The sequence below is a fragment of the Rhamphochromis sp. 'chilingali' genome, assembly GCF_963969265.1.
Source record: "Rhamphochromis sp. 'chilingali' genome assembly, chromosome: 16".
NCBI classification, from domain to species: Eukaryota; Metazoa; Chordata; class Actinopteri; order Cichliformes; family Cichlidae; genus Rhamphochromis; species Rhamphochromis sp. 'chilingali'.
In genome coordinates this window covers 12,781,975-13,060,393 of record NC_137943.1, presented here as the reverse complement: position 1 = coordinate 13,060,393, position 278,419 = coordinate 12,781,975, and the positions used below count along the sequence as shown (strand labels likewise).

The 278,419-nt window shown below is 41.2% G+C and overlaps 15 protein-coding genes across 33 annotated transcripts; 5 read left to right on the top strand and 10 right to left on the bottom strand.

The window, feature by feature from the left end:
• Nucleotides 1-1,120: 1,120 nt before the first annotated feature.
• slc25a36a (solute carrier family 25 member 36a) lies at nucleotides 1,121-21,082 on the bottom strand. Of its 3 annotated transcripts, none has more exons than XM_080907736.1 (7): nucleotides 20,665-21,080; nucleotides 18,182-18,346; nucleotides 16,088-16,165; nucleotides 11,653-11,753; nucleotides 6,839-6,905; nucleotides 6,431-6,720; nucleotides 1,121-3,292 (listed from the first exon to the last, which is right to left on the bottom strand). In XM_080907736.1, the coding sequence occupies exons 1-7, from the start codon at nucleotides 20,703-20,705 to the stop codon at nucleotides 3,099-3,101; spliced, it is 936 nt and encodes a 311-aa protein (XP_080763862.1). In that variant the 5' UTR covers nucleotides 20,706-21,080; the 3' UTR covers nucleotides 1,121-3,098. The 3 variants fall into 3 exon arrangements, with proteins under 3 accessions (XP_080763862.1, XP_080763863.1, XP_080763861.1); XM_080907735.1 differs by lacking the exon at nucleotides 1,121-3,292 and adding an exon at nucleotides 3,313-4,366 and having other exon boundaries at nucleotides 20,665-21,082; XM_080907737.1 differs by lacking the exons at nucleotides 1,121-3,292; nucleotides 16,088-16,165; nucleotides 18,182-18,346; nucleotides 20,665-21,080 and adding exons at nucleotides 3,301-4,366; nucleotides 10,594-10,678 and having other exon boundaries at nucleotides 11,653-11,734.
• A 6,746-nt stretch (nucleotides 21,083-27,828) lies between these two features.
• LOC308412766 (E3 ubiquitin-protein ligase MARCHF2-like) lies at nucleotides 27,829-33,429 on the top strand. The gene is made up of 5 exons (XM_080907328.1): nucleotides 27,829-28,119; nucleotides 29,591-29,900; nucleotides 30,010-30,205; nucleotides 30,847-31,056; nucleotides 31,715-33,429. The coding sequence occupies exons 2-5, from the start codon at nucleotides 29,716-29,718 to the stop codon at nucleotides 31,868-31,870; spliced, it is 747 nt and encodes a 248-aa protein (XP_080763454.1). The 5' UTR covers nucleotides 27,829-28,119; nucleotides 29,591-29,715; the 3' UTR covers nucleotides 31,871-33,429.
• A 1,371-nt stretch (nucleotides 33,430-34,800) lies between these two features.
• Nucleotides 34,801-38,742, bottom strand: LOC308412803 (ras-related protein Rab-11B-like). Its single transcript, XM_080907379.1, has 5 exons — nucleotides 38,524-38,742; nucleotides 36,292-36,487; nucleotides 35,995-36,188; nucleotides 35,840-35,920; nucleotides 34,801-35,507 (listed from the first exon to the last, which is right to left on the bottom strand). Exons 1-5 carry the CDS (start codon nucleotides 38,561-38,563, stop codon nucleotides 35,362-35,364), a joined length of 657 nt encoding a protein of 218 aa, XP_080763505.1. The 5' UTR covers nucleotides 38,564-38,742; the 3' UTR covers nucleotides 34,801-35,361.
• An 818-nt stretch (nucleotides 38,743-39,560) lies between these two features.
• On the top strand, nucleotides 39,561-47,131 carry LOC308412445 (mitochondrial import inner membrane translocase subunit TIM44-like). The gene is made up of 13 exons (XM_080906815.1): nucleotides 39,561-39,632; nucleotides 40,589-40,693; nucleotides 40,980-41,144; nucleotides 41,262-41,342; nucleotides 41,526-41,675; nucleotides 42,106-42,239; nucleotides 42,337-42,422; nucleotides 42,635-42,727; nucleotides 43,025-43,149; nucleotides 43,713-43,763; nucleotides 43,974-44,063; nucleotides 44,187-44,297; nucleotides 44,625-47,131. Exons 1-13 carry the CDS (start codon nucleotides 39,603-39,605, stop codon nucleotides 44,742-44,744), a joined length of 1,341 nt encoding a protein of 446 aa, XP_080762941.1. The 5' UTR covers nucleotides 39,561-39,602; the 3' UTR covers nucleotides 44,745-47,131.
• A 12,615-nt stretch (nucleotides 47,132-59,746) lies between these two features.
• On the top strand, nucleotides 59,747-73,220 carry LOC308383801 (ceramide synthase 2-like). 3 transcript variants are annotated; one of them, XM_080861920.1, is made up of 13 exons: nucleotides 59,747-59,925; nucleotides 60,550-60,723; nucleotides 61,479-61,596; nucleotides 62,918-63,036; nucleotides 63,239-63,296; nucleotides 65,658-65,708; nucleotides 67,034-67,126; nucleotides 67,563-67,691; nucleotides 68,259-68,368; nucleotides 68,485-68,638; nucleotides 68,917-69,025; nucleotides 72,535-72,637; nucleotides 73,092-73,220. In XM_080861920.1, exons 2-13 carry the CDS (start codon nucleotides 60,557-60,559, stop codon nucleotides 73,162-73,164), a joined length of 1,284 nt encoding a protein of 427 aa, XP_080718046.1. In that variant the 5' UTR covers nucleotides 59,747-59,925; nucleotides 60,550-60,556; the 3' UTR covers nucleotides 73,165-73,220. The 3 variants fall into 3 exon arrangements, with proteins under 3 accessions (XP_080718046.1, XP_080718047.1, XP_080718045.1); XM_080861919.1 differs by having other exon boundaries at nucleotides 59,761-59,896; XM_080861921.1 differs by lacking the exons at nucleotides 72,535-72,637; nucleotides 73,092-73,220 and having other exon boundaries at nucleotides 68,917-69,639.
• Nucleotides 73,221-73,784: 564 nt separating this feature from the next.
• Nucleotides 73,785-91,196, bottom strand: LOC308383446 (homer protein homolog 3). Of its 3 annotated transcripts, none has more exons than XM_080861408.1 (10): nucleotides 90,677-91,196; nucleotides 90,440-90,503; nucleotides 87,080-87,236; nucleotides 83,949-84,080; nucleotides 83,746-83,850; nucleotides 82,457-82,590; nucleotides 79,717-79,873; nucleotides 75,635-75,733; nucleotides 75,458-75,538; nucleotides 73,785-75,348 (listed from the first exon to the last, which is right to left on the bottom strand). In XM_080861408.1, exons 2-10 carry the CDS (start codon nucleotides 90,460-90,462, stop codon nucleotides 75,163-75,165), a joined length of 1,074 nt encoding a protein of 357 aa, XP_080717534.1. In that variant the 5' UTR covers nucleotides 90,463-90,503; nucleotides 90,677-91,196; the 3' UTR covers nucleotides 73,785-75,162. The 3 variants fall into 3 exon arrangements, with proteins under 3 accessions (XP_080717534.1, XP_080717535.1, XP_080717533.1); XM_080861409.1 differs by having other exon boundaries at nucleotides 82,457-82,569; nucleotides 90,440-90,488; XM_080861407.1 differs by having other exon boundaries at nucleotides 90,440-90,488; nucleotides 90,677-91,195.
• Nucleotides 91,197-92,256: 1,060 nt separating this feature from the next.
• Nucleotides 92,257-103,803, bottom strand: LOC308383309 (regulator of nonsense transcripts 1-like). Its single transcript, XM_080861181.1, has 24 exons — nucleotides 103,442-103,803; nucleotides 102,705-102,841; nucleotides 102,313-102,402; nucleotides 101,558-101,725; nucleotides 101,287-101,467; nucleotides 100,548-100,709; nucleotides 100,157-100,241; nucleotides 99,868-99,966; nucleotides 98,955-99,063; nucleotides 98,675-98,834; nucleotides 98,443-98,561; nucleotides 98,092-98,256; nucleotides 97,484-97,598; nucleotides 97,114-97,257; nucleotides 96,796-97,009; nucleotides 96,367-96,484; nucleotides 95,943-96,099; nucleotides 95,589-95,731; nucleotides 95,326-95,500; nucleotides 95,038-95,119; nucleotides 94,785-94,946; nucleotides 94,428-94,684; nucleotides 94,159-94,278; nucleotides 92,257-93,807 (listed from the first exon to the last, which is right to left on the bottom strand). The coding sequence occupies exons 1-23, from the start codon at nucleotides 103,610-103,612 to the stop codon at nucleotides 94,162-94,164; spliced, it is 3,330 nt and encodes a 1,109-aa protein (XP_080717307.1). The 5' UTR covers nucleotides 103,613-103,803; the 3' UTR covers nucleotides 92,257-93,807; nucleotides 94,159-94,161.
• Nucleotides 103,804-114,317: 10,514 nt separating this feature from the next.
• Nucleotides 114,318-117,917, bottom strand: LOC308383624 (pyroglutamyl-peptidase 1-like). Of its 3 annotated transcripts, none has more exons than XM_080861666.1 (5): nucleotides 117,787-117,917; nucleotides 117,254-117,306; nucleotides 116,744-116,878; nucleotides 115,474-115,706; nucleotides 114,319-115,013 (listed from the first exon to the last, which is right to left on the bottom strand). In XM_080861666.1, the coding sequence occupies exons 1-5, from the start codon at nucleotides 117,815-117,817 to the stop codon at nucleotides 114,803-114,805; spliced, it is 663 nt and encodes a 220-aa protein (XP_080717792.1). In that variant the 5' UTR covers nucleotides 117,818-117,917; the 3' UTR covers nucleotides 114,319-114,802. The 3 variants fall into 3 exon arrangements, with proteins under 3 accessions (XP_080717794.1, XP_080717792.1, XP_080717793.1); XM_080861667.1 differs by having other exon boundaries at nucleotides 114,320-115,013; nucleotides 116,744-116,860; XM_080861668.1 differs by lacking the exon at nucleotides 116,744-116,878 and having other exon boundaries at nucleotides 114,318-115,013.
• Nucleotides 117,918-119,553: 1,636 nt separating this feature from the next.
• On the top strand, nucleotides 119,554-121,793 carry LOC308383438 (transcription factor JunD-like). Its single transcript, XM_080861392.1, has one exon. The coding sequence runs from the start codon at nucleotides 120,123-120,125 to the stop codon at nucleotides 121,056-121,058; it is 936 nt and encodes a 311-aa protein (XP_080717518.1). The 5' UTR covers nucleotides 119,554-120,122; the 3' UTR covers nucleotides 121,059-121,793.
• A 316-nt stretch (nucleotides 121,794-122,109) lies between these two features.
• rab3aa (RAB3A, member RAS oncogene family, a) lies at nucleotides 122,110-137,202 on the bottom strand. The gene is made up of 5 exons (XM_080907090.1): nucleotides 137,110-137,202; nucleotides 134,160-134,384; nucleotides 132,534-132,652; nucleotides 131,950-132,074; nucleotides 122,110-125,237 (listed from the first exon to the last, which is right to left on the bottom strand). Exons 1-5 carry the CDS (start codon nucleotides 137,110-137,112, stop codon nucleotides 125,047-125,049), a joined length of 663 nt encoding a protein of 220 aa, XP_080763216.1. The 5' UTR covers nucleotides 137,113-137,202; the 3' UTR covers nucleotides 122,110-125,046.
• Nucleotides 137,203-137,945: 743 nt separating this feature from the next.
• Nucleotides 137,946-190,739, bottom strand: pde4ca (phosphodiesterase 4C, cAMP-specific a). 7 transcript variants are annotated; one of them, XM_080906807.1, is made up of 17 exons: nucleotides 183,116-183,179; nucleotides 182,607-182,925; nucleotides 149,784-149,975; nucleotides 148,992-149,036; nucleotides 148,458-148,494; nucleotides 147,744-147,817; nucleotides 147,593-147,645; nucleotides 147,071-147,183; nucleotides 144,273-144,366; nucleotides 143,927-144,099; nucleotides 143,724-143,822; nucleotides 143,378-143,542; nucleotides 143,185-143,284; nucleotides 142,903-143,057; nucleotides 142,671-142,793; nucleotides 142,398-142,580; nucleotides 137,948-142,009 (listed from the first exon to the last, which is right to left on the bottom strand). In XM_080906807.1, the coding sequence occupies exons 2-17, from the start codon at nucleotides 182,867-182,869 to the stop codon at nucleotides 141,509-141,511; spliced, it is 2,370 nt and encodes a 789-aa protein (XP_080762933.1). In that variant the 5' UTR covers nucleotides 182,870-182,925; nucleotides 183,116-183,179; the 3' UTR covers nucleotides 137,948-141,508. The 7 variants fall into 7 exon arrangements, with proteins under 7 accessions (XP_080762932.1, XP_080762931.1, XP_080762934.1 ...); XM_080906805.1 differs by lacking the exons at nucleotides 182,607-182,925; nucleotides 183,116-183,179 and adding an exon at nucleotides 190,376-190,739 and having other exon boundaries at nucleotides 137,947-142,009; XM_080906810.1 differs by lacking the exons at nucleotides 182,607-182,925; nucleotides 183,116-183,179 and adding an exon at nucleotides 177,672-177,788.
• A 2,616-nt stretch (nucleotides 190,740-193,355) lies between these two features.
• On the bottom strand, nucleotides 193,356-198,214 carry ifi30a (IFI30 lysosomal thiol reductase a). The gene is made up of 7 exons (XM_080906814.1): nucleotides 197,981-198,214; nucleotides 196,825-197,013; nucleotides 196,587-196,661; nucleotides 196,355-196,441; nucleotides 196,077-196,229; nucleotides 193,672-193,740; nucleotides 193,356-193,597 (listed from the first exon to the last, which is right to left on the bottom strand). The coding sequence occupies exons 1-7, from the start codon at nucleotides 198,098-198,100 to the stop codon at nucleotides 193,532-193,534; spliced, it is 759 nt and encodes a 252-aa protein (XP_080762940.1). The 5' UTR covers nucleotides 198,101-198,214; the 3' UTR covers nucleotides 193,356-193,531.
• Nucleotides 198,215-205,930: 7,716 nt separating this feature from the next.
• pik3r2 (phosphoinositide-3-kinase, regulatory subunit 2 (beta)) lies at nucleotides 205,931-234,508 on the bottom strand. Its single transcript, XM_080906617.1, has 16 exons — nucleotides 234,264-234,508; nucleotides 225,607-226,493; nucleotides 216,333-216,425; nucleotides 214,805-214,879; nucleotides 214,200-214,349; nucleotides 212,943-213,153; nucleotides 212,734-212,819; nucleotides 212,528-212,634; nucleotides 211,258-211,352; nucleotides 210,910-211,090; nucleotides 210,595-210,714; nucleotides 210,285-210,427; nucleotides 209,998-210,174; nucleotides 209,791-209,862; nucleotides 209,481-209,651; nucleotides 205,931-208,582 (listed from the first exon to the last, which is right to left on the bottom strand). Exons 2-16 carry the CDS (start codon nucleotides 225,923-225,925, stop codon nucleotides 208,375-208,377), a joined length of 2,208 nt encoding a protein of 735 aa, XP_080762743.1. The 5' UTR covers nucleotides 225,926-226,493; nucleotides 234,264-234,508; the 3' UTR covers nucleotides 205,931-208,374.
• Nucleotides 234,509-238,482: 3,974 nt separating this feature from the next.
• On the bottom strand, nucleotides 238,483-267,531 carry mast3a (microtubule associated serine/threonine kinase 3a). 5 transcript variants are annotated; one of them, XM_080907732.1, is made up of 28 exons: nucleotides 267,415-267,531; nucleotides 266,090-266,121; nucleotides 261,599-261,687; nucleotides 260,784-260,856; nucleotides 259,126-259,146; nucleotides 258,864-258,945; nucleotides 254,952-255,109; nucleotides 251,983-252,058; nucleotides 251,653-251,862; nucleotides 250,651-250,752; nucleotides 250,087-250,219; nucleotides 249,800-249,885; nucleotides 248,240-248,325; nucleotides 247,723-247,931; nucleotides 247,441-247,582; nucleotides 247,040-247,172; nucleotides 246,763-246,928; nucleotides 246,487-246,588; nucleotides 245,403-245,525; nucleotides 245,077-245,186; nucleotides 244,716-244,897; nucleotides 243,427-243,548; nucleotides 243,143-243,331; nucleotides 242,644-242,867; nucleotides 241,325-241,447; nucleotides 241,040-241,176; nucleotides 240,507-240,691; nucleotides 238,483-240,408 (listed from the first exon to the last, which is right to left on the bottom strand). In XM_080907732.1, the coding sequence occupies exons 1-28, from the start codon at nucleotides 267,451-267,453 to the stop codon at nucleotides 239,558-239,560; spliced, it is 4,185 nt and encodes a 1,394-aa protein (XP_080763858.1). In that variant the 5' UTR covers nucleotides 267,454-267,531; the 3' UTR covers nucleotides 238,483-239,557. The 5 variants fall into 5 exon arrangements, with proteins under 5 accessions (XP_080763858.1, XP_080763856.1, XP_080763857.1 ...); XM_080907730.1 differs by lacking the exons at nucleotides 266,090-266,121; nucleotides 267,415-267,531 and adding an exon at nucleotides 264,108-264,579; XM_080907731.1 differs by lacking the exons at nucleotides 266,090-266,121; nucleotides 267,415-267,531 and adding an exon at nucleotides 264,108-264,579 and having other exon boundaries at nucleotides 258,864-258,942.
• A 3,265-nt stretch (nucleotides 267,532-270,796) lies between these two features.
• On the top strand, nucleotides 270,797-273,393 carry gdf15 (Growth differentiation factor-15). The gene is made up of 2 exons (XM_080861687.1): nucleotides 270,797-271,758; nucleotides 272,276-273,393. Exons 1-2 carry the CDS (start codon nucleotides 271,422-271,424, stop codon nucleotides 273,049-273,051), a joined length of 1,113 nt encoding a protein of 370 aa, XP_080717813.1. The 5' UTR covers nucleotides 270,797-271,421; the 3' UTR covers nucleotides 273,052-273,393.
• Nucleotides 273,394-278,419: the final 5,026 nt, after the last annotated feature.

Here is a 278,419-nt window from a genome sequence, read left to right as displayed (position 1 = left end):
AACTTTAGCAGGTAGTCTTGATCATGTCTACATACCTAAATGAATTAATTTGCTGCCATGTGATTCGCTAATTAGATATTTTTGTTTACAAAACTGAACACGTTTCCTCCCCCCCCCCCAAAACAAGACATTCAAACAAGAATGGGAATATTTTTAAGCTAATATTTTTGAAGTGGTGCATATAATCACCTGCCTAATATCATGTAGTTTCCCCTTCAAGAGGCCCAAAGAGTTCTGACCTATCACCTGTTGTTCCAGGATAATATAATCCAAAGACAACAGAAACATCCACATGAATGAAAGCGTCCCACGACAGATGCTTTTTGGAGTTAGTACAAGAAATTTAACAAAAAACAAAACAATAGATACAGGTTTAGTTGCAAATGAATGTTTATTTAATTTTGCTTTAAAAAACAAAAACAAACATTTTCATGACTGAACTGGAAAAGAACAAGCTTCAAGCTGGGTTTTCAGTAAACCCAACTTGAGTCTGCATTCTGACCGAGCACACAGGCTAGAGACAATAAATTGCATTCAGCCTTTGAAATTAGAGGTAACAAAATGTAAATGTTTGCACTGTTTGTCCAGTTGTCTGAAGAAAAACAGCTAGTTAGTGTTTTTAGGAAAAACATGGGATGTTAAAATTGGTTAGCATGTTTTGATTTGTTTTGTTTAATTAGGGGGAGGGGCTGCAACTCAGTGGAGACTAAATATCAATAACAAGTTACAACACTTCAGTTTGCCTCTGAAATGATGCTGCAACTCAAATGAGGGAAATGAGTGTTCAAGAACACAATGCATCAATTATTAGATTTTCTTTTCTTTTAACTGGAGAAAAATACTTTGGGGAAAAGCACAGTGCTTTGTTAAACTTGACACAATTCTGTATGCAAGGGAAATTCTGATTAAAGCTTAAACACAATTTGAAAGATAATAAGTGCCAAATTTTACCAAAAGGTCATCTTTTCGTGAACCTCTTCAAGTGGTCAGTTAAACGGGCAACTTCACAGTCTCACCAATAAACCTTTCCCGTAACAAAATTTGTAATCATCCTACGCAGCAATGGTACCATCACAGAAAGATGATTCCAGTTTTTAAGCTCACAATAAATTAACTTCCATTTTTATATTCTTAAAAAAAAAAAAAAAAAAAAAACTGAGGAGAACCAAACAAAATCTGATAGAAGGTACGAAACAATGTAAACAGACCAAATGACAGAAACATCCAAACGTTGCAAACTGGAACACTTTGATGGAGGACAAAACAATACTGTGGCTCATATGCTTACATTTTGTATTGGTTGAGCAGCTTTTGGAAACTACGTGTAAGCGCGACAGCTTACAGCAACACACAAACACAAGAAAAATCAGTCAAGCAACATCAATATTCATGTCAAAGCCATGAAAACAATCATTTGCTAATGCAAACTACAGCATGATCAGAAACGGGTCTAAGGGTGGGGGAAAAAAGGAAAAAAAATTTGATATGCATACACAGTATCTATATTATTTACAAACATGTGGACATCCTTCACAACTACAGACAACTCTTAACTGTACAATAGATCTGCTCTAGGAACAGTTGCGCAAAATACCATTTTGATATACAGTAATACTTTTTTTCCTTTACAATGTACAAGTTTAACCTGTCCACACAATAAAAATGCAAAGCACAAGCCTAAAAGGCCACAAAAGTGCATGTTATCGGGTCGGTTGGAAGCCACTGGAAGCAAGCACTGGAATGAAAGTGGGAATGAAAGCTCCCAGTATCATAAAGGAGATTCTCCGTACTCCAAACCAGTGTCTTGCAGGATTAATAGTTAGTGGAGGGAGATCTGGAGTAGTTATTATTTATTATACATGCAGGCGCAAAGGCCTGCAAATGCACGGACACACAGATCATGTAAATTGTTCAAACACACACACACAAACATAAAGACACACTCACGTACAAACAGGCTATGGGGTGATAAAACTCCATCACTCTGCTCCGACTCCAATATTTCCCCGAACCGTCACATTATATTCAAGTAGCAACGCTAATAGAAGATACTTGGTACCTTTTGTTGCGTTGCATGCTTCACATCAGAAACAGGACACGTTGGTCTCGTGTTTTTATCCAAGATTTTTAAGCCCTAAGCAGTGACCGGAGACAAAAGTTGGCCTTGGAAACAATCGGATTTCAATTTTTACCAAATAGTGCACTAGTAAGACCGCCTAAGACTAAAAACTCACAATTTCAAAGAAAGTGATCCCAATCAACACCCAGATTTATCGTGTTTATACCTTTGCCCATGCTTCATGCCCCTAACAAGTTAAATAATTTCAGCTGGGTGGTAGTTGTGAACAACGACGATACAAACAAGCGACACTGAAACGGTGAAGGCCACCTTCAGCAAAAACATGTCACCACCAGGCACTGCGTCACAGAGGAATAAAACACTGAATGGAGGCCAGCGTTTTGACATAGTCTTCATCAACACTGACTAGTGTCACAGTCACGTGCTCAAGTGACAGTCACTATCACAAGCTCATCATTGTGTTTCATTGTATTTGGCCAGTTTCTGCATGGCTGTGTGTGAGATTCAGGCCCTCTAGGGGACATAGGAGGAGAATGCTTGAAGCCACGCTCTCTGTAGTGCAACAGTGTGTGGCTCAGGGGACGTCTTTACATCATACGAACTTTCCTTCTAACATTCTGCCTCAGCTGCTAGTCAGTTAATCGTACCGGGGTATCACAGCACTAAGGCAAGTGCAGACTAAACATACCAAACAGAGATTTTTGGATTACTCAAAGTGACCTACATTTAGTTTCCATCTGTCTTGTCAAGTTGAATTGCCTCCAAGCACTCTCCTCCCACGGTATCTCTACAAAAGTTTAAAAAAAAAAAGAAGTTTATCTTCTGTCTAAAGAGAAGGATGCCAGCTAAATCCTTTCTGTTAAGTCCACTGAACACTGCATAAACTTTGAGTTGTGTCTTCGGGTTTCCTTTAATCTTCATTTTGACGTTTCATAGCCACTGTTTCCAGCAAAAGGTCATCTTTCTCAGTCACTTAACGGTCTCCATGTTTAAACAGAGCAGAGACATTCACGATAGGCTAACAGCCAAGTAGATAGACCACCACCTCATATGTGCACATCATGATGGCCGTGTTGGGAATCTGTCTGACGAGATGAGTGGTTAGGCCGCGGTACAGCGCCCGGTATCCCTCTTCCTTGGGTACTGTGAGCAGAGTGTGGAAGAAGGAGCGGTACTTGCTGCCTTCCTCTCGTAGTCGTGTGCGGATCACCTCTGCAATTAGAGAAGAAGAAGAAACTTGAGTTACATATTCTACTGGCTACTGGCTCTGTCAGGCTTTGCCTCTGAGTGTTGTGTAATTTCCCATTCATGAGACACACCAAGTTGAATTTCTCCAAAGTTAAGACAGGATACTAATGATTTCCAATCTAATACGTTTCACCTATCCTTTAAAAATACTAATAATGTTCCATTTGTACCAACAAATGGCAAGAAAAAACTAAACCAGTTATCAGACTAACTACAGTCTAAATCTTGTCCAAGTACAGAAAAGCCTTATATTTATTTCTACATTTTGCGATAGAGCTTCATGTTTATTGTGCAACAATTACAAAATATAAATAATCCACAACATTGCACTCAGCTTTGGCATAACATGTTTTTTCTGAATGAGTCCCTGGTGCCGTACAGTGGGGCAAAAAAGTATTTAGTCAGCCACCGATTGTGCAAGTTCCCCCACTTAAAATGATGACAGAGGTCAGTAATTTGCACCAGAGGTACACTTCAACTGTGAGAGACAGAATGTGAAAAAAAAAAAAAAAAAAAAAAAATCCATGAATTCACATGGTAGGATTTGTAAAGAATTTATTCGTAAATTAGGGTGGAAAATAAGTATTTGGTCACCTCAAACAAGGAAAATCTCTGGCTCTCACAGACCTGTAACGTCTTCTGTAAGAAGCTTTTCTGTCCCCCACTCGTTACCTGTATGAATGGCACCTGTTTGAACTCATCATCTGTATAAAAGACACCTGTCCACAGCCTCAAACAGTCAGACTCCAAACTCCGCCATGGCCAAGACCAAAGAGCTTTCGAAGGACACCAGGAAAAGTATTGTAGACCTGCACCAGACTGGGAAGAGTGAATCTACAATAGGCAAGCAGCTTGGTGTGAAAAAATCAACTGTGGGAGCAATCATCAGAAAATGGAAGACATACAAGACCACTGATAATCTCCCTCGATCTGGGGCTCCACGCAAGATCTCATCCCGTGGGGTCAAAATGATCATGAGAACGGTGAGCAAAGATCCCAGAACCACACGGGGGGACCTGGTGAATGACCTGCAGAGAGCTGGGACCAAAGTAACAAAGGTCACCATCAGTAACACACTACAACGGCAGGGAATCAAATCCCGCAGTGCCAGACGTGTTCCGCTGCTGAAGCCAGTGCATGTCCAGGCCCGTCTGAAGTTTGCCAGAGAGCACATGGATGATACAGCAGAGGATTGGGAGAATGTCATGTGGTCAGATGAAACCAAAGTAGAACTTTTTGGTATAAACTCAACTCGTCGTGTTTGGAGGAAGAAGAATACTGAGTTGCATCCCAAGAACACCATACCTACTGTGAAGCATGGGGGTGGAAACATCATGCTATGGGGCTGTTTTTCTGCCAAGGGGACAGGACGACTGATCCGTGTTAAGGACAGAATGAATGGGGCCATGTATCGTGAGATTTTGAGCCAAAACCTCCTTCCATCAGTGAGAACTTTGAAGATGAAACGAGGCTGGGTCTTCCAACATGACAATGATCCAAAACACACCGCCCGGGCAACAAAGGAGTGGCTCCGTAAGAAGCATTTGAAAGTCCTGGAGTGGCCTAGCCAGTCTCCAGACCTCAACCCCATAGAAAATCTGTGGCGGGAGTTGAAAGTCCGTGTTGCTCGGCGACAGCCCCAAAACATCACTGCTCTCGAGAAGATCTGCATGGAGGAATGGGCCAAAATACCAGCTACTGTGTGTGCAAACCTGGTAAAGACCTATAGTAAACGTTTGACCTCTGTTATTGCCAACAAAGGGTATGTTACAAAGTATTGACTTGTATTTTTGTTATTGACCAAATACTTATTTTCCACCCTGATTCACGAATAAATTCTTTACAAATCCTACCATGTGGATTCATGGATTTTTTTTTCACATTCTGTCTCTCACAGTTGAAGTGTACCTCTGGTGCAAATTACTGACCTCTGTCATCATTTTAGGTGGGGGAACTTGCACAATCGGTGGCTGACTAAATACTTTTTTGCCCCACTGTATATAACCATCCAATATTAGTCCAAGACTGAAAATAATTCCCAGTGACCACAGCTTTTGCCCCCTGTTTGAGTAATGGTACAGACTGCATGTTTAATTTACAGCATGTTAAAAACAGGGTTCTTATTTTGGTTCCAACAACTGGAAACTATTTAAAATAAAAGAACTAAAAACATAAATAGATAATTAACTTTATGCATTTGTTATTTACACATCCGCCTCAGTTGTAAGTGCTGAAATTTACTGAACTAAAAGTCTGCCCTCGGGATCCATTTGTAAAGATTACTTCTTTGCTGGGAATAAATATTCTTAAGGCTGAACCACAAACAGTAGCTGTGTCCCAAAACCTAGGTCACATCCTTCGGAGGCTGTGAAATAGGACGGTCTAGCCTTCAGATTTGTGTCACCGCTGTCTCGGTGGAGTTTAATACACTCAGCCGTCTGCTCCTTGCTATCTAAAATATAACAGGGCACTGCTGTAAATTCTTGACCATCTCATACTTCTGTTTAATCAGTTTTCTGTTTGTTTGTTTATTCAGCTGTGTGAAAACTCCAGAGGAACCCACCCGAGGGATTAATAAAGTTTATACGTTTTTATAAGTTTTATTTAACCCCCGGCTAGCTATCGATCTGGTGGGTAACAGAGATCTCCAAAAATGTCAGAGCACTTTTGCAAATATGTGATGTCTTGATAAACCAAGCAGATATTTGAGGTTTACACAGCTACATTCTCGCCTGAAAATATGTTAAAAGTTTATTTTGTGACCCAGAAAGAGTAATAAGAGTAATATTAAAACTAAGTAGCTGCTGCCATATTTGGAAACTGGAACTGGCTGGGCTGCGCGATGAACGAAGGATACAGCCGACCCATCCTTCAAATCTGGGGAAAAGGAGGACGCATTTGTCAGCCGCATTCGGAGGAGTCTACGAATTGGGACAGCCTTCGTTGCGTCGCTGTGACATAATTGGTCTACAATTGCGGCCTCAGGAGGATGCAGCCTATGTTTTGGGACACAGCTAGTATGAGGAAGGGTACAATAGAAGTATTAAATATTAAGACCTTTATCCTTTGACTACAACATATGAAAGTGAGTGAGAAGATTACCATGAGGATAGGCGATGGAGGTGGCACAGGTCTTGGAGGTGGCAGCTGCAAGCATCATCCCCACAAAGTCAGAGGCATCTTTGACAGATTCCTCCTCTTCGTCCATGCTGGCCTGAGCCTTGTACTCAAGCCATTTTCGCTTGATAGTTTCATAGATGACAAAATGGATAACAGTCTCAGAGATGCCAGCGTATGAGGCTGACATACCTCTGTAGAAACCTCGTAAGCCATCCATCTGGTACACTCGTCGTATGCACTCAAAAGCACTCATACGCCGCTCGCCACGATTCCTGCCATCACACAGACACTTTCAATTAAAATTAAATAACTTTTAGAATAATTTACTCTCATTAGTTTAACAACGCATTTTTCCATCATTTTTACACTTATCAGAAAAATCCTCCTCACCTGGAGTCCAGCTGCAGACGGGTTTTAATCAGCCAGATGGGATTGGTGGCTGTGATGGCGGTGAACCCTGGCAAATTTAGAAGAGGTCAGAGGTTCAGACACAGGCAGAGACACTCATTGTAAGAACACATTAAAATAAACTAGATTAAGCTACACGGTACAAATACAGTGAGAAAGCACTTCAGGAAACAGGATCAACTGGCTGAGGTGTTTAAATGAATCTCATTACAAGTCTTACGTAAAATACATCGATATCATTAATTCAGACAACAGTATAACAATTAAATCTGAATTTTTTAAAAATATTTTGAGTTACAGACACAAAAAACATCTAATCTGTTAACTTATTGATCCTCTTCATATGAAATGCTACTCAAGTGCATATAAACAACAGGTAAACAGTTCTCCTTTTGAAGTAAAAGATCTCAGATAACAGTGCATGAAGGCAGCAGCTTTCAGCTATGACTGTCTAGATATTTTTTTTATGTATGGATCTGGATAAAAACTAACTGCAAACAGCAGCAAATGTAGGCAAGCAGCAAACTCATTTTAGGCCTTTACATGTGGCTGATAAATGAATAAGAGTTTGTAATTAGAACTTATCCTCAAACGTTTTTATTAACATAGCATTACACACATCACCTTAATCAGTGTTTACAAACAAATCTACCCATACAGAAATAAACATCACAACACAATAGGTTTGACCCTTAGCTTTGATTAGTCTCTAGATTTTCTACAATGGTTAGCAATGCTCATTTAGTCTTGGTCCCTAAAAACACACGTTCTTTATATTTATTCTAATATGAACCAGTGGTTAACTTGACTGGACACTACAGACAGGTTGTAGGCCATATACTAGCACAGCTAGCACAACTACCGCATAGTGAAGAAAAATGTTGTCTAAAGGAGATTCTTTAATTATTTACTAGTGGAAAGTCACTGCTAGGAAGTCTAAAGTGTAACCGTTACTTTTTAATCGTGGTGAGTAAACCCTGTTTCACTATCTGCCTGCCAACACACTTGGTAGATGTTAGCTTAATTTGTAACTGATCGCAACTATTCTTGATCAGTAGAAATGCTAGATAATGTACAGTAAAGCAAAGCTTGCTGTGTATAGTATAAAGCTAATTAATCTGCACTTTGTATCATTACGAAATGACACAAAGTCTCTTTAAAAGTCTGTGCTAAACGGATGTACCAGTGAGAAGTAAAACATGGCCTTTTGCAGAAAACAGCTAAGACCAGGGCAAGGCTATGAAGAGACCTCAGTCACGTCTAGTGTATCGATGCAGCAGAGACCTATGTTAAGGCAACTGCATGAAGAAGAAAGGATTACACAGGTCTGTTGAAGAGAAGAGGAGAACAAAAGGAGGAAGAAGAAAAAAAAGGAGGAAGTAGAATGAAGTAGCTTCTATGGCGTGTACTCACGAGGGAGGGGCAAAGCTCCTCCAGCTCCTCCCCGCTGCAGCTAGTAGCCTGCAGATATGGGGGGCTCAGATGGCGGGGATGTCCCACCCAATCACGCAGGGGTGAAAGCTTTACAGTAAAGCCCTAAAATAGACACAGGCTTTTCTGTACCACAGTCACACACAAGCAGCAGTCACATCCACCCCAAATCCCACCAACCACCCACATCAACCCACTTTCTGAAGTAGATGGAGAAGAGATGGGGGGTGAAGGACTCATACCACCCCCCATCTTTCACCAAACTATGATCCCAACTCTGTGCCCCAACCCGTATAATTTACCCATCTTTAAACTGCTTTAATTTGTGTTACATTTTTATTACTTTTACTTTATCCCCACTTTTTGCAGTAAAGAAGACGACTAATCAGAGGCCCAAACCAATCCAAGCCTCCAGCTCTATCTCATGAGAGCAAGCTAAAAATCACAAGAACACAAAGACATAAAAAAAATAAACTGGAGAGGTATTCCTTATAACCATTGAGCCAATATCAGTTTTTAACCTAAACTCCTTGTCTGAAAATAAAAGAGGCCGGTGGAAATGCTAACCTTGCCGTTCAGTGTAACAGACTCAAACACTTTATGTGACAGGGATAAAGAGAATGAAGAAACTTTGTATGAATATGTGATAAGAATGAAGTGACTGATGACAATGAAATAATGGATGGAAATCAAAAGGACAATCCTTAACTTACAGATGTGGTGTGCTAGCATAATACACTCGATATTTCAACCACAACGCAGAATGTGTGCATGAATATGGGTGACAGGAGAAAGACCACCAGGACTTTATTTCCAGCTTTTACCTCGATGAGGAAACGGCGCATGCTATACCAGCGGGAGTGCATTAAGTCACCATTTACTTCAATGACACAGAGCAGTTAATCTTTAGTCTAAAACTGTATCAACTCACAATATTTGACTATTTGTTCAAGTGTTAAATTTCTAACAACATAATAATGATTATATTTTATGTAAATTTAAAAACAAAAAGTGTGTTCTTGGGCTCAGCAGGCCACCAGGCACATGGAAACGCTGCCGCATGTTGTATATTATGATCCTTCAATACTCAAATAATCCCTGTGCAATTTTTCCTGAGGGGTTTGACCTACATTCAGGGACAGCAGCATGCTTTAGATTAACTGCTGAAGTCTAAAGCTGTTCTTCCACACATGCACTGCAGCCGTGAAGTTTTGTAGAACAAAAATATCACAGTCGACTCCCACAAATATCAGGTAGACCACACTAAGAATTACAGTAGTGAGAGTGCTTATGAAGCAGATCATATGAGTTCATATGTTAAAATAGCTTAAGTAAAGAAATGGGATTTGAATCCATACAAAAAGTTCCCATTGCAGGAGCAGTGAAGCTATAAAAGACATCGACTTCACAAAGTTAGTTTATAAAACTGAGCACGAATTCACAGCATCAGTATCAATTAACTGTCCCTGAGGTTTTGGCATTGACCACCGCATTAAATCTATTACTGATAAGCACTGATAATCTTAGAGACAATAAAGATGAAAAAGCGAGAGAGGGATACTTTTAGTATCATAGCAAAACATTTGTGTAGTGACACAACAATTTGTCCACATTAAAACATCTGAAATTTTTAAAGCTAGTTTTTAAGCACTTGCGTGGTAACAGTCAGACTGTATTTATATCCTTACCTGCATTTCTTTGAGATTTACAAGAGAAATTTATGCAACTGTTATAAGTATGAAAAAGACTAAACACCAAGGTCCATCTCTTTCTATGTGCGTTGATGTGTTCCCGTTTTATCACTTACATGTGTATGTTTTCACTGCATTTTATCCACAATAATGAATTTATCTTTAAGTGGTGCCAATACTGATGGGGTTAAACTGCTAAGGCAATTAACTGTCTTCAGGAAATTCAACTAATTTAACAAGTAAACACGTGAAATCTGAAAATACCATCAGTCCAGTTCTCCTTGGAAAGAAATGACTGAAGCACTCAGTGTTGATGAATGATGACAAAACACAAAATGAAAAACACACCGAGTGCAGCCTTCTGTGGCAGTGACAAGGTTAGCATTTCGTTTGTGCTGACAACAAAAACTGTCATTACTTTAGCTTTAATGTATTGATGAAACACGTTAAAAGGGGAGGGGGAGGTGTGTGTTAAGATTAAGGAATAATAAACTTCATCATGAATCTAAAACTACACACCAGCAGCAAACACCTGCTGTAAGCAATGCTAATACCATTAAAAATGAATAACCATTATGAATTTAATTAGAAAAATCACCATGGTTTTCATCATACCAGTGTAAAGAAATGGGGTGCTACCTGACGTGTCCGCCCGAGTGCCAGGGGCCCCGGTTGACCTTTGGGGGCCGTGTTCTCTTCTCTATACACACACACAGAGCAAAGGGGAGGGGGGCCCAGACCACACTGTTTAAGTAACAACTGGGATGTTAAACCATTTACAGTGTCCTCTGGAGAGGCCTCAAAATTAAAGAATTTAATAAAACAGAAAACAAAAAAAAGAGAGGAAAAAAGGGCGAGGAGGGGATTCAAAACAAAAAACTTTAACGAAGTACATGAGGGACAGCGGGGCTAAGAGAAGAGGAAAGCACAACCCAAACTTTGAGGACCGTAACATTTTTCTCTTTTGTATAACAGATAAAACCAAATACAGATCAGCAGTTAGGGAATTGCAGCCTGAAATGTTTCATCTGGTATGGGTACATGAAATTCTGGCACTGCTGATATCAGGATTTGTCTCCTCAACTATTCGGGGACTATCAAGGCTACCATGGAGAGATAAGATACTGCATTATCGGCCCAGTTTAGTTACAGAAAGGATTGTTTGCAAAGAAGCTGATATGTAATAAAAGATGTGATAAGAACCTTTCACCTCTTACAGATTCAAGGTCCCCTTAAAGTAGAGGATGAACTCTGAAATATTGTAGAAACTGCAGTATTTAAGACATGAATAACTCATCGCGACATACACAATAATCAAGGTTATTTCGATCCCAAGAGGCTTAAATTGTGCTTTCTGATAAATCAATGATTGTTTATATTAATATTTCTATACAAGAAATAGCTAAGTAATGCCGACTTAAAAACAGACATTATCAGTTAGCTTTAGCATGCGTCAGGTCTGGGGGAAGGGTGGTGTCTGGGATACTTAAATTGTACAAAATAAAAAAAATAATGAAAGTTGTTTGATAGAGAAAAACTAAATAATTCTTTTTTCTTTTCTTTTTATAAATAAAACCCATCAGTAAGAAACACTGCCCAGGCAGACTGACAAACAGTCAGACAGGCAGATAAAAAAGACAGACAGAAAGGGGGAGGGGAAGGAGCAATCATTACCTGCCATCCCAGCCGACACCATATGCACCTGGGTAGAGTCTGGCTCCAGCACTCCATTAAGCTTCTCCTTGGCTGTCGAGTAGGCCGCAAAGTATATCGCCCTGTGTGACGATTAAAACGGAAGAGAGAGAGAACTTTAATTACTAAAAGACTCAGGAAAGGAAAGAAGTTAATGACGTGTCCAGGGAGTAAATATAAAACAAAAGCATACTAGCTGTGACTGTACCTGCAGAGCTATTTAATGTGTAAATGATTAACAAGTTAGCTATATTAAGTACAAACACATCATTTCAGTTGCACAAAATTAAATACTGCCCAAACTGAACATGGGGAACATGCAGTAAATTCAGCTAATTTTAAAACTATACAACACTATAAATAAAATCGGTGTTTTAAATTCTTGTGCTCCATTTAAAATGTCATTATACACATTTGTGAAGCTAGTTCTCGCACATAAAAACCACAGAACAAAAAGGCACACAATGGCCACTGCTGTCGGTAAATGGCATTTCTTATTTTCTTTGCTGACAGGCCAATAACAGCCAACAAGTCAAATACACATCAGTACTGATGTTCGGCTGATAAATACGTGCCTCTCTAGTGTGCACATGCACAAATGTCATGCTTTAGAAACAGATTTTTCCTCCCATGATTCTAGCTGCTCTTCTATAAATGAAATCATAGGATTTAATCAACACTGACTGGAATTAAACTCCGTGACCTCTGCTCTCAGCCCTCGTTCTGGATTTGAGAGCATGCATGCAAAATGTAATCACGCTGCTCTGCAGACGAATGATATGATTGGCTCTGAAAGCATGTATGCAGCTCACGAGCAAAGAGAGATTTTCGTGGTGCAAGCTGTGTAGAAATCGGGTCGAGTGTGTTGTTAATGAACGCCAGCAGCATGCCCGGTGGACTGTTGAGTGTCAGAGGCTTTGCAGCATCAGAGTGTCGTTTCGTAAATATCACAGCAGACAACAGCGCTGGAGTTCACACCTCCGCCTGCTGATAAATAAAGTAATAAGATGTTTCATTCAATTATACTAAAGTCGCTTGTTACAATTCTGCATATACAATTATTTTGTCGGACACTAATGGTGGCATTTTGATCAGTGTATTGTTTGTACTGTGAGCACTAATGAATCTGGCTGCTCTGAATAATGAGAGCAGCTCATAAATCCATTTTAAATTATTTATACTAACATTTCACCACGTTACAGCCAATGTAATTTGTTTTAAACTGCATCCTAATATGCTTCTCTACATTAATGGTTATGAATGAAAACAAAGTGAATAAAATTAGCTAAAAGCTATTCTTTATTCCCACAAAACACAAAGCAGTGGAACCCTAAAAATGGTTTCTTGAGGTAGTTTTTTTAATTTATTTTTATATATGGGTTAACTATTAACCACCATGTTTCCTGTTGTCATATCCTGTCTATAAAGCAGTGGAAAACCACATAATTTGCCAGCGAGTTCATCAGGTTCACCTCTTATGTGATAACATCCTCCTATAGCACTACTTCCTATAGCTGTCATGGCCAGCCATTTCAGTACAACAACACAGGACTGACAGACACAGATGCACTGGATGGACCTAAAGGGCAGACAAAGAGTGAAAGACCCACGAGAAGAGAAAGAGTATCATGAAATCATGACACAGACGATACGTAAAACTAACCAGAAAAGGAAGAAGACGTCGGCGGTGACACAGCAGTAACTACAGAGAACTAGAACGATCAGGGAGGGATTATACATAAACACAACTGCCTTAATTTAGAAACCTCATTTTAACAACAGCAGTGGCTGTCACATGATGAAAGCGTAACAGCTGGCCGGCGTCTGCTGCTGCTGCTGCTTCACGGGAATTTGATTGACTGCATCCAGACGTTAGGGCAGATAAGCTAAGAATTAGGGAACCTTCTCATTTCCGCACAGATTTGAAGCACAGATTTCCATTGTGCTGCTGCTGTGATTGAGAGAAGTTTACATGCACATTCCTGGTCTTCCATTATTTCAGACATTCCTCAGTGTGAAAGCAACTGAATTACAGTCCTGTACTTTGTCTCACTTACTGCTTACATACTTATTAAATTGCAACATTTCAGTCAAACGAACCCTTATAAGGAGAAGCAGCTCGAGCTCAGCATACGTACAGTGTGCATTTATATACACAGGTAATGAGCACCTTGCATCCATGTGCATCAGCACTTGTATTCATAGGACCACAAATACCTCAGTAACATAAATCTGATGCTAGAGTAATTATAATGTCATATTTGATGAATAGCTTTTTTACTTTTTGTCCATTTTGAGTTTTTTGTATTGCTTTTTTCAGTTAGTTTCTAGGTTTTCATGTTTCTGTTTATATCGACTAAAAATATGTAGCTTTAGTTTTTATTTGCTGTTTATTTATTTGCGTTTAGTTTCCTTAAAACCAATAATGTGAAGGGTCAGGAGCAAAATGTCAGCACAACATAAACAACACTTTGTTCAAGCAGCTAATTTAAAGTTGTGTAGGCATTCCAAGTCTCAATAAATAGAGGCGCCAAAGCCTCATGAGACCAGTTGTGTTGACGAATGTGACCACATTTTTAAAGCCTAAAAATAAAAAAGGTACATTCTGTATGTTTTAGTCCATTTTAGTTTGCTCTATGAGCACTCAAACCACTTCAGTTCTCATTCAGTCTAGTTTTATTTCCGTAGTTTTAGTCAACTATAACAAAACAGAAGGTAACATTCATCTAACATCTGTGAGGACAGAATACGTAAATCTGAATGCTACTTTTGAGAGTTTTTTTGAGAGCATATTATGCATGCACAATTAATCCCACTGCTCCTTTGTGTTATTGTATTTAAGCCTGAATGTGTTAAGACTTTGTGGTTTAAGCAAATAGAACAAACTGTAGAACATATGAAACTAAAGATCCAAGGTTGATGAAGCCAACTTTCTACATAATGTGACTGATCACAAATTAACATGGAAACAACACACTGATTATATTAAATTTCAAAGTGGTCAGTAATTCTTTATAAAACAAGTGATGTATTAATTTCTAATGCCCTGCAACATAATTCATTCTTCATTTATACTTCCTTACTTTTCTTACTGTGTGGAACATTGAGGATTGACTTAAATGAGAATAAATTCAACAGTTCTGTTACAGTAAAAGAGCAAAGTCTGGTTACTATGATCACACTTAACCACAGTGTCTAAGGTCCCACATTATGTATTTTAATTATTCTGTTTATTTATTTAATGCTTAAAGCAATAAAATTGCCCAAGTAATTTCTTGCATTAAAACAAATGCTCTACAAATATGTTTGAGGGTTATATTTGAGAACATTGTGGTTTGTTTGTTGTCGTTTTCTTCTTCTACTTGGAAATGAGGGCAGCTTTACTGATAACAACATAGGCCAGGCATATCCAAGTGCCACTTCAGCCTGAGCCTGTTCATTCACTATTTGTTATAAAGGCTGCAGATTTTATATGAGCTGTTTTACACTGTGTAAAATGCAAGCCTGAATAAAATAAATAAATAAATATCAGGTCACTGTATATAATGTTCACACAACTGGGCAACACTACAGCTCACCTGAACAACCGGGGGAAATATGCTGAAGGGCACTGCAGTGGCTCAGGTTGGAGTCCACTCCAGACTATTTCCTGTGTGTCATTGCCCCATTCTCTCTTTGCTTTTGTGTCTCCTCTACACTGTACTGTCAAATAAAGTCTGCAAATACTAAAAAGAAATCTTTAAAGAAAAATGACTGCTGTTGAATGATATTTCAATACATCATTTTGAACAAAGTTGTACTTCAGTTTTTGACTTGGTCATAATGAGTTTGTTATGGCTGATAACACTGTAACGTTTTAATAAATCAACAAAAATCAAAAAACCTTATTTGTCTTTTGGATTCTGAGACTTTTGAATTTATGTGATGCTGATGAAGAACAACATCGGCCTGAAGTATATGTGACGCTACTAATACTACTGGTTGACAGGCAACCCATTCTCAGTAGACAGATTGAGGCACTTACTATCTGTATTTCAGCAGTAAATAAGACAGCACACAGGAGTTAAATTTAACAGCTCAGCTGCTGCCCATAATACAGCCTGAAGACTTTCCCCCAGAAACATTGTCTCATAGAGTTTGATTAAACATGTCAAAATAAATTACACAGGCATGCCTTTAACCCGATAGCAGGGCAGTGCTAGTGCGGATGATACTGCTGCTAGCTAACTGCTTCTTACGCAAAAAAAAAAAAAAAAAAAAAATGAATTACTCATTCATGATGTTATGACACGCAAGATATGGAAGTGAAGGTTATTTCCCTTACTTTGGGCTCTGTTTCTGTGTTATTCCTAAAGAAATCGTAAAGCAGTTTTAACACACAACACTCCCACATTATTGCAGATAATACTGCACATACCTGGAAGGTGCCACACCTACAAGGTTAGGACCCAGTCCTCTGAAGAGTGAACGGGGTCCCTCTCTCTCTAGAATTAACCTGTCAAAAGAGCAAACATATGAGGAAATATTTCACTTTATAGTCAAAACACAACATGTACATTATTTAAACACTGGAGCATATTATACAGTGAATGGTTTAAAGATAACTCGTAATCTAAATTGTTTTCACATTTAATAACAGTTGTAAATTCATAATTACCACAAATCAGATTAAGCAGATTTGTTTCATGAAGTTAATTTAAACATGTTCAAAAAAATAAAATAAAATAAAAAAATCCAGCAATGAGAAAAAAAAAAAAAAGACATAGCTCGGATCCTACTGGAAGAAGTTAATTAGCTAAAAATAATTCTATTTATAGACTTTGCCTTTCTGCCCCACTTATGTGATTTCCTCATTTTATTATTTCATTATTAATCATTATGTTATCTGATTCTTCATTATTTATAGCAAATGGCACATCCTCTAGAAAGAAATGGGTCTAAAACCAGACAACACACGTGATTTGGAGTGAAGGTGTCCTCCGCCCTAAAAGGGATCTTGGCATGCACCACACTGCACGTTGACCCACTTTGACGTGTGTCCTCCCACCCCCCTCGTTAGTTCGTGCTTTCATCCTTCTCCACTCTGTACCATGAAATAGTGTTGCTGTACTTCTGCTGCAAGATGCTGCTTATTTTGAAGACAACACAAGAAGTTGACTTATGTTGCCACAACACCGACACAGAGCCCAAAACAATGTCCACATGAGCTGCAATCTCTTAGTCAACTGTTATTAAACAAAATCCTGACAGGAGCACTGCCTGACAGCAGACTAACATCCCAGACCTACTGTCAGAACAAATCAATTTTTAGGCTCATTGTTAAAGAACGTTATAGCTAACCCCACTAGTGACAAAACAAAACCTAGGGAACTGCAAAAGTGCAAGATCAGCATGTTGCCTGTGTAGCCTGCCAATTATAAATACTCTAAATATAAAAAGCATTTTATATTCCTGTGATACAGAACCAAACATAAGAGGCTTGTCAAATATAAAGGTATTTACAAAATAACTAACGGCACCATTCAGCAGTGGAAAATTCCACACACATCCACACACTTATGCATTATGTAAGAGTGACATGCTCTTGTATAGCAGCTTGCCAGGGTACAATAATAGAGGTCCATATTTATAAAGGCAAGCTGAATATTTACTTGCTAATCCTGCAGTGGTTAATGGTCATTACAAGTAGCCACATCAGCTTTCAGCAGGTTCTAAGCAAATGCTGAGTTCCCCTCTACTCTCACTCTTACTTCATCTTTCTGACAAAATTCCACTCTGCCCAATGACAAGATGACTTACATTTATATTGAAGAAAAAAAAAAACACCTAAAAAACATGAACCATTCTTTGTGGATATCTTACATAAGTTTCAGAGAGAAAGTATCAAAAACAACAAAAGAGCTATAAGGTCAACATGAGGTTTAAATTATTGATTTTGTCTACAGATGTCAAAGAAAATAACCACTGAAACCAAAATGTTTATCTTCTTGTCTCGGTTAAAGTTGCTCTCTAAAATAAACAAACAAACAATCCACCAAAAAACAAAAAAGGCACTAATAACAACAATAACATCTATTAAAATAAGAAAGAAAAAGAAGTGCATTGGCAATCCAAATAAACTCACTCCCCAGGAAAGCCCAAGCATTCCTGAAGAAAATATTTTCAATTTGGAGCAACTTGACATCAGTTTGCAACTCACAGTGCACATATTAAAGGAACTGTGCAACAAGAAAAATCTGTTATCAGTGTTTCTGAGCCATTTCATAGTTTTGTTTGTTATTGCAGTGATGCAACGTTCCAGTAAGGAGTCATTTTATTAGAAGAAAATAACTCATTACATTAAAGTTACAATAATATGAGACGCACACACAGACCTTTTAAATGTAAGCAGCCAGCTAATGGACAAAATAATACTTAAACCAAGAAAAGACAACATTGAAGCCACATCATAACTGTTTATAATGTTAATTTCAGTGGATATCAATTAGGCACAGCTAATCTTTCTCCTTACTTGAGGCAGTGCAGAGGCCCCGGCGGGGAAACACGGGCAACACTGGCTCCGTTGACTGTGCTGAGCTGAACCTCAGAGACGTAGAGTGTAACGGAAGAGGACTGCAGCCTGGTCTTCACCACTTCCAGAGGACAAGTTAAAATGGCGCCCACTGTACCACCGCATCTAGTAAAGAAGCAGCAAGTATTGAGAAAAAAGTGACAAAATAGAACAGAAGCAAGACCAGGAAAAAAGTTTGCTGTGGCACCAAATATGTCCCCCCCAAAAACAAAACAACAAAAACAGCAAAAATCAAGTTATACTGACATAAGCCGAGTCACTTGAAACACTAATCAACAGAAACACAATCTGTTGTTCCCAAATTATCTGTGAGCATGGGCACATACACACACCGTGACCTGGTTTTGTGATATCCAAGATACTGACATATGAAAACAAACAGCTGGTTTCATGATTCATTTCAGAAGAAACTGACCGCAGCTCATTTGCTGAGTTTTGCCACCTGAGAAGCCCAGAATAAGAAGTCATCAAATTAGATCGTTGTTTAGCTCACTTGATAAACATAAACAAAAACCAAGTTGGTCACAAATACAAAAAACGTATATCCACTTTATATCATAACACATCAAGGTGTGCAAATATAACTGCATCACGACTGTTTTTTCCATCATACAAACATTTTTGGCGCCCACCAAACAGGTTTTGGCCTTCCCCCAAAGGAAAATCACCAGGCCTCTCAAAGTATTTAAATAAACACTATGTTTTTTAGTGTGAGGTTTAATTTAGTCAAACTTAGCCTATTTTTAGTCATCAAATGGGTTTGAAATTAATTAATTTACAGAGACCTTTTTGCACTAACCATGGGGATAAAGCGTGTTTATGTGCACACAAAACCAGGAAAAATCTCATGTGATATAAATTAGTGTATTATTTGATAATTCATACGCTATAGTGTCATTTTTGTTGATCCCCTCTGCATTCACCAAAGGCTCAGTGCTTTCCACATATAGACAAAGCTTCAAAACCAAACCACCGCACAGCTGAAAAGTGCTTCCTGGTGATTGCAGTTGCAAGTTATAGAACTCGGCTAAAGGTTACAGAAGCCATGGCAGTGTGGTAGTATATGTTGACATCCTGGCAATGAATTCCTCTTGCTGCCGTCTCTTTTGAGCAGCACCAGCTATATTTACCTTTCAAAAGACCAACCCACATTCATGCTCAGAGGCAGCGGTGACCCTTGGCCTACTTTCTCAGCAACACTGGCTGTTGCATGTGTGCCTCTCTAATGCGAGGCTGTGGGAGGCAGCACTAGGCTGAGGCCTCCAGCTCAAGTTTTTGGGTAAAGCTGATTCAAAGTCTCTTGGGTAGTTCTCAGATTTAAAAGCAATAACAAGAGACATAAAGAAGTGCTGTGGCATGGTGGGATCACCCATTCTGAAAGTCACAGACTAAATGGGAAGATTAAAAAAAATTAACAAGTGAACTAAAACTAAAGACAATGGATTAAAACAAAAATCTATACTGGGCCAATCCACTTAAATGTCACATTTGTGCTTTCATTGTCCTTAATGAACTGGTTGTCAGGCCTCTTTACACAACTATGAATCAGAAGGATTGCTTTACTACCATGTGAGCTTCAACTTTAAGATTTGAACTACAAAATTCAAATGCTCTGTTACATAATGAAAAGCAGCAGAGAAATTAAATTTCACCAGTAAGTTTCTCTTTAAACCATACTTCCACCCAGAGCCAGTAGTTACGCAACACAAACTTCAAAGTGTTTTATTTTTTACATTTAATTAAGCCTTTTTTGATTAGATGGATATCTGCAAGACTGTAATCTAATGCTTTAACTGAACCGACAGAAAAATTGTGTGTGTGTGGGGGGGGGGGGGGGGGGGGGGGGGGGGGTGTCTCAGTATGGATTAGATGTAAATGTTCATTTCATTTGGGAATACAATAAAGAAATAATTTAATTGGATCCACATAGGTGAGCATTATGCAACTACTTCTTAAATTACAAAATAGCAGCAGAAAAATAAGCGTCAATGGCTGTTGTTGCAGATGCATTTGGTCAAGTCATTCAGAGAAAGCTACAACGAGCCCGGAAATGAATTCCACTTGTCATCAAAATAAAAGGCTCTCACTTGTGCAGAAACAGCCGGCATTTAAAGGACGATGAAATAAGAGGCAAGCTGCTCTGTGCTGTCTGGGAATAACGAGCTCGAATGCGCTTTCTGGCACATTCACATGAATGCTTTCCAGCGACACTGGTCATATTTTACAGGTTAACCGGAAGTTCAACTAGAACCGTTTTTGACAGTCGCGTACGCACAACCGCCAAGGTTGGAAGGGCACGCACGCGCTGCCTTAAAAAATAAAAAATAAATGGCGAGTTAGCTAGATAAAGCAGACGGGGGTCATGTTTCAAAATATATATTTCAAATTAGGTAACATTGATAGGGGAAACTGATGTGGCTTACCCTCCAGCGAACAAATGAACCAGTGTGTCCCTTTGGGTCATTCTTTAGCATACCCTGCCAAGCAGCGCAGGGTAGTCAAAAAACGGCTCTTTCCCCCGTCCCCTCCCGGTGCTCTTTGCCTCTGAGAGGATGCGCAAGTCCACAGACAAACGACGTCGACGACTAACCAGCGGTGGGGCGAGTCTCCGGTGATTCAGACTGCAGCGGGCCGACAAACCCCCCTCTCCCTCTCCCTCAGCTAACTCAGGTCCCCCTCTGACGCAGATATTTTCTATCTTCGACAAAAACAGCGGGGAGGTGCGGGCTCACCAGGCTTCTTGCTGGCGGTAAAATATCTCAGGTCTAACAAACGGTTTTATAGCACATCCGCGGTCTCATCTCCTTTCATCGCTGCACCAAGAGGAAGAAGGAGGCAGAGCTCATAGTATGTACTGTACGACCATAGGCTGGAAGCACACGCTGCCATTGGCCACCCTGCACTTAACGTCACATTGTCTCCGCCTTGATCATGCACTGTTCACATGCTCAACACTGAATGAATCTGGACTGCGTGTTGCTGAAGTGCAGCCATCCAAAAGAGATCGTTTCCACAGTTTGTGCTCTAAACATTTCAGACGTATCTGCTTTTGTCTCATTGAACCTCTTCAAAGTCAGACACTAGACCAAAATATGACAGACAAACACAATTATCAGCATAGAAACCCACCAGACAACCTACATGCAAATAATTTTACAATAATGTTTAATACCATATATATCCATATATAGTAATGGAGGGTCCTACACCAATGATACCAAGGTAGCTATACTTTATTATTGTTCAGTGTATTATTCCAACTTTGTTTTATTGATTTCAACAATGACATACAAAGTTAGCAACAGCAAAGTCACTCTTGATTTCAGAACAGTTGTATGTCCATTATACCCTCCAACCCCCCAACCCAAATTCTCCCCCTACCAGGTCCACACTAGACAAGACACTGCAGAGAACCAGTCTCTGCCCACACACACACACACACACAAAAAACAACATCTCAGGACCCATACACATAACAAGCATAACCCCCAAAAAACAACAACAACAACAACCCCCCCCCCCCCCCCCCCCCGCCCCGCAAAAAGACAAACAAACAAACAAAAACAAACAAAGCAAAAACAGAGAAAACAAAAGCAGAGAAGGGACCAAACAAAACAAAAAGAAAAACAAATAGATAAGGTATAAATGAGATTTTAAAAAAAACCAAAACATTATAATGTGGCTTCGCTCAGTTCACTTCAGACTCAGGAAGTAAAGTAATGGTGTCCACCAGCAAGAGAAATGATTTCCAGATTTTGTTAAATTGTTAAAATAGAACCTTTTAGAGAGAATCTAAGTTTTTCCAACTTTAAGTTAAAGAGTACATCTCTCACCCAATGATCATGAGTTGGGGGGTGGGGAAGCTTCCACTTCAACAGAACAAGCCTCCGAGCTAGTAAAGTGGTAAAGGCTTGGGCCTGTTTGAGGGGGCCAGATAAGTTCAAGTTGGGAGGAATGCCAAAAATTGCAGAGAGTGGGTTAGGAATTGTTCAGTGTATTAATTCATAGTGGTATAACTCTGCATGCCAGTTGGGTGACCTAAATCTTTTATTAATTAGACTCCATATTTGACTTGTAACATTTAATATGTAAAGTTTAGGTATATTAATTTTCAGCCATGCATGTACATCTATTCATGCAAATTGGCTAGTTCAATCACAGTCTTAGAGTGCTGGCTACAGAGCATCAAACAATCCAGCTCTGACTTGCAATCATATTTTGGCTTTTTCAAATGAGCTGGAAAGTCTTTTCTCTATCAGGTCTTAACCAAAACTGCATGGTGTTGAAAGCCAGCTGGTGATTTAATAATGGCATTAGCTACATAGCTTTGTAATTGGATGTACAGTATGATAAGTTGGAGTCATGTGCAGCGTTCAAACTGGAAACATTAAAACCAATAATGTCATGTCCTGCATTAGGAAGGTTATATGGAGTAACCTTTCTAATGGCATTTAGAATGATTTAGTGTCTGATGAAAGAGGGTGGTCTGCCTCTTATCTCATTAAAGAACATTAAGGTCCAATAAATGCCTTCAAATTTATATATTTAAAGAATATTTTGATGAAAAAAGCACTTTGTAAACAGAATCTCTTTAAGAATAATGTGTATATTTATTAATAACAAGGTTTTTCTCTCGTGACCTTTGACCTTAATTTGGAAGGGCATTCAACTGTACAAATCATACACAAAGATGTATCTGTAGTATCCCATGTTTTTTGCAATTATCATTCATTACTTACTTTAGGAATGGGTTTTTTTTTTTCGTATTTTAAAATCGTGCACTTCAGTGGTAAATGGTGGTGTGTGTTTTTTTTTATTTACTGCATTATCAACCACTCTATTTTTAAGCACATTAACACAGAAGGTTTACTTGATCTGTCTTAGTTGTAATTTGTGCGAGGATCAAACGTGCTTCGGGATGATGTTTTGTTTATTTGCTGTAGAACTATCTGATTCTTTAAATCGATATTTGCAGTACAAAGTAAAAAGCATCAAAATCACTGATGCACTGATAAACATGGGGTACAGTGAAGTTCCACAGCAGTCATGTTTCTTGAGTATAGAAGAAGTAAGCGATAGTTAGAGAGGAAGCAAAAAAGTTAAAAGCCACAAAATGCCCTCGATTAATGGACACAAACCTTGTAAGACAATGGAATTATGCAAGTTTTTATAGGTGATCCCAAGGCCTGTCAGCACTGCAGGGTAGCAGCATGTCTTCTGGACATGAACTCGTAATAAATACTGTAGGATTGCTAAAATACTGTAGGATCTTAAATGGTCAGCAGAAGTCAACAATTGGTCAACAAACATAAAATGAACCTATTCCCCCAGGTTCACTGGATGCTGAATATAGATTTGCACGGTGAATAAGGCAGCGCAGTCAAGTGACCTTTCATTAGGACAAGAGCATATCAGAAAATGAGAGAAACTAAATTACTACGTTCCATTAGCACTCACGAGGACGCCTGCAGTTTAAGGGATCACGAGAATGAAGTGCAGCAACTAAATTATACTGTTATTGACGGCGAATCGCTGTGAATAAGTCTGTCTCTCCCTGGCTGACTGTCACACCTCACTTCTCTCTCTGATGGCTGAGATTAAGTCACAAATTAAATCTCTGCTGTGTCATATGAAATGCATCAGACTTGTTTCAGAGCATTATTTTACTTGTGACAGCAGAAATGAGTCATAAATCAAGCAACTATTGCAAAAACTCAAGGAGAACCAACACACATTATTTTAATGATAGTAATAGCTTCCCCTTTGAGGCTCTGTCAGGATCTGGTGGACAACTCTGCCAAGTCAAACATGGAAAGCTACCTGCTGTGACGACCCCTTGTGACAAGAGGGCAGCTGAAAGTAGCTTTTTACTAATAACTTATACATACTTTAGAAATACTGATAAGTTATATAACTGTTACTTTCACACAATTTAGCATCATGGCTACCCAATTTATAAAGCTAATTAACTTGACAACCAAACTATGTTAAGTAAATGAGTTGCAAGCCCATGTGTGTGTCGGTCTGGGTTAAAGTCCACTGATGCATGTCTCATGACATCCCATGCATGCACAGAGGTACTGTAGCATCTCATGATCTGTGCTGAACTTTGACCAAATGGATGGGTGGGAAATGATAGAAAGGCTCTGAAGTGTGTGCACGCGTGTGTGTGTGCGTGTGTTACAACCCCCGCTCTCATTAATGCTTAGACATCACTATCACCGCGACAGACCCCTTTCACTATCAGTGTTTGGGTTCAAAGGAAGAGGCAACGATCGAGAGGATTAGACAGGGTGATGTGACAAAAATAGATTCTGTTTAAAGAAAGGTTAAAAATTACATTTGGACGCTGCTATTTTAGGTTACACCATATTGGGAAATTGATAAATCAGAGTATCAGTCTTGAAATTTGCTACAATGCAGAATTACATTAAGAATAATAGTTTCAATACAACAAAACATATCAAGAGTGGACCAACATAAAGAAAGCTACTCTTTCTTTATGTTTTAATTTCCTCATATTTTGACATTGAATGTTTTTTCACTTGTATTCAGTCCTTGTACCTGACCTTTTTTTATAGATAAATAATAATACATTTTATTTTCAGGCTCCTTTTGAGGCACTCAGTGACATCTTAAAAGCAATTAAATATCAAAATCACAACATGCATAAAATAAGAGATGTAAAACATCATCGAATGAAATAGTCAACAATATAAAAATCAAAAAGAGTAGCAGGTCAAGATTTAAAGGATTAGATTGTTAAGCCACTTAACAATGACTGTCAGGGACCAAGCAGTAAAGCATAAAGTACACAGGTGTTTAATTCAAAAAAGGGGCTTTATTGACCCAAACATATGAAAAGCCATTTAACAAAGACAAAACTTAAACAGGCAGAACAATAAAAGAGGTCAACTCAATAGACTAAACTCAAGATAATAACTAACAAAACCTCAAACAAACATAAGATAAACTGGGGGAACTTAAATACTGGTTTAGCTAAACCAAATGGCACACACGGGGGAAAACAAAATGGCTGCCATATAACCAACTAATACGAAACAATTAAACAAACATGAAACACCCCCCAGGCAAGGAAGCATGTGGTTGTATCCAATTAGGCTGTCAGTGATACTTCAGCTCTCCCAGCCCTTTTCCAGACAGGAGAAGCCAAACCCCAGGTAACATGTGTGGCATGCCATCACAATGACCTATGAATTTTTTACACCACTCTGAATTTAAGCATAGGTATTATTAATCTCTTGATCTCTTCCACAGCATGTCTTTGGTCTTGTCTTCCTTTCCTCACGTCCAACCGGTTACAGGAGATGGGCGCCCCTCCTTGAGTCTGGCTCTGCCGGAGGTTTCTTCCTGTTAAAAGGGAGTTTTTCCTTCCCACTGTCGCCAAGTGTTTGCTCATAGGGGATCATCTGATTTTGGGGCTTTTCTCTCTATTATTGTAGAGTGTTTGCCTTACAATATAAACCACCTTGAGGCAACTGTTGTTGTGATTTAATAATAATGGATTGCATTTATATAGCGCTTTTCGGGACCCTCAAAGCACTTTACAATTCCACTGTTCATTCACTCTCACAGTCACACACTGGTGGAGGTAAGCTACAGTTGTAGCAGACTGACAGAGGCGAGGCTGCCATATCGCGCAATTGGTCCCTCTGGCCAGGGAGATGAAGTGTCTTGCCCAAGGACACAACGACCAAAACAGATCGAACCGGCAACCTTCCGGTTACAAGATGAGCTTCCCAAGCCCCTGAACCACGGTCGCCCCAAATTTGGATCTATAAAAATACAATTAAATTGAATGAATCAGTGTTGTGTCTAAACATAATAAACAAAGAACCAGTAGCGGGCCTAAAACACTATCTAAAGTAGAGGGACTGTATTTTAAAGTCATGCACAAATTTTATATACACAATATTAAAAGTACATTGTTGTTCAAAAGTCTTGAGCCAAGCCTCATTTCTTCATGTTTTATGAGGAAAATGGGAAATACGTGCAGCAATCAAAAATGTGCAAGCATACCTGAAAATAGAGTATATGAGGCAAAAACAGAGTTCTGACAATTAAAACAACATTTGGTGTGACCACAGGTTTTCCTGTCATTTTTCATGTCAAGCTTTTGGCAAATACCTTGAAATTTTATTTTTGCACCTTGTTGGTGTACAAATGTATATTTATTTCTATTTCATGTCAGTGGAATTGGGTTACATTTGGCTTTTTCATAGATTCAACTAAAGAAAAAGAAACATCTAGAGATACCGTTTGAAATTGGATCTTTGGTTAGCTTTCTTTTAAGTGTAGACACAACACTGGTCCATCCCTTGAGCTATGTACCTTTGTATGGTTGAAAGATTCATAGGTCAGTAGTAAGTGGCTTCATAAACAAATACATTCCTCTGAAGATGGTCAGCTACAAGGAATAGATTGAGAAAGAGCGATAAAAAAAAAACAGCCAGTCTAAAGAAAACCTTTTAAAGTCATAAAGCCTGAAAAATTATTGCTCAAGACCACTTAAAATGTGCAAGAAAATCTGACTCCTTTAAGCAAACTATAAAGAAATGGGGGGTGGCTCAGCAATTTTGCATCATACTGGTATTTATATGCTCACTTAGGTTTTCCAAAGCACTAACTTGAGAATGAATATAGGGAAGTAGGGAAAACAACTTTTTCTTTATAAAAGTAGAAGGAGCAGCACAAATTTTAGATACTTAACAATAAAAGTAGTCTACCTCAGAATTATTTTTTGCAGGTGTCAAATGGCTATTTTTAGGTGTTGTTTCTGGAGCAAATGTTGAATTTCTTTGGTTGCGCCACATCTTCATCCCGTTTCCACAGGTTGGTTTAGCTTTCAAGATTCAGCTACAAAACTGAACAAGCCATTTTGACTGTTACTCATATATTTTATCATGACACGCAAGCCTAGAGTCCATAAATCAAATTTACCCATGTTTTTCCAAGGCCCCCCTCAAAACCCCTGTGGAACCTTTAAAATTTCCGTGGAACGAAATTTTGGAATAACAGCGCCACCACCGGTGGACCAGGGAACAATCTGAGAGGGTTAACTAAATGCTGCCACCTAACGGTTTTATTCTGACATAGTTTAATACAGATGTTTCCAGGACGAGATTAATAACTGTTCCGTCATTGAAATCAAACAAGTAATGATAGTTTAAAAGGAAAACGAAAGGAAAAGGAAACTGAAACACTTTAATAAAAAGTACATTCAGAACTTGTATTGTTGGAACTGTAGAGCATTTAGCCTGGTTTTCTAATCGATAAAACGGTGTGTGCCATAACAAAATGCTCGGAATATATATCCCTTTCGTTTTAAGTTTCTTTGTGCTGCTGAGTAACTTTGAGTTAATAAACAAAAGACATTATATACACTATCTTTATCATCAAAATTTTCAGCAGTCCCACTTTTACTTACTCACTCTGACAACATATTCCATCTATCCCTATTTTGATACTATGTCCCCGAACATGTATGTAAACATGTAGCACTAAAACATTGCTAATGACGATGAAGGCACCATTGTGTCACGTGACTAATCCACAGCTGAGGGATACCGAAGTAGGCTTGCCCGTTGCTAGTCAGTTAGCCTCGTTAGCTGACTCCAGTGATCCTGGCAGCCGTGTATTTTCCGCACTAAAAAAAAGAGAAAATTACCCCAGTGATTTGCACTACCAGCCATGGAGAGGATGCAACGCACACGATCGTCTTCTGTATCCCCTTCTATCGTCAGCTTCTGTTTAGACGTCAATGTCATAGTTTGTAGCTAGAGCTGTCCAGTTAGCTCAGCTAGCTTGTGTCTGGCCAACGCAGGGCCAAGGCCAGCCGAGAAAAGGCAGGCCGTCGGGTGAGTATATTTACGGTACAGCCTGTTTGTGTTTTTGACCACAGCGATGGGACTTTCTATACAAGTATCATATCCCAGCTTGTTCGCTGGCCTCTGGTTATGTTCTGTACACGTACGTTGCTTTATTAAATAAATTAGCTTTCGTCGGCGCTGCATGTTAGCGTTACTGTATCGGGGATATGGACATGTACGGCATAATTAATGTCAGCTGGGAAATTTTAAGCAACTCAGTCATGTACCAGAAATAGAGTCGGATTTTGATCTAGCCTTTGATGTGTAACGTGTCGATAACAGTACTAAGTCATCACGGTAACATCAGGAAGCTTGCTTTGTGCACCTTTAAATACACGAGTATATTGGCACACTGTCTTTTGTGATTTGTCTTTAGTCTTTTTTTAAGGCAGCTACATAAGATTGCGTTGTTGACTATATCACATTGCACGACTATTGCAGGGACAGGTATGGGTAACACACGGCCACCCTGATCCCACTCCTAGTGTCCTTAAGGTCTATCTAAAATGTATATCTACACCGCAGTGTGCTTCCCTCAGAGTTTGTTGAAGCCAGTTACTAGTTATTAAGAGACATCATTTTTTGGAGTAAAATATTCAAACGTTTTTTCAGGGCTGCAACTCACATCAGAACCTAATATGTCACGTGTGGCACTTTTTGAAAACCATATGACATTTGTTATGTGTAAGTTGAAGCTGGGTTAATATTACAATGTAATTCGTTTGACGAGAAAAAACAAAAAATCCATAAACATCTGAAAATTTAACAATATTAACAAGTTTAAAAACTACCAAAATGTATATAGAGAGAAATAAAAAATTTGAAAAGTCATAAATATGTAAACAATTTTCTGTTTAAATGTGTTCATAGGGTGGTGGTTTGTGGTATGCTGTGTTATTGTACATGAGAAAAAGTGACAGGTTAAAGTATTACAGTATTTCTGATTATTCTGTATTTTAACATTGCATTTTTTATTACACTATTATAACATGTTTTTGTATGTATGAAGTCTTAATACTAAAAAGAAAAACCAAGGAAATACTTTTTAGAATCATTTTTGTTATCAATAATTGATGGGATAATATCACTAGAATTCATAGGCCTGCTTTGAATCAGAATAGCTGTAAAGCTTTGCAGGCCACTTTGAATGAATGATGAATTGAATTAAAAGTAGCCAACCTTGGTCATAAATAAAGTATACAGCAGTCTAATAGCTTTAAATATAGTACAAGCTTTTATGTTATTCCTTTATTTTTTAAAAAGGTTTTTATGTAATTTTGGCTAAAGTCCAGCTGCAGATCAAGAATACCAGTGAGCAGTGTTGGCAGTGAAAGCTGACATTTATGTGCATTTATATGTGCATGTATTCATGCTAACCATCACTATTCCTATTCGGGAAAATTAAGAGCATAAAGTAATAATCCAAGTCAACCATACTTTGTGTCTTCATCTTTTCCAGCATCCACTAGGCGGTAGCTTTGTAGGTGGAGGAGAAGAAGTGGAGTTGGACATCACCTTTTGGATCAGAGCTCCTTTCAAATTCGCCTCCGCCTTCATCTGCGTCGCTGTCACCTTCAGCTGACTATGTCTTCGTCAGGCTGCTGTCACCTACCCGGCTCCCTTTGTGATTATTCTGGCACTGCCGAATCCGATGCCTCCAAGGATTCCGAGGAGACTGACTCCACCGCGCAGGCCCAGTACATTGCCAAGGTTACGGCTAAAGATGGCCGCCCACTCTCCACCGTGGTCAAAGCGGTGAGCTCACAGAGGTAAGGGAGGGAGAAACACGCATGGTAGCCAAATAAATGTAGCGTAATTAAACTGTGTATATGTTATTGTTACTTTTCTGTCTTCAATGCTCTGCTGTCTCTCGCGCAGCGACGTGGGTATGTGTCGGATTTGTCACGAGGGAGCTGGAGGAGAGACGCTGCTCTCGCCCTGTGACTGTACTGGTACTCTGGGTAAAGTGCATAAAAGCTGCTTGGAGAAGTGGCTGTCATCCTCCAACACCAGCTACTGTGAACTTTGTCACACTGAGTTCACTATTGAACGGCGACCACAGCCACTCACTCAGGTTAGAAAAGTTTTACTGTGTGAATTCATTTCTCTACTTTATGGTTTTTTTATAAAAAGCGGTTAGTGTGTGGGTTTATTCTGGGCGCTCCGGTTGCCTCCCACTGTCCACAAACGCTTGTTAGGTTAATTGGTGATTCTGAATTGACTGTATGGCTCAGTGCGAGCATGAATGGCTGTTTGTTTCTTTGTATGAGACCTGTGATTGACTGGGTGTATCCCACCTCTTCCCTAATGTCAGGTGGGATAGGCTCCAACCTCGGTTCAGTAAGAGGCTAACGAGATGGACGGCCATGAGCTTTGTCTAAAGCAAGGAGATTATTTCTTCTTTTGCCTTGTACTGATATTTTCAGCTTTGTAAGCATTTGGAAGATTTCATTTATGCCATTAAGTATCTGTGCCAGCAAGTAACATGTTTAGCAAGTGGGATCATTTGCGTGTACTGAGGATTGTTTTGCTTGACCTTGTGTGAATAGTGTTCGGTTAGAATACTCTTTTTATGGCTTTATTAATTACTTCATGCAGGCAGCTCACTCCTCTTTAAAGCTCATTCTTGTTTTTATAATCTAAGACACATCAGTTAATCATTTAATGTGCTCGATTCAGGCGTATCATCGACCTCCCCATTTTGGTCTTTTGCAGTGGCTGAAGGACCCGGGCCCTCGCAGTGAGAAGCGCACTCTGCTCTGCGACATGGCCTGTTTCCTTCTTATCACACCCCTGGCAGCTATCTCCGGCTGGCTGTGTCTGAGGGGCGCACAGGACCACCTGCAGCTGAAGAGCAGACTCGAAGCTGTTGGCCTTATTGCCCTCACCATCGCCCTCTTCACTATCTACATCCTTTGGACACTGGTAACCAATTGCAGAATGTTTTTTTTTTTTTGGGGGGGGGGGGGGGGGGGGGGGGGGGTAGATCCAAGTGTTTATAAGGTAGTTTAGAAATCAAAGCCCCTTTTTTAATAGTTTCGATATTTAAAGCTTTGATTTTCAGTTATGATACCAAGACAAGCACACGTCCAGGTAATTGTTCTTACCTTGATTATTGTAGACATTACAGTATCGTTTCTGGGTACAGCTTCAGTCAGTTGTGGAGACATGTGAAGGCATGTGGAGTATATTGTGGCCTGGAGCAGTTTATTTGAGTGTTGGAACAGAAACAGAACGCCTGCACATACATGCATAGCTGACTGCGAATACTGACAATAAGTTGGCTTTATTCTACACCTTTCGTTAGCTGGAGTTTTTAACAGGGTCTAGAACTGGGCTTTGGTAAACTAAATGGCTTTTTTTTTTTTGAAGTGTTTTCCTTTTATCGTTATTGAAAATGTAAACTGACTGTGAAAGCTCGGCCTTTCTACTCAGGTTTCAGTTCCCTGTCGTGCAGTAGTTGCTGTGCTGCATCTGTACTACTCTCTCAGATATCTTTGTGCTAATTTTATTGATATCTGTCTTTCTGTCCTTTGTTACCTCTTGTCTCGCCCCCTCCCTTTTTCTTTTCATTCACTCTCAGGTGTCATTTCGGTATCACTGTCAGTTGTACTCGGAGTGGAGGAGGACCAATCAGAAAGTGCGCCTGCTAATGCCCGACATGAAAGGGGCACACACTACCCAACGCTCGGTGCCAACCAAGTCGACCAAGAAAATGACTGACGAGACCATCGTATGAGTGCTGAGCAGGGGCAAGTGGAATATTTAAAATAGAGCCCGCTGAAGCACTCTCTAAAAACAAAATTAATCATATTAATGAACTTTTGCACTTCATATGGACCATTCTGAGGGAAGAACTGCTTTTTTTCCTCCCCCTTCTGTTTTCTTTATTAAAGCACTTGATGTAAACTACTATGGTATTGGCTAGCCACAAAAGTGGTTTTGAACTTTTTGAACTCATTCAGGAGTCGTTGTTGATGAAAACGAACAGTGCCAGGATGCGAATGCCTGGACACATGGAAAATGGACTAATCAGCCGGACTTTAAGTCATTGTCACAAACTTATGAAATACTAAGACACAAGCTAATGTAGCAGAATATAACTGATTCAGCATGCTACTACAGTATAATATGAAACATATTCACTACCTATAATTCCCCCAAGCCCCTTCACCACGTATTTAGCTGTTTTGGAACAATGGGCAAGCAATAGCCTGGCGGAGGATAATAATCAAAAAAAAAACAAAAAACATTTTTTGACAAACTCTGTGAATAATCTTTTCTTTTGTTCTGCTTTTAACAAGTAGGGAGCGACATTTGTTCATACCACTGTCCTTGTCTATAATCTGAACCCTTCTTCATTTTTCCAGGAAAAGCTTTTTTCTTTGTTCTTTTTTTCCATTGCTGTCTGAAGAGTGGAAACCAAATCACCTTCCTGTTGATGCAGGTCTCGTGTATTAATCACACTTGTCACGGGGGCCAGTGAGCATTGTAGTATATGGGATAACACTAACTCCAGCTGGTGGATGGCAGTGCAGTAACGTACAGGACACGAGTGTTGAAGGTGTGGAATCATGTTTACATTTTAATCGGATTATGTTTCTTCTACTGTCATAAAAGTGCATTAGCAAACAGCCCTGCTCCACTTGTAAATGCACCATTCATCAATTGAGCTGCCTAGCAACGACCAGTAGTAATGTCTTACATCACAAGTGATGCAATTTTAAAAAGAGCAGAATATAGCTTTGGGAAACGTGACATTAATGGATTAAAAACACAGGTGTACCAGAGCAGACTGGTGCTTCGTAAAGGTCCACAAAGGCAAGTGTGTTCTGAGATGTCAGTCGATATATGCAGCATTTGTTAGACAAAGTATTTTGTGTTATTGTAGTCTTCCTGCTGCAGTCCCCTGGAAAATTGGGTTATTGTGCAATAAAACATGAGGGACTCCTGGACTCGGATGTGGGTGATCTTTGTGCTCTCTTTTCTTTTTCTTATTCCACAGAGAAGATGACTGAATAAACTGTGAGTTATACCACAATCTAAAAATGAACCGATCTCCTGTTTAATATGTTTGTGTTGGGAAATTGTGCATGTGCATTTTGTACAGTGGATGTAACCAATGATCGAAAGTACATTTACTGAAGTACTGTCTGAAGCATATATACTTCCTTTTTAGGCTATATTGTACTTCGCTATATTTCAGAAAGGAAGTTCACTGAACCTGTTTTTCATGCCATAGTTAGGGTTTGACCTTAAACACATGGTTTTAAATATATTTATTTGCCAAGTAATACAGTCGTGGTTCCCAACCTGTCTTTAGACACCCCCTCACCACCACCAAATAAAGAAGTGTTTAGCTGTTTTTCAGACTGAAAATGAGTTAGTGGTTACCTTAAATAGCGATTTCCTCTTTTAGCTACTCAGATGACACAATTTAAATAACTCTTTCAGACCTGTGTACACCCAGTGTACACTTATTTTTACTTCAATTCAATTTTATTTACGCATATAGTAAAAAGCCTTTCCTATTGTACAGCCAAGACCTTACAATAATACCCGACGTTCTTGGATCACTTTCCCGTTGCCTTTAGAACTGTGTTAATTCAGTGTTAACTCTTCATGGCATAAAGTCAACATGTAGGCTTATTTTGTTAATCATTTGGTACCAAGGCCCCAAGTGTCCCAAGAAAATATCCCCACAACATTACACCTACAACACCAGCCTGAACTGTTGATCTGAGGAATGATGGATCCATACTTCCATGTTGTTTTCCCTGGCATCTGTATGTCACAGCACAAATTGAAAGTCAAGATTTTTCCTGCTGTTTTTTTCTGCTGTTGTCCAATTTTGGTGAGCCCGTCCTAATTTTAATCTAAATTTCCTGTTTTTATCTGACAGCAATGGCACCTGGTGGGCTCATCTGCCACTACTAGGTTGGACATGCTGCGTGTTTAGAAATGCTCTTCTGCATACTTTGTAAGATGTGTTTATTTGAGTTACTGTTGCCTTCTGGCTGTTTTCCTCTGACCTCAACAAGACATTTTCTTCCAGAGAACTGCCACTTATTGGATATCTATCTAGAGATAAATAGTCGCGTGGGAGAATCCCAGTAGATCAGCAGATTCTGAAATACTCAGACTGGCCTGTTTGGCACCAAAAACTACCTTTCTTCACTAATTCTGATGCTTAGGTTGGATTTCAGCAGGTCATCCTGACAATTCTCTAAATCACAGGTAGGCAACTCCAGGCCTCGAGTGCTGGTGTCCTGCAGGTTTTAGATGTGTCCTTGAGCCAACACAGCTGATTCAAATGGCTAAATGACCTCCTCAACATGTCTTGAGGTTCTCCAGAGGCCTGGGACTGTACTAATCATTTGATTCAGGTGTGTTGACACAGGGTGATATCTAAAACCTGCAGGACACTTGAGGCCTGGATTTGCCTACCTCTGCTCTAAAAGCTGCCATAGTTGAACAGGTATACGTAATAAATGGCCAATGAATGTACAAAAAGTAGCTTCAATTTTACCCGAAGCAGAAGTTAAACCCTGCTAACAAAGGCTACTGATGCATCAGCAGTCAGTAATGTGAAGTGAGATAGTGGTCTAGACATTCAGCATGTCACTTTGTGTATATTGCTAAAAAAAAAAATACAGAGGAGGCGGTAAATAATATTGTAAAATTTAATTTCATGGCATTAATATAATGTGTGTGAGCAGACAAGCTATCAAAATCAAAACAGAAAAAGAATATATTTTACACAAATGAAATAAGCGCCAGCAGCGTCACAACCACTTTTGAGATGACTGAAGGAGGAGGAGAGAAGCCCAAAAACAGGACTGCTGATACAGATCAAACAGGATTGGAAACCCAGACCTCCAAGTGTGTTGCATTAACTGTCAAACAGGCAGATGACTAGGCTTATAAGGTGTCAGGAAAGGCTATTCTGCTACGCCGTCGGGGTTAACTGTGGCAGCTGCTTAGGTGGTACCTTCAGTCCTGTTTTTGCACTTGAATGTAGCAGACTGTTCCTGGGTCAGATTACAACTTGAAATCAATTCAAACACTTCTCTCTGAGATTGATCGTTAGTGGCATAAAGGAACTGCTTCCACTGATTTCTAAAAAGTGCAGATTCAGACAACGTTGCATCCCGAGCAGATGGAAGCATGTCAACACTGTCGATTTCAATTAATAACTGACCCAGGTAAGGAGGGGACCGTTGCAATGGGTTACAGGTTCTGACAGCACTGCAGTTTGCTTCCTCTCTGGCCATCTGTGGTCGGCGGCACGCTGATGTCCACCACGTTGTTTCCCGGGGACTCGTCATGGGCAGACCGCTCGGCAATCTGCTTCTGCGATACGATGCGGTAAATTTCTGTTTTTTGAAAAGATGAAATGGAAAACATCAGCTTTCTCTCTCAGTCTAAAAGCTTGCATAATTTACCTTTAGAACCACTAATGTGGGATGTGAGGTGGTAGTTTTACAGCTCCTCACTCGGTACCCGACTAATACAGTTTATTATAAAAAAAAAAAAAACTTTATAAAGAATAAAAAAGTTAAGCTACCAAAACAAACTATCCTCTCTGAATCTACTGCATATCAACCAAAGGTTTCATGCCTCATTGTGTGTGTAATTTGATCTTTTTTTAATATTCTAGTGACGTGTGGAGCTCTGGCATTCAACCTCCATTCACAAGCACACCTACCTGTAAGGATATTTTTGAAGGCTTCTTCAACATTTGTTGAGTCCAAGGCTGAAGTTTCTATGAAAGACAGATTGTTCTTTTCTGGGGAATGGGAAAGAAAACAGATTTAGTAAGAGTGAAACATCACTGTACCAATAACCTTTCTGCAGCAGTACCTGCAAAAGCGCGGGCTTCGTCTGTGGGCACGGCTCTGAGGTGGCGCAGATCACTCTTGTTGCCAACCAGCATGATGACGATGTTGTTGTCGGCGTGGTCTCGCAGCTCCTTCAGCCAGCGTTCCACATTTTCATATGTCAGGTGTTTGGCTATGTCATACACTAGCAGCGCTCCCACCGCTCCTCTGTAGTAGCTGTAACAGTACCCAACATGGATGTTAAGAGTGAATTCCCTTCGTTGATTGCAATGCAGAGGCGACGTGCAGATGCATGTGCACAACGCTACATCGGACTCACGCTGAGGTGATGGCCCTGTAGCGCTCCTGTCCTGCTGTATCCCAGATCTGAGCCTTTATCGTCTTGCCGTCCACCTGGATGCTGCGCGTGGCGAACTCCACCCCAATGGTGCTCTTGCTCTCGAGGTTGAACTCATTTCGTGTGAATCGAGAGAGCAGGTTGCTCTTCCCCACACCCGAGTCTCCAATTAACACAACTGTGAAGAGAAAAAAGAGAAGATGATTGTATTAGTGTGGGATGGGAGAGGCAGCGGATAGGCCCTGTGTTCTCAAATCCAGGAAATGTTACAAAGCAATGGGCAGCACAGCGATGTGGTGGTTAGCACTTTTGCCTCAAAACAAGGTCCTGGGTTCAAATCCAAGTTTAATGTTGTCCTTTGTCTGAGTTCTCTCTGGGTACTCTGGCTTCCTCTCATAGTCCAAAGAGGTTAATTCTGATTCTGTAGGTATGAGTGTGAATAGCTGTCTGTCTCTGTGTGTTAGGCCCTGTGACAGATTGGCAACCTCTCCAGGGTGAACCCTCCCTCTCACACTATGATAGCTGGGATAGGCTCCAGCTCCACCGTGACCCTGAAGTGGATAAGTGGAAGAAGATGGATGGATATAAGGCAATGACTCTAAATCATGGTGTCAGTGGAAGCCTGGGGCTTTCTATTTTTGTAAGGCCAAAAATGCTTTCTGAATAATGAAAGAAATGACAGAATAAAACGCTAAAGTCAAGATGCTAGTGTGTTATAACTCAATAGTGTTTAAAAATGTGTCGGTTTCATTTATCTTCATCACACATTTAAACACGAAAATAGCATTTTTGGGCCTTCATATACCTGATGAAGGTCAGATGGAAACATAAATGTACCAGGGTGCAGTGTGCAGCAGTTCTATGTAACTCTTTTTTTAGAGCCTATGTAATATGATTGGGTTCTCTGCCACATGTAGCAACAAAACAACTGCAAAGCTTGTGTACAGACAAAAAAAAAAATCATCCACACAAAAGAATGCAGGTCTTGTACTTCCTGAGGGGAGGTCCACTGTAAACAATGATGTTGTGATGTGTGAACATTCTATATAAAACCACCAGGAAACGAAACAATACTATCAGCCTTTTTTTACACTGATGAAAATACTAAACATGTGATAAACAAAATAAACTGCTCATTATCACACATTTGAAATGATTGTGACATTTCACCAATCCAGAGGTTAGTCGGGGTAAAACACAGTCAGGGCTGTGATATGAAACAAACCGCTGAGAGCACTGAGGTAACCAGGCTTTACTCGGTTTATTCCCCTGTCCTTCGACAAACGGAAAAAAGAGCCGAACTTTGTCCCTGACGACATCACGCTGCTCCGGGCTGCAGGAAGCTGATAACAGGCTTCATCAAAACCTGAATCGACAGTTTAAGGCCGCCTTGCCCTTCCTGTTTCGGCCGTGTACACAGAAGATGGTTGGAGCATAGAGAGAGAGAGGGAGAGAGAGAGAGAGCCCTCGCCTCCGGCAGATGCCCTATTCATCCCACAGAGGATACTTTGTTACATCTAAATGGCCTTTTGGCTTATACAGGCCTGGGATGTTAATGTGCCACAGGAGCTGATATCACGATCAAAGGAAGGCATTCTGGATCCATCTGAGAAGATAAACACTGACCCGAGTCTGGAGTCTGGTACCGCTTCAGACAATCCACCAGGCCCACTGCCTGACATGACAACAAAAGACATTAAGCTGCTGCATTTACAGTGTCAATAAGACTGTCTGAGGACCATCCTGATCTGGCGATGAAGCGTATTGATCAGTAAGAGGTAGAGGCTAAGGCCTTCAATCAGCCTCATGAACAGGATTGAGAAAAAAAATTAAATATGATCCAATAAAGGTGGAAATTCTCCAACGTGCAATCATGCTATGCTCGGTTATTTATATATTTTTAAAAAGCTGAGCACACGCAGGGTGTTGCGTCCTTTACCTATAAATATAACTGCGGGCGCCGTAATGTCACAATGACAGCATTATATTGTAATAACACGAACCGACTATCATCCGGGCAGTTTCCCAGAAAAAACTCCGTTTCCTTTAAAAAAAAAAATGCACACAGCTGCTCACAGCACAGACACAGTAAGACATAAAGCATTCATAAAGCTCTGCTTAGTCGATGCGAGCCTGTGTAAAGGGGAATGCAGTCATCTTTTTTTTCTTTCTTTTCTTTTTCTTTTCTTTCTTTTCTTTCTTTTTCTTTTTTACCTTTGAACAAGAAATCGTATTCATCGTCTCGGTTCCCCATTCTAGACGAGGCCGCTGCAGCGCTTGTCTCCGGAAGAGGATGTGTGGAAAGTATGGGTATGAATTTTCGCTATATGCCAGAAAAATATGGTAAAGGTTTGTACTCAGACTCTGCGCCAGTGTTGGCTGTCAAGGCGAGCTGACCGCAGAAGGGGAGAGCTCCCAACTCTGCAGAGGGAGGGGAGGAGTCCCTGCAGTTCGCATAGTTTCCTCCGGGGGGCGAGCTTTACTGGTATGCCAGCAGATATCTACCATTCATCTGGTCCCCACATTCAGAGGAGTGTTTAATTCTGAATGAATAACAAGGTCAAGGCACGTTAAATTATCTTTAGACATTATGCTAACATTATGTGGCGCGTGTGAGAGTGTGTGTGCAAAACAGGGGTACTATTCACAGCACACAATAATATAATTAAGGCCAACAATACATTACTGGCTACTGAAACATTTTAGGAGATTCGAAAGCTAAATTTTAGAAAACGTTATGCTGCATAGAGAGAGAAAAAAGTGAGAAAATGGGGACTGTGCATTTACATAAAATTACCTAAAAGCCAATGTAGATAAAAATAGATATTGTAGATAATATGATATCTCATTTGCATAAAAGAGAAATGTGATAAGATGTGTATTTTTTAAATAAAATGTTTATTTTATGTAATTGTTTATTATTGTTATGTTCTGTGTCTTTAGATATTTTTGTAGACATCTGCACATATTCTTCAGTGGTGATTACACGTCGCATACATTGGTGTGCTTTCGCATTAACCCATTTAGACCCTATGAGTCCGTGGCAAATATTTTTAGTTTTAACTACCAGTAAAATGTGTCTTTAAAAACACAAATTATTAGATTTTCCTCTAAAAACATAATTAATAGTTTGGGGGGGGGGGGGGGGGGGTATTTTTTTGAGTGGCTTTCCCTTTAATGTCCTTCTGACACTTGGCCCCGCCCCGCCCACCAACTCTGCTCCAATTGGTCGAGCACAGCGTCAGCTGCCGCAGCAGGAACGCACGTGCTTCTCCGCGCATTTCAAGATCAAGATGGCAGCCTCCGTATGTCGGTGCTACGAGGTTAGTGAGATTCATGTCCTTCGTTGCAGTCGCCGAGCCTCGGGCCCGCTCTCTGGTTAAGGGAATAAACTCGCAAGGCTTCGCCATCAGTCTCTTTATGCCCGTGACGTGAACGCGCTTTAGAGTGGTGTGTTTTACGCAACTTGAACGCGAGATGTCCGTTAGAAAGGGCCTTGTTTCATCAGAGGCACGGCAGAGGCTTACTAATGTTATTTAATTCCTGGGGTCTTAAAATCATAGCATTGTATTGACTCGGGTTTTGACTCTGTGTGTCTGTGCTTGAGTGGCACATTTCATTTAAAATGCGACTTTTAGAAGCCTGCATGCAGTCAGGTACTAGAGCAAATATGATCAGTGACCTCGCTGCTATAAAACCACGAAAGCTGTTACAGTTTTAATTAGAGCAGCGGTGACCACTTGTTTTAGCTTCTGTCTCCTGACAAATAACCGAACCATCCTTTCAATATAAATAACTTGATCACGCTTCATTTTACACAGACAGCGAATATGGTGCGTTCGTCGTTTTTAGAAAGGGTCGAAAATTGTAATACCGTGTGTATGCCATTGTTATAAGCAGAGGATTAAACGCACCAAAACAGATCATTGCTGCCACAGCATGTTTCACCAAATTTCTCATGTTTAAATGTACAACCATCAAAATAAGTTATCAAATAAAGGACAGATATTAGCAATTAGAGGGGAAATCTATTAAGACTGGATCATGAATTTTGAATTTGTCCTGGTCAGGATGAAAATATCCCACTTAGGGCAGAAGACATTTATTTATTGACAGGATGATGATGTGCTGCATTAGTCACAGTCACCAGGTTTTAAGCACACTCATGGAACATGTTAGAGCTTCATCAAATGAAGGGATATATTTTAGAAGTATGGTATTATGTGCCGGTTTACCTCCCAGCTAACTATGACTGACTGATTCTGCCTGTCTGTTGCAGCTGATTGGCAGAAATGCCTTGGCTCTCAGCTCCCGGACTCTGGTCTCCTCAGTGTGGAGGGGAGATCATTACAGGTTGCAGAGGAGCCCAGGTGCAGCTGTGCAGGTACCCAACAACACCTCCCATTCACCCTCAAGATACTCATTTATTAAATCACTGCTAATGTAGAGTTGTGCCCGTTAATTTAAACAGTTCTTTTAACTTAAAGTGCTGGGATTACTTATCTTTATGCCCTTTTTTAGTTTAAGGTTTTATGAAAAGCAATGCATAGGTTCTGTATTTTTTTTTCTTCTCTTTTTTCATTGTTCCAGTCGCAGCATGTGCTTAATCTGTTCACTCTATTGGTGCACGTGTTTGTCCAGCTAAAGTCCTTCTCTGTGTTTGTTATCAGGTGCGATATGCCTCAGGACGGAAAGGTTTTCTGGGAGAGTTTGTTGATAACCTTCGTCAGGAGTTCAGTAAGAATCAGGAGATGAAGGAAAACATAAAGAAGTTCAGAGAAGAGGCCAAAAGGCTCGAGGAGTCCGACGCCCTTCAGCAGGCCCGCAGAAAATATGTAAGAACATTAGCTGGTTTGATTTATATTATATATATATAAAGATAAACATCAAGCTTATTATATTTAATTAGTTTTCTAGAATTTTAATGTTGTTTTTAAAAAATTTCTGATCAGAAATCGATAGAGGCAGAGACAGTGAAGACATCAGAGGTGTTTAAGAAGACCTTGGGCTCTCTATCAGAGACCGTTAAGGAGGTAAGGCCAACCTGATTGACAGCCCCAACATGAAAATATAATAATTTAATTTGGAATCGCACAGTAAGAGTTCACATTAAGTTGTAATGTTGTTAAAAATGCTTTCCAATTAAAAAAAACATTACGTGGAAATCATTAATAAAATGAAACCTGCTGTGTGCTTGCGTGCCATTTGGATCAAAGAGTCTCGAGGAAGTGAGTCGTAGTGACATCGGGAAGAAGATCAAGGAAGGTGTGGAGGAGGCCACCAAGACAGCCAGAGGCTCTGCTGAGTCTTTATCCAAGGGAGGAGAAAAACTGGGCCGGACCAACGCGTTCAAGGCCATCTCACAGGTCAGAAAACGAAACGAGACGTCTATAGATGTCCAAATTAATGCCTCTCATCTTCATCTTTTGTACGTTGTCGTTGGTATCCAGGTGTCTGCCAGACTTTATTGATGTTTTGACTACAGCAGGGGAGAAAATGGAAGATTTTGGAAATTAGCATTTAGTCGTTAACACATCTTTCTTCACAGGAACATAAGGGCAGATTTCAGACACCAGTCAGTTGTTGGTTAATTCAGGTCATATTTGGCAAATAGTTGTTACGTTCTGGGCTATAAAATGTTTACAAAAGCCTTCCTCAGCTGCTTTTTGTTACTGCTTTCTTAAGAAACTGTTTCTTTAGAAGCAGCTTAAACTTTGAATTTACTTTTGGATGTCATTAAAATTTTGGTTTAGACTCTGATTATGTTTATAATTAAAAAGTGCGAACTCTCTGCAGGGTGTAGAGTCCATGAAGAAGGAGATAGATGTTGGTGACGCCGGCCCTTACAGGGCTCCTTCTCAGCTGAGGAAGAGGAGCGATTTCTCATCTAAAAGTGCAGATGACGACACCAGAGTGTTCGAGGCCAACGAGTGAGTAAATGTTAGATCTCAAAACCAGTCCAATGACACAAGCTGTTGTACACCCACCTCTCTGATGCGGCGAATTATCTCCATTTTTAAATCTCAGAGAGGCCATGGGTGTCGTTCTTCACAAGGATTCAAAGTGGTCCCAGCAGTGGAAGGACTTCAAGGACAACAACGTAGTTTTTAACAGTAAGAACGTCTGGTTTTTCCTGCTTTGTGTGATATCTTTATATGTAATTTCTCTTTATGGCAGCAGGGGGCAGTAGAATGTTTACTGTAGATTCAATGATCAGCTAATAATGAAGTGCAGTCATGAGCTGTTTGCACAGGTGCAGAATGTACCTGCCGTAATCAGTGGAGACATGTCTAACCTGTTCAACCTCCATTTTTGTTTCATTCAGGAATCTTCGAGATGAAGATGAAATATGATGAAAGTGACAATGCCCTCATCAGAGCATCCAGAGCTCTAACTGACAGAGTCACTGACTTCCTAGGTAATGCTCCACCACATTCAATCCTGAATTTGGAGTTCCTTTTCTCTGTTAAAGCCTTTTATCTGATTGTTCTCGCCAGACCTCAAATCTTGTTCTTCTTATTTTAAAAAAAAAAAATCCTTTTTTATCCCAAAACCTATTAATCTTCTGATTAGTCAGGAATACTATTAACTACGTGCTCCATGGTACTGACAGATCTTCTAGATATTTGATGATGTTCACCAGCTTCGACGTTACACATTTAATTTGTGGTACTGAGTGTTGTTGCTGCTTCTGATTTTAGCCTTTGTTTCCTAGGTGGTCTCTTCTCTAAGACGGAAATGTCCGAGGTGCTGACAGAGATCCTGAAGGCAGACCCCAGCTTTGACAAAGATTCTTTCCTCAAACAGTGTGAGAAAGACATCATCCCCAACATACTGGAGGTAAACGGGTTCCTCCAGCCTCTGTCTGTGTCTGTCTTCACTCTCGCTGTTTCCGTTAATGCTTTTCTCTGTGGAGGTTAGGAAGAGACTTGATGAAAGTCTTGGTTCATTTAGCCTGAGTTTTCACTCTAGTTTGGATCAGATCCAGTAATGAATTTCCTGTCCTCTGTTTGAGTTCAGCTGTTAGATTACTGAGTTTAAACCAAGTTCAGCAGCTAAATACATCATTCAGATAACTGAGGGGATCCAAGAGCTTATGATACAGTTCTGTAAGTCGTGCATGCTTGTTATGTAAAACAGATAAAATGAAATAAAATGCTGTTTATGATTATATCAGGAGGAGAGCACTGAGTGTAGTTGAAGTCTTGGTTTAGAGTAGCAGAAAATGATCTCAACATGTTCTGATTTTGAATGAATTCACTAAAGTTTACTGTGCTCGGTTAAATATGAGATGTGGGATTTGCTAAAATAATTTGAGCATCCTGTCTAAAAGTCACAAGAATACCTGTGAGATTTGTTTATGTTTTTAAAGCTATAATTCGGTATCTTTGTCCTTTCTGCAGGCGATCATCCGTGGCGAGCTGGAGGTATTAAAGGACTGGTGCTATGAAGCTGTGAGTTATTAAACACCACTTGGTAACAAAAGCAGTTTCTACAGGTGTTGACATAATACAGGGGACACATGTGAAGAAGAAGAGCTTATTACGTTGTGATGTCTACAAAAAGACACAATCCTACTTTTTAGTAATTGCATTTTAGCTGGCATACAGTATGTGGGAAGCATGTTTTAATGCTAGATGTGTGTTACGTGTATTTGTACTCAGACCTACAGTCAGCTTGCCCACCCCATCCAGCAGGCCCGAGCTCTGGGGCTTCTCTTCCAGTCTAAAGTACTCGACATCGATAACTTAGATGTAAGTGCTCTCCCTGATGCTCGGTAACCATCATGCAGCTTGTATTACAAAGCTCTTTCCCTGTTTTCTGCTTTTCCCTTTCTCCTTTCATTTGTCTGTTCATTTTGTAACCCTGTGTTTCAGCTGGCGATGGGTAAGATGATGGATCAGGGCCCTGTGCTGATCATCACCTTCCAGGCTCAGGTTGTCATGGTGATTCGCAGCCCCAAAGGAGATATTGTGGAAGGAGATCCGGTCAGTCAACTCACGATCACTGTGCTAGAATAGGGAATCCAATGGATACCATCAAAGCTTCCTCAAGGAAGTAAACAACACTAAAAGGCTGAAATCAGATCAGTGGTCTATAACAGAGGCCCATTTTTTTTAATGTCTTTCAAATTTATGGGTTTGATGCAGCAATATTAACTTGTCTGATATCATCGGATTTCAACTGTTAGCAATGTTAGAGGCCTCAAATATATCATCATAAGCCAGATCATTTATTAACTCGCTACATTTAAAGTTTGAAGTCTGCAAAACTCTTTGAAATTCACTGTTTCTTCTCTTTTCCTCCCTCAACAGGAGAAGGTGATGAGGATGATGTATGTGTGGGCGTTGTGTCGGGACCAAGAGGAGCTGAACCCCAGTGCTGCCTGGAGGCTCCTGGACATCTCTGCCTCCAGCACAGAGCAGGTCCTCTAAGAGGAGGAGCAGGAGTACAGTGGCTCATCTGGGGGACACAAACTGAGATACAAACACATACCTGGAATAGCTGCACATCCTTTATACATTAAGTTGAACAAAGAGAGAAGAGGGAAACCCTGCTGCTGTGTGAGAGAGTACCATTTCCCCATTTGTACCCAGAGGATTTATGTGCAAGCGTGCATATTTGACCACCCTCTGACATGTAGATCCAATTAGCTTTGGAGATAGTTTATGACACATTCAGTTAAGTTTGTCTGTGCAGTCTTCTGTACTGGTACGCTCAGTGTTTTGGATTGCCTGGAGTATATATATACAGCATAACTAATTAATTTCAGCGTGGATGGACCTGCATCTTCACCAGGAGCCTGCATTGTTTCATCTAAGCTGCATAGCTCATCAATACTGGACGGCTGGTGGGCAGATTGTAAATAATCCTGTTATGACAGTGGAGGAAAATGGACATGCAGTCTGTGATATCTGTTGGTCTTTAGGGGGATGTTTTATACCTAAATTACATTGATCCCGGTTAAATAATGGAGCTGGAAGATGAAATTGTTGACTGTGGTGGGGACCTTTGAATCATCTGTGCACAGGAGACACTTTAATAGAGCAGCTTCAGTTTTACTTTTGTGCCCTCGGTGAATGGATTTGGGCACAATGTTGAGACTAGTGCATTATGGGTACTGTAGTGCATGTTAAAAGCATAAAAATATGCTTCAGTTTTTGCAGCAGATGAACCACAGCTGCCTCCTGTGTAGCATCAACAGCATTGAACAAGCAGCGACCAACTGAGCTGAGTTTGACAGAGAGAGTATTTTTTTCTCAGTCAAAGCAAACCAGCCTTTAAAGAATGTTTTGTTTTGTTTTTTTGTTTTTTTAGGGCCTAATATTAAAATATGAATTTTCAAAGTCACCTTGAAAGAACGGATGAGAGCTGCAAGGGCTTTAATGTTCTTCAGTGTCAGTGTTTGAAGGGCTACTGACGACCAGAAAATTTAAACTAAATTTTCAGATCCTTCAGTGCTCACTTTGTTGGTTTCTGCTTTGCTCCTGCTGGTTTTTACATAAGAGTAATGGTGAAATGAAAAAGTAAAACAAGGATAAAAACATACGACGTCCACCCTGTCATGCCGAGACAAGTCTACAGTTTACTGGGACTTGAAATCAAATTGAGAAATCGAGGAGATAAAGCTCCCAGTGGGACTCGTATCTACTTATTAGTGTAAGCTTATATTCAACGTCGTCATGCTTGTGAGCCGAAATGGGACCACCTTACTTTTTCCAGTCATTGAGGCAGCTTTGATGTTTGAGGAATCGTTGCACATTTTTCAGCTGAGCTGTTTGGTTTACATTTACGTGGCTTTGCGAGACACAAATGATGACGATGATTGACACGTATAGATATCGTTGTTCATGTAAGTAAAGATTACACACATTCTGATCGTACTGTAACGTTACAGCTTCATTCAGTTCATAATGAATGTCTTTAAGCTTCATGTTGTACCGCCTCTGTAAAGACGCTCTGAGTTTGTGGATGTGTGTGTTCTTTAAGCACAGCACTTCCCATTAAAGGTCAAACCGCACGAGGCGGTTTATTGCAATGTCCGAAAGTCATGGATGTGTCTGATGGCCACACCGTGCTCGCCTTCTGCTTCTCATGAGTCTTGGTTGTGTAATCCATCACATGGTTGCGATAGTGTTGAAAGAAACATGTGACATGTTGTGTTGGAGTCATTCCTGGTGATTAAAACAACACACTCGCCATAAAACATGCACTTTTATTTATGAGGACGACGGGTGAGAGGACTCGTATTTAAACGTTATTTTTTATTGAGTATGTGTATTTCTTTCTGAACTGAAGCCATGCTGTTTTGGACTCTGCTGCCACCACCAGTCAAAATGTGATTACAACAAGACACAACTGTTTCTCATGATCCCACATTAAATGCCAAAATGTCCCAGGGGAGAAGTTTCTGTGATTTGGAGAAACTTATTTTTTTGCCTGACAGATAGTGATGTTTGCATCTTGAGTTTGTTCTATGCAAACCTTTAACGGCAGTAATGATCACTCAAGGTTTGAGGCGCCACAGGCAGGACCTCAGTTTCAGTCATGTTGTGTTGCTGTAAAAACTGTCCTTGTACATACTGTTTTTATTGGATCAGAATAAAGAGAAATTCTAATAGTTCAAGTCAGACTAGATTGCTTTACAGCGAATGACAGCAGACCCACGATGTATTCAGATCTCCTTTATTTCTCTCTGTGTGTCAGTCAGCAGAATAAAGAGTGCTGTATTATGATTTGTTTCATCCAGCCTCTCCCCGAGTCAGCACATCTGAATACTGTGTGTTTGTGCTCGAATGAGTAAATTAAAGTCTGCGCATTATGTGTGTCTGCTTTCTCATTTTAAAAACTGACCCGCTTTGATAGATGCCTATTGACACTGGTTGATAAACCTATAGATTTGGTAATACAGGGCTGATAGATTAGCTTCTACCCCGGGGTCAATATATCAGGCGGGCGGGGGCTGATCCCTCAGCTGTCTGTTGTGATGTACGAGTATGGATGTCCTCATATCAACTAACCTCTTTCAGTTCTTTGGAGTCTCCTTGCTTGTCTGACTGCAGCTGAAGCCTACGAGGGAACGAATAACCATACATGAAACGTCAGAATTATTAATGTATGATGCCATTATCAGGTTTATTATGTTCCTACAGTTAGGTTTGTACGTTTTTGGACACTGTACACGAGCACAGTGGGTTTTAAACCTACATGTGACTGAAGTGCAAAATAAAAGAAACATCTTCCATGAACTGTTTAGGATCTGCAGCCATTTTCATACACAGTCCCAAATTTTCAGAGGCTCAAAATTAACTGGACAAACTAACAATCTTAAATATATGGATTTTTCTAATACTTTGACTGGAAAGTATTTAACTTTGACTTTGATTTTCATCCATGATTACCAGAAGTCTGCCTGGATCTGAGGAGCATAGCCTTGTACACGTTGCAGTTCATCCTGCTGCTCCTATCAGCAGTCACATGAAGTGTTTATGTGACTCTGGCGGCCGTACATGCCAACATTCCTTCATTCAGGGAGGTATCGTTTAACAATGCTATGCCTACCTTCTTGAGAGAGTTCATGACTTGGCTAAATGATGTGAAGTTGTTTTTCTTACCCATGGAAATTACATTATCACACACTTTAGTCGTCTCCTGTGAGCTTTCAGGCCTGTTGGTGTTGCAGTTTATTCCATCTTTTTAAGAATGAGCCAGATTGTAGATTTGGCCACTCTTACTCCACTCCTTGCTCTCTCTGAGGTTTATTTTGGCTTCCTTAACTTGCATCACCTTTGGGCCTCATATTGACAGATCTGGGTCATTTTCTAAGTTGAACTCTTGGAAAACGACCCAGATCTTTCACCTGTCAGATTCATCAGTAAGAAGGGGAAAGGACACACCTGGTCATGAAACTGCTCGTCCTTATTGCCCTCATACGTTTGAGCCTCTGAAAACAGACTGTGTGAAGTACTTTTGTTGAGCCCCATGAGTTAAAGCTGAAAGTCTACACTTCAGTCACAGCTCGATTGTTTGACTTAAAATCCACGGTGTTGGTCTACAGAGGCAAAATTGGAAAAACTGTGTCATTCTCCAAATACTTGGATTTAACTGTATGACATGCACTTTCTGTCAATGTGGAGCATGAGTGAAGAGTAAAGCCCTCACTATACTGAGAGTATCTTACTGGGGAAAGTCCCTCCAAGCAACAACACACTTACTGCACCCAAGTGAATGGGATTAAATGCAACAACACAATCACCTCAGAAAGGAAAAGGGTCATGGAGGCAGAGCAGAGCTTTCTTTTAACATCGTCTTGGTGACACACTACCATGGATACATCAAGCTGTAATCTAGTCTACGTTATAACAGCGTTATCATAATGCAGGCAGCCCTTCAGGCATTGCCCTAACAATGGCTAAACAATTTCAGTTTTTTGGTTTAGGTTTATTTTATTGAGGGCGTTTATATGGTTTGATCTCAAATTTTTAAATGAGCGCCAGCATAGAGTCAAAGGCAGTGTTTTTAGTGTTAGCATATGGCTTCTTCTTTGCATGATAGAGCTTTAACCTGGATTTGAGGATGGCACGTTGAAGTGTGTTTACAGAGAGTGATTTCTGGACATGTTCCTGAGCCCATGCTGTGATTTTCATAACAGAGTCATGTCTGTTTTTAATGCAGTGCCGCCTGAGGGCCAAAAGATCTTGTTGCGCCGTTCCAACTTAAAAAAAAACAAAACAGAAACGTTACTGACATCAAATTTAAAATGAGCTAATATTTGTAATAAAAAATTGCAATAAAGATATCTTATATTTATATAATGTAAAAAAAAAAAAAAAGACTATTCGAACATTTGATATGTTTTCTATGTTTTGTTGTGAACAAATACGGGTTTGTGAGATTTGCATTCTGGTTCGTAGATTTGGAGTTGTATAGATAGGAAGGGCAGCAAAGTATAAACACTGAGTTTCATCATCTTGTGGGTTGGAGACTCTTACCATTTATGACCACAGTGGGTGCACTGCTGGAGCACTGCTCATTGTTATGAGATTATGATCCCCTTCAGGGCAGTGTTACAATCCACCGACTATTAATTAAACCTACTGGGAGATCCCATGCAGCCTCAGGCAGGGGAGATGTGGCTGTGTATGGACTACAGTCTGCAGCAGTGTTTGTAGAGTTTTAATTGTGTCAATTAATTACTTCTCACAGTGAGTTCGGAGCTTATAGCCACAGGCACAATCAGGTAGCCCCGCTTGTTTTGCTCCACTTCTTGATCATGTAATTTTTTGCAGGTCAGCAAAACCTGGAGTGCAACCTGACATCAAATTTAAATGTCGTCTTACACAATATAACAAAGGAATGGGTTTAAAAAAACAGCAGACTCTCATGTATTTAAAAAAAACTCTGTCAATGCTAATATTTTAATACAGGAAACATATTTTTATTAAAGAAGGAATACCAGTTATCCATGAGGCAAACCCTACTTATAGTCTTATTGTCCAAAACAGACAATGTGTTCATCTGCAGTTTTTGTACATTTGCACAGATCTCTTAACATCACTTAAAAGAAATCTAATCTAGCTTCATAACCCATGTTTTGTTTAATAAGAGCTTTAATCAGAATATTAGACATAAAGAATAGAATAGAAAAGAACAGGCCAGAAGATGAAGCATTTACTGTGATGTTGAGAAATATATCATTAGGTTTGGTCAACTGTTCTGTACAGTGAGCTACATAAAAACAGAAACGGGGAGACACGCACACTCACACAATGAGGGCATAATAGCACTTAAATTGAACATATACCCCAAGGAATAGCTGTTGCACTTAAAATGACTTGTTTTTTCCTGATTTACAGGAGTTGAGCCTCCTGACATCCCAGTGGAAGAAAACTAAAAGTTTCTCTGAGGTTGCTAAAACACCAAAATCCCCACAAAATCCACAGAAGGTATGTGGTCAGTGGTGGATCTATGTTTGTCTTTACTCCTCTTATTCCCCGCAGGATAATATTCAACAAAATGTCATCGTGTTTGTTGGTGGTTCAGCCAGACGCACTTGTCTCAGGTGCATTTTTAGTTGTTAAAAAAAAGGAAAAAAAGAAATGTAAATCTATGAAAGTGAAATATTTGCTGTCAGCTGTCTAACACAAGTCTTCTCTGTGCAGCTGCTTTTATTTGCATGGCATGGAGCATTAAGGTAATTCGATCATTTAAATTTCAAGGAAAACAACAACAGAACAGGCGTTTGTTCCATAATGGCTGTGTGGCTATCAGGATCCCTGACTGTCCCCACGTCATGCACTCCTCTTATATAATTCAAAAGCCACATGTTGTGATTTACTCATCCAAACGAAAACAGTGTGTGTGTGTGTGTGTGTGTGTGTGTGTGTGTGTGTGTGTGTGTGTGTGTGTGTGTGCGTGTGCATGGCACAAGGGCAGTCGTTGGTGGGCGGAGAGGGAGGGAGGTGGGGCGGATCCGTGAAACTGAGGAGACCTTAAAGCCCTCAGAGGAAGCAGAGTTCAGTCTTGAATCTGTGCGTGCAGCGTGAGCACAGAGCTGTCCAAGGTGCTGAAGGGCTACTGCTGCATCATCATCATCATCATCATCATCACCATCATTATTATTACACAGTCCTCACCTCAAGGTAAGTTCTAATCTCTTCTGATCGTCCTCCAGTTTGTGTTTCATGACAATGGTGACTGTGCTTGCTTCGTTAAACGTTTGTTTGTAGGAGTTATTGTGGTCCTGCATGTCTAACTTTTTAAATGGCAACGTCTGCGAGCTGTCAGAAACAGTAGCAGGTGTGATTTGTGAGTTCTTGTGTAACTTTATGACACCCTTTAAAACATGTTCAATCCTCTCTGTGCTACTTCTATCAATAATGTTTTAAAGGAACTATTAAGAGCGGGGCACCTTAACACCTCACATGTGATACAAAGATACAAACCATAATCCAGGCGATTTTCATCTTGTGATATATTCTACAAAAACATATATAGAAATATATTTATGAAGGTAGTTAATTCTTTCACTTCTCAACAATCCTGGAAAATTAGAGCTTTTTAAACCACTGCAATGTTCATCTTACGTCTTTGATTTTGAAAATCTGTGAAGTGTTTAAAAGTTACAGCGTAGTAAGAAGTTTTAAAAGAAGTTACAATCAAAAAATCCTTCACTGAAATTCAGTTAAAAACTTCTAATTTCACTCTGTTTTAAATTTTTAAATTCATTTAAATAATTTGTGTTTTAATATCCATTAAAAATTGTTACCTTTTAATGGAGAACAAAAAAATAATTGCATAAGAGGCCGAAGATGTTTTAGGGCTTTAATCATCTTGATGACACCAAACACAAGTTTAACAGCAACGTGCTCATTGTTGGGTGGAGATTGCTTCCCCTTTTCACAGTCTGACAGTCCAACTTTAAGGATTTACTTTAGTTTTCAGACAATATCCGTTTCATTTGTAGAAGTCCTTGACATTTTCAAAGCTGCTGTCATAATCCAGAGCCCTAAATTGGAGGTATTACAGGTATTAAAGGCACGAGGAATGCCATATGTCACTCAGTGTGTCGTCAGATTTCACTGGCACAGCTGCTTAGTGCTTTCATCAATCTCTTCTTCTTTTTTTTTTGCTTTATTGCTTAAAAAAAAAAAAAAAAAAGCTTCAGATTTTATTACAAATCTGGAGCCCTGAACTGTCCACACCAGGCTTTCATTTTGCTGTTTTGCGTAAATCAGATGGTCAGGCAATAAAGTGTGATTTATGTGCTGTTTAGGAACCAAAGCAGGTCTCGCTATGAAGATCAGTGATCCATGAAATTGATGTGGCTTATTCTTTTATATTCTTTAAAGCTTTTGTGTTTGCTTTGATTCTCAGGGAAAATGAATTTTCACCTGTGCTCTTGGATCTGTTGCTGTTTGTTTGTCATTATGACCTTGGCTAATCTGCAGAGCTGTGGAATGACCTAAAAACATAAAACGTGACTTCTCTGGTCACATCTTTGAAACCCCAGACCTGCGACAGACCCACATATATGATAATCAGTGCTTTGTCTCACGCCTTGATTTAAATAAAGGTGGGGAAAGGATGCAAAGTGCTGAGTGATTCCTACCTCATGCATTTAGGAAACTGGTAAAGCTGCGCTCCAGAGAGCCATAACTTTGGTTGTGTTGCATAACTACTGGTTAAAGTGTATTTTGTCAGGGCAACTGCTCAAAAGGATTTAAGAGAAAGCAAATCTTTAACTTTTAAATCCAGTTAATCTTCTTTTGTGTTTACAGCCAGCTGCTAAAAATCAATCGAATCCTTAAAAAAATGGAAACGGTGAGAAACTGCTATCCCTGTTTTCATTATCAGCCTTTTTTCAAAGTGATTTCTGTCCTGCCGTGTAAACGTTATGTCCGCTCTATTGACTGCCGAGCCCGTCCTGCCTATTTAGCCTCTTTTCTTCTTCTTCTACACATGGCTATTCCGTGCTGTCCAGACCTGATGCAACCACAGGCCATTTGATAATTGATACTGAGGCAGGCACTTTCTTTCATTGTGTCCAAAGGTCCCCTATTAAACCTTCACTATGCCCTTAAGTCCCATCATTGGGTGAGCAAGAGTGCTATCAGCGTGTCTTTGTGAGGATCTGCGGGGTCTTAAGGAGGAAGAGGAAACCTCCTGGAATAGAATCTGCTGATGGGGGAATTCACCTATCGCAGGAAAATGTCTCTCCATTAAAGAAGCTGTGCAGGGTGTATCCATGCAAGAGTGCAGCAACTCCCTAAGGGTTTTCTCCATATTTCTTTTTCTTTCCCCTCATCAGTGCCTGATTTATTTATCTTCTACTAAGCTATATCTGAATTCAGGAGAGATTGTTTTTCTCACACAATTTTTTTTGTGCTTGCAGGAAAACCCCCAAAATATTCACTTGGTGCCCAGAAACAAACAAATAAAATTTAACCCTGGTCGAATCCTGAATCAGTGGGTTTTCTCTACATCTAGGAAGTGCATACTGGAAATTTACTGAGTTTTTATTGCTTCTTTTTTCCTTTTAGGTATCCTGATGACTGAAACCCCAAATGAAAAAGCTCCTCGTGACTCCGGATGAAGAAATAGACACAAAAATACAAGCTTTGCTCAGTAACCAGGCCGACACAGTCAAAACAATTTGAATGCAAAATAATTCTGTGAAGCAGCACGACACACATCATTTCCAGCCGGCAGGCACTTTGATTGATCCATGGGACATCTTCAGTCACTCAGCTGAGATTTATACTCACTTTGTAATTACAATAAAGGCTTCCAGAGAGCTGCTATTGGATGACAGTTAAAATATTGACCAATAACGGAGGATTACACAGAATAAATAAATCAGGGACCTCTACTTTTGTATTGTTTAGATCTCTTGAGAACAAATGAGTGCTATATAGGGATCATGCCAACACCAGCCAGTTCAGTCTAATTTGCCATGCTGAGCATGCCCCAGCTTGCCACACCATTTACCAGAGGACTGATTAATTTGCACTGCTAATTTGTGCTATGTTATTTCTGTTGCCCTGCGGCTTGTGGAAAACACTGCATTTGAGCTCAGTCAGCTATTAGCTGCCAGATTTCACTACGTGAGCTTCCTCCATGTTTAGAAACCACGAACATTAACAAAGACGGCTATGTGGAGCAGTGCCACTCCTCAGAGCTTCTGACTGCAAAGAAACAGTCATTTAGTTAAGCGATTTCAAACTCCAAAAACATTCCCTCACTTCCAAGATGAGCAACACAAACTACTGGCTCATGGACTATGATGTTTCTTCTCCAGCTCCGCCCGGGTATCCCCGGGGCCCCACCGTGCTGCAGCCCGTGCCGGGTCACCCAGAACAAGGATCAGCCCTGTGTTTTGTTGGCCTCCTCGTGCTGCTGCTGCTCTTCCTCGTGGTTCGTTGTGTCCGCATCATTTTAGATCCTTACAGCAGCATGCCATCGTCATCGTGGACGGACCACAAGGAAGGTCTCGACAGAGCACAGTTTGATTACGCCATTGTGTAACAGCGGAAGCGGCTAGGGATGAGAGAAATATCCAGTGAAAAGCTCGGTTCCTGGTGTAAAAGGAAGCTCTCAGTCCTTATTGCATAACAATATGAAAGCACTGAACAGAAACTGTATGAGGGCAAAATGCAGCACAGCACAGAGAACAAGCAGAAACACCAGAAGCCCAGTTTCCATTTTACTTTACAGACATTAAGTGTGTGTGTGTGTTATGTACAGTGCTTTCAGTGACAGACGCTGCAGGAAGAGAAGGATCCATATCTCCGCATTTCTTCATGACTCGTGCTCATCATGTCATTTTATAATTCTATAATGTTTTGTTTTTTCTTTTACAAATTCCAGAAAGCAGATCTCCGCAGGAGATGTCCTGATCAAATAAGAGAGAAACTAAATGAGTTTAGGATAGACATGGAAATCATTTAGACACAACTGCACTCACTTGCAAGAGCTTTAGAAAAAAGGAGCATATGCTTTCTATGATTATTAGGTAAAAGGCTGGATTAGTTTAATTGAAAAGATCAGGAAAGAAGGTCTGAGTTTGCTTGAAACTGTAAACTTGATTTTTTTCTAAATCAGCTTTGACTCATGCTGGATATTTGGTGGCTTTTGTGCCACCACTCTGATGACCCTCAGGTAAAGTTCTTGACCAGTTAACCAAAGCACCTGTTTTTAAAGATGTAATTTAGATTTCCTTCTGAAATTGAGCTTTAGCTTCTATTTATATCTTTTTCTTTTCAAATTCACTTTGTCCTAAATTCAATGTCTATAAAAGCTACATTTATAATGAATAAACATCACAAAATTTTCTTCGGGGTTTTGCTGTTTCACGTCACCATCCCTTTAAAAGGCTTATGAGGCTCACAGCTCTGATTGAATGTGTGTCATATAAAGTTCTGATTATGAAATGCAAGTGCACCAATGTCCTCCCGCTAATCCTTTTTGGCTTTAGGCCCCATCCAGTGAAACACCAGCCAAATCTGTTCAACAGTACCTGTAAAAATAGATCTATTTCATACTAATACTGCTCCTTTGGCCTCTTGTTTTATATTGTTTCTGTCCGTGTTATACTGTAAAGCCCTTTGAAACGTGGCTCTGAAAGACTTTATAAATAATGGCTAGTATTGATATTTCACTGATTTTTCTGTTTCCATAATGATTAAAGACTGAAATATCAAACTGCTGTTTGTGATCAAACTTACTGGACGTGCACACTCGCTTGTTAAAAAAAGAAGAAGAAAGAATGAAAGTGGAATTCATTTTTTAAAATGAAATAAAAGCTTTCGTCTTGCCCTGCTTTTAGAAACACTAATTCATTTACAGATCTGCAAACTGCACTTAACTACATGCACACAAATCCATGTCAGCTACTAACTCATACACATGAACCTTTCCTGTGCAAAGGCTGTCCTTGTTGCTGTGCTAAAATCGATAGCAGGAAGATTTAGTGCGAGGGACATCAATCGAATAATCAGTTAGGGGCTTGCAAAGAGATACACAGAGTAGGGTGGAACCTAATTGTACCAGATGAACCTCCAAATGAAATGTTTTTGCAGTGGCGTTCTTTCTAAGTTTCTAAACAAACCACTTTTTAGCTGCTTGCACAGTAACGTAGCTCTGACATGTATGACAGGAGATGTAGTTCAGTTTAAAACTCTTACTTTGAAATGATCAAAATGACATCATCACTCCGTAGAAACACTGTATGCTCACATGTCTAATACAGCTCTCCATCCTGCTAACATAATTAACAACCAGTCAAATACACATGCGCATATCTTTATATGTCATGTTCTTCTTATGCAACCGCTAGAAACTGATCATGTAATGTGTATAAAATTTAAAATAAACTGCCTTCCTGTACTGTGGCTATAACAAAGAGTTTTAGGACATTCAATGTGTGATTCGGTTACAGGGAGACGGCTGGACTTGTGATGAAAATTAATAGTATTCCTTCCCATGGATTAAAAAGACTCCATTTCAGTTGAGGTGGAATCATTTTTAAAATTACTTCCTGAAGGCAATGCCATTAATTTCCCAGAGGTTTCCTTTTACTTCCAACTTTCCCCTTCCTGTCAGATTTTCTGCTTCAGTTTCTGACCTCTCCTGGTTACTTGGAGAACAACAATCTATGTTCAAACAGCTTTGCAGCACCAAGGAAGCACACAAACAAACACACACACACATTTTGGATAAAATGGAAAATAAGAAACGTATAACTTTCAGAAACACCACATGGTCATCTACAATCCTTTATTCAGAAGGATAAAATATAGACTCTCTCTGTGGACTTCATTTTGCCCGTGCTCTCTTCAAAGAATATAGAAAATCTGTATAGTACTGTATAGATAAAAAGCAGCACTGATCTAGGGTTTGTCTGCCTCTGGTCCACCACTTTGAGTGAGCATTAGATGAACTGCTGACAACCAGGGTGTCTAGAGGATTAATCCTAATGACTACTGTGATCCCCAGGGAGGCACAGTGGAGTGCTGGTTAGCACTGTTGCATCACAGCGACAAGGTCCTGGGTTTGAAACTATAGGATAGCTGGGGCCTTTTGCTGTGGAGTTTGTATGTCCTCTCTGGGCACTCTGGCTTCCTCCCAGCATGTTAGGTTAACTGGTGACCTGTCAAGGGTCTACCTTGCCTCTTGTTCTATGACATTTCAATTCATCGGCAGCCATCACCTCAGAGCACTTTATATTGTAAGGTGAAGAACCTACAATACAACAATGGGAACTGCTGGAGTCGTCATAAAATTTGGTCCCGTGTCTTTTGGAGAGTGAAAAAGTTGGAAACATTGGAAACATATTAAAATAAGATGCTACTGCATATATGATCTCGTCCAGTGCTTTTAGCTTTTAGTTCAAAGTACCACTGAGCCAAATCCAGAGAACAGAGCTGAGATGTACAGCTGGAATCTCCCTGAACTGAACTGCTCACAGCAATTTATTAGTCAATATAGCTGCCTTAATATAGCTGCCTTAGACCCATTTCTGTAATATACTCACATATCTATATTATTGCTAATATATATTGTAATATATCTATATCACTAAAGCACTTCTGGATGGATGCAAACTGCATTTCGTTGCCCTGTACCTGTGCATGTGCAATGACAATAAAGTTGAATTCTATTCTATTCTATTCTATTAATTACTCAGTGGGGAACTTGTTAGAGATTTAGCACAAAGAGTGCAGTCAGACTTCTCTAACCTGACCAAAACAGTCCAGTGCAGTCCAACAGATGGTTGGAAACACTGTATAACAACCCCGACCTCATTAGTGTCGAACTGAGCTCGACAGATTTTGCTTCACTGAGTTCTGACAATTTACTTCCTTGCCAACACAAAAAAGGCATTCAGTTCCCTTCACCCTCCCGCAGACTGTCTGCAGAAAAACACATGTGCACATGCACACAAACATGCAAATACGTCTGGATCACACACACAAAACATTGCCTCAAATCTGGCTCAGGTGATATGACTGACTCTCATTTTAATATATTTCACGTCTGACCTTTTAACAGCTGTCCTTTTTTCCAGCTCAAGAACATACCAACTAAATGCAGATCAGATCAAACCTTCCTGAATATGCAAACATGAAATACACAGAAAAACACACCTGCGCGTACCAGGATTCCCACTGATTTACATTCATTTCTTTGTTTGACAGTTGACACCTAAAGCTTAACTTTTAAATATTTACATAATGGAAATATTTGAACTCTTAAAAAGGGGGAATTAAGTCTTTGGAGTGCAGCGCCACAAAGAGATATTATTAATATTGCATTAACACGAGTAACACAAGTACACCGGTGTTATACATACACTCATACACTTCAGTGAAGGACAGCCCACACCCAGCCACATGCAAATCATAGTAATTTGTCTGCTGCATAATGTACACAAACTCTCCCCTTACTGCCCGAACACAAGTCATTTAAACACCTTTTACCTGTATGTGACCGAATATTGCACCTATATGCCTGAGGCGTGACACACACAATTCTAGTGTGTCATGCACAAGCTTATTGCCAAACAGCTCCCCAGCTGAGCTGTTTGGCAATAAAGATCTGCACATTTGCATAACAGTGCTGATGTTATCTGCTAATCTTGGGACATGAGGAGTGTTGTCTGCAGTGCTTGAATGTGGAGGAGGACAGTGTGAGGAGGACCACAGTGTGGCTTTGGAAGAAGTGAACCATTTAAAGTTGTCCTGAGTTTTCTTAAGGGTAAAAGTTCAAAAGGTTTGCCTGCCAGCCTGTGCAGAGAGGTGTGCTTACCTTCGAAGCTCGTTGCAATGGGTTTCTGGAGCTGCTTTCCCAGAGAGAGCTGGTGACCCGGGAGAAGTCTGCCATGAGAATAATCTACTAAGGAGTAGAGGGAAATGTAATCAGGCATGTTTCCCATCCATGATATTCAATCAAGGATTTAATCAAACAGTTTTTACAGTAAAACAAAGTGTAATGAAATGGAATAGATCACAGCTTTTGTGCCATGGTTGCCCCAGTTTGTGTTATTCATATAATGGTTATATAGTGGAACATCATGACAGGTTAACAACTATAAGGCCTGATATGTTAAAAACCATGCACACTGAAAATAGGCCTATCCCTGCTTTCCCAGCTAGTAACCACTTATCCTTCTGCTTAAATTGTAGCAAGCAATCAGCAATAGCCTGCCCACCCACTATAACTTAAAAGGTAACCACAGAGCCCACTTAACACTGTGAATCATTCCCCCTGAGCCGGAGACACCCCTGGTGCGTCAATCCCCCCACAGCTATCAATCATTCAGACAGACAGAGCAGACCGGAAGTCTTCACAATAAAGGTTCACTTTTTGAACATTTTTGAACCTACCACGACCTGACTGTATTTGGCTGTGGGTCAAAAGGTCAAAAAGCATGAGGTGTTAATAAAATATGCTTACATTAATTAAAAATGATATTCAAAATAAATTAATAAATTAATAAATTAATAATAATAATAATAATAATAATAATAATAATAATAATAATAATAATAATAATAATAAATTTTATTTGAAAGCGTCTTTCAAAACACTCAAGACACTGTAGACAGCAGAATAATAAAAGCGACATAAAAGCAAACAGTTTACACAATCATAAAAGCATAAGACATAAAACAAATTGAAAATAGTAGAGTGAAGAGGTTACGTGCGATAAGCTATTTTGAACAAGTAAGTTTTCAGTTTGGACTTAAAGAGAGAGAAGTGATATTTCTTTATTTACTCTATATTTATACAAATTTATCGGGGGGGGGACACTAAAACGAAGTAAATAAACTACTAAAAGCTACAACATACTCTTCCGAGGGCTTTTACTTTTGAAGGTTGTCCCACAGCTTCCTTTCCCGCTTCATTTTTTTTAAAACCCCGTCTGACTTAACAACCGTTGCAGATCGATGATGACCGAGCGGCTCGGATCTGCTGTCGTCTTCAGGACACAGGAGCACCACGGCGCATCGTCAGCCACCCAGGGCTCAGCCTGAAATCTCGGTTTAAACTGGATTTTCTTTCAGATTCCTGCCTCATTAATTCGGTTTGTAATTCACACGGAGGTCCTGGTCGGTAGGTTTCTGCTCTGGATCCCGTTTCTTTCGGCGGTCTCATTGCAGCTTACTGCGTTTATCCATGGAAACAACCAACTGAAGTGCAGTCGGCTATTTCTCTGCACTTTGTTTAAAAGAGATCGTTATTCACCTGACCCGTGCTTTATGGTTGTTAGGATGATTAATTCTGATCTTGTAGGACAGGAATTTTCTTATTGTGGGACATTTTTATTTATTTAAGAGTTATTATTATTGTTGATTTTTGATAACATATTGTAGTTGAGGTGACAGATGTAGGATCATAGGATGCTTAGGATGCACCAACATAGTGCTCTTCTTGTTGTAGCTGCTGTCTCTCTCACGTGACACCTCACCTGCTGTTATACCTGGATGAATTCATATTTGTTTGCGCTCAAGCTTAACTGTGTGGAAACCTCTAATGTGTACTGTACATAATATAATTGGTTTGTGCATTTGTGTCTATGTGTGTGTGTTGTATATTGTATATTATTTGCCCTTCAGATTAGATGCCAAACTTAATTTCACAGTTTGAGTTATATAACTTTAAATGACAGTAAATCTAATCTATTCTTATTTTGTTCTGTCCACCATGTTCTCTTATTCTTCTTCACCTGTGCATCAGAAAAAAAATGGAGATGCTGCCTGATTTATGGAAGGAGGACTACTGGCTTCCTCCTGGTGTGACCTGGAGAGACATGGAACAAATGGGGGACTCCAACCGCCCCAGACCCCTGGACCTTCTCATCGCTCTGCCCCTCGCCCTCGGCTTCGTAGCCCTCCGCTACATGTTTGAAAGGTAGCACACAGGCCTTCTTTGTTTTGAAATGGGTGAGTGAGTGTTTGAGATAGTGAAGGGTCTGCAGCAGAGCACACAAACATTTCACTCCACTGAAGCTGAAACAGCACTTACAAGTCTTTTCGAAAATACAGCAATCATATGAAGTCGTTGTCACCACTGGGGAAAAAAGTAGTCGCACTGCATTTGCTTCCTATAGCCATCCACAGTATCAATAGAGAGGACTTTGTAAGAGGATCCGAGCTGTGGGACAGTGAGCAGGTGTTTTTGTGTTTTTGGTGAGTGGAGCTGGCATTGTTAGCATGGGGGGAGAAAGACTCTGGAAACTAGAGAGGAAGATAAACAGAAATGAAATGAGGGAGAAAATTAGAGATGTTCAAACCTAAATGAAGGTAATTTAACATATTAGCTGTGAGCAAACAAGCAGAAGATGCGTCAAGAGACTCAAATTGCTTGTTAATCATACTTAAGATGTCATGTGATTGTCAAATGATCTCATGTTCCTGGAGTGGAAAAAAATCATGCATGGCTATGATTAACTAATAAAAGCAGGCTTGTTTGCAGGTTTGTAACAATGCTTTAACCTAATGTTTTTTAACTGTTGTGTTGCTAAGTGAGTGGTAATACAATGCATTCATATGTAAGTGCAGTCACACGCTGGTCACCCAGCGCTCTATTTACAGCTAAACAGTGACTGCTACCCCGAGTATCCCCCGTCCTCTTTCTAAGATACCTTTTGTTCTCTCTGCCCTCAGGTTTGTTGCCCCACCCATGGCCAGGTGTCTTGGGGTGAAGAATAGATTTCAAGTGACCGCTGCACCATCGCCGAATCTGGAGTCGTTTTACATCCAGAACAGGAGAGAGCCGACACAGGTGAGCCTGAGGAGGCCTCTGCACGCATGCAAACACGTGGCTTAGTCTTTGAATTTGTATTTCTTTAAAGTCAGGTGTTTTTCAAATGATTAAACTGGCGTGTTTTCATTTGAAAGTTAAATTTGTGTGTAAAGGCACTTTGTTTTCCCTTTCCCCCACAGCATTAAACACACAACCCCACAAGGTCATCTTGTGACCTTTCACAGGCTTCTGGCTAAATAGAAATGAGTCCAGCAGACATTTGCTTTTGCTCTAAAGACTGAAGAAATATGGAGGGTCAGCTTAATGACTTATTGGCTGAAAACTGACAAAAAGCCTCATAACTTAGAAACGGTGCACGGTGGCACGGTGGTTAGCACTGTTGCCGCACAGCAAGAAGGTCCTGAGTTCAATTCCACCATCAGGCCGGGGTCTTTCTGTGTGGAGTTTGCATGTTCTCCCCGTGTTTGCGTGGGTTCCCTCCGGGTACTCCGGCTTCCTCCCACCGTCCAAAAACATGCAGTTAGTGGGGATAGGTTAATTGGAAAATCCAAATTGCCACTAGGTGTGAATGTGCGAATGAATGTGAGTGCGAATGGTTGTCTGTCCCTGTGTGTTGGACTGGCGACCTGTCCAGGGTGTACCCTGTCTCTCGCCCTATGACAGCTGGGATGGGCTCCAGCGCCCCCCGCGACTCTGAAAAGGATAAGCGGAAGCGAATGGATGGATGGAACTTAGAAACTATGATTCTTACAAGTGTGGTGTGTTCTTTTAACATATAGACAAAGACTTGAAATAGCAGGTCACATTTGACCTCTGACCCCTGTAGATTGATCTGAAGGTCAACATGTTAATAATGCTATATAGAGCTATTTAAAACTATGCTTCTTTCTGCCATTGTTTCCACTGTAGGCATATAAAGAATGATATGTAAATATCACATTATTTTTTATGACTTTGTTATGTACAATATAGTAACAGGTTATAACTTTTAAAATACTGTTTAGATACATATAGAAAGTTTCTGACTAAGTTTATTTTGTTTTTGGAAAGCAAAATGAACATGTGATCAAGATTATTTAAACAAATTTCACTAAACAATGAAATGAATGCTACATATGTAAACATTAATAAGAAATAATAAAATAAATATACTCAAAAATGATGTCAACTATATTCAAATGGGTTTGAACAGGAGAAATAAATCGAAGCCTGCACGTCGCACTTACTTTTACTGCACTACAAACTTCTTAAAGTACGTTTTAAAAGAACAATACGAACACGTTGCATTCGAGCGTCGCTTGCTCCACCTCAACTCATTCTGTGCTGTTTTTTGTTTCAGAGTGAAATGGAAGGCTTGATGCTGTCGTGCCGCAAAACGCAGAGACAAATAGAGACGTGGTTCAAGCGTCGCAGGAGCCAAGACAAGCCGTCTAAAACCAAGAAGTTTGGTGAAGCTGCGTAAGTATTTCCCCTCCACGCCTCCGTCATTGTCCAGTTACTGATGAGTTCCTTCAATAGAAGATCCTCCACCAGTCTCCACAATGACCGATCCTGGAAAAGCTCGCAAGAACTCTGACACTGTCCAAAGCTTTGGCTGGTTACATTTTTAAAGTGCTTTTTTAAATGGCCAGAGTTTCTCATCTCAGTCGCTGTCTTTCAGTTGGAGGTTCTTCTTCTACCTCACAGCTTTTGTGGCTGGATTGTCCTGCCTGGTTGATGTGAGTGACAACATTTTATAGCAATGACATTTTACTCCTACTATTGATGCTAAAACAATAAGTGAGTGAAAAAAAATCAATTTAACCTTTGTGTTGTCCTGGGGTCATTTTTGTCCCAAAAAGAAATCTTTTGCTATCAAAAATGTGTTTTTTATTCATTAAATGGTCTGAAAATAAGTGAAGTTATTCAGTACTATGCTATGCATGATTGGAATAAGTTGGAATAAGTAATTTGATTTATTTATGGGGGTTTTATTGGATTTTGTAACACCTGTTGTCCTTGGGGGTCAAAAACGGCCCAAAGTAAAAAGTGTTGCAAAGGGCCATATTTTCATACCATACTGCTTTCAAACATCTTGGATCACTGATGTGTGGGGTCATGCAATGCTCATAACAACAACAACAAAACAGGAAGCACAATGAGGAGGCAGGTGCTCTACATTTAATTCAATTTTAATTATACAGCACCAAATCACAACAACAGTCGCATCAAGGTGCTTCATATTGTAAGGTAGACTCTACAATAATACCTACACAGAAATTATCTCACAAGCCTCCATTGCACTGGAGGCTTGTGAGATAATTTTTTTTACCATGTTGTGGAAAGGAATGACCAGTAAAGAAATGCACATATTGTCCTCTAGTGTAATGAGGAGGAATAATCAATGTTCAGGAAGATCCAGGGTTAGAAGATAAAGAAAATATTGCCAATATTTAGATCAAATGCTACCTTTTCTCTGAAAAATCACATCAGCCACCTGCAGAAGTGGAAGAAGGCTATGAAGTGAAGGAAAGTGATGAAGAATCTGAAGTATGTTCAAGTAGGTTCTCAGGCATCCAGAATGTGGTAGTCTGAAGAGCTTGGAAAGAAAGTGACTGGGCTTCTTGAAGTTTCTTGAATTTTCAGAATGTGAAACTAAAATAGAAGATGTGTCAGAGGACTACACATCTTCTATTTCAATTATGATGAAGATCAAGCAAGAACGAGGAGTCAGCTGAGACAGGAATATTTGCAGTAATATGAGGAAACATTGATCTGGTCTTCTATCCTTCCCAGTGACAGACGATGCAGGACTCTCTCGTGCGTCACAGAGAAAGACAATCTACCACGGCACATATGCCAGGTCCCATACTGATTACCTAAAATCCTTAGATTGCTTTTCTACGCGAGCGCTGAAAGCATTATACACCATGTATTCTGCTTGTATTATGCTTTTTAACGTTCACATGCCAATGGATGCATCAGAGACCAAGTTGGGGTTCAGTAACGTGTCCAAGGACACCTTGGTAAGAACTCCAGACTAGAGCACACAGAGATTGAACCAACAACCATCCAATTAGCAGATGACCTGCTCTACAGCCAACTCAATGACAAACAAGGAGGGACAACAAGAGAGGAAGAAAAATGGATCAAGAGCAGCTGTAGGCATATGTGGGTGTGTTGATTCTTACTGCCGTGCATCCAGTAGAGTCGCTACGGCCAGTTTATGACATCCAGAGTCTTTTAGGGCAGTTTTCATGCTACCGTGACTGACACAAGATTAATCACAGAATCGCAAAAAGGATATCATTCCTTGATAAAGAAACAATAAATGATCATTGTTCATGACACAAACATGCTCCCATTGGAGGTGTATGGAACAAGTGGGTGTTTCTCCTGCTGTGATGTAAGATCCAGGTACTGATATGACTGTGTGAGCACCAAGTCCCCTTCAGAGGACTCTGTCCATTCCAACAGAACATCCCAAGTAAACCGGGGAACTACGAGATAAAAACATGTGCAGTATGTGATGTCAGGTAATGAGTTGGAATAAAGTTGTATAAAACCTTGAAACACAGAGATGGATGATATTTTATACTTATTGCTTTCAAACCAGATGCGGTCATTTTTGACCCCAGAAGACAACAGATGTGATTATTTGCTGCCAGTGAAAAACTTGAAGTAGTTTAAAAACAGCTTCCTAAATTAACTTTGACATATACCCGTCTGTGATCATCTGTTAAAGAAACCAACTCTGGTTGTGAAACGATAATCACAATAACTGATGATTTAATTTATTTTTTTTTACCCAAAAACAAAGACACATTTCATTTAAATGAGGTTTTATCAGACATAAATTTGAAATGGAATAAAGAAATCGTGTCAAAATGTTTGAATTAAGTTTTAATTAAAAGTGGGGGAAAAATCCACTTCATATTAATTAAGTATCAATCAAACCAGATGGAGTCATTTTTGACCCCTGAGGACAACAGGTGTGGAAATCGGGAGGACATTATGAGGGATAATCTGAAAGTTATTTCTGTCCTTTCATACGTTTCCACCTCTTCAGGTTTATTCTAAATTTTTCCCTGTCTGTGCAGAAACCGTGGTTCTGGGACCTCAGGGAATGTTGGAGGCAGTATCCATTTCAGGTGAAAACATTACATACACCACATGACTACTTTGGTAAAACAGAGTGTGCTCCATTAAAATAACCGTTGTGAAAGTCTCATTATTTATGTTGAAAGTGTAACCTGTGTACGGATAGGTAATCCAATTACACCTATTTTACAGAGGAGCTGTAAAACAAGCACAATACAGTAAATTCATGTACGGCATTCAAACTACAGAGAGTTAACCAGGTTATTTATATAGTGCCAGGATGTCAGAAATGAAGTTAAAAAGTTAAATATGTGCATGTGTAACTTTGATTATATTCAGTTACTCAAGATGGGGTTAAATAAATCTAAACAAGCCAAGAATTAGAGGCCCTGATAATTAACGGCTTATTATAAAGAATCACACATTTACCCGGTTACTGATTTGGCTTGGTCGTTAACTTTGGCCATGAAACTGCATTAGTTTGATATTTAACGCATCCTGGTTCTATATTTAGAAAAGTAAAATATTTTATATTCATATTTACTGCTACTAATAATAATAATACATAATAAATTATGTGTATAAAAAGTCTATGATAAATACATTTACAAGTTTCTAAAAGTAAGCATAATAATCCCTAAAAATGGAAAGTAAAACACATTGTGCCACACATACGAGAATATATATATATATATATATATATATATATATATATATATATATATATATATATATATATATATATATGTATATATATATATATATATATATATATATGTATATATATATATATATATATATATATATGTATATATATATATATATATGTATATATATATATATATATATATGTATATATATATATATATATATATATATATATATATATATATGTATATATATATATATGTATATATATATATGTATATATATATATGTATATATATATATATATGTATATATATATATGTATATATATATATGTATATATATATATATATATATATGTATATATATATATATATATATATATATGTATGTATATGTATGAAAAAATAAATAAAAATACCGTCATGGCTGAGAATAGTTTCAATCCATCTAATTGTAGTTTATAGGCAAAGAGTGATCCATTATACCGCCTAGTGGGACTAAAAACAAAATGAGTTGCTCAGATTCTTAGGCTTCGGTGGCAAGTGTAAGGATAGCGACACGCTAGAATTATTCATGATAGTTTCCCTTCCTTTCTTAAACAGAAAAGCTTATAAATACATTTCAAATCCTCCACCTGTGTAGGTGCAGTGCTCCCTACTGTTCTGCCAGTATTTAAAGTCCAGGTATTTTATAAAAAAATCACCTTTATATTTGTCCTCCTCAGCCCATGGAGAGAGCCCACTACTGGTACTACATGCTGGAGCTGGGATTTTATGGCTCTCTGCTCCTTCGGATCTCTGTGGATGTCAAGAGGAAGGTGAGGATGTTACACAACAGGCTGCGTTCAGCCCCGGCGACACGTAGCAAAGTGTTTATTTAAACAGAAGCGCTTGTGCATTGAACGGCCCGTTTTGTTACGCAAGCATTGCATTGAAAGCAGCTGATTCACTGCGTGCGCTGCCCTTTTAGATACGCCAGAGTTTATATACAGATTGCTGCTGACTGAGTTGCATGTTTCACACATTCCACCACAGAGTGCGTTGCCAGATTTCTTCCTGTCTCACGCAGCAGATGCCCTTTACAGAAGTTAGCTGTTGGGATGATGTTGGTCTAACTGTGGTCATATTTCATGTTTCTCTCACTTCACTTCTGCTTTAATGAGAAACCTGACCAGCACATGGTTAATGAGTGACTGTCTTCTGTTGACATCTGATGGTTCTTTTGTTTTGCTCACTGCATGTTTGCCTTTGCAGGATTTTAAGGAACAGGTCGTCCACCACTTGGCTACCATCTTCCTGCTCAGTTTCTCTTATTGTGCCAACTACATTCGCATCGGCACCTTGGTCATGCTGCTCCACGACTCCTCTGACATCCTGCTAGAGGTAACCTGCAGATCCTTTTATTTATGCTCTAAAGGTAAAATAAAGGTCATTTACGGTCTTTTTTTTTTTTTTACATGTGCAGGAAAAAACATCTTGGGAATCTTTAAAAATATAATATTCACTTTGGCCAGACATCCTACATTAATGTAGAAAATTGAAAGAAATGAGAAAAACTGACTGTACAAACTACAATCAGAAGTTCAAACTGCACTTTAGGCTATTCTTAGAAAATATTTATCTAAGACCTCTGCAGTAGCCTGCAGGAAGCAGAAGGATCCTGTGATTGTGCCATGATAGCTAGCGGTGCTGACTGACCTTTGTTAACCTGTGCAAAAGACACAATTGTGAATAACATCAGGCTTCTAAACCTGAGCTGCTTGATGCTTTTTATTTTTGCACTGAAAATGAGAAAACAGCAGGCGTTCTTAGTGTTCTGCTTGACTTAAAGACTGAGCTGTTTTTCCCCATTCTGAAAACATTTAGTTTGTTATTTTATTATCCATATCTACATAGCACTATTGTTGGGATTTGCTATGTGACTTTATTGCACGGTTATTATTTCTGCAGCCTGCAAAGATGTTCAACTACGGCGCTGGCTGGAGGAGATCGTGTGACACCCTGTTTGTTATGTTCGCTGTGATCTTCCTCGTGACTCGGCTGGTGATTTTTCCCAGCAAGTAAGAGATAATTCTCCTTTTTTTGTCGTTAAATTGCTCGATAACTGTAAAAGAAGTGTGGATGAATTTGAACTCTCTCATCAGCAACTTGACTCTAGCTATTCGATTACTTACAGAATCATTCACACCACCCTGGTACTGTCCATGGAGGTGTTTGAGCCTTTTGCTGGCTACTACTTTTTTAACATCCTGCTGATGGTGCTGCAAGGTCTGCACATCTTCTGGGCCAAGTTGATCTTGCACATGGTCTATAAGTTCCTGAAAGGCAAGGTGAGAAAGAGCAGTGAAGCTATAGTGCGTCACGAGATGTCTCTGACATGTTTTCAATTGTTTTGCAGTTCTAATTCTTACGTGATACCACTTGATGCAAACAAGCAAAGAGTCCAATTAAAAGGACGACAGGGAGCATCCAGAAAACTGAACCAGTCAGCTTTATGTCCTCATTCACAGCCCTGTGGTCACAAGAAAATAAATCAGTGTCACCCACTCATTTGTTTTTGGACCTTCTTCGTAGTTTGTAGTGTGAAACCTTCTGTTTTCTTCCTCAGCTGGAAAAAGATGAACGCAGTGATGAAGAAAGTGAGGTTGAAGAGGAAGAGGAGGAAAAAGGGGGAGAGGAGAACAAGGACCCAGGAGTTGACTGTTACTGGGAGAAAAGTAAAGACTCTCTTAACTCCAAACTGTCTATGCTCACCAACAGCTGTGTCCTTAACAACCTGGCCAACCACAGGTCGTCTGTGGTGGACAGAATGCGTAAAGCTCAGTAGGAACGTTCTCCGTCTGTTGTTTTCCTTTACTAATGTGAACTGGGTGTGTTCAGTCAGAGCGGTGTCTGTGAGTCAGATGATGCTACTGTCCTTCACTTTTAACTGTGAGAAACTGAAGCAGAAAACATTCTCTTTAAAGCCGGTGTCATAAAACAGGTGTCATAGCGCCCTGCTACACACAGGAAGCACAATCCTGAGCCTCAGTAACGCTGTACAATGATCCATAGTGATTCACTGTCTTTAAAGAGGGACGGCAGCCTTCATTTGAAATGTTTTGTGCTTGCTAATGTCCACTGTAGCCTTCACTGCACACGGTTTTCTTTTTATTTATTAGGCTCACGAAGCAAACATTTAAAAGTACAACAGAGATTATTAACACGAACATAAACCAATATCGAAACAAAAGAGCAGGTTGATGTATGTTCATGCGTAGATAGAAGTGCTCTTTAATTACTGTAAAATACTGTTACATTTAAATGCTGAAAATAAAATGATCATTTAGTCTTTCTACCTTTATTTCTTTTTTTGGTTAAAGATTTTGAAAACCACCTCAACTGGCTCCTCATATCGAAAGGAGCCAGTTGAGGTGGTTCGGGCATCTGACAAGGATGCCTCCTGGGCTGGGCGAGGTGTTCCAGGCCTGTCCCACCGGGAGAAACCCCCGGGGCAGACCCAGGACACACTGGAGAGATTATATCACTCGGCTGGCCTGGGAACGCCTTGGTGTTCCCCCTGACGAGCTGGAGGAGGTGGCTGGGGAGAGGAAGGTCTGGGCCTCTTTTCTTGGGCTGCTGCCTCCCTGACCCGGCCCCGGATAAGCGGAAGAAAATGGATGGAGGGATGGATTTTGAAAAATATTTCAGTATGTGATTTTGTAGAATTAAAGTGCTGTGCAAAAGTCTTCAGCCACCCAGGAAGATGGGGTGGAGGTGCAGCCATTTAGTCAAAAGTGTTTACGCAGAAGTGGAAAAAATTCATAGAAGGAAAAAGTTTATTGCTCTAAACCTCTTGAAGGGCATTCAAAGTTCTTCTTTGGATGTTCGCTGCCTTTTGTACTGTTCTCTGTGTAAAAAATCCCACACTGCTCGAAAAATGTTGAGGCCCGGACTCTGGGGAGGACAGTCCATGATTCATAGTGTTTCATTGTGTGCCAGATGTATTTTTCTTAGATTCTATAAAAGAAATTGGAACAAATTATGTGTTTAAGTAGCAAAAAATACAATTGAAAACTATTTTGTTGGTAAGCTGTGTAGACACAACACTAGTTCATCCCAATGATTATAACAAAAAATCAAATCTCATACAGTCACTGATTCATCATTAGGTTAGGTGCCTTTTTAATGCTTTCATGATTTATAGAACAGTAATAAGAGTCTTAAATAAACACAAAAACTTTGAAAGATCTTCAGAAATCTTGGAGAACTGTTTGTGTTATTTTTCCAGGATCACTTTACACAAATAAGTAAGGGTGGCTAACGAGTTCTGCACAGTACTGTAGTCTAAGGAGCGTCTGGACTTCTTTAAGTTGCTTGAACACGTTTCACCTCTCATAAGAAGCTTCTTCAGTTCTAAGGGCAAATGGTGGAGAGTCCCAGATTTAAGCCCTGTGGGAGTGTCCCCCCAAGAGAGACATGGACCCCCTAATGATCCTCTACCTAATTACACAAGCTGAGGTGTGAAGACGGGTGTAGGTCACAATCAGCCAAGGTTTGGGGTGAGCTCATTGTGAAACCCACTTTCGTGTGAGGTCAGATGGCCCAGGATGAGAGTGGGCGTTAAGGTGTCTGGGAAGGGAACTGGATTATAGATGGCCGACAGTTGGTGTCGTAAACCACCGCCTCTGTTCGAAGATGGTCGCTCACAGTGGACAGAGATGTCTTCTTTCAGTCCTCTTTCAAACTCTCCAAAATGTGAACTTTGGCATCCTCGAAAGCGTGACCTTTGTCCTTTAGATGGAGAAGCACCGCCGAGTCTTGTCCAGCGGAGGTGGCTCTTCTATGTTGTGCCATGCATTGTGAAGTGGCTGTTTGGTCTCTCCAATGTAGAGGTCTGGGCATTCCTCGCTGCACTGCACAGCATACACCACATTTTTGAGTTTGTGTTTAGGAATTTTGTCTTTGGGATGAACCAGTTTTTGGCTGAGTGTGTTGCTGGGTCTGAAGTACATTGGGATGCCGTGCTTGGAGAAGACTCCTGAGGTTTTTCCGAGCACCTTAGACTATGATGACCTGGATGACCGAGAACCTTCACAGACACAGTACTGTAGATTAAACAGTGTCACTATCACCGCTGTTGTGCATCGCCATCTGCTGGCAGCTTCTACAACCACACTAAGGAGGTCCACAGACTTGAATTGCAAAAATGTTTAATGACCATAATATCACTTTTATGTGAAACCTCTCTCTCTCGTGAAGGAGTTGTTTTTTTAAAATGCACACATAGTTACAAATGTTCCAGCAGAAGAAGAGACGAAAAGGATTATGGTCTGTGATGGAAGTCTTTCCATGAGCCCTTTGTTTTGGAATAAAATGTCGTAGCTCCTGATGGGTGATTAGAAAGATTCACTCTAGAAGTGATTCAGTTTGTTCACAAGAAAAAGCTCAACTTCTCTCTTTTATTGTTTCTCATGTGGGCTTAATGATGACTCATATTTTATTAATCAATAGTGTTTGCCTTAATTCTTATATTATCAATGCTACTAAGAGCAGGACTTCTTCTTTTCTATTTAGTTTAAATCTATTAGTCTTAAATTAAATATGTAGAATAAAGTTGAAGGAATTTCTGAAAAACAATATTTAACTGGATTAAATCATGAAACTTAATTGTCCTCGCTTTTCTCTCTTCTTCTATATTTGTTTTTTTCAATAATTATTATTTCATTCTTATTGTACCTTTGTGTCATTCATCATAGCAAACACTTGCAGTTAATCTGCGACCTGTTAGTGAGTTTCATCCCAACGTTAGTTACTCCCTCTGTGCAGCAGTGTCAGCAGGACAGATTAAAAACAAAGCACTGGATAAAACTTGTTCACAGCGCTCTGCTCACTGAGTTTCTGAGCGGCTGGTGAACAGAAAGCTTATAAACTTTCTTCTCCTTAACTTCTGAAACGATCATTTTTGTCTGGGAACTCAGTGCACAGTATTACTACATTCATTTTGCTTTATAACTGGATTGGTGTAACTAACAAAGCTCTGTGCATGTAGTAGTACATGCCCACAGTAGCTGTAACCATTAAGTTACTGTCTCACGCTCTTTGCTGGGAAACAGCTTGAGGATGGACTCACCCTGTCAGAATATAACATCCAAAAAGGTGGATTTCACCACGATGGAAGAAAACTGCTGTTTGTTAAATGTTTTAAAGTTGCATTGATGGTTATATACCCATGTCTTTCTCTCAGATTCCAACCCTCACCTTGTCCTACGTCTGAGAGGGGGCATCATTGAGCCATCACTGAAGCAGCTGGCTCAGAAGTACAACTGTGACAGGATAATCTGCCGCAAGTATGTATACAAAACCAGCACACACAAATATTAGCGAGACTGAACTCATTCTCAGAGAGGTGAGGGGATAATTCCCCTAAGATAAGATAAGATGTTTTGAGCGGATTGCTAAAAACTGATTCCACTTGATTTCATCTTTTTGCAGGGTGCATGGGAAAGGTCCGAAGAAGTAAAACCTTTAGTTGCTCCTTATGCACATGAGGTTTTTAGGAAAAAATGCATTATTAGCAAGGCTAAATAATTACTGAGTGGCTGATTAAATAATTTTCCTCTTTCAAAGAACAGTTGTCAGAATCAAATTCAGTGGCAGATTTTAGGTTGACTGGGAGTAAGCTCTCCCAGAGCTTTGATGGCTCCAAGTTGAGTGTTAGCAGATACATATCACAGCCCTCAGTAAAGCAGCGATCTACAGATTCCATCTCACTAATCTAAAGATTTCTGTCATCCGTCTTAGGTGCTATGCTCGTCTGCATCCACGTGCCATCAAGTGTGGACACACCCGCAACATCAGACTGAGGATTCTGTAATCTGATTACACAATCCAGCCGTTAAAAATGCTCCATCAGATTGAATAAAACTCTTAATATTGAAGAAAACCTTTTTTACCTCTTATTTTGAAATGTGTTAAACATCAAAATTGAAGAAAACGTGATCGTAACACATTTTTTGCCATATTTAGATCTTTTCCAAAGTTCAGCTTAATCAGGATGTGAATATGAGCTGAATGATTAAAAGAAAAAAATAGATTATAAAGTTGGCCAGTATATTTTTCAAAAGCACATCAGATTTATCTACAGTCTGTAGAGTAAACCAACAACATAGCAACCCTGTGTTTTTAATTTTTATTTTGAAATAATATTACTGGATTGAATTTATAATTTTTTTTTTTTTTTTAAATAAAGCGTTATTGAATGTAGGTAGGTATTACATTTTGAGTTTGGGTTTTGAGTCAGTTAGTCGCACCTGCAAATTATGGTAAATGGACTGGTTCTTATACTTAAGTACTCAGAGCACTTCCAAGACATCTCATTCATTCTTTCATACAAGCATTTTTTTCCAGTGTCCAAGTATTTTCTATGCAATATTCACCAAAGAAAAACAAACAAACCCAAGAAAAAAAAAGACGAAATGCTGCATAAAGCGATTTTAATGTTTGCTTTTATTTTCAAACCACCATGACGTGGCCCAGAGAGCCGACATCACTGTTCACATTCATCCTCCATACAGTAAGGCTTAAAAAATGTCATATGATACAGTCTGTGTGATGAAAAGACTCTGAAGTAGACATTGAGTTTTTCTTTTTTAACGTATTTAATTATTCATACAGTACGGCCACAATCTCAAGGCCTATGGCATACTGTCCACAGCTAAAGGTAATGTGCTCAAAAGTAACAGAAGGCAGAAAACATCTTACATTTCTTCAGATGCATCACACCAATGAGAGAAACGTGTTCATTAAGATGTGAAGCTATTGTAAATAAGTTACTAAGTTAGTGCTTTGTTAGTAGATGATGCACAGCATATCATTCAGACTGGAAAAGCTCAAAAGTCACTTATATTTACCTGTAAGACTAAGTGATGCATTTTAATTTCCTATGGTTACTTCTTAAGTGCAGCTTATTGATTTATATCATTTGGAAAACCATTGTTATGCTAACTTTAATTGCTTAATATTTCCTACTTACTATCATGTACTTAAGTAGCTTACTGAGGAATCAAAAGTTTCCTAATACAAGAAATGAGGATGTGATAAAAGACGCGCCACGGAAAACTCTTTTTCCCCCTCTGCTCTTAGCATTTGATCTTTGGTGTCAATGTTTAGATGCTGTTGCTATTCAAGTTGCATGTCCTAGATTAACCACATTATCGACAACTACGAGCACACGCCTTCACTATCCTTGAATATTCCTTTGAAAAAATAACACTGGTCCTTCACATTACACAATATAGCTGCTAGATTACGTATGGGTAACTACAAGACCTGTGTGAACTGTTAACCCAGTAATAATTATGGCGTATGCAGGCTCTTAAATAAGCTAAACTTCTTTTTTTTTTTTTGTCTTGTGCGTTCACTTTTCAGCTCCTCTGTTTCTAAGCATGGACTCATTTTGTTGTAAAGATGAAAAACAAGGCCTCTTATTGTTCATATTGACACTGCATTGTGATTTTGGGTACAAAGGTTATCCTTAAGACCAGAAGCACCAGTTCTAAATCCTAAACGACTAGCATTGTTAAGCACTTACCTTATAAGTTGGTTTATTGCACTGAGTGTTACCCTCGAAAGCAACATGAAGCGTTACGTTAAGTCGGGACAAGCTCTACCATATATATGCTGCTGCTCAGAGTCAGCGCGATGTTGCCGTCACTGCTGTGACACAGACCTTCCTGCAGCCGAGGTGGGTTTTGTGCTTGAAGAGGACCGGGACCAGCTCCTTCTTATTTTGTTTACTGCTTCCTGCCGGAACCCCTGTCCTCTCTTCCATTTCTCTTACAGGTTGCACTCTGCCGTGTTTCACCCACCCTTCCTATTTGTCAATAAGTTTAACAAGGCTCTGGCGGAGGTCGTTAAGGTCAAAGATCTTGATGTCCAGAATTTCTATGGCTCTCTGGATCTCAGTATCCAAGCGATCCCGGTCCTCCAGAGAGTTACTCAGGTTCTGCTCCGTGTTCTGGATGCGACGTTCCAGGTCCGAGTTTCGCATCTCCATCTCCTGAAGTGAACGGTAAACACAGAAAAGGCAGAGGGAAATATTAGAAGGTTTACCAGAACCCGATAAGCAATGAAAACGTGCCAAGTTACTGTAAAAACGTCACTCCTACCCGTAATCTGTGGATGGCCTCGTCGCGCTGATGCTCCATTTCGTGGTACTCTGCTTTTTTGCTTTGCAAAATGTGAATTTCCTAGAGAATGAATGAAAGGTACTCATCAAAAAGTCAGTTTTTGTATGTTTTTGTTGATGTGTCATGTCATTCCTTGTTATTTAGCAAATATCCAACCTCATCTTTAGCCTTCAGCAAGGCCTCCAGCTCCTCCAGGGACTGGGTCAGCTCATCCTTCAACAGATCACTGGGGCCGTGGGCTTCAAGGTCAGCCACCTTACAAAACACACCAATGGAAATGTTGTGTATGTAAGACAATGTTTTAAAAAGCTTTTATTTGGTCCAGACTATTACTGGTTTGATTCAAATTATTTTTCCCTGGTCTACTTAAAACAATTGAACTATAATGAGAACAAAGACAATGTGAAATGCAGATCAGAGTGACCTCGTGTTTGGTTGAGATGTAGGGAACACCTTGGTCAGCCATTCATGCTCACAAACACACCTCTAACCAGCTTAAAATTAACCTTACATGGATGTTTTTCGACATCTTTGCAGGCACAGAGAGAGCACGAAAACTCCACACAGAAAGGCTCCAGTCGGCCCATCCAGCCTAGTTTAACACTCTATCCTGTGCAGCTTTTCTCCAACACAACGCCTCTTCCTCCATCTGCCTTGGTTTCATAAGAGTGCTGTGGAAGAGGACAAAATGCCACAAAGACGAATTCGCACGCTGGCTGGCACTTCACCATGTGTACAATCCAGAAATAGCTTTGGTGGGCAAACACAAACAGCAGCACTGCTTTCTATGCACTGAAAAGGAAGCCCTGAGCAGTAAGTTACACATTTTTGCACCATGCCATCCAGTCTAAGAGCTGAAATACACATACACACAGTCTAAGGTGGAGGTTATGGCTTGATCACAGCTGATAGAACATTATTTAATACAGCTAAGCAAGAATCTGTGGACACACTACTATCTCTGAGATCAAATAGCAGAATAGCATGCTAATGTGCAGAGTTAGCACTTGATATTATATAAGTGTAATGTTTACCATGTTTATCATGTGCCGATTAGTCTTGGAGGTACTTAATATTCAGCTAAATAAACTGATTTCTGACCTGATGATGTCACTGCGATCAGTTATGACACTCCATCCTAAGGGAATAGCTATGCCAAATTTTATCCAAATCATTGATGACTATTGCTACGTCAAGCTATAAATATTAACCAAAGTGTGGCTCTAATATAGTATCTGCATAGACATTAGAATTCACCAGGAATAAATGTAAACATGGTAACCCATCCCACTGAATTTTACAGTCCGGATTAAGGTAAAACACAACCAAAATAACTGAAGCACAGCTAAAAACATTAAAAGGACTTATTCTAGCATTCGTCAGAACGTTTTGATGATGCACTCAGTTTGGACCATCCATCTATTTTCTTATCGGCTTATCCAATTTAGGGATAAGCAGGGCTGCGGAAGCCAATCCCAGCTGTGCCAGGGCAAGAGATAGGATGCACTCTGGACAGGTCACCAGCCCATCACAGAGATAACACACAGAGACAGCCATTCATGCTTACTTTCACGCCTATGGCCAGTCAAAATCACCAGTTAACCTACAGTAACATGCATGCATTTGCACTGTGAGAGGCAGGAGAACCCTCTACACCGAAAGGCCCCAGTCCCTGCACCACACTATAGTAATTCAGACATAAAAGCCTAAAGATTTTAACAACGACATGAAACGTAAAGGTGAATAACAGGAAAACTCATAGACTTTTAACACCTATAACTCTTATCAAAGCTAAAGAGCTCATCGGCGGACAGAATTAAACTTATCACAGAGAGCACTCAACTCTGTTTGCTTTCAGTCACACCTACAGATGGCTCACAGCGTTCACCTGCAACAATAAGCGGCTACTTCTACTATAATGAAGCCGTAGAAGAGCAACACTTTAACGAATGAAATCCTCATTGCATTGCATTTCATCTGAGCTCCATGAATTAGAAAGAAAAACAGAAGGACACCTCCAAAAACACCCCGAATGCCCCGTTGGATTATTTTAAACGGCGTATGGTTTAGACTCAAAAGAAGAAAAGAGGAAAAAAAAGAAGAAGAGAGAAACAAGTGGATGCCAACTCCCTCTGGTGATTTTTCATTTTTTCCTAACTGGGGCATTGAAAGTAGGATATTGCTGTCCTACAAACCCCCCTCTCCCTCTCTCTCTCACACACACCACCCCGGAGACATGAACCATTTTCAGCCACCTGGTCCCCTTCCTCAAACAGTAGGAACTAGCTCGGTCCAAAGGAGACGGGGTTCTCACTTGTATGATTAAATCAGTCGATGTGGACCAAAATAGTGAAAGCTGTTTCTTACTGAAATACCAGGGGAGCGCTTACGAATGAAACAGTAGTGATCGATACTGTAAGGCTGGGCTATAATGGAAAGGGATCGAGGTGTTAAAGCATCAAATCAGAGAGGTTTGTAAATGTCAGCCTGAGGCGACGTCGTCCCCAGAGGAATCAGCTCCCAGCAAATATGAAAATACCTTTTATTGATGAGCGGGTACAGGGAGGGCAGCGGCATCTGCATCCACCGGAGCCTGAGAAGTAATTCAAGTGTAAAACCCTCGTGAGGCTCTGTGTTTAGACCGAACTCCCTCGTGGCGAAACGTGAAATTTGGCGTGTACTTAGTGAACCGCTTCAACCAGCACAGATAACGCCTTGATTAAAGCTTCTGAGGGAAAAAGCCTGCAGCACAAGTCAGAGATTGATGGAGTGTGTTACCAGCAAAGCTTCTTTTTTCCAAACAACCAGTTTCAAAACAAGGAAATATAGTGTCTGCAAAGGACGACCCAATCAAAAGCAGCAGGGCTTCGCTCAGCAGCGTAGAGGCACACAACCCCGGATCAGTCTTGCAGCAATATCTCTCTGTTGCTTGTGCAATCTTACTTGTGTTCCTGTTCCACAGAAATGATCACTAGGTGTGACCTTAACCATTAGTTTCTATTCCACAGGTTACTGCAGAGTTGTATAAGAGCTTCAGAGGCCAGAGGAGAAAACTTCTCAGCTTTTAGACTCAGAATTTTAACTTTTTGTTAACCGTATGTCTCAACTTTTAGGTCACAGATGGTGCATTATCATGAATAACTAATCCCTCCGTTCTTTAAACTCCTTGTTGTGCTGATAGTTGGTGGATGGAGCCTTCTCAGCCAGAGTGCATTAGACAAGAGGCGATGTGAGGCAGTGGGAAATTCTGAGTGTGTCTTTGGACCAGTGGAGAAAAGTAAAAACCCAGAGTACAGAGATATTTTAATCTGCTTTTTTGCTATTGAAAACAAATTATTATGAAATAAAACAATAAGATCATTCAGCCAATTTCAGCATCTGACTCCAGCACTCTTCAGAAAGCATTAACAGGATTTAAAGGAAAGGTGATGTTTGCATTGCTACACTCACTTTACAATAAAGCTACCATCACCCAAAAATGACTCTTTTTAAAATGCAGTTTCAAACCATCTGCTTTAAAATGATTTCGTTTACAAGGTGACTTTCTGCTTAAGCATCCAAAGCAAAACTCACATGTGGGATGTTATAGTCTCACATAAAAGTTGGAGTGCAGGGATACAAAGAAGCTATGAAGACAAAAGCTACTATACACAATAAAAAAGTGGGAGGTTAAAAAGTCCTGGGAATGAGGAAGAAGAATTTAGTCTGCAGCGTGTAGGTGTACTCAAAATTAAAACATGTACTCTGTTGAGCTTTTTGTAAGTTTATTTAGGTCATTATGTCTTCATTAGATTCTGAAGGTTTTAGACAGGTACATGGGGAGAGATGGGGGCGTGACACGCAGCAGGACTCCCAGACTTAATCCAGATCTCCTGCTGCATGAGCTCAGCAAAACAACACTTTTTTTCCCAGCTTTTTTAAATGTATCTGTGGCCAGCAAATGCCAGACAATTTTGGATATTATTGGCATAAAGCTTAGTAATGGATCTCATTGTTATTGTTCACTGATGGAGTAGTAGTGATGTATACTCTTAGTGGGGGGTTTTTCCAGTTCAGATCCAAGGAGTTTGACTTAATCAGTCATAAAGATAAAGAGACAAAACCAATAGTAATAGTAATTACTGCTTTTAACAAGAAAAAAAAAACATCCTGTATTTTATATGTTTCTATAATTTAATAGGTGAGACTTCAGGGTGAACACACTTCATCAGAGCATCCTCAAACTCCCTGAGGCTCACCTGGTCTCTGAGTCTTTCGGTCTCCTCCTGATATGCTGTCAGCTGTTTCTTCCACTGCTCCACGTTAGCATTCGCTTCATGCAAAGCTGCCACCAACTTAGAGTTGCTGTCCTGTAAAGTGAAGAGCTCAGCTTCCAGGTTCATCTCACAAATAGACCTGAAAAACACGAATACCAATACACATCTACGTCAAATCCAAAACTACGCACCCTGCCTCCCGCCCTATGGCAGCTGGGATAGACTCGAGAGCCGTTTCATCAGTTGCTGTTTCAGTGAGCTGGACCTTAACTTTCAATCAGAGTTTAAAAAAAAAATGTTAAAATTCCTCACAAAGAAGAAAAATTGTTACTTATTTAAACAAAAGCAACAATGCTTTTTAGATTTTAGATTTCATTAAGTGGAGTCATATCTAACTCTGTATCCCGCTATATAAAATTGAGAAAACTGATCAAACAATGCAGTGCAAATTTAGCTGATTCTGATTCAGGTACTTACAAATCTTTACAGGGAAAAAAGCTTATGCAGTGTTAGTAATAAACAAAACTGCCACATGTTGATGACTTCAATATTAAATCGAGTCTTGTGTCAAGCACTGCAACATGAGGATAAAAAACAATAGCTGGTTGTGGAGTAACAAGCAAGCTGTACTGCTGCCAAGAGTCTGGAACATGATGAAACTCTGATAGTCTGGTTAACACAATCACAGAGCCACTACACAAGTGTTAAGGAGGCTGTAGCCTGCAGCCGCACACCTAAAGGGCAGACGGAAACTTACTTCACAGGTCTGGTGACAGAGCAAAGAAACACTTATTAAAGCCCCAACCCCGACCCAGAGAGCAGAGATCAAACTGACCAACTGCATCAAGAGACGTTGGAAAGGAAAAAGACAAACGAAAGATGACAGATGATGATGACAGATAAAGATTTGTGTATTTTTCACATCTTTCCATCACGGTTCTTCAGTCCCCACTGACGTTTGTTCCAGTTTAAAATGAAGTGACCTTGAAACTTCTTTATCTCTGTGGCTTTAAACTGAATTTCCTGCACATTTGATGAATGCATGACTTGTAAGCGAGTAAGACAAGCCAGTTCCCACTCCATGAGTCCACTTTTATGCCACCTGCACAGAAGACATATACGATGATTGAATTTGATATGCTCTCTTCATCTTTGATCCTTTTCCTTTGCTCTGTCCAACATCTCCAAAGCTTGATGTTGTAAACTGGCCACACTTTGCCATGGTAACCGTTCAGGAGCTGCTTTCTTCGTGGTAATTGGACTATAGGGTATAAAAGCATTGTGGGTGGCTCAAAGCACTGAATGGAGGGATGCTTCCAAGCCTCATTCAGTGTTATGTATGAGTCAACACTTCGACAATGGCCTGTTCATTTCCTTAGGAGCTTCACAAACTGAATGACGTCAGCGGCGTTAATTAACACAGAAAAAATGAAAACCATGATAACACTCAGGAACCAAAAGGTAATGGATTGTCTGGTTAAGTGCAGCCAGAAGCACAGTCCACTTGAAATTTGAAAAACCCTCATGATGTTACAAAGACCGTTTGTAAAACACAGTGCGTGGTTACAGCAACTACTAGATTGTTATACTGTATTTTTCTGTCAGGGTGGCCACGTAGAACGGGTCATCGACCAATCAGAATGTCAGTGGCTCAATCTCTGACCCCTATAAGTCCACACGCTCAAGTAGATGCTGCATGTCCTTGAACCATTCAGGTATGTGTTAACGCAATTCTTGAACATCCCAGGATTGGATGTTCAAGAAAATGAAACCCAAGATCACAATGTGCAATACTCACAGAAGTTTCAAAAACACCAAGAGTTACATCTCAGACTCATTAGAGGTTAGCATGGTAAATGCTGACGTTCATGACAGCACACTGGGACAATGTGCTGTGGACAGACGAGACCAAAGCGGAGAAGTTAGGCCATAATACACAGCACCAGAAAACCAAACACAGCATGTCAGCACAAACACCTCATGCCAACTGTTAGGGGTGATGATTTGGGCTTGTTTTGCATCTACAAAGTTGAACTGCTCCGTATATTCAAGTACTCTAGAGTCAAATGTGAGGCTGACAGCTAAAACTTGGCCCAAACTCAGTCACACAACAGGATAATGATCCTAAAGACAGCAGCAAATATACAACAGTATGGACAAAAAAGAAGGTGTTACAAGAGGCCCAGTCAAAGTCCACCTTCAACCCGATTGAAATGCTGATGTGAGCTGTGCATAAATTAATGCCTGTAGGCCTTAATGAGCTGAAGCAGCGGTATAAGGAAAAGTGGGTCTGAATTCCACCACGGTGATGTGAGAGATGACAAATTAAGTTATTCCACTTCCAAAAAATTCAATTCTCACATGACCGTATGTATCTGTAAATACAGTCTGTTCATATTCTAAAAAGCCAGTCTTCCTCTTCATAATGGCTAAATACAAAAGCATAAAACTAGCCATGTTGCGCTGATGCAAACCCAGGTATAGTGGAACTGCAAAGACTTGGCATTACCAACATGGCTGTCGAGTTGTGAGATTTACCTAGAAAACCTTTTTCACTGAAGAAGGTCATGGGGTGTGTTTGAAATCAGGCTGTTTCAGCTCTCAGTAATGAAACTTCAAGGCTTCCTTGGTTTCATTTCTGTGTGTGTGTGTGTGTGTGTGTGTGTGTGTGTGTGTGTGTGTGTGTGTGTGTGTGTGTGTGTGTGTGTGTGTGTGCAGTTACCCCTCAGAGAGCATCTTTTTAATGCGCTCCTTCTCAGAAGACAGGGTGATGTCTGCGCTCTGGCTGCGAAACAGCTTGTCCTCCGGTCCATTCACGCACATCACCGGTGGAGACTGGAGTTCATCCGAGAGGTCCTGAGAAACACATCAGTAAATGGACTCTCATAATAACTAATGCAGAATTATTAAGAAATAAAAAAAAAAACAGACTCTGCATTAAATGGATTTATTCAAAGTGAAGAGAGACCGCCTGCTTTTAGATGTTAAAATCCCATTCAAGTCAAAGTCTGCATATAAAATCAAGCAAAGCTATACAGCTCGTGATAATAATAAATGACTCTCTCTTCGCGGTCTTGTTCTCGATGGACTGACTGCTGTAACACGATAGTTTTAGCGTCTGATAAATGAGAAGCTTAGAGCTGTCTGCCCATCAGAGAAGGTATAAAATGTATAAAACTCAGAGGCAAGAAGAAAAAATAAAGATGCTTCCTGCACACGTGTTTTACATTTCCTCTAAATAATGACTCACCTGTGAGAACTGCAGAGGAAATCCGTGAGGTGGAAAAAACGGAAAAGAAGAACATATCACCACGAAGCACACAACACGAAATGACCTTTTCAACACATCACAGTCAGAAAGCGTGCTTTGCGGACTGATCAGTTATGCAGTGCAGTGCCACTTAGCAAGTACAATGAATTGAAGCAGTTGGCAATTTTCTGGAGCTTTGGCTCTCCCAATGTGTTCGTTAAATCGATCGGGAGTGAGAGACGTCACTTGGAACCTGCTCAGCCGTAGAATTAAAAAGGAAATAGGCATGTTCCTCAAGATCAGGCAGATGTAACTGAAGGCTGATTATTCTTTATTGATGGAAAAGGGCCCTGAGCTGACTACGTTTTCATCATTAGAAGTGTTTCAAGTCAGAGGCTTCTGGGTAGCTGTGGGGAGAAAATGTGAGTGTGGTGTACTGCTGAGCAGCATCGGATAATTTTACCATCGTCCTAGTTTTCCTCATTTTCACTTCCCTCTGAGACAACTGACCCAGCTCACATTTCTTTTGCTTTTCGTTCCCCTCGCTCCCCGTCCCTCCTTTGATTTAGTCACAGCGGCCCTGTCTAATAGCTGAGCTGCAGCAAGTAATACAGGTGCATTCATCTAATCATCTAATTTCAGTCTTGAAATGCCCAAAATGTGCATGAATAACAGAGGTTTCACATTTACAGCTTCTCGGTGACACTCACAAACCTTTGCTCTTCTTTCATGCTCATGCTTTCTAAAAGGACGGCGCTCACCTGAGGAGCAGCGATGGTGAGTGCAGTGTTGGCCAGTTCTTTGTCCTGTGACTTTTCTCGCGCCAGACGAGCTGCATCTTTCACCTCCTTAAACTTCTCTGCAAACTGTACAGGAGAGGGCAAGTCATGACCTAGACAATGCAGCACAAACCCTCTACAAGAAATGGATGGCACATTTTTAAAAATGCTGTACTTTGACCTACCTGATGCAGTTGCTGCTCTGTGGCAAAGCCCAGACCGTAGACCGTGTTGGCGCGGCTGTCAGCCCACTGACCAAACTTCTGAGACGTCTTAGTAAATGTCATGCTGGGCGTAACAGTGCAGTTGATAATTGCCTGCAGATAAAGAGATAACAGAGGTCGTCCCCTTAGGTGCAGGTGAAGAGAGCAGATGGCTCTGGGAGCAGACGCTATCTTCCTTCTTAGACTATGGCAGCAACATGCTCTAACTGAGGCACTGCAAGTTATTATTTTTATTTCTTATGATAACTTATGACACATTTCACCAGTGAATGGTAACATTTTACTCTTACTTTACTAAGAAAGTTATCAAAATGCAGTTTTAACCGTAGATGACCTCTCCACAAATTGAGGCAGAATATGGAGGAACAACTCGATAAATTAATGCATCAACTCATGGACCTGGAGGAATGCTGAGAAGAACCGGATGAGGAAGAGCATGAAGAGACAAAGAAGGAAACTTTGGAGCAGCTGGATGAATTCAATGACTTATGTCAGGAGATGAGATCATTGTGGATGAGCTCAGTGGGTGATGAGCCGCTGGAGGCTTGGCTGATGCCTCCAAAACCTGGGAGTTGATACAACTCTTTCCTTGAAGCAGCCGGGAACGACTGAGAATAAGACAGGCAGAGATGGGCCCGGATGTGATGAAGGGGAAACTGTTACCAGATGTGACACGCAGCAGAAAATTTACATCCTCACAGCCTTGAGAAAACTTGGAGAGAGTCTTACTCCAGAAGATGAGACTTTTCTCACTGAAAACACCACAGCGACACTCAGACTCAGTTTGAAAAAGTGACTGCAAAACAAGGGTTTTAATAAAAAAAAAATTTAAAAAAAGCCTTTAGTTAGCTGTGGTGTGAAAACCAATTCTACAGATGTGCCTCTGGCTGCTCAGAAGATCCACCAACTGGGGGGTAAGTGGTTCCCTGGCTGATTGCTGACGTATCCCTGGGCAGATGTAATGATATTTATATAGCAGTTCTTCTATCTGAGCACAAAAAGTGCTTCGTTCACTCAAACACATCTCTACTCTTAAGCACTGTATGTATTATACTAAAACACCCCAGTAGATAAAACTCCATGTCAGTATCTTGGCCAAAGATACTTCAACTTGAGGACACTGGAGTAACCAGGAATTAAACCACCAACCTTTCAGTTGATAAACAACCCGCTCTACCTCCTGAGCCTCAGTGGGAATGTTAGGTTTAAAAGAACTAAGGCGAATAAGTAGAGTCGAAAAGTGCTATATAAGTACCAGTCCATCTATTATTTAATAACTAGACAACACCTCAATATGCATTTTCCTACTGAATTCCACTATTTTTCCCATCCTAATAAATACCGCATGATATTCACTTTGTAAATTACATTTCCATTTAAAGTAAAATAGTAAATAAAGCATGTCAAAGGGAAAATCCCTCTGCAGACTTACAGTGAGCACTGAAGGAAGTGAATGTAATATCTGAATGTATAAAGCGGGACATGTTTTGGGAGTAATGCCCGGCAGGTGTTAACGTGTTTGTTTGTGGTCAAATTTAGTCACACCAATGGAGTCACAGCAGAGCGAGATCGATATTAGTAACTGAAGCGTACCAAGATCAAAGTGAAGGTCGAGTACGCCAGTGTGCCCCACCAAACCATACACACTCTCTTTACGTCCCCATCACACCTTCTTCTGAATGTTTAATGCACCATGTAACTCCCCATATGAAGACTGTTTACTGGTGTGTAAACAGAATGCTTTAAAGGATGTGTGCAGATGTTGTAACAGGGTTCACATTTTAGCTATGTCAGGGATGTGGCATCCAGCTTGGCATTTAACTCTGTGGTCCAAAGTTAAGTGTTTCATCAGCCACGGCATGAAAGGGGTGGTCTTGGACTTTAGCACCGACACTCACGGTCCCTACTCACTTTGTTTATTCCCATCAGTGAGATTGAGAGTTTTAATGCTTCCACAAGCATCTGGACATGTTGTTATTACATTTGGTTCACATTTCATAGTAAATCTTTGCGCACTAACATTAGAGACTTATGCTGGAGCATTTAAATCGAAAATAGGCCTCAGCAGAGCCTCACCACAGCTATAGATGATATAGTAGCAAGGCCATGAAGTGGAGTATTGAGCCACTGTATTTGTATTACTGAACAGGTTTTGTTAAAATCAGCGGTTGGTTTGGCATGAACATTAATAGGAGGTTACCAGGATGCCATTTTCACGCATGTTCTCCCTTGAGACCTGTTTCGGCAATTGCTCACACTTCTGCCAAAAGGGCAGCAGCTGCACAATCAAAACATATCTACCAGGTTTATCACATCATTCTCTGGGAAGTTGCCAAAGCTGGCTCTGTCCTTCCTAACACATGACCCCAAAAAAGAAAAAAAGAAAAGGAAAACACACCTATTTATAAACCTGTTTTATTTTACGTCATCTCCTGTGTTAGAGCAATGGCACTGAAAATACTAGAACTGCAGGCAGCTTGAGAAGAAGCATCCCCCACCCCTTTCCCCTCCAACCAATGATTACATGAACTCTGCGCTCTGCGTTTGTGTGCCGACGTGCTTGACATAACATGCTGGATTCTAGCAGCAGGAGCAGCAGTGGCAGAGAAGATTACTGTGGAGCCAGACACCAGCCCTGGCAGGATTGGGCTACTGAACGGCCAACTGCTGCCTCGCGCTGCCTTCTGGGAAGCAGAAATGTGGGTCACACTAGAGGTGCTAAGATGAGATCAGATGGGTCCCCTCCCCACCCGCCTAATCTAAATCCACAAGCCCGGACCAAAGATGGTCTGGCTGCTGATGTGTTGAGCTTCGATTTGGTTTAGTTTGTTATATAATTCTTCACCTCACAGGACTTCTGGTGGGAGTGTGGTTGATGAGTAAAAATTCAATCTCAAGCTGCTGTTTGTCTTGCTTTTTTAGACCTGTGGCATTATTTCAAAACCCCTTTTGATTCCAAAGCCACCAACTTTTACTTATTACTTCTAGACAGCAGATCTGTATTTGTTTGTTGTTTCTCCCCCTGTCCATCTTTAATCTTTCTTCTTTGCTGAATCTAAAATTTTGTCTACACCAATTTCCCACGCACTCACCTTTGTCCCGCCCACACTAATGATGCGATACACGTTGCGGGTAGCATCGTAGAAGAAGGACACTGTGACAGCATGCTTGCTGGCCGGTATCCAGTTCCTCTTGGTGGTGGGGTCGATTTGGAAAACATGGGCCCGGGCGCTGAAGATCGGCTGCTCCCTGAAGGAGGAATCACAGAGGGATGATGATTAGATGCTGTGAGAAGGGAATGTCAAAGTAAAAATCCCTCTGCAGACTTAAAGTAATGTGCACTGGCACTGAAGGAACTGAATGTAAAGTCTAAATGTATAAAATGAGCATCGAACCATTAAAATATGGTCCATTAATAAAACCATTTTGCTTAAAAATCCTTTCTTGTTTGCATGAAAAACACAAATCTGTCTTTTTTTTTCATAACAGGACATCTCTGTCTCCCCTGTCATCCAGGGACAGATCATCCTTTGGCTATCTCCCACTATTTTTCCTGCGTCATCCACCAGTCAAACAGGGTTAGCTGGCAAAGCATGTTGACTAGAACTCTCTGAACCCTCTCCCGAGTCGTCACCCTCCACGCTCTGATCTGCGCCTGGCAGGTTTTGCTCCGATGTATCCTGGATACGAGGTAAATATATCAAAGCAACACAGTCAGTGGTGCCGGGAGGTGGTTTAGCCACTGCCCTGTGGTGTGAACAGCAGCACTGCTAACCCCTCCTTTCTCCTCAGCAGGGGTGAAAGTGAGTATCACAAGAAGACGCCTCTGTCATTCACTGGTATAGAAATGCAAATCAGAAGAGCTGCTATGTAGTAAGATAATGAAATAGTTCAAAAAAAGGACGTGCATTCTTTAACGCACTATAGCTATTTCCAGTGGAACTGCATTATTTTGGCTAGTCTTGGTGCAGTGACCTCATTGCAAATACAAAAACCAACAATGGTTTCTCTGGATGCATTTCATGTAGACATGGTTGAGATAACCTGCTATAGCTCACAATGACCATCAGAATGGAGAAAGGTGCTTAAAAAAGGGACTTTGCTGTTGGTGCCAGACAGGCTGATCTGAGTATTTCGGAAACTGTTGATCTACTGGGATTTTCCCACACAATAATTTCTAGGGTTTACAGAGAATGGTCTGAAAATATCCACTAAGCTTGTTGATGCCAAGGTCAGAGGAGAATGGCCAGCCTGCTTCAATTCTGACCCTACCTGGGGGGCAACATTAATTCAAATAATCACTCATTACAACCAAGTTAAGCAGAAGAGCATCTCTGAATGCATAACACATCTAACCTTGAAGCAGCTGGACTACAGCAGCAGAAGCCCAACCCTTTCAACCATGTTCCAGTCTGATAATAAGCCATGCTGCAATTCTGCTTTTCAGTCACATTAACTCTCTGCTGCCTGCGGCTTTTATGCTTCCTGATTAAGACAGGAAACAGCATAAAGGTCAGCCCGCTGTGACCTCTGCAGAAAATGGTAAAAACAGGTCATTATTTAAGCCCAGGGGGAATAAAGCTACTAACCAGTTATCAGAAAGTCAAGGGACTATCAAATAATCTGTCATATTTATGTTATTCTTTATTTTCCATGAAGCCCATGAGTCAGTCAATAAGGTCATTGATGTCAAACAATCATAAAGTGCTAGTTTTACACAGAACATAAAATGGGTAAGAGTGAAGGTGGACCTGCTATTAACTCTAATATCATCCCATCACTGCCACGCTTTCACCTTGCCTGAGGTGACGAGCTCTGCCACATAATATCTGGCATCCGACCGAACAACACGGACCGCTTTGCAAACAGAACAAACCAGGAATCAACCAAACGGACAAACACAGGCTGCAAACGTGTTTGTGTCAACATGTTTAGTTTCCTCTCTCAGAAAACGTTTGAAACACAAAGGTGGTCAAACTAGTGTATGTATATGCTGAAAGAAATGAACAGTGTAGTTTTTATGGCAGCTGCATTTTAACAGAGACAAAATATGAAGCAAAAACCTTATGTCTGGAGCTGCATGCATGATTTTGACAAATGGGGTGAGGATGATTGTTGAGGAAGGTGGTGGATCAGCCCAAAGCTCCACGGGAAGAGATTGTTAACGATCTGAAGGCAGCTGGAACTGCAGTCACCAAGAACACCATTGGTAACACAGGATGCTGCAATACATTGAAATATTGCAGCACCTGCAAGTTCCCCTTCTCAAGAAGGCACGTGCACACCTCTGTCTTCAGTTTGCCAGTCACAATCTCGATTTAGAGAAGGTTTGCGAGAAAACCAATATCGAGCTCTTTGGAAGAGAAATGCTGAGTTCGACTAAAAGAACACCATCCTCTACAGACAAGCACAGAGGTGGAAACAGACGGGGCCATGTACCATGAAACTGTGAATACTGCCAAAGCACCAAAGGAGTGGCTAAAGAAGAGGTCATAAAGTGGTGCAGCCAGGCTCCAGACCTCAATCTTACAGAAAACGGTTGGAGGGAGCTGAAGCATCAAGCTGCATAGCAGCAGTCAAGAATTTCACTCACTGATCTGCAAATCAATTATAACTTTTATGTGATGTTTACTTTTCTTGTCGAATGAAGTGATTCACCAGGGGATCGAATAATTATTTCCCCCTCTGTATAGTCTGTTAACTGAACAGCAGAACAATTCAATTACTTGACCTTCATCCTCAGTAGAGGGGGTGGCCTACTTAATGGAGGTCTCTAAGCATGATAACAAAGCCTGGGAGTGATTAGACAGGAATTAGTGTGTTCATCCTGAGGCGTAGCTCTGACCTCTGTCACTAACTACAATATCTAAAACCTGTTTCACCTGGTTTCTTTTGATCTAAATCTTCTAAGAGAAATGTTAAACACTACACAGTCTGATTAATAAAAAAGGGAGTGAGGCAGCAATAGGAAATATCTACATTAACGTGAGTGAAAGTAGGATTTTGTCATGGTAACACCTGCTCCCCTAGGATGGCCCCAGAATCTATGCTTCTCCTCCCAATCAGCTGAAAATGGTTTTAAATAAACTAAGCTGGGGCCACATGGGACTACATAACAATATGTCTTAATTTAACAGATTCATTAAGTCTGAAATGAAACCAGAGCGCTGCTCCAGATGTGCTCCACAGCCAACATCAGCAGAGCAGTGATAAATGTTCATATGCAGCCTTACTACTACAGTTTTAAACTCACTACAAATGATTGCTTTAAATCAAAGCTTAAGTCCCCCTGATCTGATAACAAGATCTCAAAGTATTTGTGTTAGATTTATGTAAAGTGTCTGCCATCCCAATGTCACATGCAAGTACAAGAAATCTAAATAGATAAATAAATAAATAAATAAATAAATAAATAAATAAATATTAAAGGACAAGCTGGTAGATGGCCATACCTTTCTCTGTGGTGAGGAAACATCTTAGAAGATCACCAAGACTTCTTTTCTGTAAAAGAAAAGACTGAGGATTGGTTAGACAACTGTTAACGTAAATTACTTTAATAAAAAATTATACCAGAAAAAAAACCCCGGAATAATCATAAAAGTTTGTCCCTGTAGTTTAACATTTTTCCCCGCTCTTAATTCTTACTTAAAGTCTAGTTAAATCTGTGTCGTGGATAGAGAGGCGCTTACCCCATTTCGGTGTAAAACCTCGTCGAGTCTGTTATCTAACAATATTTTGCGTCCTGAAACTGCTGCTGCTGTCCCAGTTGGTCTCCTCTTCCTTTCAGTCACAGCTACCAGATGCTTTATTCTTGCTTTATTCTCCAGGGGGGGGAGGTTTCACCGCAAGGCGCTGCACTCCGCCTGCTGCAGCCCGCCAAGTGGCACCGTCCTGCCCCGAGCAGCTCGCAGAGTCAGAAGCCGGGGAGAGCAGAGCTGCTGCGGACGGCAATGGCTGAAGTGACCGCGGGCTGCTCCGAGTCCATCTTCGTCCTGCCACAGAACCTCTTTGTTTCCTCGTCTTTCACTGTTTATCCTGTACGGCCAAACCTCTCTGTTCTCCCCTTCAGTTGTTGGCTCTTCATCCGGCCGGCTGTTCGCATTCAACAGCCGGCTGTATAGTACCACCTGCTGGCTCTGCAGCCTCCAAACACCCGCTCCAGCTGTGTGTGACAGTCAGGTATGGAAACTATGTCAACGCGCCTGCATGTGTGCAGTGCAAACCGGAGCTTTAAGGTCTGCCTTGACCTAAAAAAGAAAAAGAAGAAAAAAAAGTGAAGAGTCGTGCAACAGCCCATTTAGGACCTATTGGTGTAATGAGATTTTGCAATATGAGAATCCTCCTGTTGTTTTGCCCTCTTAAGCAGATTAAAGAGAACTCCACATGCTAGTAATTCATCTCACAGGAGAAATAAAAGACTCAAATCAAGCTGAATGAGCAAAAAGAAGCAAACTTTAATTTTCCAAGATTATTAACACAAGATTTTCTTTTTGTGAGTACACTTTTTAAGCACCAACATCAGTTAGTGGGAAGAAAACAAAAACAAAAAACAGTGCAGCAAACATAAAAACATTGTTCACTTCAGCTTTAAACAGCAATAAGCCAAACAAGGTCACAGCAAAAGTACAGAGGAAGAACTCAAAAGTTAGCCTCAGTTCATAAGACATGCAAAAACCACGTGTAGGCTTGAGATGTTTTGTATGTTGGTGATTTTTATGTAAAAGGTAAAGCAGAGCAGTTTTCAAAGTTGAAGATGTGGAGTCTAAGAATAATTTAGAGCAAATCTACAGATATATAAATGGGGTCAGACTATTAATTTGATGTCCTACACAGCATAAAGACACACCTACTTAACTTGACTATTGTAGCATTAAAGAAAAACTAATAATTCACGCTTCGCAGGTTTCATTCCTGTGGATGCCTTTTCTCTTTGGCAGCCTGAGCACTCTTCACCACACGCTCTGCCCTCTTAGCATCTACAACAGGATGTTAAAATTATTAAGACGCTTTGGCTCAGAGTGGACAATCCTAAGCCATTACATTAAGTTCTTCAGTATAGTGGATTCAACAACATAAAAAGGAAAGCTTTTAGCATCACATGGATAACATGAGGCGGTGAAAGATACTGATGTAAGCTTCACTAGTGCGAAACGAGAACTTACAACACCGAGTACTGAAACAGAGATACAAAGTTCATCATAGACCAAACTAACTGCTCTGTCCTCAACATGATTGTACTACTGCTTTAACAGTTTCACACTCTTCTATAGGTTAAAGACTAACAAAAAGCAAAGAAAATCAAGAGGAATGGGGGGTGTGGGTGGGTGCTTATCTACATAAATGTTAAACTTGGGTTACATGTGTTCGTAATTTGAAGGTAACTTCACCTAAGATGTGTAACCTCTAAATGTGTCATCGGTCGACTTCTCAAATGCATCATCAAAACATCTGTGTCCAACGTGGTGAAACCAAGTTGTCCGTTGTACAGTTGAGCCTTACATGTTTTCACCCTCCTTTTCAGTGAGCATTCATGTCAAGTACTCCACCACGTGTACCATTTACACCTCTGTCTCACCGTCTGCATGTTTTATGACGTCTGACTTCAGGGCAAGGCTCTTTGGGAAGTTCTGCCCTCTTGATTCGGCTTATCAGGCGCTTTCAGCTATATGTGCTTGGCGACTGCTATCTGCTAGCTTTAGCAGCTTTGGGGGAGGGGTCAGCAGAAAAGAATGACCGCTTTATTCAGTTACAAGCTGGTTACAGTGCCTTCACTCGTCCTTTTGCACTATTAAAAAGACACAAAGAAGAACAACAAAACAAAACAAAAACAAAAAACAAAATTATCTCACGATCCGCAGGTCTTTGGAGCTCAGATTTGGAGACAAAAATGTTTTTCTTTTTTACGTTTACACATTTAAGAGCTTCTTCCACCACTTTGTTCTTTGCAGACCACCTAGGGAAAGACCCGCCTTGAAAGATGGCCAACTACACTAGCTTGCGTCACTGAAAACCCTCAATGAAAACAGCCTTTATTTAGAAAACTTTCCAACTCAAAGCTGAGAAAGCAAAGCAAATGACCCATAACTGGTTAGTCCTCAAATTTCTTTTAAACCTCTGAGGCACAGCACCACAAGCATTTCTGAGTTCTGTTGAGATGCCAAACGTTTCTCCCGGTTGCTTAAAAATGTGATCAAATGCAGAACCTCGATTCAAGCTTTGAGTTTAAAAAAGTTGCCATGTCAACTGCTTCAAGAGCTGCGTCTCCATTTATTTTTCTCTCTCACTCCAAGTCACAGTGGACGTCCTGTTGTTAGCTTGGAGGACTTGTGTGAGACACCTCTTCTCCTTCTTTCTCAGCTTTTGGAGCAAGAATCCCAACCACACCGCCTGGAGATCCGAGGGTTCGGGGGCACGCGAGGGACAAGATGACGCAGTCGGCCCCTTTCCCCTCTCCAGAATGCCTCAGATCTTTTCGCCCTCCTCGACCTGTTGAAGGTCTCACCTCTCCCAACTGCGCCGCTCCGAGGACAACAGCTTTCTCCTTTGCTATGTCTTCGCGTGTGAGCAGCAGTGCCTTCTCTCCTCTACCAGTCTCCCACTCTTTCCGTCTTGCTCTCGTCCTGTCCAGCTCTACTCCCATTTTTACTCTCACTCTTGTGATTGGTTGGTTTCTCACGGTCTCTCTCCTGTTACTTTCACACAGTGGTGCTTCGGTTGTAGCAGTGGAAAACGGGTATCCATGTTTGTTCTTTTTTGTTATTACCCAGATTAAAATACCAATGAACTAAGCTTCACACAGGCCTAGCTCCTTTCCTGCAACCTGCAAGACAAACACACTTGTTTCAGAGAACATTCATTTAGCTTTTCAGTGCACTGCAACATACACATTGTATCAGACTCTGAAATTAATCCAAGTCTCTTAAATGTTAAATAAAAAGTTGGAGAAACCCGTTAGTAAGTTCAGCTTAACATAAAGATAAAAACGGCTTGCCTGATGTGCAAGGGCAACAAAACCCACACAACAGCACATCGAGCTCTGGCACGTGTGTTCAAAGTTAAAGTTAGTTCTAACCTATGTGTTAAAAGCTCATGATAGCATAATTTAATCAAAAAAGTTGAACTACTCCTTTCATTTTAGTGAGTCATCTTAGCCCACAGTGGAATATCTTACAGTCTAGTACTGGGACAGTCCAGTCACACCACCATGGTAGGCCCGCTCCCCCTGGTACGTGGAATCCTGGGACAAAGCCACATCAATCTGAGACTTGAACTCATCTCCAAGGTAACTGTCCTATAACAGGACAAACAAAAAGAGATCAGTCAACAGTTATTCCTTCATTTCCTTCCATGCAGTAGAGAAATCTTGGACATGTTTTTAAGAGAAAATCTGGGCAAATGCTGGACTAGGTCAGAAACAGTTTTTCAGATAAACAAACCAACCTGGGAGAGTTCAGGCTGGGAGAGCCCAGGCTGGCTCATCTGTGACGGCTGGCTCATGTTAATGTAGCCCTGCGTCAGAGGGCCCTGGGAGAACGGCTGGGAGCCCTGGTCCTGGCTAGTCTGGCTTGTAGTCATTTGACCTCCATGCTGTCCGCGGTCTGTTCCACCGCTGTGGTTTCCACGGTTTCTTTGACGGCCACCTCGAGTTCCCCCACCTCCTCCGCTGCCCGATTTGCCCTTTAGACCGCCGCCGCGACCTGTTCGTAGATCAAGTCGGGTAACAAAATTCCATTAAACAATTCCTAGCTGCCTTAAGGGGAAACTGGAGGTAGCATGACAAATTTATGACTTTCTCACCTGCTGTAGGTCCATTCACCTGTCCCAAGTATCCTGGTGGAGGAATCGGAGGCATCACAAGGTTGAAGGGGATCGGGATGTTCATGGAGGACATGGGATTGGCACCTGTGCCAATCATACCGATCTGGTCATGCGTCTGGAAATACATGTTGGACGAACGCCCTGCAGTAGTACGCATGTTAAATGCACTTAGTTAATTATACTTTTTCAGTTGGGGGAAAAAGGTGTGTATGGGGTAAGAAAGACATCTCACCGTTGCTGCTACGATCATAAACAGATCCAGGAATGAGGGCCTCCCTCGCATCATACATAGCTGTGCTCATGAATCGGCCACCCTAAAAAAGAAAACAGTAAGAAAGCTCATCTTTGCGTCTTTGCAGTGATGTATTATACTGGTTTATTTTTAGTCCTCAGTACAAAAGCAACAAATATTCATAATGTAAAAAACAACAAACAAACAAAAAAACTTTACTTTAGCATCAAAAGCACTGTGTGTGTAACTAGCACACACACACACACACACACACACACATAAACTCACAGGGTTGATGGTGTTCACCAGCTTGCGGGGCTTGCTGAATTGCATGAGGCTCTCCCTCAGGTTGTTGAGTGGGCCTTCAACCAGGACCTTCTGCTCCTTGTAGTAATTGAGCAGGTGGTTCCACAGAGGCTGCTTGGACAGGGCTTTGGGGTTTCCCACAATGATCACGCCATATCTGTGACAGAGCAAAAGACAGTAACAAATTAGGGCACGTTGTCCTCACAGTGATGGTTTCAAAAAGCTGGTGAGGTTTCTTGCATTACCTGGCCCTGGTGAGTGCCACGTTAAGACGTCTGGGATCATTGAGGAAGCCGATGCCCTGGTGCTCGTTGGCCCTCACGCAGGAGAGGATGATGAAGTCTTTCTCTCTCCCTTGGAAAGCATCAACACTGGCTATTTCCACCTCCTGCACAAAGTATGAAGACATTCTTGGGTGAGGCGTTTTATATTTTATTCCAACACTAAACACAAGTGCCTGAAATTCTTTGGTCCTGTGTCCTGCGTAGGTGCTACAACAAGTGTTTGGCCTCTCCTTTAAGGATGCTGGTATTTCATTAGTTTAGACTGAATCAATTTAACATTCATTTGAATTTTGAATGAAACATTTCTCAGTCTACCTGGTAGAGTTTGGTGTGGAGGGAGCCACTGAACTGCATGTACTGGACCAGATAGGACCTCTGACCCTCATAGGGAGTGATGATACCAATCTGATCAGGTTTTGCTCCAGCCTTCAGCAACCTCGTTGTTATTTTCTCCACATTGGCTGCCTCAGTCCTGCATGAACAAGTAGAGTGAGTAGAATGATTTTTCTTTTGAATATAGAAAATCTGAAGTAACACAGGAATCTATTAACCTTGACTATAAACAGATGAGACATCACTTCAAGCATACAGTGTTTCTGAACACCTAAGTCATCTACTTTATATCAGGATTGTTCGAAGTGATTCAGAAAATTTATGTCTGTCAAATATTGGCTATTTTCAGGCATCATTTAGGCACTAAAAGGCAGACACAGGCAACAGAGTCCAAGAAAGTTGGCACCTGTTCAAATAAGATGTTCCAGAGCTAGCAATTTCCTCTTGGCCTTGGGTGACATAGAAGAACATCGGCTTGTCTGGTTGGGGCCACTGGAAGTCGAAGCCTTTTTTCACACGGTCCGCTGCAGAAAGAACAAACAGATTATGGTGTGCAGTCTGGTACACTTAATAATCACATTAATAAGCTGGATATGATTAGCGACAGGCTGTGTTACATCTATGAGTCAGCTGCCAGATGACTACATTTTAGAAGAGCATAAAAAACAAATGCAAATGTTTTACAGCCTAGAGTGGGTTTTAAAGAAATATCCAACACATAAAGTGTCACATAAAGCAGCATATACAGACGGTAAAGATCTTTATTTATTTACTTTTAAGTGTCTGTACTGGTAAGAAATGAGGAAATGTGAGGTTGTATGTCTTTCCATCTCACCAGCAGTGACTCCGTTCTGCAGAGAACCCTCATAAAAGATGTTGGAAGGGAAGGCACTGAGGGCCGGGTGCATGCGGTACTGGACCTGCAGACGGATTGGTCGGATCCCCAAAACTACAAGACGCTCGAACAGAGACTGGGACAGACCTGCTTTAGCTGCCTTCTTACACATCACCACAGGTCCCAGCTGGCAGTGATCACCCACAAGAATCAACTACGAAGAAAATAAACACGTCGTTACAAATTGCAGCAGTTTAAGCTGATCACCAATACTGCAGATTACTGATCAAGTGTTATTTTCACTTATGGAGCTCCTACCTGCTTGGCTCCAAGGACTACAGGCACCATGCACTCTGGCTCGGTGGCCTGGGTGCTCTCATCGATCAGGATAGATCTGAACTGCATCTTGGCCAGACGAGGATCTCCTGCCCCAACGCATGTACAGCAGATCACGTCAGCATTCTGGCAAAGAGAAAAGAGAGAAAGTTGAGTTTCATTATGATGAAGTATCACTTGTTTTTTTTCCTTAATAAACCATCACAACAATAAATTATATTTTAGTAAAAAGTTAATGGAAAGTCTCATCATACAAACTATGACAAAAAAAATATGGATGAATACACATTACTGTGCCTAGCACTGTCATAAACAGGACATATTTAGAGTTCAGCAAGTCCAAATGACACACCATAAGCAACTCTCTCTCAGCAGTGCGCCTCAGAGCTCTGTAGCGCTTCTCATCTGAGGAGGACAGCTCTCCAGTCTCATCCTTCAGCTGTTGGAGTTTCTGAAGCTCTGGCATACTGCAGGCATGAACACATTTATCAGAGTGTGAGATCAGTGATGTGTTTGTGTGCAAAGATTGTGTGCTGCTCTGACACAAACTGTTATAATACAACATCATAATCTTAGTTGTGGTTCCCCTAAACAGTTTTGATTGATTGATTGAATCTTTATTTTGAACATGTTGAAAAAGTATAAAAAAAATAGAATTAAAAGAGACAAATGAACAAAGCAAACAAAAGGAAAACGAGGAACCACAACTCCAAATAACGTCCATGTTCAAAAAGGAGCAGGAAGAAGCATAAGCTTATTTAATCCCACCCCTTTTCCACTATCTAGTATCAATAGACTACAGAAATACCTCCTTGCAGTTTTAGACTGCCTGTGTAAAACTAAAGCATGTATGGTAGTTTTATTGAATCAATACAGACCAACAGCTAGTCCAACTCTTTAAAAAGAAGACAAAACAGGCTAATCACAAATGCACAAAAAAGATAGACAGATATGTGTTACCTGTCCATATTACGGGTCTGGTTGTGCAGAGCCAGGAATGACACTGGTGAGTCTATGGCCTCTCTGCTCTTGGCACAGAGTCTCACCACCTTGAGCCCTGTTTGGTGAATCTTCTCAGTGAGCTGATCAACTGCAATATTACTGGGAGCACAAACCAGCACAGGCCTGGGAAGACAATTTTAAACCGTATTAATGGTCTTTTTTTCTAATTATTTATTTCAGCCAGGACTAAGGTCATAAAGACTTCAAGGAATATTGTAAAAAAAAAATAACATTAAGTTAAATGTAGAGTAAATAAAGAATAAAACAGAAAGGTGGCATTACAAAAAAGACTAGAGTCAAGTTTCGTACCCATTTCCTTGTCTGGCCAGGTGGTACACAATGGTGGCAGAGGTGACCGTCTTTCCTGTGCCAGGTGGGCCCTGGATCAGACTGAGGGGGCGCTGCAGCACTGTTTTCACAGCGTACACCTGCATCACAAAACAAAAAAATCCATGTGATCTCTGACAGGACAAAGTCCAAGAGGCCAGGTAGCAAGCAAAACTCATTTCAGTCATGTAACACGCCTTCTTCTCCAACTCACCTGGGAGTGGTTAAGGTCAGGGAGGCCTTGAGCAGTGAAGCGTTTGGGCAGCTGGCACTTGATGACCACATCCTCTACCTCATGTCCCAGCAGTTTGTGGTAGATGTAACCAGACACTGAAGTCTCATCCACAGCAAATGTCTTCAGAGCACTCTGCATCCTGAAAAGAAAAACATTTTTTTTAACAAAACACTGTTATTGTAACTGATACAGAACTTTAGGTTTCAGGTCTTTATTGCACTAATCACATCAAATACAAGAGTGCACAGATTTGAAATACCTATCAAAGGAAGTGGACTTCCACACAAAGTCCACCTGAAAGATGTGAGGGATCTCCACTGGAGCCCCGGCACTGCTCCTTAACTCGATGGCTATTTCATCACCATAATCTGAGACAGAAGGTCAAGGAAACAGCTAACGCTTCAATATGTACTGGAGTAACAAAAACATTTCATTTCTGGCACTGTATGTCTTACCCAGATTATTCCCCAACTGGACTCACAGATATTCCTAATGATACATTTTAGATAACTTCCTATTTTAAAAGTGCATCCATCCCAAACTCCAAAATTCCAATAATTTATGAGCGGTCTCTCACAAGTACTGAGGGACAATCACAGTCTTCTTCTGCATGTAAAATTGTAAGCAGCAGCTACTCTGTCCTTTAATGAAATGCAAACCCAGCTGCACAACAGTGCATGTAGAATGTTTTGGGTTTGGAAGAAGTGAATAAAAAGGTCTGCATGAAAGTTTTACATAACTTTTGCCTTTCTGCAATTCATTTTTGAATGCAAGTCATGCAAACACTGCTTTGCATTTCTGGTTAAAACACCTAAAGTGATTCAGTCTCTACTTCGTGTTAGTTTCATTAACACTAAATGTTCAAACTGTGGAGGAGAGTCACTAAAAATGCAATGATCCACAGCCTTGGATTGTACTTGTGGTGTAGTGTAAATTAGAAATTATCCTGTATAAACAAGATCTAAATATAGAAATTGTTTCCAAAATACACTGGAGCATGAAGGAAGACAAGTTTGTTTATATGGTTGTAGTTTCACACAGCCGCCACTAGGTGTTCCTAAAGATCCATACATCACCTTACCTGTAGTTTTAAATGTGTATAAACAGATTATATGGTTAAACTGCAGTGTGTAGCTTGGGGATGGTATGCCTATTCAAAGTCATAAGGATACTGTCAGGGACTTTGATGACATGTCCAATGCCTTTCCAAGGAGGGGCCAGGTCTCCTTTGTATCTCAGGCAAATTTCATCTCCCTGCATCAGCCGCATATCTAAACAACGGGTGATGAGACAAAATATTTTTTTAAATGCACATTAAGAAAAAAAGAAAAAATCAAAATGAGTGCAAAGGATTATAAAATCATACAACCGAATAAGTTTAAAGAGTGCACACACAAATCACAAAGCAACATAGTATGAAGTGATGGCTGTAAACTTCACAGTGAAACTACTGCTACATACCTGAGTCTGTCTTGGGAAGGGTGAAATAAGCAATCCTCTTCTTATTCAGGCCCAAGTCCCATCTTACTGTGATGTTGTCTTGTGTCTGTTGAGAAATAAATTAATAACAAAATTATAATTAATATATAAATTTATAAATTATATTATAAAAATAATAAATGTAAACAACAGAAACAGCAATGACGCCCATTTTTCAAAATTATCATACACAATAAAAACTATGAGTACGTTTTGGTTACAAAATCCTCAAGAAGTAAATGCAGAAAATCCCTGGCTATAGATCTAAGCTTTTAAGTCATACAGTAAAAAAAAGAATTCACTTACAAACAAAACAAATAGCTAAAGTACTGTGACAAGAAATCATACAAACTGTAATCAAGTTGTTTGTTACCTGTGACTCTTTGAGTTTCTTATCATAGTCAGCTTCCAGCTTCACAAGAGGACCAAAAATGTTTTGGTACTGGTAGGCATCCTCATAGCGAAGCAGGACATGTTGGGGCTCCTCATCTACTCCAGGCTTTTCCAGGTCCTCCAAGGTTGCTGTGGGATTTTCCTACCAAGGAATAATTTTTTTAAAAAAAAAAAGAAAAAAAAAAAGAAAGAAAGAGAAAAAACAAACCCACCCACCCACATGTCAGATCGTGCATGATAAGATTAAAAATGTGGATAGAAAAGCAAAAAAATATTTAGAGATGGGCAGGTTCCTTTGTGGTGAAAAATAGTAGATTCAAACTAAGAAACATTCCGATAATTTGGTATGTAAGCACAGTGGAATCCATAAATCTTATGATAGATCATTACTATTTTACTGCTTCAGTTTTAGGTTCCTGCATTAGGTCTGCTGGCTCACTACCTTAATGTTAGTCTATTTGAACACATGAATAGAACCAAAGGCAGTATTTAGTACAGTTATATATTTGCAAATATAACAAGTCAAAAACATCTGGAGGAAAAAGATTAATGTTCTAGCACGCACATGAAACAGACAGTGCAGACATTTCCGTTACATTATTTGCATAACAGACAGCTGTATAAATTCATCTGGTTAACTGTAACTATATAGATAAGTCTGATCCGCACTCAAATTCGTGCTGTGGAATATTTACATAGTGAAGGTGGTGTGACAGTACCTTCCACAGCTCCTCCAGCTTGTTGATCTGCTGAGCAGTGATCTGGCGTGCCCGGAGCTGCTCCTGTTCTGAGGGAATTTTGACCAACCAGGAAAGAAAGCAGCGGTCCTGGATTAAAGGCTGCCACTGTGAGCTGTCCCAGTTGATGTCTTTCAGGCTACTCTGGCTAGCACATGGCTGCCTGTGTTAAAATCAAAACAAAAAAGTCAAACATAATTTGTTTAAATGACCCCTATGGGTGAACAGTCAGCTACTCAGGTTTTGCCCTTACCTGCACAGTAACACCACAACTGAGTCAGCCTTGGCAGGAATGAAGCCAAGCAAGAAGACGTTGCGACAGCCACAGTTGTAGCACTCCAAAACCGTTTCCCCCAGGGGGCCATCTTTATGCAGGGTCACCTCCTTGGACTTTGCCCTCACCAGGTGGTTAACAATGTGGCTACAAGTGAGTAGAATAGCAATTAAGGCACTAGCTGGAAAAAAAAGCAAGACTGTGCATTCAGTACACTAATAATTCTTACTTTCCAAGTCTCAGCTCAACATGTTCTAACCATGCAATTGTCGTCTCAAAACCCCACTGTGCAGTGACAGAATTATGAAACCTGATTTGTCTATAATGTCAAAGCAAATACACTGTGTGTGTTTACTAGAAGAGCTGAATGAATAGGGAATGCTTTGTATGACAGAGGTGATCCACAATAGTCTGGTTTTAACTGTAACAGTTCAGGAAATAATACAGTACTAGGTTAAACAGTTCTTTACTTTGGATTTCAAAATTAAACATTAGCCTAAGTGGCCTTTCACAGTCAAACAATCTTCTTTGACTTCTGCCTTAAGTCAACAATGAAACTATAGTCATCCATTTTTAATAGCTGTTTCACAACAAAACAGAAACTCATTATTACAGTCACTGTACTCGTCTAACTAAAGGATAGCGCACCTGTAAAATGATCCCCTCAAGTGTTATTTAGTTAAGACCTAACATAGGATGGAGCAAAAAGAGGCTGGTAAGTGAGTGCATCTTACCTGCCAGAAGTGTTTCCACGGCCGTTGCAAAACCACTTCTTGCTGGTGTTGCAGTAGACCACACAGGCTGGATCGTGAATCCCACAATAACTGAAGGAGAGTCAAAATTGAACAAGAAATGCAAAGCATTTTTATATAAAAGACCACACAGAAAAAAGAGCCAGAAAACAGGGAAATTGCACTACCCCAACTTATACTCTTACAAGACCTCTGGTGTGGCAAACCCACATATTAAAACCAAAAATCAACTGGCAGTAGCCTTTTACAGCTGTGTAAAGCAACAATGCATGCACAATAAATCCAAACTGCAAACAGAGACCATAAAACAACAAAATAAAATGACACAAGCAATGGATGACAGGCAATTCAGAAACATTAGTCTGGTCCTTTACCTGCAAGCATGCACAGGAAGGTCCTTGGTATAGTAAGTGTCCTCCTCATCCTCCTCAAAGTTCAACTCTGCCAGTAATTGGCTGGCCTTCACAACAGGGTCGTCTCCATTCTGTAACACACCATCAGGGCCATTGACCTGAGGAGACAAACGAATTTAAGAGTCATGAAACGAAACTTATTGTCGACATTATGCATTATATGCCACAGGATCACACATCGTCAACTGATACTGGAAAAGATGGGCGCCAAACTGGGCAGTCAACCAGACCGATGAAGTCTTATGTAATGTAATTTTTCCACAGCAGCAGTCATACTGTCCCATCATTAAACGGACTGTTGACAGTATTAGAATAATTGCCTCTACTGACCAGTGATTGTTATTTTTCAGTGACAATGTATTCAGTGCATATAACTACAAGTAAGAGAAATAAATAACTGCCGGTACATATATGTATGGGCATTTTTGCTGGTTTACAACGCAGAAAATTCAGTCTTAGTTCATATAGCAATAAAGTCAAGTGGCTTTACATGCTAGTTATATCGGCATGCTAGCTATGTTAGCCGTGAGCTAAGCTGGCTAGTTGCCGTGCTAGCCATTAGCGGAATAAAAGCATGGTAACGGAGGCAAGGCGTCAGATGCTAACGATGTTGTTAGCCATCGTTAGCTGATTCACGTTTTGTCAACACAGCAGGACCTTCATTCATGCACAGAAACGGCGTGAATAACCACACGAACCTGGCCGTCTAGCTGACTCTGGGTTTGGCCTTGAGTCTGGGTCTGGCTCGGCAGGGTAAAATCGGTGAAGTCGTACTCGGAGCCCTGAGTGTCCGCTCCCAGCAGCTCGGCTTCCTCGGTGTCCAGGAACGTTAGAGTCTGCGAGCTCGGCCCGTACGCCTCGACACTCATGTTTTTCACCCTTTTGTCAGCGGTATTTTGGCTGTTGCTACAATATTCCACAACTGTTGATGCTTCAGATCAAACCGAACAACGGACACAAGCTAATAATAAGAAAATGACAAACAGTGGTGGCAAGAGAGAAAGACAGGGGGAGCCTTGATCGCGGCGGCGTTCCGTTCGTCTTCTCCACCCCCGCTCCTTTCCTCTCATCCCTCAGTACCACTTGTCTCCTATAGGAAGTCACCTGTAGGAAGCGAGAGAAGGCAAAGAGACAAGAAGACAGGTGCCGATAGAATAGGGACAGGTGTCAACTGATTGCTCAAATATCTATATATCTATAGATATAAATGTATAGATATATATACTCTTTGAAAAAGTTTATTATTATGCACTGTCAAACTTTATGACTCCATAAACTGTCTTACACTACATTTAACCGTTAAAATTAAATGTTCAAAATTAAAGATAAATCAAGAATGCAGGAAGCACATTTGCAGCATCACAACTTTTATTATATTTTGAATGTATCTAGCAGGAGGACCTTAAAGGGAAAAAACCCATCAGGACTGGTTTGCATAGCCAGCAGGCCCCATGAAAATGCCTTCAAAACAAAAGGTTTTGATTTTATTTATTTAAAAATGTATTTGTTTGTCCTTATTAGTTAACACAGAGAATAACAAAACAGCGTTGTTCTGTCAGAAACATCTGCATCTGTGATACCTTCATCCATCCATCCATTCTCTTCCGTTTATCCAGTTCAGGGTCACAGGGCTGCTGGAGCCTATTCCAGCTGTCATAGGGTGAGAGGCAATGTACGTCCTGGCAGTCTATTGCAGGGCTAACACAGAGAGACAGAGAACTGTTCACACTCATGGGGGAAAATGCCATACAAAACCATGTACAAAACAATACATTTACACAATAAAATACAGTGGACACTTTACTAATGATTATTACAAAAACATGCAAAGACACGATTCAATCTTTTGTAGGCTTGGTTTGTTTTAAGTAGTACTATGATCATACTAAAGTTTCTTTCCAAAAAAGTTGGGATGCTGTGTAAAATGTAAAAACAGCGAAGCATTTGTGTTTAAGACCCACTGATAATGCAGCAGGATAGTGCATTTTGCCCAGATTTTCACTGCAGAAACTCAGAATGGTACTCAGTAGGTTGTATAACCCTCACGTCTTTGTATGCATGCCTGACAAATCCCATGTTTTTAGAGAGAGGATCTCCTTCCAGATCTGAACCAGGGCATCACTGCATTCTGGTAGCGTTGGATGAACTGAAACATAATGTCCCAGAGATGTTCTATTGGATTTATGTCAGATCAGTCAGTGGTATCAATTCCTTTATCTTCCAGGAACTGCCTGCATACTCTCACTACATGAGGCGGGGTTATTGTTGAGCACCCAGGACCCACCACTAAACTGGTTGTACTGAACGATGATACGGGCAGCAAAATGTTCTCCACAGCTTCTCCATACTTTTCCACGTCTGTCACATGTGCTCAAGGTGAGCCTACTCTCAAATGCTTTAATATCTAAAAAACAAATCACACTTGTTGATAGGGAACAAGTGTGATATGGAAGACGAGCAAGTGGTGGCTGCAGAGAGGGGCCGACAGCTGTCAGAACAGCTGGGTAAGTCATTTGGTCAGAATGAAAACTGGACACTGTGTGTGGTATTGTATCACTCTGGGTGTGCATCTCCCATTTCCAGGAATATTTAAGTTTATTCCGATGGCCAAGTTTTGATTAGACTGTTTGTTTGTGAGGCTGTCGTTATGGGAGCAAACATAATGCTTAATATCTGTGAACTGGACATGTGTGTGCTTAATAGACTGGCAAATTACAGCAGGATTTTCCTATCCTCGGTCAGAAGGCACAGGTGACTTATATGATGAAAGAGAGGGTCCACAGCAATGATAATTAGGGTTCTTTTAATCCAAACATCTCCAGAAGTGAATTCGTGTGAGTATATGTATATGTGTGTGTGTTTTATCATTCACGCACACGCACTACACATGTTCAGTACAACAGCCCAGCTCCACCAGCGCTATCAAGGTGGACCAGCGCAAACACAAACAAGGGATGGGAGGAATGTACCATCTTAGCAGTGGTTAGAGGGGGTCTGTGGAACAGTCTATATACACAAATCACAGGGGTTTTCTACAGCCGCCCCCTAATGTGTATAGCACATTAGTAAACATCAAAAACCCATGTGAATATAACTAAGGACGTTCAGCTGACAGTTCAGGTAACGTGATAAGTTTTGACACAGGCCGTTGGTATTTATGTTCCCCAATAGCGACTTCAGCTACTCGCACCTGTCCATCCGGGCTGGGAAATACCTGTGTTACCCGTCCTACGGACCAGGAAGCCCGTGGGAGCTGATAGTCCACCACCATGACAGTCTGTCCCACTTTCAAAGGTGGAGTAGTCTGGTTCCACTTCTGGCGAGGCTGCAGTCCAGGCAGGTAGCGCTGAATGAACTGAGTCCAGAACCGGTCCGCTATGACTTGGCTGTGACGCCATTTTCGCCTTCCAAGTTCTTCTCTGGTGCCATATACTGCCTGGGGAAGGGAAGCATCGCGCCGCCCCATGAGCAACATATTTGGCGTGATCGGGTCAACATCTGCAATATCCGAGGAAACGTATCCCAGTGGCTTGGAATTAAGTATGCCCTCTACTTCAATAAGAACAGTAAGCAACAAATCCTCTGGCACCGCTTGACCTTTGAGGGCAACTTGAAGTGCAGATTTGACTGAACGGATCTCCCGTTCCCAGGCTCCCCCAAAATGTGGAGCATGCGGAGGGTTGAAGTGGAAAGTGATGCTCTGTTCACTGAGCTTCTCCTGCAGTCGTGGCTCCATCACTTTGAATGCCTCCTGCAGCTCTCTGTCTCCTCCTCTGAAATTGGTGCCCTGATCACTCAGTATTTCAAAGGGTTTTCCTCTTCGAGCAATAAATCTGCGCAGAGCCATGAGAAAGGAGTCAGTGTCCATACCAGTGAGAAGGTCGAGGTGAATGCAGCGGGTCGTAAGGCATTTAAATATAATGCCCCACCGTTTTTCTTGTCTCCTGCCTATCTTTATAGTGAAAGGGCCAAAACAGTCAATTCCTGTGGACCAGAATGGCGGCTGATTTAATCGCAAGCGGGTAGCAGGGAGATCAGACATCTTCGGTGAAACAGGCTTGGCTCTCCACTTCTTACACTCCAAACAGCGATACTGATGCTTCCTTATGGCCTGTCTGCCTCTTAAAATCCAATACCTGCGTCTCAATTCGGCAAAGACACGTTCTGGGCCAGGATGCAGGAGACGTGTATCATAGTCTTTGATGATGAGCTGAGTAGTAGGATGGTCTGGTGACAACACGATAGGATGCAGAGTGTCAACATCCATCTGCTCTGCTCGCCGGAGGCGTCCACCTACTCGTATGAGGCCAAGCTGACTGTCATATTCGGGAGAAAGGTTGCTCAGTCTGCTGTCTTTGTACACCTCTTTCCCAGATTTAAGGGTGTGTACTTCAACAGGGAAGCTTTCTCGTTGCGCCTGTTTGAGAATTTGAACTTCTGTCTCTAGTCGTTGTGCTGCTGACATAGGGAGGCCAGCCGCCCCGTGAGAAGACAGGTGGGTGGCCTGCACCAAATCAGCCCAGGTGTTGTATGCAGGATCAGACTGTGCCAAATCTGTAGTGACACAGGCACAGAAAGCTGATTTCTTTAACTCAGTATTATCTTCAGTGTCTGTACTCACAGTAGGTCGTGCTGGCCACTGCTCAGATGCTTGTCTCAGGAAGGGGGGCCCATCCATCCACTGGCTAGGTTTTGACAGCTCACGTAATGGTTTTCCCCGGGTGATGTCATCTGCTGGGTTCAAAGCCGAGGGGACATACCTCCAGCTGGCGGCCTCAGTCAGCTCCTGTATTTCGGCAATACGAGTACCTACAAACACTTTATAGTGACAGGACTCGGACTGGATCCAGTTCAACACAGTGGTAGAGTCGGTCCATAAAGTAGTCTCACTAATGGGCAGAGTAAGCTCACTGAGGAGGAGTCTAGACAGTTGTGCCCCAGCCAGTACGGCACACAGCTCTAAACGGGGAATTGACAGTTTCTTGCGGGGAGCTACACGTGATCTGGTCATGATAAAGGCAGTGTGGACCTCATGTTCTGCCGATTTAAATCTCAAATATGCCACTGCTCCGTAAGCACTCTCTGACGCATCACAGAATACATGCAGCTGGAAAGTTCCCTCTTGGGTTGCTGGGGCTATGTAGCATCTAGGCAGACAGATTTCTTGTAGATACTGTAGCTCACTCACCCACTCTTGCCACCGCTGGAGTAACTCGCCCTCGATGGGATCATCCCAGTTCCTGTCATTCTGCCACAGACGTTGAACAATAACCTTTGCCCGGGTCGTGAAGGGGATGATGAAGCCCAGTGGGTCGTATTGAGAGGCGAGGATGCTGTAGATATTTCTCATGGTTGACTCCTGAGGAACCACTGGCCGACATCTGTAGGCGATCTGGTCTGTGGAACAGTGCCATGCCAAACCTAAGGTTGGTTCTTGGGGATCTGGTTGGTGTTCAGTCAACCACAGCTCGCAGGTAGGGGACTTTGCTTCAGAGGGGAGATGAGCAATGGCCTCTGGGTAGTTACTTGCCCACTGTCGGATTTCGAAACCACCAGTAGATAGCAACTCTCTGATGTTATCGACAAGTGGTCGTGCCTGCAAAGCAAAGGGCAGAGATTGCAAACAGTTATCGACATAAAATGAGCGCAGCACTGAGTCTAGTACTTGTTCATTGCCATCTTTATGATCCTGCACATGGCGCTGAAGGGCATACGTGGCACAACAGGGGCTGCATGTGGTTCCAAAGGGCAGGACACACCACTCATAAATGTCCGGGCTCCGATCTCTTTCCATATCTCTCCACACGAATCTCAGCAGGGGCCGGTCATGCGGAAGAAGCCGCACCTGATGGAACATACCTCGTATGTCCCCACTCACAGCAACAGGGTGCTCCCTAAATCTCAGCAGGACACCTATTAAGGATGGACCGAGAGTTGGACCTGGTAGCAGCTGATCGTTAAGGCAGTCTTGCCTATATTGGAAGGAACAGTTGAAAACTATCCTAGGCTTATTGTTATGATGCACAATATGATGGGGAATGAACCAGGATTCATCTGTGCGGTTTGCCTCTTCAGGAGTGAGTTTCCTTACATAACCTGCTTGTTCCAGTTTGTGTATTTCTGCATTGTACACAGCCGCTAGATCAGGATCTTTAATCAGGCGCTTCTCTGTGGACCGAAGGAGAGCCATCACTGCGTCATGGTCAGTTCGTAGTTTAGTGGAGTCTCTGCGGCGGAGCAGAGGAGTAGCATAACGAGCTACTCCATCCACCTGTACACGTTCTGTGGTTTTCTGCAGTAACTCCAGTGCCTCTTTGTCTTGTTTAGAGCGAGTTACCTCTTTCTCTGATCGAAAGGGGAGCACATCTAACTGCCACAGCTTCTCAACGTTCTGTCTTAACGCTTGAGAAGGAGATGGTAACAGGGATGTGTGCAGACATGAAGCTTCAGTAGGTAGATGTAGAAAGGTAGCCGGTCCCTGGATGGCCCAACCGAGGTTAGTGTTGACAGCAACAGGGCTGCCTAGTGGACCGACTTTGACAGGTGACAGAGGGGTGATGAGCTGGACATTATCTGAGCCTATAAGAAGCATAGGCTGCACATCCTTAAATGCTTTGATGGGAACGTCGGCCAGATGTGGATATCTCTGACAGAGTATGTCCACTGGGCAGGATTGTTTTGCCAGATTAAGTTCTTTAGCAGTGAAGACACGTCTGATGTGATGTTTGATTTGGGGAGAGCTGGGTGCACTTAGTTCAAAAGAAACCGATGCGCCTTGTAACTGTGACACCTCCTGCCTGATGGTTCGTAGTTTGAGGGACTCCTCTGTGATATTTAATTGCAGGTAATGAACCGCTGCAGATAAAACAATAGTCCGCTCTGATCCATCGTCAAGAATGGCATAGGTGGACAGAGATCGCCCATTGTTGTGGAGGGTAACTGGGACCACTTTAAGCATGACTCTGCCTGAATGAGTGACTTGGTCCAAATACACCATGCTGGAGGCTGTACTCAATGTCAGGATACTCTTGTTTGGGCGAGAGGCAGCTTCATGAAGGATCTGAAGGTGTTGTTCTCCACAGGTGGCACAAGGTTTCTTCAGATTGCAAATGTCAGGCTGGTGACTCCGACCACATCTCCAGCATCTCTTATTGTCATTAATCCATGTAATAATCTGTGTAGTACTCAGCTTAATGAAGTCAGAACAGGAACTCAAGTAATGTTCTGTACTGCTACAGAAGGGGCAGTAGGGCTTAAATTTCTCTCTTTTCTTCCCTTTCATAGGTTCTTTACTGTCAGTAGGGGCTGAAGTGGTATTAGCCGTCGGTGTTGTAGGCTTGTCAGTGCCATAGTAGACTGATGAGGATGTCTTTAATGGTCGTGATGACTTGTCTCTACGATCTGAGCGGGGTTTATCAGATATGTAGCTTTCTGTAGCCCTTCGTGATATCTGTATGGCCTGTGACTTCCTCTCCAACCACTGTGCAAAGTCAGGGAGAGTATAGGTGTTAGCTGAGTCACTCTGCAAGATGCCCTTTGCAAGACAATATTCAGCAAAACTGTCTTGATAGGAGAAGGGGAGTTTACTCAAAAGCCTGTCCACATGGGAACCACACTCTAGTTCGCTCTTAGCAGCTCCTTCCATGGAGTTTAGTAGTCCCACCAAACTACTAGCTGATAGAGCAAAGTCTTCAAACCCCTGTGCATCTCCAGCTTTCACTGTGGGAGCTCTCAAAATGTTGTTAATTTCACCTTGGACTAATTGGCGTGGTTGTCCATAGCGCTGCTGTAGAGCCTGCATTGCTTTACTGAAGGGCATAGTGTCATGCACATACCTCTTTGCAAGCTGAAACGCAGGAGGAAACTTTAGATGATCCAGAAGTACTTGGAATTTGTAATCCTCAGACAGGTGTGGGTGTGGTCCCAAAACTCCATCCAGACCTTTCTTCAGTAGCAGGAAATCACTCTCTTTTCCTGTGGTGAAGCGGATCAGGTTGGGTTTAGGGATGCCATAAGAAGAGGAAATAGCCATCTCCATCAAGTTCGGTCTCTGAGAGGAAAGCAGAGATGAGGAGTGTTGTGGGCTGCTCTGAATTACATCATGCTGTGAACTGACAGGTGCAGCTGGAGCAGGATGCCGATAGGTATACTGTGAGCTAACAGCAGGTGGCAGCACTGGTGTAACGTATGGCTGACTGAGAGGTGGGCCTGAAGTCCAAAGCGGATAGCCTGGAGAGGGCATGCCAGGCGGCAGCGTGACAGGGTACTGCATAGTGCCAGGGATACTAAACTGAGCAGCACTGTGTGGCACAGACCACTGTGGGGTTGATGACTGCCAGTTCAGGTCTCTTTGCTGATACCAGGGAGGATGTGGCTGTTCTGTTGCTGTAAATGCAGACCGGGGTACCACTGGTGTTGGCTGAGCAGCTGATGGCATAGAAGAGTGGACGTATGGAGGGGACTGAGGAATAGGTCGGTTAACAGGGAGAGTAGGAGCTGTTGACTGTAATATTTGAGGGTTATCAACATGATGAGCTGTGGAAGGGGAGGTCTGCTGTACAGTATGAAACTGAGGGCTAGGTATTACTGGAGATATGGGAGGGATGTTTTCTAGTCCGCCCATAGGAGGAGCTTGTGTAGGATTATTATCCACAGTTAGTAAAGGCATACTATGGCTCCGGACCTGGGTTTGTAACTGTACTTGGGGGGTTCTTTGGCCAAAGTTCAAAGACACTTGTATAGCGCTCTGTATCTCCCTCATCTGCTCCTGTACCTGGGTAACACACTGCTCCATCCTCCTTATTCTCTCCATCTCTGGTGAGCCATCGATGCCAGCGATTTGGTGTATTGGAGTAGCTGCGTTAGTGTTCGGTGGAACTGGGTTAGTCGGCTGTGGGAGATAGGTCCAGATGAAGTCATCCAGATATCTTGGAGCCCTATGTGGTCTCCTTTGCAGGGCACCTTGTTGTTCTTCATCATATTGGGATGTCGCCATGTTAGGAAATGCTGTAATTAATCCGGCTCGAAGGACCACTTGAATCGGACATGTGTGTGCTTAATAGACTGGCAAATTACAGCAGGATTTTCCTATCCTCGGTCAGAAGGCACAGGTGACTTATATGATGAAAGAGAGGGTCCACAGCAATGATAATTAGGGTTCTTTTAATCCAAACATCTCCAGAAGTGAATTCGTGTGAGTATATGTATATGTGTGTGTGTTTTATCATTCACGCACACGCACTACACATGTTCAGTACAACAGCCCAGCTCCACCAGCGCTATCAAGGTGGACCAGCGCAAACACAAACAAGGGATGGGAGGAATGTACCATCTTAGCAGTGGTTAGAGGGGGTCTGTGGAACAGTCTATATACACAAATCACAGGGGTTTTCTACAATCTGTTTAATGTCCTCTTCAGCTTTGCTGCACTGCATCGTTTCATTTGTGTGTGAAACTGATGTTTGCAAGAGGTTAAAGCTGCAGCAGCTCTTACAGAGAAATGTTATCGTTTTAATGTGTGTTTGGGCTTGTGGCCTTCATCACGGCCATCATAAAATATTGCATTGTTTTAAACAGGATGAGAGGTTGTAACAGTACTGGTGTAGTACAGTGCTGTGCAAAAGTCTTGAGCCATTCCTCATTGCTTTATGTTCTGCTTTGAATGAACCAGAGTTTCTTGTAATGTTTAAAGTGCTCTAGGGTAACGGTTCTCCAGTTTTTTGAAGGTCTTTGAAAGTTTTCCTTTGGACATTGGCTGCTTTTTCACTCATTTTCAGTTGCATCTTTGTACCTGACCATTTTCACAGGACGTTTTTTTCTGTTTTAAGCTACACTAATCTATTAACCATTCAAACAAAAGAATGATTCTAATCTAAGGATGGACCAGTGTTATGTCTGTACATAACAGGCAACTTGGTAAAGAACCAGTTTTAAATTGTGTCTTTAGACTTTGTCAATAGCAGCCTGTTGCAAAAACACATAATTTGTTCCCATTCCTGTAGTTTAATCTATAAAAATGTCAACAGCATAGTTTGACGGGCATAACATCCTCTTGCATCAAGGAGATTCCCAGAGAGCCATAAGCTAAAAACTTGGCACAGTTTCTGCCTGGGGTGCAGTGTTTCCTTAAAAAAAAAAAACTGGGAAAACTGAGCTTGTGGAGTAAAAAGAAGAGGTGGCCTAAAACAGTAGCTACAGCAAATAAACATTATCTGAAAGTCACGTCCTTAAGAAACAGGAAGAAACAGGATTTTTTTTTATTTCGTTGTACCTGTGACAGTTCTGAAGTGATTCAGTGAGGAACTTACACAGGATCTGGGAGGTGTATCTGACCTTTTAGTTGATCCATCTGCTGTTCACTGAAGCCTCATCAGAAATGGTCTCAGTTGTCAAACGGCCATTCTTTAAAAAAAAAAAAAAAGGAAGCAGGTAAAATAGGTATAATGTTTGCCGTTTTACATCAGGAAGAATGATTCTTGAATAGTTTGAACCATTTCATTTAACCAAATAACAGTTTGTAGTTCCTCCACCAGGTGGGCATTTTTCAAGCAACAATAAAAACTTGTCATTTGCAACATCAGATCTATTTTTTTTACTACATTAAGTTAACCTCCTAAGACCCGAACTCTTCCACGGCATGCATTTTTAATTTCTCTTTGATATTTGGGCATATTGGGGCCCAATGAATGTAAAAACAAAGAATTACCAGATTTTTTTTTACCTTATTTTTGTTTTTATGAAAAATAAGAGCCACATATGAGGATATTTGTTTAAAAGTTTGATAGAACAGTAGCAGTATAATGTCCTCGTAAGTGGATATCAGGCCCTTGTAGAGCAAAATTGAGTATTTTGGTCTAAATAACCCAAAATGTGATGTCCAATCAAAAAAAAAAAAAGTCCCATTTATTGATTTTTTATTATGGACACATTGTAAAAGAACTTTCTGCTGTAGATGGTGAGGGGGAAAGAAAAAGGAAATCCTGTCATTTAATTATTACTTTTGTGTGACATGAACAGTTGTAAGGGATGTCTTCTTCAGTAGGACAAGCTGCAAAATGCCCAGCAGACTGTATTGGAGCCTTCTGCCAGGCTGATTCTGGCCCTCGCGCCTCATGTTTGACACCGATTTTACATCAGTAACAAGTGTTGGGGGGGGGGGGGGGGGGGGGGGGGGAGTGCATTAGAACTATAGGAGCAGGTTGTTTGTAATCATGAGCTTTCTCCACCTTCCCCCAATCCATCAGGTCAGAACAGGTTCAGCAGGTCTGTTTAATCACGCCCAGCATTACCGTAACTCAGCTGAGCATCACAGGAATCCGAGAGTACGTCAGTTATGAAAGAATTCAGTGTGACAGGACGTGTGACAAAGTAGTTAATTGTTTCACCGAGTACACTTCACTGTCTCGAGATAAACTGCAGGCCTAAAACTTTTTGCATTTTCAAGAGGCTGTACAGAGACTGATGAACAGCTGTTCAGGAACGGCCTAAAGGGAAATGGTGAATTTAATGACTGACATCAAGATCTGTCTAAAAGTTTGCAAGTGAGAAGTTCATAAATAATCTGACCAAAGATTTCAGATCAACAAGGACAAGACCAAGTCTGTATGAAGCTTTTTTTAATTATACACAGTGTTCCATTCGTTTTCCTTTGCAATCCTACCATACACACACAGGACAGACAAATTAAGTTAATCACATTACTGATTGCATTTGCAATATATTCCCTGAGATGAACACATTTTTCCAGGTTCACATTTTGAAAGTCATCACATTTCTGTGGGTGAAGTGCAAAGCGACACGGGGGAATGACAATTTCCAGACACCAACCTAATTGGGAGTGTTAGAGGCATAATATTTCTAAGACACCACACCCAGGTGAGGCACAGATGTGACAAACAAATGTGAATATCAAGCCCTCATTTTCTGCAGCTCCAGGTCGACAGTTGGCCCTGGATGTCACAGGTTTGGGAGCCGCACAGCTTCCCTCAGATGAAAACATTACACCTGGCCAGTTGTGCGTACCCTCATATTGTAAGTCAGTCAAAAGTGGTCAAGTTTTGTTAAGGATTATCACTGCTGTGCTTAGTGCCTTTTTGCGCCTCCTCACTGTGACTCCCCTCCAGCAGTTTCAGCATTTCCTGTATGACAGCCTGGAGGGCCCTACCCAGATCCTTGCCGCTGTAGGGTTTTGCTAGAGGAGGCACATGGACAAAAGCAGCACGGCCCTTTCCCAGGTGCAGAGATGTGTAGTAAGTGTAGTCACACAGGTACCTGCAAGGGGCCAAAGTAGGTGGATGTTAGAAAAACTTGCACTCTGTAGCAAAAGTCAGGAGGAGGAACTGATGGGAGATGCACTCAAAGTCTGTGTGCCAACTCTGCAGTAATGGATGTATCCCCGACTGCAGTTTGTAGCACCAGCTTTAAGCATTTAAATAGAATAATGTGCACATATGCCTTCATTTTGTGATGAGATAAAACACACACTTATCGGCCCTTGTTATCAGCTATGGATTCTGTCTGTTGGGCCCCGACTGCAGCATTCAGAACAGACGTGTAAACAAAAGCTGTGCAAACACACCGTATGTTTGCTGACTGTATGGTACCGTTTACTTTGAAAGATATCTTATTGTGTTCCTTTGCTACAAAAGGCAGCCACCCATATACGGTGGCTGAACACACCCCGAGTGTGCAGGTGAGTTATTTATGAAACATTTTCAAAAACATCACTAACCTTCCGGCATCCTCAGAAGTGGACACAGTGATGCCAATGCCAGCGTCATTGACCCTTTTACAGATTGTATCCATGTCTAGGATTGATTTTATGCAATCCGGGCCGTTCTCCACGCAGCACTGGGAGGCCGGGCAGAAGCTGCAGTTGTCTGGACGCGTGTAGCCCTTATTATGACCGCACCGTTCAAGAGTGACTGTGGTGGCTAATCCAGAAACACCGACATGCACCACCAGCTGTTCACAGGAAATCAAACAGGAGACACTGGTTCATTTGGGCATTTACTGTATACTGTGCAAAAGTCTTTTGCTTCCAGCAAGCAAACTTCTCATATTTTAAAGTGCTCTGGAGAACTATTACTCAAGACTTTCTTTGAATATTGACTGCTTTTTCACTTATGAGTCCAACCCTGACCATTTCCTGATTAACTAACTCAGACAACTTGACAAAGCACCACATTTTAAATTTTAACTTTTGGCACTTTGTTTACTAGAGGCCTGTCACAAGAACAATTATTTTGATTTCTATATGCGCTAATGATGACAGCTGACAGGCGTAAAAAGCACTGTTGCACCAACAAGGCGATTCCCACTAGTTCTCCAAATGGTGTGCAAATTTTGAGGACAGTGGAGATGAAAGGGTCAAAGTGGCAGAGCCAAAAACAAGGACCGAAATGATTCGTATACTGTTACTGAAGCCACATCAGAAATAGTTGTCAAGTAACCAGTCTTTGAAATGTTTGGTTCAAATCATTGTCAGGGTGGAGAAGGCCAGGAGAGAGGTTCAACAGTGAGAGTCAACAGCCTGTAAAACAGTAGACACTCTGCTATGATTCGAGTCTAATTAAAATTTCAATACCACCTGGAAAGTGTATGGCCACAGTCATGGACTGGCCTCCGCAGAGCAAGGACCGCAACATTTTTGAAACTGTGTGCGATCATCTTGATAAAGACTGGAACAAAAGGCAGCCAACATTCAAAGAAGGAAAATGCTTTGAATGTCCTTCAAGAAACCTGGAGAACTACTCCTGAAGAAATAACAAGAACACTTGCCTAGAAGAGTTCAGGCTGTGTTGAAGAATAAAGGTTGTCACGTTAAAACTTTACACTGTTTTTGCCTTACATACTGTGCTTCCACATGTTTCTGTTAAATCACTACACTCATTTCCAGTTTTCCTAACAAAATGTAAAGAAATGAGTGGCTCAAGACTTTTGCATAGCACTACATGCATACAAAACTCCATCTGTAAAATAGTGTGCATTTCTTTGAATACCTGTGGCTGATTCTCTTTCCACAGAGACGGCAGTAGGCGCTTAACAGCCTGGTATTCAACGGGCATCTCACACACATACAGATCTACTGCCTCGCCCAGTCCTAACCGCTCCAGCTCCTGTGAACACACCCAGTGCTTATGTACAAGATAATTGCAATTAGCTTTCCAGGCAATAAACAAACATGAGCACAAAGTGACAGACCCTTTAATCCACAGCTTTGTGCAATATGTATAACAAGCCCTTTGTGAATTTACTAAAGCATTTTTCCATATATGTTCATTACAAATTCACTTAATTTCTTACACTTATTCAATTCAGGGTCATGGTCAAGCTGGAGTATAGCAATTATAACCCCTGATCTGGCCTGTTAAGTGTAATTGGCCAGTGTATATGGTGTTCTTTTGTATTCATTTGTTGCATTTTATTGAGGCATCCCTTGCTTCAAAGCAGGACTTTCCCAACTTTGGAGATAAATTAAACCGTTTTCTTAATCATTAATCTCTGATTACCTGTACAGCAACCCAGCTGGAGTTCACGGTATGCTCAGCAAATGGCTCAAACCCTGCAGAAAAATTTTTTTTTTAAAAAGAAAAAAGAATCAACTAATTAACCACATCTGTGGCGAGGCAAGCAACAGAGACAGAGTGCTTATCTTTAATGGAGAGCAGGTACAGGACTGATGTTAAAAAAAGGGACCCTTCATTTAAAGTGTAAAGGTTACTTCAAGTTAAAAATTAATTGCAGTAAAAGCACGTGACACAGTGAAGAGAAACGGGGTGATTTCTTTGCCATTATCAAAGCCAGGAGACAAAAATCCTTTATCCCCGACAGCGACATTACTCTCTGCAGCGCGTTAACTTTGAAAGCAGAGCCATCATCCATTCATGATGTATTCACGACAGCTCAAGTGCAATAGTAACTGTGCAGCTCAGACATAAAGAACTCTGAGATATAACAGCTCTGCAAAAAAACAAAACAAAAAAAAAGACTTGCAGACACACTGTGCCTATCTCCAGTCCTCTGACCAATCAAGAGCTCTCACCTGTGACAACTATTTTCTTCTTACTGGCCATTGTCCTCGGTTAATGTGACTGGAGCTGTGTTAAATGAGCACTAACAAGGATCCCAGGATTGTCTGCGCTTTGTGCTGTCTTCTTCTTATTCACAGCTGAAAGGAAACGGCACACAAGACGTGGATGGATAATACTGCCATCTATTGTTTGGGCATGCATCTCTCGCTCTCCGCAGCAGCTCATACTACACATAAACGGGGGGGGGGGGATTTGTGGATTATTTTTTTCTCCCTTTAATCGGGAAATAAATCAGAGACAGGAGGAAGCTGACAACAGTCATTTTTAATGCGTTTTAATGAAAGACAGTGCAATTCGAGCCACGGGAATACTGAAAATGAAAGCCAAGCATCTGTTTTGTATTTATAGATTTAAAGTTAGAGAAGTTTCAGTTGAAAGGAATAACAAACATGAACACCCTCTCTATTTTTTTTTTTTTTTTTTGGGGGGGGGGGGGGGGGGGGGGGGGGTCTTGCCAGCCCCCAAGTCCTCAGGTGAACATTTAACCCCCAACCAGCTGCTCCGGTGGAGCTGCTCAGACGCACGGTGAGTGGAACAGGGTTTTGCAGAGCCTTTCTCCCCAGAGAGTCAAAGTCAAAGGACACTTCTCCGTGACTTACACAACCTCTGACACGGCCTGTTTACCTGAGTGTAGAGGACAAGCTTTCTTCTCGGTTTGTTGTTAGAAAGTCACGGCTAATCTAATTTTGCCTTGCAGGAACAGCCCTTCTTTTTTCATTCTCGGTACACTGTGCGGTCCACACCCCTGGGTTGCGAAATGACTCACACATTCTGGACACTGCATCCTGTGTAGCTGGCACAATGAAGAAAATGCGCTCTCCATCGGTGTTGGAAACATTATAAAGTGAATGCTTCACAAGATGTATCTCATTCATGTTACTGGCGCTGTGGCTACAGTCTCCATATCAAACACCCACACGCACAGGACACCTCCACAGACCTCCTACACAACCTGCACTGCAGTCGCTACCCCGCCCCTCCCTCTCTCCTTCTCCCGCCTCAACTCATTCACCTTTCTCTCAGTCTTGCCTGCGTCACTCACCGTGTCTCTGTTGCCACGGAAACTAACGATGCTCTGCTCTGGTGCTGATGCAGGCGGGCTGTTGACGTCACCGCTGAGCGGTGGGCGGAATAACAATGTTTTGCTCGACCGCAGGGTCTCAACTCGCTGATATACTGTACTGCAAGGATGCTGTATTTGTCTCTCGTACATCTCTCTGTTTATCCCACTCTGCTCTGTGAGGCTGTGAGGGTCTAAAGTACATTCGCCAGCCATATGAGTCATTTCATGCGGGTAAAAAAAAAGAAAAAATAATATTATAATTGCAAAGTAGCTGCACGCATTTTTGTTGAACAAATACATTCGGCTTTGGAGACCTCAGAAAAATACCCTACATAGAGTTTGTTTTCCAGCAGCCACTGATGGACATGTAAGGGCATTAACATTTCCACAAGTTACTTTCAATCACAGTGCACACTGGTTTCCTCCATTTACTTTCAACGTTTCCTTCCCTTTTCTCGTTTATGCTCAGTTTAACCAGGAACACCATGAGACATAATGCCTCATCTTAAGTCTGGTTTATATGAAAGTTAACCGTGATCTCTGAGCCTTTAATCAGGTCTAATCAGAGTGTGATGAATAAATAACGCTGTAATCTGAATTTGAACTTTAACCAACACAACGAGATAGCAAGCCTGCTCTGCTTCCACTTTTCTATTCATTTTCATCTATTAAAAACCTTCTTTTGACTGAGTTGGAGGAACATTTTCAGCAGAGCCTGCTGCGCTCTTCTCCCTTTCCTTGGCCTTCGCCTCTCACACCTTCCCCGCCCAGTCTCTGCTCACTTCTGGCGACCCTGAGCTTTTTTATGCTATGACATCAAACCACAATGCATTGCACTGTTTGGAGTTTACCTAATGTCTCCATGGCGATAAAGGCCGGCTCTGCCCCTTATTCAAATTGAACCGGAAACCAACGTCATTTTGGGCCAATCTCCGCGCTCTGGAGTGACATAATGGAATTTTTAGGGCTAGAAAGCGAGCAAGGTCTGGCGCTGCGCAAAGCAGTCGTGCCATCGGGAAAAGACCATATCATATAGAGGCACATCAGAGCCCCAACAGGCACAACAGCTTAGTTGAAGTGGTCGACCGAGTGATAAGACGAGAAAGGAGATAAGGAGACCGGAATACACCAAGTAAGAGTCAGCTGATTTCCTCATGTTTGGATGTGACTGTTGAACAAACGTTAATGCCTAACGCTCAACACTCCCTCTCATGAGGGTGTAGAATGGAAACAAGCCTCTACACAGGCACCGTGGTGAATACTTCGAGGGTCTCCGGTATCTATTCCCAGAACACGATGATGAAGAAGGACATTAATCTGAACCTAGACAATCAGAACTCCGAACTCAAATCTAACCCGCTCCGGGACGCAGACGGACTTCTCAACTCCTCAGACTTAGGACTCCTGAAACTAACCTCTCCGGACCTAGAGCGACTTATTATCCAGTCCAACGGTCTAGTCACCACCACCAACCCGACCTCCCAGTTCCTTTACCCAAAGTCAGCCAGTGACGAGCAGGAATTCGCGGAAGGTTTCGTAAAGGCACTGGAGGATCTTCACAAGCAGAACCAGCTGAGCGAGACGGGGTGCGTCTCTGTGGACAGGCTGGAGCTCCTCGGATCATCCAGCGCAGCAGGCTCTGCCAGCCTTCAGGCATCAGACCTCCCTGTGTACACTACGCTGAACGGCTACGCGGCCAGTCCGCTCGGAGCCACCACCATTAACTATTCCACGGACACCATTCCCTTCCCGCCGCCGCCGTCTCATTTGGCTACCGCGCAGCAACAGGCGGCCGCTGCGGCCGCTCTGTCACGACTCCAGTCTGTCGGCGCTTTGAAGGACGAACCTCAGACCGTGCCGGACATGCAGAGCTTCGGGGAGAGTCCTCCTCTGTCCCCCATCGACATGGACAACCAAGAGCGCATCAAGGCGGAGAGAAAGAAGCTGCGCAACAGGATAGCCGCCTCCAAATGTCGCAAGAGAAAGCTGGAGAGGATCTCTCGGCTGGAGGACAAGGTCAAGACCCTGAAAACGCAGAACACCGAGCTGGCATCCACAGCCAGCGTGCTCAGGGAGCAAGTGGCCCAGCTGAAGCAGAAGGTGATGAACCATGTTAGCAGCGGGTGCCAGCTTTTACCAAACCAGGTCCAGGCTTATTAATTCCAATAATGGTGCTCTTTAGTTGATGTTTATTACTGCTACAAATGTGGCCCGAGGATACAGGCCTGCATTATAAAGAACATTTGTGCCCCGTGTAACAGAAAATCCCTTTCACGAGACGCTTAACGCGAAGCCAGTGTGGATGCATCCTCACGGCTATGGTTGGGAAGCATAAACAGAGACGTTTACACGGAAGTGAACAGGCTTCGATAAGAGCTGCAGGTCAACTGGAAAACGAAAGCTGGTGGGGACTACAGCTTGCAGTGTTTTGCAGCAAACAGACTCACTTTGATGTCCTTATTCTGGGAAAGCCATGTAGCAAAGTGCAATTCACTGAACTGGTGTGGCACTTATTTGTGTGTAAGCTGGACAATCTCAACGTGGGCGCAACCAAAACACCGGGGTGTCACCAAGTGCTGTCATCCACTGTGTAATATAATGCCTTACTTGTTTACAAGCACTTAAAAATGACAAATATCTATATTTTATTTACTGAAACATTTCTTATTTTACATATGGTCTTATTTCATTGTTTTGGTTTTTTTTGGAAAAATGAACACTGCATGTCTTGTCGCTTCTGTGTACAGTAACCTTTGTACTTTCCTTTATGATGGCTACTCTTGTACTTCTACTTGCCAAACTTCCATGAATGTATGTGTATGTGCTGAGAAACTCCATGTATCATGTGTAATGAACGAGTCTACAAGACATTATTAAATTCACTACATTACTACAGCTCAAACGTTTTGTTTCTTAATAAGAAGACAGCCTGCTGATAACAGTTTAAAGGACTTACACGACATCTTTTCCACATATCTCTTTTTGCACAGTTGACACTGTGGGTGTTGTATTAAGTGCTGTAGAGAAGCTGAATCAAACCATAGATGGTCAAACAACTCAAAGGGCAGAAATGAACACATCATTGTAGTACTGTGCCCTCTGCTGGGCACAGTACAACTTACTCTAAACCATTTCTGAGCCATCACATGTGCACTTCTTGTAAATCACCCACACTTTGGGAGAGGTTGTTGAATCCACACAGAACTCCAGCTTTGAGAAGTTGTTTATTGATTCCTTATTTTTAGTAAACCTGGCATTACACAGTTACAGCACAATTCACATTCCTAATGCCTGACGGGCAGAAAGTTCCTATTTACACAGGTTATATGTAACAGGGTGAGGAAAGAGGAGGAGGAGCTGGACGGGAGGATGTGTTTTCCTAAGTTATTAGCAAGTTTACAGCTGCAGTAAGATACACTAACCAAAATTAAAAAAAAAAAAAAAAAAAAGGACAAATGTGGTAAGAATCACTTTTTAATCAAGTGTTCAGCATATTCACTTTATTCCCAAAACACTTTTGATGTTTGGAGCTGCTGCACAGAGTAGAAAAACTACCAGACAGGTTTGATAGCACAAGTCCAACAAGCAATGTTTTTGGCTTTAAACACATCAGCAAGACCCTCTTTATAGAAACTGTACATTCAAACGCCCGAGTACAGTGCTCAAAAACTTTCAGCGAGGCTTCACTGTGCTGACGATGGTCAAAAAAACAAAACAAAAACAAAACTGTTCTATGCTCAGCCTAGCCTTAAAAGTTACATAACTGATATCAAAAGACAAACAAACTTCCCACCAAAGTCATGTGGACATGAGCAGAGGTTTTACACTGGAATGTTTAACTTTCCTCTCGAGGAATCATCTTAAGCTTTGTACACTGTGCACTGTAAACACACATCTAAAAGCTGGGACAGTTTAGCGATTGAATACTACTGAACATCTCTTAAAAAGTTGAGTGCAGAACACAACGCGTAATCTAGGAAGAATACTACAAATAAATTAAGTTATAAATAATACAAAATAAATAATTCATGTGATGAAGCTATGTCTTCGCATGCCTCAGCATATGTCTGAATGCACGACTTACAGGTTTGCACTAAATACACAAGCAAACAAATCCCTTAACCTGAGCCTCACAGAAAGAAAGGGAGAAATAAGAGTCACAATTTAACATGCTCAAAAACATCATATTCTGTCAAAAATAAATACGTAAAGACATAAATATCATCTACAAAGACATAAGAGGCTTCCTGGATATGGCAGGACTGTGCTGCACCAGTGCTCACACTGAATCACATGCCTTTCTAGTGAGTGCACGCTGCACATTGTACGCATTGAATGAAAGTAATACAATGTGCAGGGGGCTGTGGGCTTAACATCTGAAACCTTTAGCCCCACCGGGTACCTCCAAGTATCTTAACTGCATGATAGGTGGGATTTCAAATCAGACAACAGCTCATACAGATAACCATCCAGTCAACCAGAATCCATTAAGAACATCAACGACATGCACCTCTTACTACAGCACAGGAATGAATCCAATATCCAAAATCATTCTCACTTTAATATATTATATATGCATTTCACCTTTAGAACATTTATACACTCTTCAGTTAGCGAAATAGATCCTGTATCCTTTTATTTTGTCCTGTGTTAAAAAGCAGCAGTAACAAAAAAGGTTAAAAAGAGGCTCTGTTGCTTTTTTTTTTTTTTAACGCCGCATTAACATACTCTCCGAGTCTGCTAATAAACATTTGTTTAAAATTTCTGAGACAGGCCTCAAAGTAATTATATATCTACACTCATAGAATAAAGAAATGCACTTCTATTACTACCACTTATTTTCAAAGTTAACATATTTCATAACAAAACTAAAACTGACACACTGTATGCCTATGAAAAGTTTGCACTCAGGTGTTTCCAGTGTTGTAATGGTGAAGTGATAAAGACTTGGTAGGAGAACAATAGGCTCCTGATTCTCTGTCATGGTGCTGAGTACAAGCCAGCCGAGAGTTATTACAGAACAGTAAGAAGTTGACACATGTGCACACTAGCTTAAGTCATGGGCTTCTTTTTTAAAGTTGTACAACCACGGTTCCTATGGTGGCATGCGCATCTTCTACATTAGTCAGCTATACCTGACCATATGATCAAATTCAGAAATGCCTATACCTGCATCTTTTAAGGTGGAATGCACAGGTTCTCTTAAGTGATGTACGAATTTCAACCTGATTAAGCGTCCTGTTAATCTTGGATGCAAAATGTTATCAAAGTAAATGAGTCATACCTTTTCTGTTGACTTTTGTTTTGTTATGAACTACACTGGGGATAAATAAAGTCTTTCTGATTCTGATCTGATTTAGTATAAAATCTCCCTAAACAACAGGATCAGTGCATTTTTAGACTCCATGAGCATAGATGTCTTGATTGGTTGAGTGATATGCACAACTTGCTATTTTTCCACTAATTCCCTAAATTAAAGAGAGAAACGAGCTCTCAAACAACCCTGTAAGGACACCAAACTAAAACACAACTATGACAAGATGATTTCACATGCTCAAAACCACACCTGACCAATTCAAAAACAAAAAAACCATCAACCAACACAGCAACAAACATATTTTCAGTGGAAATAAATGTCGAGGAATTGCCAAATGATTGGTATCTATTTAGGTCTGAGGCATTGGTGCTGAATGGGAGTGGAGGCTGGAGGAGAATACTGCTCCTTCACAACCTTTTAGAGTTCAACCCAATCACAGACACATTAAAAATAAGGAATGATGTAGCCTTAGCCTGACTGGCCTTTTGCAGTTCTGTTATAGTGCATGTGCAGCTATTGAAGACTTTTTACGATGGTAACCATGTTAAATGTTCTTTACCCCTCTGACCAAATATGCATAATCTCATAATTTCTGTACTACTGACAACAAAAACTTTAAGAACACCACATCTTTGGGGGGAACTGGCTGATGTGGACAGTAGTTGTGGTGTAGTGAGAGGGGTGGAGAACTGAAGAGCCATCTTGCGTCTGTCTCTATGTATGGCAGTTTCTGTGTGTGGTATGAAAACAAACAAAAAGAAAGCAAAACTCAAAAATAAAACCTAACAAGGTGTGTGGATCTCATGACAGCAGACGTGTGTGTAGCTGTGTTCAACAAGCACAATCCTGATGGGACCTCTGAGGCTGCTCGCTGAGCTGTGGCCCCTGTTTAGCTCCGGTGATGGTGGGGTCGTTGTTATCCAGACTCTCTGCCATCCTCTCACAGATGATGTCCACGAGCCGCTCGAATGTCTGCTTCACGTTAATGTTGTCTTTAGCGCTTGCTTCAAAGAACTCAAAACCTGGCAGAAGGGGTGACAGAGACAGATGCGCCGTGGTTACACTTATTGTTTCAATGTGCAGCTTATCCTCTTAACCCAGTGATCTCATCGTGGCAAGACATATCAAGACTAGTCAGGCAGGCAGCTCAAGTCTGATGACATTTTCCTTTATATCAGAGGACTGAAGAGATTTTAAAACCTGTCTCCCTTTGACTGGTGGTCTGAGATCGAACCAAATAGTCTAAGAGTATAAAAAACATCCTTCTCAAAGCTGCAGCTACTTAGCTTCTTTGTGCATTTCCATGTTTGTAATTTCTTAAGTTCTGATGATCTGATCTCTGTTAAACTTCAGATATCTTGTGTAATGCTCATGTTAGCAGTTCACTTTTGCTTAATTGCCTTTAATTTAGAGTTACAGTACTGTGCACAAGTCTTCAGCCACCCCTCATTTCTTTATGTTTTGCAAGGATAGTGGGAAACGTGCAAAAATACATAGAAAAAAGTATATAAAAAGGCAAAAAAACAGTTCTCCAGGCTTCTTGAAGGACATTCAGAGCTCGTCTTTGGATGTTGGCTGTTTTTGTTCTGTTATCTGTCAAGATGATCCCACAATGCTTCAGTATTTTTGAGGTCTGGGCTCTGGGGAGGTCAATTAATGACCAACAGTGTACTTGTTCTTGTGTATTTTGGCACACCATGGCATTTTATAACATGTTTTCCTTCCTTAAGAATGGCTTCTTGACAGCTGCCCTTCCATTAAGACCATTTCTGATGAGGCTTTAATAAAAGGCAGCTCAATCAACTGGAAGGTCAGATGCATCTCTTAAGTCCTGTGTTAGGTCTGTGTTGATTTTCCTATTTTTTAAATTCAAATTCAAATTTCAAATTCAAATTCAAATTTTATTTGTCACGTACACAGTCATACACAGTACGATATGTAGTGAAATGCTTGGACAACTGCTCGTGACCTAAAGAAAACAAAAAAGGAAAAGGCTATGAATAAGATAGGAAATAAATATGAAAAATTAAAAAGGGTAAATTTAACTAGGAAGGAATAAAATATAAATTAAGGTTAAAAATGAAATAACTGTACAACACAAATTAGAATGAAGGGTAAATTTAACTGGGAAAGAATAAGATAAAATATATAAATTAAAGTTGAAAATAAAATAACTGTACAACAAAATACACAATATAGAACTATATAAGAATGTATGAAGAAATCTAAATAAATATATACACAAAAACAGCAGCTGTACAAGTATTAACTGGAAATGAAGAATATAGTGACCAGTGTTGTGCAATCCACATTATGTCTTGTGCAGTGCAAATATGCTTAAAGTGATTTAAGTGATGAAGTGAAAACAATGTCCAGAATGTCCAGTGTGTGTGTAAGAACCATATGTGTGGGTCAGTACTGTGTGGTGGTGTGATTGAGAGACCGTATCGCCTGCGGGAAGAAGCTCCTCCTCAGTCTCTCTGTGTTGGTCTTCAGGGAGCGGAATCGCTTTCCTGACCTCAACAGAGAGAACAGTCCGTTGTTGGGATGGCTGAGGTCCTTCACGATCTTCCTGGCCTTGGTCCAGCACCGCCTGCTGTAGATTGAGTGCAGGTCAGGGAGCTCGGAGCGGATGGTGCGCTCAGCTGATCGCACAACCCTCTGTAGAGCTCGTCTGTCCTGCATGGTGCTGTTCCCAAACCAGGTTAAGATGTTTCCCGTCAGGATGCTCTCTATGGTGCAGGAGTAAAAGTTCCTGAGCACCTTGGAGGGCAGTTGGAAGTCTCTCAAGGTGCTCAGGAGGTGGTAGAGACGCTGTCGGGCCTTTTTCACCACGGTGTTGATGTGACAGGACCATGACAGGTCCTGCGTGATGTGAACTCCGAGGTATTTGAAGCTGTCCACTCTCTCCACTGGGCACTCGTTGATGACGGGGGTCTGGTAGTAGGGCTGAACGATATATCGCATTTGCGATAATATCGCGACATGATCAAGTGCAATTTTCTAACCGCAAAGGCTGCGATTATACTCTGGACATGTCCAAATTCATGGGCTGCATCCTCCTGAGGCCGCATTTGTAGACCGATTACGTCACAGCGACGCGCCGAAGGCTGTCCAAATTACTACCATATCCCAGAATTCATAGCGCGGCCCAGCCAAACTCCAGTTTCCAGCAATGGCGGCCGCTACTGAGTTTTAAAATTACTCATACTAATCTTCCAGGGTCACAAAATAAACTTTTAACATATTTTCAGGCGAGAAAGTAGTTGTGTAAACATCAAATATCTGCTCGGTTTATCAAGATATCCCATATTTGCAAAAGTGCTTCGACGTTTTCAGAGGCGTCTGCTACCCACCAGCTCGACAGCTAGCCGGGAGCTCGAGGGTTACTGATGCGGCCGAGAACGGCACAACTCCCGGCACATCATTTTCAGATCACCGCGGAGTTTCGCTGCTCGGGTTAAACGTAATATATAAGTCACTTAGACAACCTAAAAATGTTATTGTTGGGCTTTTTTCAGTGTTTTGTTTGTTCGTGAGTAAATCAGTTTGGCTGAGATTAAAGTTATTAGATTAGATAAAATAAAACTTTATTAATCCCCCGGGTGGGTTCCTCCTTGGTTTTCACACAGCTGACTAAACGTCAAACAGAAAACTTATTAAACAGAAGTATGAGACAGTCGAGAATTTACACCAGTGTCTGGTTATATTTTAGATAGCAAGAAGCAGACGGCCGAGTTTATTAAACTCCACCGAGACAGCGGTGACGCTAATCAGAAGGCTAGACCGTCCAATTTCACGCCTTTAAATTTTAAAGGCGTGTTTGTGTGTGTGTTTATACAATTGCTATTATGTTTGCACTTTATGTGTAATGTTACTGACTGCAGAGATCAGTAAGATGTGTGTATTTTTTATTTATTAGTTTTATTTATTTAATATTATTTTTTAATTGAATGACTGTCTAGTAGTTCACAGATGTCGAAAAACTGAGTGTGGTAAAGCCACTGATTTTTTTTTATGTATATTTCTGCAATCTGCACATTGTACTGACTTTCATTTTAATGTTTACACCAGGGTTCCTTGTCAGCACTTTATGCTCAGATGTTTGTAAGCTAAAAATAAACTATTGTGTATGTTCAAATATACTGTTGTGATTGAAGAAGTTAAATAAAAATGTCAGTCATCAATTCATGCATCACCTCATGTCATCATAACAGAGGTCTGTCTTCCAGGAAAGAACAGTTTAAAATTAATGTAATATAGTATTGGCCATACTATATGATGTATTGCTTGTCTTTGTTTAATAATACAGAAGACAAAGACCTTAAAAAATAATCGCATATCGCATCGCAATCGCAATATTGGGGCAAAAAATCGCAATTAGATTATTTTCCATAATCGTTCAGCCCTATCTGGTAGTTCCTCTCCTGCTTAGTGCTGAAGTCCACTACAGCTCCTTTGTCTTACTGACGTTTAGAAGGAGGTTGTTCCTCTGGCACCAGGGGCCCGTTCTTCGTACCTCGCTAAGTAGGTTAGCCGGATTAGATTGTTGACGATTTCGCGTGATCCTGGATCAGTCGGTTCCCCGAAGCTCATCCGGGACTTGCTGTCATAGCAACAGAGCCGTAAGCGTAAACCTGCTCGGGAGCAGGTTTACTTTATGTAAACAGGATTAGATCGCGGCCACGCAGGTATGTCCGCGTCATCATACGAAAGCAACAGCGATATTCCACCACTGTTTCACCATAAATAAATAACATCAATGTAACTAAAGACAATGCAGCACCTGATCCATTTATTGATTTCACACAGGTCATTTCCTAAAAAAGGGAAATGTACTATTAACATTCTATTACATGTATGTGATTATTACAGATTTAATTCATATTTCAGAGTAGCAATTGTAAATTACTTCGTGTAATCAAGATGAGAGACCACGGCTATAAAAGCGAAGGTGGATTTGGGAAGTCTGTCGCAGTCATGTCCTGTCCGTATACGCGAGCCACCCATTGCGGAAGGTGCAAGATTGATAAGGAGAGTCCTCAGAATTCAGCGTATATTGCGGGATAGACAGGATCCTTTAGCTCAGCGCGACAGTGTGCTCATAGAGAGATATCGATTTTCCCGTGAGGGTATTATTCACTTAACCAACTTGTTGACGAGGGGGTGCAGGACCACCACCTGTCTTTTTTTCCTCTGCCCTTTTCTTGGTTGCTGTTATAAACAAACAGATTATTCCAGGGTCTCTTTCCAAGAGACTAAAAGCAATATAAGTGATAAATATTACCATTCTGTAGGATATTCTTATATTTCACTTTTACCTGTTCCCATGTTCTAGTGGGTCCTGTCGTGGCTCTAATGTGAAAGAGGATAAAATATAACATATTATAATATAATGTAATATAATATTGGATAATATAGTGTAATATAATAAATCTACCCTACCGCCTACTGGTGTTGGCCAGAGGGGCCGATGGCGCGATATGGCAGCCTCGCTTCTGTCAGTCTGCCCCAGGGCAGCTGTGGCTACAACTGTAGCTGCCTCCACCAGTGTGTGAATGTGAGAGTGACTGAATAGTGGCATTGTAAAGCGCTTTGGGTGCCTTGAAAAGCGCTATATCAATCCACTCCATTATTATTGTTATTATTAAATTACTTACGAGTTTAATTTGTCAGCAACTTCCTGCCAGCCCTCGCTCCTTGCTTTTGCAGCCTTTGCAGTGTTCCCTTGCGTTCTGATTAAACTCTGAAACTCCTGAAATCCCTCACTCAAGAGTTCTTGCTCTGCTGCCGAAAAATACCGAGCCGAGCGCGCTCCGTCGACATTTTCGCCGACCAATCAGAGGGTTGCCGATCAATGTTTCTACTATCGATGCGTGGCCCCTTTTACGACACCCAGTGATGTCACATTACTGCGTCCAGCTGTACTAATCGTCAACAGCAGGTGTGTTCGGGGAACCGGATTAGCGAGCTCACGGTTAGCGCGATGATTTGATCTTGGATGTGTCATTTGATCTTGGATGTAGTAAGCGACGTACGAAGAACGGGCCCCAGTTCTCCAGATTCCTAATCTCCTTCAGGTAGGCCGTCTCGTTGTTATCAGAGATCAGGCCCACCACGACGGTGTCGTCAACAAACTTGATGATGGTGGTGGAGCTGGTAGTGGCCACACAGTCATATGTGTACAAAGAGTACAGCAGGGGGCTCAGAACACACCCCTGGGGGGCTCCAGTGCTGAGAGTGGTGGAGGCTGAGACATGTCCGCCCATCCTTACTGCCTGTGGTCTGCCAGTTAGGAAGTTGGAGATCCACTGACACATAGATGAGCTGAGTCCCAGATGCTCCAGCTTGGTGGTGAGTGTGGAGGGAATTATGGTGTTAAATGCAGAGCTGTAGTCTATGAAGAGCATTTTAACATAATTCCCCCTTCTAGTGTCCAAGTGAGTGAGTGATGTGTGGAGGAGATGAGAGATGGCATCGTCTGTGGAACGATTTGGACGGTAAGCGAACTGTAGTGGGTCCAGTGTGTCTGGTAGTGAAGAAATGATGAAGTCTCTGACCAGGCGTTCAAAGCACTTCATCACTACTGAGGTGAGGGCTACAGGGCGATAGTCATTGAGAGAAGCAGGGTGGGGTTTCTTCGGGACAGGAACAATGATGGACTCTTTGAAGCATGTGGGGATCACCGACTGAGATAGAGAGATGTTGAATATCTCAGTGAACACAGGAGCTAGCTGGTATGCGCAGTCTCTTAGGATACGACCTGGGATGCCGTCTGGTCCTGCTGCTTTCCTGGTGTTCACTCTTTTGAAGGCTCTCCTTACTTCATGCTCGGAGATGACGAGCACGTTTCCGGTGCTGGCAGTATCTTCCTGTCTGCAGCCGTTACCGCCGCTAACACTAGCATTGTTGGAAACCTTAGCTGCAGCCTCGAAGCGAGCATAGAAAGTGTTCAGCTCGTCTGCCAGAGTCACGGCCGCGTTCGTCATACCGGTTTAACAACATAATCAAGGATATGATTTACCTGCTGCAGACATTTTAGGCCTGCTACATCTTCTTGGGTCCTCCACTTGTCCAGTTTTCTCAAAACATTTTTTGACACACTGAACATCACCATGTTAGTGAAAAAAACTATTTTATGTCTGTCAAATTGGCAGTTTTCATAGATTCAGCTAAAGAAATGGTGACAGATGATGTGTTTCTCCAACAGCCTGCTAGTAACAAAGTGCCTGTCCAAAGAAAAACTCAGAAAGCCTTGAGGACTGTTGTTCAAGAGCACTCTAAACATTATAAGCAAGTCTGGCTCCTTGTATAAACAAGTGAGGAGTGGCTCAAGACTTTTGCACAGCACTGTATTATACTACTACTCTTACAACCTCTCATCCCACTTAAAACATTGTCTGTAATGTTTTATGATGGCTGCGATGAAGGCCACAAGCCCAAACACACATCAAACGATAACATTTCTCTGTAAGAGCTGCTGCAGCTTTAACCTCTTGCAAACATCAGTTTCACACACAAATGAAACGATGCAGTGCAGCAAAGCTGAAGAGGACATTAAACAGATATTAAGCATTAAGTTTGCTCCCATAACGACAGCCTCACAAACAAACAGTCTAATAAAAACTTGGCCATCGGAATAAACTTAAATATTCCTGGAAATGGGAGATACACACCCAGAGTGATACAACACCACACACAGTGTCCAGTTTTCATTCTGACCAAATGACTTACCCAGCTGTTCTGACAGCTGTCGGCCCCTCTCTGCAGCCACCACTCGCTCGTCTTCCATATCACACTTGTTCCCCACCAACAGGACCTGAGCGTTGTCCCACGAGTATGTCTTGATCTGGGTCGACCTGTTTGCAAAAGCAGGATGGTTTAATGTTCTGACTCACAGAATCTCACAAGCATTTTTTGACATTAAAGCAATTTAATCAGAAAATATTTTGACACATCCCTTCAGCACAGAGCTGTGTGGATCTGAGAAGAAAACTATCTAACATACGATCTGCTGCGTTTCTTTCTCGTTCAGCAGTGACATACACTTCTTCCATCTGTGTTGCAAACACAGAGTTAGAAAAACCAACGGTTATTTTTAACATCACTGTGCATTTGTTTGCTGATTTCAGTAATGACCTACTGTAGTCTAATGATGTATTAGACTATCTCCATGTAGTGGAACCACAGCTGTACATCTCAAATTTAGATGGAGGATACGCTGAACTCAAAAGGAAAGCTGAGCGAAATTAAGAGAAAATAAGATTGCAGCTTAATGAGTCACCACTCTCACAGACAGACAATCAGCCGTCCCTCACCAGTCTTGCACAGCGTTGAAGGATTCCTCATTGGTAATGTCATACATGAGGATGAAGCCCATGGCACCCCTGTAGTAGGCTGTGGTGATTGTCCTGTAGCGCTCCTGCCCAGCAGTGTCCTACATTCAGAGACATTTTTGAGAATATGCAGGATTATTGTGAGCAGAGGACAAAGAACACTGACGAGGCACCTGCAATGGATTTGTGGCTGTGCAAGAGTCTCCAAACTCCCATGAGCATTACACATTCTTGTGGTGTTTCATGTAATGAATACTTGGTTCCAGTGTCAGGCTTTATGGCTCGTATTAAGTACCCTTCAAGGGTTTACACAACAAATAAAATGAATCTAGGCACAGAAGAGGCCAGTTCTGGTACTGATTAGCGACACACGATAAGACAGACTCCACTGTCACTAATACGATGGGCAGGAAAAATCTGTATTTTAATAAGCAATAAGGTAAAAGGGAAATTCATGATAACTCTGAATATGATGAAATCTAATTTGTTTGCCAGTTTGAAAAGCTGGAGGAATTCATGTTTAGTGTTAGCTGGCAACGTTCTCAAAATGGATTTATCATTTTGCACGTTTCAAAGTATCAAGCTGCATGTGAGCATGCTAGGATCTGATTGGCTCAGGCAGTGAGTGTGAGCCGCCGCTCAGGTGTCAACGTTCTCTTAATTATAGTGAAACTACACAATGATGAACCAACTATGTGTGAGGCCTTGAGGCGGACTTCAAACAAGTATAACAAGTATGCTTACGGTAAGTGCTGTCTCCATCTGTCCATGAGTATAATTAGTCAGATAAATAGACTTCCTTTAACTTTGAGAAACTGGATTTGCAATCTGCTGTTGTTTTATATAGAATAACAATCATGTAAAAATATGAGTGCAAGTGTGTGCAGCAGTCATATGGACTTAAACCACTAAAAAAAAAAATCATAAACATGCACGCACTGCAGGCTGCATTTGGTTCAATTTAATTAGCTCTCCAGCTGTCCAACTCCACTGCAGCATAAGAAAATCTTGATTTCAGTTTGAACATTTAAAAATTATGTAATGTAGTGGAACTTATATTATAGTGCCTACTGCAAGTCTCATTCACACTATCACGCATACATTCACAACTCAATTAAATTCAATTTTATATACATGTGCAGCTCCAAATCATAACAACAACAGAAAAACCCAACAATCAAACTACATCCTATGAGCAAGCGCTTGGTGATAGCGCAAAAGAAAAGCTCCCTTTTACTAGGAAGACCTTGTGGTTCAGCTTCTTGCTCAAGGATACTTCATTACATGGAATGGAGAAGCTGGGGATCAATCAGTGACTGGCAGACACCTTTCACCAGTTACCCTCTCATTTCCCACATTTATCATTTTAAACCCAAAGATCTGCTTTGGTAACCACTACACCATCTGTACCTACAATCTCACCTCCTGAAGTTTCACAAGGAGCTACAGCGGTATGTCGGATACAGGTTATTACGTCAAAATGGGATTGTAGGAGATAGTAAGAACTTATAAAATTTGCTTTCATTTTCAATCAAACACTGACAGGAGTTAAGTGTGTTCCATAAAGACATACAAGTACTATTTTTGTGCTATTCATTACATTCTCACCCATATCTGAAGCTTTATCCTCTTGTCATTCCTGTAGATGGTCTTGACCTTAAAGTCGATGCCCACAGTGCTGACAAAGGCTGGTGTGAATGAGTCATCTGCATAGCGGAAAAGGAAGGAAGTCTTTCCTACGCTGCTGTTGCCAATGATGAGGATTTTAAACATGTAATCAAAGTTTTGGTCCGTAGACTCCTTCTGCCCGTATGTGGCATTTGCAGACGCCATCTACGCAAGGATAAGCATAAGTAAGTTATAAAGAACAAAAGCTTGAGGAAACAGCGTGCAATGTTACTTTGCATGAAACAGCAGAAACACGTTACAGTATGCACAGTACAACAACTTAAAATACTGCAAACTACATTTGTGCAACCTGAAAAAACGGCAACAAATTTGTTGCAGATGTGTTGTATTTGTTATATTTACTTCCAGCAAATTTGCAGGCCATGTATTCGTGACAGTAACTCCTTAATTAAATAAACAATTCCTCTGCTGGTGGCTGAGAAACTTTATGGTTGGTGCAGTACCCATCAGAACATTTTTCCACCCACTATTCCCTCAGCCAGCAGATCAGAGCTTTACTAACCTGCAAAAAGACAGTTTAATTGTTTTATATACTCCTAGAATTATCTACAAGAGTAGAAAATTGTTTATTAGTACATTTATTTTGCATTATATTTACTGTAAATCTATATCAGAAAACTAATTAGTAACTATATATTTTTTGTAGTGAAATAAATACTGTGTCCACTCTTTAGACCAGGAGTGTCAAACATAATGCCTGGCCCTTTGGATGGCTTTCAAAATTGTGAAGCCGGATATAAATTCAAGACTTTTAACTGTATTTTCACAAGTTTTACAGCTTTTTCTACAAATAAAGAGGTCTCCCAGGGTCATTCATACTACACCAAAGCAATGAAGTTATAGATTTCTGTAGTTTTACAAGTTAACTTCTTATAATTTAAGCTCAAAAAGTCCCACTGGCAGATTTCTTTCATTTACTATAGCAGCATTTCTTTCTCATGCAGAAAAACTGAAGCATACTTCTGAAACGGTGCTTCTTTTTCTTATATTAACATATCTGATTATATTAGCATATCTCTTTCTGTACACTGAGAGAAAGACACATTTCATTGCCCACATAAAAGCGAGCTGTATGTGGCCTCTGATGTAAAATGAGTTTGACATCCATGCTTTAGACTCTCTCCTGCAAGCTGTAGGTACTGTTGCTTGAAAGAGAAAGAGGAGAGTTTCTACCAGCCTTCAGCAAAATTTAGTAGAAATCTGTCAAACTGAAATATGCTGGCACATTAAAGAGCTTTTACTTTATTTTTTTCATTCAGATCACTGCGTAAAAGAAACCCTTAAACTATCTGATTAGATGGTCTGGTGAAAGACTTCTGATGGTATTAAAATGTGAAAATACTGACTGCAAGAAAAACTACAAATTAGTGAGGATTCAGGTGAACTCAGCCGATGGAAACACTGGGCCAATCAACATGGCCAGCAAGCACTTCCATCTAGCTACTGTTCTGTTGAATCCTGTTGAACATGTTGAATTCTATAATTTTCATGCATTTTCCAGTTAGTCTTTAGGTGGTGAAATATTCAGTTTTCTGGCTAAATTTTAACCAGATCAAACAGACAGGAAAAGCATCAGAAGAAAACTACAGACGCACAGAAAAGCCAAATCAGTCTATATTACCCACAAACATCCTTTGAAGCCTCTTTTTTTTCTAAACCAACATTTGTCTGAGTAAGGAAGTCAACAACTCAGAGGCACAGAGCTCTGAAATGCATGTACCACATAGAGATCAACTCTATTGCAGAAAGTACCTGAGCTCTGAAAATAATATGATGCAACAATTACGGCATCATGAACTCAATAAGATGTGCCTCATTTCATCGCATGCTGACATCTCTTGTGCATCAAGTGAGCCTTACAGCAGACAAATATGTTCTGAAAAGGAAATAGTCTAAAAATATAGCCATAAACTTGTGTAAGTTTCCAGCACTACAAGGATGGTCTGATAGAGGGTATTACTGCAATCTTACACGAGATCATAACTAAAAACAGCCTCATGCATACCCCTGATGGGGCTAGATAATGGCATTACGGTCTGTTGCGTGAGATTTTAAGCTACTGCCTTGGATGTATCAGGACAGGAATGAAAACTGATGCAGTTTCGCTCAGATGCTGCGTCACATCCAGCCAAAAACAGATCAGAGACACGAGCGTTTCTACGTCATATCAACATAGGTTGGATAAGAAATGCACGCCTCCACTCCACACAGATAAGAGGCCGGAAGTACTAAGGCTTAGCAGGCTAAGCGTCAGCTAAACTGACTACCCTTTCCCATCCAGGGAGGGCTGGGACCTGCGCGAAGCGCTTGGCTGTACAGCCAATTATGGATGCCCGTATGGTGGGCCAGAATGTGCTTCGTAGGGCATTGTATTTTGGAAACGGCCCAAACAGTAGTGCCCTCTCACATCACGTCGCTAATTTAAATGGCTTGAACCACACCACCAATTAACACCGGATCTTAGCTCCGCTGAGAATAAGCCAGAAATTGACAGGTTGGTTCACTTTAGCTAGAGAAATACATGGTAACACTATAACGCGCTTTCATGCACCTTAGTCACCACGAAAGGTAACAAAGGGGATTAAAATAAATTAACGCATTGCGCATAAAACGGAGGTGTTTCTACAAATAATCTGAATTCGGCTACCTTTAATGCTAACACAACAGCCACCGTTACTAGTATTTATATGTGGCAGCAGGGGCTAGCTAAGCATCCCAGCTATGTCAAATGAAGGTTACTCCTCTTAATTTACGGCTAAACACGCTATCAAAATCTCAGACTATATAACCGATTTATAACCCACATGCTTTCTGCTGCTACTGTCACACTTGACAAGGCCTAGAAATAACAAAAAACGCAGGAATTTACCATGAAATGGGTTTTCTCTTCGGCTTTACTGCAGCGGCTAGCCCTGCTTTGCACCTGCAGTAGCTCTTACGCTTCTTGATTGGCTGCCTCCGGCATAAGCAGTTGCTAAGTGTAAGAATGATTGGCATGAGACTTGACCAATCAGAGAAGAGAAAAGACTTCAACATTGCCAGAGTGACCATACAGCGCTGCGTGCGTTTTCTTTCTTAAATTGGCCAAAAGAGAGGACAGGCTCTAATAAAACAAACTCGGAGAATTTGAGAGTTACATGAGAGTTAACATACATGCATAAACCATCCTGTAGTTTGATAAAGTTAAGTAAAACTCTACTCTAAGTACCACTGGGTATTCTGTGTCTCGAACTGATTAAAGTTTGGTGCAGTACTTAGGTAGGATAAAATACAGAAATAAATATTCATCTTATCACTCCTTGATGTATAGCATTGTGTTTCTTAATTTTTTTTATTACTACATTTTAATTGCAATGTATAATACATATTTTGCACTAATCTCCAAAACTCAGCATTCAGTTCAATACATTCAATTAAAATTGATTAAATTTAGCTTTATTTACATGACACCAAATCACAACAATAGTTATCTCGTGGCGCTTTATATTGTAAGGCAACAAACCTACAATAAAAGAGAGAAAACCACAACAACCAAACGACCCCCATGACCAAGCACTTGGTGACATGAAAAACTTCCTTTTAACAGGAAGAAACCTCGAGCAGGACCAGGCTCCGTGAGGGGAAGGGAGTGAAGGGAGACAGAACAAAAGACAGGTTGTGAAAGAAAACTAGACATGAATAATAATTAATGATAAATGCCAAGTGGTAGGGACTATCCAGGGTCACCTGATCCACTCCCTAACCATAAACTTTATCATAAAGGAAAGTTTGAAGCCTTATCTTAAAAGTCGAGAGGGTGTCTGTGAATCACCTAAATACATTACAAACTGGGAGCTGTTTCCACAGAAGAGGTACCTCTCAAACTACTTTTAAATATATTAAGAAGTAAGCCAGCAGTCCAAAAGTGAAGTGCTCTGTTGGGGTGATATGATACTATAAGGTCTTTAAGATAAGATGTCTTTAAATACAACCATTTATCATCTTAATCTGTTATCCACTTAAGGTGACACGAGGCTGGAGCTTTCACAGAGCGAGATCCACCCTTTGGAAATTAGAACTGAAAATAAAATTAGCATTGAACAATGTTTGTCTGCAGTGTCACGTAGAAACGCATTCTCTTTGGAGCTACTTTTAAAAAAGCAGTAATCAATACTCATTTCCTTTAAGTGATAAATGCATTTATGACTTGCTTTTCTCATAAAAGGAGAAAACGGGACATCACAAAGTGAAGAGCTTTTCCTTTATTGGCAAGGCATACAGTTCTAGTTGGACAGAGGGCTAACGCAGCCACAGTTAAACAGCAGAGTTGGATTGTCAAAGCTGCAGAGTTTCAGTTTATGACACACATTCATAAAAATCTCCACGCACAGAAATACTGGTCTTGGTTGGCTGTTGAGGCTGTTCGACAACGTGACATCTTCACTAAGAGTCAAAGAGCTTTCAGATGAGTGCACGTACTCCGAGATCCTTTAAGAACACGTGATGCGATCAGATCAGTGATGACAGAGGAAGACAGGCGATAGGACGTGATCCAGAAAACCCAGACGGAAATCTGTCACTCAGCAATTTTTACACCAAGACAAAAGTGAAAGTGAGTATTCGCTCATGTATAATTTTATATTAGAAGTGAAAAGGAAAAGTTTCTCACACATGAAGCCACGTGTGAGTATTAAAACCTTAGACTAAAAAAAAAGCTACTTGTCTGTCACATCGTTGCTGACAGGTAATACAGAAGCAATAAATAAACTGTACACAAAGTACTGTGAGGAAAAAGAACACTATGAATTAGTGACACACAGAGAGACACACACTGACTCTTTGCATGTTGTGCTGGTTATAATGTTGTTAAATAGTCCTTTGGTGTTGAAGGCATCTTTGAGAGTTGAGTCGTCGGCTACAGAAAGGATTGCACATGTTTTACTCCAGCATGTCAGTGACCAGAAAAAAATCCCAAGTTAAAAATAAGGCTTCAAAAAAAAAACAAAAAAAAAGGAAGAAAGAAAGCTCAGTCACACATTTAAAACATAAGTTACACTGTTTCATGGTAATAAAAAAGTTTCTCGACAGGATGAGTTTGGTAAGTTCTCTGCATTACTTTCATAGTGTTTGAATCCGGCAGCTAATGTCACACATCTCAACAAAACACTTCTTTTGCACAGTCAATTAGTTCATTATAAAAAGGACCAAAGAAAAGAAAAGACAAGACAAGACAAGGAACTTCAGCCCTTCTGAGCGTCAATGGTCCAGCTCATCCAATTCAATTAAACTACCAGGCCGTCCGTCAACAGAAAAGTGCAGAAGTGTGAGAGAACCGTACAAAGTGCTTTGAGTTTTTTTCCTTCTTTTTAGCAAATACTTCAAAAGAAAGAAAAGAAAAAGAAAAACATGAGAAAGAAAACTCATTCACCCGGACAACAAACACGTCACTGTTTTAAGACAATATCAGTTACTGTTACGGTTCGAACAGGAGTTCAGTGAGAGAGAGAGAGAAAAGAGCAGAGACACTGAGGTCAGATTGGCACACTGGGTGCTACAATCAACCAACTTTATCAGTCACTGATGGAAAGTAGCCAGTGGCAAAATGGAAATTACAGTACGGGTTGTGTCATGCTTGCTTGGCACTTGTTTTGTCATTGACTACCGGCGTGTCCCTGTGGAGAGCAAAGTACTGATCAATGAGAGGGGAAAAAGAGGGGAGATTCAGGCACAGGGAACTGGCTCTTTGTAACCTCCTGGGTTTTTACAGTTACAGCGATGCTAACATCTGTCATTACAACCTCATCAAGACACTGCCCTCATTAGTGCAGTAATCTATGCTAGTGGATGTTACCAAAAACACTATTTCAGTAGGTAGGTGCTGTGAAGTAAGAATAATGGAACTGTAATAGCTTAATGTACTCGTAACTCTACTGTGACACTGAGGTTTTTTTTCTTTTTTCTTTTTATGTTTTTTTTTTTTCATGATGTCTGTGCTAGTTAGTGTTTCTCAGTCAAAAGCCTCCAATGAGTTCATGTTTTGGCTCGAGCCCTTAAAAACAGACAAAAACGAAGGCTACCTATGAACAAAACTGCAAAGTGCTAAAACTTGAAGGCAAACTGATAAAATGGGCGCCAAACATCAAATCAAATAAAAATAATCCAAACAATAAAGCAACAAAAACAGAAAAATAACCGACATTTTTTTGGGTAGTCCTACAGTTAAATAGGTTTTCAATGTAAGAACTTGCAAATCATTTACCACAGTACCAGAACTTTAGTTCCACATGTGGACACTGGGAGGCACCATAAGCACAGCCCACATCGCTCTGGATGTAACTCCTAGAGCGCCTAACGCTACACTGACCCTGGCTCAGTTTTGTTGCTGACTATATCTCATTAAGATTATTAAAAATGGAAATAATACATCTGAAAACAAGAAAAAATAATATGCGGTGCCAGCTCAGGCGTTATAATCATTAAAGCAACTTGCCTGCTGAGTACAATTAAATCGGCTGTGCAACACCAGCTGAAAGGAGTGCTACTGCATGTATACAAACACAGTGATAGAGTCACTTCAAATATCTGCTACATTTAAGGTGTTTTGCAAAAAAAAAATCCTTCATAGCTCTTCTTTTTGTGCTATGAATTTGCTTACACTTCTTTCAAGTTTGCTGTTAGCTGTAGCTTCAATTTACTGTGTGTGAATCTAAATAACAGACAACTGAATTTAAAAAAAAAACTTACCAAAAATTAAAAACCAAAAAACCCCCAAAAGGCAGGCAAACCAGCATTTGCAAGTTTGGCAAGAAGTCTTAAAAGACTTTGTTGTGTTTTCGCAGTCATTCATCACTTCCTCGCTTCTTTCACACAAAAAAATACTCCATTAGAGGAAGACACGTCTGTCTTTAGTCGTAGCGGACTTTAGGTTAGCTGGTAGAAAAGCGTGTATTTTTCTAACTTCTTATCGTCTCTGTGGAACTTCAGCCACAATTTGTCTGAGTGAGAGACACAGATTTCCTGTCCTTACTGGAACAGCGACTGGGGCTATCTGTCTCTCTCCAGTGCAAGTGACTGCTGTGTGAAACTGCAGACTTTCTCAGTCCTCCCCCACAGCCTCCCGCACTCCCGTACTCCCCACCTTGAGTCCTGCTCTTAAACCCCATCTGCAGAAAAACAGAGGTGGTGGCGTTTGCTCGAAGTGGAAGGTGGGGTGTGACAGAGGGCGAGGCACTGAAATCAAGAATAATTAAACGAAAGAAAGTCGAAAGAGTCGAAACTATTGACTGGTGCTATGTGCCAATTCGAAAGCGTGGAACCCCAGAGACGCCTTCATCTGTTTCTTCTCTTTCTTCTGCCATATCTTTCTCCGAGTCTAAAGAAAACGTCCTGCCCGAGTCACTTGTAAGCATTTTGGGAAGCCTTCGAGATACATGAGAGGCCGAATCGGATCTGTAGATTTCATGCCTCCTGCTGCTGTGGCCCTCCTCTTCCTCAGGTGGACTCTCTGTGTCAGACTCCCCCTCTTCTTCTAAGGTCAGCTTAAACTGAAACTTGTCAGCAGAAGCAGACCCGCTACCCCGACCATGTGCCGAAGCTTCCCCTGCAAAGGCATCTTCCTCCTCCTCCTCCTCCTCCTGGCCCTCTGGGTGAGGTGATGGGCTGTGGGGGATCATGCTCTGATACCACTCTCTGTTATCCTCCAGCGTGTCCAGGATGTCCTGCGCATCAGGGTGCACCAGGTCGGCCCATGTTTCCCACAGAGGATGAACAATGTAGTCGATGAAACCCACCTGAAAGAGAAAGCAATGTTTAAGACTGCGAATAACAAACTCAGCAGTGATGCTTTGACTTAATCAAAGAACTCCATCTTTCCGTGAGCGGTTTTGTATCCGAACTAGTTTTCTTCCTGACGTCTACATCCATCAACCACAGGAAGCATGAAGCTAGATACGGCTAATTTTTACAGGCTGTCTCCCTATCATTAACCATCAGGTTCATCATAAAATGTATTTTGAGGACCACTTCAGTGCCTTTTTAGTTCCATTATATAAAAGAGAAGGGATCTCCAAAACCCCCTCACAACAGAACAATCTAAATCTAGGCTGACGAACAGCACCAAGAGGAAAAATACATGAATTTGATTTTGAGGCTAAGCTCGCGGTTTAGGTTATTCCCCACCTGGTTCTTTTCTACTGAAGCATTGTGCTTGTCGCACATGGGGCTGATCTCCATGCCTTTCTCTCTCTCTCTGTCTCCCTGTGTGAAGAACTCCACCATGATGCGGTCTGTCCACTGGCGGTACAGCTCGAGAGGTTTGGTCGGGTTACTCAGGTCTGCACAGTGTACCATGTTCTGAAGAACCTGCAGTGGCAAATTAAACAGGTGTTGTCACATGTCAAATATATAGATTAGATTAGATTGATTCTATCTTTGTATAAAAAGAGTTCTCACCTGTATGCGATCTGAATAGTTGTCTAAAAGCAGGACTCCCAGGCTGGTGACTTTCTTAGTCTCCACCATGGTCTTCAGGTCTGCTAACAGGTTCATGTGTTTGGACATATCTGTGGCGAGCACCTGCAAGAACAACATTAAACACATTAAACCAAACAGAAGTCACTGGGGAAAAAGAAGGCCTAAGCTGAGTGGAGCTACTGCACGTCTACGATCTTAATGGTCCACTCACCATGTCGATGACCATTTTGCGAAGCGACTGACGCTGCTTTTTGTTGAGATTCTGAAAAATATCACAGTTGTCTTCCTGCAGAAGCTTAAAGCCTACAGCCAGGTGGTGATTCTCTAGCACTGACAAGTCATTGTACATCAGGGCCAGCTCTGAGTCTGAAGACAAAAAGGCATAAAAAACTCTGAATGTAAAATAAATCACGATCTCGTCAGCTACATAGTTAAATACACTCAGCACCCACACACATTCAGATAATCCCTGCAGAGCTACGAGCAAACTCACTGGTGTTGATGAGAAACTGATTGGAAACTCCGGGGTGATCCACGTCGTGGATGGCGCTGGCGAACAGCGCAGCGAGGATCTCCAGATCAGTAAACACAGCCTTGGATGACACACAAAGAGAGACAGTTAGTTTTGTGTGTATGCGTGCGTGTATGTGAGGGCATCAACCTGGACTGTGTATTTGAGCGTTTACCTCCAGTGCAGGTGTGGACAGCAGCACGTGTGTTGATTGGACCACGTCTGCAGCATGGATGTTGTTGTGGTAGGCCACATCAGCATGATAGTGGTCCTCCAAAGTCATTGTGAAGGTAATGAAAGTATCCACTGGAATCTTAAAGGACTTCAGCAGCTCACGTTCCTGCAACAGCAGAGGAGAGGATGGCTCATCCAAGGTAAAGATAAATGACTGATTACAAATTGTCTGCTAAGTCATTGCTTCATTGACTTCAGTAAATTCATTATGCACTTGTTTGCTTTGCCGTGTTTGAGGCTATAAAGTACAGGAGCCATACAGTACGCTGTGTGCTGTGATGTGGTACCTGGAAAATGGTGTACATGGTGACTGTCAGTGGGCGATTCCCAGAATACTCAGAGACCTTAAAGATGTCAATACCCCATCGATTTATATCCTCAAGTTCCTGTCAGTGAGAAAGTATAAATACGTATATTAAACAAAATTCAGTATGTGGGAAAAAATAGAGAATTAGCCTCAGGGAAATAACAAATGAACTAGTCCTCACACCTTAGCTAGGAGTCCTTCCTGGCTAGCATTGACCCCAAATCGAGGAATGGTTGAAGGAGCGAGGCTGGGACTGTGGGTGGCCTTCTTCACACCGCTGATCTGGGACATAGGACGCTTTTTCTTGTCTTTCTCCTTGGTCGGGGGAGACATGATGTCCATGTCATGTTGTTTCTCTGCCAGTGAAAGTCATCCAGTTAACAGTGATGAAAACAGAAATGCACCACTAACACTAACTTTCCTGCTGTCATGCATTTCAACTACTCCTGTCTGAGCACTGTCCTGTGATTTACATGCATATCTACATGTATGTGCAGCAGTGTGTAGCGTACAAAGACGGCATATTTACCCAGAAAGGTGCTGGAGATGAATTCAGACACCTGGTTCCCTGAGCGGCTGGTTTCTGACAGCTGGCTGAGCTCTCGGTTCAGCATCCTCTTGAACTGAGGACAAACACATGCAAGCATCAATGAGCTTGATCAAACACTCTGTTTGCTAAACTGTGGACAGACTAGGTCGGATCAACTCAGCCGCCTGCTGGAACAACAGTTATCTCTTAACAACAACGTAGAAAAGAAACACTTTACAAGCAAATCACTCTCTCTCAAAACCTGCAAACGGTTCAGTCAAATACAAGTAGCAGATGCCACAGATCATGCTGACATAAGACGTGTTGAGTCTCAGAGAAAGTCAGAAAACAAGCAACACGTGAACCTCAGGGAGTCTCCTACCCTCCCATCCAGTTCATCCCTCTCCTCCCCTCTCCTCACCTGAATGAACATCAACGAGATGGAGATGAAACAAGTCACTTCTGGCATTTCAGCGTAAAGTCAAGCATGGGAGCAAAAATAAAACGAGTGAGCTCTCAGGTTTAACACGCCTGTTCGACAAAGCTGCCTGTCTCGGAAAAATCCACCAGCGAGTGCTGCAGAAGCTTTGATTATAAGTCTGTGGAAGAACAGGAGAATTGAAGCATATGTATGTGGGAATGCTGCTGGATGCCAGGATGCAAGGCAGAGAAGGCAGACTCTCCCCGACTCTCCCTCATCCACTCAGTTACTGCCTGCCCACTATGTGTGTAAACAGAGGGAGAATGGGGTACTCTAATCTCCACCTCCTTTCAAAAATGCCTAAGAATAGCAGCCAATCAGACACCCGCTGCAGCAGCGTGTAGCGAAACAGAGAGCCGTCATTGGCCACGAGACATACACAGTAGGCAGGGCAGAGTGAGGTTGTGAGACACACCATGTGCACCAAGTTTGAAGGTATGAAGGAAAAGCTTTGAATGGATGGGGAGGAGGGTTCATTCTTGTAGCCAAAAATAAAAATAGTACATCACGCACCACAGAGACTTGGGTGCCCTGACCATTAACACAATCAGAGGAGCAAAAGACAAAATGCTTTGACAAAGAAATGCTTAAAGCGGGCTCCAAAAGTTCACTCACAGCTAAATCGTGCTCAGAAGCAGATAGAAAATATTGAAGGATAATTACAGTGGTCTTAATGTTAAGCTGATTTATTCACTTTTATACAAAATTCAAACTTGGTAGTAATTACCATCAGAGGAGGAAAAAAATGCCTATGCGGCATGTAAAAAGCTCTTTCTTAAATACCCTACTCACATATAAATAACTCAGTGATTAAAAGTGGTTGCACGATTGCTCAAAGACCCTTTCTAGGGTCAGTAAAGATCCAGTTTAACAAAGCGGTTCGATAAGGTCGTCAGGGATGCAGAAACATTGTTCACTTCAGCCTCCCATGCACCTGTCGTTGTTCCCAAGGGCCGGCATGGATAATTCTTTTCTTTAGCTCATTGACTGATCTGCAGCAATTGTGGGGGCTGGGGAGAGGAGTGGGCGTGGGAGGGGGGGTGCCTCCAGCGAAACTCCCCTCCGCTGCCACGTGAGTGACGTGTGGAATGGTGTATGCATGAAGCAGGAAGCAGGAAGCAGGCACGGTACGTGATTGGTTAATAATGTAATTCAGATTTATGTGATGAGAAGAGGTCTGTTTCCTTATGTTTGGACGCTTCTATGAAGTGGGTGTTTGTGAGTGCTGATCGGAGAGGAGAGGGAAGGATGGAGGAAGCATGCACGGTGAGGATTCCATTTCATCCAGTGCAACATCTCTCCCACTCCCACTACTCATTCACATGTTTCTGCATATGATTCAGGGAAAAAGGTGTGTCCCTGTTTCTAGTCCCCATCTGCATGCCGGGAATCATCCTATGCATGTAAGCTTCTTCCATCTGCGGACAGATGGGGGCTTCTATTCATATTTTCATGATGGATTCTTTGTGTTAATGAGCCTTCAGCTTGGTTAAAGCATCGGTGATGGTAATTGTATTTACGAGAGGCCACACACAATCCTTGGGTTTAGTGTCGTATTTGGGGCCTTTTCTAATTTGGGCAGGAAAAAAGCACAGCCAAAGAATACATCAATTCATAAAGCATGAAAATGAACATGCCTCATGTACTGTCTATATTATCCATTCTAAAAAGAAATCGGCTGCATTTCATTTCAAAAAGGGGAAATGACAACAGTAAGCTGGAAGAAAATGACCGCACGGCTGCAGATTGAGCACCTTTCCCAGCGGTGAGGTCTAAAAATAGACATATACAGGAATAACGGCATAATCAGCCTCCAAGGTTTGTTCTCTGGTGCTTTCTATACCAAAAGCCCTCCAAAATATACAAGGACAGTCCAATAAGCTTCCAACTTGCAATTAGAGCAGGACCAGAGGACCCTGTCTTCAAAACTTCATCTCTCTGACCCTCATACGTCTTTTAAGCAACTACAGCAGATGTTTAATAATAATAATAATGGATTGGATTTATATAGCGTTTTTCAAGGCACCCAAAGCGCTTTACAATGCCATTTAAGCTCCCAACCTTGCACTTAATCCATTTTCTACAACTGCAAGATTCACTCGTGTGTGTGTGTGTGTGTGTGTGTGTGTGTGTGTGTGTGTGTGTGTGTGTGTGTGTGTGTGTGTGTGTGTGTGTGTGTGTGTGTGTGTGTGTGTGTTTGTGAAATGTCCAAAAGAGCAACAAACTTTCATTCAGTCTTTCAGTTGCCTAAATTACCAGCTTCTAAAAGTCTAACTTAGCAGGCTGTTGGTAGTGTGTTAGTGTTTTGTTAAAGTACCTTGTTGGAAGCCATCTCACTGACAGAGTGTCGGGTTTTCAGCGTCTCTAGTTGCTCCAGACACCAGTCCAGCTCATCTAGAGTCTCTATGGCCAGCTGCTGGTGAGGCTCCTCTGTATGTATATCACACACATATATATATATATATTAAATTTCATCGGGGAGGAAATGTTAATGGTATTTCCCTCTCAAATATTGAGCTGCATTTTGTTTCATAGTAATTGTATCCATGGGATGAGGATACAAGTGACTTACAATAAGCATTAAAAAAATCATCATTACAGGCACATGGCTGGAATACTTGCCCACCACTGGATTTCATGTGTTGTTGAACAACATTCGCTTACTAATTAAACAGCTGTGATGTGTTTCCAGTAACCCAGATTTCCCGATTCCCAATATCCTTGCCATCTGTGTGTGTTTGTGTGTGTGTGTATGTGTTTTTTGTTTGTTTGTTTGTTTTTTAACAAGTGTGTATTTTGGGCTAATAAGTAAATATCTCATTCCAAAGCCGCTACCAACCTGCGAGGCTGGTCTTGCACATGGATGGTGGGTTGCTGCCTGAAGATCGTGTTCTGTAAACAGAGACCATCCAAAGTGAACATATTAAAGACACAAGTCAGGTGTGGTGGTGAAAGAGCAAAAAGACTTAGGAAGTCTCCAAAACGCCTACTTGCTGGCCGTGCGATCTTGCTGGCCGGTTATGACGGCAAAGTTACTTCTGACTGTCCTCAGGCTGGCGAGGACCTACGAGAGGAACAAAGGAGTGAATGTATGAGTTCATCAAATGACGCATTTGTAATGTGATGAAGTGTAGCTTTAAATGCTCATAAAAGCTTCCACTTTCATTGAACAAGAGCTTCTCAACACAAATCACTGACTATCATTTGATACTGTGGCTCTCCACTCTTGGCAGATGTGCTACCCAAAGGCATCCCCCACTCCCTTTCTGATGTTTTCATAGCATCACTGACACTCCTCTAGGTCACGTCTGCCACTGCATCTGTCACCAAACACTGACTCAGCATGAGGAGAAAGCCCACAGAGTATCAGATGTCCAGACTTGATCCATGCATGAGCCTTATCTGCCACCATGCATATCTTAAACAGCATGATCCAGCAGTATTGGATTCTCAGCTCCTTTCACTGTGTAAAGTGAGCACAGGAGTGACGCACATCCCACGCAAGAGCTAGGCAACACCAGCGGGATGCTGATCCTGTCGCAGGGCCAACATGATCCTGAGGGGATGTTCCGGTAGAGCACTAAAACCCAGTCTCATACCATCTGGAGGCTGTTTTTTTTTTTTCTTAATTTGTCCATCTGCCAAATTTTCAAATAACACAATAAGTAAAACAGGCTGACTGGAAAAGATTTCAGAGGACTCACCTGTGCAAACGGTGTGACTATCATGTCTTCTGTATGTCTGCAGAAAAGACACACAAGAGGAAAAAAGCATGAAAAAACACAAAATACTGAGAAGCTCAACTATAAATCCCTAAACTGTGATACCAAAGAGTGATAAAAAGAAACCTTCCTCGTATCTATTATAGTTTATTTTAATTTATTAAAGACATGCACTGCTTCTAGTGAGGCCGGTGAGGAAACAGTCGGGGTGAGGTGGAAAGGGTGGGCGACACGTTATGAACAGTTAAATATGAGTAAAAAAAACCCAAAAGTGTGTTATTATACTTGACTCCGCTCTGATTAAGCGTCGCATGCAAGAACAAACAAAACAGAACGGGGTGTTTTAGAGAGCCTGACAGGGGTCACAAGAGAGGTTTTTGATATTTAGTCATCGGGAGAAAGGAGGGAAATGATCATGAAGCCATCCAGAGGGAATGCAGAAGAGGCCTTCAGGGGACAGAGCCAGTGTGGGTTTATTTTCGCCCTAATTTATTTTGTTTATCATGTTCTTCTCACCGAGATGACAACCAGTTGACTTCCCAATGCTTCAAGCTTTCTTCCCTTTAAAAACAGATAGGCAAGAGGTTGAAGAAATCTGTGACTGCTTCAATTACAAAACTGAAGGTTTTCTTTCTTTCTTTCTTTTTTTTTTTTAGATAGCGTGAAATCTATAATGTCTTGCTTGGGGATGTAACTGAGACACACAGAAAAACAAACAAAATATTCCTTTCTTTAGAATCCCAGTGGAATAGATTTGACATTCAAGCACTTTGTGATGGGAAAACAGCTGCAAGCAATACATAGCATGTCCTAATAAAGTATTTGAGAAGGCTCAGTCTTCTCAAGGTGGACCTTTCTTAACAGTCCTCCTCACTCTATGAAAAACAAGTAAAAAAGTTAAACTGCGTGACAATTTGGCTTCAGAACTCAAACTGCAAACAGGTAAGGGAGCCAGCACGTAAATCGAGGCACAAAACTGCTTCTCCAGCCCGGAAACCTCTGAGCTCAAACAGATAGAGAAGAACAGAAAAGCAGAAATGCAAATATGATCCATGTGATCCTAGTGGTATTCCTTTAGGATAAAAAGCACAGCATCAGGAATGGCTGTTGATACTTTGAAAACTTTTACCCGTGTTTTTCAGATGTAAAAAGCTCTTTTTTACTTTTAGAGAACTTGATATCAACAGATTACTACATGTAAAGCAACAAGATTCCTAGGCGGGGCATTGGATTTATCCAAAGGGTTTGTTTTAGGCCCCTCTCAATACATAGAGACAGAGGATTAACAGTTTCAACTGGTGGACTTACAGGTCACTGGCAGTGGAGGAGTTTCTGGAGGGACCTTTGGGTGAAAGGTCAAAGTCGGAGTCAGAGCGGTAGAGGAAAGATTCCCTCCGCTGGCTGTGAGGGAAATTGGTCGGTCGGGCCAGACCGGAGTTAGGGCTGGCCTGAGGGTCCAGTGGGCTGCGTCCCACAGACAATCCATTCTCCACATCAAAACTAAGAAGACATAAATGCAAAGAGAATTTATTAAGGTTAGATGGCTTAAGAGGCTATTTAGGAATTTACCAGCTTGTAGATTTGATCAGGAAAGGAAATAGAAGAAATGAATCCATCCAAACTGTCCATGCTTCCTGGAAAGCTTGTTTTTCCATTCTTAGACACACAGTGCCATAAAATATCTCCCACAGAATATCTGCAATGTGTGCATTTATGTGTACAATAGCTGGTGTGTATGAATATATCCCTGAGTCTGTCACACAAATACAGTTCAGCACTTTGTGACTGTTTGCAGCATCAGGCAGGAGCAACCGAAAACCAGCTGTCAACAGCGTTATTGGAAATACACCGAGTGGCTGGTCAAGCGGGTCAGCATGCACTGAGGTGAGAAAACGAGCTCCATTAAGAGCTGCAGGCAGTATAAATGCAACAGCCATAAAATAAAAAGAATAAGGGAGAATAAATGTGGGAATAAGCATTTCCCTTCAGACCAAACTGACAGACAAACTTTTTACAAAATTCCAGTTACAAGTTAACCAGACTGCTGCTCCTCTGGTGCCAATAACATGGACACAGTTACTAAAAGATGGAATATTCATATCTAAAACATCGCTACAGACCTTATAAAGACTTCTATCACACAAGCTTTCAATCTGATATTGTCCTTTCTTGAAGAGGAAATAGTGTAACATAGAAGTAAAAAAAACTCAAAATTCAAATTTAGAAGGGTGACAAAAAAAGGATAAGACATTGTGATATATATGAGCTCAGCTCACAGCTCAGGAAGTAAGCTAAAATCAGCACCACAATTCAAGCCGAGCAACAATGGTGGATAAGAAAACACATCCAAGTCAGACTGAGACCAAAATGAGGAGGTGATGAGATCCAAAGAGGAAGAATAGCTCTCAGCACTGGTGGCTGCATGCAATGCTATAGCTGATTTATAAATAGGATAACTAACCGCTAAAATCCATTAAGTGTGTTATTAGAGTGATCCAAAAAAGAGCAGCTGATTGGCAGGATGGACCCATTTTTCATTATTAATATATTTAACATTAAAAGATAGTATAGCATTTGAAACAGCGAATCAAGCGAAACCTGAGGCTGTCAGGCAACCAGCCTGGACGTACTTGAACTCCACAGCTACACAATCATCATGCAGAGAAACAGTAAAGGCATGAAATGTGTTTAGATAATGTGATGCTCTCGTGATACAAGTATGTGTATGTGTTCGCGTGCGCGCGTGTACATACAGATGAATCCCGACTGTGAGCGAACAGCAGAGATAAAAATAGCAGCACAGTACTGACGTGGGTTACACGAGAGAGGCGAGTCTAAAAATAGCGCAGCGTCAGGTGAAGAGGAGTTCCTCCTGAAAAACACCGTCTGACTACAGAGGAAAACAACAAACGAAGGCACGGCAAGGTCCTTCTTCACAGTCTAGGCATGTTTCTCCTGTGATCTACATTTCTACTTTCCCACAGCGTTGCTCTGAGCCTCGGAGACTTTCGGCCAGCAGCTCCGTTTGGCAACGCATCTCCTTTTGCTAAACAGCGTGAGGATCTCCAGAATAGAAATCCACACTTTAGTAAAACAACCATTAGCAGAACATGAAGGATTTTGCAAGGGCAGATGCTGAGACACACTTGATCCCTTTCAAATAAACAGAACGGGGAAACCAATATTTCAAAATAAAAATCTCATGGCGTAGGTATGGGTTCCAAAGTGTTAGAGAATAATAACACACAAACCCAAAATGTCAGTGATACAATTACCACAAAATCAGATTCTTGTGCAGCTGTGTGGGGTCTAGAGTGTAACAAAATGCACACATTGAAAGACGTTAACAACTGCCATGTCGCATATATACTCACTGTACACTGTGTTGCATACAGCAGTTGATGCTCGGTTTAAATGTTCGACTTCAAAGTGACCATGGCTACACGCCTACCTGCACCAAGTTGTTGCCATTCAACTGGCAGATGTTTCCATTAACAAACAGTTGGAGAGGTGTAGCTAACAAAGTCGGAGGTCAGTGAGTGCACAGTATAGAAGGTGGGGAGTAATAATGTGTTTTTCACATAGTCAACAGTTTTTGACATTTGACACAACCTGAGCAAAACCACAACTATCTGCTGGTTCCATGAATGACTACCTTTTACTCCAATCCATGAGCGATTGACCAACTTTGGCATTTGCAGAGTTGTGCTGCTACAATCCAGCCTTTACAGTTGCATGAAAACACTGCATTCATTCCTCTCTTGCTGCGTTCTGCAGTACTCTCCCCCCCAAGACGTTGGTGTGTTACTGGCTATTACATAACAGCAGAAGCTGATTTCCATGTGACAGATTCAGACACACTGACTGCATCACAGAAGAAAGTGCGAGTGACTAAAATGTCAGACACAGTACAGTGGGACTGTGCCAGCGTGGCTGCTAGAGTGAGCGTGCACGAATGACAGACAGGCTGTGTGTGCAAGGGGTAAAAAAAAATCATAATTTTATGTGTAAATAATACAAACAATGAGTCCCAATGATGTACGCCTACAATGTGTGTATTTTAATCTCAAATTACTGAGGTGAGGAGATGGTCACGCTCTCCTCACCTTTTCATGTTTCCAGTTTAACCCATCTCTCTCATCGTATCTCTGTATTAATGCTGCGCCCGCTGCTCTCCTCGCGTGCTCTGATTATGAATCTGTTTGTATTTCCACACGTCTCTGTCTGTGCAGCTAAATTTAACCTCCGTTCGCATGTGAATCCAGAAAGGCAACACTGCAGCTAAAAATAACCTTCAGGTAGAATTCAGTGCCCTCCTCTCTCTCTTTCGCTCTCTGTTTGTCATCTCCGCCTCACAGAGCAGCAGATTCTTCCCTCCATTCATGAATATTTATGGAGGAGTTTCTATTTGAAGCCGATACCGAGCTAAAATTAGACCGCGGATCAAAATACCGCCTACGCCATTCCCCCACTGCTTTTTTTTTTTTCGCTTCCAGTTTTTTTCTCTTTATCTCTCGCTGAGCTGTTGTGAGCCCAGTGCAGGAAAGGGAATCCTGACTCACTCGTGACACTTCACTGCTCACCTAGTACTCCAGCACCCCAGCAGACAAAACACGTAGTATTTTTGCATTGTGAAATCACAATCTTCTAGTTGTGGTTCATACAGTTTTATAACAAATCCTTTAATTTATGTGGCAAAAAAGAAAAAAAAAGGGGGGGGGGGGAAGTAGCTGTTACCATGGAAACAAGCGATGGAGATCTAAATAGGTGATAAAGTAAAACAATAACTCAAAAACACATGCTATTTTTGAAAAAAATAGTTGTTGTTGAGGCTGTTAAGTTGTGAGTTATGGAGTTTATAATTTTCTAAACAGCTGAATTGTGATATTCTATATTCGGAAAAAATGAAAAAAGCAGTTTACAGTTTTTCCCGTAATGTCGTTTCACAGTAAGAACAGTGCAACCAGAATATTCCAGTATTTTCTGCACACCTCCAATGTGCACAATCTTTAACTATACAGTTAACAAAATGTGCATTAACTCTGTCAGCTGAGGCATTCTGTAGTCCTAAGAGGTCAAAGGTCAAGGTTCAAGCTCAGTGTGCGCATCGTCTGAACAGGAAGCTCCCACAGAAGCTCCGTGGCTGGTTGGTCTTCAAAAATGACTCCTCCATTGTCTTTTTGTTTTTCACAACTGGCACCCACCCACCCGCCTGCCCACCTCTCCTCCTTCTCCAGCACCCTTCCCACTCTCCACTCTTCTCTGCTCCAAGAATAAAAAAAAGGGATTTTTAAAAAATATCCCTGTTAGTGTGGGAAGGTGTTAATTATAGTCCCGATAAAACTGGTGATGAGTGATAGCTAACGTGTATTTTAGGTTCTTCCTGCCGAATTAAAATAATCTATTCATTCTCTCTGAGGACAGAGTCCCTCTGCTGGGCCTTAGTGAAACTGCTACAGCCAGTCAATGTTCATGTCTGAACAGAGAAAACTAAGGCATGTTATTCATTTAATAATTTATTATTCAGATATTTGTATCATTGTAGCTTCAGCACAGACAAAACATGCATTCTGACGATTTTGGGGTGAGTCTTTGAACTTGCACATTGTATCCATTGTAAAATAATGAGGTAGAGACGAAGTTTTCTGCAGATAAATCAAATTAATCACTGAACAAAAACCCGAGCTACTTTTGTTCTTAATTATTGCCACGCTGTAAAAAAAAAAAAAACCCTGACTGAAAAGTTTTTATACGTGCAGAGACGGTGAAAATAAAATCTCATATAAAAGCTAAAAAGCCAGCTGAAATGCGTAATGTGCCACCTGTTGGAGATTGGATATGGTTAAATAGAACCATCCTAATTTGGCATCTGCATTCGCACACCAAGCTTCAAAGGTGGACATGAATGCACATGCACTCGCACACTTAATTACTTCTCTTGTCTAAAGACCAATTAGAGCCAGCATTCCTGGACAAGGCAAAGACTTTTAGTTAAAAAAAAAAAAAAAAAAAAGGTGTAAAGAGAGAGGTGTTACCATGTTTGTTATTTAAGTGGTTGGCTGGTAACAAGTGTGATTGATGGCAACCTGTCAGTGGCCCTGATACTTGACACCCCGCCTGCGTCACTGCCTGTCATGGCAACGTCAATCCCATCTGGGGAGCATTAAAATACAGGAGCAACGGCGAGCGAGAGAGGGAGAAAGCAAGGGCGAGATAGGCCCGTAAACCAGGGCAAGCTGTCATCTGAACCTTCATTCATCACTCCCAGGCCTTTGCTGTGACACAGCCAGAGGTAGAATTAGTTGCACCAAAGCCGAGCTGCGCGACGAACTGGGACGTTTATTCAAACGCTGTTTAAACTGATGCACAGAGCATTCGCTTCATGCAAGAGAAAATTGTGCTTTTGTAAAACTTGGGAGATAATCTGAAATGATTTCTAGTATGCGACAATGTGTCAGTGTGAAACAAAAGCAACAATGCTGTGAAATTATTACAGCACAAGAGGCACGAGAGACATTCTCCGCCCGGCTTGAGTGAGACCACAAAGTTCACACCAGCAACTAAGAGTCCACACGCTGTAGCTCAGCACACAGAACAATGGGAACAAAGGGAGAACAGATGTTGTAAAAGTGGTCACAGTAGAAATCCACAGAGGTGATTTTGATTCACCCAGAGGTGAATCAGCTCTATTTATCCCAGAGCACAAAGTCATCAGTTTGTGCTCTGGGATAAATGTTGGTTTTGTGTGGCCCTTCACACACACAGCCAGGACCACCCTGTTGTTTATCTTGCGCGTCTTCTTCTTCTATTCTGTAACATCACGTTACTGAATCTGGCCGTGAAGAAACCCGATGGAGGTGGTATGTGTTTACATGTCGACAGTGTAGCTAGATTAATTCACAATTGCCTTATCTTTTTCCCAGAGCACCAGCTGCAATCCATCTCTGAAAGTACACTTATATTTTCATTGGTTTCTTGCATCTTCTAAATATTTTCTAAAAGCAATGTCATGATTATTTTATAAATCTGATTATGTTATACACTGTGGGTGGCTTAAATGAAGTATGGTAAAACAACACGTCTCATGGAAAATGTTTCCTTTTTCCATGAGTACATCTTATCTTTTTTTTTTTTTTTTTTTTTTTCTTAAATGACATCAGAAACAGCAGTATGCGACATTACGTGATGGCAGAGCTTCAGTTCATCCTTTGTCATTTTTTTTTTTTTTTTTTTTTTTTTTAATAAATAGGACAGGGGGAATGAATGAGAGAAAGAGGGGGAGAGAAAGAAAGAAAACCAAAGGGGAGAAGAGACGGTGAGAAGGGGGGGGAAGAGAGGGAAAAAAAAAAAAAAAAAGAACTCCTGGGTCACCTGTATGGAGAAAAAAACAAAAAAAAAAAAACAAACAAAAAAAACAAACAGAGGAGACAGCAAACAACAAAGAGCAACATAATAATAGAGAAAACAAAGCACCATCACAATAAACTAGCTAGTCATAGATATCAGTATTTACTAAATAATAAACGATATTGTGCAGCACGCAAGATAGACAGCGCACAGTGTGCTTTGAGGCAGCAGCCAAGAAAGCTTTAGTCCGCGTCTGTGAATACCCATGTGTGCATACCTGTGTGGATCAGCATGCTTGCATTCCAAAGGTTTCTCAATGTAATGATCTGCTAGGGAGTGTGGGGGGGCCACAGCCCCGTCCTCCAGGGTGTGAAGCGGGTATGGAGGAGATCAAAACTCCAGACATCCAGAGGCCCCCAGAACACAAGAGACCATGGAAGACCAACAGAGGGGCAGCCGCGCCACTGTTCCAGTAAGAGCTGAGGAGAGTCCCAGATGAGGGCTCGCCCAGCAGCCGCGGAGCAGAAGTCAGGGGGAGTTGCAGTGACGCGCCCGTGAGCTCCGCCGGCCCCCAGCTGTGCCTGAGTGACCGAGCCCCAGGCCGAGAGGCCGGGGGCACCCCACCTCCAAAGGGGCCCGAGCGAGCCCCAGGCCCCAGGCCCCGACAAGCGGCCGCCAAGGAGTGAGCCGGTGTGTACCCGGACGCCCACCCCCAGACACAAAGAACCACCAACACACCGACACCTGAGGGAGTCCGCCACCGGCAGGGGAAGTGGTGGTGGGTGGAGATAGGCCTCCAAACCTTGGAGGGCCTGAGGTGTCCCCAGAGAGGTGGCGTCTGATACCCAACCTGACATATAGACACAGACATACAGGCACACACAGACACAAACATCCATTCCCACCCTCATGCTCTCATATGCACTCACTCCACACTCAACCAACGTGGAGACAGACATAAAGAGACACTGTACACACAATCACACTCCCCAAGCATACTCTACAAACCGGGTCTAGGTACCCTTGCCCCTGGAGGGGGGAATTGCACCCAGACCCAGGTGGTGTTACCCTTTTCCCTGCGGTGGGGAGAGGCAGACCACCCCGACTCCGCAGCAGCAGGGAGGCCCCACACCCCAGACCGCAGTCGGACGGCCAACTCCTCCTACTAGCCCTCCCGCTCCAGCAGGCCGCAGAGAATGGGGGTGGGAGAAGACTCCAAACCTCCCTCCACCCGCTCATTGTAGTGTTGATGCATATGTGTTCTAAGGTGCAATTAAAACCCAGGAGGGCATGGAGCTACCTGCCAAGGAGCAGCAGGTAAGCGCATAGTCCCTCCTGCTAGCCCTCAATGACTAAGTGTATTTAAAATTGAGAGGTGGGCAACGACGTCAGGGGTGAGGTATACACCCTGATGGTAATTTGGACTCCGTGATTGTGCCCACCCCCAAGATCCTATATGTATGTGTAATGAGAGTGTGAATAATGTGAATGTCTAAGTTGTGGGATAAAATTGAGGCAGAGGCAGCCAGAAGGGGACAGGGGGGGGGGGGGGGGGGGGGGGGGGGGGGGTAGCCTCCTCTGCACCCTGGTGACATACCCCCACTCCAAGGCCCTGCATGTGTGGGTGGTTGTGGAGGAGCGGGAAGAGGGAGGCAGCTGGAGATGGGGAGGGAAGGAAGGGAGGGGCAGGTAACCCCTCCCTGGGGCCAGCTCCCCCGCTGACCCCAGTAGGCACTCCCACCCTCCGCGACCCGCCAGGGAAGGGGGGCCCAGGCCCATCAGACCGGGGCCCAGTGCAGTAGCGCCCCCCGGCTCCACAGAGCCCTGGACAGTCCACCCAACCCCACCACAGAGAAAACTGCACCCACCCCACCATCCACACATCTTCCAGACTACATAAGACGGTAAACGCCCAGGCTGAGATCTTCCTCCACCTCTCCTGTATCTCCCCCTCCTGCAGAGAGTTCCTGAAGAGAAGAAAGCTCCTGCAAGATGTGACCATCCCCCCCACCAGTTGAAGAGCCCCCCAGGCGGCTCGACGCACCGGCGGCACCCTGCTCCAGGGCCGGGCCCCCATGCACCCACCCGCCCACAACCCCGGCAACACACCAACCAGGACCCAAGCCCCCGAGGCCCGGCCCGGGCCCCAGCCCAGAGACGGAGCACCCCCAGAACCTCACGCCCATCCCGGACCCACCCAGGGGCAGCCAGGTTGCCAGGTCAGTAACCCACGTCCGTCAGCACAGACCCTCCCCTAGCCCCGCTGCACGCAGCCGCGAGGAAACAGTCACCTGAGAGCCAACAGAGCCCCCAACCGGACGTGACCGCTACCCCGGGTTGAGCCCCCCAAGGAAGATGCCTCCGGGGAACCCCCCAACGCCCTAAGCCTGTCCCTACCCCCTCACCAATCACAACAGTGAAGGCGGGACCAAGAGTACATCTTATCAATTTACCTTCTCAAGCATGCTCTGGAATATGGCGCAGTTAAAGTAGTGTGTTTGAACATCATGCAAGGTCATTTGCCTTGAATTGAAGATGATAAAAAATTCTAAGCATCCAAGAAAATCCACCGAGTAATGGCTCAAAAAGAAAAGGGGGTCATGGAGAGGACTGGACTTAAATGCTGCGAAATGTGGATTTCAAACAGAAAAAACAAACAAAAAAAACCTCTTTGACTTGTCAGATCACTAAATGAATGTTGCATGAAAGAGTGGTGAAATAAATATCAGACACAGGTCTGACAAATTATGCAAAAAACCTACAGGAAGTAAGTTATTTATATCTCAGTTGGCCCAAAATAAGCTTCTGAGGCTATGGGTACATTTTCTACAGGAGAACACTAAATCTATTGAGATTTTGATATTGACTGAAAAAAGCATGTGGTGTTTCACAGAGGATCAAATGTTCCTCATTTCACATGAATGTGTAATAAAGGCACTCACAACAGATTTAAGGAAAGAAACTTATCGGTTGTCTTGTCTGTCATGTCACTGACAACTGACTTGTGGACCATTAACCCAAAAAGGGAACAGCCTTGTGACAATTAGCCTAGCTAAACTTAGCTTAGCACGAAAACAAACAAAACGAGCATTTAATCTCATTCGAGGCTCTGTGCTGGACTCATGTTTTAGTTGATAGGACATGTTTATTAGTGAGTTTTACAGGAGCTTATAAGTAGATTTTGTGCCCCTTACACAAAGCAAAGTTAGCTTCTGAGCTAACGTTCAACAACAAAGCAAACGTGTATTTCTCAAAAAGCCAAATTAGCATTTAGCTGAATAAGCTAAATATGTAAGAATGTGTTTCTCTGTTCCTGAATAATCCTCCTAAAACACACACACAGAGCAGTTTTGCTATATACACTGTAGATCTTTCTCAAACCATACAGCAAAGCAGCACAGACATAAACCGGACTGCAGCTGTGACTGCTTAAGAAAGTAGTTGTGAATAGCAACACAAACAATAACCTTTTAGCTATTTTCACACTTTACAGCCAACAAAAACAGGCCCAGCAGGTCAGCCTCTGAGTGACAGAGGAGAGCTAATTATAGACATTGTGCATTGGTAATAGAGATGTCTAACCACTGTTCAGAATGAAGTGAACCAGTAAAAACTGGTTTTAAAAGTGTGTAATCCAATGTAGAAGACACACAACAAAGACAGGGACTCAGAATCATTTGCCTTATCTTATCATTGCCTTAAAAAATGAAGACCCAACCTATACTTAGATTATTACCTGCTGAATAAATAACATTTGGCTTAGAAGACATAAAAGCTTTTGTACAGACATACTGTAAGAAGTTACTATTCTCGTTAAGGAAGACTTCACGTTTAATGTGATTAACTATTAACCTAAAACAATGCATGATTTCTAAAGAGGCAATCCTAGATAGTCCTATAGAGGAATATATCTGTTAACACTAAAATTAACAATTACCATCAGCTAATTTCAAGCAACAAAAGGGTTTGGAAGTCAGTATCGGTAAGTAAATAGTTAGGATGTTGTTAGATTATTCTTGTTATGTCTGTAAGGAAAATCTGAACGGTTCTTGCAGGCAAGGAAAAAATTTTGGAAGGTGACTATCTAGTAGTCTATCTAGTATCATAACTCACTTAGCTGCAACCTTATTTTCTGGTCCAGTACTGATTGCTCGGAAATGACTGTGTGCAAAGTCTGGAAGGATGGATTCCCTCCTCACTACGGTCAAGGTGAATAACTACCAGGATTTATACATATATCACACTCATGCAGTATTACATTACATTTGTCAAACAGCATTTATTTAACTTAGAGAAAATGAGTGTCAGAGGTAAAACACTGCAGGTTCCTCAGGACTTTCCCTCTGATGGCTTCAGTCACCCAGCTGTCTTCCCCCAATATTTTTCTTCCTTTGAAAAACAACATAAAGTCTAGATGTGGAGCTCTGATACCGTTTACAATGTGAAATGACTGCCGAGGACAATCTTGCTGTCAGTCATCAGTTAGCTGATACAGTGTAGGCAGTGGTGAGATGTCACAATCAGAGGTGCTGTGGAAGAAGGAAATACTCGTTTTTCCAACAAATGGTTTTAAGTTACACTTACACAAGCGCTGTCAGCTGCAAGAATTCCAACAATTTCAGTGCAGCCAAATTGCCCAGATATTTTTTTTTGCATATTTTGTGCCTAATCTATGAAATTGAACTTGCATAAGGAATCTGTCACTGCAAACACATTCCATTTTCTTCAAATGTTCCTCTTTGCCTTTCCTTGAATGAACCCTGAAAGAGAAACTCGCTGTTAGAGCGACAAGCTGTAGAATGATGTGTGGATATCTTGCTGGCAAAAGATAGATATGTAGCTGACCTCTATTTCACTGCGAACTGTTGTTTAAATTGCAAGTGAACAGTGGGTCATACACATACATAAAGGACTCCTTGCATGGGAAAACCTCTAACTTCAACTCCAGATTTTAAATAATAAATAAATCAGTATTTCCATGCAGTTAAAAGCCACTTCAATGCCAGTCCACCTCATGGTATTAACTTGAGGTGGAAGAGGAGGTGGAGGTGGTCAACAAGTACCTCGGGCTGTGGGTGGACAACAAACTGGACTGGTCATGCAACACAGAGCACCTGTATAAAAAAGCCCAAAGCTGACTGCACTTCCTCAGGAGGCTGAGGTCTTTTAACATCTGCAGGAAGCTCCTGAGGATGTTTTATCAGTCAGTGGTTGCTGGAGTACTTTTCTATGCTGTGGTGTGCTGGGGGAGCAGCACAGCAAAGAAGGACTCATCCAGGCTGGAAAAACTGATCAGGAAGGCTAGCTCTGTGGTGACAGTGGCAGAGAAAAGGACACTAAAATTGCTGGACATTATGGACAATGCTGGGCATCCTCTGCACACGGCCATAAACAACCAGAGGAGTCTGTTCAGTGACAGGTTGCTTCTCCCAAAGACAAGAACTAACAGACTTAAAAACTCCTTTGTCCCACACGCCATCAAACTGTTTAACTCCTCTCTGGAGGGGAGAGGGAGGGGAAACAGGAGGACAAAGGAGGGGGGAACAACTAAGCTGTAGTGCAATACTTTTTGTTAATATCCAACATTGCAATAAACTTCAATACTTGAATGTGCAATTCCCTTGTATTCTTATTCCTATTTATTCCATTTATCCCTTTTGTATACTCTTTATTTATATATGTCTCTGTATTTATATATGTGTATATATGGTATCTGCTCACATTCTGTAACTTCTGTCGGTGCTGTGCTATTTGGAAACCGAATTTCCCAGAGGAACCCACCCGAGGGATTAATAAAGTTTTATCTAATCTCTAATCTAACTTCAACCAAATTTCATTTAATGAGGAAAAGTCTAAAAACCACTGCTGTGGCCATCGCTCCTCTAAATAACAAACTTGACAGCAAAGACCAGTGATAGGAGCACCTCAAAGGAAAAAATACTATTAATCAAGCCAAGCATTGGAAACAAACAGTTTTAAGTGAGGCAACAAAGGGTTAAATTCCAGCTTTACTCATAGACGTAATTGTTTCCACATTAAAATGATTCATTAAAACAACAACAACAAGCAATATTGCTAACAACAAACCTCAGACCAGAGGAGGGTGAAAACAACTGTCAGGGACGACTCACAGCTCATTTGAATGTCGAATGTCACAAATGTAGGATGACATCAAGCGACCTACAAACTGAAAATGGCAGCCGGGGTGAAATGCAGGGGGCAGGTCTGGAGTTGCACAAACAAGAAAGGAGGAAAGAAGATCCAACCTAAGGTTTGCAAAAGACTGTAGGGGACTCGTTTACCCGGAAGGACCTAACCTGGTCGCGTAATTGTTAGGCAGAGAGGCCCGGAGAGGCCTACAAGCCACACAATCAGTACAGGGCTGCATGGATGTGCATCCACGGTCTCTGCAGTGTCAACAGACTTCTGGATAAAAATATAAAAATAAGGTACTTAAAAATATCATCATTAAGTTTGTAAATTCTGAACGTATTTTAATGACCAACAAATCACTCAGTTTGTTAACACAACAAAATAGGTATGCACACGGGTGTTCACTGCTCGTAGACTTAAATTACACCTTTCTTGGCTGCTACTTCAAAGCACATTGTGCGCTGTCTTTCCTGCGTGCTGCACAACAACATTGAATATTTAGTATTTACTGCTGTTTACACTTAGCTAGATTAATGCGATGGCGTTGTGTTTAGTATGTTGCTTTGGGTTGTTTTTTTTGCTTGTTTTCTATTCTTCTTTTCTCAACAGGTGATCCAGGAGATTTTTTTTCTCCCCCCCTTTCTCACTGTCCCTCTCCCCTTCTGTTTTTCTTTTCCTTCCTCTTTCTTTCTCCCTTTCCTATCCCTCACTCATGTCTGTCCCGTCTGTAACATCTGAAAATAAAATATAATAAATAATAAAAACAAAGGTCGATCAAATGGACCAATACAGCAATGCCACGATGATCCATTTGGCAAAGTAAATCCATTGGGTATCCTTGTTGGTCTTCAGACAACAATTCTGATGGCTAAAGAACCAAATGGGACAGGCAAAAAGAAAAAAGAAAAAAAAAACACAACAAAATACACCTCTCAGCTTTTCATGTATTTTGAAGGTGTTTTTTTTGGAGACCTGGAATGTAAATGTTCCTGTCTCTAAAGCACTTTGGGTATAATTATAAGCTGTAAATAAAATAGACAAGACAGTAAAGACAAAAAACTTTACGCTTCTTCTTTTCCAATAAAAATAATTTATTCAACACAAGTCAGTGGGCTACATACTAATGTATTGCCCACATTTTCATGCCTGTATCAAGCAACCTGATTCCTCTTTATGAAGAAAATGACACAATTTCAGAACCCTGTGTGGTTTTCATGCTTTGTAACAAACTGAAGTGCACATACAGGCCATCCATCCATCCATCTTCATCCGCTTTATCCGGGGCCGGCCGCGGGGGCAGCAGCCTAAGCAGAGAAGCCCAGACCTCCCTCTCCCCAGCCACCTCCTCCAGCTTAACCGGAAGAACACCAAGGCGTTCCCAGGCCAACTGAGAGATATAATCTAGCCCTGGCGGACTGATCCCCGGCTGCCAAGACACATACAGGCCACATCTTTAAATATAAGTAACCTTTGCATGATGACTCTTCCTGTGAGGTCATCACCGGCTACTGAAACAAAGTAGTCTTCAACTCACGTGTCCATTTAAAAACACAGGTAAGAGAGCGGTTTCACAGCCATGCTCGTCTGTGCGCCTCGGGCCTGCAACCCATCAGCGGACCTGCTGCCTCCGTCTGAGACAGATGGTCCATGTCACTTCACTCCCCCGTGGGCCACACCATGACTAGGAAGCGTTGATGAATTAAGAAATGCTTTGGAAAGACTTTCAGGAGACATTTATTACGACAAAGTGGCTTTTGGCTGAGAAACCTCCTCTACTTCGCCAGGACCTGTGAGAGTTATGAAGCGTAGCGGGCACAAGATGAGTTAATCACTTCTGCAAATGAGCACGGCGACTGAAAGCTTGGATTCATTTATCAAGCCCGCAGTGACCTGGCAAAGTCAGATAATATTTGACCCCGGCACAAGTGTTGTGCGATTATCTCAAAGACAAGAGTCTGTGTACGTAAATGAAGCAGTAACAAGAAACATCTATCTAGAAACTACTTAACAGGAGTTGGCATCTAAAGCGTTAGAGTGGATCCAACATTCACACTTAGAGACGTTGATAAATTAGGCAGATGAAGATTTCTCTTTCCTCCTCCTCTCCTCCCAGGTTGAACTGACAGGGGAGAGTGTTGGGTTTCTAAAAACGCACGTCTAAAGCTCAGCTTTACTGCCAAAACTGTCAGCATTGTAACGCACTTAATTTATATTAAATTACCCTGAGCATAACTCCCAAACACCTAACAAAGCCCACACTTGTATTTGCCATCAGTGGTTTATTTAGAAATAATCTTTAGGATTTTTCCATCCCTTCCATCACTGTCAAACCTGCATGATATTCTGTGTCACTGTTAATTTTGCGCGCAGCCCTCTGCTGACACGGCTGAGGTAAACTAGATCAACAGCCTGTGGACACACAGCTGCCTGCAAATGGGCTCGAGAGAGGGGGAGAAGAGAAACGGCTTGAATCGATGGAGCTAATCACCCAGCTTTTAATTTTCGACCCGACAACAAGAGCGGGCTCTGTGATTTGTTATGCAGAAAATAACAACGTAAACCTTTTACCCACGAGAGGTACAAAGAAAAAGAGCCATAAACGTCCTGCTGAGGACGATTAACTTTGCAGGTATTTCCACTGGTCAGTTTAAAAGTTTGCTTTTAAAGTTTGCTGTGAGGGATTCACCCTGAGATCACCATGAATGTAAAAATGTACTAACTGTGACCCACTGCAATAGAATTACCACCATCATCTATTTTTCCATAATAAGGGATGAAGTCAAACCACTTTTACCGACTCAGAAATATTGTTACCATGCCATACAATGCAACTACAGTTACCACAGTGTTGCATTTATTTTTACTATAGCTTGACTTGCATGCGAGCTCCAAAACTGTTTGGCTTTAAGTTTGACTAGGGAGTAAAAGTGAAGCTCCCAGCTGGGCCCCAGCATGCTGAAAGGTTGAAGATGAAATTCTGTATTATTAAAATAGTTTGTTGCTGTCTCTGTCTGCCAGTTTTTATATTTGGTCTTAATATTTTTATAAATTCACCCAATTCTTCCATCTTTTTCCACTTCAACTCAGGGTCAGCGTGGGGCTGGAGCCTATCTCAGCTATCACAGAGCAAGAGGCGCGGTACTCTCTGGACATGTCGTCGATCTGTTGCAGGGCTAACAAAGAGGGACAGACAACCACTCACACCTACAGCCACTTTGGAATCACCAGTTAAGCTAACATGGAAGTTCTGGACCGTGGGAGGAAGCCAGCCAGGCGGATTCAAACACAGGAACTTCTTGATGTGAGGTGTTGGTGCTAACCATTACAGCTATTGTGGCCCCCTCTCCAAAATCATGCTGTTCTCAGCAAAATAGAAGCAAATATAATTAAAGTAGACGTGCCTAACAGGCTATTTTAATACCTTAAGGCGAATATTACTTCCACAACATTCAAATTAAAAAAGCTTTACACGCCGATGAGCTGCGACTGTCCCATGAATTGCGTGGGAATTTCTCTATCCACGTTTCAGCAAAGTTTAAAACAGTTGAAAGGAGAAACCAGTAACCACCACCGGACGCAAAAATGTCGTCAGCACTCACCCACCAACTTAAAGAAAATAGCATGGCATGCATAAAAGCACCAACCCTTCTATCTGCTGCGCTCACAGACATGTAAAAACATGCATAACCTCAACACATATCCATCTAAGTCGAAGGCCTACTTTCATGTTTTCTTCTGCAGTTAAGTGAGATAATTGGCCTTTAAATCACGCACTGCGGCCACATGAGACGCTCTAAGTTTGGTGTCTGATGTCAAACGCTGCAGATTTATATCCTTCCTCCCCATGCAGGTTTAATTTGTCAGTTCATCTCATGCCTATGTGGGAATCTACTCATGCATGACTATATTTTATAGACAAAAGGAGCCGAGGCTGACATCAGAGTGTCTGCACTGGCTCCATAGATATCAGCTGTGATCTACTTTATGTGGACTGGCTAAGAAATAACAAAAGGGAGGATAAAAAAAAAAAGGGGAGGTATGAAAAAAGATATAAAGAGCATAAAAATGGTTTATACTACTGATTATAAAATAAATGCATATACTTCATAAGGCTGTCTCTGATAATCTCATGTGTTTCTAATCTGCTTGGACTTCCTGTAACAAATTACTGAAAGAAAACAGGCCATTTATTGGAACTCGGGCTCCAGCAAGAGTCAGTTCTTCCATCAGCATCACCAGCACAACCTCCCAGATAAAATAACTCAATCCAAATAAAGATCTCTACCTCCCGGTTTCTGATTCCCCTCTTTGAGCACATTTACAGATCTACTCCAGCAAAGACTGCTGCTCGTAAAGCTCTGACCTTTTTAGATCCACGGGTGGAAGTAATTCGAGCAGCAACGTAATGAGCAAACGTCCAGTGTCTCCACAGTTTGACATTTTTAGGTAATTTTGCTTGTTTAAGAGTAGAAGTCAGTTGCTTTTCCTGGCACGGGTCCCCAAGAGCAATGAAATCATATGGGGCAACTGACCGTTAAAAGCACCACTGCTCACAAATGTTCTGCGTTACATCTGATAAACAAAGACCCAGCCTGAGAAACAGGACAGAGGACAGTAATGTAAACACGGCTTTATCTCCGAGTCCTCCTTCAGAGCCTCCCTGCTGGCACTGAGGATTATGTGTGAAATTACAAAAGTTCTGCGGGAATTTTTCCTATGAGAAGGACAGCAGCATTCAAGCTGCATGTCAGATAGATAAGCTTTAATGAGAAAAAAGTATTGCGTTACGAAACAGGATTTCTTAAACTGATGTGCGAGACACACAGAAAAAACATCCTGACGTTTTCCTTCACATGAAAACTTTGTTAATGTGTAACAGAAACAGGCCGGCTCACTGCTACAGCAGCAAAAATCATGAATTAAGTAAGCCACCATGTAAAATCAGCATCTCTGAAGGGCAGCAGGTATTCGGTAAAGCAGTGAAATCCAAATGATGAAGAGTGTGTGGATGTGTTTTCTCCGATTTTACCATTTTTGTTGTAAAGGTATTAAACCTGTTACATAATTGCTCCACTTCACTACTCCATCACTGTATAGTCTGCATTAAATCTCTCACACACATTTGAAATTACAGTTGGACTTGTGTACTGCTTTCTGCCTAACACATTATAAAACCTTCTTGGATAAGCCACGGTGGTAATTATGAATTTAAAAAAATATCTGGACAGCAACCAGAATTTTTGTTTTTTTCCCCCCCCAACCAGGATATACTGCAATATTCAAATGATCCAAAAGCTAATACTTTCACAAGCCCTTTCCCCTCTCTTAGTTTGACTCTTGTTGAAAGCTGCAAGATGTCTTCATAATGAAAAAAAAGACACGACAGCGGGCACTGTTCTCATCTGGAACAATGCCTGAAAGTGGCTGAAGAGGAAATGTGATTAAAACAATATATATATTTAAGGAAATGCTGATTTGGACCAAAACAACTGATAAAGAAAAAATGTTTTTGTGAATATTGCAGCTGATAAAAATAGTTTGAAGTCTAAACACTTCCATATTCAGATATACAGTACAAAAAAAGAGGTTTGTTTTTTAATCCCATTAGAGTCACTCCTGTATGTTCCTGTTTGAACTATAAGGATCTAAAAGAAAAAAATAGACAGTGATACCCTACGAGCGATGCAGTGTTTTAGGTACTTGGAAATAAACTTTGGTTTCAATAAAAGCCAGTTTTACCAGTAGACCCATGCTCCACAACTTCATGCACATCTGCATAATGACACGTTTGCTGTGTATGTCTGTGTGTTTAAGAGATGAAAGAAGACATGAAAAAAAAGGAAGACAAAAGCACCGAGAGTAAATAACATAGCTCTTAATTACCGCCTGCGTTTCTGCATGATGTCAATAGGCCTGTTGACAGCACACGGTGATCCCCATATGTTCCCACTCCGCACTGTGATACTCCGTTCCACAGAGTAAAAGAACCCACAGTTCGTTGGCACACTCATCTTTTCTTTAGCCTACTCTCTGTAACTCGTCCTCACCCTCCTCTTCTTAGCGACTCCGCTTGTCTCCCTCTCTTGGTTCTCCTCAGCTTGTGGCCGCTCTCATCTCTGTAAAGTCCGTCCCGCTTCCTCGTCTGTCTCGCTCGATCAGGCTGTCCAGCTCTCCACGGCTTCCCGGGAGGTGGCATTACCTCTGGCAGGAGTGGACACCAGCACTATGACCAGCGGCTCCAGAGGAGTGCCAGGATGAATGGCACGATGGAATCTGCCGCCCCGGGCGAAGCTGTCGCTCCTGTATTCTGGTGAAGATTTGCTTTCTCTGGGATGATACGTATAAATTTTTGAATGTAATCTGTCCTGATCACCTGAATTCCTCCAGGCTGCACTCTCCCAGCTGCACGTCTGTCTGCCTTGCAGGCTGTAGAAAAAGCTTTTCATCACTCTCAGCAGAGCTCCATTAATCGGTCCCCCATGTACATCTTGTCTTTGCTCTGGGTCTAAATGTAACGCTACACTGTTGCCCTCTTCCCCCTCTCCCTTTCTGTCTGTCTGCTCTCTCTCTCACACACTCGTCTTCTGTTTCTCTCCCTGTGCTTCCTCCTACCCCCTTTGGCTGCTACACCTTTAATCACCGAACAAACAGACTTATTTCCTTTCCCTGGACAAACTTGCTCTCCTGCTCCAGTCTGTCACAGTAGTCCTGTCATCTGCGTGTGTGTGTGTGTGTACTTTTTGTTCAGACGTGCCACAGAATGTGCACAGAGCTGTACAAGCTGGTTGTGTAAATGTGTGTGTTGGTGAGCGTGTGCACTGCTGAACAAGTGTGTATGCAGGCATGTGACTCAACAAGTGTCTCTAGGTGTGTGTGTGTGTGTGTGTGTGTGTGTGCATGCGTGCCTGCGCGTGTGTGTGTGTATGCATTAGACTTAAAGGGGAGCAAGTTTCAGAGTGAGGTCAGAGCTGAGAAAAGGGGCGGGAGAAGAGCCAGCACAGTCTCTGCCTTCCCTAAATGTTATAGACATTTTAACCCCTTCCTCTTACACAATCTTAATACCACTGCAGGATCGCACTCTCTCGTTGGGCACAGTGTGTGTGTGTGTGTGTGTGTGTGTGTGTGTGTGTGTGTGTGTGTGTGTGTGTGTGTGTTGGGGAGGCCATGTATGTGTTAGGTAAAGAGATTGATGGCAGGATGAGTGTGATACGGTATTACAATAAGTAGCTCTTGGGACACGGACTGCTGAGAACGAAGAACACGCACACAAGCACACACACACACACACACACAATATGTACTCATGCACAGGCTTAGGCACACGCAAGGTCACCCATGACCTAAACAGATTGTGTATTTGAAGAGCATAAATGTGAAAAGTAAATATGAAACCTTAGCTTAGGTTAACTTTCTGTCTCCAAACGAAATCTTTCATAGAAGAATATTTAACAAGAAATCGGCAAAATGAGACACGAGGCAGCTATTTTACAGACAGAGACAGATTAAATGTGGTTGTTTTTCACTGAGGACAAACAGCTTTGTAAAATTTTTAATAATTTGATAATTCCTTGTTACAATTTAGAGAGCATTTGGTACTGAATATCAGTTTTAATTGTAATAGTATCCACTGACCAGGTGCTAAAGCTGGACTATAGGACATTGCAGCCTAAAGATATGAACTGTGGTGTTTTTTAATAAGTATATATTTTTTTAAACTAACTAAAACTGCAAGCAAAGAAGTAGAAGCAATTCATGGACAACATGTGTATCTGCTCTGCCTAACAGATACAAGATATTTAGGACCAATACAGATATTTGGTGATTTAAATATCTGATATTTCAATATATCCGCTGATATTTTCTGTTTTTTCAGACATAAAAAACAAAAGCAGAGTTGTTTTGTGTACTTTTTCATTTACTCATTTATGTTCTGCCGACTCTGCTTGGATCAGCAGGTTGGTGCCAACACGGAATTTTGCAGAGTGCCCTCTGGTGGACAAACTATAGAATATGAACACTCGTAAGATGTTATCGTCATACCATAAATCATTACATTTGCATTTATGAGCCATAATAAATAAAAAATAGATAAACAAATAGAGAATATTTGCTGATAACGTCGTTCCGCTGATAAATCGATCAGCCTCTAATCTGCTCTGGCACAAACTGCAGTTCTTAGCATATCCATGTTATTTGTAAACCAAGGAGCTCATCATTAACTATATGCTTGTAGTATTAATACTATTAAACTGTACTGTTTGCAGCACTCATGTGAAAAATGAAGTCTTCACAGGAATCTATGCACTCCTCTTAAAAACTTTGTACACCCCATGATTCAGCATCACATTTATCTGCAATAATTTGAGGTAACTGCTTTCTATATGACTTCATCAAATTCCTCCACACCAACAATTTGACCCACTTTTCTTTGCTGTTTCAGTTCAAGGAGGTTTGCACAACTCACTTAAGATCCCACCACAGCATTTTAATCCAGTTGAGGTCCACCTCAACTCTTTTCTCTTTAAATCATTCTGTTGTAGATTTACCACTTGTGCCCTGGATTATTGTCCTGTTGTGGAACCCAATTCAGCTAAGCTTGAGCTCACAGAGAGATGGCATCACATTTGAGTCTAGAATACTTATATCGAGGAATTCATGGTTGCCTCAGTGATTGCAAAGTGCCCAGGTCTGCAAAATGAGCCCAAATCATCACCCCTCCCTTTTCACAATGCTGCACACCATGTATATGCTTGTTGCATACGCACCTGTGTAACATTTCCCCACTGTGTAGCCCCCAGCCTTAGAAGAGGTTAGTTTACACTATTGGTAAGTTGCTCATTCTGTTTATGAAATTTTAAAGTTGAATAACCACGGTCGGTGTTGCACGAGACAGCACTGCATTGTTACGTTCAATGAAAGCACGTAAGCTAAATGACCAAAAGAAGCTATTTTAAGATTAGGATGAATTCATGTTAATGAAATTATGTCAATCTTTTTTTTTTGTCAATATTTAAATTTAAAACAAGCCAACAGGAGCTATTAAAAAGTGTGATAACAGACATTGCTGATAACATCTTCAAGCTACTTGAATCTTTGCAAAACCACCTGCTGCTAGCTAGAAATCAGAAATGTGTTTGTGTGCCTATAACTTTGTTGTTTAAAACGCAAGAATCGTGAGCAAAAAAAACTCATAGCTACAACCAGGACGAGCGAAAAGCCCAGCAGACATAGAATGACCCGAGGAATGACGACTTACTGTCAAGCTACACAAAACACATGCCCATAAATGGCGTTGTGCTTCATTCTGCGCTATGATATGCTTCAATTAAATTGGCAAATCAATCAATAGCATCACTTCATCATCATGGAATTCACAACCGTTAGCACGGAGACAATAGGTGAGAATGGAAAAGAAAATGCAAGGAAATAAAAGTATCACAATATAGACTCAATAGTTTCCTTTAATATGAACCAGGCTCCTTTCAGAGGCCAGAGGGTTTAAAACACATCACAGGACCACTGCTCTGCTACATACATATGAAAATCTTATTACCCTAAATGAAGAAAGGTCGTTTCATTTTTTTTTTTCATACGCCTTGGTTTTATATTACAACTTTATATTTCCATTGGTTGAGACACACACACACAGCACAGACAAATTACAACTGCAGTGTTTGCTCATGCAGTCAAAGTATTTGATATGACCCTTTACTATAATACAAAGGTTCTGTGTCTGCGGTAGTCAAGAAAAACTTCCATTTAAGGAAATCTGAAGAGGTGCACACAAAAAGGACCAATCGTAACCACAATCTGAACAGACATACAATACTGCTTTGCATTACAGCTGCGGCGAGACTGAACTAGGAACGGTCACAGCTTATAAATCCAATCACACCGACTACGGTGAATTCAAATTTAGCCGTGAGCAGGAACGACTGTGGAAGAGTATTAGAATCAGATCCATCATTATTTGATGAAGGAGTCACCAAATCTAAGTCTAGTTTCCTGCTTGTATTCACAAATATCCTTTGTGAATTTATACACTACAAATATTGTACTAGCGTCCAAGCCAGGCTTATGAAAGGGAAGACTCGATCCCCTGTGGGATGAACAGTGTCCTGATGCAAGCGGGATGAGACTGTGCTATGAATTAAACTTTACAGGCTCTGCACTTTCTGACACGTTTTCATGACAGGAAAATTGTTTTCATGTGCAGTTAGAAGAATTGAAAGTGCTTATACAACACGGTGCAAGAGCATTTTTCTTTGTAATCTAGAGTGGACATGAATACACAGACACACACACACACTTGCTGGTTGGCAGCATACCAGAGGATTTCAGAGTGTTTCATGAATCTGCGTCACTGGTGGTGGAAGAGACTTGATGTCTGAAGAAAGACAGACATTAAATGTTTGGTTCTGCTCAGTGTCTTCACTTCCCCACTTAAGAGAGTCGAGCTCCGAAGTGCTTGGATGCCAAGGCCGAATCGATGTTACAAGGTCACTTTTGGAACTCACAAAATGGTAGATTCTGGCTGAACTTTCAGTGGTGGATTTAATAGTCCACTATTTGCAAAGCAAGCCTCGTGACATCATGTGTTGGACGCACGAACGAATAGTTATCATTCTTGAATAACGAGCTGTTTTGAAGTCATCGAGGAGTACTGTGTGTCAAAGTAGCCGACTGTCAGCGAACACACCGTCTCTGATTTGTAAAAGTAGCTAAAACTAACCAGATGTTTAAATGAATGCAAAAAACCCCAAAATATTTATTTTAAAAAAATGCAAAAAAGGACATATTTAAATTGCAGAATATGTAGGACATAGTTCTCCAAAAGATGTACATTTTATTTGCCTTTGTCATCCAGAGATGACAAATCTACACACCTGCATAACATCTAGTCCTAGATAGAAGCTTCAATCAAGTGAAAAATGACCTTCAAATTGAATATGTGGGTATGTGTGGAAGCCACACTGCTTCCAAAAAAAGAGTTAAAAGCAATTAAGTAATGCCCTCTCATTGCTCAATGCTTATCATGATCTCATTCCAACAAAATTAAAACAGATGGTTGCAAACAGTTTGTTCTTCTATATCTTGCGCTGTAGAAGCAAGGAAATGCTCTGTAAGTAAACTGCACTGATCGCATCACACAGATGTTAGACGTCACATGCTGTCCTCCTAAATTTGCCGGTGCAGAACATCTGGGTGTGAACACACCTTCACACCCAGACTTCATGTCAAATCAAGTGGAAATGTTCTAAATTAAGCTTTTATACACTTTTTTTTGTCGTAAATTAAATGTGTTGACTGAGATTGGCACAGCAAAGTTTAGCAGTGTTATTAAAGCAGCTGCACACAAACATACACACACGGCATGTAACAGGATCACCAGGAAGGAATATTCACAAAACTAACTGCTTCCTTTAAAGGAATTACATGCTGCTGAATACGTATCAATTACACATCTTCACAGCTACCTGAACTGCAAAACTGACACCACCCCCTCCTCACAAAAAACACAAAACCCCTCCCAAAAAACAGGCAGTTCAACTTATTTCTTCACAGGCTAAATGTCATCAAAAATATTGAGCATGTAACAAAGAAGCAGCACCAGGTGTCAGGCTTTGGCTGTTGCTTGTGGCCTATATTTAACTTTCGGCGTCTCTGTGATGTCAACGTCATGCTACACCGTGTACTGTAGTAAAGGCTAGTGTGTCACCTCATGATTCATTAGGCTGCCATCTGCTAGCACGACGGCTTGCTTTTGAGGCTCATTTTATTTGAGGATTGGGTGGATGACAAACTTGCGCAAACAAAGACACGCACACATATGAAAAACCCACAAATGCATACACACAAAACTCACATTAATAAGCACATGGGCTTGTGTGCACACTCAGGTGAATACTGCTTTACCAAGGATGTGATTATGGAATAAAAAAAATTAGGAAAATGTATGAAAAAAAGAATCTTATTTCTGCCAAAAAACAAATAAATAAATAAGAAAAAAGGGACTTTGCATACGCCCTAAGAGAGGGATGGCAAACTTAAGCCCTGGGGATTAAAATTGGCCTATTAAAGACTCAAATCTGGCACACTCCATGGCTTTAGGAAATGTAAACGAGGGCTTAAACATGTGGACTTTTACTGTATTTTCACACGTTTTATAGCATTTTCTGCTGATACAGACCTTTTCTTAGTTTTCTAATTACAAGTCAGTCAACCAATGAGTTACCAGAACTCTCTCCTGTAACTTTACATATCTATTTCCTACAGTTACATATCTATTTCCTACAGTTACATATGTATTTCCTACAGTTACATATGTATTTCCTACAGTTACATATCTATTTCCTACAGTTACATATGTATTTCCTACAGTTACATATCTATTTCCTACAGTTACATATGTATTTCCTACAGTTTAAGTCCAAACAGTCGTGCTGACACATTTCTTTCATTTCCTACAGCAGCATTTATATGTGACGTGGAAAGGCTGAAACATATTGTTGGAAATGCACTTCTTTTTCTTAATAATAATAACATCACATTTCAAGGGTTAAATGTGTAGCTAAACTTCTTTGAACAGACAGAAAGGATAGTGTCATCGCTCTGGCCGACTATGTGACCCTCGTATATTCAATAAATACGTCCATGTTTGTAGTGGGTACAATTGTTGCAGTAAGGTTTGTGAAAAAACTAGTTATACATACAGTAAATTAATACCTCACTGAACAATAAATGTACTTTTTTTAGAAACTAAAAATGCAGCCGATCATCCTGTAACTACACTGTTAGAGTTGACCTTTGTTTGGAAAGCAGCCATTTAGTAAAAAGTGAAGTGTGAGGATCAGTTTTGTTTTTTTTGTCTGGCAGTGTTTTAGACTCTTAAAACCTTCAAACTGAATAAGAATAAAAGCGATGGCCCTCGATGTGTAACGACTCATCTAGAGATTCAGAAATAAAAGTAGTCAAATTAGTAAAATTGTGAATTTGAAAGACAAAAAGCTTGTCACACAGAGCAATGCGTAATCTAATGTAGTGAATACAGCATCACTACACAATCACAACATGGAGTCTGTTTAGTGGAACTAAAAAAGCCTATAAACACAGTTATAATGCATCAAATGCACACAGCTCCCAGTCGTTCACTGAACTCTCGCTCGTTCTGCAGCACGTCTCGGTATAACTTAGTCGGTTTCCCCCTCTAGTGGTAGCAAACCATTCGGCCTGGTATTGTCGACACACAGATTGTGTTGGAAAAAAAAGTTTGTGGGGTTTTTTAAGAAATGCCAATATTCATCAGTAATTATCTAAACTTTCTCTTGGAAAACAATCATGTAAGTTGTTTTATATATTTATTTATTTATTGGGTTTTTTTTGTTTGCCGAATGATCCTCTCTGAAGTTTGGATAAAAGAAAGGCCTGTTACGTCCTCTCGCACTCTGAATACAGTAGAGCAGCTGGTGCTGAGTTTCGGCAGCGTTAGTGCTGTCCCAGGCCGCTGCTCGGGAATCGATGAGGCTCTGGAGGCGATTGGGGAAATCAGTCATGCTGAAAATATGGAGTACAGCAGTGACGCACAGAGCAGCTTCACACAGGCCCTATTGACTAATCTGGGCGTGTGTTTGTTGTGGAGGGGGGACGAGCAGCTATATTGGGACCTCTGACATTGACACTGTTAACCTTTGGTTGAGTGACCTTACATGGCACTTTTTGTTTTCCTTTTTATTCTTTCCAACATTTCTAAGCATGTCTACAGAGTATCGTTATATTGTGTTTTCAGCCTGGGAGCCTGCTGTCTCTCTTAGTCTACTACTGCCCTCGTTATCTGTGCTAAAAGCCGCCCTATCTCCACCCAAGCACCCTATCGCTCCTTCACCACCCTCTCTTCTGTGCCTTCCCCCCATTTCTTTAGATTATTTCTTTTTCCACTCGGTCAGCCATTGCTGCTGTATCTCTTACTTTCACCTCACCATGTCTCTCCCCATCACTCCCTGCTTCACATTAATGGCGTCTCCTCAAACTATCTGCTCATGATACCGTCTGAGAGCTCTCGTCTCCGGCTATGTTCGCTTAATGCAGCGACATGATGAGGGTTTTTTTTATGCAACACACGACCAGAGAAGCCATAAAAATGTGTTGTGTGTTGTGGAGAAAGTTATAAGGAGTGAAGTGGAGGGGGGGAAGATGAATAGTGTCCTGGTACTGTCAGTACAAAAGACGATGAGAGTGTCATTATTGTGATGGTCACATTTGGATAACACAGACTCCTTTGTCTGTGTTTGTGTGTGTGTGCGTGCGTGCGTGTGTGTGTGTGGGGGGGGGGGGGGGGGGGGGGCAAGAGGGCAGAGATATTATTTTTCCTAAAGATTTCAAATATCTATCTAAATTAATTTCAGAACTATTACTCCTGTCGCAATGGCTTCTTCTCATTATCGCACAATAAATAAACTTGTCGCCGTCTTTACTTGTGCTTAAAAAGAGAAACTTCCTAAATGCTTTCAGGGTTTCTTTTTTTTTTTCAATCAGAAAGTTCAATGTACAAATCAGGTAATAAGAGAATAGAGGCTTGTTCTGTTCCCTTCTGTGCTTCTGTATTTCTGGCTGTGGTCTTAAATCTCCTGCTTTGATCTCCTCATATGATCCAAACAGGCTCACAGCTGGAGGAGTTCAGATGACACTCGTGAGGCACATGCCTTATGCCCAGAGTTCAGAAAAGTTTGCTGCAATGCATACTGCACTGTAAAAAAAAAAGAAAAGAATCCACAACAGCTCCAAAATGGGTGTTTTTAGTAAGAAGATTAACCCTCCCCACTACATCTGGAGTCATTTAGGTCCCCAGGTTCCCCACGGTGTGCATCAAAGTTCTTATTTTAACAATTTAAAATCTCTGTTTTGTTTTCTTTTGTTTTTTTATGTCTGTAAATTGAAACAAAGTGTCCTCCGTGGTCTTTTTCACAGATTTAGTAGATCAGACATTTTTCCTGATTACGCACATCTCCAATTACGCCGGGTGTTCACGTCATCAGTCTCCCCAGTAAGTTATCACGATTGTACTGTAAGATTTGACAGATTATTTAAAGGACTACATAAAAACACAGATGTTGTCTCCCACATCTGCCACTCGTATGGACATTGCTCTTATAAAACATAAAAGTCCTGCACCACATGATGATGATACCGTGCCTAACGCAGACAGCACAGCTTGGCTTGAGTCCCACGACAAAGAGAGACGTCAGAGAACATAGACATTGATCCAGCATGCCACCCAAGGCCTGCACCCCAACAGCAACAGCCCCTGGCTCTGGCACACACACAACCACTTGCGTTAGTTTTAACGGGCATTAGACTGGATTTAAGTTAATCCAGAGTTTTAAACAGCACACAGGTGCAGATTCAGCATTACATGCACTGAGTCAAATACATTTTACCTTAAAGCATGAACTATGGCAACTACTGGAAAAAATACACAACAAAGAATGAGCAGATGATCAACTCGATATGATGCGATGACAGAGACGAGGTGTCTAATTGTTTCCCATCAGCTTGTGTTTTATATTTATATACAGCCAGAAACAGAAACAAGCCAGCTTCCAATATTTCCTGAATGTCTGCAAACTCGTGTTGCCTACACTGCCCATCACTAAAGATCATCGCAATCACAGTACCCCTGACGCACAACTGGATACATACCCAATGCATGAGTGCCTGCGGGTGGAGAAGTTGCTGTGCATCTTCCTTGAAAAGCGAGAATCCTTATTCATCATTTTATTGGCGGGTTCAAAAAAAAGTTTGCCTGAGTTTAGAGAATCGTCAAAGCACCAGCTTCTGCGTCAATAAAGAAAAATAACTTCTGCCGTTCGAGCAAAGCCCCCATACTGTCTGGAATCAGAAAGAGAGTCTGCACAAATTCCTTTATGTCGACTGCCGTCACAAGTTATGGCATCAGGAGGCAGGTTCCCTTGACGGGACGGAGCAGGAAAAACAGATCCAAGAAGGACGAATGCAAAACAACTGCAACATGCAAAACAGCAAAACTCATCAGCTGCACCTGACAGGAGCAAGAATGGGAGTGAGAGCAACAATAAGCCAGGCCTGTTGAGTCTGCGTTTATCACATAAAACCTAATTGTTAGAAATGATTCACTTCCACCTCAGTGCAAAATCCATGAACCAAAGTGCATAAGAAAGAAAAAACTGACTGGCTGTTCTGGTTTGGGTCCCAGCTGTACGGATATGTCCATTTGTTTGGAAGGAAAATCAGAAAGGTTCAACTCAGAGTGTGTGCACGTGAACAGCCTAAAAAGGCAAAGAGTCTTGGCTGTTAAAGACCTATCGCACAGCGAGTTAGCATATCGCCTCACTGTATGTGAAAGTATGGGGCCGAAACAAATCTAATGAAACTGAGGATGGTGTCAGCTGTCAGTGCTCATCTGGGACTAATTCCTCACTGGTTCTCCTTTCGGCTCACCACAGATGTGCCAAGATAAACGCTTCTCTTGTATTTTTTTCTCTCTCTCTTTCATACTCCTAAATAGGAAACACCAAGCTTGAATTCGTCCAAGTGAGCTTCTAACTGTCAAAGCCGAATTCCTCACCAACAACCTCCAGGTATTCTTTATCTTTAAAAGTCAGGTCCGACAACCTCAACACAGTTTTGCCTCTGTGAAAGTGGACTACCAACAGAATGAGTAGAGTTATTCTGAGCAGGAGGAAGAAAGAAAAAAAGCTGGAAACAGTGTTATAATCCCATCAGATGCTCCCTGGAGTGGGCTGTCCCATGTAGTCCCAGTCAGCGGGCCATAACAGACTTCTGCTCTCTCTTCTCTTCTCTCCTGAGAGTGGTGGGACCAAACCGGGGCTTAAAACAACAAACAACAACACTGTCTCCACTGAGAGAGGGAGAGAGAGGGAGAGAGGGAGGGAGAGAGAGAGAGGTGGGTAGGGTGCTGTGTGGTAAAGAGGGAGAGAGTGAGTGAGAGCAACTTGCACAAAGAGAGAGGGTGTGGACAATGATGGTCACTGCCTGTGAAAGTGGACTAATATTAAAGGTACTTTGTGTTAAAAATTTATTTTTTTTTATGTTTTAAAGTGAAAAAGAAGAATTTTAAGAGTGCATCATTTTTCTTTTGGTGAAAAAAAAAACAACAACTAAAAATTGGGTTTCCTTTTCCAATATTGAGCTTTTATGATTTTAAAATCATAAATATAAGTCCATCTTTTTTTATTTATTTCATTTTATTTATTTATTTTGGGGGGGGGGGGGGGGGGGTACAGTGAAACATGTAATTGTGGAAATATTTCAGAGAAGTTTTCTAGTAAAAGAGGAAATATTTCCTAATGAGAAGGAAAACAGTTTTGGGGTCATTACTCCAATAACTAATTAATTAAGAAGCGACTTGGAAGTGAAGAATTCTCAGAAACAAAGAAACAATCAAAATGCAAAACTTAAACAACTACAGGCTGCTAAACCTTCTGCTGGAACATCGATAAACTTAAGACTGTTTGTAATCCATCCATTACTCTTAATACTTATCAGTCCAAGACTGAAAGGAAAGAAAGAAAAGAAAATTTCTCTGATCCAGTAACAACATTTCTCAACAGCATCAGGCTAGAAAAACATTTTTCATCTCATTTCCCCCCTAAAAATATTTGAGTCCCCACAGAGTCGAACTCCAGCAAAGGAAATGTCTCTTTCCCCGACTCAGATCCATCAGAGAAACACAAATGCATCCTCCGGAGAGGCTCTCTGCCCGCATCTCACAACTTAATGTCCTCTAGTGGAAGAGAAGGGGAAATGCATGTTGAGGATCCTCAGCGTCGCCACACGTTTTTCTTCTGCTATTTTAACATACACCTCTGTCGAGGCTGCGAGCGCAGCTCACTGGGTTGAGCAGATGACCCATATGCAGAAGCTCAAGGTTTAAATAAACAATGTACCCATGTTTTAATGGAAGTAGTGACCCAGGATTATTACTTCAGTGGCTCAAATTGAAAGAAATAAGTCAGGATCATCACCTATAAATGGGGGACAAATGAAAATGTGTATTCTGAGAGGAGTAATCTCTTCCATGATGAAAGTGCTCTCATCTGCAGGGCTTGAGGGATCCCTGAACGGTTTATTGAGCATGAAAACAATCACATCCTTTTCCCTTCACACCGGATCTGTGCAGTTTAGCACCTGTGGGAAAGTTCAAAGCTTTCCAGTATTATCATCAAAACAAAGCACCGAAGGAGGGATCAGTTCCAGAGACTTGAACAGTGCTCTTGCAGATCATGGTGGCACAACACCTTGCTAGGATTTAGTTTGTTGGTTTTTTCCCCTTTAATTTGTCACCTGTCTACACAGCCACTTCTCTAAAAAGAAATACAGTCGACGATCTGCAAACTGAAACCACTTTAGTTGCAAGTGATAACGCTGCTTTATTTATTTTAAAAACTCCTGCTCGAGAAATGAATACATCCAATAAATAAAGCAACAATTTGCGTGTTTTCTGGACAGTTTTTATTTCCATTAATATAACGTGACTGAAACACTGAATGGAAAAAAAAAACCTGTCATCACAGAGCTGGCTTGAAAAAAAAGTTTATTGAATGTTTAAAAGTTTTTCATGGAAAAAAATCCTTTTGACTCGGTGTCTCTGAAGGGGAAAAAGAGACTTCATCAACTTAGACACAAAGTGAAAATAAATTTGCGCGCACGTTCTATATTTGAGCGGCCTGCGACATTAATTTTCCGCCGGACCCCCAGTTTGTTTAATTCTTCCTGCTTGCCAGTCATCCTGCAATAACTCATGTCCATCCATTTATTTGAGCTGTGACACTGCAGGCGGAAACTTCCTCAATGGCCTGGCCTCAGAGCTGTGTAAAACAAAGCCTGACATGTTGAGTATCTGCGCTGCCCTCCAGATATCTGACAATCAAGACTGAGCCTTGAAGTCCACTTGACTTCTTTTCCTCTAATATTTAGATTTTTAACAGACACCCCGAGCTCAATTAAACAGTTTACAATAAACTCTGAAATAGAAACATATCCACCAATGTCAAATACACCACCGTTTAAATGCTGCATGTTTAGATTTCCTACGGGGCACCCAGCTCTCGTAGGAATGCTCCTGCCAATAAAAGTAAGGCAGGAATTTACAGCACCAGCTAGAGTTTCTCTCGAGCTTTTAATCTGATTTCACTGAGGTGGATGTGCCTGACATCAGTGCAACAAGCTGGAGACACCGTGCAACAGCGCCGATTTGCATGGTGCCTACATCTGAGTGTTTATATGCTCAGAGTACACACTGGAGACATTTGCTTTTTAAAGTGCTTTACAATTTTCCACAACAGGCTCTTCTTTTGAGGACACCAACAGGTGTGAGGGAAGAGAAATACACAGTCCCGCCTGAGTCCTGTTTATTCTCCCTATCTCAAGAAGTTATGGTCAAATGCAATCTAATTGGGGGACTAGGTAAATGTTTAAATTGCACTGAAAAGAATAAAATCATGAGCCTGACGTGATTCAATAACGGATCATAAAACTAAAGCTATCAACAGGTACCAGAGCAGCGCTGCCTGATAGAGAGACTGCTGCGTTGTTTCCAAAGAGATTTATGACCGCTGCAACGGAAGAATAAATTTAAGGTGTTTGAAACTCGGCAGGAAATATCCAGTTGTTTGAGGCGTGCTTTCGCAGCGAGTGCAGCGATTAAAAAGTGCGGCTGTTAAACAAGAAGACATTGTTGAAAGATTGAAGCGTGTCCTTAACAAGTGGAACAACAAACTGCTGATCCTGTGACAACAAGGATGTCGCTGAGCTGTGTTTACTGACATGATGGAAAGCAAAAGGTGAACAAAGCTTAGGAAAAACACTCCTGGTAATTCAGCACTAAAGCTGACAGCGGGTTTGGAAAAGCGTCTCTTATTATAAACTCAATGCTCATCAGCAGCTTTGCTGTGAATGAATTCTATAATTAGCAGATTTCATAGAAAGAAGAAAAAGCTAAACACAAGCAGGAACCACGCACCTATGTGCAGTCAGTAAATAAGGGCAGGTCTATTTATGGAAATGAAACTTTAAAAAAAAATGCACATCATGAGAACAAAATTTGTATTAGATCTTTCTTACCAAAAAAAAAAGGCTAGTTTTATCCTGGCAGAGGAGAGCAGGCATGACTGAAAGGCATGAATATAAGAACATCTTGTGGTCAGTCTTACTTTAATAAGATAAGCTTCAGGGCAACCATTTTTGTGGTGTGAAACACTTGGACAAAAATACACTTGAACGCATCAACATCTCCAACCAAGTGGAGTAAAGATTGGCCATAAGGCTGCTGTTCTTTACCAAATACCAAAAGGAACAGCAAAGAGCACCAAACAACCCTTACATAGCCCCCCACCCCCCTCCATATGCATCATCCATGTCTAAATGATGTGCTAAATGTGAACATTCGATAAGAATAGATGGCTTTTGAATGATAAGAATCCTAGTTGGTGGATTTGGAGCAGAACTTGCATAACATTAACACATCTTCAAAATCTGCGAAAAATAACCTTTTTTTTTTACATTATTTTGAGTGAGAATAATGCAAAGTGCAACAGCTGTCATCTATATCATCTTGGCTGCAGTCATAAACTCTACCTGGGGGTGTGGGCCAGGGTGAAGCGGCGCCTCTGGAGGTTGATGCTGCGGTTCATCAGCAGCTTCCTGAAGAGCAGCGGGGAATTTCGAGGAGACCCGCGCGGCGAATCCTTGGGTGAAACCTTTGGAGATCCTCCCGTGGAACCCCCTACGGTCCTGGACATGAGCTGAATCACGGGAAGCCGGGACAGCTTTTGTTCCCGGGGGGTCTCATCGACTTCAGATTGTTCTTCCTCGGAGCTCTCGGAGCACAGGTCGTTCATGATGAATAGATAGATGGTCAGTGGTCAAGCGATCGCTCCCTCTTTGCTCGCTCTCCCTTTGAAAAATGTTGTTGTCAGGTTTGTTTAAAGACTTTTGTGTGACATGACATATGAGACGGGTGAGGATCTGGTCCTGCTCATCATTGCTCCAAAATTCTCTCAGAGATCTCAAGAATAAAAACCTGTTTTTGAAATCTAAAATGGACTAGACAAGACTGCTCAGAAAATCAAAAGCTACCTCTCTACCTTCAGTTGTGCTCTATCAGCTCCGTTGTCTGTTGTCTCTTCCTAAAGACCATGCTGACTGCCGTGCTAGCCGTTCAAACATTAGTGTTGATGATAAACTCTCCCTGCCTTCTTCCCTCCCCCAGGCTTTGTTTACATTACTGTGAGGCCTTCCCTCTTTCCAACTAAATATGGACGTCTGATTTACAGGGAGTGGAAGCATGACAGATTACCTCCTTCTGCTCCTCTATCCCTCTTTCCATCCCTCTACTTCCCCCCTCTTCTCTCCCTTGCAATCCTAAGGAACATATTGTTCATCAACTTCAAACTGTGCTTCATAATTACTTCCTTTCCAAATTCCGCCTGTGTATAAACATTAAGCCGTCGCCTGGCTTGGCCTTCGAGCTCACCTTACTTACTCTCACTCCCAAGTTTGCATACTCAGGCTCCCCCCCCTCCCCCCACCTGCACTCCCTGAGGTGCTATCTGTTGTGAAGTTGCCTATTTCCTCAGAGACAGCTTCTTTGCCTTTCACATGCTCTGAGCGCACCAGGAAGAATCACATGAAGTGCCTCTGACTATAAAAAGCAGAGGTAGATAAAAGCTATAGAGAGCATGGGTGCTGTCACGATGGCACTCTCTATCTGTGACCAGAGGCAACAACATCTTCTCCCTCACCCAATCTCTCTGTTTATTGCCGGAGAGTGAGAAAAGGTCCTCCTGTGATTAAGGACTCATAACTAAACACCGGCGCTGTCTAGAGTAACTAAAATAACCTAGGGAGCTGGAACATCTGACACAGGACTGAACCTATGACCAACAGCTGTTTAGGGAAAGCAGGAAATAAGAATTGTTTGCTTGAGAGCTTTTGTGTGTGTGTGCATGTGTGTGTGTGTGCATACACTCATTAGCACTGCACTGCATTAAATTTGGTGCTGTCATTTCTGCTTATCCATCCTTATATCTAGAAATGAGACAAATAATCTTTTGCAGCTCATCTCAGAATGTGTTTTACTGTCATTTTGTCTCGGTTCACTCTCACTTCGCTCATTAACCCGACCTTCAGGCTCCCCTTTATTAACTCTGTACCTGTATGTTCAGCACACTCCAGCCAAAGTTAGTTAACATTTAACATCCAAAGAAACATGTTTTTTAAGCAGTCACTGGAACCAGGCAAGCAGCAGCAGACTAAAGCACAAACACGATTTGTCTGGCATCTTAAGGTTTCGTTTTTTTCAGAGCGACGATATCAGCGAGCACGGAAACAAAACATTTCTGGCATTTCTGCAAGTGGACGGAGCTACAGCACAGCCAGCCGGAGCCAAGAGGACTGTGAGGAATATGGAAATAATACTATATCACTTGGAGATGTGCAATCATGAGAGCAAAATGAATAGATGAATAAAGTCAAATTATGGGCCTGTTATCGTTGTCATCAACTCTCAGAGCCACAGAGGCTTAAGAGCTACCCAGTGCCCAATCAGATTCAGATTTAAGTATTCCTGAGGCACATCTGGAGTGGAGTTCCTCACACTGAGGCCATTCGTGTGTTTCGAGATGTTCCCCTTTTTACAGAATCAGACATCGAGACAGCACCATCAGCTGGATGCTTCTGTCAGCATAAAGTTTGCTTACAACTTTTCAAGAGTGGCTCAGACTCGCAGCCTCTCATGTGACTGCTTCTATGATAACTGAGACTGAGTAGTGTCTGGAATGGGATGACTGTTAGTTTGGAAAAAGGCTTTCTGCTTGTTTCTCGATACGAGATTCACCCGAAAGTTTATCCCGCAATGAAGCATGCCAAAGACAGTAAGAACAAAAAAACCCCAGAAAAAACAGGGCTCATAGAAAACATTACGCTGACTCACTGTCTCCAAACATCCATCTGGAGATCCCATCTGCTGTGGACAGAGCATGCTTACAACCTTCTCTTTCAGAGTGATGTTGTAATTCCAGGTTTTCAGGCCTCAGCTGCCAGCAGGAAGCGTGCATCAGACACTTTCAGACATCGAGTATGACACACTTGGAGAAAAGGCTCACACCAGATCCACTTTGTTTGTAAACCATCTGCTTTATTCCGGGTAGGAAATGGTTTGTCTTTTGAGAACATTCTTCCTCAGATGTTTCATAAAAAGCCGCATCCCTTCCAAGCTGCTGAGGTCCGTTCTGGAGTCATTTAATGCAAATTTGATGTATATGATGTAGAAAAGGAAAAGGTTATCCTAAGATTTGCAGCATTGTCAGCTATAAAGCATCCTGAGACTTCTCTATAAACACTTTCTCTGGCATCCCATCAAAACTGCACTACCAACTGGTAAACAGGAGAGCACATGGCTCTCTTCATAGAAAGGGAACATAATGAAAGGCTTTCTAGTCCTTCGATATCCCTGCTGTCATGTTTGTAGCCGTGCTACTTTATACCTGCTGTCATATAAACATTTATGAAGTAAATAAAAGTGAAACATCACAGTACTTGCACCTATTTTTTATGTGCTGCGTTATAGCAGTAATCCGTTAGTATAAATCTAGATGTGATGTTTATAGTGCATCTGAAGGTTTTTTTCTGCATTTTAGGGCCCCGTACGTGCATAAAGAGGCTGGCAGGATAGTGTTTTTCCAAACCCAATGCTGAAAAAGGTGGGATGCTGCGTAAAATGTAAATAAAAGGAGAACGAAATGATTTGCAAATATCATAAACAGGTATTAACAGAACACAGAAAGCGCATCAAATGTTTGAATTTGATGGCAGCGACATGTTTAAAAACAGTTGGGACAGGGCGATGTTTACCACTGTGCACCATTCCCATCTTCTTTTAAACATCTGGGAACTGAGGAGACCAGCTGCTGGTCTTTTGTTGTCTCATTCTTGTCTGATATATGATTCTAGCTGCTCATCAGTCCTGGCTCTTCTTTGTTGAAGTTTTCACTTATTTATGCTGTAAATGTTTTCAGTTGGTGAAAGGTCTGGACTAAAGACAGGTTAGTTCAGCAAATACAAAGTCATGCAGATGTAATAGATGTACAGAGAACAGAACAGTTTTTCACTTTGTTTCAGTCCATTTTAAACGAGCGTCGGCTCAGAGAACACAGCAGCGTTCGTGGATCGTGTCCAATTACGGCTTCTTCTCTTCATGATAGAGCTTTAACCTGCATTTGCGGATGGCACAGTGAACTGTGCTCACAGTTCCATGACAGAATCGTTCCTGTTTTTAATGCAGTGCTGCCCGAGGGCCAAAAGATCATAGCCATCTAATATTGATTTTCAGTCTTTTCACCTGCACAAAGAGATTTCTAACAATTTTCTGAATCTTTTGAGGACATTATGTACTGCAGATGATGAGATATTCAAAGTCTTTGCCATTTTACGCTGACGATCATGATTCTGCAGCTGTTCCACAATTTGTAGACACAGTTTTTTGCAGCTTGGTGAACCTCTGCCTCTCTAGGATGCACTTTTTAAACCCAATCATGTCACTGACCTGCTGCCAGTTAACCTCATTAGCTGTAAAATTTTTCTCCACCCGATTGTTGCCCTCGTTCCCATGTTTTTAGATGTGCTGTTGGAATGAAATTCCAAAATGAGCTAATATTTTTGTTAACAGCAGTACAGCTTCTCAATTTACATATTTGCCATATTGTTCAATTGTGAATAAAATATCTGTCAGTGAAAAAGCAGTTAAAGCTACTTAACCAGGAAGTATCAATCTTGACATTAAGATTCTCTTTTGAAAGAGTGTCTTTGGCAGGAGAGTGTGCAGCAACTGTGTGCAACTTCCCCAGGCTCTACCCGCTGGGTGGGGATTGCAGCGCATTGGTAGGGTCTGCAGGAGAGTGAGTCAAGAAGTGGTGAGAAGTTCACAGTGAAGGAGAGCACCTTTGATGGGACGTGTTATGGCCTAAGACTGACTATAAGCTGACCTGACCTCCTACATGAAAAGGTCGTGTTTGATCAGTTGACAGTTACACAAGCACATGAAACACAGTGTGTGTTGTTGCAGCAGAGCATGCTATAAAGTAAAAAAAACAACAACTTATGACCTTTTATAGTTGCATAATATGTGTCAAAAGACTTCAATTTACCAGAAAACAATGAGTATCTTTTCCAGCTTGCAAAGTCTCGTGCTGCAATCAATTGTATCCAAATGTGACTGTAATACTGAGAACTGTTACCGGAGATGACCCACAGAATGCATTTATGTAGTGCTCTTATTGACCACTGAAAGTGTTTCGCATGATAGGCCACTCATCGATCCACATGCAAACATCATAAAGTACTTTTTCTACTCAGTACATACATCGCTATTCCTATCACACAAACACACGCACACATGTACACAGAGAAAGAGAGAGAGATGGATACACTGCATTAAGTGGAGAGTTTTTTGTGGTTCGGCATGAAAAGGACGAATTGACATGCCAACAGAAGAAGCCAGGGATTAATGAATGAATCATTTCACCTCCAGAGCCACATCCGACCCCAATAACCTGCTGTCCTCGTTGCCATTACAATAATACATTTTCCAATTTTGTTGGCTACTTTTCAGCAACACTGAACATGTTTGTGTTCCCTTCTAGATTTCTAGTGAGCTATACTGTCTCACAAAAGTTGCATTTCCTGCGAAAATGCCGAGTAAATGCCATATAGTGAAAATCGTCTTCCGAAAACAGCTGAAGAAGCGGAACAATTTGCTGAAAAGAGGTGAAGAAGCTGAACTGTGTGATGAAGATGGCTTTATTTGAAAGGGTACACTAAAAAGTGTCAAGAAAGCAGAGGGAGCGAGAGCAGGGAAGACATGCGACAACCGCCACGGGTAGGATACGAACCTGCGCCTGCTCTCAAGAAACAGGAAATCAATAGGTTGAATGCCTATGGGATTCACCCAATGAGAACTTGGCAGCAACGTTCCCAGCTCTGTTCTCTTATATCTCCATCTCAACATTGCAGCTGTCTTCAAATATCAGGGACTCACTTAACTTTCAGTAGTCTGTGTACATCAGATCCTGATAATAGAGCCTCTGAAAAGTCCAGAGTAATCCCTCCTCTTTGGATCAATGATTATATTCATCAGGATAGAAGAGAGCACAAAAAAGCTGAAAAGAGATGGGAAAACAAAGATCTCCCTTTTCACTTTATTCACATGAAGAACTTATTAACCACGCTCAACTGAAAAAACGTCCGACTTCACTGGCTCCGTTGAGTGTCAATTTTTTTTTATTATTATTTTATTATTTATTGCTAGTAAGATCTATGGTATCAGGTCACAGTTCACGATTGGATCCTATCACCTTGTCCAAGTGTAGTCATCTACTTATGCCTATCTACTGAAGCCTATGGCAGCTGGGATAGGCTCCAGCCCCCCACGACCCTGAAATGAATTACCTGAAAGAAAAAGGAATGGATGGAATGATCTCCTTGATATAGTTTCTAATATGTGCACTTCTTTCTGCCCAGTTGACACTATTTCTCCCAAATTTCTTCAAGAGACTCTACCTGTCATTTCCCCTGGGTTTCTCTCAATTATCAGTCAGTCACTCTTACTTTTAAACAGCTGGTATCATCCATCTCTTTTAAAGACCCTCCATGTATCCCACTGTTTTTAAACAGATTCCAAAATCAATTTCTAAAATTCTAGAATACACTAAAACCAGCCTGAATCATTGATACAAGGCTGGATGGATCCATGCCTTCAAGCTGTTTACACCAAATTCTGACCATATCCTCAGAATGTCTCGGCACGTCTGCTATCCAATTTTGGAAAGCCCGAGCAAATCTTGTTCTTATATAACAAGAACACCACTGTGCTCTTATGCTGCTGTGGCACATCTACTTCATTAATGGTAGATGGACTGGTTCTTATATAGTGCTTTTCTAATCTACCCGAGCACTCAAAGCACTTTATACATGCCTCATACCCATTCACACCCATTCACGCAAGCTCTTTTTTCTCTGCTCAAGTGCTTTCTATCTAACATTCACACACATTCATTCTCTGATGGATGAATCGTAGAGCAACTTGGGGTTAGTATCTTGCCTAAGGATGCCTAGGCATGGAGACTGGAGCAGTCAGGCATTGAACCACCACCACCTACAGCCAACCAAATAATAAACTTTCAAGGTAGTTTCTCATTTTCAGACTCTTCTCTATAAACCTTAGAGGTGACTGTGTGGCTAAAATCCTAGCAGATCAGCAGTTTGTGAAATCCTCAGACTAGCCCGTCTGGCACCAAACTCTAAGCGACGTTCAAAGTTGGTTAAATCACCTTTCTTCCCCATTCTGAAGCTCATTTTGAATTTTAGCAGGTCGTCTCAATCATTTCTAAATGGCCAAACGCACAGAGTTGCAGCCATGTCACTGGTTGATTGGATATTTCATGAAGTTGTATAGGTGTACTTAATAAAGTGGCCAGTGAGCGTATAAAGAGCAATGCAAAAGAACAAAACACCACATCACTCTCAGTTTATCCAGTGTTTGCAGAGGTGCTACTCAACAATGAATCACATGACAAAGAAGAAGCCAACAGGGGTTCACCTGTGAGGTTCACTGTAACTAATAACAATATCAAACAGATGTCTCCGGATTCCATCAACAGGTGGAAAAAGAGACGTAATGATGGTACACGTACACACACGTTCACAGACGCCAGCACACGCAGACACGTACACACCCACACACGAAGTTTAGAGAGGCCGAAATTGCTACAGATGTATTGCTGAAGCAGCTTGAATGTTGTTGTGAAAACAATAATAAGAGCCTTGTTTGTCTGATCTTTTATGGCGATAATTGTTCAGCAGTGTGACAGAGGCGAGCGCAACGCCTTAAGCGGGACACTTTGTTCAATCATATGCTCGAGAAGCAACTCAGCTTTTTTCAACCTAAATAAACAATTACCCCCCGCCCCGCCTAAAAACAGATGATCATTAAGTACTCCTTAATCTGTGTTGATTTACAAGACCACAGCTTGCTTCACAGGGGCTGGTTTCACACTGAACACATATAATTTTAATCATTAAGCTTGAGAAGGGGCCCAGCTGTTGGGAAACTAGGAAAAAATTAACTCCTTTCCACACAGAGCGCTGGTTTTGGGAACACTTAAACTCCAGAGCTGTTCTTTCTAGAGGAAATCAGAGGATATTTAAAGAATGAATTTAACATGTGTGAGATACCTGAAGTATCATGTGTTCCCAAACATGCTTTTGAAGCAGGATGTGTGATGTTTTGGTATGCACATTTAAATTCATTAGCAAAATGCCACTAAACATGTTCAACATCAGTGACTTACAGGCCTCTGGACATGCAGCTGGTCAGAGTCCCGTAACTTCTCGAGTGTTTGATCCTGTAGGTCGCAGGGCCCAATGGGGCGACGGGCGGAGGGCCATCCTGAGCAGAAGATCTGCAGGAAAGCTTGGGCAGCTGCAGGTTTCCCGAGAAGAGCCTCTTCACAGCCCATCTGATATCACAGTCCTGGAGAGGCTCTACAGAGGAGGTTTGGTCTAAGGAATCCCACTGTCTCTGTAAGGCAGATAAAAGGCAGGCGATTTGTTTTTTTACTGAGATGATATATGCATACATGTCTAACTGTAAGCTAGAAAAAGAAGAGTGTGATGGTATAAAGACGGGATAAATCTGCATTCATAAAGACTAGATTGGAGACAAAAAGGGGGGCCAGCTTTTTAACTTGTTCACTTTTTTGCACTGAACTCAAAGGTTTGGAGTGAACTGCAGACAAGAAAGGAGATTTTTATGAAATGGAAACTGCTTGGTTAACTCGATTTTCTTTCATATGCTTTGCATGTCAGCTTTCTTACTGAAATGAAAGGGATGTGCATGTGCATGTGCTGTGGCGCTAACAAGATTGATTGCTATGCATCACAAAAATCAGCAGCTCTGTGCTTTTCAACAGCAAACCCTGGCTCAAAGCTACTTGGCACTCATTCATCCTATAATTTAGCTTATGTGCAGCTTTCTGGGCTATTACTTTGAAATATGAAAATGATGTTCAGAGAAAATTTGCCTTTTTGTTGTTAATAGTTTATGGCCTGCAATAATTACAAGAACTACACAAACTGGTGACAGAGCAACAATACAGAAGCAGCATTTTAGCAGGGATATCACAGAAACCATACATAAAGGAAAGCTGCATGTTTGCCAGCAGGGAGAAGTTTTTATATTTCCCGAGCTTCTTGAAAAGTCTCTGTGAAGTAAAAAAAAAAAAAAAAAGACCATCTGTTGAGATCTAAAGGTGAGCCATGCACAGGGCTGTTTTTATGACGCTACTAAAAATGTGACAAGCCTCACAAAAGCCAACTCGGGCATTATTTTTGGAAGGTTTATCTGATTTCAGGTCCTGAGACCAAACACACTATCACCTTGGACACAATAGACGGTTCTTACAGGGAGACAGTGTTCGGGATTTCGCTCTCAGGGCTTCTCTGTTTCAGCGTCAGCGTTGAGGGGAAACAGAGAAGAGTCCTTGTTTGCCGCTGTATCCCGTGACCCTATCTCTCCTTCTGCTTGGAAGTTTCACCTTTCCATAAACAAACGTCAACAGACTCTGGAGTTTTATTGTTGACCGTTTCTATCCAAGATCACCACGAGAGGGGCCGATGTGTCAACTTCATGGATTATGAGTTGGATCGATCAAGAGAAAGCTATGCTGCAACACATTATCTTTGCCACCAAATGATTTCCTTCCTTAATGACACAATTTTACACTTTAATGCTGTTGCTTATTTTCACACACAAGCTCCCATTAAAGTTTCCACAACTATTTGGCAACAGGAACAAGAAAGGAAAACAAAACACGTAGCAGTGCAATTACAGAATCCACATTAATCACACATCATAGCTTTCCATTTAGTTTTTGCGAATGTGTAACCAGTTCACTTTCTTTTGAGTTCATAAAAGAAAGCAAATGAAATAAAGAAAGAAATAACCAAGCCAAGCGTAATAAAGGTTGCCGAATTTCTTAAACGTGAAATTATTACTCTTACCTCTGTGAAGTTGAAAATTTTTGAGTTATTTCTCCTCATACTTTCAGCTACTGGGAACCAGACAAATGAGAAGGAAATGCCAACGAGGAGGATACAGGAACTACAGTTAAGATGAGATATGAAGCTGTCTGTGGCACCAACATTTAGCTGGGATGTCACTCAGTACAGACCAAACTGTCTCCCCGCCTCTTCAAAACTTTCAGCTGTCATCACATCGGTGATAAACAGCAAACTTTCTTAGTAGTAGTAGTAGTAAACCGATTTGACCCAAAAGCGATGTTTTGGAAAATGACGACAATTAGTCGCCAAAACAGAAAGTATGTGGAGGCTGCAGATGCTGGTACAGAGATTGAGGTGGTGGAACAGCCTGCGTGGCATGCCATTAGTCATGCGAGTCTGTCTGCAGAATCTGTGGACCTTGCAGATCCAGACCTGCCGGTCAGTGCAGCAAAACTCTGGGTTTGATCAAGCGGTTGCCTAAAATCTTCTCATTTAAGCTTTTTTTCTTACTCCATGAACACGGTTTAAATTTGTAGCTGTAGGTGAGTCTGTGTTAAAGATTCAGGAGATTTTGTGAACTTTAATGAACCTGTGCCTCCTGATGCTAAGCCCACATTAACTCAGGTTTAAAAAAAAACAAACAGAACGTGAAGTATAAGGTCAACTGTGACACATGTTTTCAAGGCCATTAGGCATGAGCTTTAGATTACCTATTATCCTACCATTTACATTAAACACTTACTCTGACGCTGTGGGAGACTACAAAGACAAAGAATCTAGTAAATAAACTCAAAATATCAGTTTTAATACAGCACTGTGACAACACTGTCTGTGTCTGTCTGTGTGTGTGTGTGTCTGTGTGTAAGCTTACTATATTTGTGGGGACCAACGGCCCTTTTGGGGACCAAAATCCTGGTTCTCACAAGTTTGAAGGGAATTTGGAGACTGAGACTGTGGTTTTAGTCACAGTGTAACAATTGGTTATGGTTAGGTTTAGGGCAAGGGTTAGGCATTCATTTTCGATGGTTAGGGGCTAGGTAAAGCATTGTCCCCACAAGATATGAATACCCTACTGTGTGTGTTAATTACCTCTAACCAATGATGATTTGTGTTTTTTGGATGATTTGTGAATTTGTGTACCTCCATCTAAACTGTTTTTTAAAAAGTTAAGCAAAAAACACTTTAAATAAGGCAAATACCAAAGTACTACAAAAGCCATTTATGATTTTTTGGTTTCCATAGATATTAATTCAATGACAACACAGTCTCTTAAGAAGGTAACGTGTGTTTTTATATTTTGGAATTACAAAAGTGAAGTGATCAAATTCTTAGAAACAAAGTTCAAAAACACAAAAAGAAAAAGAAAATCTTTGATGACATTCTTCAGTGTTTCTTGTTTAGAGGCCACACCTGGCTAGTAAACAGGCATGTGCAGAATTTCTCATTCACACTTTCTGGCAGTAAGTTTTGTAGTGCATCTGGCTCCCCCCGCAGGCCGCAGGCTTAGTGCCCTGAAAAAACAAAACAAAAACTTAAGTTCAAGTAAATTACAAGGCAGATATCTAGTAGACATTGATGACTGTACCTTGTACATGCTGCAGACGAGAGAGAGGAGAGAATTCATGGCTTTGTCCTGCAGGTCGTCTGTATGCTCCTACAAATCAATGAAAATTAATATTCCCAACATTTAAAAATAAGTAACTTCTCATACCTCAGTTACACAGTTTGAATGGTTTATTAAGGCAACAGACACTTAGCAGTACACTTTAGGTCTTAAACCTGGTGATACTGGAATGTAAAACAGCAATAAGAGGCCGTCAGAGACAGATCATCTGATTGACCTCGTTAGATTGCTAGGTGCATGACTTGCAGGTGATTGCAGGTCACAGCAATGTCATATAACTGTAAGGAAGACCGGTGTGAATGACTAAGGTGGTAAGTGCAAAGGCTGAGAGAGACCATTTCCAAAAAGGGACAGGCAAATGCAACAGATAGAGCTGAGCAGCCTGATAACCTTATATTGTGGATGATCTGAATTTAGCATTTGACTTGCTTTTCATAGGAATCCCCCAAAAATGTGATTGCCGTCAAGCTTGGGTCATGTGATCTTAGCAAAATTGTAATCAGGTGAGGCACACTTACTATGCACCTATTGTCATATGGATTTTGGAAATCTAAATACGAAAAGAAGACCTTAAGTTGGTCCAGGAAGTACAGTACATAGTAAAACTCCTAACAGCAAAAAGTGTGTTTAACATTCCAATACTAACGCCTCTAATAAAGAAGAGGGGCTTACGTGGGCGTGCCTGCAATTCACATGTGACTTGCTTTATACAAAACTTCCATTTTTATGTTAGGGTACTGCATGATGTCACGTGAAAAAGAGGCAGCTTTACATGTATCAGTCCCAGCTTTCTTTCACTAACAGATTTGGGCTTTGAGGCAGATCAAGTGTCAAACTCATCACTGAAAAAGTAACAGCACTTCTTTTGAAGGACAGAGTCAACATCAGATCTGGATCATTTCAAATCACTTTCTCCATTCCAGTCTGATGTCTTACAGTTTCTCACCTCTTCATTATGTTTTTATAGAGTAAAGGAAAAACGTCCACTTCCATGCTGTATGTCATTCAATTCTGTCTTCTCTCTCCTATAGTTTGTATTGTGTCCTGTCTCCCTTTTCCTTTCTGCTCATGCCCCAGTTGGTTGCGGCTAGGGATGGGTATCGTTTAGGTTTTATCCGATACCGGTGCCAAATCGGTACTTTTGAAACGGTGCCGTTGCTTAAACGGTGCTCAAACCGGTGCTTAAAGAATGGAGAACACAAACTTTGTCCAAAAACCTCTCATGTTCAGCTGTTTTTTTTGTAAAAAGATAACAATGTTAGCCTTTTCTGCAGCTATGTGGCATATATGGCATCACTCTTGGCTGGAAGCAGTGCTTAAACAATGGAAAAAACACAAACTTAAACCCTCTCATGTTTAACTGTTTCCCACTTTTTCTTTGGTCATTTTAGCCTTTTTGGCCAGGGTGAAGGGAGTATCTGCCATCAAACAAGAGGACAGCCGCATGTAGCTATGATGATGTTTGCTAGTTCACCTTACATGCATTAATGTAATAACGTGGTTAGCCTACTCAACGTAAATTACACATGACCAACATGAAGCTACTCACGCAGAGAAGAACGGCTGCTGCTGCCATCATCATCCGTCATCATTTCTGCTACACTGGCAGGGCTAGGGGCCAGGACTCTATTCTTCGGGTTTTTGGGGGATGTTGCTCCGGGTCCGATAACTGGCAACCCACCCGACGTGCACGGTGTGAGGTCTCGCAGCAAGCTATCAAATACGGCGCATTTCTCGGCTTTTAAAAAAAAACGCTATGCGTCGCCAGCTGTTTAATCGGATTCTTGGTGTTACCTCCTTTGACAGTATCACAGTATCAGCTTAAAGCACTTGTTGCAGGCTGCTGAGTTTGCATATTTTGCTGTGAAGTACAGCCAGACTTTTGACCGCTTCGCCTTGGACATTTTTAATCTGTAGCTCTGCTCTAACAGAACGTACGTACCTGGCCCCGCCTACTATCCTCGGAAACATAAAATGATTGGCTAGAAGTGTATCACAGCTCAGGAAAAAAAAGCACCGAAATAAAGCACCGAAATGTGCGCTGCTTTTCGGTCTGGTTACTACCGTTTATGTCAGAACCGGTGCCATCATGGCACCGGACACCGGTACCCATCCCTAGTTGCGGCAGATAGCTAACACAGAGGAGGAGGGTTTTTTTCCTGTTAAAAGGTAGTTTTTCCTTTACACTGTCACCAAGTGCTGCTCATTGTAGGCTGTCTGATTGTTGGGGTTCTCTTACGTCGTAGGGTCTTTACCCTATGAGATAAAGTGCCTTTACGTGACTGTTGTTGCGATTTGGCACTATATAAGTAAAACTGAACACCATGGTATTTGCTGGATAGGCTGTTACTGCAGTAAAGTCTTACCCCATTAATGGTGATCCAGGGCACGTACTGGTGCGGAGGTTTCAGGGCAGCCGTCTCCAAGGCATTTTGATGCATCAGCTGGTTTCCTTGAGGACCATTGACGCAGCTCATGACTTTGTCCCAGCTCAAAGTGGGGTCATAGACTCCAGTACACTACAACCAAACATGGTTGTAAACGGAAATTTATTAGTGACCGAAAAAAAAAAAAGTCATGGACTGAAGTGGTCTAGACCAATCAATTGCCTGCATAAATCAAACAAACACGCACACACACTTACAGCTTTGGCTGAATTGATGACATCAGAGGAGGACTCCATACAGAAAATGATTGGAAAAGCCATCTTGGACATGTTCATCAAACAAGTCTAGAGAAAAAACAAAAAACAAATATTTCATTCTTTTAAAAAAATTAAGCATTTTGAAGCAACACAGCAAGATGCTTTTGACACCAGACATGACACATTATTCAGCAGTTTGAGTTGTTGGTGTGTGTCTGGGGTGCAACGTCACCTCAATCATGTTGCCCAGACACTCCTGTTCTCCATGCTGGCAAGTAAAGACGTACTTTTCATCCTGTTTGACCTCCTGGAATGGAATACAGTTACCAATGATGTACTTGGGTAAATCTTTTTAAATTTTTGACAGATATAGTGATGAGAACTCTTGGGTTGCCTTTAACCGTAAATGTCTTTGCACAGGTAGATTTACAATCGCAGTCTGCAACCAAGCTGCTCAGCCGACTGCTTACCTGGGCATTGCCGAAAGGCACCAGGTTAACAACCATGATGTCATTCAGGAGGACCGCTGTGGGGAAGAGCATCATAACGAGAAACTGTCTGCACCCAGGACACAGACTCTCGTAGTAAAGCCCCACCTCAACGGGATCGTCTGTCTGTTGGGACTTTGTGTAGTTGGAATGAAGGCACGACTTCAAAACCTACAGCAAAGAGCAAAACAGGGAGGTCAGCTTCTTCAAAACGCCACCACGTTCAAGACTCCAGAGGAAGCTCAGCATCAGTGAGAGTTATACTATGACTTTTCATCAATAGCATGTGGTTGTAATTACTTGTGATCAAGCCAATTTCAGCTGAAAATGCTACAGAAAGGTTGAAAATGTGCATTAGCTGGTCCTTTTTTATGACTTAAAAACAGCATACACAGATTACCTATCAAGTTGTTGCAGCGATCGTTTTTAAAAGTTTGAATTATATTTATATTGTTTATTGCATTATAATTGTGATTGTAATATTGTTAATAAATCTATCACCATTTACATGACTATATCTTTTATTCACTGTATGCCAACTATGGTAAGACCAACTAAACTGGCTGCTTAGTGGTACATGTAAAGACCGCACAGCTGGCAAAGAACTGGTATTTGAAAGTTTTACTTCCTATTTCCTTAAAACCTAAAAATAACCGTTTCTTTCGAAGTCCAGTTAACAGACAAAAAAGGTTACAGAGTTTTAGTGAGTACTTGTTAGCTAACACCGAACATTAGCTATAAATAATTACTTAATAACACACGTGACGTCATTAAAAGATGAAGACAAGGGCAACGCTTAAGGATGACTCTGATTTTTGTAAGAGACTGGCTCCGCTAACTTCATGTGCATGATAATGTTTCACCTCTCCACATTCAGACTATAATTTTGAAGTCTTTATCAGAGGAAACCATTATTTGCGGTCAGGTCAGTTTACTCACCTGAAAACTGACCGCATATCACATTACAGCGACGCACTCATTGGTGCTGCTACGCTTTCTCTCAGTGGGTTTTTTTTTCTCATAAATATAGAAACTTTTATTTAGCTATTGCCTTACCTATGAAAGTGGCTAACGTCGTCGACACTAACTAGCCATTCAAAATTAGCTCTTGATAAAAAGTTATGTATAAAGTTCTTACCCCGCACTCAACAGCCGAGTCAACAGATGAACACCAGTTTAATGGCGACTGGGAGCATGAGGAGTACACGGAGGAGCCGACGTACCCAAAAGCCAAAAACAGCAGCAGTAGTGCCTTCATCCTTACCTACAACTGTTTATAACTGTCACTAGCACCACAACACTGACCCACAAACAACTGTGCGAGTCCACTCTTTAATACTCGACCGCGCTTCCTCGTGCAGGTTAGCTGTTTTTTGATTGGCTGTGGTCTTAAGCGTCACTTGTAACTAGGAGACATCTATCCAAAGAGAGCGAAGTCTCTGCTGCTGTTCTGAGGAAATAGAACTGTCATATGATTGGCATGTTAGTATGTAGTAAGTTTACACATCCTGAAGTTCGTGAAGTTCGCAATGATTTAACTACGTGGACATTTCAAGTCTATCAATAAAAAAAATAACGTCGTGTACAGGCACAATAGCTCACGTTTTTAAAAGGAAATACATATATATCTGAGTTATTTATTTTATTCACAAAGCGTTTCAAGGTATAATTTAAGAACATCCCGTAACTTGTGTGACATAAATTGTATCTCTACAATTAAAACCTAATACTGGAAAATGTTTATTTTACAATAAGGATTCAAAAGGGCATTTTAAGACGATGCAACATCTCAATTTTAAATCTTATCATGTTCTGTAAAGGTTAAGAAGTTCCCTCTTAAGATATGTTAGGGGTTTTTTTTTTTCCAACAGATGAATGGGGAAGTTTTCTGTCTATTGTTGTCATTCTTGTTTTGCCTCATTATAAAACAGCGGCGGTCCAAAGGTCTTGCTCAAGAAGAGTTGACATGCAGAAAATCATCACAAACCTTGGGCACTATATAAGGATTACCTGGTGATTCTCACATGATCTGTAACAGCTTTTGTCTGTTTTTGAAAACAGGGAAGTGAGCCATGACTGTGTGATTCACTCAACTTCCTGACTTGCGGCCCTTTATTTTGTATTGGGTGTAGCTGGCAAAACCAAAGCCCCTCACTTCATTGAAAATCAAACCTTTTTTTGGGGAGGGGAATTCCAAATTTTCTTTCCTTTCCCATATTTACTGTGAAATATGATTTGTGGTACGAGGCTCGGCCTGAAGACCCAGGGCCAAATACCCAGGCAGGGGATGCAGAGCACACATTAGAGTAGCAAAAAATTAAATATTCTGTGTGTGAATCAAAAGTCCCCCCACACACACAAGGCATACAGAAACTGAGGCAAAACAGAAGTCTATTTAAGGCTGCGGTCTTACACCAAAATTAAGGGGAAAGCATATGGAGGTCAGAGTTCCTCAATAGACACAGTGAGTAGCTGGCATTAAAAGCTGGCAGGAAATAGAAGAGTGGATGTAAAACTGATGAATTAACATAAATAAAATACAAACATATGAAAAAGGAAGTAGCAGAATCCCTGCAGGTTGTGCCAAAATTACAAAACTCATAGTTTCTTGCTTCTATATGGTGTCATCTTTCAAATTCCCCAAATTTAAATGACCACATTTCTACAGTAGAGTACAAAGGTCATCAATATTTTGCCAGGTAAATGGAAGTTAAGAGAAGCAAATTATTATTTAAAAAAAAAAAAAAGTGCAAACATCCATGGAAATACAGCTTGAAAGTCCACTTTTGGTACAACCACTTTATCCTTCAACATGGTCTGAAATCTCTTAGGCAGCTTTCCGTTTTTTTCTTTAAGCAGTCTTCAGGAATAGTTGTCCAGGTCTCTTGAAGGACATTTAGAGCTCTTTTGTTTCTGCCTTTTGTTCCGTTCTCTGTCAAGATGATCCCACACTGCTTCCTTAAGGTTGAAATTCAACATTTGGATGCCTCTATCAGACCTGTTTCCACTGATTCTCCGTCCAGTTCTTATGTATTTGGCATGCCTCAGTCTTTTCTCTCCATTTCCTTTCCGTAAGAATGGGATGACGAGGCTGATGTGAACAGTTTGTGACAAGCTAGTAATGTCAAATAACACGATACAATTTAAAATTTGTTCTTTGCCAAGTTTTTTGGATTTGACTCTTAAATTAAGACAACCTACCACTTTTAAAAACCAGCAAAGATTCTGTTCTCTTTCTATGTAGGAAGTAGTTCTGACTTTTTTCTAGGTAATGCTAAGTGGAGTGTCATAACATGCAGCTAATATGGGAGCTAAATGGACTGCTTTGGATGATCAGTAGCAAAACATATTTGGGCTAGAAAAGATTACTATCAGTTTAACTATAGGTTTAAAGTTTTTTCAAAGCTACTACTGTCAGACAGCTCTGTTAGTCAAACCATGCAAACAAACATGGAGGATCCTGCCAAGCACCTGCAAGCCCAGCAAATCCATTAGCACATCCATCATCACATGAACAATTAGCCAGAGGAAAATGTGAAACTTCACTTTGTTGCTGTCACTGAATTACAGCTATTGACAGACTAAATAACTGACTTATAACAACAAAACTCATTCTAAAAATCAGGTCCACCATATTTGATCCAACACAGATCAAACACAGCATTGTGACACACATCGATTTTCACCAATTGGAACTCTGCATCCTCCAAAAAAATGATAAACACTTGTGTTTTAATAATAGTTGATAATTAACTTTTTTTGGCATTTCCTTACCTGGATGATTGAGCAAACCTCTCATGTTGCCTCCCGCCTCATCACCTATGTGCCAGTTCATGACATTTGTTTAGATGTCATGAACAGCATATTCTGTATTTCTACAAATATGCAGTGCCATCATGTTTTATGCCAAGCTGAATCAGGACAGACATGTAAAAATGTACCAGGATAACACAGGCAGGGAAAAAAAAGAAGAGGACAACACATGGCATTTTAGATATCTTTTATTGTCTTTTTAAAATCATTGCATTAACCTAAAGAAATAACCGTACAGATCAAAGAGTACCTGTCTGAGGACATACCACTCTGAAGCAAGCCGTACATGAGAGAGAAAGAAAGAAATGCCGCATTTGAGTTAAGACAGATAAACGGAGGGAGGATAACACAAGAGAAGAAGAATAACCATCTTTTCATGCATCTGGGTCGGGCACATTGCAACCAGTAGGCCCCTACTGGCTGAAACAACAGTGCTCCCTCTGCCTTCAATTGCACTTTGGTGTAGAGTAGCTTTATCTGACGGTCCATCTCTTCACTGTTTTTGAGTGAGAGAGACGGAACATCTTTACTAACTATAATTTTTAGCTGTATGTCTGCTGAAGCCGGTGATTCAAGAGGCAACTCGGTGGGCAACGCTGCAATGCAATGTGTGCTCTGATTAGGGTAAAGATGTGTTGATGCCTCTTAAATTTTTGCTGCTGTGTAACACTGCCCAGCCTGTTGCAACATGGACCACCGTCAATGTTGCCTCCAACATGAAGAGTGTGACGCAATATAAACTACTGTACACCAGTGAACGATACTACAACATTCACATCAGGTTAATCAAACAAATGCCAACTTTCCACACGGAGGAGTGACAATGTGAGAAGATTTAAAAAACATAAAGGGAAATAAAAGTGCTGCTCTTAGCATATATAGATAAAAAGAGAATGATAAGATTTTTTTAAGTGAAATAACACACAGGCGGAACAAGCTGCGACTATATTGGCTGAATTTTGGTCTTAAAAACTACTTAACTAACCAAAAGAGCAATCGTTTCAGCTTTTTATTCGACTATCATTTGCTGCGTAGTGCAAAAAAACAACAATAGGATGCCTTTAGATAGTCATTCCTGAATTCTAATCTTCGCTTATGTACTAATCTGTACTCAAGTATTTTTACCAAGTGGCGCTTTTGTTTTTCCTCTTTTTTTGTTTTTTTTACTAATACACAATATGAAATTCTTTGAATCCTTTACCGCAGATACATCAGTCAGATTCATATTCGAATTCACCAAACTGTGCATGACAGAAACAGCAAAAGATGCAACAGGGTCTCAAGTTAAGATTCAGCACATACAAGGCTCAGTGTAAGGTGAAGAAATCAGCAGGTAAAGAAAGACTGACACACAAATAGTTCAACTACATTGCTGAGTAACTATTTTGCAATAGAGGGAGCACTGTTCACAGGAAATTAAAAAAAAAAAAAAAGATGAACAAAGTGAAATGTGGGGGGAAGAGAACAAGCAGTCATAACATTTTCAAGTTTAAAATGACAGAAGAAATAAAGAAATACAAATCAATCTATCACAGCCGCTTTGAGGGACAGACTGATTCTCAAACGCATATTTACTATTTGGTTAATTACATATTGTAAACATTTGTATTTGTGTTTTCTGTATAGAGAAAAAAAATTCAAGCTAGCTTATTTTTTCTTTATAGGCTCTGTAAGGTTATCATTAAAGATATAAACAAACAAAACAAAGAACACTTGGACAAACAAATCTATCAGCTTTTTTAAAAAGCCAAAATAGAAAGAATTATATTCAGGCACCATAAAAGATCACTTTAATGCCATCATTGTTCCAAGTAGAGGAGCAATCGTGAACCATTGAGTCGTGTACCTTCCTCAGCGTCAGGTTTAATTTTCTTCTTCTTCTTTTTCCTCTTTCCTGGCTGTAAGCACATAACCACCCCCCACCCCCAAAAAACCTTCAGCAGCCACTGAGATCTGGCGCAGTAAGACCGAGTGGTAAGATGGATCACCTTTTTACAGCATCAGTGTCCAATCTGTGCCAGATCTCTGCAGCAGCATCGAGTGTATCTTTTGTGGTGCAACTTTTTAACACTGCCTCTACTCACAAAAACAACAAACAAACAAAAAAAATCAAAAACAAACAAAAACTGTCTTCCAAAAGACAAAACAAGAAAACAAACAAACAAACAAACAAACAACTAACAACTAATATTTAATAAAATGCAAAGCAGCCAGGACTGCATTTAACATATAGACTCAGCTCTGTAAATATTAACACATGTACATGAGCTTGCTTCATCCTCCGAACACACCTGATAATCATGCGTAAAAATCATGAATGTCGATCGACTGTAACCACAAAGTTTTAACTGGTGATCCTGATGAAGCTCGCTGCAGCGGGTAAGTAAATATGTCTGCATTTCAACAACTGCTCGATTTCAAAGCAGCCACGGAGCTAAAAGTGTTCACATCAAAGCCTCGTTCTGATTCGTTTCAAGCGCCAACCAAATCAGAATTAAATCATCCAAAAATATAGATATCTAAGTATATATTTGAAAATATTTATTCTCTAGTATCTCTCATTCCTCAAACCTTAATAGACAAATATGTGTTTCTTTGTAGTCAGTGAAAGATGTGCTTTGTGTATGAGGCCGTTTCAAGGTTTATCATTTACAGTGTACCAAAGAATGATGAAAAAATATTTAATTGCTTGAATGATTATGTATCATATAGAAAAATGTTTTTTTTGTTGTTGCTTTTTTTCTTTTCAAGAAGCTCCAAGATGCATATCTAATAGAGAAGCGGGATGAAAGCTTTGAGTTTGAGAGTTTCAACTCCATGTCAAAGCGCAATAAAGTCTTCATCTCCTGCTCTTCTCACGCCCGTCTCACTGTGCGACCACATTTCACTGCAGCTAGCATTGCTTCTAGCCAATAATCGTGTAAATAACATGGCGTACCAAAGTGTTTAAGCACACTGCAAAAATGTACATCATAACAAGTGATGCTGGAAGCTGTTCAGTTCTACATTTCTAGTTTTCTTTCAGACACTAAAAAGTTGAGCAAAACGAAGCAGAACCACCTTTTTCATTAACTTGTGTCACACCAACCAGTTCTGGGTTAAAGTTTGACTCCACTAGAAGGACTTTCCCTAGAAATGCTTTACACAAAATCACCTTGAAAATCCCCGACACTGCTTTCACTGACTCCTTGTGGCATCAAGCCATGCATGTAGTTTCACTTCTATGTCCTCACCCGAATGGAAACAATGTTCCATTGTATTCGTTAGGAAACGCTACAGTTGGCCACCTTTTCCATATCTCGTCCACAATGTAATGTTTTCTTGACCCATGCTTTGGAGGAAAATGGTTTAAGGAAGTTTGAAAATACCTCATTTGTAGTGCTCAGAGAACATTAAATAGGATCACTTTTCTAAAAAAGAAAGCTGTGGGTACTCTGGATAATGTATAGAGTCACTGCAAACTGCAATACACTGAGTTTGTGCTGATGCTAATGCCAGTGGAGGTTTGGAGCACTACAGTAACTGAGTCAGCAGGGTCTCGGTGACTTATGCACTCCATGTGACTCTGTAACTTTGTGTGATCTGACACTTGAACTTTGGAATAAAAACACTTACAGCTAAAATCATGGACGGAAGAAATTTCACAAAGGTTGTTTGTGTTGTAACAGTGATATCCTCTTTTGGCACCATGGCCATATTCAGTGAGCTCTTTAGAACAACCCATTCTTTCACAAATGTTTGCAAAGGCACACTGATTGGTTGGTTGATTTTATACACCTGTGTCAATGAGACTGAAAACACCTGTGGTGTTGTGCAATACGCTTGTTTACACAGTGTAGAACCAAATAAAAAGGTAGAAAGAGTGCAATTATTTGCATGTTTAAATACCACAAGGAATAAGTGAAAACCTGGATGAACTGAAGCTTCTTCTTTTTTAAGGAAGATTTATGTTTTTCATGTTTAGCTGGACACTTCTGCTGTGCGGATGAGAATTGCATAATGAGCTAGCAGCTCTCCTTAAAGTAGCTTTGAAAAGTACTACAGAGTTTACACAGCCCACATAGTAAAACTAATTCTATAACGAAAACATTGCAATCAGTCAAAAGCATCAGATTTACAAGACAGTTGTTGACTGCGAGACAACAAAAGCATATACTGTACACTGTATACTCTGATATCATAATGAAAATGTCAATCATTCCTGATATACTGAATGAATAACTATCAACAAAAAACACTATAAACAACTCAGCATCACCATTGTCTGTTAGTTTTCGGTGGTTGGGCGACACACTAGTCTGTGTGAAACAAAAACAAAAAAAGTGCAGTCACAAAAGTGTTGGTCCAACAAACTGAATAATGGTGGATGATTTAATCAGATCATCTGTTTACTAACTTAATACAAAACACTGAGAACTGCTGCATGCATTAGCTTGAGAGCTTACCAAATGAGCTTTAAACAACTGGTCTGGGCCACGGATGTGTACTGTTCACATTTCTATATCTTTTATGAGTTTTATTCAAACACACACCAGACACACAAACAAACAAAAAAAACAAACACTGAAGTAGGCTAGCCTGGGTGCACCAAGCTACTGTACAGGCCCCACTACAGAAAGAAGGAATATGTAACAACTATAAATGCAATACCAAAGAGGCACAGCTAATATCTGCCACTCTCTTAACTAGAACATGCTCAGATTTGCTCTAACACGCACACAGACACTCACAATCACACACAACAACACTCGTTTGCGAGATACACCTTTGTTTTGATAAATGACAAATGTGTGAACGGTGGGGCACTACATGTGGTTGTGGTTGTGGCATCGTCTTATGCAGCAACGCTCCAATGAAAACAGGGAGACGACCACCTCATCGCAACGACTAAAGGCACTTCTAATCTTTCTCACTTGTACGTTTTGTTTTGTTTTTTTAATAGCCCTCTAATCAGAAGCACCTCTGTCACCTCCACTTTAATTCTTGGGGTCCTTTACTTGCCAAGAACTGTGCAAAGTACAGTACAATAGATTCGTCCTGACTGAAATCAAAATGATTAAAACTTTTCAGGTCAAGGTAGGTTTGATCAGAAGACTGGGTTGGTATGTCTGGGAAAAATGTTGCTACCTGATGTCTGAAACTGAACATTTCAGAAATAGAAAAGCACTGCGTTTGTTTGAAGCTTGGGTCTAGCTCAGATGACTTAACTAATCACCAACAGAGTAGACGAATATCTCATTTAAGAAGAACGTCTAAATTTTTCTCTCTCTCTCTCTCTCTCTCTCTCTCTCTCTCTCTCAACAAAAAGGAACCAAAATAAGACCAAGATTTTAAAACACATTTTTCCCCATTTTCTATTGTTAATGACCCCCGACTCTTCTATATCCCACTACAAAAATAGTTTTTCTTCTTTTTGGCTTTCTCAGATTACTAAATGTAAAAATGTGTAAGATTCATATTAATATTTGTTCATCCGGGAAAAAAACACCAACTACATGAATCAAGTTTAAAAGCAGCGTCATTTGACGCCTCTTTTCAGCTCCACATTTTCATTGAGAACATCAATATAACTGAGTAACCCTGCATCTACGCCGCTGTGCTTTGAACGTGACATTGAACGGAGGCGGTACTACCTACACCTCGAGCCAACACGGAGAAACAAATAGGAGAAATTCATCGCCACATCACCGGGAGGGAACTGAACCCAAGTCTAAAACATATATGCATACAACCGTGTTGTGCATAGTAAGACCACATGCCAGTGAATACTGTATATTCACTACAGAAAGCACAATTTCAACCACTAATCGAAGTTAAAACAAACAAACAAAAAAAGATAAACAACAACCCAAATGAAGGACTCCATGCATAACATACCAGATAATCTCTTAGACCGCCAAGGTCATGCTAAATGGCAAAAAGGACTGTTTCTTTTTTCATTCTTGCTACATGAAAAGACATCCTTCATTTGGCTCACATTAAAATGGATAATTTGCATCCTTAAACAGAATCTAAAAGCATAGCAAATCTTCCGTGAAGGAACCGTATAAAGTCACATACACAGGCTGCATGTGTGTCTGAAATATACTGTACATGATTTATATTACTGCTTTCTTTCTTTCTTTTATCTTTTTGTACATAAATGTTCTACAGCTCTGTGAGTCAAGCTTGTGATGAAATGAACAGTCGAGCGCAAGGGAGAAGAAGTACCGTGAGTACATTTGCATATTAAAAAAAACCAACCTCCAAAACAATAAACATCTGCAAGGACACTGTACCACGGAAACAGTCTAATCTAACTAGAGATGAAGTAAATACAGTACACGAGATACAATAATCACATAGGTCGATGCTCTGCAAGTGTCTTTAGCATATAGAAACAAGAGACATAGGAGGAGCACTAACAGTGCCTTAAGTCAATGGCTACAGGTGCTACAGTATTACAGAGGATGAAGAAGGAAGTCTGAAACGAAGAGACGCAGGAGTATTTCCACCATTTCCATTTTAAAAGGAAACCTGAATCACGTGGAACTGCATTTATCAATGTACCTCTCCATCTAGTGTACTGTGATTAAAAAACAATTCTATATTCACAATACACCAAATATGTACCATGCATTTTTATCCTGTTATACAGCAATCACTGTACGTTGTACCTCGTCAGATCAAAAGGACACCCACTGAGAAAGAGAGCAACAAGCCAAAGCTGTTGGAAATAGAGATCATTTCATAAAAATATACCTATGTGTATGTATGTTTTTGTTTAAAGCTGTAGCTTTGTCTATGTCGACAACCGTTTACTTCCCCCCCCCCCCCCTTCTCTTTCGGTTTGTAACCTCGACGTGCCCCCTTATTCTAGTGACACAGGCTTGTGGTCATTCAAAGCTATTACTATGGCACTTGAGCAAGCTTTTAACTGAATCAATCTTTTTCTTTTTAAAAAAAAAACCCTGAAACAGCAACCCTCTTCACCCCCTTCCCCTCCTCAGTCTCCAGTGACTACACTCCCAGCCCATTGTTTTTCTCAGCCACCTTTAAGTGTGAAACGAGCAGCCTGGTTTAGGCAAGCCAGTAATTTCCTCGGATGACAGCTCAGGCTTTTGTCTATGGAGAGTTTGCAGGCAGTCTGGGAATGACAGATCGGGCCTTTGTCTGTGGACATTTATCTCGCATTAAAGGCAAAAAACCCCCAACAAACCCTAAAAACCAAATGTGGCTCCTGTAATTTCTATCATCATCCCACCATCTGGTCTCTCCGCTTTTTAAAGATTTAGAAAAAAAAAAAAACCCCATTGTGTGTGCCTTCCTTTGATGTATTTTAGTCTTTTTTCCTGAATAATGAATGTTCCTATGAATTTCTCACTTTTTTCCATAACCGACACTGGACAGTGTGGCTGGCTAATGCACCACTCTCATCAGCTTTTAACTGACTGCATCAGCCAGGCTAACTGTACAGTGCTTCGTTATCAGTAGTAGTGTGCTTATTGTGAAGCCATGCTGTTAGCAAGGAGTGCTCTTTGCTGGACTCTGTGGGAAATTAGCATCAGCTTCTGGCCAAAAATACATGATTTTTTCTTTTTTTTTTAAAAAATCCTGGCAATTGAGTCTGTTTTACCTGCCACAGGAACAAGCATTGTCCAGAGTTCTTTTTTTTTTACCCCCCCAATGCATGTCTAATTTTCCCACTCTGGCTGGTGTCCTATGCTGCTGGTGAATAATTCATCTGGGGTGCTGGTTCTGATTCTGGGAGCGGGCCAGGACTGGGTAGGCTAGATTTACATTCAGCTGGTCGTTGTGTTGGACCAAGGAGACATTTTTGTAGTGGAGCACCAGGTCTTTGAGGGACGAATACAGATTGTAGGGCTCGGCGAATCCATACCCCGTGACTGTCTTGTAGATGACGCAGTGTTTAGAGTCACCGTCCACGCTAGAAACAAGGAGAGAGATCGTGTTTAGAGGTGATCTTAGTCTTAAAAGTCTTTCACAAACCCACCAGTAATGTAACTGTTAACTTCAGTGTCTGCAGAAAATTTACTTGAGTTATTCCTCCTTTTAAATTTTATTTTATAACTTAATGTATCTGAATTGAATTTCTGCATTTCGGTTTTATGAGACTGGATTAATCTTACACTTTGGGTTGTGCATGAATTCAAATTTGTTAATAATTCACCTTTAGAGGTACTGCTCTTAACTTACTCCCTTATCTTCAGAAAGAGCTACAGTAGTGAATTTAGCCTTGTATTTGCAGTAGTGACAGAATAATTATTCTCACATAATTTCTTGAACTTGTGGCGAAAACAAGTGTGAAGAAGAAGAAGTGATTTCCAGCCACATTTTTTGGTACAACCAAACATTTTCAATTATAAATAAAAATGTTTTAACTGCATGTTTTCACACCTGTGCTGTTTAGTCCATTTAAATCGAACTGGTTCATTTTCCCTCACTGTGCTGCTCGTTTGTGCAGATAAGATCACAGTAAAAGCACTCGGGGGAGAATCAAAACAACACTGAGACCCTTCGGAGGAGGTGATTTTGGTTTCAAATGAACTCCAGTGCGCTTTGTTTATGGTGTGAATGTGATCTGACCTCTATCGAACTATACCAGGTGTAGGATGCAGGTTTGAGCTTAAAAAATGAGCAGACTGAACATTCGCATGTAGTTGGTAGTGACGCATTTTGGTTCACTTGTATTCTTCTCTGTGTGAAAACAAACCAAATCACGGGGAAAAGCTACAAGTTTACAAGCTTGAATGATTCGGACCAGCATAAACAAACCACAGGTGTGAAAAAGCCTTTAGACCTCACAGGGTTAAACACAAACTTACACTACGGAGCAGGCGTAAGAGCCCTTCTGTGACTGGCTCTCACGGATGAGAAAGGTTCCATCGCATTTGCCTCTCAGCATTTCCTCAGCCTGGGTGCGCTTGATGTCGCCCACGTACCAGGTACACTCGTCATGGTGGGGTGAGCCCTCATCTTCTTCCAGTGAGAAAGAGCTGAAGATGCAATGAACAAAAACTATCAAGCAGGAAAGAAACTCCAGACAGAACAATGAGCTTAACTACTGCCTTCATTACTGTCAGAGGTGCAGCTGCCTTCACTCATGACAGCACAAGCTGCGGAGCAGTCACTTACTCATCAGCATCGTTCTTTATACCCAGCCATTCATTGATCTTCTTCTGCCTCGTCCCCTTCTGCGTCAACCATCTGAAAAACCAGAGGACAACAGAATTAATGCTGGTTACTTCCTGTGCACGACATTTAAGGTTCTCACGACTGTAAACAGAATAAATATATGAATGTGTAAAGTTCAATTTCATGCATGGATAAAAGTTTACTTACATTAAGTACTGGTCCCTGATCTTGCGAAGCTGCATGAGATCTGGCTTGAGGCTGTTCATCTTCTTGTCAATCTCTCTGTTATCAGACACCTGCTCTCTCAGGTCCTGCTCCAGCTTACACTTGCTGTCGTGGATCTCCTTCACACGAGACTGCAAACGCTCCGAGTTGCTCTGGATTCTAATTTGCAAGAATTCGAACATTATACCTTCAACTCACCAAAATGTTGTTTAAATATAGCAGCTTTGTTTGCATCTGTGCTAAAAACAGAATTATGCATACAAACGTACTTCTGTATTTCCTTTTCGTTGCCCTCACGCTGGAATCTCTCCAAAGACTCTTTGCTGTACCGCTCCTGAGTCTCAAACTGCTCTTCAAAGATCTTGATGGTCTCGTTGAAGGCTTCAATGGCTGTGCGTTTCATCTGCAGCTCCTGAGACAGAGAGAGACGTTTCAATCCAGCTCCATTTTATCTTCAGGATAAACTGCATATTGTTACGGATCACATCAACAAACACTACGCACTATGCTAGTTTAGGATTTATAATACTCTGAAATACATCTCTTGTTTGTGGTTGTCAGCATGTGTGCTATTCAAACCTGCGAGGTATGTGTGTACTCCTCGTACAGAGAGTCGTACTCGCGACTCTTCTCCTGGTACTGCTCATGATAGATCTTCAGTTGCTCTCCCACCTCCTCTATGCTGTTCTCCTTCACCAGCTGATTTTTTACCACATGAAAAACAGACGACAGCAAGATCACCACTTACTGAAGATTCAGGCCGACTACATTCGCGTGTTATTAATGAATATCATTCTCGATTTGTAAATGGAATGAGGGAAAATTATGAGCTGGATGATTCACATCTTGTGATGACAGCTGATTTATTTTAATGTAATGTGCAGCTTCACCCACCTGCTGGTATTTGGAGATGGGATACAGAAGCTTTGTGTCCAACTTGCCGTTGTACTGGGCCAGTGACTCGTGGCGGTAGTGATTGATGAGCTCCACTACAGACAGGAAGGTCAGAGGCTCTGAGAAACCATACCGCGCGTCTCTGTGATAAATCTTTATAAGCTTGTTGTTCCCCCCCTTCCTGCAGACGGAGACAGGAGCCAAAAGAACATGGTAGTAAATAAGACGATGTACTGTAATACATGTTGTCCGTCAAGTAGCAAAGGCCTGGTTTGTTTCTACTATATATCATTTTCCTATGGCTATACTAAATCTGAAGTGAGTATTGAAGAACAGCTGTTACTTCACCTGAGTGTAAGAGTGTACTCGCCCTCCAATTTACTTGAAGCATCTCGGACCAGAAAGGTGCCGTCTGGAGTGTCTCGCATTTTCTCATTCACCTCCTCTCTGCAAATATAGCAGCATATTTAGATAGCTGCAAGAAGCAACGAGGAGGCCAAGCAGGAACTTGGTTTTGTGTGTTGCAGCACCCCCCAGTGGTCATTATTTTCTTGGCTGATCAGATGTCCCACTTTTTTCAGGATTTTGATTGACTCTAGTTTTTAAAGTTAACACTGCAAAACAGATACTTTAAATACTGCCGTCATCAAAAGTACAGGCTTAAGCAACTACTGCAAAGAAATGAAAAGGTATGACAAAGTCTGGAAGAAGCTTGTGGAAGGAGAGTCTGGCTTTTTTGTTAAATGTTCTCCCCCAGGCTAAGAATATCACACTAAGTCACAAAGAACATAAGGTTAGGAAAAAAGATGGATGCTTAGTTACTGAAATGAAAGATGATCAGCAGACACATCGGCAGCTGAAATGATACTTTTCACCATAAGCTTATAGGAGCTGCTGCAGACTGTATATAAACTGAGCACAAAAATTTAATTTGTCTATGGGCGACTATTTCTTTGTTGTAACAATGAGAATTACACAAAGCCACGACTGCTGTGCGACGTCATTCTGCAGCAGTGTGTGACCAAGCTGGTGAGCAGCAAGAGGAAGGGGTGCCAGGCAGCTGTGGCTGTGTATGGGTCTTCCACATGATACTGAGCACCCCGTTTGTTAAATCAATAAATTCTTAAATTACCAATATGTTTCTTCAGCGCTTTCTTCTAGACAACCTCAAACAAGAGTCAGTAGCAGAATAAGCCGTTTGCCATTGGCAGAGAAGATTTAGCAAGTCTGCCACATGCTGCTCTGCTGCTTGACCCACAAATGTATTTTCATTATGAACGTGGCACCATTTAAGAAAATAAACAAGTTTCCAATGGTGTAATATTTATTGCCAAGAAGCATCATTACAACAAAGAAATAATAGACCAAACACAAATTAACTTGCATCTAAAAACTTAGCACAAAAAGTAAGTAAAACATTTGAAACATTAAAGGTGTGTTGCTCTTTAAGAAAAAGAGGCATTGGATCTCATTTAAGAGCAAAATACTAACATGATTTCACTAATTTTAAGTATTTTCAATAACATAGAAATCTTTATGGATCTGTCACAAGTGTCCATTTAATCAGACATTTCTTTAAACAATACATCAAACAAAATCAATATTACGAGCCCAAAACTTGCCTGGATATTTCGCCCCAGTACCACTCTGCATCATTCAGCAGGCTGCTCGTGTCTGTCATGGCTGATGGTGTCATTTTTGACTTCACAGGCTTCGCTGGGAGAACTGCAAACAGACACAAACGCATCAGAAACCCACACCTCCTTCAGCAGTATTTTATAATAAAGGAATGGATCCAAGCAGTGTTAAAACAACATAACTTACCTGGAGGAGTGAGGTCTTGACCTGTAGTTCTCTCTATCAGCAATTTCTCCACCACCAAGGTGGGGAACTCATCATCCATTGGAAACCTGCCATTCAACAGTTCACATTTCCAACATGTAGATTTAGATTTGCTAACTCTTTATCATCATTTCACCTTTACATATTTGTTACACATTTGTTTCATGAAAGTAAAAAAAAACCCTACTTACCAAGCAGTGGAGGGGCCGGTCCAGATAAGCAGGGGGCCAAAGATCTTTCCCAGCGTGTTTGTATCCAGGCCATTGCTGGCCTGTGCCTGAGTGACCTTAGCCAGGTGTGTGAGGAGATACTGCAGGGTGAGACGGTGATGGAGAGGGACGGTGGTCGAGTTCTCAAGCACCAGGCTGACTTCTCTGTTGTGGCTTCCAGCTACCGCACCATCTGAGAGAGGCATAAACGTTGTGAATAACTGTTTAGGCTTCAGTTGTGCATCTTTATTACAGCTGGCTGAAAAAGGAGAATATAAGGAGTGCATTTGATTGTATTTGGTAGTTAAAACGCATGTGATTAGTTCATGTCGCTGAAAACAGGACAAACATATATATCAAAAATGAAATCAGAGAGTCCTTTGTGTGGAGGAGAATCAGCTGAAGCATATCTAACATGCCGCAGGGAGCTTGCCCTCCTGCTTCCATTCTCTCAATGCTGACATCAGAGTGAACTCAAACAGCAGTGCACAAGGCTGAGTTTAGTCCTTGTGCAATTTTTTCGCTTAAATTATAGTCACTGAAGCACTGAAAGGTGCCTTTCTGTCCACAAAAACAACGGCGGCAGCAGCTCATTTGTGCCTGTGCTGTTCTATAACACTGTACTGCCATTTTGTCCACACCCCATAAAATCTCCATCTTAATCAGTCATTCTGCGTATGTTTTTCCTATAGTTATATGTGAGCCCATTTCAATAAAACAAACAAGAATATACCCCAGTGTGAGATGGTTTCACCTTTTATTAATTATGTTCTTTTGCTGAAATTGAAAAAGATTTGGCACAATGAGGTCCTGAATGCAGCTCTTTTGTTCACGTTTAAGCCCATTAAGTACAAACTGTGTGTGCTGCAGATTTTCCGGTGAATACTCCGGGATTTTAGATTCATTTTTTCAAGCTTAAGGCAACACTCATTGTAAGTCATGCTGTCAACGTTTGAACGTCAACTTGTGCAAACTTGACTTTCTCTTGAAAAGCCTAATTCATCACGCAGACACCAGTGACTGTTTCAAACGGGTCCTAGGGTTGCTTTTCAAACTGCACCTGCATAAACTTAACTGCCCTGAGCAGGCAGCTGCAGAATATTTAATTTGTACTGTTAACATTATTGTAAAAAGAGAAGAAAATGCACAAAAGATGACACACTGTCCCTGTTGGAAAAACTAAATGCTCAGTCAATACAAGCAGCAACTTTAAGATTTTCAATCTGTGATCTGATGTACCTGCTGACTGCTGTAGGACATGCTGCTGCATGAGAGCAGTTTGTAGGTGAGGGTAGACACAGGCAGGGATGACAGGTGATGGAAGGTCTCTCAGGTACTGCAGGACGCTCTCAGACAGGAAACCTAGATCCCTCTGAACCACGTCACTCTCTGGATGATCAATACATAAAGCAAAAGACCAAAAAGGTGCAGTTTGTTAGAATAAAAAACTCAAACAAGTGTCAGGGAGAAGTTTAAGGAATAAAAAGGCAGTTTAATCAAGGAAAGTACACAAGAGCGAACATATCATGTCAGTGTTTGGTGTTTTTCCCCACTTCAAAGCTATGAAACTAACCCCGAAGCCTAACACCAACTGTATCTTCTGGAGACCAAAAAATGATTTTTTTTTTGAGGAAAAAAGTTATTTTCCAATTAGCTTTTATTTTTATTTTGTACTGACTTGTGTTGTTTCAGTTATTTTCTGGAGTGGATTTTCTTATTTAAATCACTGAATTGGACCTGCTGAAGAGCATGCAGGCTGAGAAACCATCCCAAATATACCCAAGTTCTGTTAAAGAAAAGGATCAAATAACGTCTAAAACAGATAAATGACAAATGTAACTCACCAGAGCACAGGCTGTACACCGGACTATCTGAACCTGAGGAGCTAGGTGTCCTGTACAACGTCTTGCAATCCAGACCTGAGACAGACAGAAAGAGCAATTTTAGTAAATGTGTTCAGAAGGAACGAAGAAGCAAAGAGGACACATTTAGATGGAAAACAGAGAAGTAGTGACAGATTGTTTTCTGACTCTATGGCTGTGGACTTGCACTAGATAATTTAACGCAGTGCAACAAGCTGGAAATGGAAAAAGAAGGCAAAGGCAGCGCAATGTAACTATGAAATCTAGAAGTAACAACAACAAGAACAATAATTAAAAATAAGAATGTGTGTCATTACTAGCTGAATGTCTGTAAATACGTGACAGTTCAGTACTGTATCCAACAACAGAGAGAATGTGACCAGCCCACAAAGTTCAAAAGCAACATCTTAAAGACCGAAGAAGGACTCACACGTTTGCAGTGGTGGACTTGAATTTTCAAGTTATCCATTGCTTTTTAATTTTGGGGATTCAGAGACTTTTTTTCTTTCCAAACTGTGGTCATCTCATCTATTTCACTCTCAGCACTAATCATCACATTTCAGTTCAACTCATTTTTGCCAAAATAAAATTTATTTTTGGACAAACAGCTTATTGTAGTTCCCTGCGAGTAGAAACTCTAGCTCTCCCCCAGGATTTTGTGTTTTTCTTGCTCTGATGATGAAAAAAATTTTGAATTCATATTTTTTGTTAGTGATAATAACTCGCAAAGGATATATTCATATTGTAAACATATTAGACTAGGTATAAAATATACTCTGCTCTATACTCTGATACTTTTTAAAAACAGAACAAGCCCACTTATAAGAGTGCATGCATCCCAGTATTTCTGTATAAAATTGTATATTATGTATTTCGGTATACTTGATATACTGGATTTTTTTCCAAGCATACACATAAATGTTGAGTAAATTAAATGCAGCTGTCTCATTATCCAACACTATGTAACTCAATTCACAGACAAACTCTCTGATTTGTTCCTGCATCTCCGCCGTCACAATTTAGCTTTTCTTTGTCTTGCATGAGGGTAAACGCCTCGTCTTGGACAACAAAAAGCCGTAAGAAGCCGTGAAGCAGTTTTTCACAACTTTTTAACATTCTGTACATGAAAGAGTTTGTGAATTGGTGTGAATGACACAGAAAGTTAGAAGGAAGAGAGAGAGAAAAAAAAAAGGCAAAACTGTGAATGGAGTCCCACCGAGCTCTATTTGTTAATAACACGGTGTGAATCAAACCCACTGCGCAGGACTCTTAGCGGGTCTGCTCTCAGTTAAACCACACTGAACTTATATGTACTGAATGTGAATGCGCATGAGCTTGTGAGAGCACTTGTACCTCTGTGCGACTGTCTGCATGTCTGCACATGTGCAAACGCTGGCATGAAAGCAAGAAGCAGATGGCGAGAGGGAGACAGTCGCACGTAGATGAAAAGACAGCAGAGGCAGCGTGACAGACAACAGATGAATATCTTGGCTGGTTTGTATGAATATACCTCTCTTTTCTATGGCTTGTATGAGGCCGACGAGGGCCGGGGGAGCCGTCTCTGGTGGTGTGAACTGCTCGCTCAGGTCCGGCACAGGAACAGCTGAAACAACAGCACAAATCTCAGTCACACTGCTACATTGACAAACCCCGCTGTTAAGTACGAGCACTTAGAGAAGCAGAGCACGAAATATGTTCATAATATGTACAAAACTTATGAGGAACACAATAAAACATAATGGATATTTATTTCACAAGCTCAGCCATTTTCAAAAGCCCCGTGGGATTTATTTATTTTGCATTTGTTTGCACAGTATTTATTAAACAAAACAAAACACTTCTTATAAATAATTAATGGACAGAAATGTCAAAGGCTGGGACACATTGTCCTCCTCAAATCTGAATGATGGGATATGACAATAACTGCAGAACAATTTACTGACTGTACTAAAGGAAGAAAGGGGATTTCATGCAGGAGTGAAAGTAAAAAAGGTCACCAGAAAAAAAAGAGGCATCGAGAAAAGAAAAAAAACTTTATCTACTTAACAATTCCCCACAGACTAAATCAAACATCTTTTCAGTTGGAGAGAAAGAGGAAAGGAGAAAGCTAGAGGGAGAAAAAAAAAAAAGAAAAAAAAAGGGAGATCCCATTTCCCTCCCTCCCCCTCTTTTTACTCCCTTTTCTTTTCTCCGCTCTCGTTCTCTCTCCTCCCCTTCACTCTGTCCTGCTCAGTGTTTCGCCTTAGCTCTTTGCGTGAGTGGAGCACAATAAAGGATTTAATCAAAACTCCTGAACAAGCAAAAGCCCTGTGGCAGTGTGCCAGGCTCGGCCCAGCTAGAACAGGCAGGCAGCGCCTCTTATTCGGCCCCAGAACAGGCCTGTGAGCTGGGTCTCTCTTTTTTTCCTCCCCCTTCTCTTTCTTTCTTTTTTTAAGGAGGGGTAGTGGAGGGGGGGCTGGGAGCAGGGAGGGCCTGGCCTGGCCGGGGCTTGGCAGTAGGCTCCTGTTCCTGGCACGGCTCGGCTAAACCACTGCTGATTATTAATTTGGGGAGTTCAGACAAGAAACGCCGCGTCAGCACATTCCTTGCTCTCTCTCCTGCTCCTCCATGTCTCTTAGTCTCACTCGCTCTCTCTCATTTGCTCTCCTGTTAGTGGATTTTTTTTCTCTTGCTCCTTTTTGTTTTAACCCCCTTTAGGCCTCTTTAATTTAAGTTTTTATTCGACTATTTCCTTTCTTGTTTTTTTTCCCCCTTCCTCGCTGTTTCTTTCGCGCTCTGTGCCACCATGTCGGCTTAAACGTGGAAACTCTGCCTAGCGGTGTCTCCAGCTCTCTCGCAGGCACCGACAGCTCTTCGTCTTCTTTATACTTGTTGGCCATTTTGGATTGCAGCCTTGTCCCCCTCTCATCGAGCTCGCTCTTTTTTTTTTTTTTATCTGGTTTGCAGTCGGGCGATGTGTGCAAGTGAGAAGAAACCCAAAAACAGTGTTGTGTGTAATGTAACCACCTTTCTATACACAAAGCTGACAATTTGAAGGTCAGCTCAGTGTTGCAAATCCAGTATTTGTATGTTTGCACTGACTCGCTCACTCAGTCCGAGGTAAGCCTAAGACAGGCAAGAGTAGGCTTGAGAAAGCAAAGCTATGTGAAGCAAAATATTTGCTGGATATCTTCTCGATCAGTGTGCTTATGTAATATGTAGCTGGCTGTGCTACGCTCTCCCTCTCAGACCTCTGTGTCAGAAGCTGAGATTTTTCCGTGTACAGCATGAATTCCCAGGTCGAATTAAACCTCTGGAATTTCCTTGCTTTAGCCTAACACTCATGCAAAACACACTTCATGCTGGTCTCAGGTTAATGTCTTAAGTTAGGGTGTGGCTTTCAAGTGCAACAGCAACAATAATATGTGATAAGCTTCACAAAAAAAAAGAAAAGAAAAAAAAAGAGAAAAGCATTCATTATTTAAAAAACAAACAAATGTTATTTTATAACCATTTACATTAAACACAACATGGACAAAAGCACTGGGCCACCCACACGACCGCGAAGTTCCCAGTGCACAGTTCTTGTGCTGATCTTAATGCAAGAAGAGATTTGGAGCTCTGTGGTCATGGGGTCAGAAGAGCGTTGTTGACTTTGCAACTACACCTACTATCGCTATCAACCGACAAGTAGAAAAGGCTGAACTGCTTCATCCTTGCTTATTGGTTTCAATAAAGTAAAACTGCTGGTTTCAATTAGCCATCGAAACACTAACTCTGCCCGTCTGAGTTTCCCAACATTAGTAAATGTCAAACCCCAGATAAACACTGGCCTTTGGTCGGTATCGAAGCCTAACTTAAGTGTTTCCATTCCTATAAAAAGGTTTGATTGCTCTCCAAATGCACTTAATATTTGAGGCTAAAATGGAAAAAAAACAAAAAACAACAACTTTGGGATAGATTTTTGCTCGCATTTTGAACCATGGCAAGTGATACCATGAATGCGTGTATTATGTGCAGTGGTGACAGGGCCAGTTGGTGTCTGGCTCACAGATGGTGGGTAACACTGTAAGTTGCTGGTCGTGTTTCACCGCTACATGTCTTCACTGCACTCCAACTATGTTGACAGGCAATGCATCATGACTGGGCACACCATCCACTCCTGTCACAACATATTTCAAAGCTACACGTGTAGTAGTGAGCCCCTGAAAACTCAACAAATGGAGGTGATCTGCTCTCAGTGCTCAGTCTGGTTTTACTGGCCTCCAGGCATTACTGGGAAGAACGACAAATGGCACTAAAGACACTTTCTGTGATACCCGTAAGAGTAGGCTCACTGGGAGTTGATTCGTGCAACATAAACATAGCATAAAAGATGAACACAGCCACCTTCTCACCACTCAATCCTGGGTGTGATGCATTGTAGCTTCAATGTTAGGATCACACTGTTTATTTGGAGCTAGACGTTACCATATTTGGATGATGGCATTCTAAGTTATCAGCTAACGCCAGTTAGATTTGTTACCGAGCTGATTATAACCTTTACAGGTGTACTGCAACAGCACAGATAGGCATGCACAATTATTAAAATTTTCAATCTCAATCACAATTTTGGTTTTTCACAAATAAATGAGCATGACTGTGCAATATTTACAATGCATGCTGAGCAAGCAAAAGGGCAGCTGGAAGTTTGTACTCTGAGACTACCTCAAACAGAGTACTAAGAGAAAAGAGACACTATCGTCGGGTTACGTCAAATTTTATTGTAAGTGCACACTGCTACAGTTTCTAAAACTGAAAATTATATTTAATGCTTTAGTAAGCTCATTTATTATTATATGGCTGTTAATTCATAAAGATACAATTAAACAGATCAATGATACAAAATCATTTATCATTATTAACACATTTTAAAAAACTGCCAGAATAGACTACAAATGCACACAAATTTTTTAACTTTCTATGTCAATCCATTTGCAGCCACCATCGATGTGGAGTGGGCACAGCTCGCCAGCTTTTCTTTATCCTTTCACGTTTTTTATTTTCCCCACAGCATCTTGAGTGACTTCTTTTAGTCATTTACAAACACATTGCCACAATTTGAACGACTTTATTATCTTCCTGTGCTTTCACTAGTCAACAAGGTCAATCAATACATGCTACAAAATACATAAATTAACATTTGATTTACTGAAGCTTTTACCATACCATACCACCTTTATTTATAAAGCACTTTAACATAAAACCAGAGTTCACAAAGTGCTGTACATGCTAAAAGCATAAGTAAAGAAAATTAAAATGAGATAAGATAAAATAAATAATCGTCAGTAACACAATTTCGCACCTAAATAAGTTCTCCTGTACGGCAGTAACATTTTCTCTAGCTGCAGAATGCCACAACGATCGGCAAAGAAAAGAAAGTACAGCTGGTTTTCTGTATCTGCAGTTGGATAGGGTGGCCTTTGCTTACCCTATGACCCGTGCCTCCCTCCCTTTCCAGCCTCTCCATAACTTTGCCATTGTCTTTTTCTACTGTCTCAACCTCCCTCCCACCCTTCTCGTGTGGGTTCTTTGAAAGTGTTTTCCTGGTAAGGCGCAGAGAAAGCGAGGAGGAGAGGCCTCTTCTTTCAGAGAACTGGCTTCGTGAACATGGTTTATAGCCGCCCAGAGACACTGTCAGACGAGTATGTGAATCAGGGCTGCAGAAATGGAAGGAGGACGAGGGAGGAGAGAAGGGTGGGGGTGCGAGTAGGAGAACAAGGGAGGAGTTTGCAAAAATGCCAAGCCATGGTTCACTTCAGCAGGCAGTTAAAGTGAGGCCAGAGACAGGAGAGAAGGAAGGCAAAGAGGCGGAAAAAAAAACTTTTTTCAGACTCGTTACCGTCGCAGGTTGAGAAATATCATGAGTTCATTTTTTCTCTGTTTACATTTAATTTCTATAAACTCAACAACAAAAGAGCAGCACATCTGGAGTGTGAGTCAGTTAGTCTATCGAAGTCCCCCTGTTTCTTTTTGGGTACAAAATGCTTGCACTCTATATGACACCATCTGCCAAGCCTACCCTGTCACTTTAAAAAGCAGAAAAACTGTTTGCATATTTTAGCCAGCAAGAAATCTCCGTTTTGCATTTCACTCGCTACTGCTGAAAAACAATGACGCAGTTTTTGCATGTACTTAAGCCAAGTTGTTGTCGACATTCTACGGTAACCCAATTTTTCGAATGCAAATGCGTAATCTGGTTTCTTTCACCAGATGGAGATGAAAATAATGGTTAACAGGAGGACTTCTGATTAAAAAAAAAAAAAAATACACTTGGGTTCTGAGAATTTTACAAGCTTTTGCATGAGGCTGAAACATTTCCTCTCCAGCTGCTGTGTGCAGTGTTCAAATTAATTAAATCCAAATATCTGAATAAAACCAAACACAAAAATACCATACAAGTGTAAATGAACCACTTTGTACACACATGAGGAGAGCAAGGGAGACATATTACAGACTTAGTCCTAAAAAATAAATGCATAAAAAGCTTCTAGAGCAGGGAAGCCAAACTCATTTTATATTGTGGATCACATACAGGCCAATTTGATCTTAAGTGAGTCAGACCAGTGAAAAATCTCCTTTCTGTCACTGTAACATAGTCTAACTGCATATTTAATCCCGTTTATAATACAGGAAATAGTAGAGCAATTACAACAGCACATCTCAGGTTTTCTACACCATAAACAAATGATGATGTAGTAAATGAAAGACATCAACAGCATGAATCTTTGGGATTAATTTGTAAGAAATAAATGTGTAAAATTGCTAAGACTGCCCTTTATTTATAAAGCAGAAAGCTTTTGTTAATTCACAGAAATTGCCCGTTCAAAAAAAATCATATTTATTTTAGTGTGGATACATTGTGGAAACATGCATTCTATACTAGATAGATACAAGTTCCTGTTTTTTCACTAAATTATTTGCTTACCTATTATTTAATTCCTTTGATGTAGTATGAATGACCGTGGGGAAGGTCTTTATCAGTAGGATAAGTTGGAAAACTTATGAAAACATAAAGCATATACAAGCTAAACTGTCAAGAAGCATCTCTGTACTGAGTAAAGTTAAACATTTGTTGCCTTCCAAATCACTCCGGGTACTTTACTGTTCACTTATATTGCCATATTTGGAATACTGTGTGGAAATCTGGGGAAATACATACAAAACTTCACTTCAACCACTATGTAAAATTCAGAAAAAAGCAATCAGGATGATTACTAAAGCAGGATTTAGAGACCATACTAACATCATGTTCTTGAAATTAAAAATTCTGAAGTTTATGGATCTTATAAAATATAAAACTGCAAAAATTATGTACAAATCAGATACAATATGTTACCAGGAAATTTACATACGATGTTTTTTGACAGAGAAGGGGACTATGAATTGAGGGGAAAATTAAATCTGAAGACTCTTAAAGCACGGACAAAGGTTAAAACCTTTTGTGTTACCATTTATTCCACCTGTGGAACAGTAAAATTGTTTCAGTTTTACTGTGGACCTACAGCAATATTCAGGCATTAGTCAGGTTATAAAGACGTTTCGAAAACCGCTTTTGGAAGAATATGAAACTGATAAAGTTGATGATCCATTGTATATATAACTATGCTAAATTGTATCTAAATTATATCTATCACTGTAGCTATGTTTATACATGTTCTCCTTGTTTATTGTGTGGGGTAAGTGATGATGGAAATAGTGGGATTCAATAGAATGTTGAGCATGGGGTAGGGATTAATAAGTATGTTATACTTCCTACTCCATTTCAGACCTAATAATTGTCATTTCATGTCATTTAGACTTTGTTTTATTTTATTTTTATGTTTTATCTGAGCACATACATGTGTGTATTTACATATATATTCGTATTTGTAAATGCAAGTATGTGTACTTGTGTATATATTGTTTTTTTTCTGTATATGTCTGAAATAAAGCTACAATACAATACAAAATACAATTTAAAGTCCATTAATTTATGCCCTTGTTAAAATTTTCCAAAAACATCCAGTGAGCTGGACTGGAGTCTTTGCTGTGGCGATTCTGGCCCCGGGCCTTATGTTTGACACCCCTGTTTTAGAGTCTAAAATTATGCTCAAAAATGACTAGCTAGCCACTATAGTAAGTAAACAGCTGTAAAAGTAGGGATTACAGAGAAGAGGTGAGTGTATCGCATATAATAATTTTCACTTGAGCTATGACCTCTCTTGTTGTGCTCTACACAAATAAATTATAGTTTAACAGCTTTTAGTGAGGCTGAATTGTTCTTAGTTGCATTCAAGCCTGTAAAGTAGTCAACTCCCCTAAGCACCAGGCCTGGTACTGGTAATGTTACCATCTCTGTGAATAGCAAATGGTGCCACAGCAACAATAGCTCTATTCACAGCAAGTCTAGGGCCTCTGTTCTTTCAAGGAAATGAAGATGATATTTGTAAAAGTTTGACCATTTCTAATGTACAATGCACTTTTGGTGCTGAGCCAAAGTACCCCTCCTTGAGCCACTGCCCTGCCTCCCTCTCGCCCACACCTCCCCCCTTTCTCTTCCCCTATTTCACTTGCTTCTTCTGCCCCTGTCTTTCCAAATCACAGACACAAGCACCAGCTGCCCAACTGGTTTGTCTCACTGTCGGTCAAAGCACGGGGATACTTACAGTATGTCCTTACCTGCTTCTGCTGGAGAAAACCCCCTGCTTATTCCCTAATTCATGTCCTTCACTCAGCCTTTATTTAAGTATCGGCATGAAAAAAGCTAATTTGATAATTCTGCAGACATTTGTGCTACAGCTATGATACTAAAAATGGTAAATGAGAAATAAAAATGACACTAGTTGAATGAGGCCCCCGTGTATTTGGCCATACACCATGATCAGCCAATTGGATACACCAGAGGTAATTCAGAGTTCACAGCCTACATGCTCAGAGTGGTACTAGCACATCTGTCATTTAAAAAAAAAAAAAAAAAAAAAAAAAAAGGCAAAAAGGAATTATAAGGAGAGGAATGTGTGGTTTTATGTGGAGAACAAGGAAGCAATAAATTAACCAGCTGAATCCAAAAGCAATGAAGTGCAAATTAGAAGAAATTGATGGAAATCTTGGGAGTGTGGAAGAACTTTGGTCACAAATCAAAGTTTTACTTGAACTTGAGCTTGCTAAGGTAGACCAGTGCATGCCAAGTCAATGTTTGACTTGGAAGCTGCTGCAGCTCAGAGCAGATTCTTAGCATTATTAATAAATGTCAGTATTTTAATAAAAGCCATGGGAGTGAAGAGTGTGACAGAGCAGAGCATTATCCCTGAGTAAAAAAAGGCTGTTGTATTCCTTTTACTGTTGAATAACTCCTCATTTGTACAAACTAAAAACACACCTATAAAAATGTCAGTTTGTCAAAAGAGCCAGTATCCTTAACCCAGGCACGTCCAATTGAAAACAGCATCAACAGGCCCTCCAGCCATTGTGATTCTTGATTACACTCGGAGGGGTCACAGGCATGCATTTTTGTGCAATGCAGAGACAAGTTTTCCTGCGTCAAGAGCCGCAAAGACCGATACAATCAATACCAGACCAGTAGAGTCTGATAGAGTCTTGTCAGTCGACGGATTAGCACTTTATTATTCAACGCAGACTTAAGTTGGCTACGCTTACAAAGAGGTAAAGCTTACTTAGTATAGCTTAAAGGGTCAACTGGCAGTCACTGCCAAATGTGAGAGCCTTATGAAAACATCAAGTACACCAAACTAGCTGCTGCTAACAGCTGGGCATGCGAGAAGTTGTGTTTTTCTTTTAAAACTTGAGGAAAAAAATCCCCCCCAAAAAAATAAAAATCAAGAAATCTCTACACTGTGAGGCTAATGAAGGAGCACCATGTTTGTGTGTCTCCCCCTGGTCTTTGTCCCAGTTTTCCTGTCTTCTCCCCGCTGTCTTATCAAACAAAGACCAAAAAGCTCCCCACCTCAAAAAACAAATGCAGCTCAAAATTACCAAACATATCTTAAAAGGTAAAAGGGAGCAAAATAAACAAACTATTATTTAGCAAATTTCTGCATCAATATTTTCTGCACATTCAAGGCCAACTAACAAACTAACACCAACTAACTAATTGTCTAGACATTTAAACAAGAAAAAATGAGACTAGCTGACTAAGAGGCAGAAAACCCTCAGCAAAACACTTAAAACTACTTTAAATGGACTCATTTAAATTCAGGCCCAAAAAATTCTATATAGGAGCTTAATGAAACCATTTATCATTTCCTCGTTAATTAAATCATATTTTAAATGTCGCCAAATTGTGCGCCCAACATACAGCCACTCGTTTTTACATCAAACTACAGCAGAACAGCGCTCGTTAGGGTCATTCCACCTTTACTCGTTCACAGCTTCTATTCAGAGAGCGTGCAGGATGCAGCAATAACTGTCAGGGTGGAGGTCAGCAGCATTGTAACATCTTTGAAACAGTGGCTGCTGTACACTAATAAAATAAGAATAATTTATTTAGTCAGCTAGCATGTCTGGCACGTAATGATTAAATGCCTACCCGACTAGTCGCTCACATCCCCATATGTGCAAGTTAAATTATTCTGATATTTTAAAAATGCCACAAAGTAAAATTTAATGATATCTCACTCTTTTCTCATTGTTATTATGTTATCTTTTTTACTTTAAAGGCCACCTTTAGTTTACAGTAGTGATGTGCCGTGAGCGTCTCACCACTGGCTGCTAAAAACAAACAAAAAAGCAGAAAAAAAGAAAATGATCTAAATAGTGCCCCCTACCTTGAGTTGACTCTGGTTTGGGAGCTGCAGGCAGGGGTCGCTGGGACCTTGGCTGACTCGATGGGAGTGCCATCTTGATGGGGCCCACATACTCAACATACGTCCCTGGGAAGTCGCCTCTCTGCTTAGTGCGCTCGTTGTACCCGAGGAGCCAGCCCAGACGCTCGGGGTGCTCCACGCAGCCCTCCTGGTAGTTCTCCATGGACATCAGAGAGGCCTTGCTGACTGTAAGAAGGTCTCCAGGCTGCAGATCCAAGTCCTCGTCCTGGTCCTTGGTGAACATGTAGAGGGCACGGTACTGGAAACCTTCCACCGCCATTTTGTGACAGAGGCAAAAAGTAAAATGGCCACCGCTTCGAGGATTTAGGATCGGCCTGAGTCCCGCTGTAACAACAGGGTTAGGCTAGACAGAAATCCACCTCTGAAACCAAAATTGTGGCTGAGTTACTCGAGTCTGGTGTTGGTACAGTGGCTTAGAGGGTCGGGGGGGATGAAAGGAGGGGAAGTCAGCCGAAGCTCAGCAGCATTTTTAAAAGTTAATAACGAGGAGCTCTGCTGCTTTTGTGTCTGCAGTGGCAGCGGCTTTACACCTGACCGGTGTTGGTGGACTGGTGCACTTTCCTCAGCTTGATACCCCGGTTGAGCCAGATGATGGAACAGAGGGAGATCGTTGGCAACATGCTTTTTCAAGCAGCAAAAACCTGCTGGCTGGGTGCTACTGGAACAGCCTGGAAAAGGGTTTTCCCAGTGACAGGCCCCGTGTCGTTGGCTCTCCGCGGTTAAATCAAGTGGCCCGATTGGCGGACGAGTGCCAGGGTGGGAAGGTCTCTAATCCTCTCTGGCTCTTTCAGATATCCCACATGTTTGGGGCAGGAATAATGACCGACCTGTAGGAAATAAAAAGTGCATAAATTAAGAAAAAAATTTGGAAAAAGACTTAAAATTTAGTCGAAAAAATTAAAGTAAATAAAACTATTTAAAAAAAACAATTTAAAAAAAGGATTAAAGGTCAAATCTATTCGATAAATGGCAATAATTAACGCGACTTATATCTATGTGAAACGAAGCCTAAAGCGGCGCATGAAAATGGCGAACTGCGACAGCTCCATGCATTTGTGCAGTCTTCGGTTAGGACAGAGAGCTCGGATGATGCTGCTGCGTCATAACCAACAGCAGACTGGGTCCCTGGACAGGAGCCTCCAATTCCCTCCACTCTACATTCACACACTCAAAGCCTTAACTGACTCGTCACAGTTTCCACAGGAACAATAAGTTTTCCTGTGAAATGAACGTCTCTTCAACTCACACAACAGCACGTACGATTAACAGAACCGCAAAAAAGGGGTTTTAGCTGAACTGGCATGCAAAGGAAAATAAGGACTGCACCTCGACTGTAGGGCGACCAGAATTTTCTAAGGCGTGCAGAACCCTCTGCAACAGTTCACTCTCCATCAGAGAGAAAAAAGGTAGCTCTGTGTTGCCTAAGAAATATTTTGACTTCTGTCAAATTTACTGTACCAAGCCTGCTTCAGATGGGAACGTTGAATGGACAGCCAACTGAGAAACCACAGTGAACCATCACCATTCATATTACACCCCTTGAAGTCACTTATCTCATAGCTTCCACATATAGCAAAAAGGTCAGTCCATGGAAATGTAACGAACGTCCTCTGATAAAGCCGATTGCAAGGCCCAATTAAATGCCAAGCGCAAGTGCGCAATATATATCCTATAAAAGCGACACAACAGTCTGAAAATGCTAAATATTATCAGTATTAAAGGTTTGACTAAAGTAAATAAATGAAATCTGTCGGTCAATCGACCAAAAATTAAAAATCTACATTTTTTGGGAGTACATGTTGGAAACACTTGATTATAAAATCCACAGTAAATCGTGGAAAAATTAATGGGCAATTTTGGCCGAGTTTCGAGCGGCTGAAATTTAAAAATGCTAAATGCTAAACTGCAACTATGCTGGGAAATGAGACGGGGTGGGCGAGAAAGAGAGATTATGGTTTCCAGATTAAGTACGACATCTGTGGTCTGTGGACCAATCAAGGACAATGGTCCTACTAACCTCCCTGGACGTGATGTCAAAGAGGAAAAGAAGCAGGTGGAGAGTGAAGGTGAAAGTGGCACAATGACTGATAGAAGTTTCATCGTGGTATGGCAGTAACAAGGCATTTGGGGCAATTTTCCAAAACGTCCAAATCTCAATAACCACAGGCCTGGTTTGCGAGGCCCGACGCTGTACCAGCGTTTCATAAATGTCCATAAATGGACAGTATTTTGAATAATGTACTGCAGACGCTTAAATACAGTTGAGTAAAAGCATAAAAAATTCACCGAAACGTCCAGTTTGCAGCCGTGAATGCCAAAGTGCATGCTTTTGAACCTTAGTCTAGATTATCCTCTCCACCCCCCTCGACATTCCGAAAGCGAACGCACATTCACTGCAAAGCTTTGTGAATAAGGACGTTGTCTTTAATAAAAAAGGTTCAAGAGTTACTGTGATAACAGAACGCTGCACAGTGCAAAACTCACCCCACTTTAGGTTCAGAGGGAAGCCGGACAGGCTCAGCCAGACTCTCGGTCCAACATCCTTCGAGTCGAGAAGCAAGAGGTGCCAGGCTAGACACGTGGCACTGGCATACCCAACCACAGCCCGCAATCCTCACACCACCATTACCCCCCCACCCCCACCCCCAACCCTAAACTCCCTCCCTCTTCTCTCCACCTGCTCTCCACTCCCCCCCAAACACACAGAGTCCTGCCTCCAACTGACCCCCCCTCCCGATCCTCAGCCAGCGAAAAAGTCAAGCCGTTTTTCCAGTTGCTGTAATAATTTAGTTCTTTATAGTCCGAGTCCGGCTGCAGTAAAGCAGCAAAAACAAGAAGAAAAGGAGGCAGAGGAAAAGGCAGAGCGCTCTTATTCACCAGTCCTCTTTTAGTATTTAGTTCCAGAGAAGAAAAAGTCGCACAAGGTGAGAGAGGAGTCATCTCTGTTCCTGTCCTACTCTGGCAGTGTTGTAGTAGCTCACAGTTCAGCACAGCAGCTGGAAAGCTCAGTGTCTGTGGACCCATTCGTTTTTTTTAAGACTCTGCGTTCAGTCTGAGCAGACAGCGGCAAAAAGCAGCGAGAAAAGAGAGTGAGAGACGGAGCAGTTTGCTATCAGCAGAGTCCAAACGGCTGAGGAAGACCACAGGAAAATAATTAATGAATAGGCAGCGAGTAACTCACTGTTGCTAGAGAGAGGGAAAGCTAATCCCAGCCTCTGATTGGCTGCTGCTCTGGCCATGTGCTCCCCAGTCACCAGAGAAACCGGGCAAATCAAGGAAATGTTCTAATATTAGAAAATGTATCTAGGCAGTGATAAAACATCTGACCTAAACAACTCCACCTTTTCCAGCACCTTTGACTTTTTTCATCTTTGCAACTGTGATGACTGTTTGTAATATTTATTGAAGTGATGATTTAAATCAAGTGCAGCTACCCTGGGAGAAAGATGTAAAAGAAAACATGGAAAAACTCCAGACTAAGTGTGATTGGAGAAAACTCCATGAGTCACAGTGAAGCTGTGCAATGGGATGAAAGGAGATGATGTTTGTTTTTCTGAGTTCACAGGGAGAGGGATACAGTTAAAAAAAATACAATAAATAATATAAAATAAAATACTTATTAAAAACATGTCACTAATAATTTATTAGTCTTTCACTGTGTGGGTTTTTTTTTTGGTAACTGACATTTTATATATTGCATTTATTATTGGTGTGATTAAATCGAGACCTACAAACTGAAGTCTGCTTTCTAAAGAAAATAAATGATGTGTTTAGTCAGCCAGCACAGTGCTGACCTGTTTGTTGCACCAGCATGCGTATATAAAATGCCAAATAAGCTATTAAAGGCATCACTGACACTGCTCGAGGATCAAAATGCCACACATCTTACATCATCATTACTTGTAAAATCGGTTTGTGTAACTGAATCAGTGGATTTTAAACAGATGTAATCTTTTATTTATTTACTGGTTGTTTTTCTAATTTTTCTAATGTTTATATACAAGTGCAGAGGCATGTGCCAAAACTCAAATGTGAACAAATATTTATCTTTTTCATGTTATTATCATTGTTTTGGGTTTGGTCATCAGTTTTAACAAAAGTAAACAAACTTGATGTTCATGATGACTAATTTGCCAATTAAGAGAAAGTGATTTCGAGGATGACATTTAAAATAGAAATGTTCATGTAGAGTATCACTTAGAGCTGGGCGATATGAGATTTTTTCATATCACGATATGTTTTTTTCATTTCAGGCGATAACGATATCTATCACGATATAAGCCAAATAACTATATTTGTAAGATTTAAATGTGCCGTTGCTCACAAGTAAAATGTGAAATAATCAGCAGCTTGTTTTTATTTAAATATTTATTTCCCATAATAAGTTCAACAGGGTAGATGTACTTAAGGAACATGAGACTTTTTCAGATAAATAAAGGCAAATATTGCAAACTACACAAAAGGCAGCCGCTAAAGCGTTTAAGTTTCAAAATAGAACAAACGAAACAGACTAAATTGTCAATTCCACTTAGAAACAAAATATTAATTCTAAAAATAAATCTTAGTTTGTTTTACAGAAGAACAGACAAAACTGACTAACTTTTGTCAATATCAAATAAACTGAGAACTAAAAGGAAATTCTCAATCTCTCCTTGTTGTATAGCTTAGCTTTTCAAACAGTTTTAACAGTTACTTTAGTCTGACAAAAGCCGAATGACGAATTAGCGCTTCCAGTCAGAGACTGAGGCTACGTCCACACGTACACGGGTATTTTTGAAAACGGAGATTTTCCGTTTTCGTTTTAAAAAATAATCCCGTCCACACAAAGGCAGAAATGAAGGAAAACGCTGCTATGAACATGCCAAAGCAGCAGGTGGCGCTAGATTCCTAACCGTGCCTAAATGTTGGCCAATCAGAAGTCTAGAAGCCTCGGTGGGAAAAAGTAAACAAAGCTGGGGCATAGAAGCAGAACCGAGTCGTAAGTGTGGAGGGACAGTAACTGTGTGTATATGTAAGCATTTAAACACTGCAGAGAGTAGAATTAACAGTAACAGTATTGTAGAAATTCATTTCACCGAAACAATAACGTGGCGCACAGTGTGACGCATGCACCAGTTTATTGTATTTCCAGACTTGCTTTCGGCACAATTTACAGTGTACGCTACTCTGTTTTTTGTCAGACTTGAAATAGCCGAAATACCTTCACACTACGGAACTTCTATGGCTCTTCCGTTTGACAATCTCTCCGGCATTGGAACCATCATCTGTTTTCTCTTCGGTCACGCTCGGTTGATTTTTCTAGTCGGCACACTCATTTCCTCCATTACCCGCTGGCTGCTTCCCAAACAAACACACGTGCGGCTTGGCACTTGTGCTGTACGTAACAAGTCACGCGACGTGACGCTGCAGCTGTGATTGGTTCGGCTCTGCGCTACTTAATTTGGATTGGCTGACCTTTTTTTTTTTTTTTTTTTTTTTTTTTTTGAGGACAAGAGCGGCGAGGTCTATCGCGATAGCTTAATTTCTCTATCGAGTAAAAGTTATATCGCGATACATATCGTTATCGTTCTATCGCCCAGCTCTAGTATCACTGTAGCCAATTTTCCCTTAGGACCGATCCATGATGGTGATTTAAATATATGTAATAATTGTTAGATCATTAGTAATTACACTGTTTGTAACTGGTAGATTAGTTTCTATGTAGATCTAGATGCTGGGGAGCTTCTTTACACTCAAAATGCAAATTTTGATCACTTCAGTCATAGCGAAGAAAAATTATGATTTCATGATGATTAAGAACTTTTTTATTTAACACAGTAAATAAATATATGTAATAGGTAATCAGGTTATTTTAGTTGTGGTAAATAACAGACCCAAGAGGCTAACATTGCCATATGCCATTTTTAGCTTACTACTTTCACCTGAACAGCTCAGTGGTCATGTCTGAGAGAGTTTATTACATTCAAGAAGCTTAACTTTGAGAAGGTCCATCTTTTTGAACATTTGTGCACATGTCCATGTCCCTTAGCTGGTTTAGTCCCCCTCAAGCAGTGGTGCAGTGTGACATTTTAAGCTGTTACACCAGATGTATAACACCATGTTGCTGATTATGATTTTTTGCAGTATTAATCTTCTTGAGAGAATGAAAACAAAAAGGAAATTTAATGGGCAGTGCAATAAAAGCTCCTCAAAAATTAACAACACATCTAAAACTACTAGAGAGATTGTGCGTGAACAAACAGTTGCTAACTGGCAAGATCCCTCACATCTCCATGTCACCAAAATAAGGAAACACTGATTACATCCATGTAGGCCAGAAAGAAAGTAGTTACTACTGCATCTGAAAGTGGCAAGAGAAACCTGTCTACCAAATAATTATTTTTTAAAAACAGCTGAGGAGTTTAGGATTTTAGGAATGCACCCTAAGCTTAAAACAAACAAAACAAAAGATTAACACGTCACATTACAGATCACTCCCTGTTCCACAGACAAAGTTCTGGGATTTTTTTTTTTATTCATAAGCATTACTATCATTTCTTCTCTTTAAAACTTTCATAATCACAACAATGCAACCAAAAGTTCAGACATTTATGTGGGCACAAACAGTGTATTTGTGTATGCATGTTTTGGTACTTCACGGCGCTGCTGGGGAAGTACTGACTACAGAACCACCATGCATGCAGTCTGGCCGCAGGCCATCTGTCCACATGGATCTGAAAAATCTGCTGCGCCACAGGCAGATAGGACGGGCCAAAAACACTGGAGTCTGCAAAGACTAACTTTCCAGACTAAAATTGGTTCTTACGAATTTTATGATTCCAGTTTCGTTCACCTGAATTCTATCTGTCGCAAATGAAGCCGAAAAGCTCACTTTGCTAAATAGAAACATCTGCTAGATTATTTAGCACCAAGACTGCACTGTTCAGGAAAGTCAACTATGCTGCAAGGCTCTAAAGTTAAAGAGGACTCGGTCTATTTATCAGAAGCGATAACTTCAATCCATCTGGTCAAGATTATGGATTTAAACATTTCCACTTCACCAAAGAAATCAAATCTGATAAACCTGCAAAGTCTGCATCACTTGAAAACACCAGACACAAACAAGATAATGTGTGCCTTTATCTCCTCCTCAACTCCTCAAAGAAAAAAAAAAATCTCCCAAACCCTTTCATAACCAACTACATTTGACCAAAAATTGGTAATATGCAGGTAGCATACTGCAGTCTACATCTATATCACATTTATGACAACAAATCTAATCAAATTCTAAAAGGAATCTGTTTAATCTGATACAATAAAGACGTTTTAATAATGCAAGTTATTCCTGGATTGCAGGAAAAAGAAAAGGACAAGTCCCAGATAATTGCAAGTGACCAATAAGATTTGTGTCCAGTGTGTTGTGGTTGGGAGGGTAATCGATTAGGACTTTAAGTAGACTCATGATTGTCTCTGGGAAGTTAGAAAAAAAATCACAACCCCACAAAGCACAGAATATGCAGTATTTCCAGGTGAGACATGACTAAACTGTCCTTAAAGACGAACTCTGCTGCTGTTTTGATCAAACAGGACCATTTCAGTTTAACTTCGACATCAAACAAAAATAACCACAGCTTTAGTGCCTCTGCTGGAACTTGAGGCTAGTTTAGGTTTTCTTCACCCCCTCTGAGAGGTGTCACTCGGCATTTCAAGAAGCACCACTATTTCCTCTCTTTTTATTGTGTGTGTGTGTGTGTGTGTGTGTGTGTGTGTGTGTGTGTGTGTGTGTGTGTGTGTATGTGGGGGGGCATTTAAATACAACAGCCCTGCCAGTCACTCAGAGCATTTCAAGACATTTGAGAGAAGAATGAAAGCCACAAGTCATGCATCACACCGATAAAGCATATAATGGAGGACTGACATTTGGTTGCATAATGCTCGATTCATAATTACAAGACAGGGGGGTGCGGGGTCTCAGCACAGTTGAGTGGCTTGTCTCATTATGCAAGTGGCACAATTTCCATTAACTCCTCGATGGATGCCAAATCCTTAAACCAGGGATGTAAGAGACGCATCTAGTCAGGCCTTCAGCTACTTTAGGCCTCCCATAGTCTGCAGCCAAGGTAAAGACACTAGTAACACATACTAGCAATGGTATACACAGGGAGTACACTGCAAATATATTGCAAATGGGTCTTTTTAGTAGCGTTAAAATACAACTAAACAGTACTAATGAGACACTGACATTACAGAATATTTTAGCACTAATGCTGGCAAACTTGACAAGTCATTTTTAATCGTTTTCACGTCAACAAATAAGCCAGGGAAAACGGTTTAAACTTTGAAGCAGCTTAAAAAAAACTTGCTCGGCATTTGTACGTCAGCGAGCGCGAGCACCGAGCAGTGTGGCACGAGGGCGAATTAAAGTTAACATTTCACCGCAAAGAGCACAGAAACGCACACGAGCGCGACAAAAAAAGTAGGTCTCCTTTAAACTTTAAAAGTAGGACACAAGTCACCAACGTGAAGCTGCGTGCGTGGAGCACACTTGCAGCGCTTCCACCATTTTCCAGTACAGTGGCTGCCGTACTGGAAATGTGCAATAACTTGGAAAAACTCACCGCGGATATTTCTTGACTCTTCGCACTTTTGGGTTCGGAGCAAAAGTCGCACACAAGATTCCGAGTGGTGGCTTGTCTGCAGACGACGGCTTCTCTGTGAGCTCTAAACTTCCAGCAAGCCTTTGGTTCACTTCTTAATTCCGCGTCTTTCTTTTCGCTCTTTCTTTCTTTTCCCGTTCATAACTCCCTGCTCCAACACACAGCCATTTTCCAGCTCAGCACGGTACAGGGAAGGAGGGCGCGTGGGAACTATATAAGAGTGCGCGGAAAGTGACGAACGTGAGCGGAAACGTCCGAACCATCAGTGAGGGGGTCACCGAATAGACTCGGAGACGAAAAAAAGAAACAAACAAAAAACAAAACGGAAATTTGAAGCAGACAGTCTCCAAATCGTGTTTTTTGAGCTGCATTTAAACTAAAGAAATGTGTTCATGTGGAAAAAAAGAAAGCGGTGAACCACGCGCTAAATCCATGTGCGTCAATTGTGTCAATTAGCGTAAAATACTTGATCATCATCAAATGTAAATTATTCTTCACAGCCTTGACTCTCTTGAGCTGCTTTCTTGTAAGTTCTTGAAGTAGTCTTTAGGAATAGTTCTCCAGGATTCAGAGCTCTTCTTTGGATGTTGGCTGTCTAGATGATCCCACACTGCTTCGATGATTTTGAGGTCCGGGCTCTGGGGAGACCAATCCATGACTGATTTGCTTTTCTTCCTAGGGATACTTTCACTTTGCATTGGCAGTAGGGGTGGAGGAAAAATATATACAGTATGGCATTGCAATATCTTGCATACAGGAACACCAGATATTGATATTAAATAAATGAAAATACTCTGGAAATTTTATGAACAAGAGGGCTCATCTCACCTTAAAGAAGGCAACCTTTCCACAAAGAGTTGCTGTCTGCAGATTCTGCAGAGAGAGCCGCTGCATGGACCAGTGGGTACCCATCATCAACTTGCCTGAACGATGAACTTTAACCAGCAACAAAAATGTGTCCAGAGACGAATTTTATCTGCACACAAAGAGAGGCGTGAACCCCGATGGACACAGATTACCATCCAAAGATCAAATTCCAAAGCACTGCTGATTTGGGGGGGAAGAAAATTCCTGGAAGAAAAGAGGGGGAAAAAAAACCCTTGCTGTCTGTATGAGATGATGTATTTAAAGGATGAGGAGGGGGAAAAAGCAGGGGTTGGATTTTCACAGGACTGTTTGGAGTTGCATCTGTCAGCCTTGGCAATCAAGATGAGACGGCAAGGTTCTTGTATCATCACACGGTGGAAATGTCATGCTTTTTTTTTTCTTCTTCTTTTCTTTCTTTAAATGTGACACTGGCTGGACACAGTACAGATGGATACTATCATGTGTTTGTTTGGTAAAGGACTCTGTGACAGAGAAGTCAGAGAAGTGTGGGGAAACCAGAACGTGGAGCCGTTGAGTGGACCAAGGCCTCGGCCTCTCTCTGCAGAAACAAAGCACTCGTTGAAACACTGGACCTACTGCAGTTTCACTTGTTTGATTAAAAACTGTTAATGTTCAAAAAAAAAAAGAAAAAAAAAAAAGAGTTGCTGTCTGGCTTGGACGGACTGCAATCACTAAATGAAGGTTGTTGGAGGCTTGCAAAAAACTTCTAATTTATAAATACAGGCAGATTGCCAACATGCTGCCATGACTGTGAAGAGTCTTTATAGATTAGCGCAATTCAAGCTCGCTGGCAGCTGGTTGCATACTGGTGATTCCTACCTGTAATTGGCAGGATGTTTGGGATCATTGTCATGCTTGAAAACGAAGCTGTTGCTCATTAGATGCATTCCAAATGGTTGATTAAAATCTGAGGCTCCTTTTTGCATTCATAATTCCATCACTTTGATCTCTAACACAGCCTCTGATGAGGTTTCAGTGAACAGTGATGGATCAACTAAAAGGGATAGAGGTATCCGAGTCCTGTGTCAGGTCTTTGAGGATCTTTTCCCCATTTTTAAGGACATGATTTTCAGGTTCATCTGCTGTAGTTTGTAGATTAACTACACGGGGCGATCGTGGCTCAAGAGTTGGGAGTTCGCCTTGTAATCGGAAGGTTGCCGGTTCGAGCCCCGGCTTGGACAGTCTTGGTCGTTGTGTCCTTGGGCAAGACACTTCACCCGTTGCCTACTGGTGGTGGTCAGAGGGCCCGGTGGCGCCAGTGTCTGGCAGCCTCGCCTCTGTCAGTGCGCCCCAGGGTGGCTGTGGCTACAATGTAGCTTGCCATCACCAGTGTGTGAATGTGTGCGTGAATGGGTGGATGACTGGATATGTAAAGCGCTTTGGGGTCCTTAGGGACTAGTAAAGCGCTATATAAATACAGGCCATTTACCATTTGCTGCTTCTTATTTTGTCTCCCACTGTCCAGTTTCCTCAAATGTTTTAAGGACCTGCTGCATACCATGCTAAGATGTTCAAAGTTTTCAGCTACACAACACTGGTCTTTTTTTTTCTTTTTCTTTTTTTTTAAATTGGAAAAAGAAAAAATTCCTTTTAAAATGGTCGGGTACAAGGACTGGACTGAAAATGATTTTAAAAAAAGGAGCCAACGCCCCCCCAAAAACTTTGAAAAGACCTTCAGAAATCATGGAGAACTATTGCTCCAGAGCACTTAAAGAATTACAAGAAAGTTTGTCTCCTTGGAAGCAAATAATTAAGAAAAGGGTGCACGAAGTAAGAAAAACTATAATTTTTTTTGATACAGTACTGTAAATGTGCAAATATTATTATAGGAGGACAAATGACAAGTGCAACGTCTTGTAGTCTTGGACTTTCCAGTCCTCTGGAAATTCATTTATTTCAAGCACTGTTGAGACAAGAGAATAACAGACAATGTCACACCAGTCTGCACCAGATACCCACATGGTAGGCATTTCACAAAGGGCAGTTTGCCACGTAGAGACAAGGGGGTTGAGTGGTGATGGTGGTGGGGCACACCAATACAAAAACACAAGTGAAAAATGTGAAGGGTGGGGGCTGTTACAGTGAATTTGTCATACACATGAACGCACAAGCCGATCAGAGACAAGGAGTTCACTCTGACGCTTCATTTGATGCAAAATGGGCTGCTGCTCAGACCTGTGCCTGATTTATAAAAGTTTAACAGGGTGACCCAACAAAAGTCATGGGATACTACAATGAAAAATAAAGCAATTCAACACTAAGAACATATTAAAATGTATATTGCATCAGAAATTTAGTGATAAAACGCACATACACACATTTCTCCCTAAAGTACAGTGAAAAAAGGTCTACGTTTTCATTCACACAACATAACCTTTATCCAAGGTTCAATATGCTGAAATTCTTTGAGAAATCCTTATTTAAATCTCCCTTGACTGCAAAACATAGATGTGAACCTTCACAAAAAGAGGAACAATCAACAAATTCCTCTTCTCTAACCACTTTGTTTGATTTTTTTTAGTTGCCAATCCAAACAGTTCTTGGGAGTAAAACAATACTACTAATAAAACAAAAAACAAAACAAAAACAAGAACAGGATTAGAATTTTTTTTTTTTTAAGTAAAAACTAGTTAAAGAGTACATAATGGAAAACCAAATACCATTTGTTTATATCTCACCGTAAAAAACAAATTTTTAAAGCTGAAAGCCTCAAATTCAAGAATTCAAGGCCTATCCAACAAAACTTCCAAGCTCTCAAACAGAGTAAAACCGTGGAGATTTACTGGGATGTAAAAGATGCACAACTCTTTACAGTCAATCGCAACTTGGGATTAAAGCCATGCCACTTAACTCACATCTTACACGAGTCCATCCACCCTTACATTTCACTGATAGCTGTTATAAGGTCCACCATTGTTTATATGATATACAACAGCATAGGTAATTAGTACTGCAACAAGACTGTTTCCATATCAAAATATACAAAAAGGAGATTACCACTGAATCATTCCTTCATCCACCCAGGGCCTCAGGTCTGCCTCTCCTGCGCCTTCCCTCTCTTTTTTCCCCATACAATAATTTAACAGATTCCACTGAAGTCCACCCACATATTTGCATTGAAATGTAAACATTCATCCATAAAACACATAAAAAAACAAAACAAAAAAAACAGCCAAGTGAGCCAGATTTGTTTGTTGCATCCACTGTACAATTTCTGAATCCCACAGAGAAAGAGATCACCCTGAAATATAAATGTACTCTCACTGTTACACGGCAGCTATGACTTGTGCAAACACTTCTGCTAGACTACGCTTGTAAGGAGCTGGACGGAGGTTAGGTTCACAAAGGTATCGGAGGTCGGATGCAGCAGCCGGGAAGGTAGCCACTAAGCTTTATCTACACACCTGCGTGTTGATCAGGTTATAATTTAAACAACTTACAGACGGGTGGCAGCACGGATACAAAAACAAAAAAAAAAAAACAAAAAAAAAACAGGACAGCCAGTGGCGGTAGACCCAAGCATACATGAGGCTTCTTATGTACAACTACAGTACCTATTATTAAGCTAAACCATGCTTTGGCGCCACAGCTTAGCTGACAACTGTTGCAATGTTGTTATTTTTCCTTTTGTCCCGATTTGTACATGCCCTGCGTCGAGAAACAATGACTCCGAATCGTCACGATCACAATCCGCATGATAGATTTCTTCAGAGAGGCAGCAAAAAACGTGTTATGGAACTTTTTAGCATATACAGTGCAGGATGAGCACTACAGTCTGTATATGAAACAACATCCCGTTACACACGCACGCACACACACACACACAACAGTATAAAAAAAAAAGAATCATATGAATATTGCAATATTGACTAATATTATCTTTGTTTTCCCTCCACACCTACTAAGACTACACTGAGAAGTTGTTGCCTGGCTTTTCTCCTGTGCACTTCCTAAAATTAGAACAGCTGAAGCGTCCGAGGCATTTATAGCAACTTAAAAAACAAACAAACAAACAAATTAAAAAACAACAAAACAAAAACAAATAATCATTAAAAAGTCATAAATAAGTTTCTTCGTTTAAAACAACAAATATTTATAATTACATCCGTTAGAGGCGCCACAGTGATTTGAGAACCGAGAGAGAAATCGAGCAACTCTGAAGTAAACTTCGTTTGGCAGTCATTAATCTGTTAACAGTGTTGGAGGATGCGTGTGGTACTGAGAAATGCAGACTCTTTGTTTCTGTGATGATGTGGGACTTGGTCACAGTTTTCTGGACACATGCAAGGCCTTTAAATGCAAGTACGATAGCAGGTCAAAGCCTCATCTTCTCTGACCTTTGATCCCTGCAAAATAGAACTGAACAACTAACGCCCTTCTTTGTCTTTTGACTTGGTTTTCTGCGGTGTGGTACCCTGTGATCCCAGCTTGCTGCTGGGTTCCGACTGTGACGAGTTGATCCAGGATGCCTTGAACGCCTTTGACTGTGTGACAGGAAGCGTGGGGCTTAGAGCCGCCTCCTCCAAGTCGTCAAAGTTCACTTCCTGGACCGCCTCCTGTTTCTTGAAGGAGTCTCTGCGCTCTGATAGAGCCAGCTTCCTCATCACCACCATCTCTTTTGAGTGGTTGTTGGTGCTGCGCTGTTGTGGCAAGGCAGCAGAGCGGTGGTGATCGCTGCCTCCGCTGGCTGTGTCCTGGTGGCCTCTCTGCCCTCCAATGTGTAGGCCCTGGCGGCCGTGCTCGCCTACGCAAACAAACCCTGTAGCTTTGTCTCCCTCTAGGTCCTCCAGCCCCTCTCCCTCAGACAAGGGCACCTCCATAGTGTGACGTCGGGTGCTGTAAGCCTTCCTATCTCCGTGGTAACCCCCAGTCATCTTGTCACCAGTCAGTTTCTCTGCTGACTGAACTCTCTTGAGCAGCGGTGAGCGCGGCGGTTCTGCGCTGCGAGGACGCACAGAATGACGAGCGATTGTAGGAGGTGACAAAGTCTTGCCGTGAAAACTGTGCAGGGACTTGGGGTGACTTGGGAGGCTAGATGGCGAGCATTGAGGAGAAAGAGATTGGGGTGGTGGGATACAGGCCAGAGGCGAAGGAGGGATGCTGCTGGTGGACTTGCAACGACCAGCTTTCGTGTAGCGACCCAAGACGTGAAGAGAACTGGGACGAGCCTGCGGTACGGGCGAGTTTGGAGAGCTGGAGCAAGGAGAAGAACTTGAATCTAACAAAAAAAAAAAAAAGAGTTTAGATTTAGTGGATACACTTCCTCCAGAAAGAGACAACTACATCACTACAAGAACGATTGTCCTCTTCTCTCACCTCCAGAGTGGTCAGGGGCTGGGGAGCGACAAGGTGTTGAAGGCCCAGGAGAGAGGCTTTGTGTTGGTGAGCCAGAGAGGCTGTCACTAGATGATTGGTGGAACCCCGAAGAGAAGCTACGACTGCTCTGCATGGGTGGAGGCGGTGTATGCTTAGACAGCTTCTTCAAGATGCTGCGTCGTCTGCTACAAAAGTAAATTAATAAAAAAAAAAAAAATTGTAAAAAAGCAAATTTACATAATTTACATCTGAGACAAGGAGCCAACTCGTGTTACTGTAATGCTAATCAAAGCTTCTCTAGGAGCATCACTCCGTCTCTCTTACAAAAAGCTTTTCGGAGGCTTTAAGGTTTTTAATGCACGAATCAGACTTGCAGAATGAAAAAAAAAAAATCCTTTTTTTTCCATTTGCCGACTTTATAATTGCAAAATCAGCAAATAGGAACTCTGCTATTTATCTGAGATCTAACATGAGGCTTCAAGGAGGAGTAAAACGTCCAATTCTTCAATATGATTTCATTCTCGCCCGTGTACCTGTCTTGTCCGTCCTTCCTCTTGCTCTTTTTGCTCCGCCGGGCCATCTTGGCCTTGTAGCTCGCTTTTCTAGCAGGTCCAACCTTGATAGAAGTGTTCTCCAGAGCAGTGGTTTGGAGGGTCACCTTGTTGCCACTCTGTCGCAAAAAAATAAAATAAAATAAAAAATTGAAATTTCTATTTAAATTCTTTCTTTAATTTGACAGTTTTAATCTTCCATACATTATAATGATCATTTTAAAAAAGCAACAAAAACCCCCGAAACAAAACACGTTATCCACATACCTTAAGCAAAAGCTCCACCACCTCAGTGTGTACGAGACCCTGGACCGACTCTCCGTTGACGTGAGTGATGAGGTCACCTGCCCTCAATCCTGCCTCGTGTGCAGGACTGCCCTCCTCAACGCACTAGATCCAAACAGACACAACCTCACAATTACTGGTAAAGCAACCATCTAAATGGCTGTTGCTGCGTTTCACCTATGCAATTAGTAAAACTAGTGTTTTTGGTTTACTTAGTTTAAACTTGTTGTGTGAAAAAAATGCCATGTATAGCAACAAAGTATCACGGCAGCATAAAGGTTTCATAAATAAAGGTATGCTTCTTGAAGAAATTTAAGAGAGGTCGCTGAGTCTGCTGACTTGATTTCATCAGGCAGCTTGTCCTACAGCTTCAGGGCTCTGACAGTGAGTGCACAATTAAAATTTTCAACCCCACCTCAGGACCAGATGAGAGTCAAGCGTTTGTGAATGTTAAGGTATATACAGACTCATATGAAACTAATTAGAGCATCTCTGAACCTTGAAGCAGACCATAGTGGGTGCCACTCCTGTTCCTGAACAGAAAACTGAGGCTACAATTCACACAGGTTTACCAAAACTGGCCAACAGAAGATTGGAAAAATGTTGGGAGATGAGTCTCAATTTCTGCTGCAACGTTCAGATGGTTGACAAAGCATCGATCCATCATGCCTTATAATAACGGTTCAGTGTGGTGTAATGGTGTGGGGAATATTTTTTTGGCTGCTTGGGCCTCTTAGTACTGACTAAGCATCGTTTACATGCAGCAGCCTGTCTGAGTATTGTTGTTGACCATGTCCATCATATTATGACCACAGAGTTCTCCTATAAAGTGAAAGGCTATGAAGAAGCTTTTATAAAGGCTTTTTTTTTTAAAAGAGTGAGGAGGGTCAATTTTTGGGGTTCTATGAGTCTGACTATTGGCTTTCTGGTTGAGTGAAGCAGCTGTTGTCAAATCACGAGAATGTAAAACGAATCATACCAAATTGCATAAGCTTTGTTTAAAACCTCAGTTCAGTAAAAGAAAAAGTTTGACATGTTCCAACAGGAAACCAGCAGATGGCACAATTTCTTTGCCATGTGCTGGAAACTATTTTGAGTCATTTGGTTTTAAATTATACCTACGCATACCTAAAAACTAGCAAACAGTCTCTCAGTGTTTGCATGTTGCTGAGCTTGGTGCTGCTGATTTCACTCATTTTTAGGGCCAGCGCAGAAAAAGAGGCCATAAAGTTATTTAAACATCTATGCTTTTGATTCCCAATATAGTATAAATCTAGTCAGTACCAGATAAGATCGCATACCCAGACCATGTGATGAACGGTGTAGACGTCACTGTCTCCCATGTAGACTCTGATGGCTCGCAGCGCAAACCCAAACCTTTTCCCAGAGCTATGGATAACCACCGGAGGCCTGAGGCAGCTGACATTGACGGACAGATCGCGGCTGGGAGACGAGTCTCTGGACGAGGGGTTGGATGATAAGGACAAAGAAGATTTGGGGCTCGTAGGAGGACCTCCTGAGTCATCTAGTTAGGAGCAGAAGAGAAGCAGGAAGAAACACAGCTGAGTCTTTATAAAGTGTAAGCACTACTGTTTTTAAAATGCTGCATCCAGTAATTAAAACCAAACAAACACTGTTCTAATCTTGACTTCAATATAAATAATGTGTTTTACAATATTTACAATAATTACACAATATTAGGCTGTAGAGGGCACTGTGAATACATGAACACTCGTTTCTTGTCACCATTTTCTTTTAATTCCAAACACTTTCTATAATGCATTCATCCTGCAAAGATACCTGGGGTAATGATGAGTGAAAGGCCAGAGACTGATGCAGACTTGGGGACTTTTCCAGAGGGGGACCTGGGTTTCTCTGGGGTCTCTAACTGATGTGCGATGCGTCGAGATGCCCCCCTCCTGAAGGATGGCCTCGTACCTGTGCTGTTGCTCCGGAGACGGATGCGGCGCAGGTTGGAAACCATCCCATCTACAATAGTGGGTACAATGTGTGAGTACTAGTGTTTCACAGCAGCAAAAAAAAAAAAGTAGATAAGGTAGTTTCTGCATTTATTATACTCTTACCCTCCTCATCAGCAGGGATGGCAACTCGAGGCATGATGTCAAAGCTCTGGGTGTTGTTCATTACCAGTGGGCTGGTGCTGCGTTCCGACTGTGAGGAGCTGGATGACGCACGTGGACGGAGACTGAGAAAGATAAAGGTAAAATGCAGGTCCAATAAAAATGCAGATTTTAGCTAAGTTTCTCTTTTAGAAATTGGGCAGTAAACAACAGTTTCCTTCCTAACTACACAATAAATGTCTTTCAACAATAAAAACAAGAAGAACTGCCACTACGTTTTTTAAAAAGTGCATTACTTATAGGGCTGCAACGAGTCACTGAGTAATGTGAATGATTCAATTATTTTAAATTAAAAAAAAAAAAAAATGCTTGACGCACATTCTTTGCTTCGATGCACACGGCTCTGTGGTAAACGATTTAACATTTAACAAAAGTGTTTAACATTGATAACACAACAACAATAGTGATGATGACACAGTTTAACAAGTTGATACTGAGATGTTGAGCTCAGGTTTAGTGAAAGACAAAAGTGTTTCTAGTGTCCAAAACAGCAGCTCTGTTCCTGTAATCACCATTAAAACCATTACTGGGAAACAGCTAGTGAGAGTCCTTCATTGAAGCACCTGATCAACAAACTCAGACATTAAGAAAGGCCTCTTCATCCACCACCATTTACTTTACACAGCAAAAAAATCAGCTCTAAAGCTACAGAAGTAAAGCTACATTAAAATAGGAAGATGAGCTGAAGGCTGACTCCAGCCGTCCTTTTTATATGGAAGCAGTAAACACTGGGAAGTCTAAAGGGGGGCTTGGGGTGTTCTTATGTCAAGGCTTTTACTAAATTAATGAAATAATCAATAGCTGCAGCCCTAAATATTTTATTCGAAAACTGCAGCAAAATGAGCTTATTTGGTATTTTGTGGTTTTTAATCAATTTTCTTCTTAGATATCCTGTTTCTCTTTTATGGTTTAATGGTTCACTCCATTCAGCACCACACAGGGAGGCTTCAGTAAACGCTGAATGGATATATCACTTGTGTTTACACCCGTGGGCAATGTAAAGGCCTCCATCTGACATGCATGCAAGAAAACATCCAACTGGGGGAACTTTAGAATGGCTCATTGGTTTAATACAAAACGACGTGAAAAGACCTCTATAAAATTTGCCCTTTTGAAATAGGAAACGCTTCAACCCAATACGAGAGACTATTATATTTTGTGAATACAGAGAGGGCTGTGATAGTTTTGTTCTCATAATAAGGACATCACTCTCCCTTGTTCCATGCTCTCACCTCCCCCTGTGTCCATCTGCCCTCTTGTCTGCACTCGCCAAATGTTTGTGTCCGTCACCAGGGGAAAGGACTCCCCTGCCCTCCCATCGGTCCTCCTTCTCCTCGCTGTGGCTTCGGTCTGATGACGACAGGCTCAGGTTGGATGGAGTGGAGGTGGACAGGTGCTCTGTGCTGCTGTACACCTGGAGTTTAAGAGGAAAAAGGTGGCATGGATTAAAGAAGAAGGGTTTTTTTTTTTTATATCCTACAAATAACCAGAGGTATTTCATTAACCAAATTACAACACCAAAACAAAAAGTCTTGCTTTGTTCCATGAGCCAGGTATTAATATTGATTATAACTCATGGGTAGTAACGAGTACCTTGCTGAAGCGGTGGGCTACAGAGGAGAACTGTCGTAGCTCCAGAGATGATTCATCATCATTTGTTTCATCGTCATCTGAGCCCAGATGACAGTATCGCTCTGATCGGGCTGGAGGGAAACATGGTGGCATGCAATAAATGATCACAAACTGGGAACAGTTTCCTATCCAAATTAAAACTACCACCATGCTGCATTGCTACAAATTTAGCTCATAAAATCATCCATTTTCTGAGAGCTCATTTCCAAATGAATTTCTCCTCACAGGTTTTTAACAATGCAGTGCATCTACTTCATAAAAGGCCCACAGTCAGTAAATCCACATACTGTCAAAGTAGCTGGTGTCCTCCTCGCTCTCTAACTGTGGGATGAATTCAGCTTTCTGCCTCAGGAGACCATTCCAGTCCAGGCCAAGGAAGAAATTGTGCATCTTTACCTCAGTGGCCCCACCTGGAGAAAGAAGTTATTAAACTCAAATATGGGCATCGAGGTCCCCAGACTTGAGTCTGAGCTTGTCTGATCCCCAGCCAGACTCTTTGTTGCACTGAGGCGCCTTGAGGCATCTGTTGCCATGATTTGGTGCTATATAAATAAAACTTAACTGAATTTCATTCCATTCTCCTGGTCTCTGGCTTTATGCTTATTGTAAAACTAATTTGCTGCTATTTTCTATAAATTCAAGTTAATTAATAAGAAAATTTAAAAACAAGCATTTAGTGCTGTGCAACATAGGATGCAATAAGACATTAAATTTCAAGTCTCAGTCAGGTTTAAATGTCAAGAGTAAAAATGAGTTTTCAAATAACTTAAGTGTAACGGACTGCTTCAAAGTTTACCTGCAGTTACAGCAAAGGCCTGATCTGTGGTTTAACCAGCTTCCCGGTACAACCAAAAGCATCTGGTCAGCTGACCTTAATGATCTTTTGAAAGTGTGCATAATTAAAAGGCCTGAAAAGTAAAGAGGTCCTAACCCATACAGTGACCTAAACACAAACAAAGTGTAAAGAAGTCAAAACAGTGGAAATTTGAAGTCTAAAACATTCAAGTCAGAAAGCTCTAGAGAGCTTATTGATTACTGTGAACTAGTCGACCTCTCTGTCTCTATGGGAGGTCTATGGGAAACAATTTTATCAAGCCTGGTTAATGTAAAATTCTATTAATGAATAATCTGCCAAATAAACACACAGAAGACCTCAAATCCTTCCTTATTCCTGTGCCAACTTTATTTAAACTCTTAAAATTAAATTCCTCCACATGAGGCCTTGTGCAGACTATGACCTCCTGGTAAGACACCCAGTGACACATCTGTCACAAAAAGCATGTTTTTGCCTTTTTCTGGCCACCTCAGAGTCACACTGTCCCGAGGCCCAGAGAAGGTTTTTCATCCATCAGCAATCATGCTGTCACCAACCTGTTCCCAGGCGCTCCAGAGGGTTCTGCCTCAAAAGTCTGGTGATAAGGTCCTGAGCATCAGCTGGCAGGGCATCCTCTCCATCCGGCCAGATAATATCATCTGAACACAGGAGAGAATGCAACGAAGGGAACTAAAGGTATCTACAAAGCCCAGGGGACTGATGTGCCAAAATACAGAGATCTATTGCAGAATTTTGAGCGAGAGGATGACAAATGGATTGGATTTACGTGTATAAAAATAACTAACTATGAGTTCAATTGAAAGATTTCCTACCATTAACCACTTGACCAAAGAGCTGCTCTGGTGTGTCTCCAAAGAAAGGCACACAGCCCACTAGGAACTCATAAAGGATGATCCCCATGGCCCACCAGTCCACAGGCTTCCCATAGCCCTGCCTCAGGATCACCTCTGGAGCGATATATTCTGGAGTACCACACACCTGTAGACAGGTTTAAAAAAAAAAAAAACAGAGTTAAAGAGAAAAGGCGGATTTTAGAGAAGCTCAAAATCAGAGGAGATGAAAAAAAAAGACAAGCGAGAAGAGACAAACCTGCTTGTCAATGAATTCTCTGGTATCCTTTTCAATGTGTCCTTCATACAAGTTGGTTGTCATGTTCATTAGGCCAATCTTTGAAAGTCCAAAGTCTGTCAGTTTAATATGTCCCATGGAGGTGATCAGCAAACTACAAAGGAAGTAAGCACAGAAATGTTTCATGTTACATCAAATGCTGGAATTTCATCTTTAGAGAAAAAAAAATATCAAAGACTCAAAGTTTGAAAATATTCTGCTCTATCTTCAGAAAGATTCCATCTCCCTACAGATCACTGCAAGTTTAAAAATGATGAAAGCTTTTAAGTTATTTAGCGCTGCCTTAAGGCGTTCACAAGAAATATGGGGGAGGGGGGAAGGAATAAGAATATTCTCCTTGTTCATCCGTTTGCCTGACTCACTTGTCAGGTTTGAGGTCTCTGTGTACAATGCCGTAGTTGTGAAGGTACTCTAAAGCCAAGACAGTCTCAGCAAAATACATCCTGGCCATGTCCACAGGCAGAGGCCCACCGATATTCTTCAACAGATTGGCACAATCTCCACCTTAAAAACACAAATGAGGCCACCATGAAAAACGCTTTCAGGTCAGGTGACTTAGACTTAAAGGTGTACCTTGTATGGTAGATATATAAGAGCTTGGTGTGCATGTGTCTCTATGTGTCTACAGTCTGAGCCAACTGTACCTTCCACATATTCCATAACCATGCACAGGTGCCTCCGTGTCTCAAAAGAGCAGAACATGGAAACCACAAATGGGTTTTCAGCAAAGGTGAGGATGTCTCGCTCTACGAACACCTGTTGGATTTGATTTCTAAGGATCAGATTCTGCCTGTAGATCTTCTTCATAGCAAAACGCTGACGAGTGTCTTTGTGGCGCACCAGAAATACGGCCCTGTGTAAGAGAACAGAGGCAAAAGGAAGGGGAGAGGCAGTGACAACACAAAGAGAGACAGAATAAATAATCAGCAATCATCAACAAAGAAAGCAGGGAGATAATACAAAGAAAATCAATTGTGGGAATCACATAGTGGTAAATATCAGTTCAGACTGGAAATGAAACTGCCCTGACTAATTCCAGCCTGAACACAAAAATACTACAAAAACACATCCACATTTTAGTTTCCACTTTTATTTAGATCTCTGTGGTTCTTGGTGCGACTGACTCAGTCAAACGCAAACAAAGAAGTCTGTCTTACTCACCCATAGGCGCCGTTGCTAATGAGCTTTATAGTCTCAAAGTCGCTTTCCAGTGGTTTCCTACGAGGAGGGGTGCAGGCTGCACGGCTCTGAATCACGCAAATCCCAACGAGAGAGAAAGAGAAAGGGGGAGAGGAAAAAAATTACAGCTGCTGTGTTACTTTTGGAGAATTTTTTTCATGTTAACGAGAGCTCCATTTATCACTTAAATAGCATTGAATCAAGAATAATCTGCATGCTCTGCCAAATGGCATTTAATATTTCTTTGGTGCATATGCCACAGCCGTCAAGTTCGTCACCCACCACAGTTAATCCTGTCACAGACACAATTCAGCTCTGCTTTATCAACTGGAGCATCTTTTATGCACGCAACACAAATTGCTAGAGAAAAATGATTTAAAAAACAAAAAAACAACAACAACAATGATGCAAAGAGTATGCCAAATCCACACAGTGAAAGGCTGAAGGCTGGGATTTTGGGAACCTGCTAATACATCCAGTGCTGTGGAAAGGTATTTGCCTATTCCAAACTTCTTAGGTTTTTCACATATGCGTCACACTTCAATGTTTCAGATCAAACAAATTTTAATATTAAACAAAGACAAGCCAAATTTTCTTAATTATGATTTCATTCATTCATTCATTAAGAAGGAAAAAAAAACTATCCAAACTTGCCTGGACTGTATTTATAAAAAAAAAAAAAAAAAAAAAAAAAAAAAAAAAAGGCTGTTATTGAGCCATTCGGAGGTGGACTAGCTGGTGTGTTTTGAATCATTGTGCTGGTACATAACCTAGGTGATCTTTGGTTTACGCCATGAACTAATAGCCAGACACCCTCCTTCAGGATTTTCTGGTAGAATCTCTTCATTATTGTTGAATGATAACCTCTGACCTTAACTGAGGCAACTGAGGATTGGATGTTTTTAGATGATGTTCTAGTTTTTTTTGTGATAAGTCCTCAATGCAGGTCACTCCTGGGAACGTTCACCATTGTTCCAAGTTTTCTCCATTGTGGATAATGGCTCACACTGTGGTTCACTTTGGCAAACTTTCCAAACTAGCAGATGTCAGTGACTTTTTTTCCCCTCGACTGTTTCTTTAAATCGTGACACGATGTGCCCGTCTCATTTTGATGGACAGCTTCTATTTAAGTGATCTTTTTGATTCAGCAGGTCTGGTCGTAACCAGGCCTGAATGTAGCTTGTGAAATGAAATTCAGTTTTTCAAAAAAAATGTGGTTAATCAGTTAATTTATTATTTAAGGAGGCAATTACTTTTTCACAGAGGGTTAGGTAGGTTTAGAAGTGTTTAGTAATAAAATTTCTTTGATGATCATTTATGTGTGACAGATATGGAAAAAAAACCTAAGAAATCAACACCGTATCAACAAAGGTTGCCACTCGGTGACTTAAAAACTAGTAAGACAATCTTAAAGCAAATAAATCTAATCTAAAGGATGTGGAATATTTTTAAAATACGTGAGACATGAGCGCCATCTGTTCTTCCTGGGTCACTTTAGGGTTCACTGTATGCATTTGGTAACCGTTTAATGTAAGCTTATACCTGTGCAGATGTTGCCTCTCCAGTGTCATCAGACTCTCTGCTCGCTGATCTGTGAATCGGGCTAGTATGCTCCAAATGAACCATCTCTGTAACGGCAGCAGACAAAACAGATCCAACTTTATTAAACGCCAGTGCGAATCAAAGTTAAAAAAATCACAAAACTGTCACTGTATCTTACGAGATTAGTTCACAATGATTTATTTAAGCTAACTGCATTAGGGTTTTCAAATTTATCTGAAGTAAGCAATAATGAGATAGAAATATATATATATTTTTTAAATCTGCACCTTCCAGGGGGTCTCTGGTAAGGCCCAGCTGGCTGATTATGTATCTGGGAATATCAGTTTTGATGCCTTGTCCTACTTTGGCTTGACCCTCTGCAGCCTCCAAACGTTGGTAAAACTCCTCTGGATCAAACTCCTGGATTCAAAATATAAAAAAATAAAGGAAAGACAGTTCAGGTTTCACTCAAATATACATTACTTTGTTGACATAATATGTAGAAAAGCTTCAACTACTACATCGGGAAACGATGGATCAAACATTGTAATACAATTAAAAATGCTGAAAAATGACAGAAAAATGTTTCTGCTCCAATCTGGGCTTTTTTTCTGGCCTGGAAAACTGGAGCATCACTGGCACCTTACTAACAACAGACCCAGGCTAGCAAGGTGAACTTGGCTTAGTAAACAGTAAGCTGGGTTATTATTACTGCACAAACTAATCGCTACTACAAGATGTCAACATCATGTATGAGTCAACTTTCACGCATGCATCTAAGCTGATGGACATAGTGTTATTACGTCACTCGTAAAGCTGTGATTATTACTGCGTCTGTCATTGAGTCTTACCAGACACTCCAACAGCCTGGCAGGCCTGGAGATGATGATGAGAATCTTCTTGACCAGTTTGGTGATGATGGTCACCTCCTCGCTCTCTGAGCGCTCATACGCCTGAACAGAACAAATAGTGATGTGATTATTATAGTGACCTAATCCATTTGACACAAGCCATGAGCCACCACAACTCATCCAAAGAAGCTGTCTGCACTTGTCGGGTGATATTTTTAGCATCCATTTCATCCCCTTACATTGTCTGGTGGTGATTCAAGGGCTGGTATTTCAACATGTTGAATCAATACTCACTGCATGCTCTGCCAGGCTTATAAATAATGGAAAAACATTTGACTTTTTAACACTCATTCTTGCTTATCTAAATCCAACAGCGCTTTGATCAAACAGCAGGTTCAGAAAGTGTATGATAGAGGTGGTGAAACAGTCAGAGGAGCGATTATTCAGCAGTCAGTTTAAAACAAACTCTTGCCCTGCTAAACACAGAAAAATCCACTCTAAAAAAAATTGTAAACACCTTTATGAAAAAGCAACACTAGCAAGCAACTCAACATATGCATTTTAGCATGTGGAGAAGGGTCAAAACAATTTCTGTGGCCACAAAGAATATACTAATTAAAGAAATTATTATATGACAAAATAATCATTTAAACCACTGTTTTGCTGTAGAATACACAATCATTACAAAACTGAACACTTGACCATTGCACACCCCTATGTAATAACACAAAATACAGAACATTATTGACGGATGGAGTGGAATCAGCAGAATATTAACAGAGGAAATGGGCCTTTTCATTTCAATGTTCAGTGTCCTCAGTGCTGCTATAGTACAGCATGCAATGTCCCAGAGGGCAACCTGAGCTACCAACAATAACACCAGCTAGAAACATCTTAGAAAGAACCAACACTCCCTGACTGTTTGAAAAAGAAAAGAAGAGAAAAAAAATTCTCTGTATGAAAAAGATGAAAAATCATTTACTAAAGATGAGAGACACCCACCTCATGCAACAGCTTCTCCAATTTCTCCTGCAGCTCCATGAAGTACCTGGAGGTCACCAGGCCATTCTGGGACTTGTCCAGACAGTCTCTGGCGAGCTCCACCAGCTGGTGCTGAATGAATCCAAGCACACCATCAGCCAGGGGCAGAGCGGTGTCCGGGGAACACTCTGCAATGATGTCGAGCAGCCGACCCTCCATCTGGGCCGTCGCCTGGGAAACAAAAATGAAAGCCTTCGTTTAAACCAGTACTGCATACATTTCTAATCCATTTAGTGAGCAGTTGAAGATTTTAACTTTGATTATGAGACTTTCACACAGAAAGGGAGCTACCTTAGGGAAACGTTCTTTATAGACGTGATTCATCATGACAATCTCATTGTCAAACACCCCACAGGTCCGTCCAGGGCTTCACAGAAAGAAGACAAAAGGAGAAAAAAACAAAAACCAGATAAAAATATTACAAATGTCGATATTTTTTTGCACAAATGCCATTAACAAATAATGGAGACCAAACTAAAATAAAATGAAAAACAACTGAACTAAGTGGCAAACTGAACTGATGAAATCAACATTTATATCTTTACTGAACAGCCATACACACAACAAGCTATAACATTTTATGACCACATTAACAATTAAAGTGTTGACTAACATTCTAGGTCATACAAACAGCGTGTTTGACACAATTCAGATCAGGCTCTCATGTTCACCATCCACGACCACACGTGTTGCACCCAGAGGGTTTCGGTTACACGCAGGGGTCTTTTTAAACCCTCCTTACAAGTTCCAAATCAATGTACTGTCAGCACAAATGTTAAAAATAACAGTCCTGGGTGCTCCCTTACACTACGTTGCATACTAAAAATGACAATAATGTCAATATGCGACATGAACTTAACTTGTTCTGGGTAACCACAACAGTTGCACACGCGGTATGAATTTATTTCAGGGTAATGGCAACTGCTTAGACCACTCGGAACTATTTTGAGGCTGCAAGAAATCCTTTTACGCAACTTGTAGAGCAAATTTAGAACAACGGCGACACATGTCAGTCAGCTGCTGTTGATTTAGATGCATCATTAACAACTATGCAAAGGTCAGGTAAAACCCAAGGGGGAGATTTCTCCCCGGTGTAATTGCTAGAGTTACCCAGATGTACTTATAGAGTATTAGTGTACACATGCAGTGCGAATTACTGCATGTGGCACAGGCATGGACACGTCACCAAAAAAGCAACCACATCAACAGGCTGCCAAAATCCTCCCCAGCCTGTCATAAAAACTCTACAGCAACCTCAAAACAGCCTGCCATTGCAGCTATTCAGAGGGATGAGTCCAGCAATGCCAAGTGATGAGGAAAAGGTTTTATTCTATTCCAGGGGATCACGCACAAATGGCACAGAGGGTTTTTCCAGAGCCACATTAAATAATTATCCCAACATATTCTTTCCAGACAGTATTTAATTTATCTTTTTATAATCATGTGCGAAATATCTCCTGAAAAACCATTAAGCCTACTTTTGTTAGACTGGGCTGGAGTGGCAGCCTCACCAAACAGGGCAGTGCTCATTCACATACAACTTTACAATGTTCTAAAAAGAGCAACTACAACTACTTAAGGTGGCAAGCTTCGTGAGCTTAAACCTTAGCACAGTCTATCCCACATTTGCTGTTTAACTGTTTAACAGGTAAAGTTATTTAATTTACTATAAGCTTTGATTACTTGGTGAGTATGTAGTAAAGCAGCAGGAACGGGTAGCATGTTAGCCACGCTAGTTACAAGTTTGAGGTTTTCATTTTATACCCCGTTAGCAGATTTTCTCTTTCTGTTGTGAGAAAATGTGCATATTTAAAAAAAAACAAAAAAACAAACACACTTTTTTTTTTTTTAAGGGAAAATTTAGAGCACAGTTCAGTTTAAATATGGCACATATGATCACACCAGTGAAGAGAAACCTTGATTTGAAACTACAATTTAGCAGCACAAGACCACAACAAGTGGCGCTCTTTTCAACTAAGATCAGGAAACTAAAGCTACAATTCAAATAAGCTCAACATCAGCCGATGAAAAATTATGCCTGGTCTGATGAGTTCTGATTTCTGGTGCGAACATGATAAAGAGTTCGCTGTATTCAAATGGCCTCTATAATCACCAAATCTCAACTAGGGATGGGTATCATTCAGGTTTTATCTGATACCGGTGCCAAATCTGTACTTTTGAAACGGTGCTGGTGCTTAAACGGTGCTTAAAGAATAGAGAACACAAACTTTGTCCAAAAACTTATGTTTTTATTTTTAGCAGTCTCTTTTTTTCTGCAAAATGATAAGCAACACACATGGGGCGATCCGCGCTAACTCGCTAATGGAGATTTACCACACCCGCAGCAGATGTGCTTGTTGTGAAGTCTTGCAGCAAGCTATCAAATACGGTGCATTTCTCGGCTTTTAAAAAACGCTATGCGTCGCTAGGTGTTTCATCAGATTCGAAGTGTCACCTCCTTTGCACAGTGTCACCTTAAAGCACTTGTTGCAGGCTGCTGAGTTTGCATCTTTTGCTGTGAAGTACAGCCAGACTTTTGACCGCTTCGCCTTGGGCATTTTTAATCTGTAGCTCTGCTCTAAAAGAGCGTACGTACCTGAGCCCGCCTACTATTCTTGAAAAGCTAAAATGATTGGCTAGAATCCAAAGTGTATGACATCTCAGGAAAAAAGAAAAAGAAAAAAAAAAGCACAGAAATAAAGCACCGAAATGTGCGCTGCTTTTCGGTCTGGTTACTACCGTTTATGTCAGAACCGCCATAATGGCACCGGATATCGGTACCCATCCCTAATCTCAACCCAATGGAGCTTTGTATCATGGACGCACAGCAGACAATTGTGCAGAAACGGAGTGATGCTGTCATGTCAATATGGACCAAATTCTCTGAGCAATGTTTCCAGCACCTTGTTGACACTAAACCATGAAAATTTTAAGGCAGTTGTGAAGGCAAAGAGGGTCCAATGAAGTACTATTAAAGTGTATCTAATGAATTGATATATAAGGGTATATAGAATGTACAGTTAGTATAATAAGCCTTTAATAACACAACAGTTTTATCTTTGTGCTTAAGTGGTGTGTGTGGTGAGCTGCTGTATACAACTGCTACTGCAGCACATAATTAAATCTACGAGACTGAAGCCAGTTGGGGGGGATTTCGGTTCCACCCTTTCAAAACAAACGGCCCAGTGAAGTATGACAGAAATGTTTGTGTAACAGAGACAGTCTATATGCTGCATCAGCATATAGTATAGGAAAGTTACCTGAGACTGCGTGAGCGGACCCTGACAGGGGGCATGGGGTGGGCTCCTTCTTCATCTGCCACACTTTCTGGGCTCGGAAAATGTTTGAAGAGGAAGTGAAGATCCTCTTGCGTGGGCTGAAAGGGCAACTGGTGCAACAACTCCTGTGAAGAAGAGGACTGGGAGGGAAAAGTGGAGAAGAGAAAAAAAACCCAGGGAAGTAGGGTCAATGGTTAAGTTGCATTTATTGATTCTTTTTTAAATTAACGAAATAAAAAACAAAACAAGCAAGCAACCACTGCCACTACCACTTTTATCCATTTTTATTTAAATATTCATACGTAGGCGGGGCTGTGCTTTGATTATATAACATCCTGTGTTAAAAGGCTTCCTCTGGTAAGACTCACACGTCTGCTCTCTCCGACTCACTCTTTATCCTGTTAATACCAAAGTCTTAAAGACTTTCATGTTACACTGCAGATCTTAATTAGATGCACCACCTTATATGGACATGCAGAGAGTTGATTTGTGATGTAAAAAACATCATGAATCCCTTCCTACATGAAAAGAAAGACTCAGTGAACTTTATAGATTCCCCAAAGCATTTTTCAGTAGGATTTCGCCCTTTTCACGCAGCACACATGGAGACAGGCAGCATGTGTGAATGTTTTGCTTTGTTTTTTTTCCTTTCCAAGTCAGGATGTGTGACACACCGCCTGGAATTTATGAGAACTCCCATTTGGCTAGGATCTTGTGTATCCCAGGAAGAGCAGAGAGAAGAGTGGCTCATTGGCCAGAGGAAAAACAGAAGAGCCAACGAGAAAGAAAAGCAGAGCGAGACAGTGAGAGACACTAAAAGGAGGAGAAAAAAAAAAGAAAAGAAAGAAAAGAAAGCAACAGAGCAAGGACGTGACAGAGCAGTGATAGGAAGGTGGGGGTGGGGGTGAAGGGGCTACGCTGAGCAGGAAACTAGAGACTTGTCAGAATCGACTAAGAGCTGCATAAAGACCTCACTGACAGCAGGCCTGAAAGGGGCATTGTACAGGGAGGGCTGACTTCACCGTCTCAAAGCCATGTGGTTGGCCATACAGAATTTCAGCAGAGACGCAGGAGCTGGGTATTGTTTTCCATTTGAGCCAACTGCAGGTTCAGCGATGGCTTTTGAGATAAAATCCTAATAATCACCATAGAAGACATCGGCAAACAGCTGACAGGTATAGCTGGGCAGCACAAAGTGTGCTTGCAGTATTCCTGAAAGGGAAAGCTGAGTAGGGAAATGATGTGGTACAGCCCCTGCTCGTTTGTGATGTCATCCAGGAAAAAGAAACGGCAAATTTCAACAGGACCGGTATTATTGTAATGATAAGCTTTATTATTCCCGTACTTTCCCCTCAGTCAAAAGAGGACACGCTCAGATCAACTCAGTTCGTCTCGTGTGATGTCATTCATTTAATGATGGACACATGGTAAATAATTCACACAACCTCCTGTGTTTTGGTTTCCCCTTTCCCCAAGTTTTTTTTGTTGTTGTTGTTGAATAGGAGGTAGAGAAATATACCATTATGAGAAAACTTATGCCTTTTGACTTAAAAAACAAAACAAAACAATGACAACAAAATTTACTTTTTACCACATTTAATACTGTTTCAATAATTATAGGAAAACTTGGGGGAAAAGGCATCTGAGGACTAATTCTAATATCCTCTCCAAGGTGGAAAATATGACACATGGTCGATGATGGAGGGATTCATCATCCTTGGACGTATCCTGTTATGGCTGCCTGAGTCATTAAAAAGGATACCAGGATCCATCTCCAGACAGCTGCTTTATAAACCAACCGGTGCCCGAAGCTGTCAGTGTGAAGTTTTCCAACCACTTTACTGTATCAGTAAAACTAATTATAATCAAAAATGTCACAAATTTGTAGCGATAATAACGCTAAAGCGACAAGAATGCTCTGTAGATGTAACGAAAACAATCATCCAAACCCCCCGTAGACTTAAAAGCTAGTTGTAAAAAGTTGGCAGTCTGCTTCCTTGCCAAGGAGGTTGCAGTTAGTCTGGATTTATATCGACTGCAACTCAATCTGAGAAAGACAAGCTGTCACAGAGGAAATGGCAAAAAACCCAAAACAACCAAAGACTAAAACCACAAAACTTTTCTCTACTACTGTTTATGGCGAGTGACCCGGTAAGTTTAAAGTGAAGTTCAAGTTCTAAACTGTGAGTCAGTAAGATTTTTTTTTTAATGCTAAAACACAGTAAACATTCCTTTTCTATGAACAAGATACAGTGAAGTAACTCTGACGAGCTATGTAATGCTGATGCTACTTCTAAAATATTTCACAACCACTGTGGAAGCTTTGTTCTAGTATTCCTTCCTTGTACGGTATGTGCAATAGGCTAAAACTAACCAATAAATAACACAAGCCAATTCTATTAAAATTCATATTTTTGGCTAATTACTGCTTTCATGTGGTGTTCACGAGACTACGACTGATTTGGTGACCAGTAACCACAAAATACCAATTTTTAAAAAGGTAAAAATTACAGGTAGCAGTGGTAAGATTGGTTCAGTGGAACAGATTGTTTTGCTTTTCACGTGAAAGATCTGTGAAAAGTTCCCTGTGGGGTTGCCTCAGGATAAAAACTCCAATCAAACATGCGAGATACCTGCTGTGTGGCGACGCCTTGCTAATAAGGGAGAAGACAAAAGTAGGACAGTTAGCAGACTGTCCCACAGACTTAAACTACTCAACTCTGAAACAAACTATTGAAGTGCCATTCAGTGGGAGAGAGGACACTGACGCAAAAGGAGAGGACGCTATCTTCATAACCAAAGCCTGCAGTGTCCAGCGACCAGCTGTCAGCTACAGAGCGATGAGCAAATCTTTACAGACCTAGCCAAACATTTTGGCAGTTACACAAATTTTATTATTCATACACTTTTTTTTTTATTAATGCAAGTTATTTTTCGAAGACTTCTGCCATGTCGACAATCGAGCATTTTATAACTTTTAAAAGGGCTGTGTGCACAGAGTCTATGTTTACAGTGTTGACCATTCTTTTTCATAACATCTACAATTTTTGGTGGTGTTCTACAAAAGGGGGGGGGGGGGGGGGGGGGGGGTAGAATTGGATCAGCAAATCCACAGGATGGCTTTGGAAAATGTGAAGGATGGCATAAATTTTAAAACTTTATTTGCACAAGTTTTAAAGCTTTAGCTAACAAAAGACCTACCCTGTGGCCATTCAAACCACACCAAAGTAATTAAGTAACAGACAAACAATTACATGTCAAATATTTTCCTGTTTTGTTTGTTTTTCCACTATTTACTACAGAGATTTCTTTTTTCTTTTTTTCAACAATGGGTCCACATTTTTTGTGAATTGATAAAATCTTTGTTTTATAATCACAGGATAACCTGGACAGTTTTTTCGCTGTAATTTTAGACTATATGTAAAATTAATATTTGTTTCTTACAATTTAGGTCCAAGAGTCATTCCACCACATTTCTTTCATGTACTAGCATTTTGTTATCATGTAGAAAATGAGACATACAGTTGAAATTGCCCCCTTTTTTATATTCAGAGATTAAATATGTAGGTTAACTTCCCAACTTTAACTCCCCATATTAGCAGAATGGGGAGTTTCACTGGTCCGGCCAGCTTTAGATGTGTATGTAGGTCACGATGTAAAATGAGTTTGACATCCCTGAGCTACTGTAAAATCAACAATCATTTATAGGCAGATTTATGACACTTTGTAAGCTGATGGGCTTTACAGCTCAGTTAGTCAGCATCGGAAGTTTACAAGACACCACAGTCCTGTAAAGTGGAGAACTAAATGCCCCCAAGGTAGTGGTTTAGAGAGAGGTTGAATGTGTGATGATGGAAAGAGGTGACAGACAGTAAGAGATACTTCTCCGCTTACAGATACTGATGAACTTGGTGCGTTTGTGCAGTATCCAGAGGAGGGAACAGATGCCACCGACCACCTTCGTCCGTCTGCCCTGCTAAAAAACACACACACAAACAAGCACACATAAATAACAAGCTGCTCAGTGGAGGCTCATATGAAAAACTTTACATCCTGTTGACTCATTCCAATCTTCAAAGCCTAAAAAGGCCAACAGACAACATTTGATGTTTGAGTCTTTGCAAGAAGAAGAAACAGCAATTAGTTATTTTCTTACCTTTCAGTCCGGGCCAGTTGACTACGCAGATGCAAAAAAAGGGAATGGAGGCGAGAGATGCAGATAGAAAGAAGGGGCGAATGGAGGCATGAAGTGAGAGAGAAAATAAACACTGTTTAATGACAGTGACAGATTAAGTCTGCCTGTCAAAGTCACAGTCCTGTTAGTCTGACAGAACTCCCCGCCAGTGGCTGTTTGCTGTTTCTGAACACCTGCCAAGCTGCTATCATACTGCAGCATTGAGGCCTACAGACAGTTTCTCACTATGCACACAGACACACAATGCACTCATTAACACTGCAGAAAACCTAAACCTTTCTCTACCAAATAAATAAATAAATAAATCTCCACTGTCCCAATAGTTTTCCATCCAATACACTCTGAGGAAGTGGCCCAGTTTCCTTCACGGAGTCAATCTGTGGCAACAAAAGATGGTCGAATGCAGTTTCTCTGAGAAACCAGCTCTTGGGGACATGTAGCTAAATTAGAGGTGACAGTGAAAATGAAGGGATCTGAGGGTTAGTGAGCTGTGTTACATGTATGGTTTCTTATCTATCCCTATCTGATATGTACAACATGTTGTATCATGTTGCTGTAAGAAGCCACTAATAAAGGCAAAGGTTTCAAATCAATACTGGAATCAATGGCTTAGTTGTGAAAGGAACAAAATAAATAAATCAGAGTGGACCAGAGCACTGGTCGTCCTTACTCTTCAAGGCTACTCCACGTTCACATGAAAAAAATAACTGCACCAAAAGCAGAGCTACGAAGCTTTTGTGAATAACAAATAAACCCAGTGGAGCTGTCAAAAGTGCAGTCACAGCATCTGTCTACACTCTGGCAGCTTAAAAATGTCAATAAATTTAGATGAGCTGCACAAGGCAGTCCTCTAAGAAGACTTCCCCTCTGCATCCCTGAGCTCTATGGTGCAATATGGCATACTGCACTGCAGCTTAACTCATGACATTTGGGACAGTCGGTCATCACATACATTTAAACTACAGTGTTCTTGAAAATCCTACATTCAAGTATACATGTTGCTGCTCCTTACTAAAGTCTTCTTAGAGACAGGCTACCACACTATTTTCCGCTGCTGACTGAGGAAGCTGGTTGCAGCTAATGTTCCTCTAAATCCCAGCGAGTCTATAAACGGCACGCGTGATGAGAAGGCAAGCTCTGCAGTTTTCTTCCATTATCACAGCAGCCCTGAGTAATGAGTGCGCGCACCAACTCGCCTCCTTAATTGGGTTGACAAATGCCAAGACCCACGTCCAGTAAGTGAGTGACCCTGGGGGCTTTCAGCTGGTCAGACATGGTTCTCCACTGCCTCGATTTGAGGGGCAAAGGGAACAAGCCAGTGCATGTTCAGTTTGCGTGCACACAGTTTCCACCGAACCAAAGATCCCTTGGTTATTTTTTCTGATTTAATTTTTAGTCAAAGCGGGCCAAGAATAAAAATAAACTTTCACTGACTACATATCTCTTTTTTTTTTTTTTAATCTAATTTGCTGCCATTTCACTCCATTAAAGTACTTTTCATTGCAATATGTCTGTTTTAGTCATTTTCCACTTGATATTACTACGGAAAAGAAACTACTGCAATAATGTGCCTGGTTTAAACCAAGACTATATTAAAAAGCATTTCATTTAATTCTTACCTGCGGGCAAACTGGAAATTGGCAGAAGAGCTAGCAGAGACATTTCTGGGGCTTTCTGAAGGACTGCTACCAGCTGAGGAAACAAAACAAAACAAAATTTTTGAAAATTGAGAGGAAGCTGAAGGAATCCAAGCATATTACTAAATGCAGAATAACTGGACTGGCTTCCTAATGTTTTACACTATCAGTGTGCAACGGTCAACTTTGCAGATGGTTTTCCTTTACAAGTTCAAACTGAAACAATCAAATATTTTAATGACAGTGATGCATACACACAAAGTTATCTAGGGCCCTTCCTGTCCTGTCCTAATCAAAGAAGGATTGTGTCAACAGACAGCAGGGGGTATTTGGTACAATCACACCATATTGCATACTGCTAAAAAGGTAATTAAAGGACTTCCACTGTCCCTGAGGACAAGTCACAAAAAAGGGGGATACACGGAATGACACTTTTTAAGTGGAGAGATCAAATGATGAGGAAGCCTAGAAGGGACTACATTAAAAATGATCACAAGGAAAAGCATTGTATGGCTTTTACACTCTACTGTGGGCACATTATGAGAAAGAAGGAAATAAAACAAAGCACCAGAGGTAAACTAGCGATTGCTTCATTACATACAGCATCAAAAAAAACTTGAGACTGATGATCCTACATGAGACAGGCAATCCTGTGCTCTCCTCAACATTCCACTCTCTGTAACTTCTCTGCTTCACACGCAATCAGCGGTGGCTAAATGCAGGAATTCTGATGAGCCAATCCAATAAACCCTGCACTGAGGCAAGCAGACAAACGGGTAAAACCGAAACACAAGTACCTGTGGCGAGTGGGAGAGGTGAAAGCGGTCGTGACAGCGTGGGCGATGGGGTCCCGACCGCCAAACTCCTTCTCTTGTTGTTACGGGAACTGTGAGTGGAAAACAGCAAACAGAAGAGAGTGATCATCTGTTTTATGCAGTGTTGTAACAAACATGATCCAAGCACACTTTGTTTATCAATCTGTGGGGAAAAAAAAAAATCAAACTCGATCAGCCTCTGAATTCATATTTTTTTGATGTGCTGACAATAGTAATGCCACTGTAATTATGTATATACATACAAAGCATGCATGACTACAAACATGTTGGCATGTAAATATATAAACAAACCAACTTGAGTGCAACTTCTTTCTTATGCATCAGCGCTAACTACACATTACCTGCTCTAATATTTAGAGGAATTAAACTTTTTGTTTTTCTTTTAGCCACTTCTAATCAGTAAATAATGTGAAGTCTGGATTGAGCAGTGTAGTACGATCCAATGACGTCTGAGAGTATTGTCATGTGAGATAAGGGAAATATATTACTTATCAGTACCACTGGCAGAGCCTGATTAGACAATAAGAACTTTGGAAAGCTGTTTTATCATGATGGAAATAAATAAAATGGTCCAAGTGACCCCTGATATAATTGAGCAGGCCATGACACACCGTCCACATGTTTGTACTTCGGTCTTTGTGAGCTGTGAAGTGTTGTTTCACTTCTGCTGGTATTTTTGAAGCTGGTCTGTGTTGTTTGTCCTGATCGGTTTTTTGGTTTCAATTTACAAACAGTGTTTCTTCTAATTTGCATATATTTGTAGAGTTTAAAATGCTCTTTTGATGCAGCTTTTGGAGTAAAGCAAACAACCTAATGCCTTTTTGGCTTACCAGTCCAAGTATAACATTACTTTAGAGTACCAGTGTTATCTTGTCCATTTCCTGTATGTTTGTATTTGGTGCCTGCAGGTTTCTGCACGCAGGTGTTAACTCCATGTTTTCATTAAGATTACAGTTTTGGCTTCTTTTCAGTTTTCTTTGTTCCCCCCCGTTTGTGATCTCAATGCTTTCTGTTTCATGTCGGTAAAGTAGATCCTGTCTCCCTTTCCTTCTGGCAGTGACCTAAAATAATTGAGGGGCTGAGACGACAACAAAGCCTGACATTTCTGGGTCGGTGCAAAGGCAGATTCACAAACTATATGGCCCCTCAACCCATAAAGACTCAAAGTGCCACAGAAACAGAAGGATGAGAGGGTCAACGTGTGCCAAGAGTTGGGCTTCAAAGTGTATACAGTACACCTCCAACCACAGAAACACTGTGAAGGTTCGCTTTTTTGCTCCTGTTAAAAAAAATAAACATCAGCAAAAACACTCCAGAACCTGTGCCGAAAGATATGAGATAAGATAAGATAGAACTTTATTAATCCCTCGGGTGGGTTCCTCTGGGAAATTCGACATGAGAGCACCACTGTATCACACTGGCACACCACGTGAGCGCTTCATCAACAGCTAGCAGTCATAAGACGACTGATATTTGGGACTAACAATAATGGTTTGTATGGATCTTGCAGGAAGACATGAAAGATGATGAATGTAGGCCACTGAAACAGTCCTGCGTGTTAACTATGTCTGCTGCATTTGTTAACTGAAGCCAATTTCATCAGCTCACTGTGGTGGATCGGCCACATCACTGATTGATGCATGACCCCCCAACTACATGGAAAGAGTGGATAGTTTGACATTCCACAGATAGCCTATGTTTCAGCGTGCTAATGGCTTCTTCTTCTGAAGCTTCACTCAATAGCAGTACATTTACATTTTTAAATCCTGCAATATAAACTGCAGCTCTTGCGGTTTACACCACTGTAACAAAGGCAAATTGTGCCAGCAAACCAACAATTATGTGTTCAGATTATGACAAAGAGGTGAGAGGTAGAGACGCGACAATTTAAGATCACTATGAACTCACTGACTGCCAAAGACATATTGAGTGCATTAAGGGCTAAGACACCTTAAGAGCTGACTGGATTTATCTGATTGATGAAAGCACGTTTACAACACTACTGTCCCACTAACCGCATCAGTGCACCGATCAGCAGTGGGCCCTGGTGTCGCTTTATGCGACAGCTGGCAGCAGACAATGCAGCCTGCCCGCACACATACACACAACAGTCTACAATGGCCACGTTTCTCTGTCGGAAACAAAAACTAGGGCGGATGTAACCGACACATACAGTGCAATGCTGAGGGGCTATCACAGACCCTCCGGAGGGATCAGATGTCTGAGCTGTGAAGCGGCTATATTAGCAGACAGTCTGGAGGTTGCCATTAAGCGCCTTGAATCAAATAGCTCGAAATTACGACGTTCAACAAATTGCTGTTTCTCAGAGACTGAACGGCACAGCCGATGACAAACATACAACCCCCCCCCCCCCCAGACGTTTTGCAGCAGTTTGGTCGAGGCTAATTAACATTCGTCTCCATTTTCAAGGATAATTTTCTAGTTAGAAACAGGCTTTAGGTTTTGTTACCTTTTCGATCTTTTCATCATGGCCCCGGTCACAAAACTAGTTTTGTAGCTCGGCAGCACGGTCCAGTAGTAGTTTTGATCAGACATGTTGGAGGTGACCGCTAAATCCGATCCGATATGAGAATTAGTATACTGTCGTTAAAGAGGGGGCATCGCGGTAAACAGTCTCCCCTGTCGATTTAGGCTAGTACGTCGACTCCAAAGGCACAAACTCCTTTCTGCTTCTTCGATACAGACTGACCCCAGACCCCGGGCAGGGCAGCTCGGCGGTGCTAGCAACTGCGACGGCCATGGTCACGCTGCTCCTTTTCAATGTCATCAGTAAAATTTTCGAGACAGCCTGTCTCCCACGAGGTGCAACATTATCGACCGATAACTAGCTTCGACAAAACGTAAAGCGTTATTCTGGAGACAGAAACTTTCAACCACAGCAACGTCTCTGCCGCAACGCGCAGCCGCATCGCCGCGCGCCAGCAGGAGGAGGGATTTCTGATGCTTTCATGTCCTGTCGGAAATACTGGTTTAAAACGCTATGACACAAATAATCCATCCGGTACAAAAATCTAAGATTTTCAACGATAAATCTTTTTTTCCCTGTTCTTTTTAATTCTTCTCTTTTATTTTTTTAATAGAAACAATAAATATAACATTTGACAAGAAGTTATATCAAAATTAGAAAGACTATTTTCAGAGCGTCCGATAGTCTTGAAGGTAACATTTTTTCAATAGAGATTATAGGGATGCTCGCGACTTTTATTGATTTCAAAGCCTATATAAAACAATGGTTCGGAGAGTTTAAGTCTTTTTTCTTACGTTTTAAAATACAGGTATTAACTGTGATAAATATATTAAATTAACTTCTTTACACACACACGCACACACACACGCACACACACACGCACACACACACACACACACACACACACACACACACTGCCCCATGTCAGGACTTATATGGTGCTCATTTTTGTCCTGTATAAGGTTAATACAGCAATATATGCATATAGATGTATATTAGAAGACAGAAAAGCCTTAATGAAATCACCTGACTTGGCCAACAGATATCAGAGACAATGGGATACAAAGGATTTTATTGCACAAACATAACTTTGTCTCACAACACTATACTGGCAGTGGGACAAGTGTAGGTAAGCAGCACAAACACATGTAGCTTCTAAAGATCTTTGAAACTGTCAGCTGAGATGAATACATATTATTCAGTGATTCTGATATTTCCTTTCATTCCCAGCTATTGAAACTATCTTGGCTTCAGCTCTAGCCCATTCCAGGGAAAGTCCCTGGACAAGTTGGAGTCACATGTATTTATTTATTTATTTTTAACCAGAACGGCTTCTGTTTGGCAACAAATTCTCAGGTAACTTTCTTCATGCACTCCAATGTATCACTGCTGTTCTACTCCTAATGTCTGAAATGAGCTGTAACGATGATCTAATAACGTAGGAATTTTGTGCAGGCTAAACATTTGGCAAAAAAATAAATAAACAGTCACAACTAAGCAGTTACCTGTTAGATCTTCCTCAGCTTGCTCGCTCAGTTCAGCTAATAATATACAATGATATAGGCACTAGGATGTTAAATCAACTCTAGCACTAAATACAAAAGCAGATTCAAAGCCTGGATTCTTTCAGTAAAAGAAGAAGCGGCTTAATTTATTCTCTCACACTGAGACCTACAATGTCTCCCACTCTCTTCCTCTGTTTTCCCCCTCCTAACATTTACATAAAACCAGTCTTGGGCAATGAGCCTGCTCTATCTTTCAGCCAAATTTCTTAGGTGCTTTAAGAAGTTCCTGCACTTCAGGATGTGAAGAAGTAAATGTTTACCGTCAGGAAAAGCAGCATGCATGCACAATAAAGCCCACATGTGACAGACAACTGACTGGCCTGGTTTGAGGCACAAAAAAAGGTGCAAAGGGGGACAAAGAGCGAAAGATGCACAGAATTGCCCAGATGACATACTTACAGATTTCCCCTACGAGGAAGACTCAGTTCTTTCTATAAGAGAAGAGGGAAAGGTTGAATTAAGAAAAATGTGATGGTGGTGGTGGGGACATCTTCCACCTTTGCTCTGAAATCACTGGCATCATCTTAAAGGTCTTCTTTTGCTGTCAAGGAGGACACCTATCATTTTGAATACACTGCTATGAATTACATTTCATGCTTACAGTCACAAGGTGCTAATAATAACGCTGCAGTTTTTCCTGGTGGCCTTGTTCTGTGTCACTCCTGTTTATTTTTTCATCGGCACTATGTAAATATCATTAGCTGCTGAATGGCCTAGTTTCTGGCGATGACAAGTGGGCCTTGTAGCCATTTAATTGCAAATCCTCGGTCCGTGAGTTTCAGCTAAGAGGACTGTAAAACTGCTCTTGCCAGTCAGGATTTGAAGGGTGGCACCATGTCACACTGCGAGAGTCTGTGCACAGAATTTGAGACTACCTGCACTTGTTTCATTACCTCCAGTGGTCTGAAAATTGAGAAAGTGACTATGAAGATGGTTTTAAAAAAGGGAGAACTGTGCACTGAAACAGCATTTCCACCATGACCGTTATTTTCATTGTAACTGCATCGCTCCACTCCATCGAAATTCAATGAATGCAAGGTGGGAAAAGGCTAGTTACTATAAACAGAGACAAGGGAATGGGAACACCCAGTTTGGACTGATGATCAGTGTTACCGCCTCAACAGACCCTGGGTGGAAACAATGCAGCTTTGCCTACTAAGTGAATTCAGAAAATACAGACATTAATGGAGCAAAAACAAACACGTAATTATTCTGTGAACATCTCAAATGAACATGGCACCCAGGAGAAGATGTTTCTGACTGTCTCCCAGGAACCATTGGCTTTTGTGCTCCAGATCACCAAGGCAACCAGATTGTCCAAAGCACACAGAAAGAGCTCCAAAATAAACACATAGCTAAGTAGTAGTGAGGTCAGGTCTGATATACACACCTTACATTCATAAAATTTATTATGTGTCCCCGTTGCTGCGGTTCGTGGGACTCCACCTTTTCTGAAAGGATGCCCACAGGGCATGGGGAAGATGCTCAGTGCACATAATATTTTCTAACGATGCCACATAATCTAATCAATAAAGCACAGATCTAAAGAGCAACGGTGAAAGTTTTGGGGTTTTTTTTAAAATGAAAAATAAGCTGACGCCACATAAGCCACGCTGACATCAATGCCTTGCATCGTCGGCAAATGGCTCATCACTTTGAGCTAATCTCGTTTCCCTAGAAACAACCACAACCGCGCGCTGTCATGACAGCCAGCCTCCGTTTACCTGTAGACCGCGGCGTCTCAGGATATTCGGCTCATCCATCACTGAAGACAATGAAAGCACACGGCGGATCCCCGGTCAGTCAGCCCATTCCTGCGCTCCGTTCTCTCCCCGGGAGCGTTGGATACACTCCTCCTCCCTCCTGCTGTTGCTGCTTCTACTGCACCACCATCAACACCTCCTCCTACTCCTCCCCCTTCTCCTCCCCTGGGCGAGCTGTACGACCTACCACAAAAGGTGGCCACCACCAGTCCTCCAGTCAGCTGATCACCTGACCAGGAAGAGATGCAGCGTGTTAACCTTATTAATGAAGAGAGGGGTTGGCGCTTTGACCTTCTTATCGACGTTCTATCATCTAGTTGTCAAAAAGCTGACCGCCTTACTGTCTGTAGCTAAATGGCCTTTTTTTAACCCCTAAGAACCCAAGACCTCCCACCCCCATAAATAAAACAAAACAAAAAAAAAAAAACCAATTCATGAATATTCAACACAGGTGTGAAACAGACACCTTTCTTCATTGCCACCAAAATTCCCATGAAACACTCGCACTCCATTCATTTCCGCATGCTGCCATCCACGCAGGATGTTTCTCGTGAGCTTGTGAAAAAAGAAAAAAAACCCCATCATGCCAAATAACAGCTTGTGCCTGGAGGAATCATGCTTTAACAGTGAGAGGATGCGCAACAACCGAGCTCTCAAGTCAAGCTGAACAGCGGGGACTGATCTGTGCCTGTCACGCAGTGACACTATGATGTTTTTGTTTTGGGGTTTGTTTGTTTTGTTTTTTTCATAAAACAATGGTCGATCTCTTCTCCTGTGATGTAACACGTGAGTTTACATAAGGGGAGGGGATGTGAACCCTTCCTTGTTCTCCCGTGAAATTCACTGTTGATTTGAAACAGCTAAAGTGGAAACTTACTGTGTCAGAATAAAGTTTTGGGTTTTTTCAGCTGAGTGACTGAATACAGTGACTCAGTTTATCACACTACGGTGTGTTGTTTTGTCTTTGTGTGACTGCTTTACGGAGGGAAGGTGTGAAACACTTGACTAAAACATATCCACATTTTTTCATATTTGTTCGAAACAGCTTTTTATGAAAAGTGAAAAGTGTTTCAGACTTTTTGTGGCAGATTTAAAGCATTAGACCTTTGAATTAAATATTTTGAAATTGTTTCCTCATGTTCTCTGTATAAGTCTTTGACTTCAAACCTCTGCGGCCAGTCAGCCATGGTGATCACAGACAAACAGTAATGTGTTTGGGTTTTCTGTTTGCCTTTCTTTAAATCTGTTCTCTTCGGCAAACAAGACTACAGCCCAAGCACACCATAATCCTACAAGGAAGTGATTTCCAACCATGAGACACTGAAGATGGGTGGATTCCCCCTGTGACGCTCGGCCTGCTGTTGTATTCACCTGATTCATTTTTCTTTGAATCTAATTTAACTGGAAACAGACAGAATCCCTCTTGTGCATCGGCCTGTTGTCAAGACTGACCGTGAAAGCGTTTGGAGCTCCGCTGAAGTCATCTTTTTACTACCGCACCAGTCGTCCGTGTCTCTTTTTACTCAGTCTAAGTTTATTTTTGTTCACTGAAAAGGAAAGGTAAAGAGGAAGAGATAAAACTCCCCGTACAATTGTGAAGTTTGGTAGTTACTTCTCAGTTTAGAGATGAAATCACAGACATGTTAGATATAGAAAATATTTCACATCTGGAACAGAAAGCATTTCTGTATTATTGGTCTGTCTCAACCTTGGGTTCAGGTTTATGCTAAAAATTGCGTCCTTCTCCTGACCAAATCCAGCCTCACTTAGCTAATTAAATTCTGTAGTGTAGCTTTACGATCACGAGGGGGCGCCACGGTGCAATAAGTCAATGCGCAAGCTGTCTGAACTTGAAAACGTCACCTCGTTATCTTATGGGAATGGTTTCAGTTACAGATATGATTGTTAGGCAACCGTCGCTCAGGGGGTTGAGGAAGCGTATCTGTAACCGGAAGGTTGCCGGTTCGATCCCTGGGCAAGGTTGCCAGTTCGATCCCTCTCTGTCCTGGTCGTTGTGTCCTTGGGCAAGACACTTTACCCTACTTTACGGCCAAAGGGGCCGATGGCGCGATATCCAGCCTCGCCTCTGTCAGTCTGCCCCAGTGCAGCTGTGGCTACAAGCTGTGGAAGGCAAGCTAAGGTTGTGTGAATGCGAGAGTGAATGAATAGTGGCATTGTAAAGCGCTTTGGGTGCCTTGAAAAGCACTATATAAATCCAATCCATTATTATTATTAATGTCATAAATCGTGTCAATGAAATATTAACATGATTTATTTATTTTTTAAATTAAAATCTATCTATCTATATGATCCACTGTCACGTTGTTTCTGAAAACTTTTTCAAACAAAAACACGTATGACATGGGTGCAGTTCAATCGAAATGACTGCTGAATTGAACGTTTCTGTGCCTGGAGGGTTTGTAAAACATATAAAAATACATATTATGTATCTATATATATATGTAGCTATATAAAACAGCTGTATATCGTACTGAGAGTGAATTTTATCATATGCACTCACAGCTCGAACCTGATGCCCAGACGTGATGCAACGTGTCATCAGACACATATGTGTGTGTATATATATATATCACACAGAAGGACACACATACTTTTACATCATTTTAGTCTTGTCTGATGACACTTTGCATCAGGTCTGGGCAGTGTGTGAGATGACATTCACTGTCAGTACTCTGAAACTCCTCAGTCATGCTGACAAAATGAGTCAGAGGGTTTTTTCCTATCTCACTTAACAATAGATGAAGACCGACAGAGAAGACTGTAAACATTTAATGACAGATTAAACCAGGGTGTCAGTTCAGCGTGAGTCACTTTACACCTTTCACTCGCTTTCATCCGGCAAAAACTCACCTGGGAAAGCACATGATTGTTTCATCACCTTGGTGACTCACTGTTTACAGATTCGCACACATCTCTGCAATTATAAGGGTGGGGAGAATGCTTGTCAGTGCACTGACCCTTATTACTGACCAAAGTGAGACTTATACGTGCTGATAAGGTCTTGGCAGAGCTTCATGATGTATTTGTTTACTTCTTTAGTCTGTCCTATCAATCATCAGTGACGGAAACTGCAGCATTTTTGCTCTCTTGTTCAGCACAGGGGACAGAAGAGGCTGAGATCAGATATGCAGATCCATTTCGTGCTAAAATACACATTTAAGCTTAGGTCTATTGTGTGACCACATGATTGCTGTCATGGCAGATTAAGAAAGTTCCCTGTTTTGACATTGATTACCTCTTTGTTCTTTTATCTGTCTTCTATCTAACCTTGAGACATTTACTCTGTAGGGTGCTCAACATTAAGAGCCTTGATATAGACGTAATAAACTGTCTCCCTTTGTTTATTTTTTTTATTATCTTTGCCAGAAAATGGCCAGCCCGCTTACACATGTTAGATGAATCTCTCATCAGTTGGAACTTGCTTTTGACCTTTGACTGTACTGGGCACAGCTGCATTGGAAACATTTAGACACAGACTGGTGAGGGTCATTAAACTATCACATGCATAACTCTGTTGGACTTCTTCGAAGTGGTCCGTGTGGATCATTTATTTGCGAAAAGTAATGAATAACTGGAAATTCAAATGCTTCATCATGCTGAGGTGGACGTAACCAAATCTTATCCCAAAATCTCTTCATCCCATTTCTGCTGTCGCCTCCTTCTGTGTGTTGATAAAAACAAAAAAACTTGCAAACGATTAAAAATTTTCTTTCTTACATTTCTGATGTTATAGTTGACATCTTGTTGTCACATAACACAAAATGCTACCATATTATGACATATGGCTCTGGATGAGCCCATCACAGGCTCACCTGACCAAACAGGGGTGTGGCAACACAGGAGCACTATAAATGAAGGCATGCCAGGAATTTAGTTCATAGCATAGGCAAACCTTATCCATTGACTGCTGCTGCTCTCACAAATCAGACCTACCCGGCTGGCTCACCATGTGCATCTCCCACACGATTCTCCCACTCGTCACCTGCACGCTGCTGCTCCTCGCCTCCACCTCAGGGGAAGGCCAGCTTCACAAGGCCCACGAAAACACACCTGATATGGAGAGCATGGACAGCCAGGCAGTTCTGCTTCTGGAGGCTGTGAAGACAGGGATCCTCAGCTCTTTGGGTATGGACGTGGAGCCCAGACTGACCCAAAAGGCCTCGAAAAAGGAGCTTAGGGAGATGTATCAGCTCTACAGGAGAAAAATAAGGGAGATAAGAGGAAATTCCAGCCAGCCAATGGGGGAAAACTCGCAATCCACCATGTCCACTGTGCTCTTTCCAGGTACAGATGAGAACTCTGTTAGACGGGGCCGCCCACTTGAGCTGCTGTAATAGTGATGTGAAAAGCCAGGTTAGAAAGTTGGATTACAAGAAGAAGACTGAGGCTTTATTATAGTATAGGTTTAACACTGTGTACTTGCAAAACCTGCTATAGTGATGTGGTTATGAATACTACGAATAATATCTTTCCTAATAGTTCACATTCCTGATAAAGGCTGATGTAGCTTAAAATAGAATCTATAGTCATGAAACTGTGGTGTAAAAAAGCAAACACATTCCTGCAAGCTTTTAGAAATCATGAGCGTGACAGGCACACCTTATACACAATGCTTTACTTTGAGGATACTTTATTAGTGTTATCAATAACAACCAATTACAAGAGTTTCATAAAGAATTTATGCAATACTCTTTTATTTCCCCCTTCCCAATTATTCTATGACACAATGCTAATGATCAAAGGATGTAAACAACTTTGTTTCTAATTTTCTTTGTTGTTTTTTGTGTGTGTTTTTCTTTAGTTTCACCAGTTATAGCGCTTCGGAGGGGTTCACGGTCAGGTCCAAGCATGCGGTGGTACAGAGCTGTTTTCCAAAAGAATACGAATATTCAGAATGACTTGACTGTAGCTCGAGCAGAGCTGAAGATTTCCAGACAGGTTCTGGGTAAACTCACTTCAGTCAGGCCTGAAGCAAGGGAGGAGATTAAAATTAAAGTCAATGGGGGAAAGCCAGCAGTGTGGCCGGCTGCCTGGACTGACTCTGTAGCCCAAACTAATATCTCAAACATTCAAGATGCGTACCTGGACATCATCCCAGAGGTAGAGAAGTGGTTCAAGACTAATGGGAAGCCACTGGTTGTGGATGTAGGGGTGGCTAACAGAGGGGCCCTCAAGCCGATCTTTTCTCTGGAATTAGACCTCACACAAGCCAACCCCGCGCAGAGGACGAGGCAGCGTCGCTCCAACAAGGAAGATGACTGTGCTGAACCAGGATGGTGCTGCCGGAAGTCAGTCACCGTGTCCTTCGAAGACATCGGCTGGACAGACTGGGTTGTAGCCCCAGTCGAATACACCATGCATTTTTGCGACGGCACCTGCCCCCACAACTACAAGCCGGCAAGCATGCACACTCAGGTCAAGTCTCGGCTGCACCAGATCACCAAAGGAGGGACACCTCATCCCTGTTGCGTGCCGGCAGCCTACGAGCCCATGGTCCTCATGCACTACGACAGCAGGGGAAAATTGACACTGACTACTTTCACTGACTTTATTGTCAGTAAATGTTACTGTGCCTGAGGTGAAAATGCAACCAACCACTTCTTCAAAATTTAAAGAAGTGTATTTTCTGGAGTGTGTTGTCTTTTTTTTTTTAAGCGTTACATACACAAAAACACAAAAAACAAAGGTTTTCAATGAGTATTAACGAAGCAATTACATTTAAAATCAGAGTTATGCATTAGTTTAAAAAGCAAAAATACCTGTGCTTGTAAACATTTTCTATTAGTTATTTATTTAAGTCTATTTATGGTACTGTTTGTGTTGCCTTGTTTTTGATTTGTTACATCATTATTTAGTACTATTTAATATTTAATTGCACTGGATTGTCTGATTCTGTGAGTTTCTTTTTTTTTGTATTTTGGTTGATATATATATATATATATATATATATATATATATATATATATATATATATATATATATATATATATATATATATATATATATATATATATATAAACACCCAGCACGCCCCTGCGGGCGGTTTATCCTTCAAGCTCGGGTCCTCTACCAGAGGCCTGGGAGCTTGAGGGTCCTGCGCAGTATCTTAGTTGTTCCCAGGACTGCGCTCTTCTGGACAGAGATCTCCGATGTTGTTCCTGGGATCTGCTGGAGCCACTCGCCTAGCTTGGGAGTCACCGCACCTAGTGCTCCGATTACCACGGGGACCACCGTTGCCTTCACCCTCCACATCCTCTCGAGCTCTTCTCTGAGCCCTTGGTATTTCTCCAGCTTCTCGTGTTCCTTCTTCCTGATATTGCTGTCATTCGGAACCGCTACATCGATCACTACGGCCGTCTTCTTCTGTTTGTCTACCACCACTATGTCCGGTTGGTTAGCCACCACCATTTTGTCCGTCTGTATCTGGAAGTCCCACAGGATCTTAGCTCGGTCATTCTCCACCACCCTTGGGGGCATCTCCCATTTTGACCTCGGGACTTCCAGGTTATACTCGGCACAGATGTTCCTGTACACTATGCCGGCAACTTGGTTATGGCGTTCCATGTATGCCTTGCCTGCTAGCATCTTGCACCCTGCTGTTATGTGCTGGATTGTCTCTGGGGCATCTTTACACAGCCTGCACCTGGGGTCTTGCCTGGTGTGATAGACCCCAGCCTCTATGGATCTTGTGCTCAGAGCTTGTTCTTGTGCTGCCATGATTAGTGCCTCTGTGCTGTCTTTCAGTCCAGCAGCTGGATAGCGTAGTGGTTAGACTACACGCCTTTGGAACAGAGGATCGCAAGTTTGATTCCTGCCTGGGGCGTCTGTATCCAGTAAGGGTCCTAAGGCTAGACCCCCTATGCTAAGCAAGCCTACCGCAGACATGAGCGAGACAGATAAATATGAAGGCATGCCGGCTCGGACGTCGCCCGGATCAACAAGGTCCGCGTCAGGTGTTGAGGAACCACGGCACCCTGACGAAAAGTGGGCTACTGGAACAAGAAGGCATCGGTGGGCAAGGGACGAAAACAGGGCGTTGTTGGAATGCTACTATGCAAGTAACCCCGGCGGAAGGGGCTACATGAATAGGATGAGGGACCTATATATATATATATTAGGGGTGCAATGATACACAAACTTCACGGTTCGGTTCGATACTTTGGTGTCACGGTTCGATATTTTTTCGATACAAAAAAAATGTTCATGCCTTTTTAATTTGTCATTTATTAAAATTATAAATATATATTTTAACTCAAAAGTACAGTTTTTAAATTTAACCCTAACCTTTGTGCGTGTTTTTTATTTTGACAGCGAATGCGCACCACTTATGTGCACCCCTGGTTATATAGCTCATCATATCGCAGCCACAGAAATTCTTTTGTCCATGAAACCATAAAGCTGCACTTTCTTTTTGCCTTATAGTCTGATTTGTCATAACTTTTCCGTTTTGTGGTAAGCTTTTCTTTGGTTGTCACTTCTTCACCCTGACCTGTCTTATTTAAATAAATGATAAATGGCCTGTATTTATATAGCGCTTTACTAGTCCCTAAGGACCCCAAAGCGCTTTACATATCCAGTCATCCACACACTGGTGATGGTAAGCTACATTGTAGCCACAGCTGCCCTGGGGCGCACTGACAGAGGCGAGGCTGCCGAACACTGGCGCCACCAGGCCCTCTGACCACCACCAGTAGGCAACGGGTGAAGTGTCTTGCCCAAGGACACAACGACCGAGACTGTCCCAGCTGGGGCTCGAACCGGCAACCTTCCGATTACAAGGCGAACTCCCAACTCTTGAGCCACGATCGCCCGATTTTTTTGGCTCAGCAGAACTAAAGTATATATCCTGCTGGTTTTACACACGCACTCACATAAGCTCAGCGATTCTCTGCGCGATCAACCTCTCACATGTTTAAGCTTGCTGCAGGAGATTTCACTTGTCATGTTTGCATAGTAAGCTAACGATTAATAAGACGATGTCAGAGGAATTGGTGCACAAATTATCATCACTCACCAATCAGTACTGTCGCTCTCTATACACAGTTCGCACGATTGCAAAGTGAAAGCAAAAAAACAAGCGCAAATTCAAACGCGACTTCAATATGTCACATATTGACAGTGGCTCACCGATGCCAATGACATAATTACCCAGCTACATTTCTGAAAGAATGCAAAAGCATTGACATATATTTTCCTTCCTACAATAGCCCGACGGGCAGGGAAGAGATAGATTTTGGTAGCCCGACTGAAAAAATTGCTAGCTTCGGGACGTCGGGCTAGCGATATTGCAAGCCCTGTATCTGATTGAGGAATCACTCATCTTTGGAAAAGAGAGTTTATTACAGAGAAATGGCTCTTTCCAAAATAAAAGCTATACTATACGCTTCTTCTGGGCTATATTCTTAGCAGCATATTAAACATATCAGGTCCCCATAAGGAGAATCATGTGCTAACGCTGTCTAAATGACTCGGGTAAATTTGTAGCATGCATGCTTGTTGTTTTTGTCTGCTTCCACTTGTCTTTGCACTAGGATGATGTCAGAGTAAATGTGCAGTCATATTCGTTGTGTTCCCACTAGTGCTTTCAGGTTAATCTCGTTGAAATGACCTTAACGCCACAACACGGCAAATCTCCTTAATGAGCTACCCCTGATCGCCCGTGCATGGGGCTGGACAGCCAACACCTTAAGGAGCTAACTGCGCTAACACACTAGTTCCCACCCATGTAATTGAGCATTGCTGGCACATCCAACATACTGTTTTACTTTAGTCCATGACTCGCTTACCTTCAGGGTCATACGCAGTGTTGGGACTAACATGTTATTAAGTAACGCGTTACAGTAACTACGTTATTATTGTGGTAACGAGCACGATAACTAGTTATTATGCCAAAACCGGGAACGTGTTACTCGTTACAGGGATTTAAATAGGGTCGTTATTCGTTACTTCATGTGGTGGCTATCGCGGAGCTTCCACAGATTCAATAACATTAGCAAGTGGTGGAAGCCAGCAGGTGGATGAAGGAAAAGGGAGGCAAGAGGAGAGACCCGAAGCGGCCGCTGGTCCGAGAGTGTCAGGTGAATTGAACTTCAGGTAAGAAGTTATAACCTGCAGTCCATCTGGGTCAGATATGAACCAAGTTTAGGTGGAGTTTATTTTCGTTATGTTGACTTTTTCCGTACTGCGTGCTAGCTAGCATGAGTTTCTATACAGCTGGGTGATGCTATGTTACTGATGTTGAACTTTATTTTGTTCATAAGGTTAATTATTAGAGTTGCCAACCGTCCCGTAAAAACGGAATCGTCTCTATTCAGAAAATATTACGCGTTTCGTATTGAGGTGAAAAGGAACATTTTGTCCCGGACTTCAGCTACAATGAAAAAGACACAAAGCTGGATTTATTCTGTCTTTGCTGCAAAGCTGCCTCTTCTTCTCTCATCCTCTCCCCCTCCCTCTCCTGTTTCTACTTCAATCATGAAATTGATCAATGATCAGCTGATCGGCTTTTCTCTCTTATTTATTTATCGCCCACTTTGCACCAGAAAGAGGAAACCAGCGGATGTCTCGGTAAACAACAGCAGCAGTTTAAGCTTGATCAGCTGTTGTTAGAATTTATTTATTATTAATTTCTAGTATCAGCTGATGTTGGCTGGAGCCACAGCTGTAAACCTGCTGGTCATGATATCGGTTTGGTTATGTGGTGAGAGGGAAACATGAAGATGAAACCAGGAGATGTCCTTACTGAATCATCAGAGCTGTGATGGAGAAACAGGTTTACCTTTTAGTTAACATGAATGAGTTGAAGGGAAGTTATGAAGTAAACTAGTAAGTAAGTAAGTAAACTTTATTTATTAAGCGCTTTTCACATCGCTTAATAAATAAGCGCTGTGAAAAGCGCTTATTTATTAATACTTAATAAATGAACACTTAATAAATGAACTGTTTCTGAGAGACAAATAACACCAGGATCCTTTTCTAAGTAGCTGACAGCTGGTAACTGTGCAGGGGCGGGTCTAGCAAAGTGTTGCCAGGGGGCCAGGTAGAGCATTAAAAGGGAAAGGGGGGCACAAGGAAATACTTTCTTATTCTCATTTAAAATGTCTCACTTTTAAAAAAAAAAATTATCTGAGTCTTACAACAAACAATCGATAGATTGATACATATATACCATCAGAACAGTGTACATCACTGTCACAACAGAGTTTATTTTCATTCAAAGGCTTTATGATTTTTCCTATAATGGTGGGCCGGTCTCTAGTCAAAATGCCCGGGACAATTTTTTTGTCCCAGTCCAGCTCTGTATGCAGCTCATCTGCAGTCTGGGGTTACCTACATCTTCCTATTCAGAAGGCAGAATTTCCGAGTTCTGAGTACAATCGAAAGCACCACGACTGCAGTTTTTGTGTTGGATGTAAAAAGCAGGCTAGGATAGAATCAGGCGTGGGATTTCTCTCGTGGAAATGTGCACATTATTTTTTCCTTTCTATTGGTAGGTGGCACAGTGCACGTGTGGCAAGTAAGCAAGCTAGAAGACTGGCAATCTTGCTGGGTTATGGAAGCAACACATTAACAAGAGAATTCTGAGTAAAACCAAAGTTACTTTCCCTAGTAACTAGTTACTCTGTAAGTAACGAGTAACTTGAAGTAACTGAGTTACTTTTGATAGAAGTAACTAGTAATGTAACTAAGTTACTAATTTAAAGTAACTTACCCAACACTGGTCATACGTCACATGAAAACCAAAATAATTCCAAACGCCAGATCTGAATGAGGGTGGGGGAGGTTCAATTTGCCATGTTGCAAGGAGAGCTTAACTTCAGTCTCGCTAGCTTGCCCTGCGCTCTTCCTTCTGACGATGCTGTCTGTGTTGAGTGCTCAGTGGATCTCAGTCGAACGCAGATTCACTGAGCGCTCAACACAGACAGCATCGTCAGAAGGAAAGTTG

Excerpts from the sequence above, each read along its gene's own strand:
- gdf15 (XM_080861687.1), top strand. The coding sequence starts at position 271,422 with ATGTGCATCTCCCACACGATTCTCCCACTCGTCACCTGCACGCTGCTG. Across the intron at positions 271,759-272,275 it reads GTCCACTGTGCTCTTTCCAG|TTTCACCAGTTATAGCGCTT; the intron begins GTACAGATGAGA and ends GTTTTTCTTTAG.
- LOC308412803 (XM_080907379.1), bottom strand. The coding sequence starts at position 38,563 with ATGGGGAACCGAGACGATGAATACGATTTCTTGTTCAAAG. Across the intron at positions 36,488-38,523 it reads ATACGATTTCTTGTTCAAAG|TTGTGTTAATTGGAGACTCG; the intron begins GTAAAAAAGAAA and ends TTCTCTTCACAG. Across the intron at positions 35,508-35,839 it reads CTTCAAAAATATCCTTACAG|AAATTTACCGCATCGTATCG; the intron begins GTAGGTGTGCTT and ends TTCAAAAAACAG.
- LOC308383446 (XM_080861408.1), bottom strand. The coding sequence starts at position 90,462 with ATGTTTCCTCACCACAGAGAAAG. Across the intron at positions 83,851-83,948 it reads CAGAGCAGCAACTGCATCAG|TTTGCAGAGAAGTTTAAGGA; the intron begins GTAGGTCAAAGT and ends TCTCCTGTACAG. Across the intron at positions 75,734-79,716 it reads CCGAAAGACTCAGAGACCAG|GTGGCTGACCTTGAAGCCCA; the intron begins GTGAGCCTCAGG and ends GTGTTTTGTAAG.
- LOC308412766 (XM_080907328.1), top strand. The coding sequence starts at position 29,716 with ATGTCTTCGTCAGGCTGCTGTCACCTACCCGGCTCCCTTTGTGATTAT. Across the intron at positions 29,901-30,009 it reads AAAGCGGTGAGCTCACAGAG|CGACGTGGGTATGTGTCGGA; the intron begins GTAAGGGAGGGA and ends TCTCTCGCGCAG. Across the intron at positions 31,057-31,714 it reads TCTACATCCTTTGGACACTG|GTGTCATTTCGGTATCACTG; the intron begins GTAACCAATTGC and ends ATTCACTCTCAG.
- LOC308383309 (XM_080861181.1), bottom strand. The coding sequence starts at position 103,612 with ATGAGTGTCGAGGCGTACGGGCCGAGCTCGCAGACTCTAACGTTCCTG. Across the intron at positions 98,835-98,954 it reads AAGTCCACTTCCTTTGATAG|GATGCAGAGTGCTCTGAAGA; the intron begins GTATTTCAAATC and ends TTTTCTTTTCAG. Across the intron at positions 96,485-96,795 it reads GCAGAACGGAGTCACTGCTG|CGGACCGTGTGAAAAAAGGC; the intron begins GTGAGATGGAAA and ends TTCTTTCTGCAG.
- pik3r2 (XM_080906617.1), bottom strand. The coding sequence starts at position 225,925 with ATGGCGGTGGAAGGTTTCCAGTACCGTGCCCTCTACATGTTCACCAAG. Across the intron at positions 214,880-216,332 it reads ACAAGCCATAGAAAAGAGAG|GTCTGGATTGCAAGACGTTG; the intron begins GTATATTCATAC and ends TGTCTGTCTCAG. Across the intron at positions 209,652-209,790 it reads ATAAAGAACGATGCTGATGA|CTCTTTCTCACTGGAAGAAG; the intron begins GTAAGTGACTGC and ends TTGCATCTTCAG.
- LOC308412445 (XM_080906815.1), top strand. The coding sequence starts at position 39,603 with ATGGCAGCCTCCGTATGTCGGTGCTACGAG. Across the intron at positions 40,694-40,979 it reads GCCCAGGTGCAGCTGTGCAG|GTGCGATATGCCTCAGGACG; the intron begins GTACCCAACAAC and ends GTTTGTTATCAG. Across the intron at positions 44,064-44,186 it reads TCGACATCGATAACTTAGAT|CTGGCGATGGGTAAGATGAT; the intron begins GTAAGTGCTCTC and ends CCTGTGTTTCAG.
- slc25a36a (XM_080907735.1), bottom strand. The coding sequence starts at position 20,705 with ATGACCCAAAGGGACACACTGGTTCATTTGTTCGCTGGAGG. Across the intron at positions 16,166-18,181 it reads GGGCCTCTGCACTGCCTCAA|GTTAATTCTAGAGAGAGAGG; the intron begins GTAAGGAGAAAG and ends CTCTTTTGACAG. Across the intron at positions 6,906-11,652 it reads GGTGTCGGCTGGGATGGCAG|GGTTCACCGCCATCACAGCC; the intron begins GTAATGATTGCT and ends TAAATTTGCCAG.
- ifi30a (XM_080906814.1), bottom strand. The coding sequence starts at position 198,100 with ATGAAGGCACTACTGCTGCTGTTTTTGGCTTTTGGGTACGTCGGCTCC. Across the intron at positions 196,230-196,354 it reads TCATCAATTCAGCCAAAGCT|TGTACTGGAGTCTATGACCC; the intron begins GTAAGTGTGTGT and ends GTTTGGTTGTAG. Across the intron at positions 193,741-196,076 it reads CCTGGATCACCATTAATGGG|GAGCATACAGACGACCTGCA; the intron begins GTAAGACTTTAC and ends ATTGATTTGTAG.
- LOC308383438 (XM_080861392.1), top strand. The coding sequence starts at position 120,123 with ATGGAAACAAGCCTCTACACAGGCACCGTGGTGAATACTTCGAGGGTC.
- pde4ca (XM_080906805.1), bottom strand. The coding sequence starts at position 190,725 with ATGCAGATTTATCCCGTCTTTATACCATCACACTCTTCTTTTTCTAGC. Across the intron at positions 143,543-143,723 it reads CCATGTACACCATTTTCCAG|GAACGTGAGCTGCTGAAGTC; the intron begins GTACCACATCAC and ends CTGCTGTTGCAG. Across the intron at positions 142,581-142,670 it reads ACTATTCAGATCGCATACAG|GTTCTTCAGAACATGGTACA; the intron begins GTGAGAACTCTT and ends TTGCCACTGCAG.
- mast3a (XM_080907730.1), bottom strand. The coding sequence starts at position 264,193 with ATGTCTGATCAAAACTACTACTGGACCGTGCTGCCGAGCTACAAAACT. Across the intron at positions 246,929-247,039 it reads GAGAATTCATTGACAAGCAG|GTGTGTGGTACTCCAGAATA; the intron begins GTTTGTCTCTTC and ends ACCTGTCTACAG. Across the intron at positions 244,898-245,076 it reads TAGCCCACCGCTTCAGCAAG|GTGTACAGCAGCACAGAGCA; the intron begins GTACTCGTTACT and ends CTTAAACTCCAG.
- LOC308383801 (XM_080861920.1), top strand. The coding sequence starts at position 60,557 with ATGGAGATGCTGCCTGATTTATGGAAGGAGGACTACTGGCTTCCTCCT. Across the intron at positions 67,127-67,562 it reads CTGTGGATGTCAAGAGGAAG|GATTTTAAGGAACAGGTCGT; the intron begins GTGAGGATGTTA and ends TTGCCTTTGCAG. Across the intron at positions 69,026-72,534 it reads TGACTGTTACTGGGAGAAAA|ATTCCAACCCTCACCTTGTC; the intron begins GTAAAGACTCTC and ends TCTTTCTCTCAG.
- LOC308383624 (XM_080861666.1), bottom strand. The coding sequence starts at position 117,817 with ATGGCCAGTAAGAAGAAAATAGTTGTCACAG. Across the intron at positions 116,879-117,253 it reads CCAGCTGGGTTGCTGTACAG|CACTGGGTGTGTTCACAGGA; the intron begins GTAATCAGAGAT and ends CTTGTACATAAG. Across the intron at positions 115,707-116,743 it reads GGAAAGAGAATCAGCCACAG|CTGGTGGTGCATGTCGGTGT; the intron begins GTATTCAAAGAA and ends TCCTGTGAACAG.
- rab3aa (XM_080907090.1), bottom strand. Across the intron at positions 132,653-134,159 it reads GGATAAAGCTTCAGATATGG|GACACTGCTGGGCAGGAGCG; the intron begins GTGAGAATGTAA and ends CTCTGAATGTAG. Across the intron at positions 132,075-132,533 it reads TTCAACGCTGTGCAAGACTG|GTCGACCCAGATCAAGACAT; the intron begins GTGAGGGACGGC and ends TTTTGCAAACAG.